The 288,358-nt window shown below is 30.0% G+C and overlaps 4 protein-coding genes across 6 annotated transcripts; 2 read left to right on the top strand and 2 right to left on the bottom strand.

Annotated features, from left to right (window-relative positions):
- Positions 1-308: 308 nt before the first annotated feature.
- Positions 309-38,050, bottom strand: LOC142328276 (exodeoxyribonuclease-like). Its single transcript, XM_075371979.1, has 7 exons — positions 37,917-38,050; positions 34,235-34,402; positions 22,781-22,910; positions 14,717-14,857; positions 12,501-12,644; positions 7,876-8,056; positions 309-485 (listed from the first exon to the last, which is right to left on the bottom strand). Exons 1-7 carry the CDS (start codon positions 38,007-38,009, stop codon positions 368-370), a joined length of 975 nt encoding a protein of 324 aa, XP_075228094.1. The 5' UTR covers positions 38,010-38,050; the 3' UTR covers positions 309-367.
- A 19,135-nt stretch (positions 38,051-57,185) lies between these two features.
- Positions 57,186-71,790, bottom strand: LOC142327899 (uncharacterized). The gene is made up of 4 exons (XM_075371254.1): positions 71,594-71,790; positions 69,748-69,798; positions 63,400-63,498; positions 57,186-57,929 (listed from the first exon to the last, which is right to left on the bottom strand). The coding sequence occupies exons 1-4, from the start codon at positions 71,706-71,708 to the stop codon at positions 57,271-57,273; spliced, it is 924 nt and encodes a 307-aa protein (XP_075227369.1). The 5' UTR covers positions 71,709-71,790; the 3' UTR covers positions 57,186-57,270.
- A 309-nt stretch (positions 71,791-72,099) lies between these two features.
- On the top strand, positions 72,100-174,726 carry GAPcenA (GTPase activating protein and centrosome-associated). Of its 3 annotated transcripts, none has more exons than XM_075371928.1 (19): positions 72,100-72,249; positions 85,210-85,303; positions 99,145-99,367; positions 106,606-106,786; positions 109,441-109,624; positions 114,690-114,863; positions 116,663-116,854; positions 121,636-121,911; positions 126,341-126,512; positions 126,694-126,938; positions 128,954-129,139; positions 130,068-130,193; positions 133,145-133,330; positions 138,455-138,629; positions 157,316-157,422; positions 160,096-160,179; positions 161,982-162,041; positions 169,068-169,250; positions 171,457-174,726. In XM_075371928.1, the coding sequence occupies exons 2-19, from the start codon at positions 85,223-85,225 to the stop codon at positions 171,637-171,639; spliced, it is 3,018 nt and encodes a 1,005-aa protein (XP_075228043.1). In that variant the 5' UTR covers positions 72,100-72,249; positions 85,210-85,222; the 3' UTR covers positions 171,640-174,726. The 3 variants fall into 3 exon arrangements, with proteins under 3 accessions (XP_075228043.1, XP_075228045.1, XP_075228046.1); XM_075371930.1 differs by lacking the exon at positions 72,100-72,249 and adding an exon at positions 87,131-87,171; XM_075371931.1 differs by lacking the exon at positions 72,100-72,249 and adding an exon at positions 91,930-92,028 and having other exon boundaries at positions 85,230-85,303.
- Positions 174,727-184,992: 10,266 nt separating this feature from the next.
- LOC142327981 (cap-specific mRNA (nucleoside-2'-O-)-methyltransferase 2-like) lies at positions 184,993-219,987 on the top strand. Its single transcript, XM_075371407.1, has 9 exons — positions 184,993-185,064; positions 187,083-187,244; positions 188,734-188,898; positions 192,810-192,968; positions 193,298-193,409; positions 203,078-203,284; positions 210,517-210,611; positions 213,872-214,036; positions 219,931-219,987. Exons 1-9 carry the CDS (start codon positions 184,993-184,995, stop codon positions 219,985-219,987), a joined length of 1,194 nt encoding a protein of 397 aa, XP_075227522.1.
- Positions 219,988-288,358: the final 68,371 nt, after the last annotated feature.

The following is a 288,358-nucleotide window of genomic DNA, read 5'->3' on the forward strand; positions in this document are numbered from 1 at the left end:
ACTCTCTTCAAATTAAAATTAGATAAGCCTTAAAATTTATTATTACAGTGGTGGTAAATACTTTATAAATATAGAAAAATATGTAGGTATCCTTGCACACAAATGCACCCACACACTTGAGTGTGTGTGTGTGGAGGTAAAGTGTGGTGTCCTTTAAACAATGTTTTATTACAAATAAATTTCAGTTTTAAAATAAGTTATGAAAAAGATTCTTTTTGAGTATCAAACTAATTTAAACATAAATATCTGTTTTATGTAAGTGTTTAGTTTAGAAAAGATCTTTAATTTATAAATTGCAATGCCTTTAAATCAAAGTCGTTCAGTCACAGACACTTAAACAACTATTTAAAAATATTAGTGTCATTATTTAAATATTGAGAAATAGTGTTAATGGACAATGTTTACTTCCATAAATTTCACTTCTTATAATATTATCACAAACATGTTTTGTAAGACGTTTTGATACAACAAACAGGTCTCTCCTCCTGAAAAAGAAAAACAAAACAGTTACGTTATATATAAATGAATACAATTAACCCTTATGTTTATTTTTTTAAGAAAAATGATTCAAATTTAATTTTTTTTTTTTTTTTTTTTTTTTAATGTAAGTTTAGTGGTTTTTTTTTATCCAGAATTATGAAGATCATCATTAATAATATTTTAACAGGTGAAGAAGCTTCCAGAAAGAAAAAAGAGAGGAAATGAAAAAGAATCTAGAAGAAATGTGTAAGAGATTACACATTTTGTAATCTCTTACACAAAAGAGATACTGTCGGTCGGTACTGGTACTGCAGGTCAGGAGAAATAAATACTGCTAGAGTCCAGCAGGGTGACAGTTTTTCAACTTTTTTAGTTCACTGTGCAATAAAAGTGATCACAGTGTGCGAGAGCATTCGGAGTAAGTGTTTGGTAACAAATTAGTGAAGGTAACGCACCCCACTTCCATTGCAGTCAGTGGTTGAAAACAAGAAGCTGTTTGACGAGTTATTTGTGAACAGGAGTGAAAGTGACAGTATTCTATAAAGTGTAGAGTAGTTCATTTGTAAACAGTAAACTTGAATTGCATGGATTATACATTTTTCAGTTATTATCTTATTGTTAACTCAATATTAGTTTCTATTAGTTATTATGAAGTGTTTAGTAAATCGGAACTGTGTTTTGGTATTTATAATTTAATTGGTGTTAAATTAATCTTGTATTTATTTTTAATTACTATATTGTACATTATAAATTATTTAAGAGTAATAAATTCACATCCACACACACAGATTTGAAATGAACAACAGCTGAATTTAATTTAACTTACTTGACTGCTACTTATTAACACGTTTCGTTAATATTGTTGATATATAGTGTATTTTTACTGCGTAAGTGATACTTATGGATTTTTCATGTTTATTAAGTCTCTGTAAATACTAAATAATATTAAAAACTAATCCACAGGACTTATGTTATTCAATGTTTTGTGGTGTTATTCTATGTTTTATGTTTTTGACAGTAACTGTAATAACTTAGTATTTTTTGTTCTGGGGTTTCTTTTAGACTAGACATCAGTTAGTATATTACTATCTTGAAGTTATATTACAGGTAGTAAGACATTTATTCAAGGTAATAAACTTAAATGATAAATAATAAGTTCAACACACTTTTGCAATATCCCAAACTCTTTGTGGGTAATATATATCCCAACATACATTTATATTATTAAAGACTACCTAAATGTTATGAAGGATTTGGAAAAGGAACTAGGTTCACTTACCAAACTTCTTAGGCAGAACCCCAACAATAAGAAAAAAGTTAAGGAGTGTGGACAAGGTTGAGGTTGTTACTTGTGGGTCTGAGGTGTGCTGTAGATTCCATGCATTATAGGGATGGATCTGAACGTTTAGATGTATCTACATAGTGTGAGGGTGCAAGAGGGAAGGAAGAAATCGGCAGGGGTGTGATGGAAGGTGTAATTGATGAGAACCTGTCCGGGTTTTTTCAGAAGAGGTGGCCAAATGAGTTGTTTAACAATACAGCAGTTAGTAAAGGTATTGTCTTTGAAAACGTTGTAGCTAATGTATTAACTGTGTTTGATGTGGGAGGGGGCAATGAAACAGTCATCAAGAAGAAGGGGGATCTGCTTCATAGAATTTTTTGGCTGAGGGGTTAGAAGCCGATGGCAGGTTAAAATCAGGACAGGTTCTGGTTGATGCACAAAAGTCCAGTATACTAGTTGGGGAAGAGATGGCGTTGGGAGAGAAAGGAAACTGTATGTCGTGAGGGTGAGGACATGGTATCGAGGTGCCTTATCATTGCAGTTTTCAGGATACAAGAAAAGGGAGAAGAAGTACACCCAAAGACAATATCCAGGTATACCCAAAGAAGTACTCCCGACAGAGAAAGAAATACACCCAAAGCACAAGTGGTTAAGGCTCCAGGTGAGATGACCAAGACGATAGATGTGAGTGCTGAAGGAAGGACATACACAGAACTATTGAAAGACTTGAACAAGACGTTACTGAGGTCCTTTATTTGCGAAAAGGAGAACAAGATGAAGTTCACATAAGGTTGAAGGGCACAGAGACACTTCAGAGGAAGATCCAAGAAAATAATATTAATCAGCAGAATTTCCATGTATTAATTTAAATTCTTAGATGGAATCAAATCATAAATACAGATAAAAACTCAAATAAATTAAAAAACAAATCATCAGTCAATTCTACAGACTTAATTTCAGCTGTAGTGTACATTTTTAACAATGAATGTTGATTTAACAATAACAAGGCAGAATCTATGATTTGAACATCAAATGAATCTTGCAGATCTGTAGGTAAACCAATAGTTCCATCAAGTCTTGATGTCAAATCCTTAATTATACATTTTATTACCAAACACTGTTCTTAGTTCATCATCAACATTACGTGTTCTCATATCTTTTGTTATTACATCAAGTATATGGATTAATGTTTGATAACCGGAGCTGGTTTAAATAAAAATTAATGAATTAATTGCCTTAAATATTATTTATGATTTTATATTATTTTCTTATTATTTAAATTCATTGTATATATTTGTCATGAATGGTTTGTTAATATTTTTATAAATTACTCCATTTACTAATTTTTTTGTTTTTTATGTCTATAATATATAACTGACATTCAAATGTATTAATACCATTAGTAATAGTAAAAGTAGCTATATTTAAAATATCATTACTGTTGTTTTTACTACAAATAGCATCGTTGTAATAGAAGTAGTATTTTTCTCAGTACAAAAAACATGGTTTCTGATGTTGATATTTTTTATATTATATTTAAATGTTGGTATTGTATATGTGAATTCAAATTCCTAACTTGTATTCTTAAATTTTATCTTTATAAGTTTCTCTCTTTTTTTATTAGACTGTAATTAAATGAATTATCTATTTTGTAATGATGCTGTATATGCTTACTAAGTTGATTTTTAGAAAGAAATACTGCAGAACAATGCTAACATTGATTAAAAAATAATTCAGCTAAATTTATGCTATCAATTCAGAAAAAATTTTTGCAACAATATCTTATAATCATGTTCTGCATATAAATCATTCAAATAGTTTTGGAAGAGTTCCTTATGATTTAATAACACTGGGGAACACAAAAGAATTTTTTTTTGTTTCAGAAAGAAGAAATGTGATTCTGATAGTATTTTTTCTCCGGAACTCAAATATTATATCAGTTTTCACCATCACACAAGGTTTCCAAGAGACAGGCATTTATAATTTCAAACATTTTAAACTTTCTGCATTCTTAACTACACAATATTCAAAAATGTGACTCATCTAGAAAGTAAGAAATGAAGATTTTCTGCTATATTTAGCCCATGGAGCATCCCTCTTGATGGTCCAACAATAATCGGCCAGCATATTAGAATTTCATTTGCTTTGATACCTCTTTTCCATAGTTGAAATCTCCTGATGAAACTGTACTCCATACTTATCACTTACTGTGCCAAGATTTTCTGGCAAGAAATCTAGGTGTGAGTGCAGAAGTGTACTTTTAAGTACATATTACCACCCAAATTTTTATAAGTTGTTATAAGATCATTGAAAATATCACGTAATTTTCCAACTTTTGATTTCCCAAAAAACCCTGAGTAGCATTTTTGAATGTTTGCTAAGCTGCTCTTTCCAGTGGATTCAATAGTTTCTCAAACTTTTCATCATGTATTAGTGATCATATTTGTGGACCCACGAATATTCCTTCTTCAATTTTTGCATCACTAATTTTAGGAAACTTCTGTTTTAAGTGCACAAAACCAGGAGTATTGTCCATGGCCTTGACAAAATTCTTTATTTTTGCTAGTTTGATATGTAATGGAGGTAGATACACATTTTTAGGATTACACAATGGGTCATGTTTCACATTTTTCTGTTCAGGAATGAGTGACTCGCGTTTAGGCCATTCTTTTCTAATGAAAGGGTTTTTTCTGTCCCTACTATCCCATTTACACAAAAATAACAGTACTTTGTGTAACCAAGCTGCAGACCAAGAATAAATGCAATTACCTTCAACTCACCACAAATATTCCATTCATACACTGCATATTGAGGGCTTTCCAATATAAATTTAAAGTTTTCATTGTTTCTTTCATACTAGCAGAGTGAGCCACTGGTACTGATGGGAATTTCTTGCCATTATGAAGAAGCACAACTTTTAAACTAACTTTAGAAGAATCAATGAACAAGCACTATTCTGTTGGGTTATGTTCATTACAAAATGTCTCCATAAGAGAAGAAATGACATAAAACACTAAGCCATTTTCTTCAGAAAAATAGTTTTTAAATTCAGAAAGATCATTACGATAAGTACATATATCTTTGTATTCTTTTGAAGAAGACTCCATCCTTTTAGCCTGGAAGCAAGCATTTCAGACTGTTTTTTTGGATAACTTTAAATCTCATATGAGATTAAGATTTTCTTGAGTCAGTAAATGAGGCTCAAATGAACTGCTTTGTTTAAAAGTTATATTTCCAGAATCTGTTTCTTTTTCTTCATTACTTTCATCAGTTTTTGAGCTCTCTCATCTAATGTCACATGTTCTGGAGGCTTTGGTATGGGCAATTCTTTGCAGTGTGGAACTGATCTCATTGCAAATTGCAAGTTAGAGTACACCACTGTATGTTTTGATTTTGACATAATCCCTTTAATGTTTAAGTAGAAATAACAGTCAGAAGAGCGATATTTGGGTTTCCTCCAAATCATAGGGTTAGTAAATGGCATGTGCTGTGTGTCATTTTTCCATGCAGTGAGAAGCCTAGAACATGAGAAACAACAGATATGTGGGACCTGGGTCCTTGTTTGGTCCCTGACTTTACACCCTGAATAAAGTTCATAACACTTTTTTACTAATAGAGTAAGGTTTTACCTTTGGGACTTGAGCGTCACTTCACCACATACAGAACAAAAATTGTTAGGATGATTTAAAAAAACTCTACGCATTTTGTTACTAACAATTAAATAAAAGAAATAAAGTTGTAAATATGTAACACACAATAATTCGGACACACAAAGGACTCACAATGACGTGTTTATTGGTTCACTACTATCTCACAACTGACATCGTTCTGATGAATGTGTGCTGTACTAGATCACGTTTGTACAAATGTAAGTGACATTTCATCAGTCATGTTAATTAATCCTTTCATTAAGGATTCATTAACCTTTTCTTCTCTATAAGTCATTTTTCTATCTTATTTTATTATTATTATTCTCTACGTAATTTGATCTTATTGAGTCATTTTTAATGCCTTACTAGAACATTGCTATCAGTATTCCTTATCGAATAATTTGCTAATTGATTCATCAATTATTTCATCGATTTGTTTAACATGTTTATCCTTGTACATGATGTCGTCATCATCATCATTCATGATGATTAACACTATCCAAAGTTTCAGAATTATTTAACTGTTACTAAATGATTCAGACAGCATTATTGCTGTGCTTAGTATAAAAGGTTCAAAGATTTGTTTTTTTACATTTTCTTCATCATTCATTTCATTAGCTCGATTGAATGAATCCAAAATTAAATTAAATTCTGAAACTTTTATGAGCTCCTGATATTCATGAAAACTATTCTTTTCATTAAATTCTAAATTATTTAAATTGTATTCGTTGGTTATTTTATTTTTACAGTTGTTTAAAGAATGTTAACATTTTTATTATTAATTTATTTTTTTTAATTTTATATGAATATTTATTATTATCTAAACATAATTTTTAATTATTATTAAATCTTCAATTTTCTCGCATTGATTTTTCAATATTTTTAATTTATCATGTATATTAAATATTGTATTAATAATATTTTTATCTGAAGTAACATGGACTGTTGTCTTTACGAAATATTTCATCTGTACAAGCTGGCCAGTTTAATAGTTTGAGGTAACAATTGAAATATGTACCTTGACCATATATTCAACTTACTATGGGTAAACTGTTGATGATATAAAATTTGGTGAACACTTTTAGTATCTGAACTTAAATTTAAAAAGTCTCAGTCTTCATAATTAAATTAATAACAATAAACTTTCATTACTAGATATTTGCATGCAATAATTGATATTATTGCAATCACATGGGTTACAATCAGAATTAATTGGAGATTCAGTCAATAAACATATTACAATTACTCTTCCTATACAACATTCAATGTAATTATTGAACATATTACTATTATTATTTTTTGTATTTTTTCTGATTCAATTAAGTTTGTTTTATTGTATTAGATCTTTCTAAAGATATTTCTTTTTATTTATCTAATGAATATGAATCTTTAGAAAAAACATGCAGTTGAGATGATGGATTAGAAGTAACAGGATTGTTTAATAATTGATGGTTTCTACGTTTATTAATGTCTCTTTTACTAAAAGTATAATTTTTGCATTATAAGACTAATGTGTACAAATAAATGAAAGAATTGAAAGTTATAATTATTTAAAACTAAAGGTTGAGTTTCAAATATAACAGATTTTTGAAATACAACATCAGAATCTTCAGTCATTTTTTCTTCAGTTAATTGAACAGCAGTTTTATAAACATTAAGCATAAGATCATCAAGATTTTCTTCTAATACATTAAATGAAGTGGCAGGCGATGTTAAATCTACCACATTGAATTCTCTACTCTTATCAACTTCCTTTTGACTGCCAAACCTAATGCCAATAATTCTTTTTCTTATGGATATATTTAAAAATCCTTTATATCATTATAATTACAGCCACTAACATTATTATCTTTATAATCATTATTATGTGATTTATACATTGTATTTTGTTTAGCCTTTTTGATAAACTGACTGTTTTATTACTGATATTTAATTTCATATTTTTATAATTGTTATAGTGACACAAAACACTTGTGTCATGACTATTATTCTTTATCCATAATATGCAAAAACTTAAGTTAATAGTATACATCAATAACAATATAGATACAATAGTCAATATAACAGTCATAAGAAAAATTGGAACAGAGTGTAAAGCAACAAGTTAACGTATCTCTTTCTGAGAGCAACAATGAATTATATCCACTGTCTCTAGTCAATGGAAGAAATGATCTGTTCTTATGATCGCATCTTACTAGAATAGTTGTTATGAGTAATTTCTAGATAATGTTATTCTACTCATGTATTATGATTTTTTTTTGTATCATATATAATATCCAATATGAAGAAGGATCTAAAATTATGGCGTAGTATGATTATTGTAATTACTCGTATAAAAATGAATTGTTAATCATTAATTAAGAAACATACGTAACATAAATGTAAAATAAAAATCAATGTATATAAGACAAGGTAGATTTAAACAAATATTTTTTCTACATAATAGGCATACATGAAACTCACCAGCCAACATTAAAACCTCTGCAATTTTTCACATGATTCCAAAAAGTGTATGCACCCTCTCTTTTTGGATAAAGTTTGCGAAAAATATCAACAAATCCGCTTTCTAATAAACTGGAAAATGAATCTCTTTCTTCGTTAGTGAATCCAGGATAACGTTTATTTTTATAACATAGAGTTAAATCTGAAAATTATATTTTATAAAAAATAAACATATTAAGTATATATTTAGATACCCATATAATGAAATTATATTATTACTGGAAAGCATTTAATACTGAACCGACAGCTAGGCAGCTAAATGGAATTCCACATGTAAAATTGGATCTGAAGAGTGTCTCACACGATTATACCTCATCTTTAATTCACTATACACCTGATGATAATATATGTTTCTAAGCATCTATAAAGTATTATTATATCATATTTTTGTATGTCACATTTTATTGTTATATTAGGATTACACTGCATTGTTTGAAGTAGCATTTGTATTATATAGATCATAGGTTTCTTTCACTTGTGTTGGCTGGCATCGACTTCAAAAATAGTTATTTGTTGTAAATACTTTTATTTTAGTTACTAAACAAATATATATATATATATATATATATATATATATATTGTATAATTATAATATGGGTAGGCCTACTAAATGCGCTGCTCAAATGAAACAGCGATTTTTTTAAAGGAAAGTTGCCAAGAAAGCAATGATCGTTTCTTATTACTTTTCAACAACGAGAATGTAGATTCTCACAAATGAGAACGTACAACAGTCGATTCTTACGGAATGAAAGTAGAGAGTTATATTCATCGTGTCAGTTCAATACACAAACGTTTGTCAAACGAAACGCAAGAGCAACGTCTCACCGCCTCAGCTTGATGTACGTGGACGGTGTGAGTTAACTATTTAATGCTTATTAACAGACTTCAAAAAAGTAAGATGTCATCAATTCGACTATTTTTTTACGCAATATCTCCGACGTTAGAAAACCGATTTTGATCATTTTCTTTTAACTGAAAGAGTATACTTTCCGAATTGAAAACTAGATTTTAACAATGAATAGTACTTTTAAATTTTATTTTTTTAGTTACGTTTTTATTAATTCACAATTCGGTTATCGAGTAACGCAAATATAAATTTGAATTATATTGAATTCATATTATTAAAAGTTTTATTTGCAGTCACTACAAACGAAATATGTACTATTAAAAATCATTCTACAGTAAAAGTGTATAATAAACAATAATATTTTTACTTTTTTTTTCTTGCAATATTTGACCATTAAGAACTGCAATGTTACGCAGATCCTTCTGGTATTTATATAAGGATGAGAATTTACAAATAGATGAGCCAAAAATAGATCAATTCAGGAAAAAACAACTTCTGGTTTTAAAACGGCTAGAGATTCTGAAGAAAAAGATATAAAACTACAAAATAATAATGAATTCTATGCATCAGTTAAAGAAAAAAAATATACCTGCGAAGAACTGAAAGCTGAATTATATATTACAAAAAGAATCATCTTGAGAAGAATATGAAAGAAAATTTACAACTGGCTATTAAAAAACTCAAACTGGCAATTGCGTCAAAACGATGTTTCATTTTAAATCTCAATACAAAAAATGGTCTCTACCAAGACTATATGGGCTTTAGAGTCCAAAATATCCAAACCCGAGTCTAAAAATGAGAAATTAAGGAAAAAGTCAGGAAGTCTAAAAAGAGTAGTCGAAGTTAAAAAACCTAATTCTCAGTTAATACAGTAGTAGAGAAGTTAAGTTCTGATGCAATTGACAGTAATAAAAGATCAGCTGAATCGCAGGAGCAAGTATCATTGTACAGCCTTTACGCCTAATTTAACGATCGAAGTTTGTCAGATAAAAAATAATTGATGGAATGAAACTGAACGAAAAAAATTATAATAATTGTAATTGTTATAATTTAATTTCGTTATAATTTTTTCTTCAAAAAAACTTTACATTAGATAACGCATAAAAAAAAAAAACTGCTTTTTAATTGTAATATATATAACAAAGATTACCTACTCTACCATGTAATAAAAAAGTTATTGCTTTCAGGCATTTACAAAAGAATCTCTCCGCCGTAAAAGAATACTTTCCTGATGTTTCTCAAAAAAACAAAATTTATTTAAATAAATTCTAAATCTGCGAAAAAGAGCAAATAATCAATGCTTCGAATCCAAAAAATAATTTTTGTCAGACGGACGTTTGATACGTATGTGTGTGTGGCCTGTATTTCATTTTTTTAACTTTGGACCTTCAAAATTTATAGACAGGTTTTACCCTCGAGGAGAAAAATTGTGATAAGGGGTGGGGTGTTCTGGCCGAAATATTTATTTTCCAAAAAATGTTTTAATATTCACCCCTCTACAAAAAATGACTAGCTAAATCTTACTTCAGAAGATTTTTTGCATCTGTATTATACTGTAGTCTTTCAAACCACTATAAAATTTTGTTGCCCATCCACCTCTAATTGTTGATAAATTTAAATTTTAAATAAATTAAAAAAACAATTATCTTGTAAGTTACCCATTGCATTTAAAATGCAAAATCTTATTTTTTAGTGGAATATTTCCTTAAAAAAAAATAGCCAAAACTTTCCAACCCCTTCCTAAAAAAAATTACAACTTTGTGAATTTAGAATTTTGTACTTTTAAAACAATTTAAAAATTGTTTAATTTATTATCACCACTTAGGGATTACCTTAAAAATTAATTTTACCCCAATGTTTCCATCATAATTTCGGCGTGACGTCTGTATGTAAGTAGGTGCGTACGTATGTATGTATCTCGTATAACTCAAAAACGATTAGCCGTAGGATTTTGAACTGCTGTAACATCTAGTTGTGCACCTCCCCTTTTGATTGCAATCAACTTGATAAAAAATTTCCAAAATCCAAAAAAATTGGATTTTAGACTTTTAGACGGTATATTATAAGTGGTACTTATTTTCATTGGTTCCAGAGTTATAGAGAAATAAAATTTTAATTAATGAAATATTTGGATCTAAGGGGAAGGCACATCAGTTCAAATCAGACTTCATCTCCTTTTCTTTTTAACTTTTTTTTTTAATTTTAATATATTGATTTATTAATAATTATTAACCTTTCATTGTAAAAAAAAAAAAAAACTTTTACGATGAATAATAATTCAGTAGTAACAAAAAATATGAAAAATACCCGAAGTTTTTAATAAAATAAAATTTTATGTATTTTTCATTTTAAAAAAGTGTGTAAATGTAATTTAATAGGTGTACAAGGAAGTCATGTGTTGTCCACATCACATCAGATTTTTTTAATAGTTCATCAAAATGGTACTTTATTTTTTAATTTCTATGTTCTTTAATTATGTCATGCAAATGTGGTTTTAATATTGCTTTATTAAACTGAAATCTAACCAATTAATCATGTCACTTTTCCTGTCATTTAATTCGGAGGCTTGTATAGAAGTGAATTTTGGTATGGTGCATTATCAATAACAATCACTCACTGGTGGGGTTGGGGGGAGCAGGAATTAATTTTTCAGATGCCCATTTCATGAAATTATTGTTGTTGACTTTGTTGTGTAGTCACCGCTTTTTGAACTTGTTTTCCAAGTTAATATCGTGTTAGGAATTAACCCCATTTCTTCTCCGGCGTGGATTGTGATTAACCGATCACTTTTATTAATCGGCACTTTTACTCCTACACTGTCATCTGACCACGAATTTGTCATTGAATGGGAAGTTAAAAATACCATTCATTTAAATAAATAAGAGAAGGAATTTTCTTTTCTGCAATAAGTATTTTTCTTAAATATTCTATCATCTTCCACCAGATGTCTTCTTTCTCAATCAAAATTTTCCTATTATCAGTTTTATGCCACTTAAGGATAGTTGCTAGTGAAGTTCTAGACCCTCTAAATTGAATACTCTTTTGAAGTTCGTCACGTAATTTATTTAATGTAGGCAGTTCATTATTATGTTTTGCATGAAACTCGTAAACTGTTTGTCTTACAATGCCTTGATAAAAACTCTCTAACCCACTAACTGGTTTTGGATGTTTATACTTTATTTATTTTTTTGATGTTCTGAATAAGAATGACCGCGATTTAAATTTAAGAAGATCCTGCTTTGCTTTTCGAAGTTTTTGAATTTGTTATCTTGAAATCCCACAACCTGAAGCTACAGAGATACTTCACATTTTTGAACGCATATGTAATGTTTGTTATCTTCTAATTTTCCCAACTTCTTTCTTCATAATATCATACATATTATTTAATTATTTCACAAGCTTGACTGTGGAGCTTTTTATTCTCTTCATAAACAATGCATATACTAAATATTTTGTTAAATTTGTCAGGGCATCCATCCTCCACCCAAAAAAATGCCACCTACCCTTCACCCAACAACCCCCAGTAATCGCCCAAAATCCATCCACTAACATCTAGGTTTAGAGTTCAAATAAACATTTTTAAATGGTTTTTAAAGCATTAATCTTGTTTTAATTTATTTTATTTCAAAAACAACAGAGCACAGACCTTTACTTACAAAGTATATTTTGAAAATTCAGAAATTTTAGAAAATTTTAGAAAGGTTGAAGTACATTTAAAAAAACAAATAAACATTCTTACCTCTATTTTTATGAGCAATATGTAGACCTCCGGACAGTATTACTGGTTTTATTTTATCTAGTTTTATCATATGATTTTTTAACAGACTATCCCACTTCAAACGTTTCGAAAGATCCATTAAATCGCGATGAGGTTTGTATGAACCTGTAAAAGATAACAAACATGAATCATTTACTTAAATAAACTTTATTAACAACCATCAAGTACTGAAATAAATGCACCATTTTTGTACTTTATTATGAAAACAAATATACTGATACAAGAATAATAATTAAGCATAGTGTATCAATATTGCCATGTGTACATATAGTGTGAGTATGTATACTTTTGTCTGTGTGTGTTATACATGATACATTGGAACTGCTCCCAGTGTGCAGTGGATTTTCATCAATCCAAATGAAAAACCTATTTTCATTACACTGCTACCCATGTAAATGTAAATTACATAAATGTTTTGTTATTGAGCTTCGATAAAAATTATTGAATGACATTCTTTAACATGCAGGACTAGTAATTTTTCTTCTTTTTCCTCCTTACTTCCTTTTTTTATATCTGGAGTTCAAGTATATACCATTACAAGTCCTGAGAAACACAAGTAAATAACTATTTTTTACAATCCAGTATTTCTGCAGTACTTAAAATGACTCAGGACATAATCTGTTTGAAAATAAGATCATAAAATAAAATGACAATTGACAAAATTACATTACACTAGTTCTCATAGATTTAATATTCCTTTGGATGAGTACGGTAGTAAGCTTGCGCTACTGTTATTTTGTAGTTGCTCTACAAAGCAGTCAGTATTATTTAAATTTAGAGAAAAAGATAATTTTTTGTGCAATTCTATTATTTGTACATGTACTTGTTAAGTTTCCAGATCTGAAATACATCAAAAAAGGAAAAACTGCATCACTGTAAGGTGGGGTTGAATTCTTAATGGTAAGTTAATAAACTTTCTCCCTATATACAATATTCTAAGAAAAAATATTAACTTTTCTGCACCTTTGTCTGGCGTGTAAAAATAATTGGATGATCATTACTTTAAGTTTTATTTTTTTATTTTATGTTTGCTGTCTTTAACGTTAAGTTATAAGTATTATGTTACAAAATTATTTTAAACCGCCAAGACGACATATAATTAAACAATCCTTCAGTAATCAACAAATCGAGATGTATATATATATATATTGCTTTTAAATATATTAATATAACCTTTTAATCATTTCTATTATTAATTGTATTTTGTCATTCTAATTCTAATCAAAATATTATTATAGTTTCCTTTTAATCCATCCAGTCAATTCTTTTTGTTTCCCATAGAGTAGCATACTTATCCATCCCCAAAAATAATATATAATACACAAAATTATGTATGTGAGATTCATAAAATAAGTTAACAGTCATAAAATTTCAAGGTATTCACATTGATCTGAAACTTTCTCATAAGCCTCATGATCAGCAAATATATATTGTCTCATATTACATTTGTGTAAGGAAATTAAGAAATATATTTCAATTAGTTCTTTATAAGTGATAAACTTGAATCTTCAGAGTCTATAAGAAACAGATTATAAATAGGCTTAAAAATCAGTCAACCTACATAATTGATGTTCTTTTAAGTCAGAAAAAAGAGACAAGAATAATGCTAAACAAGAATCAAATGGAAACATAATAGATTTCATCTACCAAATCAATAATTTCATTATTGATTCTGAAATTAGCATTGATTATTGATTATGAATAAAGGTAAACATATGTTTTCATTTATTTATAAGTGTAAACATATTATGAATCAAGTGGTAAATTTTGAAAATGATGATTTATTTAAACTGACATTTGTTTTAATACCAAGCTTAACTGTGATCAGTATTTAATGCAGTTCAACAAAAAACTATCAGTTTGTGAAATGTTAGCAATGGCAATATGTTACCAGATACAGTAATTTATAACCAGTAATACATCCACAGATTAAAAATCTTTTGTATAAATTTGTGAATTTATATTAAGCTTGCTATTTTACAGTCAGTATTCATGGGTGATTTTGTTATATATACCATTTTTGTTTCTTATTCATAAAAAAACAAAATCTGCTAAATTGAATATCTGTCTGTAATAGTTTTATAATAAATTAATGATCGGAAAAACTATCACCAACACAAAGAATATATTGAATTAAAATTCCAATACAAGATAATAATTTATAAGATGTTACTCACTAACAGTAAGGAAATAAAATTTTTCATATTCTGCAGTGATTATTCTTCCAGTTTTATCATACTCTGTATCATTGACTCCATATTCAACTTTTATCGGTTTTTCTTTAGAAAATAAACCAACTCCTCCACCACTTTGGTTTCCTATTAAAGATACTTTAAGAATTAGCAGTCACCTACAAACTGAGTAAAATTATATTTATATTTCTGCATATAAATTGGATAGAGTTTTGGTAGAATCTTATAAGTAACAAAAATATATGTAATTGCACTAAAAATAATAAAAATTAATTTTTAAAAAATCATAAAATATGACTAAAAAATACAACAAAGGAAAATAATAAAAGGCAAATAAACATTTTTGGTATTTAAATAGTAAAATTTACAAAGTATGGACAATAACAGATGACATTGCCTACTAGAAATAAGAAATGGTTTAAAAAATAAGAAAATATATTTTGATAAGAAACTTTCTTATCTTTTCATTAGTCCATTTTTTTTTTTTGTTAAAATAAGACTCTTGACAAAACTTTGAAAACATTTTAAAAAATCCCTTTCTATAGTTCAAAATTAATCAATTATTTTTATGAAGATTCAAAACACTGTAATTTTATTAACATATTTTTACAGCTATTAAATAAAATTTCATATCTTTTATTTTTTTTTACTCTAACAATTTTTAACTGAAATCATATTTTTGGAGATAATTTACGTAGTTCCGTCATTCCATCTCACTTCTTGTTACCAGTCCTCGTATTATTTTGCAGCAAGTTTCCAAAGTCTTCTATCCTGTGGTTTCATCTTAAGTTCTTGACAGCTTGAGCTAACATCATTCATAATTTGTTTCATGTATTCCAGTCTGCTCTTTTTTCTGTTTCTTCCTTCTACTGCTCCTTCCATAATGATTTTTGGCAGCTCCTTGTGTCTTAAGATGGCTCCAATAAACATGTCTCTTCTTTAAGTTAATATTTTTCAGAATAACTGCCTTTAATTAGCCCTTACAAAAATATCTCTATGTTGGATATTCTATCAATCCATCTAACTTTCACTCTTAATCTGCAGCACCACAGTTTGAAAGATTCTAGTTTTCTTTTATCTAGTACTCAATACTCCGCCTTTCACTTCCATAGAATGCCACACTCCACAAATATGTTTTAAGAGATTGCTTTTTTATCTCCTGACAAATGTTAGTAGAACAAAGAAGAATCTTCATCTTATTAAAATCAATCTTCTCTAACACAATTCTCAATTTTTATCTCTGTTGTTTCTTCCATCAGAAAGATGATACTACTACTTAAATTCATCCACTCAAATCAAATTTTTATAACTTATTTTTATATTACACATTTCTGTTCCTGGCTGCAGACCATGACTTTGGTTTTTGCTTTGTTTAGTTTCTGATTATAGTACCTGGGAGTATCACATCCATTTTTTTTGTAATATCTTCTTCTACATCCTGTTCATTTTGTGAAATAACCACAGTAACATCTGGAAAATGTAGCATGTCTAATTTTATCCATGAATATTAATTCTTATGTTGATATCTATCACTCCATATTTTTATATTTATTCACTCGTATATTTAATCAATTCACTCCAAATTAAATTCTCTACAAGTTTTGTTTAAAAGTTTTATGTATTCATTACCCATTTAACAAAGCTATTGTATGTCAAACTTAAAAAACAAAGTTTTTACCCCAATTCATTGGTTTTTCAGCCCAGATTTCTCAAAAACTACTGTAGATATGATTCTGGGACTTATTTTATTCAATTTTTCAGGTCAAAAAGGATAAGAAATCACTAATTCTGCTGCTTAATTAACATCCTAAAAATTTCAGTACAACCTCATTTCACCGGGGTAGCTGAAATTCAAGCAAAATCTTTCACTATCCATAACTCACAAAGAAGCATTTTAGGACATATGTTTATATGCACTCTTTCCATTATTTTCACGAGTAGAATAAAATATGAAAGTCCTGGGAGAACTTTGTGATACACTCTGTATATGTTGACTTTTATGTTTGCTATGTAGGGCTTTAAAGTGTTCATTGTATTTTTGTTTGAACTGCATCCCGTTTGACCAGTATAGAATGCTGTGTAATGTAATTATAACAGTTCAGTTTACAGATTCTAGAGGCATTGTGGTTGTGGTAATTGTGTTTGTTGTTCTGAAGGCTACATTGTATCCAAAACCTTTTTTTTAAATCTGTAAGTTACTTTCTTTGAATATTTGTTTATAAAGAGGGGTCCATTTAAAACCGGCCTGAGAAGTGCTGGTTTGGTGGTTACTTGTCTTAGCATAATGTTTTTTTTTTTTTTTTTTGTCTTCAGTCATTTGACTGGTTTGATGCAGCTCTTCAAGATTCCCTATCTAGTGCTAGTCGTTTCATTTCAGTATACCCTCTACATCCTACATCCCTAACAATTTGTTTTACATATTCCAAACGTGGCCTGCCTACACAATTTTTTCCTTCTACCTGTCCTTCCAATATTAAAGCGACTATTCCAGGATGCCTTAGTATGTGGCCTATAAGTCTGTCTCTTCTTTTAACTATATTTTTTCAAATGCTTCTTTCTTCATCTATTTGCCGCAATACCTCTTCATTTGTCACTTTATCCACCCATCTGATTTTTAACATTCTCCTATAGCACCACATTTCAAAAGCTTCTAATCTTTTCTTCTCAGATACTCCGATTGTCCAAGTTTCACTTCCATATAAAGCGACACTCCAAACATATACTTTCAAAAATCTTTTCCTGACATTTAAATTAATTTTTGATGTAAAAATTGTAATTAATTACATAAAAATATTACTATTATGTAATGTAACTAGTTACATTACATAAAATTGCATAATGTAACTAATTAAAATCGTTTTCTAGATACATGGGCTAATAGAGTCTAAAATTTAAAATTGTATTGGTACTGCATTGATAAAATATCATTGCTATTGATAGTGAAATGTTGTAGTCCATCATGAGTCATCAACATCAAAAGCAATTCTCCACTAATTAATAATAATTATTAATGACAGCCAGTTCTTACTTGTGTATCATTATAAACGTACAATAAGTCTACTGTTCATCACATCTATTTGATGATGGTGGTGTTTTTCATCGGCTAATTTTTACCACTTATCTTTGAATAAAATGTGCTATATTCAACCGAATATCGGTTGAATATACGGCTTTAGTTGGACTTAATCTTATCACTAAATCATGTCAATTAGCTCAAGGGAAAATAAAGGAAAAATTCTATTTCAGATCCACCGCTAAAGTCTGCAATACAAAATTTAGCCAAAAATGTTGAATGGATTGTGTTAAAAATTTAAAGAACTAACAATTTGTACTTTTCTAACCCTCAGAGGTCATTGGCACATTTCCTTTCAAATTGAACACAGTCACAATAAGTAGGAAAATCTTTATCACAACGGACAGGTATCTCTCAAAAGTCTTTTCAATGAGTTCTTCACAAATAAAGTCTTATCATGTTCTTTGGTTCAGAAAATTAAGGATTATAAGATTGACTGTAAAACATTCTGTGAATTGTCTATGGGTAGCACTGAACAAGAAGTATTAGATCCTTTTCTCTTTTAATTTTTGAATTAGGCATGGTTTTATTGAATGGGATATGTAAATTTGTAAACTACATGACTGGTCTACAGAAAATACCCTAGGACTTCAAGTGAATCCTCTTTATGACCTTAAGTTTGACATGCAGTATCAGGAATGTGAATCACAGTTTTAATATTCTTTGAAAACTTTGTGAATACTGATCTGTACCTAGGTAATGAATTTACAGCCCTACTTATCCCTGTTAACCCATGCACAATTACTTTCAGCAAGATACCATTTGTCATACACTGACACAACTTCTAGCCTGTGTACATGTATTTTTACAGAAGGAATGCTATTAAAAATTAATGGCATGGAGAATAATTTCTGGGCCCAATCCCCAGATTTACTTGTAAATTTTACCTTTGGGTAAAAACAATTCATGATGTCAAGGTGTTAAAGGACACTACTTAATACAAGGTTACCAGAACCTCACAAAGAAAAATTCCAAACAATAACTCAGGAAGGTATTTTGTAACATGATACAATATGTAAAAATATGCTGAGAAAGGTAATTCCGAACACAATCTCTTAAGTTGTAAGGATGGAGAATTCATTAATATGCTTTAATAAAACTTTATTTTACTAGGCTATGCTCTAATGTTTCATATCTGTTCAATTTTAGGATAATTTAAACAAAATAATGTCAATAAAAACTAATTATATTAGTTTTAGTTTACTTATTTTTTTAAATTATAAAATAAAATAAATAAAATATTGTTAATAAAAAATTATTTCAATCATTAACTTTAACCAATGAAAAATGAGTAAATGTAAACTTTAATATACAAAACATCTACATATAAACTAAATTAAACAGCTTTCAAACCAGGTGTTATAGAATCTCAGACAGATTAAAAGCCCTACTCTGTTTATGATAATGTGATAATTTTTTGTTTTATTTATTTTGGTTAGACATTTGTTACTAAGTGTGCTGTTACATCTGTTCTAGTGGTAAGTTTATGTTGTCTCCAGGTGACAGTGCGTTGAGTAGTTGTGAAATATAATTACACAAAAACCAAGTAGTTTTTGTGAGTTTGGTCAGTCTGAGGTGTACAGTCCACCAATTCTGACAACTTTGATATTCTATATATATATATATATATATGCAAAAAGGACCACATTTTAATACACTTGAATATTACAAAATACATAAACATACAACAATAATGTACTAAATAAATGGACAGAAATTAAATCCCAACACAATTTTGACCACATTCTTATGTCTGCTCAATTTAAGAAATTCACCAGCAACATCAGCTGATACCAGAGTGAGAACAGTAGCATTAGCATTCAAGATGATAGCAAGCATAACTGAAATGTTTTGAAGGAAATAATTAGAAATATTTTACTATAAATTTGATTTTATTTGTTGTAACAAGAATTTGTACTTTAAAATTATTATCATTGCCAACTGTCTTGGAAAAAACATAGTCAAAAATATAAACATTTAATTAGATTCACCAAAAATAAATTCTAAAAAACATTTTTTTAGGAATGATTTATTCATGCATATTTTGTCCATCATTCGTCAATTTAGAAGATGCAGTAAAGAAAGCAAATGAAAATTAAAGGAAAATAATCTCTCAAAACATCCACTTCAAGAGATTTTCCTTAAAAATTTAGTTTAAAGCTAATTGCAAGAGACGGATCACACAAACAAATTATGATTATTAAAAATTTCGTCATTAATAGCAGTTTAAGAAATAGACAAATAATTGGTGAAATCATTCCAAATCCAGTTCAAATTAGTTTATTACTTAGCAATCTATCATGTGTGTGCTTGTACATGCAAATAACCCCCCCCCCCCACACACACACACACACACACACAATGTAATGAATTGGAGGCATAGATCCACATACAGAGTGATTTACCATGTTATGCAGATACTTTGGCAGGTCATTCTACATGTAAAAATAAAAAAGTACATGTAAACATAGGTCTGGAAACGCTTCGTTAACGAGTTACGGCTGGCAAAATATTTCGCCCAGATTTCATCTCCTCCTGTGAAATGAAGCCGTACAGAAATTCATGGGAAGCAAAAATGTAAGCTAATTTGATGGTTTCATATGAAATTAGAATTGAAAAATTTAAAAAAATATGAGTCCGAGAACTGTAACTTCTGTAGTTTTTTTTTTAGAAAAACACGCAAAAAACGGGAGAAGAAAAACGCACTTTTTTACGATTGATTTGTAATAACTTTGTTAAATTGTCAATAAAGAGATAAAACTCTTTAAAAAAAACCTGTAGGAAATTTCATTCTAAACAGAATAGATCTAATAACATTTAAATAAATGGAATTTTATTTTAGTGCAATACAAAGCTAAATTTAAGTGAAAAATGATTTTTATCAATAACCGATTTATTTTTCAAAACGGGAAAAATAGTAAAAAAAAAAAACGAAATTTCTGATATTCAAAATTAATAAAGGAAGTTTCAAAATAAATGATTTTATACGGATAGTACTGAATCAACGATCGTAACGGTGTATTTAAGTTCTATTAAAAAACTATGATTTTGTTTAAATCAAATTAAAATAAGGAATAATTATTTTTGAAGAAAATTTTATTTCTTAAGTTGGCAATACAATAACAGCTGTCTAACAATTAAGTTTTTCTGAATTGTAATTGTGTTGTTTTGTAAACTTACAGTCGATTTTCAATTCATTAGTACAATTTTCTGGTAGTACAAGAAGATGCTGTACTGCATAACCATTTTGATTCTGGTTGGTTATTGAAGTAATAACGCCATACTTATTTTTGAATGAGGAATATGCCGATGTGGTGTTTATTTATGACGTGTTTGAAGGCAGTGTTTACGGCCGCTGTTGAATAATGTCAAAAACGTTATCCTAATTTCAGGATTCCAAATCCAAGAACTATTAGTGCGGTATTTTGTATGTTACGGGAAACAGGATCTCTTCCTAGTAGTAATCCTATCCCTTATGACCGTCTTCTCCAGCATGATGTTAATGTCGATGAAAGCATTATTGTTTGTGTTCAACGTAGTCCCAGTGACGTCCTTTAAGACGTCTTTCCAACTGGTTGAGAGTTTCACATAATAAAGTCTGGAAGACACTTAAGAATAACAACCTTTATCCGTTTCATAAATAAAAAGTACAACATCTACATGCAGGAGACCCTGCCCTTCGCTTGCCGTTCTGCAATTGCTTAAATATATCGACAAATTTTCAAGTAAGTAATTATCGATGAGTCACAGTTCACTCGTGATAGCATAAACAACAACATGAGAAACCAACATTCATGGGAAAAAATGCACCCTTATGCAACGGCGGAACGTAACTTTCAGCAGCGATTTGCCATTAATGTGGCAAAAAGGTATGGGATTATTCATAATCAGTTGATTGGACCGTTTATCTTTCAAGGGAGCTTAACAGGTGAGGCGTACTTACAGCTTTTTGAAGAACTATTATAGCAATTACTTGAAGAAGTTCTTGCAACACGACGCCCGATGTACTTCCAGCACGACGGCGCGTCTCCACATTTCTCACTTATTGTTTCCGCCTACTTAAATCAGCAATTTCCAGATGAATGGATCGGTTGAGGCGGTTAACAATCCTGGCCACCCAGATCACCAGATATTACGCCGGATTTTGGTGTATAGGGTTGGATAAAGTGTAATGTTTATGAATTGAAAGTAAATACGCGAGAAGACTATGTTACTTGTCCGTATTACTGATGCTTTTGCGCTGTTAAAAAACAGCCCCGATGAACTAAAAACAGCAACACGAGCAAACCGCAAACGTGCAGCAAAGTGCACTGAAGTAAATGGAAACATTTTCGAAAATCTATTGTATATTTTAACGTTAAAAATCATTTTCCAGTTAAATTTAGCTTTGTATTGCTCTAAATAAAAGTCCAGTCTATTTAACTGTTATTCGCTCGCTTTATGTTTACTTTATTTACATTATTCTGTTTAGAATTAAATTTCCTACAAGTTTTATTAATGACTTTTATCTGTTTATTGTCAATTTAACAATGATATTACAAGTCAGTCGTAAAAAGGTGCGTTTGCCGAGTCCCGTTTTTTGCGTTTTTCGCCGATTTTCTGAAAAACTGCAGAAGTTACAGTTCTCGGACTCATTTTTTTTCAATTTGCCAGATCAAATTCCATATGAAACCATCAGATTAGCTTACATTTTCGCTTCCCAAGAATTTCTGTATGACTTCATTTAACTGGAGAAGATGAAATCTGGGCGAAATATTTTGCCATCACTAACTAGTTAACGAATATTTTCCGAACCTATATGTACTTGAATTTTTTGTTTATTTTAATTTTTTTAATTGTAGAATCAGCTGTCAAAGTATCTGCATAACATGGTAAATCACTCTGTATAACTGTGAAAGTTATAATAAAATTTTTTACAGTAATATTACATGAATCCTTTGGAAAGAAAAAACCTAATTTTAATAAACAATACATACCAGATAAGAAGAACGTGTAGTATCCATAAATTTTGTTTAACTCACGCGGTATTCTAAACGGTTTACATCTCATCTGCTGTATACCAAATATATCAGGATTTTCATGTTTTAAAAAACCTTTAAAACTTCTCTAAAAAAATAATTATCAAATAAATTTCATACTGCTCTAAATTTTACAAAATCAAAATCTAAAATATTAACTCAGATAAAAAATGGTAAAAGGAAGTTTTTGCTTATCAGTACCAATCTAGCTATGTTAAAGGAAAAGATAATTTGTACACTATATTTTATTTGTATTTCAATTTTAAATGCAATTTCCAGTTCCTCTATTCAACATCTTATAGAATGACAGGTCCAAAATACTCCTTTTGAGGAAAGTGATAAGCTGACTGTTGTCAAGAGAGAGGATTTCTTGTTCACAGAAATAAAGTTTTTGTAAATGAGCCAAGAAATAATCAAAGTCAAACAATACATTTATGCATCATTGTTACTGAGTACCTCATAATTGTTTAATTGGTAAAAATATAACAGAATAGATGTACTTAGTAAAAGAGTATATGTCTTGTTAATGCTGTATGGTCAGCTAGTACCTTTGCCAAGTAAATAAGTTTTGACAGAATTATTTTTTATGATAAACAACTTAAGTTTTAAATAATTTCCTTGTGCATACAAAAATTGATGTTTGGCCTTTCATTCAAATCTTAAATAAAATACTTCCTTTTATTTTAAGTATTCATTAAAAATATTCAGTTATAATAGAAGAGTTTGGAGGGTATTATCAGCCATCAAAATTTATTACCTCCTTTATCCATCCATTCTCTTATGATAATGTCAAAAAAAAAAGTATCTGCGGTTACAGAAATTTTCAATTTGCAAAACAAAGTACTTGGATCTTTATTCATTATCAAATTGGTATAAAAAAACCTTTGGCTTTAATTTACATTGTTTTGGAAGTAAAATTTTCATATGGTTATTTTTTCTTTTGGGGGCGAAAAATGCCTGTGTGTTATCATCGCCCGGAATTTTCTTTAATAAAAAGGTAAAATAACTCTAAAATAATAAAACTTATAAGGTTTAAAAATAATATAAATCATACAATAAAAATTTATTAAAACAAAAGTCAAAAAAGTGAAATAATGGTTATAGTTTATTTGTAAACATATGAGTAACAAATGTAGAACCTATCCCACTCATTACTAATAAATGCTAGTCAAGAATAGCTGAAAAACATTTACATGTTAAAAATACAAATCTTGATTCATTTAAAATCTGTTTTTATGATTATTTTTAAATTCTGTAACAGAACTGTCATAAATAACAAAATCACTTACCTAATACTTTTTAAGATTAGCGAGCATTAGCCAGTAATAATGTAATTATTATTTACTGTGTTTGAAATTTAATGAACTATTCGTCAAAAAGATTATTCACTTTTATTCTGATAATAAATTATTAATTTTCATTATATATATATATATATATATATATATATATATATATATATATACACAAGGTTTAGTCAAATATTCAAACTATTTTTTGGTTTATATTGATGGTGGAAATGTGGGGAGGGGATGGATGTTCCAGTTGCATTGCATCTCTTTGGTCATGTCAGAGCAAAAGATACCATACTCGGCTGTACAATGTATTGTCTCTCACGAATAAGGGCATCAAATCCTCAAACCATTTGAATAGATTATGCACAAGCTCAAGGTACATGACATGTCATGTGCCAAAGTCTATGACTGTACCAGCAAATTTAAAGGAGCTGTTGAAGCTGTAGAAAATAAAAATCACAATAAGTGTTTAAGGTAAAGTGTGGTGGATGACAATATTTGATTGATCTGAGACCTCATTGAAGATGATTGGCTACTTATGAAAGATGAAATTGTTTAGAAAGTAAGTATTAGTCATGGAAGAGTCCAATTCTATTATCACAAAGCACCCTGGATTCTGCAACCCAAGGTGAAAACTAGGTTCCAAGGCTTTTAATCCAAATCAAAAACACACCCAACAGGAAATTTGGCAAAAGGTCCAGCATCAATTTTCATGAGAAGAAATAATTTTTAATTTACTGGCATTATAGCTCTAGAGGTGAGCTGCAAGTAGGAAAGCATGGTAATCGGTCAAAAAATGAAGTACGGTATTTTGTGAGCCAGGAACTCCAAAAAACAAGTGGGGGGTAATGTTTGTATATACATACATATATATGCATGTGTGTTGGTACCTGCCAACACATGTACATATATTTGAAGCTTAATAACTTTTGATTGGATAAACCAATTTTTATGAAGTTTTGTTAAACAAAACTTTATCAAAATTGATGTATATGTATATATTCATATATATGGGGCATTTTGATAGTAAAATTTTGGGGTCACCATCTCCAGGGGGTAAGGTAGGTAGTTTTTTGGGGTCAGTTTTATCAAAATTTTGCAAATATAACCACACTTTATATTAAGCTCAGTGCTTATGTGAATACTTATCTTTAAATTTTGCCTCAAGATTACATGTTCCCCAAAAATTGAAATAATTCTATATTTTATTTATAGCATATTTTTTAAACTGAATTTCTATCTTTCTAGACAATGTAGTGTAAGTGATCACAAAAAAAAATACTTTGGGGGTGCAATGTTGGGAATGGGGAGAAGCCGATCAGTTTAAAAATTACTTTTTTTTTCTCTTCTTAACCCCACCACAAAAAATCTTAGGTAACTTTTTTATATGTCTTTATTTTTCCACTATATAAGGAAAAACAACCAATGCCATTAAAGTATTACAACTTCGTTGTCAGGTTTTTTGCATCAAATATGTCTATTTGATGCAAAAATATGATAAGACCCATGTCTTATCATATCTGTCGATATGATAAGACATGGGTCCATCTCTACACTCCCAAGTTGAAATCGGCGAGTACAGAGTGGAGAGTCTTGGCCTATAGATGAGAAAACATGTCCATTAAACAAAAAATTTTCACAACCATCTTTTAGTTCTGGAAAGTCACATTGCTAGTCAATTTTCCCCATGCACATTGGACTATTAATTCTGCATACTATTGCCAATTTTTGGACAAAATGAAAGTCACCTTTAAAAACAAATGGCGCCATCAGCCAATCAAAGATATAATTCTCCTTCGTGACAATGCCAGATCTTACATAGCCATTAGAACTCAGGATAAACTGGATGGAATTCACTGGGAAAACTTTAAAACACTCCTCATACAGTTTATGTTTATCCTCCTGTGTTTTCTTGTTTTTGAACCATTGATGGAGGTACTGGGACAACATCAGTTCTAGAGAAACAACAAAATAGAGGAGTTCATGAAAAATTGGCTCATGTCATGTCCACAAACTCTTTATGAAGAAGGGATTTAAAAATGTGTAGAATTTCAGGAAAATTACAAAAAGCAATAAATAAGTTATATTTTTTAATTTTGTATTAATAAATGTTAAAACCAAATGCCTTTACATTTGACTGAGATATATAATCTTACAGGCAGCATATTAGCTTCATACTTAAAAATAGACTCACTTTTGCTAAAATTGTTTACCACAACATAGAATAATTTCTTATATGCAAGAAATCACAAATTTAAAACACTACAGTAATATAATCTGTACACAAACTAAAATGATTAAAAACATGCCAAATATGGTAAGTAATATTCATGTGTAATTTCAATCACAAACTCAGATATTTTTCTAATTTCTCAGTAGCTGAAACAAAGAATACCAACTTCAATCAAAATGTCATAGTGTATATTACTCAAGTAAGGAGGTACACCAATCAAGGCTCATCAGCAGAAGTACTCGATGGAGCAAAAACAACTAGGCAATGTAGAAGTCACACTATTCCAACATCTCTGTAATAGGTGGGGAGAAACATACTACAGCTGAGTAAAGCAGTTTAAAGCCATCATGCATGAAAAATAAAGTCATGATGCAGCATTGGTTGGAAGATGATCATGCTTTTGCAGTGGAAGTGTTCTGCAAACATTACAGTTTCCTCAATTGTAACATGAGTTTTTCTATGACGTTTTTACAATAGAAGAATGGAAAGGTTCCCACGCACTAAACAATTAAATTGAATTGGGTCAGACAATTCAGATCTAATGCATTAATTGTCATCAAGAAGCCGCCTGGCCACCCTTGAATGTTACAAACCCCGAAAAATGTACAGAGTGGCAGAAGCATTTTAGCATTCCGCTCGTAGCCATTCAACCACCTTACCCTTAACCTGTAAAACCGTTGGACACACCTTACTTTAATGTCCCATCCATATAAAATGCAAGTAGTGCAACAACTCTATCCATGTGATTGAATCATTGGAGTGACTGTTGTAGGCAATTACTGCAACTAATCAAAGAAACACTGTAATTTCAGGATCACATGCGTCTGATGAAATACAATTTCTTCTAAACAGATATATTAATAAGTAGAACTCAGATATTGGACCGCAGAGACCCACGCACATTGCATAAGAACTTACAGTGGGTTGTTGTGTTAGTACATTTGATGTGATTGGACCATATTTTTTTGAGAATGTCAATGGTCAGTCTGCTACGGTTACATCAGATTGATATGTGGTGTTGTGAATGTTTCTCCATAATGAGCTTCATCGGCATCATGTCCACACACACCTGGTATGGTTCCAACCTGATGGTGCTACCTCCCACACAGTACGAAACTCAATGGTAGTCATCCGAGAAATGTTTTCCTAACACATCATCTTTCATTTTGAAGACATTGAATGGCCTCCCTGCTCACTTAATTTATCAGCATGCAATATTTTCCTATGTGGCCGATTAAAAGAGAAGGTTTACACAAATCAACCTCACAATGTACACAAAATGAAAGATCTTATCCATATAGAAATTCATGCAATTCCAACGGATTGCCTAGGAAAGTCATGGATGATGTGCAAAGATGTGCCTTTCCGCTAATGTTGGTCACTTATGTGATGTTATCTTCAAAATGTGAGATGAAACTAAATGCTTGTCCTTGTTCTTTACAATGATATAAAGAACACCTAGTTAGTATTTTCTTTGCACTTAAAGTATTCATTTCAAGGTTTTAAACTGTCTAATTGTTTCTGCTCCACTCTGTAATTTCAGTTAAAAAAAAATATGAGCCGATTCTTATCTGAATAAGTTTATTCTGTAATTTTAGAAAATTAATGAAACCATGGCTTAATGGTTAATATGTTGAAAAATCTCAGAATTATATTTAAATACAAATTCCAGCAACAATTAAAAGCCCATAGTAAAGTAAAAAAATATAAGTAACTGTATGGTTCAATCCTTTATAAAACCATGAAATATTTTTCTCTTTTTTTCTGTGGTTTTGCAGTTATATGATTATCACAAACAAAATTGGCACGAAAACTAAATCATGTGAAATAAAATCTATTATAAAAAATTATATTGTGTGATTTTGATGTCATTTAGTGATAGTAATAATGAAAAATAGATGCAAAAATCTGGTTCAGGAAAGATAATGCTAGAGGAGAGAGACTGCTTGAATTTTGCAAATAACATGAAATGATAGTTACCGGTACTTGCTTTGAGGTTCCTAAAATAAGATGACACAGATGGAAAGGACCAAGAAATATAAGAATAGATGCAGGAATCAAATGAAGTCTAGTCAGTCACATGCTGGGTTTAATATAGACACAGTCATGCCTTTGTGAGAGTGAAATGTAACATTAGGATTAGGAAATACCAAAGAATTACTCTAAATAAATGATGCTCAGAAAAACAGAAGGAAAAAGAAGTAGTAGAGTTGAAAGAAGAAATAATTAAATGATAAACTGATATTTGATTTCTTCTGATAAAGAAAAAATGAAAAGAAGGATGGGAAGAAATAAAAGAAATTATTACTACATCAACTAAAGAAAAATAAGGGAAGTGAAAATTACAGCCATGAAAACCATAGACCTACAACTACAACCAAAGAACTAGAAAAAATGCAATTAAGAATTAAAATGTAAAAATACCTTTTGAAAATGACAAAGTAGCAGATGGTAGGAATATGTTGAAGAACTGTATGTGGAAAAACAAAGTATTCATGATTACAGAGAATTGTACAGACAAAAATATGTAAGGTCCTTCAACTTCTCAGAAAGAATTGACAGTTCTTTGAAAAGTTTAAAAGAAAACAATCAACAGGCACAAACAACATAGTAGGAGAAGGACAAGATTGCCTTCTATCATTTTTCTGATTTACTTAATCGTAGTAGAAGCAATCACAAGAATGAGAGAAAAGAACAGAGGCATTAACATATTCATACTATCCAATTTGCTTATGATATAGTAATAATTGTAGATTAAAAAAGAAATAAACAAAATCCTAGAAACACTGTCTAAAATGCTAGAAGAATTTAAATTGAATATTAACAAGAAGAAAACAAAGACAGGGTGATAGGGTGGTGACAGGAAAGAAGTAAGAGAATGTAAATACTAATCAGATTGAAAATTTTTGCTAATTAGGACTAATGAAAATTGTGATTACTAATGAAAATAAACATGGAAGAGAGAATTGAAGAATAGTACTAGATAAAAAATAATATCAAAACCAAAAGAATTTACTAATAAACAATCGTTTAAGCTTGGAGGTAAGATAAAAGTTTGATAAAACATTTATGTGATGTGTATTATTAATGCATGGATGTGATGTTGATTCCTGGGATAGAAAAAGAAGACTTGAGGCAATAGAAATGTTAATCTGAAGGAAACTAATGAGGGCAAGATGGATGGAGAGAATAAGTTCTATTCTAACCGGTTTTATTTTATTTAAAATAAGACTGCAAAAAAAGTTTGCTCATTTAAAAAATACAAAAGACAAGCAATTTGAATCTTGATAAAACTAAAAAAAAATCTGATGTGGACACCACATGACTTCCTTGTACGCCTACTAAATAATATATACACATTTTTTTAAAATGAAAAGTATGTAAAATTTTATTTCATTAATAACTTCTGATATTTTTTTTATTTTTTAATTGTTATTACTGAATTATTATTTATTGTAAAGTTTTTTTTTTTTTATAATCAGAGGTTAATAATTATTAATAAATCAATATATTTAAATTAAAAAAAAACAAATTAAAAACAAAGAAGTTGGATTAGAACCGATGTGCCTTCCCCTTGTAAGATGCAAATATTTCATTAATTAAAATTTTATTTGGCTACAACTCTGGAACCAATGAAAATAAGTACCATTTATGAAATATCATTGAAAAACGTTCAATTAGGACTTTATTACTGCAGTTAAGAAAAAGTCCAAAATCCAAATATTTTGGATTTTGGGCTTATTTGGACACTTTTTTTCCAGTCGATTGCTATCAACAGGAGAGGTGCACAACTAGATGTTACAACAGTCCTAAATCCTTAATTGCAACATCCTATGGCTAATCATTTTTGTGTTATGAGAGACACATATGTACATATATACATACAGACATCATGCCAAAACTAGTCAAAATGGATATTTCTGTTGAAATCTGAAAACCGAAATTTTTTGCGATCACAATTCTTCCTTTACTTTGTACAAGGAAGTAAAAACAAATTTAGAGAAATGCTGTAAAGAGATTATTACCAAACATGGGTTGTGGCTCTCTTTGATGTATGAATAAGTATTTAATTTTTTTTTTGTGTGGTCTTTACACAAAAGAAACTATTCTGTATTGTGGTAAATATCTGTACCATAAGGTAGAGATCCTGTTTTTAGTACAAAGCTAATATGCTATCTGTACAAACATGGTTCAGTATGATAAACAAAAAATACCTTTAGAGTAAATAGAGACCATATAATTTTTCTTTTAAAAGATTTCCCTTTAAATTATCAGAGAAATGCCTATTGTAGAATCACCACTTAAACTTCCTTTAAAAGTTTTATTAATGATGTATTGAACCACATTATATAATAAAAAAGTTTTTAAAAAACTTACTTTATAATATTTTCATTCATCTTTGTGACCATCCCCAAAGACTGTGTTTAGTGTTTTCCAGTAGATGCCATCTGATATTACTGGAGGATTTTTTTAATAAAACACACACATGTTAAGAATACTGTTAAAAAGACAACTGAAAACGTTTTGAAGTTAGTTATTTAAAAACATTTTATTACATAATTTGGTACACGGTGTCATTGTATAAGTTTAAATTATAAATTAATATTATATTAAAAATGTGAATTGGGTTTTTGGTTAAACAAGATTCCAGTTAAACTGAATTTGGAAAAGAAGGGTTTTGTAGTAACAGTTATAAAGGTTGTTATCCTGCGAGTTGTGATTGAGTATGGCATGCATTTCCTCGCTGTTGCTGAGCCCAATAAGAGAAAGATGGATTGTTGACCAATCTGGGACTGCTGCCATTCTGAATGTTTTGGGCAGGTATGCCATACCACTTCCTGAGTCTCTAGAGGTGATGACTATGTATCAGTAGACCTAACTGATTGTATGCTCATTTCAGGCTATATTTCTCCTAACTCGAGTGTTGACAGGTATCAGGTGTTGAAAGGTATTAGTATATAGACTTTGTTAGTGATTAAAAAGATTGTATTTGAAGAGGTAGGAACTCGGTTATCTTAACCGGAGATTTTAATTCACAGTCCCTCATGCTTGGTGGAATTATCTTTACTCCTACAAGATATACTTTGGTGGCTATGTTCTCGGCAGTTGGTCTTGTTGTTCACGAGTGGCTCTCACCTACCTCCATTGGAAGGGGGCATGGGATGGTGGTTGTTGATCTTACAGCAACATCTGAACAGATTGCTTCTAGGATACAAGACTGGAAGCTTCTCTGTGAGGAAATCGCAAATGAACATAGAGCAATCATTTTTGAGTTCCAGACTGAACGGAGTGGATGTATTGTACGACCCCAATGATGAAAACTGTCTGCTGTACAGACTGTTGTTGTTGACAGGGTTGTTGCAAGGTCTGGAATAAACAATCCCATCTGAGAGCTTATCAGACGCCATAAGTGAAGAGTGCTTGCGTGGTGGAATGCCAGACGGTCCTGGTAAGCGGCGTTTATATTGGTGGTCCCATGACATTGCAAACAAATGTCAACTTGGAATTCACTGTTGAGAGTTACGCAGAGCAGCCTTACAGCTTCATCCTGATAAAATCCGGATTTGGTTCCAGGGTCTATCATTAAGATGCTCGTGTCAAGGCACCCTTGAGTTGTACTTGATGCGTTTAACAATTGTTGATGCACCAGCACCAACAAAATTGTTGGTGCTGGTGCCGAAGAAAGCCGTAACAGAAGATGGTTGGACTGCCTATCGTCCTACATCATTATTAAATACTGTTAGTAACCTCTTAGAGTGGCTAATTGTAGATAGACTCTGGAAGAAGGTTGTAGATTCAGGTGGCCTATCCCCTAATCCCCTAATCAGTATGACTTTGTGATAGGGAGGTCGACCGTGAATGCTATCTGGTGTGTCTTTGAATGGGCGGAAGATCGGTCTGGGGGCACTCGGCATCGATGGAGAATGCCGTTATTGGTCCTCCTAACATCAGGAATGCCTTTGGTAGTGTTCCATAGCTGGTAATTATCGACTCACTACATACTCATGGTATAAGTGGATATTTGCTGAGCCTCATTAATTCCTACTTACATGAGAGGAAGGTGTCAACGCAGACTGAAGATGGAGAATTCTCCTTTGACATGTTTGATGAGGTTCCGCAGGGGTCGGTCTTGGGCTCATTTTTGTGGATCCTTGCCTTTGACGGGTTGTTATGCCTCAATTTTGATGGGGATGTTGAGCTAGTTGCTTATGCCGACGAACTGGCTCTCCTGGTCGCCGGCTATACTGAGGCTAAAGTCAAGGACCTGGCAAATTCTGCGGTCTGTCAGGTGAGTGAATGGCTATATTTAAGGGGCTTGAGGTTGGCTCCTCACAAGACCACGGTGATTCCCCTTGTGAGATGGAGGAGGATCCGTGAAATACGAGTTACAATTGGAGGGATCACCATTTGCACGTCGTGATGAGCTAAATACCTCAGCGTGTGGTTTATAAGAACCGACGCTTCAGTATTCATGTGGCAAAGATTACTGAACGTGCTGAGACTTCTGTGGTTAAGTTGGGTCAGCTTATGGGAAATCACTGCGGACCGAGGGCGTCTTATTTTGCAAGTGGTTTGTTCATTATTTTTTATGCTGTACTTGCCTGGATTACAAAAAGAATATTAGTAGGCTGTCGTCGATCCATTAGTATTGTTAGTAGGCGAGCAGCCATTAGTATTGTTGCGGCTTATCGTACGGTCTCTCGGAGTGCGGTTCAAGTCATTGCAGATGTTCCTCAAATTTTGTAGAGAGCCGAAATGATATTTCGGGTATACAATGGAATGTCTAAAGATGAAGCCAGGCATATACTGTTGAGAGACTGACAAGATACCTGAAATGACTTGCCTACTGGGGAATGGACTCGACATATTATATATAATATTGATTCATGGGTGAAACGTAGCTTCGGGGAGGTGGGGGTCTACCTCTCCCAGCTACTAACAGGTCATGGGGAGTTCGAAGGATACCTGTGTTGATTTGGAAAGCGTGCTACCTCTGCCTGCAGGTATTGCAAGTTACCAGTCACCCGATCATACCATCTATAAATGTTTAGATGGGATGGTGTGAGACAGGAGCTTGGATTAGTTTGGCTTACTCCGGAGAGGACCATGGACTGACTACACGTTGTCCAGTAGGTGGGCCTGGGATGATGTTGAGAAGCTTGCTTCAAGAATACTGATGACAAAAACCCATGATGCTTCGGAGTTCGACTGTGAGTACCTGTAACTGCATGATGTGAGTGGATGTGGGGGGTGAAGATTAGCCTCTCATGGAGTTGTCATCTGTCCGGGCTTGCTTGGGTAGGTGGCGGCAAAGAAGAGTGGGGAAATTGAATCCCTTGCGTCTTCCTGAGTAGTATTTTTTGACGGTTACAGTTAGATCTATACTGGTGGGACAGTCTGTAATGGCTGTTCTTACTGGAGTAGGTAAATCAAATAACAGAATATCCAACCGGTGGTCCGACATGCCATGCCGGACATTATGCTGGTAGGTGGGGAGGACCATTTGAGTTAAAGGACATGCCCCTGCATAGTGTAATATTTTTCTGTTGGTCCCACCAACGGATACCAACGTTGGGTATAGGAAAGGGAAAAAGTTATAAAAGTTGTTAAAATGAATGAAATGAACTTATAAGAAATAATTTCTAACATAAAAGTGTATCAGTTTACTTAAAACTTATAATTTACTTTGTTAAATTTAGTTTACTGTATTTTAAGCAATCATGCTATAACACAAATAAAAATGGAAAAGATCCTCCAACAAAAGAATTGACTGGTATCAATTTAATTATGTTTACAAAGTAATTGATAAGTGTAGCTATAGAAAAAAATGATTAATAAAATATTAGAAATAATATTGACAAATATTAGCACATAATTACTTACCTGCAACGCACACGCAATTCCATTAATGCACCATGAAGAAATTTTTAAGTTGTATCTTTTACCATCTTTTGTTGTTCGGTCACATTTATTAAAATTTATAGTAGAAAAATTTGTCAAAGAATTTACTGTTATTATTGGAACCTCGTGTTTGTCAACTTCAGAGCTTTGCTGGGAAATAGTTTTACTAAATTAAAAGACATTTGTGGTATGTAAAATAAATGAAAAAGGTTATTATTATAAAACAAAAATTAATTTCATTAATTTAATTTTTAGTATTGAATTCTAAATGAATTTTAAAATTTTGACATTAAATTAAACATTCCAAATAAAGTAAATTTTAAAACCCATTTAAAAATTCTTAAAACAGATAACCACTAGAACCATAACAATAGTGGATAAGCTATTAACCAAAACTTTTTTCCATTGATAGCTGACCAGTGAAGATATATGTATTTTTTTCTGTTTTATAATTATTTAATAATGGATAATTTGCATAAACTGCATTTAAAAAATGCAGTTTTTATCAAATAATTTATACTTTTCTTGGAGAAGATTTTTTGAAATACTGAATTTTTCAAATCTAATTCTAATTAAATTATAGCAGTCATTTTTTACTGATATTGATAATTCTTTGATATTCAAACCAAACTAAACTGATAATCATTTAACTACACAACACATGCATGCACGCTCACACATATCGTTAAAAGTATATATAATTATTCAGATGTACAATGAAACAATAACGTTTTATTAAACTTAAATTTTACTTAATATTCATATAATACACTTATATCATGCAAGAAGTAAACAAATATTTCATTCATATATATTATAAATTATACAGATCACATCAGTAATTGGACATAGGTGTGCTATTTCACTCATGAATATTTTATTTTCATCGGTACACAATAATATATTACACAGATGAAATCAAGAATGAGAGGTATGCTACTTTGCAAACAAAAAAGGGATCTGTCATAGATTGCTTGGATAGATCAAGGAAAACTATAACAAAACCTTGATCAGTACAAAGTCACAAAATACACAATTAATTATAAAATTAAAAAAAAATTATTCAACTCAATGTTAATAATTAAAAATATAAATACATAAACTGTGAAGATAAATAAAATAACTATAAAATAAAATGGTATAAATTAAAATTATTTGAGCATATGTTTACATACATGTTATTGGGGGTCGCAAAAAACTCATTTATTATATTTTTTTATTTTTTATTTATATTTAACAACAGTGTAATATAGTTACTGTAAAAAAATGTTGCATTTTATTTTAAATACATTTTTGGAAAGAAGTTATAGATTGGTTGGTAATTTATTAAAATTTGCCACAAAAGCATAACACCTTGTAAACTGAAGTATTATGTTGAATTGCTTAACAACAGTTTTGTTGTCTGGTTAAAAAGGGCAGTTGTGACCGGAAAGGGTATAAAAAATATCATTTTTTGGAATTTCTTCTCAGTTTATTTTTCAATATTTTCTGAGTTATTTGATATAAGATTCTTAACTGTATGTTAACAAATAAATTTTTTTATGATTTTTTTTTTTTAAATTTGCAAAATATTATGCTCAAATTAGTAAAACCAGTAAAAACTGTTCTTACTCACACTAAACTTTTCTCCCTGTGTTTGTTCTTCTAGCTACAAAGCCAGTATTTAAAAGTTTATCTTATGAAGATTTGATGAAAAAATGTTTCCATGGACAGATGCAGAACTTGAGAGACAGACAGTCTCTCAACCACATAATTTTGCCAAAAAATATTTTTGTGGGAAAGAAAACACTTAGTTTGGAGTACATGATGCAGAGTGAACATATAATAATGAAAACATTAGCAACTGCGAAGTTCTGCAGCATCTTGGAATCAATCCAGTTCGTAATATTGCAAAGGTTTTTTAAAATATTGACACGGAATGGATAATTGAGGAAGAAAAAACAGTTCAAGAAATGCAGAAAACAAGCAAGACACAAGCAGAAATATAAAGCTAAAGCTAGAAAATCAGGAAGGTAACACTGATGACTCAAATTATGAAGCTGGGCAATTTTAAATCAGGTAACTTAAAAAAACCTTGTTTAAGTAATTTTTAAATCCTGTTTTCCAAAAATCATATTTTTCTATATTTATGACCCATTATCTTAGGAACCACTGAAGATAACAACTTGAATTTTTTTGTCATTATTCTATATATATATATATACATCACGTTCAATACATCTAGAATTATGAAAATGTAAACAAATATCCATTAAAAAAAATAATAATTCCCAAAAAACTGAAAAAAAACGACTGATTAATTTATATTTCATTAGGGAAGTAGTTCATAGTTATAATTCTACATGTATCTAATCTTTAGAATACCAAGTATCTAGGAAAAATTTGAGGCCTTAGCATTAATAATTCCTGAGATAATGGATCTTCAGTATAGCTGAAATTAACACAGCAAAGGATAAGCAGTTACGACTGCCCTTAATGAGAATATTGTAAATTTTTTAAGAATAAATGTCTATTGTTTTTATCAATGGTTATATATTAATAAATAAAAATACATGTAGACTGGTTAAAGGTTTTATTTCATGAATATCAGTCAACATGGATCATATTTACAGGTGATTAAAAAAAAGAAACTGTTCCTATTGTCTAGTCAGATGAAGGGAAATCAATACAAAACCTTGATCAGTGGGATGATAGAGGTTTGAAGAATTCAAGAATGTAGGAGTGCTACTTCACAATTAAATAATATTTTATTCTGACTGGTATAATTGTACATTATACAGCTCACATAAAAAATGAGGAAGTATGCTACTTCACAGATAAAAAGGGATCTGCCCCATTATTTTTCTGGATAGATCAAGGAAAACCATGATAAAATTTCAGTCAGAACAGCTCAGAAAATTAAAAAAAATAATTGCATCTCTTTTTTACAAACTTGTTTATAATGTAATGCAATGGGATATTATTTACTCACATCTGCTTAAATTTATATTGTGATGATAAAATATTACTGATTTTTTTTGATAATATATTACATTATATTCCACCACATTCATGTCTCTTGAATGAATACATGAATAACAGAATACATAGATAGTTATACAGAGTAGTAAATGCAATCTCTTTGCCCGAAAGTAAAGTATACATATAAATGATAAAATATTAATATAAAAAATGAGAAATAGTTAAAATTAATCTAAAAAGTTAAAAATAGTAATATTGAATTTACCAATTGGTTACTTTGAAATGATCTCTATTATTCGATATAAGATCATCACACTCCAAATTCCCAGAAAGCCCTCATGAGGAGACAAGTCAAAAGGTTTTACTGGAAAGGGTATGGTTATGACACATCATTTTAAAGGGCATTGAAAACAAAAATTTTGATAAAAAACTTCATGTTACAACAACCCTAACCAAAATGCTAAATGGCAGCATTTAATAATTTCACAGCTGGCTACAGTACATCTTAAATATTGGTCTTATGGTAGAAAATAGGTTGCTACACTCATATAAATTGTTACATACATAGATTTTTATATACCATAGATTGTTACTCATATTGCACTTAAACAAATGTGTATAAGCACATAAGCTATGGATGTATACATTTTTTCTATATCTACATAATTATATACTAAGAAAATTAACTTATTTTCAGACTTACTTCACTTGTCTCTGCCCTTGTGTAAAAATTAGTAATATTTTGTAGCACACAAATTACAAAACCTAAGTAAAAACATAGAAAAAGAACATTCATGTTGAAAATAATAACACTAGATTTTTCCACCAAATGCAAAATAAAAGTAATGAAACTTTTATTTGAAGATAGATAGCATATTTAAAATAATTTGTAAAAATTCATAGGAAGATGAAAATATAATTTAAGTATGTTAATTAATTTAAATAAATAAATTATTTCCTTCTATCAATTAAAATTTATAAGCTCAATTTATAAATAAATTGAATATATAATATACATAAAAATAAGGTCATAAAATAATTCATTCATAACATTATTTTATCTTTGTTTAACATTATTAGATTATTATCTGATACAGATATTAAAAAATAAACTAAATAAAGACAACATTCATTTTTTATCTTAATTCTCAATAAATACTAGTATACAGGCACATTATAATTAAAAGTATACTTAGATGAAACTTTATTTCTATGATTTAAAGTTTATATTCATCTACGAAAATTAACTCATTTAAAGAAAAAAAACAAGTTGGTCAACAAGTTAAAACAAGTTAAATTGAGATCTCGCAGCTAAAGCTGCGAGATCTCAATTTAATCAATAGAGTTCATCCATTAAGTGTGAATTATTTAAAAACTGTTCTTAATATAGAATGTAAATCAAACAATACTGAACAATTTAAATTCTCTAACATCAGTAGTGCAAGAAGGCTAGTGATGGGAAATTTAATGGATTTTTCGGTTATGCACATAGATTTTTCTGTGAGGTCCCTTTTTAAAGCATTAGAGATTTGTAGATCAATCAGGAATTTGTAACTTTAACTTAGTTTTAACTAAAAGTTCAAATCCTTTATTAGGATTTTAACCTTAGAACTCTTGACTTCGATATCAGCTGATTTGCGATGACAAGTTCACCATTATACCAACCCAGTGGGTTAAAGGAATTTAGTTACTTTTTCAAGTAGTGACCATATTAAATTTTTTATCGTTCAACATGAGAAGTTGACAACATTTACAAATGTGATTATCTTATATTTAGATGTCTAATAGCTTTTTAAATTATACATTTTTAGAGAATAGTGATCTAAATTTTTTTTAATTTGTATATCCATCAACTAATTTGGTTTTTATGTATATCCCTTGGAGAGGAGAGTCCTTGGACAGTTTCAGAGGCTACCCTTCTGAACTCAATAGAAAAGCAACTCCCTCCTGGTTCAAGGTGTTACAGACACTGGAATGTTACCTTCATTCTGTGATAAAAAAAAGAAGATATTTGTTTATAAATAATAAAAATATAAAACATTAATTTAAAAAAAAGGAAAATTTAATTCTGAAGGTCATGGGATTCATCCACATCTACTGGGACCTCTGGCAAAATCCAATTATAAAAGAATTTTTTTTTATTTAATAGTTTTTATGACACTTAGAATGTTTAAAAAATTAATAAATTTTGTTAATTTTATAATTAAAAAAAAAATTTAACTTACTTAATATATATTTAAAAAAATATATTTTAAATAGTTTTGATTTGAAATAAAATAAGCTGAGTAAATCAACTTATCAAGTTTTACCGTGGTCTGATCCTTTTAACACTGCAAATAAAAAAAATTGCACAAGATAAAAAAATAGGGATTTGAATTCTAGACAGTGAATTCCTATTCAATTAACCACACATTTGAGGAATAGTCTGCCTGAATCTGTACAAAACTACCTACTTATATACATATAATCCTCATCTCATTGGACCAAGGGGTTGCCTATTGTTCACAAGTTGAACAGACTGCAGTGTACATATTAGGAATAGAAACTAAGTAAGTAAAAAATACTTTGGTTTAAAAGTTTATTTATAAAAAAAAAAAATAATAACTTTTCCTTCATTTAAATTTAATTAAATCGGATCGAAGCCTCCTCTATGAATCATGAGACCTTGCCGTTGGTGAGGGGGCTTGAGTACTCAGTGATACAGAGTAGCTGGACCGAAGGTGCAACCATATCGGAGAGGTATCTGTTGAGAGCCAGACTAAGGAATGATTCCTGAAAGAGGGCAGCAGCTCTTTCAGTAGTTGTTAGGGGCGTGAGTCAGAACGACTTAAAAGGCCATATCAACATCACTCAGTCCTCTCAGTACTGCGCAGCTGAAAGCAATGGAAAACTACAGCTGCTTTTTTTTCCAAGAAAATGTGGCTCTGCATTTTCACATAACAATAATGGAGGCGCCTTCCTTGGTAAAATATTCCGGAGGTAAAATAGTCCCCTGTTCGGATCTCCGGGTGGGGACTACTAAGGAAGGGGTCACCAGAAAATTAAAAAATAACATTCTACGAGTCGGAGCATGGAATGTTAGAAGCTTAAAAAAGGTTGGTAGGCTAGAAAATTTAAAAAGGGAAATGGATAGGGTGAATGTGGATATAGTAGGAATTAGTGAGGTTCGGTGGGAAGAGGAAGCCGACTTTTGGTCAGGTGATTTTAGAGTAATTAACTCAGCGTCAAATAATGGGCAGGCAGGAGTAGGTTTCGTGATGAACAAGAAGATAGGGAGGAGAGTGGAGTATTTCAAAACGCATAGCGATAGAATCATTGTAATAAGGATAAAATCAAAACCTAAACCGACAACGATGGTTAACATCTATATGCCTACAAGCGCCCATGATGATGATGAGGTAGAGTGTGTATACAAAGAGATTGATGAAGCAATTAAACATGTAAAAGGAGATGAAAATTTAATAATAGTTGCAGATTGGAATGCAAGCATTGGAAAAGGCAAGGAAGGAAATATAGTAGGTGAATACGGGCTGGGCAAAAGGAATGAAAGAGGGGACAGACTTATAGAGTTTTGCACAAAGTATAATTTAGTAATTGCCAACATCCAATTTAAAAATCATAATAGAAGAATATACACTTGGAAAAAGCCAGGCGATACTGCAAGGTATCAGATAGATTATATCATGGTTAAGCAAAGATTTAGGAATCAACTCGTTGACTGCAAAACTTACCCTGGAGCAGACATTGATAGCGACCATAATTTGGTGATAATAAAATGTAGATTGGGATTTAAAAACCTGAAGAAAAGGTGTCAGATGAATTGGTGGAATTTAGAGAAGCTTGAGGAAGAGGAGGTAAAGAAGATTTTTGAGGAGGACATCGCAAGAGGTCTGAGTAAAAAAGATAAGGTAGAAAATGTAGAAGAAGAATGGGAGAATGTTAAAAAGGAAATTATTAAATCAGCAGAAGCGAACTTAGGCGGAACAAAGAGAACTGGTAGAAAACCTTGGGTTTCAGAGAATATATTGCAGCAGATGGATGAACGTAGAAAATATAAGAATGCTAGTGATGAAGAAAGTAAAAGGAACTATCGACAATAAACAGGAATGCTATAAACTATCGAAATGGTATAAACAGGAAGTGCAAACTAGCGAAAGAAGAGTGGATTAAAGAAAAGTGTTCAGAAGTGGAAAGAGAAATGAACATTGGTAAAATAGACGGAGCATACAGGAAAGTTAAGGAAAATTTTGGGGTACATAAATTAAATCTAATAATGTGTTAAACAAAGATGGTACACCAATATATAATACGAAAGGTAAAGTCGATAGATGGGTGGAATATATTGAAGAGTTATACGGAGGAAATGAATTAGAAAATGGAGTTATAGAGGAAGAAGAGGAAGTTGAGAAGGATGAAATGGGAGAAACAATACTGAGATCTGAATTTAAGAGAGCATTAAAAGATTTAAATGGTAGAAAGACTCCTGGAATAGACAGAATACCTGTAGAAATACTGCGCAGTGCAGGTGAGGAAGCGATTGATAGATTATACAAGCTGGTATGTAATATTTATGAAAAAGGGGAAGTTCCGTCAGACTTAAAAAAAACTGTTATAGTCATGATACCAAAGAAAGCAGGGACAGATAAATGTGAAGAATACAGAACAATTAGTTTAACTAGTCATGCATCAAAAATCTTAACTAGAATTCTGTACAGAAGAATTGAGAGGAGAGTGGAAGAAGTGTTAGAAGACGAATTTGGTTTCAGGAAAAGTATAGGGACAAGGGAAGCAATTTTAGGCCTCAGATTAATAGTAGAAGGAAGATTAAAGAAAAACAAACCAACATACTTGGCGTTTATAGATCTAGAAAAGGCATTCGCTAATGTAGACTGGAATAAAATGTTCAGCATTTTAAAAAATTAGGGTTCAAATACAGAGATAGAAGAACAATTGCTAACATGTATAGGAACCAAACAGCAACAGTAATAATTGAAGAACATAAGAAAGAAGCCGTAATAAGAAAGGGAGTCCGACAAGGATGTTCCCTATCCCTGTTACATTTAATCTTTACATGGAACTAGCAGTTAATGATGTTAAAGAATAATTTAGATTCTGAGTAACAGTACAAGGTGAAAAGATAAAGATGCTACGATTTGCTGATGATATAGTAATTCTAGCCGACAGTAAAAAGGATTTAGAAGAAACAATGAATGGCATAGATGAAGTCCTACGCAAGAACTATCGCATGAAAATAAACAAGTACAAAACAAAAGTAATGAAATGTATTAGAAATAACAAAGATGAATGTGAAAATGAATGTGAATGAATGTTTTCAATGAATGTGAAAATAGGAGGAAAAAAGATTATGGAGGTAGAAGAATTTTTTTATTTGGGAAGTAGAATTACTAAAGATGGACGAAGCAGGAGCGATATAAAATGCCGAATAACACAAGCAAAACGAGCCTTCAGTCAGAAATATAATTTGTTTACATCAAAAATTAATTTAAATGTCAGGAAACAGTTTTTGAAAGTATATGTTTGGAGTGTCGCTTTATATGGAAGTGAAGCTTGGACGATCGGAGTATCTGAGAAGAAAAGATTAGAAGCTTTTTAAATGTGGTGCTATAGGAGAATGTTAAAAATCAGATGGGTGGATGAAGAGGTATTGCGGCAAATAGATGAAGAAAGAAGCATCTGGAAAAATATAGTTAAAAGAAGAGACAGACTTATAGGCCACATACTAAGGCATCCTGGAATAGTCGCTTTAATATTGGAAGGACAGGTAGAAGGAAAAAATTGTGTAGGCAGGCCACGTTTGGAATATGTAAAACAAATTGTTAGTGATGTAGGATGTAGGGGATATACTGAAATGAAACGACTAGCACTAGATAGGGAATCTTGGAGAGCTGCGTCAAACCAGTCAAATGACTGAAGACAAAAAAAAAAAAAGTATCGAAGAATATCAATTTAGCTGATTTTGGGTTGTTAAACACCATGGCTAGAAAAATATAAATAATAAACTATCATATTTAAGATAAAAATTACGTTTGATAAATGTGAGAAGAGGAAAAAAATTTGCTAAATTTATAGAGAAATTCCCTTTTTGGATGATGTAACAAAAATATAATTTGGTGTAAAATATATAATTTGGTGATGGTGGACAAGAATAAAGTACAATAATAATAGTGAAGTATAAAAATTTAATTGATCGATTATTAAGAATGGTGCAAGTTGCTGATGATGCTGGTAATGACCAAACATTGATATGAAAGCAAAAATATAATCTAACGATCTCCTTAATTAAAACATTTCATATTATGAAATTTGAAGAGTTAAAATTTAACTTGAAGAAAAATATCAAATTAAGTCTACAAAAAATTCTAAATACAATAAAATTTGATGAAAATTGATGCAGTATTTATTATTATATTTAATTTAAAAAAGTTTTTTAATTAAATAAAGTTTTACTTGAAATTAATGGAACTTATACATTGGTATGGCCTAAAATCATACTCAGAAACAAATTTATCTCGTAAGAAAGTAACAATTAAATAAATATATTTTTCTCATTAAAAAAATTTTAAAACCCTAAGAAATGACAAAACCTGAAATTTAACTATGCAAGGTGTAAGTATAAAGTCTTATAATAAATTCAAATCTGGAATTTTGAAAATCAGTCCATATGTTCATAAATTGCAAGGATTTTAAAATTTAATGAAACAAAGAACTATTTGGTCAAATTTCCATTGAAGACAAAACACTGATCTTTATACTTCCTGATTGGTGATTAAATAAAACCAAAATTATCAGTTATAAAAAGTCAGTAAAAAAATATATAATAATAATAAAGAGGGAAGACTAGTCAAAACAAAATACTACAACACAAATGGGACAGTAATTGACAATTACTACCCTAAAAATAGGAATGAAATACAAGAGAGAGGAAGGTTAGATAAAAGTAATGATCAGTCGATTGAAGTACTGATTTTGAATGGAGTATATAACATCCAGCTTGCAATTTTTTTCATTCCCATATGGTTCATTATTAAAAATTCTTCTTTTCAGTTTCTCTTTTGCAGCTGTTTAAAAAATTAAATTAATATTACAGGTCAGCACAACTCCTATTTTTATCCTTTAAGAATTGAATTACTTTCTAAATAAGTTTTAGCATGTGTTCAGATCTAAGTGTTACCGCTCTGCAAATTTTCAATTCCCTTGGACAGACATTAAGTTCAAGATTCTTTTATGAATGATTGAATGAGGCAGCAAATGGTATTTTGTTGATATGTATGTATATATATATATATATATATTTATTTATACGTACATTTGTCACCTACATATGTACGTGACAAATATCATCTATTTATAGATGATAAAAACTTGACAATACAAGAAAACATTTCCTGTAAATATAAATGCATAACGTCTTTTTATCTGTTCTGCAATTTTTAAATTGAAATTTATATCACCAGAATGGTGATGTAAATTTAAAAAGATACTTTAATGTAATTTGACACATCTATTTAAATTCTCTCATGTTGACATCTCTATGATGTCAACATTGAAATTTATGAACATAAAACTGAAATTTCTATGTTCATAAATTTTGAAATGATGACAATATTAATTTTTCACTCCACGATAACTTAAAAGCTGCTCGTAATAAGAAGTAATTGTTTCATAGTGAAAAAAAGTCACCTCGTTTATTTTTAAAATTAGATACCAGACAATCAAGTTATGGGAAATGTTAATGTAAGTCTATACTCAAAATTATAAAATAATTTCATGCCAATTTTTACATTCGATAACGTGATAATATTAATCAATACAACTTAATTAGCTTATATTGCTAAGTGCCACTGACGAATGATATTTGAAAACCTTTTAATGTAACATAAATTTAATTATTACTGAGAAATAGACTTTACCAGTTATGTAAGAATACAAAATAAAACATTAAACAAAGAGATTTAAAACATTTAATTTTTCATTAAATTAAACCAATAGTTATTAAACCTTGAAAATAGCATTGAATAATCAAAGCAGATGTTCTCTCTGTTCCCATTACATCAATTCAGCACTTAGCCTATCATTGAAACTCAAACACATTCAGAGAGTCCAGTCATTATCTAATTTGTTGATAATAGTATAAGTATATTAGCTCTAATTCATTTGGATGCTTATTAATGTGGCAAGCAACAAGTGCTTCAAATGTCCGATAGATAAAAGTTCAGTAGATTTAAATCTGATGAGCAGGAGACCTCATAATCAGACCACCATGGCCATCCCATTGTTCAATCAAACAATTATTCAGGAGCTGTCTGGATTAATAGAAAAATGAAAAAGAGCACCACTGTGCATGAACTATTCTTGTTTGGATACTAGAACAATATTTTCCATTATATTTGCAAAGATATTTATAAAACAGATGACTAAAATATTCTTCACTAAGTGAAGGATGTAATATATGAACTACCTTAGAGTAAAAACTAAAAGAAGTGTAATTTTGTTCACAATGAAATGCTTCAAATTTTAGACAATAAACACTTATTAAATAACTCTAGTATTTTCCTCAGCTATTAGGGAGTGAAATATTAAGATTGCTGCCATTTTAAGAATTGCAAATGTAAAATCTCAATATTTACTTATTTATTAGAGAAAAGGTGAGTTTAAAAGGATATGCCAAATTTCATTAAATAATAATCTATTCTTAAGGCAAAAATATTTATTTAAGAACAGAAAATGGGAGACAGGTAACAAGATGAATCCGTATCTGTTCTGTAGGAACTTCTTATCTTGTACTGATGTTAGTAACATACTTGAAATATTGGACAACTTTTTTTAATACTTCTTTCATATATATATATATTTATATAGTGAGAGAGAGAGAGGAGAGAGGGAATCTCTTCTTTCTTTGAAGTATTCGATCTTTATATATCATCTCATATACCATCTCATTACCAGAATTTGTTATAATAATTGCTGCCACAGAGGACGAATTTAACCTAACTGATGCTTGGCATCAAGAATGGACCACAAAGCGGAATAACCAAATCCCATGTATTACTCAAAGGTCGCCGGGTTTTGACTTGCCATGTAAGACATGGTCAATGCTAAACAGAATACGAACTCAGCATGGTAGTTGCACCTACTTCCTGTATAAATGGGGTAAAACACCGATGCCCCTTTGTGAGTGTGGTGAAAATCAAACTGTTAGACACATCACAGAAGTTTGCCCTAGGACAGCTTATGAAGGGAATCCTGAAGATTTCCTGATAGCGACTCCAGAATCAATAACATATATTAGTTTGTTAAATCTTTGTTTGTAATTTTGACTGTAATTGGTGTCATACACTAAATAAATAAATAAATAAACCAGAATTTTTCATTCCCCAAAGGGCCTCTTTTTGTAAATTTTCCATCCAATAATTCACTACCTACCTTTTGAGGATATGGCCAGTCCCAACACAATCTTTCACTCTTTACAATTACTGTTAAAATCAGAACGTTGTACATTTCCTTCAGCTCTCTAATTCTTTCTTATCCCACTACTCTCGTCTTCCAAAACTGACCCAAACATCTTCCTTAGTACCTTAATTTATTCTTTAAGAAATACATTCTATGTTTACAAATAAGGAAAGTTTACAATTGCCATTATTTGTGTATATAAAGAATTATATATTGGGTGTGTGTGTGTTGTAATATTATATTAATTTTATGTGAGTCTGGTATTTAAGAATTTATTTGGTTTAACAAAGTTTCAGTATAACTTAGTGAAAGGAATGAAACTTTATCGTAATTAATTTAAAACTTTTTCTTTGTAAGCACCTAGGAGAAAATAAATTGTAGAACAAATAAATAATCAAAAATTAAATTTACTTTACTCTAGATGGACTGAACACCAGTTTCTTCAATTATTGATAAATAAAATAAAAGAAGTTATTAGTAAATAAGGTTAAACAAAAGAAAAAAAAATGTTTTATTACTATTTGGTTAAATACATTTCAGAAGAAGTGATCTTTTGCCCTTGCGTATTTGTGGCAGCATTGAACTACTGAATCACATTTTTTCCAGTAAAGTTTTACCCAATTTATAAAACCAATTGAATTTTTAGTCACAGCTTAAGGCAGTTTAAGCCACTTGAATTTAAAGAAAATATAATGTATTTGATTTCATAGAATGAAAAACTGCAAGCATCTAATTAAATGAACATGGTTATCAAAATCAGTCAAGCCTATTTTAAAACAATTCTAATTTTAACAAATTAATAGTTTTTAATATTGTTTAAAATTGTGAATTTTTGTGATGACATATGTATTGTATTACACTGTAATACAAATATTTATTTTTTATTTTCTTATGAATATTCTGGAAGTCTCCAGATGTCCATGCAGTTTCTGGATACTGTATGCAGAGGTAAGAAATGGTAATCACATATCTTATTACTTCAACAACAAAGCACAGCATAACACGAATCATTTGTTATTATTTATTGTGAAATAATATGATGCATTTTGATAAAATATTTATATATTTTTAAATAAATTAAATTATTTTGAAATAACGTTTCAAACAGTTTGGTCATTCAAAAATAATTTCAATCAAAACAATAAGTACAGTATACTCTTTGTACTGTGACACATCTAAAATGGGTAATTGTAAAAAATTAAGGACGTACGTCTTATTTTTTATGAACTTCAACATTACCCTTGACCTAAATCTAACTAAACTCAATTAAATTTCCCTTAAACCTGGTTATTTACTTCGTGAATAATGTATATTGCAGATTTACTAAAACCTAAGCCTTAAACTTAATTATTTAAAAAATAATGTACACTTGAACAGCGCTGAATCACTAAATTTTTGTGTTACCTAAGAGAGACGTAACGCGCTTCCGATGAATAATTTCAGTTGCAACGAATAGCTTAGGTTCCCAAATAATTTATATTCTAAATTTCATCAAAGTCGTAGGTGAGTCCATAATTAAACCGTTATTTTAATTCTACAATGATATACAACAGAAAAATTATTTAATGTTATTAAATAAAAGGTTAATCATTTTTACAAAAATATGCTTCTTCTAGAGTTCTACCGGGTCAAAAAATAAATAGCATTCTTGTAGTGTAAAAAATAAGATTTTTCACGCTACAAGAGTGGCTCGAAGGATTGAATGAATTACATACAGTATCTATCTAATATTAATTCATCATTTTGCATCAAGATGAACCTATAATTTTATCTTTTAACAAATTATTTTAGAATTTTTTTTTAAATCGGCAACATAACAGTAAGAAAAAAAATTATTAATCTATATTCATTATAATAGTTCTATCGTTAGAAAAAAATAACTCAAAAGGTGTACAGAAGTAAAAAGTAGAACCAACAATAAAATCCTTAGAAACAGAATTTAAAACCAGCTGATGGCTTGCTTGGCTTCATCAGTGTTTAACTACGAGTATAATTAGACAGGCCTACAGGATAAGGAACTTAAGGGGATATGTAAATTGTTTTTGGAAATTTTCTGTTATCAGATTTATATTATAATAGTGATAAATTAGTAGCCTAATAACTCAGGATAATCTTGAGATGTATTTTCGCTAAACTAGGATGTACGTACATCGCTAGGTTCAGGAAATGCACATACATAATCAAAATTTCAAACTGGTCGTCTTCAACATAACGTGACATACAATTGGTCAGGACTAAAAAAGTCCTGCTTATAGTTCACTATAATTTCAAACCCATCTAGGCATACTGGTTTCAATTCAGATAGATGCAAAATTCTGTTATTATTAAGATTAATAACTGACTGCTTCCTTCTCAACGGTAGCTTGTAAAGAATTCTAGAAAGACTCTCACACAACGTTATATTATCCTACTAGGTAATGAAAGGTTAGTTCAAACTTTCATAATAATTATCATCGACTAATACATTAAACAAAATTTCTGAAGAGATTATCCAGTAATCTAATCTCTGGCAATCGAAGAATAAATTTAGATTCTACCTCAATTGATGATTCCGCATCACGTCTATTAATATCGATATTTCTGTTAAATATTTTTAATTCTAATAAACAACCTCTGGTGTTCATTTTTCTAAATCATCAGAATATAAATCAAAATTATTAGATATCATTGCTAAAAACAAAAAAAAAAAATCACTTGAGATTAAGGACTTAACAAATTGAGATTTAAAGTAACATATAACTCACCAATATTGAGTGATTCAGGACGAAAGGGAAATAAATCTGGAACTGATTCTAAATCTTGAAATAAGGAAAAATGTTCATCCAAACATATGTCCAAAAACGCTTTGTTATCGAATTAAGGGTAGCAAAGATTTCGCCCGGATTTCAGTTCCCCCAATAAAATGAGGTCATACTGAAATTTTTAAAGCGTTATACAACGGGTAAACTTGATCGTTTCTTATGTTTTTTACCTGGAAAATCTAATAAAACAGACCCCAGAACTGTAATTCTAGTAGTTCTCATAACACCAAACATAAAACAGAAAACTTCGGTGACGAAAAACACGTTTTATTTAGATTTGAATTACAATACCTTTGTTAAATGATAATAAATTCTAATTTTATTATCCAGATTTGTAGAGAATTTAATTTTGGGAAAATTTATGAAATAGTCTATGAAAAACAGAACAAATTTAACAGAAAAATGATATAAATCTACTTGTATAAAAATTAAAAACAGCTTCAGTGAGAAAGACTTTCAGGTACTGAAAGAAATTCATTGTTTAAAATCTCCAAATATTTTCTCCCAGTGACACGTTGGTCCAGTATGAAAGAGCCAACTGGTTTTCGATCATGTTAGACCAAACGTTCACCAAAAATCATTGCTAGAAATTTGATTCATCTACAGCATGTAGGTCTTCTTCAGACTACAAATATGAATTTCCTGTGTTATTTATGCCATTACTGGTAAAAGTAGCTTCCTACGAAAATAGTATGAAAGGAATTAAGTGGTAATTATTGTTAACTCATTGATAAAATAATTTAGCTAACGGACCAATAGAAAGAGACTCCAGGCGACCAGGACATGTAGATAATTTCTGCAGCTATAGAAATATCTAAAACATCATCAAAAATTTTACAGTGATTGGTGAAGATGTTGACCCTATTATAATCCTAATGAAATTAACGATAGAAACTCAAGAAATCATCTTCTTCAAGCCTGGACACCGGAAAACAAACGCAAGCATATACTTATTAAATCAGCTGCAGCAACTTGGAATCTCCGGTACATCCTCTCCTGTGTGCAACAAGACATCAACAGCTTTCCAAAAAAAAGTCACTTTTGTAAAGTTGTACAAAAGAAACAAAAAAACACTGAGATTCAGAATTCTGCTGAGGTATTATCCAGTTCCACGTTCTCCAAATGACATTGAAGAAGCTGGCAATAAATGTTTCCTAAATTGGTAAGGTACACCAACAAACGAGACTTCTCTCAACCCTTTTTGGTTTCATTCTTCTGTCAAGTCTGTCACAACCATGAAACCAGACATCTCGGTCTTTCCACCAATCGAAGGAGCAGCATAGTTTTTGAGTTTACTTCAACCTCAGGCCTAGTTGAGTAACAACCTCCAGAACTCTAGGAGTGGAACTTAACGATCAAGTGGAGAGAATCAGTTCATGTCCTTGTCCAACATAGACCTTAAAGTCTCAGAAGCTGTTATAAACCTGATGTTCTCCAAATGCACCACAGGATATGCTGCTGCCAAGTACACTTGTACAAGACTCATATGAGCTTCTTCCTTATATGCAACAACAGCCTGAACGTGTTCCACTTATTGAGGATGAGGGTGAAGATTGCCAAATTCTCCCATCGACAGCGATGCTACAGAATCCCTTGACGAAATATAAAACTACCCAGAATCTGGTATGAACCTCTTCCAGGTCCAAAAAATGAAAAATTAAGACTTTTCTGCTTGATGATATCACCACATAGGCTTAATGCTTGTGCGTGGGATATGGAAATGGAATTTTTGTAGCGTATGAAAAATACCATACCTGACTGGGATTCGAACCCACAACCTCCGGATGAAAGTCTGAGACGCTACCACTCCGGCCAAGAGGCCGGTTTTATTTTATTACTTTCATTTTTACTTTTATAACATTTTTTGTTTAATATTAGAAGCATTTTGTAAACTGCTGTTTTTATCAAAAATTTATCCCCTTTCTAGGTCTTAATTCTATTATAAGCAAATTTACCTATATTTAATTATTAGCTACATTATAAGCAAATAAAAAAAATTGTAATACATACCGAATTTGAATTTACGGTATGTGTATGGTATACATGTATCGGTAGATGTTTATAAATCATTTTTATGGTGAAATAACCGTTATTTACTAGGGGAAAAATAACCTTAAGTAACAGTTTTATGAATTTATGCAATTTTTATCGGAATTTTGCAAATAGGTATAAATTTTGATATAATGGCCGGATTTTTACCATTTTGAGTATAATTTTATTCTCTACCCCTCCGGTTCTAAGTACTTTGTTCTAAATGTAACGGTTTAAGAGAGATACAAGATATGTCCAAAATAGTGGAGTTAAAATTATTTTTGAAAAATACAGGTTTTCAACGGCTTACAATTCGAAAACGGTTAGGGATAAGAATAAAAAATGAATACAAACTATTCTGTGAACTTTAATGTTGTATATAATGATGTTTTTGCTAGGACCAACCATTATCTTGATATAAGGGAAAATCCATAAAAAAGGGACATATTTTGCTATGTCCAGAAGTTAACTCCCCTTGCACACCCTAGGACTATTGCATATTCATCTCCAAACACATCCCAAAAGTAAAAATAAAATTCCATTAATATCAGTCTAGAAATCACACTTTGATTGGACTACATTCCATTTCAAAGGTACTAAATATGCATATATATATATATAGAACAGTATGTTTACTGTTGCATGTTGAAAATTTATGTTTTACATTGTAGAACTACAGCAACTGTAATTCTTAAAGACTGGTCCATAGTACACTGTAGGATCCTCATTACTGCTCTTTACATCATTCAGCGATTTCTCACTCCAGTAGTGTATTTCAAAAGTCACATTAATTAATTTGCATCCGTGACTTGCGCCGTATCTAATTTTGACATCACTATTATAGTAACAAAAAATGTTCTGGTAATTTACTACAAATAAAATTATTTATGCGTAATATTTTGTTTAAGACGTATGCAACGTAATTTATTTATTTCTTAAACATATTTTTTTATTTTAAGTATATTAAGGTTTTGCTGGTGTCTGATGCCAAACCAACTACTGAAGAGGTGAAAACATCCATACCTTGAAAAATGGAAAAGCGCCTGAGGAGATGAGATCACTGCAGAGTCCAAGGCCGGAGGTGTTGTTCTGTTCCAGTGACTTCATGTGCTCCTTCAAACCATCTGGCTGGAAAACATACCAGCTTTCTGGAAATGTGATCATTCCAATCCACAAGAAGGGCAACCTCGAGACTGCAAGAACTACCGCGGCATAAGTCTTCTATTAATTGTTGGCAAATATTCATGAAAGTCATCCAGTCACGCTTGCAGAGATTTTATGAGCAAACAAGCCAGCTTTCGATCAAACCGAGGATGCTGTGACCAGATATTTGCCATTCGTCAACAAATGGATGAAGGATTCGATGTAGAAACGAGAAGTTATCATCTTCATAGACTTTCTATCTGCCTTTGACTGCATCCACTGGCTGGCACTTTGGAAGACATTAAGGACAGAGCTTATTCTTTCCAAGTCATTAAGTTTCTCTAAGAGAGCTACAATGGATCGTCGAGTCAAATATGCAATCTGGGGAGTTTTCCCTCCGGACAGAAGTCCGCCAGGGAGACGTTGCCTCCCCACTCCTCTTTAACATTGTAATTGACTAGATAATGAGACGAGTTTTCCAGGGCAGAAAAGGAATTCATTTTGGAGAGGATAGTTTTCTAACTGACTTGATGTTTGCCAATTACAGTGGTGTGTTCACAGATGGTGATGCTGAGGCCACTGATATTCTCTATGATGTCTCCAGGATTATCCAATCTTATGGCCTGAAAATAAATGCGGATAAGAAACGTGTATTAACAACAGACATCATCCAACTGGATGGTGGTCAAATTAAACAAGTGCAAGAATTCAAATGGTCAAGGAGAAGAAACTAGCAGCTACGGCGAAAATCCACAGTCGAGTTGGTCAAGCAACCGCAGCATTTGCTTCCCTGAAGTGGTGCTTGTGGAAACATAGCAACCTCTCGCTGAAGACTCAAGTTTGTCTTTTCCAAACCTTGATTCTGTCAATTTTATTGCACGAAGCAGAAACGTGAACACTAAAGACAGAACTGAGCAAAATTGAAGTATTCTAAATGCGATGCCTATGCCAGATCATCAGGGTCTCATTTTGCGATCACATCCAAAACTGAGGAACAGATTCAAAAACGAAGACTGCTATGGTTTGGTCATATCTGCAGATTGAGTGGAAACAGACTACCATAAAAACTCCTCTGGAAAGAACGACCCACCCATTGGAGAGTCCAACTAAAAGCTCCAAAGAAAACGTGGATCAAATATAGGTCGACGATGATACAAAAAACCGCAGGATAAACCGTAATGACGCCAGGACAACGACCATGGATCGCCATGTTTGGAAGCGTCTTGTTAAAGAAATTAGACAACCATTGGCACCCATAGCAGCGTACAGGCTTAGGAATCGATCCAATCCAAACGCCAGCTAGTTACCAAATAAGGTTTTGCTAAAAATAAATTTTCCGTAGTGATGTTTTTTAGGAACATTTTTAATAATAATTCCAGTATATGTGTTGGGTTATAAAGTGTTAGTTGCTTTAAAGTAAATGTTTTAACAGTAACAAATGACGTAATCTAAAAGTATATGAAATGAGTTGTTCAGACTCTAATATCCTTGTTTTTTTTTATGTGGCATATTATTTACGAATATTAATTTTAAGTAACACGTATGCACGAGTCATTAGTTGTAATGAATCATTTATTGTGATTATATAACATTGTCAATCCGAAATATTATATGCTTCTTCGGTTGTACATGTACAGTTAAAAAGTTTTCGTTTAGTTTACATGGTATAGAATCGGCAGCATTACCCGTCACCAATGAGTGGTTAAGCAATCAGAGGTCAATCAAAAAATATTATTTTCAGTGTGTACAGTTATCTGAAAAAACTTCTGCAAAGTAAAACTGAAGCGATTATTCAAGAAATATTTACATTAACCAGGAAGCGACGGCAAATGCTAACTCGTACAGTCTTCGCGTTGGGTAAAGAATATGAGCCGAAGTCTGCGAGAGCTTATCTACTGTGTCTGTAATGCAGTAGATTTTCAACAAGTCAGTTTCATTTAAATCTCTTAATAAAAAAAAGACAGTTCATAAAAATTTGGTAACCGGATGTAGAAAGTTTCGATCAGGAATGAGTTTGCCGTGAACAATAACGAGTTTTTCGAACGCGACGAGTGTCACACTTGCGTGCGATTTTATAATAGAAAACTGGATTTACTAAGTATAAAATCTACATGGAAAATTAAGAAAAGATTAGGAAACAAGAACAAGAAATGAAATGATGGTAGGCGGTTGTTAATGGAACGTGCACATTCTAAAAACCTAACGTCTAAAACCTAAAAAATATTCATTAAGCGGACTGTAAACCCAAGGGTGATTCATCCGTCGGGTGGATAAATAAAATAAATGCGTAATTGCTCAAAATCTATAATAATAATAATATAAACACTTATTACATTGTTAACACACAAGTACAAATAATATAAAATCCGAACGCCTATCGTTCGAGCAGCGAACTGCCGCCAGCACATCCCGCAGCAGAGAGTAGTACTAGCCAACCAAGCGGCCAAACCCGGAACCAGCAGTAGAAACACGCTGAACACACATATTGTATTATGACGTATTAAATTGAGAAAAGAACGCGCTTTACGATCAATTATTTACCTTGACGAGATGTGAGTTAACAAAAAAATTCATTTGGTAAGGTTGTAAATGTGTAGAATGCTTTCCGAGTACCGACGAGTAAAGGGCTGCGACTAATAATTTGCCACGCCGGCAGTACTAAGCCATGGATTCATTGAAGGGCAGAAGTAATACAACAGGATAAAAATTCCATAAATTTTCACGATCAAATTAATGGCATTCCAAGGAATGGTTTATTGATCTATTGTTTGTATGTTAATGATTGACAATGCAAGCTACAATTCAATTCTTTTCGATTTCAAACAATTTCAGTCTAGTTTAGCTCGGTTGAGAGAGAAAAACATTAATCATTATCTTACTCAGACTGTTACTGAACTTCACATGTCAGTCAAAGATCACCAAAATAAGTTCCAGAGATATGAGATTGCTGAGCAAAAACGGGCTATGTATTGCAGTCACCATTATTGTCATTACAACCCATTATGTAAAAGATGAGGTGGTATCACACAATAAAACGTTTACAATTGCAAACATAAAAGACTTAGTAGAAAATTCTTTGAAAAATGTTACTGTTGAGGACTGGAAAAAGTGTTAATCATGCTGAAAAAGTCTAGTAACAAAAAATATGTTGTTACTGTGTAACATACTACTATAACAAGACTGATTATGAACCTGAGTAATGGATTCCTACCAAGTTAGAAGAAAGTAGTAGAAATTATAATAATGAGAGGAATCCAGAAAGGGGCTAAAAGAAACCCTTTTACAATCGGACTGTTACCAGTAAGGTAACAGGTCCGTTTAACAATTTTGTATTATTATTGTGGTTATGATTACTATTTTTATTGTTTGTTTTATTATTGTCGTTTATTATTATTATTACCACCATTGTCATTATTATTACTGATTTGTCTTTTTTTACTTATATTTTTAAACTATTAATTGTAATTATATAAACATCTTCAACTGTCAATCTCTCAATATCCTGATCGAGCCGCAAACACGCGACACACTACCTTTTATAATGAATACAAATACAAATACCTTTTATAATAATGATAGCAATAGTGAAGAATTCTAATCAAAATTAATTTTACTCATACATAGTAGTCATTTGAATTTTTTTTTTTTTTTAAGTGGCTTTCCCTGTATTTTTTTTGCAAAAATGTTTATTTCTGTTCCTACCAAAGATGAGTGTACAAATTTTCTTTTTCATTTATGTAGGATAAGTGTTTAATTTTTTTGTATTTCCTATTTGAAAAAACTAATACAAGAGTGTTAGATTTTCAAGTTTTTAAAGTTTAAAAGATTAAACTTTAAGGAATAAAAACTAAGAAATAGAAATATTAAATTGTTCAAAAAATACACAAATAAATAAAGTTAAAGAAATGCAAGTAAAAAGTAATAAAAAATATGAATATTACATAAGTATTAAGTTCGTACTAAATGCAAAACATACAAAGATTTCATACAAAATAATTTAATTAATTAATATGAGAATAAATAAATAATTAAATTACAAATTTAAATAGATAAATAAATGTATACAGTAGTAGAATAAACAACCAATAAAAATAATAATAAATAAAAGCCTGTAACATTTGGAAGACTTTTGCGACAACCAGTAGGATGTCTTATACATGCCATGGTTATAAATGTTATGTGTATGATTGTAGAGTTAGGAGCTGGGTAGAGGAAGCAAATAGAGGCAGCTTGCAGAGAGCAGCCCCCTTTAAAAGTTACATATGCTATAGTAGTTGAGCATTGTATGTACTGCCACTCAATTATTTTGCATGAGTTTCCAGGTTTTCAACGTTGCTACAAGTTTTAATTCTGCTTTTTACAGTAAATAGTAAAAATGGAAACAAATTTATCTGTGAAAAATTTTCAGTCTGAAAAAAATGTTATTTTTAAATAAGTATAATTAAATCTGCAATCAACAACTATGAACTTAAAGATTTAAGTCTTCTAAAGGAAAATGTAAAAATAATGTTTAAAGGAAATTGCAATTTGTCAGAAAGTAATTTATTAACAGATTATTACATCAGAGATAATGTAAAACAATTTTATAATTTAAGACAAATTATAACTTATTTATAAAACAATTCTTCCTTTTTTTACAGCATGTTTGATTTTCTTCTTTTTTAGTTCTTTCTTCTTTGCAGAAATATTTTCTTGTCTCTTTTTCTGCCTTTCTTCTTTTTTCTTCTCTACAGCTTGAACTCTTGCATCCCATTTTCTTTTACGACGATTTTTTATTTCTTTCTGTTTTCTTATCGTTCTTTTCAAAAGATCGGCATCATCTTTGACTTTAACACCTTCAGATTTCTTTAAAGCAGACATCCACATCTCTTTCTCTTTTAATCCTTTTGCTTTCATTTTTTCACCAGATTGTTCAAGTTCATTTAATTTAGATTTTCTTCTTTTCAATTCTTCTAATAACATTTTTGGGTCCTTTTCCTGCTTTTTTAAACCTTTTTTATTTTTTTCATTACCAATTCCTGTAAAATCAAACTTATTAAAAACCATTTTACCTTCTTTATTAAATACAATTTTTTCTTTGTTTTCATTTTCTTCATTATTGGAAGAAACATTTTTAACTGTAGGATTTCTATCAAGATCCCGTTTTATTAATTTGTTTTTCTTTTTCATATTTTTCTCTAATTTCTTTTTTTCTTTTTTCTGTTGTTTTTTCAGCCTTGTTTTTAAATTTTTTTTATACCTACTCTCTTGGATATTTGTCATTTTCTTACCTGTAAAAAGAATATAAATACATATATAGGTAATAATTTAATTTATAAAAAATGATAAATACTTGCTAACCTTATTTATGTATTCAGCTAACCTTTAACTTTACTATCTATATGTGCATCTTAACACTTCTGAAGACTAATATCAAATATCAGAGGAAATAAAAATTTAAACAAATATACTGATTAACACATAATGACAATTCATTTTAAAATTAAATTGAATGCAATATATAAGTTATACAAACTCTTATGCGATAATAAAGTAAAACTAGACAATACGAAAGTCCATGGTCACAATATGTGGAAGTAATAATTTTAAATGCTAGCTTTATTCTTCATTCACGTTTAATTCCATTTCCATCGTTTTCTATAAACATTGAGTTTTCTATAATAAATATTTTTTTATGTTTGCAATACTACTAACATATGAGATCTGTAAATAAAGTAATGAGACTAGTTTTTTTTTTGGCAGCCAAAGTGGCAACACTAAAAAGTTACTAATAAACACATGGTTGTATGAACAGCTGATTTATATTAGGTACTACTATTCTTAGTCTATTGTTGCCAGGTGAGACATAAACAAGCTTTTCGTGAAACGAGTTTTTGTTGTGTGTTACAAAAATGAGTAATACTAATTATGAGCAATGTTGTGCAACCAGGTTTTGTGTTAAACTCTGGGAGAATTCTACTGAAACTTTATTAAAATTGAAAAGGGGGTATGTATGGAGATGACTCTGTTAACAGCCCAAGTTTTTAGGTGATTTAAAGCATTTTCAGATGGCTGGGAATCAGTTGCGGACGATCCGCACTGGAAGAATGTTAACGCCAAAAAGTGACAATGTTGATACAGTACAACTGTCAGAATGATTGCAGAACAATTGAATTTGACCATACCACAGTCCATCGAATTTTGACAAAAGAACTGGACATGAAAAAATATTGTACAAGATTGGTCGCAAAAAACCTCACTGTTGAACAGAAAAACAACAAGGTGGAAGTGTGACCCGACTTCTAGGGTAAATTGAAACTGATCCTAATTTTATAAAAAATGTAATTAGTGGTGATGAACTTGGATGTTTGAGTACGACCCAGAAACAAAACACCAGAGTAAGGAGTGGCATACTTCAAAGTCACACATTCCAAAACAGCAAAAATGAGCACATCAAAACTCAAAACCATGATAATTTGTTTCTTAGTGATACTAGTGTTTGATAGTAATGGCATTGTCCATAAGGAGTTTTTGCCTACAGGAGAGACTTAAATTAATATGTTTATCGAGAAATTCTTGAAAGACTGCAGAAAATAGTTGCCTGCTGAGACCAGCCATCAGAGACAACTGAATGCTGCATCATGATAATGCACCTTGTCACACTGCACTCAATTAATGAGTTTTTGGAAAAGAAAACATTTCTGTAGTTTCTCTACCACCTTATTCATCTGACTTGAGTTGCTGCGACTTTTTCCTGTCCCCGACTTTAAAAAAACACCTCAAAGGGCACCATTTTGGAAGAGTAGAAAACATAAAAAAATAAAAATGTAACCGACCATCTGAAGGACATTCCAGTTTCTGGTTTCCAACACTGCTATGAAGAGTGTAAAATCTATTTTAAGTGTTACGTGGCTTATAAGGGAACTATTTTGAAGGTCCATGTATAATTGGATTGTAAAAAAAAAGTTTTTCTGAACCAGTCTCATTAGTTTATTTAGAGACCTCATATACTTGTTAATATATTTTTTTTTATTAGGTTAATTTTTACAATCACTTCAATGTCACGTAAGCATGATGAAAAAGAATAAAACGTAACATAATTCATTTTGTTTCCAATGAGTGTTCTAAAACATTAAATGTTAAATATCATCCTTTTAAAAAAAATTATTTATTTTCCCAGAAAAATGATAATGTGCTTGTTATACTATATGATTTTTCAAAACCAAATAAAGTTAGTATACTAAACAATACATATGTACGAGGGCTATTCAGAAAGTAAGGAACGTTTTGGAATTTAAAAAAAGCCAAGTACAAGAAAAACTTTTTTATTATATACATGTGAAAGAGGGACTAAAATACTACTTTTCAACATAATCAACATACAAATTCAGGCACTTATCATAGCGGTGGACAAGCTTTGAAATTCCTGTCATAGAATTCTGTCGCTTGTGATCTCAACCACTCAGTGACGCACCCATCTTGCACAAAATTTGTGGTAGCCTAGCTTCTGTGAAACAATTTCGAACAATAAAGTCCGTGAAACTTGTGGGAAACATAGAGAAAGCTCAGTTATTGTGAAACGGCGGTTTTCACGAATCTTTTCGTCAACTTTAGAGACCAGATCATCAGTCACAATGCTCGGACGTCCACACTTCTCTTTATCGTGAACGTTTGTTCGGCCATTTTTAAAGTGAACGCACCACTTCCTGACAGAACTTTCACTCATTACGTTGTTCCCATACACTTCACACAGTTCCCGATGAATTTCTATTGGTTTTAAGTTTTTTGCCAACAAAAAACGAATCACAGACTGCACCTCACAACTGGCGGGATTTTCGATTGCAGCACACATTTCAAATTTGTATATAAAAAAACGGGCAGTGCGGAGATGTTCCCGTTATCACGGCTGGACGCTGACTGAGGTGCCGAGCACGAGCACACCAATATACACAATTGGCATGCGCCTGGGGGCGTCAGGTGGAAACGTTCCTTACTTTCTGAATAGCCGTCGTACATGTTCTGTTTATAGACTAGTAATTATTACGTTTTATTTTTTTTATAAAAATGCAAAAAGCCACAAGTTATAAATCAATCTACAAATCAACATAACTATACAACTACTTCCATTAAATACAAGTCACATATTTGTTGCTCAAAATATTGTTTTGTTTAATCCAGTGTACAGATTTTAACTTTTTCAATAAGACTGTCACCTATGTATTTACACTGCATTATCTAAAATTAAGGTAAGATGTATTAAGTAATTTGTGTTAAATAATTAAGAACAGCATTTAAAAAGCAGATAGCAGCACCTCTGCCAGCCAACATATAGGTTGCAGTCTAATTCCCATAATGGTACGGTAGAAACCACATCATATTAATACTGTTATAATACAAATAACTTTTCCTCCCCTGTAGAGGGTTTTATCAGTTATTCACTGTTGTATCAAACAGAAATTAGTAATAATATTCTTTAAATGTAGCCTTTTAAATTATTGTTAACAAATTTTATTATGTATTATTTACTGTATTTTGTTATAATTTTCATTAAGAGCTTATTTCTTCCAGCGAATTTACCTTCTTTGATAAAAATTTCATTAAAATAAGAGTAGAGCTATTTTACAGAGTAATTTAATTAATGAAATATTTTATATTATATACTGATATTTTCATATTTTATTTTTTATAAAATAACTGATTTCCAGAAAATGACAAGCTCTTCATACTTGAGAAAATATAAAAAATTGCAGGATAATTATACATTTAAACCACATATTTAACAATGACACCTTTTTGAATATTGTACTGCAGGATATAAATTAAAAAATGATTTCTTTATTACAATCACTTGATCTACCTCTTTCTCTTTCTTTATTAAACCACTTGATCTCATTATTTGTCAACCCTTTGAAAAATAGAATTTTACAAAAAATAAAATATACTGGAGAAAGATGACCACACATATATAAGAATGATAATTTTAAGATTACAGATTCTTTTAACAAAACTTATTTTTTAAGGTGCAATCAGTTTGTGCAATTCATTATGGTTATTTCCCAGCAATGGCAATTAAATAAATGTGATCTTGTACGTGACACACAGGTACAAAATAATTCCTCATACCAAAATCTACTCAAAGACTCAGAATGTCAGTAAAATGTCACCTTCAGAACAAAAAAATAAATAATACACACAAAACACAATACCCTTAGAATACAAAATCATACAACAAACATAAAAAATATTCCTCCATAATATAGCCCTGATTTATTATTGTATGGATATCTTGAATAATAATTAATTTATTTGGATAAACCATAACAACATTATGGTTTCTCTCCATACATAAGATTTGATGAAATGTTTTCTTTTGTTATGAATTTACATACACATTTTTTTTTTTTTTATAAGTGTTTATTCTTAATTCTACATAGAGAACACTTATTCTTTTTTGTACAAGTCTAACACTAACTTTATAAATGTGTTAAGTGAAAATGAAAGTCTTATGGTGCTGACTTTGTCTTTGTATTTTTTTATTTATATAAAAATAAATATTAAATTATACGTTTGTCTACTATCTCACCATCTAATAGATGCATATCACAAATCCATGAACAAACTTGATATTATATACTTAAATAAAAACAACTAAAGCTTTGAAATTACAAATACTCAACCATGATATACTAAATAACTAACAAAATCTGAATCCACCATCCTTTTTGATCATGTTCTAAATACACAACTACTTAATTTAAAACACCAGTTCACATGGGGTGAAAATATCAGCAGTAAATTACTAGGTAGACAAAAAGAATGATGGTGCTATAACATAAAATTTAAAATTCCCTTTTTAATAAATTTAGTTGGGATTTTAGTTAAAGAGCAATTTATATAAAGTTATCATATAAGTAATCTGATCAGTATTTTTTCCAACTAATAACATAAACTACTTTTGCTCCTTAAATTTTAATCAACCTAATTGTTTTAAAAAGAGTATATATTCATCCCTATGATAATAAATTATTGATACTGAAAAGTAACAAACAATCTGTACCTTTCCATTCAGATTCTAAGAAATCATTATAAATATTACTGAACAATATCAAGGAAACAATAGTAATATCCTCAACAAGGTTAAAGAAAGGCAAGTTATTATTTTAGCTATTTAACCTGGCATAAACCTTTTTAAAGTTTTGTCAATCCAAATTTGCAGGCATAAAATGTTTTTATTATTCAATGAATATTTAGTAATTAAAATACAAAAGTAAACAGTACTTATAGGCTTGGATTAAACAACCAATAACATACTTTTTTTATATGCTTCACTTTATCCACGTTTAAAGTTAGGCAATGAAATTAATCTCTAAACCATGTAAATAATGAGGAAATATCATGATTTATTTAACAATAGTATTATTGTAAAGATAGAATAATAGTATTATTCTATGAAAAATAACAATGCATACTTTGAGTTTAGAAAGTAATACAGACAAATTACTAAATGTGAAAAAAGATATTTTTCAATGTAAAACCAGGAAAAAGTTAAATAAATTGAACTTTATTATTTTGTCTAGAGACTAATTCAAAATCCAGAAGTACAACTTGCATCTGTAAGTTATACTTCTGGATATCACCCAAAGCACATACTGCACAAAGAGACAGCTGGACACATACTTTCCATAGGATTAGGGATTAACATTACAAAAAAATCCTTAATGTATGGTAAAGGAAAGATAATAATCCATAATCAATTAGTACCTTTTATTTCTTTGAGCTTAGCCTGTATCTCATTTAATCCACGCAGGCGTTTTTTTACATCAAGTACAGATTTTTGTTTTCCAACTTGTTTTTGTTTATCTGTAAAAAAATTATAAATATTTGAAGTAAAATTCCTGAAAATGGTAAATGAATATTGCATGGATGCATATACATGTGTGCACACACACACATACATACAATATATATATATATATATATGTATGTGTGTGCATGCATACACACACAACACAACAATCCTACCATTACGCCCACATTTTACATCCACAATTTGCTAATTCAATTTTTCATTATGGAATGCATTAATCAAAATTAAATGTAAAATTAAACATTGCAAAACATAAAAATAGTTATTAAGCATAATTAAAAAACCAATAAAACAATGCAGAACAGTTTTTGCACTATAATTGCTTCTACTATAAAATTGATGTTTACAATTTAAAAAATCTGAAACTATGTAAAATAAATGAAACTACTGGAAGTAAAAAACCATTTTGTATTACTACAAACAGATATATATCCCATCTTCTTCGCAAGAACAGTAACACAAGTCAAAATTTTCTGTTTTGGTGTTATCATGTAAAACCCATACAAATACCCGCACACACACACATACATACAATATATATATATATATATATATGTATGTGTGTGCATGCATACACACACAACACAACAATCCTACCATTACGCCCACATTTTACATCCACAATTTGCTAATTCAATTTTTCATTATGGAATGCATTAATCAAAATTAAATGTAAAATTAAACATTGCAAAACATAAAAATAGTTATTAAGCATAATTAAAAAACCAATAAAACAATGCAGAACAGTTTTTGCACTATAATTGCTTCTACTATAAAATTGATGTTTACAATTTAAAAAATCTGAAACTATGTAAAATAAATGAAACTACTGGAAGTAAAAAACCATTTTGTATTACTACAAACAGATATATATCCCATCTTCTTCGCAAGAACAGTAACACAAGTCAAAATTTTCTGTTTTGGTGTTATCATGTAAAACCCATACAAATACCCTACTCTTTTATATGCAAAAGTGTCACAACTCAAAAGCCGTTAAGATTCCACATAGCATCGTTTTTCTTTTGTTAGAACTATGGCGCCATTTGTTGTCTACAACGACACTTCTTAGCAGTGACTCTGGCTTTATTGAGTAAAATTATAATTTTTATCTTGAAAAGTGACACTTTCATTTTGAGACAGTGTTTGTACTAAGAGACTGAGTGTAAATGTTTTATTTTTATGGAAAAAGACACTTCTATGAGTTATGTCAGTTTTCTCGACACTATGACACTATGTTCAGCACTATTTTCAAGTGTAAGTAGTAGAATATACGAGGTGTGTGAGAAAAGTAATGAAACTGATTTTTTACTTGCCAAAGTTTTTTTTTTTCAAACAACATTATCCCTTTCAAAGTAATTCCCTTGGGCAGCTATACACCAGCAGAATCATTCCCACTCCTGGTAGCAGCGCTAGAAGGCTTCAACTGGTAGGGCTTTTAACTGGTCAGTCACAGTCTTTTGAATGTTCTCCAGAGTTCCAGAATGATGTCTGTTTACGCTGTTTGGCGTAAAGTTTCTGTTATTTTCAACGAATTCCAAGCTAGGGTGGGTCCTGTTGTTTTGTTACAGGAATCTTAAATTTCACTTTGTTTCGTATTTTGGGCTTGTCAAAACTACCTGTTTTATTATTTGTTTTCGTGTTCGACCCTTCCTCCATCATCCTAAGTGACAGAGTCCATTCTTCTATCGAATTATTTTTGACTACCCTTTTCATACACCCGTTATTCTTTCGTTCTCTTACTAATACTGGCACACATCTCTTGTCTTTTACACACACTCTCTCCTGTCCACTACCTGGATCTGGTTTCCCCCTTTTTCTTTCGCCATCTTTTCGGCAGAGTAGATCCAACATCTCACCAGTGCAGTCGCCTATGGCCATACTCTCCTGCAAACTTTGTGGTAATATTCTCATCAAGCAGAATCTCAAAACTCGTCACTACACATCTGAGATTCTACGCATCATTCTACCACTAAACCACATCACACCTCTGTATTCCTGATACACCAGTGCGGACTACGCCCAGGATTACATATGTATTCATAGGTACTTGCTTTTACGAGTTCATCTCTTGCTAATATTTGTGTGTGATACAGGCAAGTGCAAATTATTCATTATTATTCATATTAAACGTTTATGTTATCCTTGTTCATGTGTAGCCCATTTTATGGGTTATTAAATGCAAACTATCGTTCTTATCAAATCTACTTTTAATTTAAACACTACTTCAGAATTATAAAACTTATGTGCGATATATTTCATATATTATTATTGATAACTATTATTATATTTCGTGTTGTTCATCAAAAGTTCGTGTTCAAACGTCAGTTACTCAAGCAAATTACCTTTACTTGAAAGGTTTATTGCAATCAACTCTATCATTTAATCTAATTTAACTTGTTAATCGCCGAGATTAATTCTTATCTATTCATGCACTGAATTCATATTCTCTTAAATTAATCTAAAGAAAATTACTCCTGATATGAAGTTATGTTTTTGTACTTCTTTGTAACTTAATACTTTCAACTTACTATTAGAATAAATTCTATTTATATTATTATTTATTTTAATGTGATTATATTGTGATTTAACGCCTTCTGTACTGAAATTATTGTAAACAATTCTCTTATTTTCCGGCTCTGTTACACTGTGTATTTATTTATAAGGGTTTATTCATGTATTTTTGTATTTAACAGCATTATTCATTTGTTGATTCAGCTGATATATTAAGTATTATTAAGTCATGCTAATTTCATAATTTCCTGTTATGTTTTAAGATTATAATTATAACATAAGTTCATTTGTTACACTTTCAATAAAGTTCAATTTCTTTTGGCAAATACTAGCTGTGTGTTTTTTGTTAACTTTACCCAACAATTTCCTTTTAAGACATGCTTCAATTGAAAAAGGAAAAAGTCACAAGGACTCAAATCAGGTGAATAGGGGGGGGTTGAGGAACCTAGGAATGCGTTTTGAGGTCAAAAATTCCCTGATGGAAATGGCAGTGTGATACAGGGCATTGTCATGATGAAGCATCCACTTGTCTGCAATGTCTGGTCTCATGCAAATCACTCTTTTTCTGAGCCTTTCAAGGACACCTTTGTAAAACACTTTGTTGACAGTTTGTCCTGGAGGGACAAATTCTTTATACACGATACCCCCTACTGTCAAAAAAGCAAATCAGCATGGTTTTGATCTTTGATTTGCTCATTCGACATTTTTTTGGTCGAGGAGATGACGGAGTGTGCCACTCTTCGCTTTGTTTCAGGATCGTATTCAAATATCCAGGATTCATCACCTGCGATCACACGATTGAAGAATTCTTGGTCATTGTCAATCCTCACAAGAGATCAATGCACACGTTTCTTCGACTGTCCTTTCTGTTCTGTTGTGAGGTTTTTTGGCACCAATTTCGCACAAACCTTACACATGTCCAAATTGTCTGTCAAAATTTGATGTAAAGTGAAAGTGTTTAAATCTAACTGTTCACTCATCATCCTTATTGTTAAACGACATCTGATCTCACAAAAACCCTCACACGCTCAACGTTTTCATCAGATTTTGAAGTTGAAGGTCTCCCAGAGTGAGGCTGATCTTCAACGTGTTCTTGGCCTTCCAAAAATGATTTGTGCCAGCGTAAAACTTGTGCTCTTGATAAGCAATGTTCCCCATAGGCCTGTTTCAACTTTTCTAAAGTCACACTCGCAGATTTCCCCAAGCTTAACACAAAACTTGATTTCACAACATTGCTCCATTTTCGTAACACACAACAAAAACACAACTTCACTGATGGTGCTGTCAAAAATAATCTGTTGGCTGAACGGAGTTGAAACTCGTACTGAGCATGTGGAAGGGATGAATAACTTGTCCGGCACAGACCGTTAGACACAACATTGCCAGATCGCTCACAGTGTTACCAATCTCATTACTTTTCTCACACACCTCGTTGACTGTTTTTAAGTTGTGACATTTTAGTTCATAAAATTTGTTCAATAGTTTCTAGTTGCGACATCTCAGTACATTTTTTCTTTGAGTTGTGATGTTTTTCCCAATAAGTTTTATAGTTAATTTTTAGTTATTCTTGAACGTTATTAAAAAATAAACCATTAAAAAAAAGTAACAATATTAATAAAAATTAAACCATAGTCAGATTCTGCACATTTTAACAATGGCATCAAAATTAACTGACTTCATTTTTAAATTAGTTAAAGATGCTAATATATCTATAAGATTTATTAGCATCTTTAACTAATTTAAAAATGGAGGATTATAGTGAAGAATCAAAAGATTGTTCTAATGACTTGCTACTGTCTAAGCTAGAGTCTTGAGATGTCATTATAAATGTAGAAGCAAATGACAGATGCTTGGAGCATAGTATTTCGGAATCCTTACTAGAGATCCTATCAATATCAAAATATGCCTACTTATCAAGAGAATTTGGGCCCAATTCCACAGTACTGAAGAAACTAGCAATGCAGCAGACAATTCAGACTGTGATCCAAATTATCAACCAGTAAATGATGTCATGCAAATGAAGAGGTCTTTTATAAACAGTAAACTCAGTGTAAATAATAGTAATAATGTAATAAAGAAAATAATTTATAACAGTAGTGATAAAGGTAATGATGAAAGTCATGAAATAAATTTAAATTTTTAGAAAAAAGTCCACACTCAAAAAAAAGGGAAGAAAATGATTAAATAACAGAGAGAACTGGCTGAAAAATAAAACTAAATAATTAAAAAACAGTGGTAAAGCCTACGTCTCTGTTTCAAAACTGAAGCAGCAGTAACCACAGAAGGCTATGAAAAACTGTGTAATGAAAAGTGAAGGCTGAAATATCCAACTAAAATTACCAAGGATGGGCATCAAGAAATTTTCAAAAAAATATTGACAACTAGGAGAACTGTTACACCAGTGAGATTTTATTGCCTCTAGCATCAAAGAAACTGAACCCGACTACAAATATAAAAAACCTGAGAGCAATAAAAGTCTCAATAATATAAAAAAAGAGAGCAATAAGTCTCAAAAAAGTCGCATTATTGAGACTTTTATTTCAAAATAGATAGCAAGCACATTTGTGTATGCAAAACTTACCTTAAAAAACACTTTAGACATTAACAGACAGGCCCATTCAGACTGTAATTACGAAAAAAATAAATAAAGCAAGAGGGTTTATTACTGAAGACCTTTGTGATAAACACAAAAACCATAAACAAGTATATGAAGTAATAAAAAAAGACATTCGCATGCATACTGAGTCAATTTTCTGAAATTAAAAAGCCACTGCATAAGAAAAAATCTCACTTGTGAATACATAGAAGGTGGTAAGATTGTTAAGGATCAACATGGAGATTATGTCAACCAATATAAAGTATATGCAGATGAAATGTGTGCCCAGTAAGTAATTATGTGATGTACCACAAAACTTTCATCGAAGAGTATAATATATGTTCACTCCAAAAAAAGATCAATGCTGTGAATTATGTTATGCTTTTAGTACAACTGAAGGCACTGAAAAGGAAAAGCTTACTGAAGCACATGAGAGGCACATTATAGAAAAGGATCTCTCACAAATCCAAAACAAAAATGATAAGAAAAATGTAAATAAAAACTTTATTGTTGCCAGCTACAACTTTCAGGCTGTTCTGCTATGCCTGAAATGGGAAATATCCCTTATTACAAATCCAAGCTGAATGTTGTAATTATCTTACTACATGTGAACTGAAAAATATGCTGTATGTTGTTTTATGTGGCACGAAGGTGAGGGTGGCAGAGGGTCATGCAAAATTGCTACATGTGTTTTAAAGTTTATAGAGTTAAAATTGATAAAATCACATTGTACAGTTAAGTAATATTAACCACATAAAAAATAATACAGAATACATACTTAAAAATACAGCTGCGAAGCCCCAAGAATAAACTACAACAGAAAAAGTTCTATAATATCATAATTAATGTTTACTAAATTATACTAACAAAAGACAGTACATAAGCTTATAAATGTGTGAATTATTTATCAACAAATAAATTGTTTTCACCATCTGCCTGTTTACAAATTATATAAATAAATACCAACATCATGTATTTGGTGTAAGTCATTCTTGATGATTTGCCAGACTTACCAGTACTAAACATATAAACATGACTAAAAAGACATAAACTTATATGCATACAATAAATATTTAACACACAGACTTTTTTTTGTCCCATAGCTTGAAAAATAAGCAGACTATAATTAACTTACTATTTCCAGTTTCTGATTCCTTTCTATCACTTGAGTCACCACCATCTTCATCTGTAATATGAAAGATTAATTAAAATACATCATTTGCCATTCTTAAATCATATCTTATCTTATAAGTATATAATTATTTAATTTAAACATCTGTTACATTATCTATTTCCTTAGAAAAGCACATGTAACATCTAAGCAAGAGAAATGGATTTGCAGTTGAACCACATAATTAATTTAAATATTGTAGGGAAAAATTTGATTTCATCATTTGATAATGAGTTCTGTTAAATACAGATTCCTCAAAAAATTTAATTTAATTTTCTCTGAACTGTTATTTAGTAATGATATAAATAAAATATTTAGAAAAACTAAAAAAAGCTTTGAATTTGCTATTGAACTCTGACAACATTTTAGTTATTACACAAGAAAGAAAAGTAATAAAAATAAAATATTCTGAAAGGAATAGAATACTAATATGCTTATAAAATAATAATGTGGTTAATTTTCCATAATTTTTTTTATAAAAATAGCACAGCAAAAATAGGACAAATTATAATATTTTCATATGATAAAACATTTTGGACAATCTCATATTTTAATGTAAATATAATATTAATATTAGCTTACCAATAGATTAGTTAATTCCCTCAAAAGGTTTTCTTCTGGAGGACTGATCTTATAATTCAAAATTAAAATTTTAAAATATATAAAATTCATACGATAAAACTTGTTAGAATCATAACAATTAATAAGTAAGTATGTCTGGTTTGTAAGAACGTCAACTGAATGTCACAATTATTGTGACATATTTTTTATTCTGGGTATCCCACTGTCCAAATATGATTCAGAAAATAACATTCCAAACAAAATGTTTAATTATTTCTTATATGTAATACTGGTAATTGTTAATAAATTCTAGTGAAGGTGCTACCAAAATAGTAGATGTCTTACTACCAGCAAATAACTTATCTTACAGGTTATTCTGATGTAGTTTTTCTGATTCTTAAACTACTTATTTCAGCTTCAATTGGAAACAAAAAATAAATTAAAATCTTAATTCATCTAAGCAGCTTAATGTTATATAAAGCTCTTTTTATAAAGATACAAGCACTTCATTTAAGGTAAAGCTAATGATAACAAATATATATTATAACTTAGTTATAAATTAATTTTGTACAGAGAATGAAAACAGTAAAACATTGTAACTGTCTTAAGATCTGTATCTTTAATACTTTATAAATGATATTCTAATAAAAATTCAACAATGTATTTTATTAATATTAATAAAAAAAAACTGAATAATTGAATTTTTTATTATTATTAGTTTGTAAACATCACATCATTGCAATCAAATTCTTACATAAATAAATTGATTTCAATTATAACAAATCCAAAACTAATTCCAATCAAAGTTTTTATTTCTACTTGTTTCACTGCTGAACCAAAAACTAAAATATTTTATGTAAAGCTGGGCAGCTTCTATAAAGAATATACACTTTTCATTATTGAAAGATTTTCAGCAGGTGGGAAAGAATATACGGTTTACTGTCTTTCTTTAGGTCAAATCAACATAGCGATTACAAGTAAAAAATATTTACATAGACTTCAAAACAGTAGATTGTACAGACCATTCATAATACAGCATTTGCAGATAGATATATCTTACAAAACACAAGTCAACAATCTATAGTATCATTTTTATATTGCCGACTTTATTTGTTCAATTTTGCCACTGTTCTATACTTAACATTTTCTCAAAGACAACATTTAATAAAACTGGATAAAATACAACAATCCTAATAATAAAAGTGAAAAAATCAAAAGATATCTAAAGATTACTCAAAAGCATACAAACCATCACCAGTCGGAAAATTGCAGTATCTTTCTAAATTGCTAATAAAAGTGTACGCATCTTGTAATATATTTCTCAATTTCTTCTTACTAATATTTTTATAATCTTCGTTGGACATTTTTATATTTACTTAACATGTTCTATAAACAAAAACCACGCTTTTCAGACCTGGGAAACATAACCTTTAATTAAACAGCCAATAAAAAAAAACATATGATATTTGGTGTTTGGTATTTTTCTTCCATCATAAAAAATGTATTTTTACAATTAAATAACAAAATTATAGGTATACATAACTCAATTTTAGTTTTGTATTATTGAAAGAGGAGAAATAATAACATCCACAAAAATTAACTCTTATAGTTAAAGTGTTATATTATTTTAAATACGAATTATAAATGAAGCACCACTTAAAGACTTTTATTTCTTTTTTTAATTTAAAAAATTATTCTGAAGTTCTTTTTTAATATTTAAACTAATTCTTTCTAAATCAGTAATAGCAGCTGATGTTCGTGTATGTTGACAGATGACAGTACAACGCCTGAAGGCTGCAAATGGTTTTGTGTGTTTTTGTTCGGATTAAAAGCGATTTAATTGATTAAGTAGACAGCTCTTATTAATTAAAAAAAGGTTAAGAATGAGATTAGAGAGTGGCTAAGGTAAAATTACTTTATATGTTAAATTCTTAAAAAAGTATTCTACCTAATCTGTTTTAGATCCATGCATGATTATTTATTTTAATTACTAATAACATGTTTTTCAGCATATTGTTATTGTTTTGGCGAACCTCTAAAATAATTATATTGGAATATGAAGCATATTGTGTGATGATTAAACTTTGAATGTTGCTTTGTTAAAAAAACTAGTTAGACCAATACCTTAGTTAAACGTAGTTAATTGTATTGTTCGAAACATTACTGCCGGGTTTTAATTACGTTATTAATAAATTACTTAAAAACAAAAAGAACTTGAACTAATCCACTTTCAATTGATAGTTACTAAACTTGAGTAAAAATGACATTCAATGTTTGAATGTAAAAGTAAATGTAAAAGTGCCAGCAAAAAAGCTGGCACTTTTACAATAGTCTTCTGTTTGAACATAAAATTTATAATTGGTCGTTTTTGGGTTGTTATTACCCAGAAGTTAATGTATTTTTTTATTGAGAGAAATAAAATTCACACAAAAGTATATTTCTTTTATATGATAATCATTACATAGGTATGACAAAAAATTTTGTTGTGAATTAGCATTGTTATATTTTCTGCACTTACTTGAAAAACCATAAAAGTAATGATGTCCATCGTCTTTTTGGCATGACTTTGTTTCCTGAATGAATTCTGCATACTATTGATTATTTGTTATCTTTGTAATCCAGTTGCCTTTTTTGAGATTGTTTAGATGCATGATTTTTTGATTTGTGTTAATTGCTTACTCTGAGGCTGATATGTCAAGTGGTCTTTGAGAATCAAGCGCTAGTTTTTTATGCTTACTACCTTGTATAATACCATTCGTTAAAAAATAAAGAATTACAGGGGTCATTGTTTGTTTAATGTTATTCTTGACCATTGCAGTTTGTTATAAATAGTTGGTCTGCCTTGGTCAGCTTTTTACCTTTATCTAAAGCTCTTTGTGATGATTGGAAAATATAACTGATCAGTTTTTCTGATAGGTGCAATAATGTTATTAAAAAAAAATATTCTCTAAGAGTTCTGCATAAAAATAATGACTGATTGTTGCCACTAGATTCTTTTCTGTAAAATGTAAACCCATTTATTACATTTTCCTTTGTATCTATTTCTTCTCAGTTTTTTCTGGACACGTTTGAGAAATTTAACGGAAGATAGATTTTTTGATGTTAAGTTATCAGATACAGTTACACATTTTGTAAATGACATATCCTCCCTAACATTTACTTGTTATAGCCAGTAACTTAGCTCCATTATGTAGAAATATAATATTTTTATAGTTAGTCATCTAATCATTTGAGGAATTAAAAGAATGAAAAAAAACATGTTTGAAAAAACAAAGACTGGCTATTATATACTGAATTTATGAAAATTTTGGTTGTTGAATGTTTTTTAATAATTTTGGATGTAACACAGTTGGAAAAAGTCCGATTTGGACAACACATGACTTCCTTGTACACTATTAAATTACATATACACATTTTTAAAAGTACATAAAATTCTATTTCACTAATAACTTCTGAATCTTTTCATATATTTTTTTTATTGTTGTTATTGAATTATTTATTGTAAAAATTTGTTTACAATCACAGGTTAGTAATTATTTATAAATCAATAAAATTAAAAAAAAAAAAGTTAAAAAAAGGAAATGAAGTCAAATTCTAACTGATGTGTCACCCTTGTAAGATAAAAATATATCATTAATTATAATTTTATTGCTATAATTCTGGAACCAATGAAAATAAGTACCACTCATAAGTGGTACTTATTTTTCAACAAAATAAGTACTACTCATAAGTGGTACTTATTTTTCAACAAAATAAGTACCACTCATAAGTGGTACTTATTTTGTTGAAAGCTTTCGGTGATATACTGTTGAAAGGTTTCAATGAGGGCTTATTACTGGAGAAGAAAAATTTGGATTTTGGAAATTTTTTATCAAGTTGATTGTAATTAAAAGGGGAGGTGCACAACTAGATGTTACAACAGTCCAAAATCCAAAATTTCAGCATCCAACAGCTAATAATTTTTGAGTTATGCGAGATACACATGTATGTACAGACATCACGCTGAAATGTCAAAATGGATATTTCTGTTACAGTTGTAGGACTTTCCCGTTAATGTAGTTTGTTTCTGATGCATGGCTTATACACAAAACTTAATTTAGAATATTTATAATTTTACTTAAATGTAATATTTTTTGTACTGTTATATGTCAATTCTACACTAGCGCTCCTTGTTAGGCACTAGGCACTAATTTAAATCATTTTTTGGGGTCGGGTTGTGATTTTGAAAAATTGTTTTGAAACTATAATTTTAATTGTTAACAAATGTGCCTAAGAAATATAAGACCTTAATTAGGCGAAATCTTGTGATACTGAAGGTGACCTTGCTCTACAGCTGCACCTCCTTGACCTTTTAAGTTGAACATGTAATGGCATCAGTGCCCCATATATAGAACTAATCTGACCAACTTTGATAAAAATTGTTCCAGTAGTTCTGGAGATTTAAGGTGTGTGGCAACAAACACACATGTACATACAAAGATCCAGAAAATCTCCATCTGGTTTATTGGGTTCCTTAGATGCCAAAACATCAGGAACTGGTGAAAACCGCATATGCCCAGACTGGACCGATTACAATACTTTCCCTTCTACAACTATAGCTCTGCTATAGGACTAGATGGGAAAGTAAAAGAACCTTGCCCTTAATAATTTGAGTTTTATTATTTTCTTAAATGTTTACATTTACAGGTTTATTTACTTAGAATTATTGTAACCGTTTTCTTTATAAATTAAGGTATTATTAGAACAGATTAGTTTTTTGTTTTTTTAATTGTTTGGTAGTTCTTCCTGTTCAAAAGCATTGTGCATTGTAAAGAATTACATAAAATGTGTTTCATAATTTTAATTATACTTAATTTATTTTGCTGATAACCTGCCGGGTTGATCTAGTGGTGAACTCATTATCTCCATGAATAAATAACAATATATTTATTTGGAGTACAGTTCTCAGTAGCCACATTAGACTTTTTAGTTTCAATTTCATGATAGAAGGAAAAGTCAGCAGTTATTACTTGTTAACAGGAAAGGAATAATAAAAAATAAATAATTCTACAGAAGAAAATAAAATAGAATTACATTATCAGCATTATGCATCTATTACGTTATTAGATGGATGAGTCATTACATTTCATCAGTACCTGAAGGTATTGTTTTTTATATAGTGGCTCTTTTGCATTCATGTGGGCGTAGTAAAGAGGATGATAGAAGCCTTTTTCTACAGTATTTGGCCTAATTTTACTTTTATTTATTGACCGATGAACTGTTGGAAAAGAAGTTATTTTGATGAAATAATAGTAATGCGTTTACTTAGTATTTGTAATATTATATGTATTATAACTACTTATCAGGTTCAAAAACTTCTCTAAAATTTGATTCTCCTAATTATATTTGAGAGCCCATATTATCAATTTCACTTGTTCATTTTTATTCAATTTATGTTATTGTATCAGGAATGGTCTGCTGGAAACTAAACAAAACCTATTTTACTGATTAGTAATCATTATTTTTTTTTATATATATAATTAGATGGAAAAGAAACAAAGATTATTATATGAAAACTGCATATTAAATAATTAATATTCAACTATTAATCCACCCTGATTATCTTGTATAACAGCTTATCAACATGTTAGGCTGATCACTAGAGGAATACAAAAGATTTTCATTTATTCAGTTTAATTAAACATAACTTCAGAAGAAAAAAGAAGTTGGAAGACCAAAATAAGGAGAGAGACATGTTAAAATCATTAAACTTAGAAGACTAAAAAAAAAAAATAATAGCCTGCAATTTTCTAAATAATGTGTATTATATCATTAAACTATAACTTGAAAAATTGTTAGCATTTTGATGTATAACTGTAATATTGCAGTTTTCTGATAATAAAACTAGGAATTGGCTTTTAAAATTGGTTTAACAGACATTCACTCACAGATACAAAAGGTACGTTCACACAACTGGATCAGCCTTTACAAACAAAGATGGTTAATCATAAATTTAAGTACATAAAGCTTTAGTATGTAAAGCTAAGGTCTCAACACATTTGAACAAAATTAAATATATGAACACATTAAATTTAACACAAATAAAGTGTTAATGAATAATCATAAAGCATATCAAATAATATTCATCCCATTTGGTATTTACATTAATAAATGAGTTGTATAAATTGGCTCTGAAGAAATGTTTTGAAACACAGATTAGACTTTCATACAAATTTAAATCAACTTTAAAAATGTAATTAATTTGTGTACTAAAATTAAGTGGCTGTAAAATAGACTATAAGCAAGGGTTTTAATTCTGCCTTTTCCTGTCACTATTGGCTAACAACATTGGAGTAGAAGTATAAGACTTTTTCTTGATTTACCTTTTGACGATGTTGAACCTAGTTGCTGTTAGAATTAAATTGATGGATGGATAATCACTAGAATTGAAAGAATGTTTGGACAGATCAATTGAAATGTGTTGAAAATAGGTTTTATAGAAAATATTTTTGAAAGGAATAATAGCTCTAATTATTTTACTGGTGGTAAAGGTTTCCCAAATTCAGTTCTTGTCCCATTATTTTTTATTCACCTGAATGATGTCATTCATATGCAGATATGCAGATGATACAAGCTTATTAGTTTCAAGAAGTATTGAAACCATAAAAATTAATGCTAGATGTGCTTTCAGATCTGCTTTGACTTATTTTTTTTAATAGAATTACTTAAAACAAAATAAAATCATGAAGAAAATTAAATTTATTTTATAGTAGATTTAAATACTTTAATCCTCAAAGTAATTATACTTTTTTGGTGAATAATTAATTAATAGTGATATTAATTGGCATAAACGTACTGTAAGTATATGGTAAATTATGTAAAAAGAGATATTCCTACATAGAACCCTCTAGAAATAGTTCAAAAACAGAATTCTGTTGTATACATATTTTAATGTTTTATATCCATTTATGCTGTACCCTGTCTTGTAGATTCAACTTCTGTACAATACTAAAGTTAATTCCTTGTTTTTTGGAAGTAAGTAGTATAGATAATCTATAATTTGAACTTATAAGAGTATTTTTGGGATGCATTAAATAAAAATAATTGGTTTATTAAATTCTTAGATAAGTCATGAGGCAATTGTTTAAATTATTACATAATTAGCCCCAGTTGTATAAGTACTAATTAGATACGAGTCCATTTATAATGGATGCTATTCTTTTTAAAACTACCATCAAATTTAAAAGTATAATTACAAAAAATATTTAATTATAAAATTTTTTATATTATGAGTAGTTATTTTAAAAATCTGTGTACTTTACTTTGACTATTATTACATCTCCATTGGCTTCTCTTTTACCTGTTTGTGTCGAGGTTGTAAGAGATTTTCAACACTTTTCATCTGATCTCTTTCTTATTGTGTTTTTTGAACACAATCTCTTGGCTTCTTCCTGCTTTGTTCGTAACACTGGTTTTCAGTTCAGGAATATCTGGGTTCGTTCTTTCAAACTTGGCAGTAAATAAATAAATAAATCATTATTCTGATCAGTACAAAAATATATAAATCATATCAATATAAGATAAATTATAATTAGTTAAACAAATTATAAGATAAAATCACATGTATTTTAAGTCTATATTAGTTATTTATATACAATCATATATATATATTTATTTATATGTACATATTAATACATATATATATATTATCAAATCATGAAATAATTTTCAGGTAAATACATTAAATGTAAAAAATTACTATAAAATAAATCATAATTAAAAAGCTGCTATTGAAAATTATTTTGAGCACATTTATGCATACGTTGAATGGGATAAATAGTGATAAAATAATAATAAATAATAGTGATAAAACAGACTGTGTTTTTTTTAATTTACAGAATAGTATTGTTTCTGGAAAATTTGTTTGATCTCCTTCCACCAGTCCCCCTAATGTTCCATGTTTCATTTTTCATAATTAATTCTTATTAACAGTGGTTAAACTCTGAATTTCAATACTTCTTTTATATCTGTTGTTGCTTTCCAAGAATTTAAAAAGTTTCAGATATGCAGGCTATGGGCCCTTGGTACTGTAATATCAGTGGAGGGGTTGCCTTGTTTAAACCACTCACAACTTTCATAAGAAATTTGTCCACAATCGACTACTCTTTTCATAGTTGGGTTGCAATTGCATGAAATACTGTTGTTCCGTGGAGTAAACTAAGGATAAATCCTTAGCCCTCATTCAGGATTATTCATAAACCTGATTTGCTGAGATTGAATCCCTAATCTTCCATTAGGTTGCTCGGCTTAGCGGAAACATGTTATCAGAGTTGGGGGAGAGTATGCTGTTGATATAAACTTATATTATTGATGCTAGGTAATTTGCAACTCTATCACAACCCCAAATTCCAGAGCCAAAGCTTCCAGACCCCAAAAAATCTGTGTAATGAATTTTTATTACATTAGCTTTATTTTTTATTATATGGTTATTCAGATTGTATGAGGTGTAGCTGTTAAATAAAGAGACTAATGCTGCTACAGAAGAACTGTGCATGCACTGAATTTGTATGACCAACAGCTGTGCTGCATGAATCCTTCTCTTTTGATTGTTGCCACCCCAGTTTCTGTTGACATATTAGTCTGGCTGTGGCCTTTGTTTGGATAACATCTGTTTTTGGTTTTGCCGAAAAAATATTAAAGCAAAGAATTGTTGTGAAATTTCATATGAAACCTGGAAAAACCACTACTTATCTTTTATTAAAAATAGTATAAGGCAATGAGCGTTTATCACATGTGCGGGTTTTTGAGTGGTTTAGCATTTCCAAGATGGCTGAGATGTTGAAGATGATGTTTGTTCATGTCACCCTTCCACATCAAAAATGCATAAAAATATTGCAAAAACTAGTAATCTTATCCAATCTGACCCATCAGTTAACTTTTTGTGCAATTGCTGAAACTGTAGGAATTGACAAAGAATGCGTAAGGAAAATTTTAGATAACAATTTTAACATGCCAAAAGTGTGCGTGAAAATAGTGCCTAAAATTCTCACAATAAAACAAAAAAAGCTCATGAAAATGTTTGTTCTGACACTTTGAATGCCAATGAAAATTACCCAACTTGTTGAAAAGAGTGATAACACATGATGAATCTTGGTTTTTCACTTATGATCCAGAAACTAAGTGTCAATCCATGCAATGAAGGCATGAGCAAATGAAAATACAAAGCAATGATGATTGTTTTTTTCAATATTCATGGGATTGTGTACCTTCACTGGGTTCCTGAAGGTCAAACTATTAATCAACATTACTATCTTGAGGTCCTTGCCCAACATCGTGAAAAAGCAAGATAAAAACAACCTGAATTGTGGAAGAACAAGTCATGGGTTCTTCATCAGGACAACGCACCAGCTCACACTGCATTGTCTGTCAAGACGTTTCTAGCTAAGTATAACATCCCAGTGTTAGACAGTCTGCCTTATTCGCCTGATCTGGCACCATGTGACTTATCTGTTCCCCAAGATCAAATCTCCATTAAAAGGAACAAGATTTCAGACCGTTGAAGCTGTAAAAAAAGAAAAGGCAGTATGCTTCATGAAAGAGCTCACAGAAGAAGACTTCCAGCACTGTTTTAGAAAATTTGCATGGACCATTATAGGTAATAGATAAGGGGTGTATATTGATGGGGATAATAACTAAATATGTATAAATTTAAAATAAAAAAATTTTACAGTATTAGTATTGTTATTTAATAGCCACACCAGGTAGTTGTTTTTTAATAGATGTTTTTATCTGATGATATTTTAAAAGTTGTATGTATACAGAGGAGACAAAAAATTTACTCACTGTTTGCTAGTCCATATTTTATGACAAATTTTACTTGATATGATTTTCGGCACTAAGAGAGCGTTTTGATATGTGTTCAAAATGACCATCAACAGCTTCTATACAACACCTATGGCGCCTAACTGCACACTGAACTACGGCTGTTGAGTGTACCTGGCGTAATGGCAGCACATGACTCTATGATTTTTTTCATGTAGCTCATTGATTGTTGCTGGTTTTTGTTGATACATGTCATTCTTGACAGTCCCCGAGAGGTGAAGTGCAAAGATGCCAAATCAGGAGACCGAGTTGGGTACTCAACAGCACTTCTTCGACCCACCTACATTCGGGTAGAGTTTTACTGAAGTACAACCTGACATCTCATTGGTAGTTAGGTGGGGCTCTGCTTGTTGGATGTAAAAAGGTTTTATCACCTTACAGGTTTTGGATGGCAGGCAAAATCCTTGTCTGTAGCATATCTAGATACGCCTCACCAGTTACTGGTACCCTCGAAGAAGAAGGGCCCAATCAAACCACCCATTGTTAGACCACACCACACAACAACCCCTGGTAGATTCACTGCCTTGTCCATCTGAATGTGAGGATTTTCAGGAGCCCAGTAGACACAATTGTGGCAGTTCACTGTACCATTAAGTTTGAAGTGCGCCTTGTCATTCCACACAAACTTCCCTGCAAGTTCCTCATCCTCACCAACCATGTACTGAAACCATTCCCAGTTCTCCATCCTTCGATCTGGGTTGCCCTCATTCATCGCGTGTAGCAGTCTTGGAACATACACTTTCCACTTTGCACTCTTCAGAATGCGTCTTAGACTTGAATGCTCACTCCACTTTCGTGTGCTCCGTAGATTACTGATTTTCGCAGTGATGAGGTGAAGTATTGCAACACCGCAGCACTGGACGCCAGACTTGTAGCTGTTCGTGGTTGGTCAAATCTTTCCTTGTTCCAAACTCTCTCTATCACTGGCGTACCTTGTGAACATTTTCGTACTTCCAGTACCACCAGTACAGCTTTGCATCACACAAACGATAAGCGAACCTCAGCCATTGTTGCTACTCAACTGTCTTGTGCTGCATTGGCTAATATGGCTTGTGGCATAAATTCCCAGCTCTGTCTACCTACCACAACAAATTTAATACCTTAGACTACACTACACATTAGATTAGTGAGTGTAAGTGTTTTGGTTTAGATATTATTTAATTACAAACCATGGATACATTTTTTTAACCCTCATATATATATATAATTTAGAAATAAACAACCATGAACATCTGTAAATGGTCATTCAAAATTACATAACATTAACTATAACTTTTGATGAATTTGAATCACTGTTCAGCAGTTCTAACCAATTTTTTATGTAGCAGATGAAAATTAGCAGGGATTTAAAGTGATATGAAACATACCTGAGCATTAAGTATTTTATTACAGGTACCATAAATACATGTAATTGTTATTGTAGAATATTGTATGATGATTCTGAAATTGTTTTAACCATTCTTTTCCTAATAATCTTGGTTAAATCAACAAGAATTGTGTTTTTTTTTTGTTAGATCACCACTGTTAATTGTATACTTTAATGAACATTAATGTGTTACCTTTTTTATAAACATTGATATTTAATTAGATTGAAACTTATACTTTTAATGCTTAAATTTATATTTAAAATTGTGGTAAAAGTAAAGGGAGAAAATAAAATTATTTTAGCTGTTGTTTATTAAATATTTTATTTAATTTTAAATTAAAAGTGAACATAATTACCATTTAATAAGGATAAAACATATTGTTTACAGTTAACTAGATCAAAATATTATATAGCATGATCTCTCTCCATGTTTCAAAGCATTATACTTTGTAATAGGATAAAGTAATGTTATTTCTTATGATTGTTTTTTTTTTTTCAATTGATGTTGATATATTAAAGAAATAATGCTGATAAATCAAATTTATATATTAAGCAAAATGAGTTTTAACATAGTTTTAATAGTGACTTAAAGCTATTTATGTAAGATTTAAAGCCACTTAATGTGTCAGATTTTTAAAAAAATGTTTTTCTTATTTTATCAATCCCATCATTACTATATAGATTTCTTTTTATTATGGCTATTCTTTAATTAATGAAATTAATAACCTGCTTTAGGTTTTTGTAATAATTACAAGTATAAAGTAAATGTGTTCATATTCAATGCTTTGTTATCCACTTGTTATAACTTATGAAGATTACTATTTTTGTAGATTTAAATTTTTATTTAGTCGGGGATTGTGAGAGCATTTTTCCTTTGATTTTAATAGAAGTAGATATGTTACTTTAAAAATTATTTGTTTTGCAGTAACTGCATATAGTCATTATTTATTACATTGTTCACAATAATATGAAAGGGCAGTCAACACACTTTTTTAATTTGTTCAAATGTGAATAAGAAAGAGATAAAGTTTTGTTAGATGTTGTAAATAACATGTATGCCAGGAGCATGTCTCAACTGTCTGAATTTTCCTGTGGGAAATTGTCTGATTAGTTTATAGAATTCAGATAGATACTTCCAACTTTCACATCCCATGCAGTTCTGAAGCTGTGCAAGAATTTTTCTTATTGAAGCCTGAGCCTCGCTTTGCTTGCCTCTATGTCAAAGAAAAGCTAATTTGTTGCAGCATATATTTAATCTGATATACACAGATTGTTTATCAGTATGAGCTGCTCCCTCTCTAGGCAAAGGTACTCCAATCTCCTCATAAGTCGTGAGTGTCTGAGTGAGGAGATGGAATTCGTTTGGAGACGAATTTGGAATTCGTTCTCTCCAAACGAATTCCATCTCCTGAGTTGAGAGTCTTGATTTGTGGTCTCTCTATAAGTAGATCATTACTTATCATTAACAATCCTTTACCCTTATACTTGATAGTTACCCATCCCAATGGTATTCTGTGGTTTTTTCCATTTGCCTGTTGGATCCCTGATGAGGATGTGGAAACCTATTAATATATCCATGATGTGTGTGGTTTGATCAGGTGGCTTTGTCTATAGATTTGTTTGGTGTTTTTGTTTCTTATCTGGTGCTTATCCAAAAAGTCCAACCTGTGGCTAAGTTGTTGATCAGATAAAACTGGACTCCTAATTAGAATACAATGAGCTGTTTTAACTTTATTTATTTAGTATCGTATTCCCAAATTAATATGCTAAATTTTTTATTTAGTTTATACCCTAAATTTCTATATGGAAACTTTTCAAGTATTGCAATTTTTAAATAACTTTTCAACTGTCTTAAACAATCTATTGTATGGTAGAGGAGGCAACTTAAAAAAATCCCTTTCAGCTCACCAGAAGGCAGAGGTAGATTTCACCGGTGCTAAGTAAGAGATAAAAAAAGATTTCCACCTTAAAGTTAAGAAAAACTTCAAATTTACTCAGTACGACAATGGTTCCATGTGAAAAAGAGTTGCACATGTTTAGCATACGACAAGTGCCTTATTCTTACAATTCCAGCAACATTTTGGCCATCCCTTGCCGTAAGGGTTGGTCATTTCAAAAAGTGTTTCAGGTAATGTTTAGAGGACTAATGACCACTTTAAACTGATTCGATACTGTGCCTGTTAAGGGAGGTATGATTTTTTTTGTCTGTGAAACCCCATTTTTTTCCACCCCTTGGGCCAGTGGTTGGCGATATCAAAAACTTTACTTAGATAAGTTTTAGGCCCTTATCCAAAGAGTAGTAGGAACTTTAAATGAATTGGATATTTTACTTAATAGTGATATTTTGTTTTTTCTAAAAAGCCCCCCCATTTCCACCTCATGGTACGATTTTGCCCGTTAACGAACTCAACCGAGATTTTGGGTCGTTATATTTTATGTATGAATTTGAAAGTGATTGGGAGAAAATTATGGCAGTTATCATGTCCACAAGAAAGTGAAATAAGTATACTGACAGTGGTTTTGGGGTCTGGGGGATGTGAAATGCAAAGATTTGTTGAAATTTTCTAGCAGTTACAATAGATAGCTTTTTTATGAAATCTACCAAAAAATTTTAAATGGAAAGGATTGAATGTGGCATATCATTTTAAAGAGCAATGGAAAATCAATCTTTTACATAAAAGCCTTTGGCTACAACTACATTAACTAAAATGACAGGCATTTACTATTTTTCGCTGCTAATTTCAAGTGGTCTACAATACAAGCAGTACCAAAAAAAATATAATTTTGACTTAAAAGCATTTACTAAGTTTTATACTTTTAATGTTTAATTTTTGAGTAATTATGTCTGAGTTGATGTAATTCAGTTTCAAACTGCCTTTGAAAAACATTAAATGATTGATATTTTGGTTATGCTTGGCATAAACCAAAATTTTTTGGCTTACTTTTTTTTTGTTTTTCATTACGCTCTCACCTCTTCATTTAAAATTTTTTAGTTACCTCATCTCCAAACCCCCCCTAAGGTCTTGAAGTGTGATGGTCTCATTCCAATAAATAGTTTGTTTTTAGATACTAGCATTTGCTAAATTTCTGTTTTATGTTTAACTGTTGAAAAGTTATTTAGTCATTCCTTTTACACAATTTAGTTGGTGGTTTAGAGAAGTTCTTAAATTTTCATACATTTTATTAATTTTTGTTTAATGCTCTCCTTTTTTTCTATGAAAAGAAGGTATCAGTGATCTTATGTTCATATGAATCGGAAGTTTTTAACCATGAAATCTCTACAACTGTTCTATGTATAAATATATTGAACAAAGGCTCTGGTATTACAGAAAATGTAGTATAATATTCATTATCTGTTCTGTGGTATATATACAAAAGAAAAATATAATTAAAATTAAACTTTAAAGCTAAAAATTTTTTTCATGAGAAAAATTTGTAAATAATATTGATTTAAGTTCAATAAGGTTGTAACAGCTGACATAATTATCAGGGTTTAAATTGCTTTTTCATACTGTAAATAATGTGTGGGCAGTTTTGGCTGCTTTTACTAATTATGATTAGTAGCATGTGTCAGATAATATTCTTTCTCTTGTTTAATTAGAATTTAATAAATAATTAATTAATGATTAATATTTCAGTTCGAATGATCTGATGGAGGACACTTTAAGTGTTAAATCGAGTGACTCAACTGCCATAAGTGACGAATACGAGTTTATTGGACCTACAGTGCATGTAAGTTAATCTTTATTATTAAATGACCCTTTTAATGGAAGTTTTTTTTTTAAATACATTAAAATTATTTAGTTAGCATGTAATATGATACTGACATTACTCATTCAAAATAGGGAATTTTTAGTTTGACCATTGCATCTGTGCATTTGTTTATTTATCTTTGTGTATTAAAGATGTGTGAATTGACGTGAATGGAATCGTTTAAAAATGGATAAGAAAATTTCAGGTAAGATTTGATGTACATTAATCCAGTTTTACCTTGAGCCATTTGGATTTTGAATACTTACTCAAAAATGTGGTGTTATGATCTTGCAGCTAGAAACTAAAATGTTTTCATGAATCTTAACAGGTAGATCAGATTTTAGGATTTAATTTTGTATTACTTGGCTCTGCAATTACTTTTTAGCTAGATTTTTATTTTAAACTAACTTTAAAATAGTTTAAGAGGTTTAATGAAAATAATCAGTAAATGATTAATTAATAATTATAAAAATAATCCTGAATTGTATGACTGACTAGCCTGGGATTATAATACTTGCGTATTAGTCATTACCGCTTTAATACAGTTATGCTTTCAAAATGCTATGAGTTTGCTGTTTAGTCAGAATCATCCAGCTCAATAAAAAATAATTGAACTACAGAATCCAAACTGGCAATGCAGTCGTGCCTCATCCTGCAGAGAATACATATTATGGCATTAGGCTTGTCTTATGACACTATAAGCAGAATATTAATTCTAAATTTATACTTTCATCTATAAAAGATTCAAGTGGTCCAGGAATTGAAATTGTGTGATTTTTAATGAAAGCTTTTTTTGAACACTGTAAAATCAGTGACAATAGAAATTTCCTGAATAACTTTTCAATGTCTGAGAAAATTCACTTTCATCCAAATGGTTATGTTAACTACCTGAACTTCCACTTTTGGGCTGTGGAGAATCATTGCCTTTTACACCAGTAAATTTTACATGGTACACTTTACAGTGTCATCAAAAGGAATTACACAATCTTAATAATGATGAAGCAGTTCCTCCTCATTGAGGTATAGAAAATTACAGTAAATAATAATTATTTATATTAATGCCAGGATGTATGCTCATGAATAGTCACAATTTGCAGGATATGATCTTAAAAAAAATTATCTTTATGTAAAATCCATGATTGTGGTGTAATGATAGATCACACAATTATGAAAATATAAATAAATTTAAATCTTGTTACATGTTAATTTAAATTTCATGTCCTGCAAGCCATCTTTTGGAACCAAGTACATTGAATAGCTCATGACAATGTAATATAAATGATACTACTTCATTCTGAGATAAATTTTTCAGGATATTAACATACTCTTGACTACCGTAACGTAAAAGTTATTTTCATGAACAATCTTTTTATTGTTGAGATTAAATAATCTGTTAAATTATGTGTACTAATGCTTTTTTTGTTATTGTTCATATTATCTACAATTACATGTTTTCATGTTTTGTGTGTGTACCATTTAATAATATGTGTATTGTTATCAAATGAAGTAAAAAAAAAGTTATTTTTATATATTACTTTTAGTTCTCTTCTTCAAGTAGGCATATTTATATAAATTAAAGTATTTTGGATATTGGTATGAGTTTTTTTTAACTGCTTCATTAAGATATTTTGAATTGTGTGCATAGTCAAACCCTTTCTTTAATCCAGTTGTTAATCTTGTTTGATTTGTTATTATCACTTCTGTAGTTATAGTAATTTCTGATATTATAATTTATCTATTAACTTTCCTAACTTCAGATCAGTTCTGATTTTCATCTACTTTTTTTGCATTGAATTTCTTTTACAGATTTTTTGCAGTCTTTAAAATACTTCTACATCTGATTTAAGGTATATATTTTTTTTAATTATTGAAGTAGAGATTTCTCTGCCATTCATTTTATACCTCATTGAATGAACTCCTAATGTTGCATTCCTGTTCATTTAATCTTTAGTACTAAATAAATCTGATAATAAAATTTGGGTTTTTTTGGGTTACTTTGTTGTAATTTTCCACATTGTGGTTTAAATTTACTTAAAATGTTGAACTTTTGTTTTGTAGCATAATAGAAATATATTTCTTTAATATATATTTTTTTAAAATTATTGTATATTATTGGGTAAAGTTAATATACATAAGTAATTTTTGTTAAAAAAGCCTAAGTAGATAATATGAAATAAGAAGTCTTAAAATTACTTTATGTACTTCTCTGTATATAATTATTAATAAGACACAAGAAATTACTTGTTAAATTTGAAAATATTTGTTCTTAATAAACGTCTTAGTAAATGTGGCAGAGGACCACTTCCATCTCCAAAAACTATTATGTTGTAGGTAAAAAAAATGGAATAATACAGGCTTGGTGTGTGAAAGAAAAGGACTGGGCTGTTAAAATCTGTTGCACTCCTTGGAATATTGAACAGACAAAAGCTGTATCATTCCAGAATCTAATTTTTTGCAAGAAACCAGTTATTCACCTTAAGATTTATCTAATTGAAATCTTTGCTGTATTCTTCATTTAGATGTTACTTTCTGCTAATAAAAAAAATTGTTAATTTAGCTTCATTTATTAAGAAAATAAATCATTGTTATTTGTACAAAAAGAAAGTAATTCAAATAAATCCACCGCCACTGTAGATTTCATTAACTATTTGAAAATGATGAGGCTGATTTTAACATCTTTGACCGCATTTTCTAACAGAATCTTCATGTTATGCCAAACACAACCAAATAAATGAAATGGCCACTTCACTCTAAGTAAGTTAATGTTTGATGTGCTAACAGACAATGTTATTGGGTAATTATGTTTTTTAAAAATAATGCGATATTCATTTAGTGTTTCTGCACAGTGTATGTTTTGATAATCTATACTTTCTTTCAGTATCAACCTAAATAGTGTAATCTAAAAAATACTTACTTTCAAGCACAAGACCACAGCAAGCAGATCTGTTTGAAGTGTTTAAAAGTCAGTTGATCCCTCTATTTGGCGATGTCCTTTGGCCTACAAGATCCCTTATTTTTATCGTAACATGATATTTTTTTTGTGAATACTTCAAAGGAAAATACACTTGACGTTTCAAAATGATTTAAATACTGAAGGTTAGAATTGTAGAGAAAATTGGAGTTATCACACCAAAAATGCTATAAAATCTAAAGAAGAGCTTCATTTAATGACTGCAGTGTACAAAAAAAGTGAATAATAATGTCTTGAAAACATTGTTTTCAAAAAAATAAATTGAATATTAGTTTCATATACCATGACACAGTTCCTTTTATAAGGTAAATTAATAGTAAATGTTTTGTGTTAAAAAAACATTATTTTATTTCTGAAATAGATCCCTTCACATAACTCAAACATGTAAAATTATGTTTATAAATTTGATCTAGTACTATACATAACATAATTTTTTTTCCAAACACTTAAACTTTTAAAGTTTAATAACTAGATCTTGAAGAAACATTAATATGGTTCGGCCAAATTCACGATCACGTGTGACCAAATATACATAGTGCTTTTTATATGCTGATTTCTTAAACATATGAAAATTTAAATAGTTTTGAATCCTATATAGAATATTATTTCAATTACATTGTATCAAAATACACTTTTAAGTCCGATTGCATTTCAGTAGTCTATCTTGTCCAGTCTCTGGCCATTAATCATCCTGATGAGTTTCATTAACACTATAAATTGCAAACAGTAAGTGTTAACATCTAAAGTTCAATCCTCATCTCAAAAAACAATTTATGGATCCAACATTTTCAACTTACCTAGTGATTTTATTGTATTTTTGTAACATTGATTCCTTAAAAGTGATAAACTAATAAATTCATCCAATATGTTATACACATATAAAGAATGTAGTTAATTGCATTACATAAAAAAATGAGATAATTGTGAAAGAAAAATTTAAATAGTTTAATTTGTTATTTAGTTTATCATATTATTATAGTGCATTACAGTCCCTTATCTTACAATTTAAAAAAAATAATCAAGCAATGATGGATAATGGGGAAATGAAAATTGCTGATCAGATAGTCGGGTTTCTACTATATTGTCACTGTTTGAATATTAATACTATGGCTGTATTAATATTAAGTTCTTGGCCAGACAAAGATAGTACAACATTTTTTCAATCTAATTACTGCAGTTTGATAAATTTAGACCAACAACTTTCCAACTTTTTAATACCCTTGATAATAAGATACCCTTTTTAATAAGATTTAACCAATTCCAAAATAACTGGTTGCTGGTCTTAAGGTTTGATAAGAGGAAACAATTATTGAGAGACAAATTCGGCATATGTGGAAGCACTTGGAAGCATAGATCATGGAGTTTTGCAACAACCCAAGATGTGAATGCAGGCACATTATGGTGGTGAAAGAGCACTTTTTTTTGGCTAGATGCGGATGTTAAGCCTGAGTAGCGTCCTTCAATCGGTCCAGTAATGAAGCGTAATACTCCATGAGATGGTCCTGCATTTTTCCAGGTAGTCTGCGAGCAACACAAGAGAGTCTCAAAAAATGTACCCATGACTTTTTCTGGAGATGGAACTGTTTTCATTATCTTTGTTGCACTTTTATCTGCTTCCATCCACTGTTTGGACTGCTTTTTGATGATGAATGGTGTTTAATGATGAATGGTTTCAATTACTGTTATAAAACCTTGAAGAAATTCAGTGAAATCATGTTTAAATAAGTTCAGTTACCCTTGAAAAGTTTCAATTAACTATGTTTTTGGTTGACTATTAGTAAACAAGGCTCCCATCAAGTGGAAAGCTTTTTCATACCCAAAATATCATCTAAGATGTAGTTGATCTATCGATCAAGATAATTATGATCTATCAAGATAATTTAATACAGCATTGTGGGTTGTTTTGATAATTTTATTAATTGTAACAGTGTTTAGGTGTTACAAGCACTCATCATCTTGAATAGACATATAAACATAATTAAATTCAGCAGTCATATTTTTTATGGTTGAAAATGAAGGGAAATAGTTCTTTTAAGTAAAATCTAACTCTTTTTGTAAATCCATTGGAGTGAAATCTTTTAAAACAAAGTACTTTATAAAGATTCAATTTTGTGTCAAAACTTGTTTGCTTTATTCAATTGCCAAAAACAAGTAACTAAAGCAAAGTTTCAAACATGTATCTGAAATGTCACAGCATACCTTCTGAAGGTTCATACTTGACAAATATCATAGTCATTTGGTCATACTTGCGCTATCTCTCTCTCTGACCAAAAACTTTATGAAGGACCATCATATTTTAAATATTATTATGAATAAGTTGTCACTTCCATCGATTTGCTCATCTGTGTGTTTGGTTTTTTATTTATTGTCAAAAGTCTATGTCGTAAGTGTTTCTTTCTCAAAATTTATACATCTTAGATGATAATTACTAAACTCTTCACCTCAGAAAATTACCTTAACATTTCTATTCTAGCTTTACTTTTAAGGTAACTTATTCTGGTGTTTTGTGTAGTTGTTTTTCATGAGATCAATGATAGTCTAAGTCATGCTGATCATGTTGTGGCTTTTATGTCTGAAGCAGCAATGAAATTCACTATGGTAACGTCAACTGACTAGTTGTACCACAACTTGCTACAATTAATTGAATAATTATTAAGGTTGTGTTCCCCTTTTTATAATAAAACAATGCACTATTTGCAATGCTTCAACTCATAAAGGGATTCAGAATATTGTAATAAAGAAATTAATTTGATTAAAAATAAGATTTTAGGTATGTAGTTTTTGGCATTTCTCAAAAGTTTTATGGTTTAAAAAAAGTTGTTTGATACCTTCCTTGCTTAGTTGTCCTGGTCAGTGTAAATGTCTAATCATTAAATTTAATATTGTGATTCAAATATGTACTTGGTACATTGAAACTGTAACATTTTTATGAGAGTAGTAGTTCCCCATTTTGGAGCTTAATCCATGATAGAGTTAAATGTAAATGGATAAGTTTTGCAGTAATGTTATCATCTTTTATTTTTTGTAAAGTTTCAAATAAAAGTTCCTTTTTTTTAGTATAAAACATAATTGTTTCAAATTTTGTTTATTTCAGTTTGGTTATGGTTATGGTTATGTTTTTCAATTTGTTTCAAATTCTGATAAATCAACAAAATATAGAATTAAAGTTTTTCACCTCTCCCCTTTGTTTTTATGTATGTGTGCGCACGCACATGTTAGTTTCATATAAATTAAAAGAATTGTACGAAAGTGAATTTAAAAAACTAATCATTATAATCTTTTTATCATATTTATTATCTTAATATCGTAATTTAATCATAAAGAATCTGTTTGTAACGTCACATTCATAATGAAGAATAAAAGAGTTCTCATTATAAGTATAATATTTTGTGGTTTGCTTGGTATGACAGTAATGTAAATAATTATAAATCATTTGCAAATAAAAATAACCTATCTTTGACTAAATATAACAACTGTAGATAATGAGATATGGATAATTGGTAACAAGTGAAACCAATATTTTCCTGTTTATAAAACTTATCTTAAGCCTTATCTATGCAAAATAGTCTGTTTGTGAATGTGTCATGAACAGTACACATCTGGTTTTTAATAGACTTAAAATTCTTTGTTTTAGATGAGAAAACATTATGGATGTGTCACATTACTGTTGTGGTCATTCTTTAGTAAAACTTTGTCATTTTTATTTATGTAAAGCTTGAATGTTTAATATAAGGTAATTTTTTTTTTAATTTTTTATTTCTCAGTTATTAATTTAATTCCCTTTTTTCATATAATATTATTTAAAAATGTTGGATGTGCAGTAATAAAATAGATTATTGTAGGTTAACATTATTTATTTTCTTAATGATTGATTTATCATTTTTGTTTACTTAAATCTGAAATATGTTTAGATAAATATGCCTGCTGTGTTTTATCTTCTTTTAATATGGAAGTATTTGATATATTTTTTGTTTTATTTAATTTTTTTAACATAAATTGATACTATCAAACTGTTACTTCTAAAAAAAGATTGTATTAAATGGTAAATATAAATTGCATGTTAGATCCATTGCATTTAAAAAAATCTTATGAGAAATTAAATTTTTAGAAGTAATAGTCAATCCTTCTTTGAATTGGAGGATATCTCTTGCAGATCATGTAATGTACTGAATCAATAGTAACATTATTTAATTGTGCAGTTTTTCCATTTAGTAAGCTGAATTCTTGTAAACAAAAGTGATTTTTAATATATATAGTGGTTTATGTTATTCTATTTTGTCTTAGAGTATTGATCTCTATTGTAAAATTATCTGTTGTATCAGAAAAGACCATTTCTCAGATATATCAATTGTATAGAAAAATTAATAGAACTCAGATTCTTAGGTTCTCTTACAATTTACTTCCCCAAAATTATCATATTCATATCTGTTAGAATAGAAATGCTAAATATTCAGAATATGGATTAAATAAACCTTTTAATAAAAGAGTAAAACAATATCAACTTTTGGGCCAAAAAAGTTTAGACCAGTATTATTATCATGTACTGCTGCAAAATGTACTGCTTGCTTGCAGAATTTCTTGTTTCTAACCGAAAACAACTTCTGTTGGAAGAATTAGTTGTTTCAAAGTATTAAATATAGCAAGCATTTTAGTCAGTTATTAAGTTTGTGTTTCTGACTGATTGGTTTAAGTACATTATTTCACTTTAATATCACCCGCTGATTGTGTTTTTTTTCTTACATGGTGTTTGTGTTTCTTTCATGTATTGTGTTTTATGTTGTTTGTAATCTGTTTCATTTCCACTGTAATTTACTAACATCAATAAAAAAAGGTGGTTCTCAATACAACCTGTGCATTTTGTTTGTGTAGGTTCAAGATTTATTATTCATGAAATTGATTTATATCAATGATTCTTATTTTATTTTTAGAGGTTGTTTCTCATGTGATTTCATAGTAGTTTTTTGCCAATAATTTAAATTGAAAAAATTAAAAAATTAAATGAAAAAATAAATTATCTACTTAAATGATAACTGAGAATATTTTTCAAAGAAAATTTAGGTTAAAAATGAATACATATTTCCAAATGACTGAGAGCACATCAGTCTTTCTTCTGGAAGGTTCTGGGTTTGAATTCTGGTTAGACTTGGGATTTTTCATATGGTACAATTATTTCGTATTGTATTATCTTTTACAAGCCTTGAGCTAGTGTAGTGATCTAACCATCTAGAAAAAAACAATAGGGAGCCTTAGCTTATTCTCAGTAATTCTCAGACTCTAATGTTAATGTCTCTTTATGTTAAGTTCTGTATCCTTTTTTTCCAAACACAGATTTTTCACCTTAGTGATACTTGTGAGCAGCCTTTTTTTTCATGTGAGCAGTATTTTTATAGTTCTATCCAAATTTTTATTTAAAAATGATTAAAAAATAACTTAAAATTTTTAATAATCAGTGTCAACTTTAAAAAATAATAAAAACTGACTTCAAAAACAAGTGCTCTAAAAATAAAAATAATATTTTCAGTTCTTCAAATCTTGACTTTTAGAAATCAATAACAAATCAATCATCGGTTATTAGCCACTGTTAATTGATTTTAATATGACACTAAGCTTGTAGGTCATAGTTTAAAAATTAAGTGAAAAAACTAATGTTTTTATGTTTTGTGCAGACCTTTTTTTTTCGTCTTGTTTTATTTTAATTTATGACTTTTAATAAATGTGTTTAATATTACCTTAAAGTTCATGGAATTTAATAATAATCATATTTGTAAAATAAACATACTTAAAAAGTAAGTATTTATAAAACTTAAAAATACGAAAATGGTTATGAATGGATCAAACTATGATTCTTTACTGACCTGACCTGTTATTTGATTTTTTGCTGAGGTGATTTAATGTCATTCAGAATTCATCTATTGTTATGATTTTACTTTCAATAAATCTTACTAGTTAATTTTGACTGACCACTCTCTTCATGGGCCTAAAGTATTTTCCTCTCCTTTAACAATACTTCTTTCTCTTGTCAATCTGTTTTTATAAATATTAAAAATGATAATATTTACACATTTGTTTTCAGCAGGGTACCTTTTTACTACTCCTTTAATGAAACTATTCTCTCTTTATATTTCTGCTGCTTGCGAAACATTTTTTTTTGCATATTTTCCATTTTTATATATTCTTTTTTTACAGTGACATCTGTACATTTATATTTAGGCAGTTGCCATTATTGGCACTGCTGGCAGATGAAAATTAAAAAATAATTAAATTTTGTATTCTTATTATAAATAGAGGTAAACATCCATGACAAATGTTTATAACACAAGCCGAACCAAATTTTATTATAAATTGTTTTTAAAAAACTTACTGCAAAACATTTTCAGTAATCTTGCAACCATTTTACTACTGATTGATGCTACTGTTTTTGCAATGGTATGCTGACTTTTTTTTTTTTTTAATTAGGTAGATAAACATTAAGAATGAACATTCAAAATCCCTCTGCAGCAACATTGAGTCAATATCTCATAATCATCTTGTGGCGCAAGTCACAAATCCATTAGTATTGACAACAAACATGATATTTTATATATGCACAAAAAGTGCCCTATCTTTAATACTTGAAAATTATGAAATATATAAACATACAGAAATACGCAAAAATGATGTATGAAATGAACAGATGTAATTCAAATCACTTTTCAACCATTTTCTTAATACATGTCAGGCAAATTTTAAAAAACCACCTACAGTAACATCAGCTGAAACCAGTGTAAAAACAGCAACACCAATCACCAAGGATGATTGCAAAGACTAAAACTATTCTAAAGTAAGTTTTTAAAAACATTTTAAAATAAAATTTTGTTTGATTTGTGTTGCATAAATTAATAACAATAAATAATTTAAATTAATAGCAATAAAAGGTATGTGTGTATGCGTATATATATATATATATATATATATATATATATATATATATATCTTTTTAAACATTATAAATAAAATAAAATAATGAAAAAGTATAACGTACTTGTAAAACAAAGTACATTTTTTTAACAATCACATTTATATAAAAATTGAATGATTTAAAAAAATATTATGTCATGAAAATAATAAGAGAGCAGTATATGTTCAAACAGTATTTAAAGATTATTTTGAAAAATGTATACATACCTTGTTAAAAAATAAATTAAACTATTCTGATCTGTGTGACTACAGTATATCATTATTGCCAGATTGATTACAGCTGATAATAATTAGTGTAATTAATATTTTAATGATTATTAAAATATAGTATTTATTTTATTTTTTATTCAGAGTTTAATTTAATTAATGTTTTGTCATAAAATTATATTAATAAAAATATATGGTATTTAAATATTATGTAGTCAAACTGATAACTGATAACTCAGTTTATTAATTTGATTATATTCTATTAAATCAGTACTGATGAGTGTGTTGTGTATCAATCGGGTTTAAATTAAACGATTATATTTTTTGTATGTATCTATTTTTTATTCTATTTTAATATGTAATTATTAAGTTATACATTTTAATTTATTATAAATTATGTTTATTTAATTCCCTTTTGTAATTAGATTTTTAACTGTAGTAGTAGATTATTATTATTTTTTATATGAAATTATTAAATTATTAAATTATAACGTACCATTGTATCATACTTTATTGAATCCTACCTAGTATTGTCTTGGTTTTATATATATGATTTCAGATTATGCAGCATTTTATATAAATTTTATATTAATATTAAACTAATTGGTAGTTAGAATTATACTCATCTTGATTGAAATCATTACACCGGTTTTAGAGACAGCACATCTTTTATTTTAAAAATTTATTTTTTGCTTTTTCCATGTATAATTAGTTTTTTTTTTTACAAGCTACATGAAAATACTGAATTAAATGACTGATCTTAATATAAATTATTTATTACTTTTTTTAACATTACTATAACACATTGCTATATATTTATTTAAATTTAGGATTGTTTATGTACGAAGGTGAATAAAATTTAAACGGTAATTTTACTATTTTACGCAGCAAGCAGTTTCGAGCTGGATTGTGGAATGGGGGTTTAATGTTTGGTGTGTTAGAGAGGGAACCAGCTTGGTTAGCTCCTCCTCTCTGTTCTGTTGTTGGTACAGTCATGAGTAAGCAAGAGGTTTCGTCGTCTGTTACACAAAGTATAATCATAAAGTTTTTAACTAATGAAGGAGTTAAACCCATGGAAATTTTAACTCATTTAAGATACAGTTTGGGGACACTATTCTGTCCCAGAAATGAATGTGTACGTGGGTCAGACAATTTAAGGGTGGGCAAGAAAGTGTAGAAAATGAGTCATGATTGACGCCCAAAGTCAAGTCTTGCAGCTGATAATATTCATGCCGTTCGAGAGCTTATTGAAGGTGATCACCAGTTCACTGTTGAAGAAATTGCATCAGCAGTGGGTAACAATTGTGGGAGTACTTAATCCATTATCATTGATCACCTGGGCTTTAGAAAAATTAGTGCTTGATGGGTTCCAAAGCTGTTGATCCAAAATAAAAAATAGATCAGGTTGGAGATCTGTGAGAGACTTCTGAATCAAATTTAACTAGAAGGGGGTAATTTTTTGAGGTGCATCGTCACTTGTAATGAGACATGGGTCCATCATTACACTTCGGAGTCAAAAATGGCGAGTAAGGAGTGGTGAAGGAAGGATGAGGACTCCCCATTGAAAACCGAAAAACCCGTCTTGTCAGTTGGAAAAGTTCTTGCAACAATTTTTTTTGTCTCAAGGGGAGTTTTACTCATCAATTTTTTCCACAATCAACACACATGTGAATGTGTGTTCCAATTTCCACATCATGTGAATGTGGCTTACTATTGCCAGCTGCTATCTGTCATGTGCCTACCGAACACATGACAGGGTATGTCCATCAGAGATGTCATCCTTCTCCGTGATAATGTCAGGCTGCCCATTGTGATTTTGTCAATGAATAAATCAGAAAAAATGCACCAGGAAACCCTCAACCACCCTCCCTACAGCCCAGATTTGTCCCCTTGTAACTATTTTTTTGTTTGCGCCTTTGAAAGAATCACTTGGAGGGGAATGATTTGAAAGCAATGAAAATGTCAAGGAGTGCATGCACAATTGGTTAATGACTCATCCTCAAGTTTTTGAGGAATAGCTTTTATGTACAAGGAATAAGCTTTCAAATCATTGGCAGAAGGGTGTATATCATGTAGGAGACTGTATAGAGATGAAGTTATGAATTGTTATATTATTAATCAATAAATTTATTAAAAAAAATTACCGTTTGTATTTGATTCACTCTCCTCTATTCTATGTATAAACATGTTGAAGAATTCTCTAACTTGTTGAAGTTGGAGATGTTAGGAGGAAGTAATAACTGTTTTTTTTTATTTATGATTAATATTATTTTAATTGTTACTTTAAGATAAGTTGCTGTTCACATCAAATGTTTTTCTAATATTTCAAAACATAGAAATTTTGGTATTATGTTAATCTGTACCAGTTTTCCTACATAAGGATTTTAATTAATCATCATATCTTTAATTGACATGATTTATTTGTATTTATATTTTTAATGTGAAATTGGTTCTACGAGAGACGTCCAATAATTAACGAGAAAAATTGATGTAGAAGAAAAACAATTTATACAATAACAATGAACCTTACACTAATTTTCAACATAGTCTCCAGTAACATTTAAACACTTGTCCCACCATTCTGTGAGCTTTCTGATTCCCACAGTGTAGATGTCCTTGCTGTTTGAACCATTCATGTACTGCTTTTTTAACTGCTTCATTGTCAGCGAACTTCTTGCCTCATAAAAACTGTTTGAGTGGGCTGAACAAATGAAAATCAGATGGGATGAGGTCTGAGCTGTAATGAGGATGTGGCGACAACTCCCAACCCACCTTTTTTGAGCTCAGAACAAATGTGAATCCAGATGTCTTTATGGGCTTGAGTCAACTGTCTTGGAACCCATCTTGAACACATTTTGTGATAATTCAGCACGTCATGAATGATTGCATTGTTGTGTGGTTCCAACACTAATATTACGCAACTAGCAATTTGGGAAATTTTGACTCCCCTGTCTTCATGAATACGATCATTATTTAATTTTGCAGTAATTAAAACTTCTGCTGGTCTTCCTGAGCGATGGAGATCAGTCACACTTGTTCTGCCCAAATTAAACCATTCCACCCACTTATACACATTACTGTGGTTAAAACACTTTTCATCATATTGTTTCAATATCCTTGAGTAAGTTTCTGCTGGTTTTACACCTTGTGATAGCAAAAATCTTATCGCTGAACATTGCTCTTCTGGCATATATGTTTCAAGCAGCTGACTGAAATCAGACTTTCTGAAATCAACAAGAGAGGTTATGTTTAGTTTAATTATGATCCAACAGCTACTTAATGTGTTTCCAAGGTTGCCAACTTGACCCTTAAAAAGTCTCATTGTCATTGAATGAACAGTTTTTACTTCGCCCCAAAATAAATATATTTTGTATAAGTAATACAAATAAAAAGCACCACCAACTTATGTTATTTATTTTTGAGTTACTTATGTGTAGCAGTTCAACAAATCATTACTTAGCTTTCTGTTTACCAGATTATTTGAAACCCACAACATGTTTAACATTTAATTATTTAAAAATAAATTGGGTGTCAAATGATAAAACATATATTTTTATATCTAGGTATAAATGACTAAAAACAATAATAATGTATTATTAAATGTAAAAATAAACTTAAGATATCTTGAAATACATCTGTAGGGATTAAAGACTATATATAGATTTTATTTTTTTTTTAATCACAGAGTTTACCTCAGCTGAAGATTCCGGGTGACTGTGATTTGGAAACATTGCTTAGTGAGGTTTTGGGGGAAATGGACAGGCGAGAATCTTCTCCTGGTCCTCCGTTATCCTCAGATGATGCAACCTCGCCTCAGCCTACAGCAATACCATTAGCGATAGCTAATGGTAATGAGAATGCTGGGTGCGAAGAAATTGTAACGAGCGAAGGCGAATTAGAGGATCCTGGTGGGTATATTGTTTCATTAAGTTCTCTAAGTATATCTGCTTTAAATCCCTCCCGTCATATCCAGTTATTGTAGCATGAAAGTATTACATTTAATATTTAGAAATAAAATATTCATAGGTTTAAAATTGTGTGAGTTTCAGTGTACAATCAAATTTTCATAATTGGCGAGTACTATTCACTCTATGGCTTATTCATAGAGATTTTTTTCCAAGTCAGTTTACTGAGAGAAAAACCACTGCATTGACAGTAATTTTAAACACACAAGCACTGTTTTTTAAAAGTAATGGTTAAGCTGAGGAGAGTAAAGTCTTGTTACCTGTAATTTATGGTACATTCTGGTACTGTAAATTACATAACTTAAACTTAGGTAAAAGTAGATAACTGAAAATGAAAAATATTAGAAGTAGATTCAGCAGCTATTGATAACTCTGGTGACTTAATCATAGTTACCTCATAACTTTGACCATTCTTATTGCAAAAATGTTCATAACTTTTGTTCTACTTATTTTACTAAATTTAGAGTTAGTTTTAGTAAACGGACTAAACTGGTGAAGGAATTTGACTTGGCCTAATTGATATTATGAAGAGACTAGGTAAACAGAAGTTCCTTTTAAAGTTACATTTTTATTTGCAGTTATAGAAATTAAACTTTTAAATTCATTGATTTCTTTATTACAATTGAAACAAGATTTAAAGGTTATAAATTGTAAATTCTCACTAGATTATGAGTTCACATACTTGACAAAAGTAAATCAGTAATTTTTAACCACCATGCTCTTGTGGTTTTTAAGTTAGTAAAACATTTGTGTAATAGTTATCAGAAGTTGGGTGTCAGAGCAAAGAGTATTTGTATTTATTTTTCACTCAAAAATAAATACAAATTAGTCAACATAATAAATACATTTATTCATGTTTTAGAAATATTTTTATTAAGATAACAAACTTGCATCCAAAATAACATTAGGAATTAAATAAATGATGTACTGATTTTTTGAAAATTTACTTAATGAAACCCTTTCTGTCAGTATGTAAAATCTGTGTGTATATACACTACTTCACGTGTAAAACAAATATATGATATAAATTTATTCAGCACTTTGCCAGTTGAAGAGAAATGAGAATGTAAAGTCAGATGATAATTAAAGATTCCATAATTAGATGCTTGCCAACATTTTGAATGTGTTAACAGCAAATCTGCTGTATGCATTGACACATGACTGACTGAGTAAAATCTCTCTACTCAAGATACTTTTTAAACAAAATTTAAGATTGTTTTCCTTTAACCATTAGGTTAATAAATATACTTTTCTGTTTTAAAGATGACATCCCTAGCAGTGAACCAATTAAAAATGATGTATGTTGATTGTTTAGACTATGCCTTGAAAGATTTGTTAATGACTTCTTTAAAAAAAAAAAAAACTGTTAGAGTTTTAAGTAGAATTAAAGCTTTTTCAAAAATTGGTTTATAATACCTAACAGGTAACAAACATTTTTTTATACTGCTGAATAAACATACTTAGTGAGAGTTTATATATTGAAGTTTGATATTACAAATACATCCTGAATTAAAACATTTGTTGATATACAAAAAGGTTTCTCAAACGTGTTTACAGTGTTAATGTGTTACTTTGTCTTAAGCTGTTGTAATATATGTTTCTGAACAAAATTTAATTTTATATAGTCGAAAGATTTTTTTTGTACCATATAACATATCGATAACGATTTTCAGAAAGTTCATTGTTTATTTGCTAATAACATGTTATTCATGACAACACTTTTTTTTTTACCTTGTCATCCCAAAAAACAACTTACAAAAACGTAGCTTTAAAATATACAGATAAACAGTAAAGACTGAAACACTTTAACTATCACATGTGAACTGAAGCTTTTAAAACTTTGATTCAGTTTACTTTATGCACAGTTGTCATCTGAAACTCATATAAAACCTAATATTATTAATATATCTAGTATAAACAAATTAATATACACCTTATGCATTGTTTCATTCCTTTAAAAAATAAGTAAAAGTAAAAACTAAAATAGTAAAATGTGGTACATTAATGTAGATGAAGAAAGATTCAGAAAAAATAAAATAAAATTAAAGTAGTGAGATAATTGAGCAAGTTAGCTTTCAGGACAAATAAAACAACCTATTACACAGCCAAGAACAATCTTCCAGGATTATGCAGAATATTTCATTTTAATCGCCCTAGGTGATTTACTTGTAAACTACACTCAATAAAAAAAAAATTACTGAAACAAAAGTTACTCAGATTAGACATTGCATGATGACCTTGGATTTGACCTTGACTGTTATTTCCTGGTTAACACAATTTTTCAAATGGAATGACCTCCCAGTTAAAAGAGCAGAAAATTTTATATTGAAATATGACTTTGGACCATTTTTTTAAGGTCATACTGCTAACCATCCGAGATAGTATATTATGAGTTAAATGTTTTTGAAGGTCAAACAGTATTACTAGAATATTTATATTCCAGGTCATTTATCTTGCAAACTATGCGAAAGAGCATAAAAATGACTTTACATTATTGTATAACACTATCTTTGATGGTTAGCCATATAACCTTCAAAAAAGGTCTAAGATCATATGTATGACCACATTATTTCAATGTAAAATTTTCTGCACTTTTCATTGATGGGGTCAAAAATAGGTTGTTCCGTGTCAAAAAATCATGTTTAAAAAAAGTCATATAAACTAGTATTTTCTGACTACACTGAATTCTATGTTGGACATTCAGTTGTAATGTCCACTTCAAAAAAAAATAATAATAATAAAAATATATTAAATATACAGAATTACTGCATAGTAATGTATTGTTGACTTTTTCTAACCATTTTGTAGAAATTAATCAGAAATTTACAATTATTAATTGTCTAGAAATTCCTAACAATACACAAGAATAAGACATAATAATAACCACAACTTAACTAAATTAAACATTTTGTTAGGAACAGACAATATTAATATAGTAATAATGAATAGACATAATTTAAATTTAATGCATTATTTAATAATTTTCCTAAATATATGTCTTCTTAACTCGTACAAACCTCCTGCCTGTACAACAGAATAACAGCAGCTGTACTGTCTGAAGGTAGTCACAATAATTGATTGAAAAATAATTGGAAACCTTTTACTTCAGTAAAACACTAAGTTTAAGATAAATGTAGATTCTATTTTTATCAATGTATTGCAATCATTTAAATAAATAAAACGAACAAACATTTGTTTTATTTAGTAAATAATTATTTTAAAATATAAAACATTTATAAATTTAAAGGATACCGTAAAGCTAAACTCTGCATTTTTGTTCTAAGCCAAGAAAAGAACTTAAATGCTTTCTAGCAAGTGAAGATATCACATTTTTTATGCAGAATGGCCAATAGTGTAGTTTCTACAGAAAAGAATTGAACATTCTTTTTCATTTAAATCGGCCCTAACCTCATTGTATTTCAGAATTAGGAATATTTAAATGCAACTAAAAAATTTAAGTAAATTAGGAATCCACTGCTGTGTTATTTTCATTTGTTGTTGTCCGAGTTAATTTCAGTCATTTTTATTATTTCAAGTGGAATATTTTTCTAATCCTTTTATTACAATCATTACCAATTAATAAAACAGCATCATTTCTGAAATTCTTACAGTTTTTTTTAATGTAATAAAATTTTCACTCATCTGAGGAAATAAATTATATAATTGAACTTTTCTGATCATGGAATTACTCTAATAAATTTTTTGACTGATCATATGATATTCTGGAAGTCTTCAGATATAGTGTAACTCAATCAATTTGGGTTCTGTAGGCAGCTGTGTTCTTGGTTCATATAAAGAGTGTACCTATAGAATGCTACAGATATAGATTGCCATGCTAGAATTTGTTTTAATTGGAAACCAGCAACAGAATGGTGACGTTGGGGCTGAGGATAGTATCAAGGAGCCGTTGCCATTGAAATATAACTGGTTTGGATGGATCTCAAATTATTAACTTTCAGGATGGGAGGCTTCAGTTATCAATCATCAACCAGATAACTATTTTTTCATTCACTGTGTTATCACTTTTAACTATCTAGCTACTCTTGACTTATATAAACAGTATGTACTTAATGTTCATACATAGTACAGTATGTACTGTGTACTTAATAGTATCAATGACATTGGTTTCTGATCAAGAGCAAGATTAATTTTAATTTATTATTATTGTGTATAAATAAGCAAATTTTTTCATAATCATAATTCTGTAGTTGGTTTATAGATATATAGGTAAAACACTTGATAGGTATTTTGTAATTTTCTGCTGATTATGACTTCCATTTAATTATAATGAAGATTTGACGTTTTGTACAAGATTTTTTTGTAAGAAAAAATTCTATTTTGAAATTATTGAGCTTATTATGTTATTCTAATTAAACATTAGGAAGTATATCTTTTTTTAAAATCTTTTACGCTACATAAATAAAAAAATAACTATTCTTTCGTGATAAAGTAATAAATCAATTGATCTCTTTTGTGTGTATGTGCATGTGCATGCGCATGCGCATGTGTGTATGTATAGACTAACATACGTGCACAAAGACAGTGTACACTATTAATTAATTTTTTTTATCCAACAACATTATTAAATAGGAAAATAATAAAATCTCACTGCTTGTAAGCATATAAACAGAATTGAATTATTTGATGTCTTTTTCAAGTTCTTTTAGGTAGATTTAATAAGAAAGCTACCTTTTGTAATGGGTATGATTCGACTTTCAGAAAATTTTGACATATCTTTGCATTTCACATATCCCAGACCCCAAAACCACAATCAGTTCATAAGTTTATATATATATATATATATTTAGTATTTCACTTTCTTCTGGACACAATAACTGCTGCAATTTTGCACCAATCACTTTTAAATTGTTCCTTAAAAATAACTCATCCCAAAATCTCAGTGAGTTCATTAATGGGCAAAATTGGACCATGTAAGTTGAAATGGGGGAGCTTTTAAAAAAAAAACAAAATATCTATAACTTTCTTATTAAGTAAAATATCAAATTTGTTTAAGCTCCTACTATTCTTTGGATAAGGGCCTAAAACTTATCTAAGTAAAATTTTTTGTTATCCAGCCTTTGGCCCAGGGGGTGGAAAAAATGGACATTTGAAGACAAAGATAAATCTACCTCCCTTAATAAGCACAGTATTGAATTTAATTCAATACACAATACACAGTATTTAATTTGGTTGTTAGTCCTCTAAACATTACCTAAAACTTTTTTCTGAAACAATTGTTTATATGACTAACCTGTACGGCAAAGGATGACCAAAATGGTGGAATTGTAAGATGATGGGGGGGGGGGGCTTGTCATATGCTAAACATGTGAAACCTTTTTTCACATGCAACCATCATGTTATTGAGTAAATTTTAAGTTTTTCTTAACTTTAAGATGGAAATCATTTTTATCCCCTACTTAACACTAATGAAATCTACCTCCACCTTCCGGCTTGCCGAAAGGAATTTTTTTACTTGTTTATTAACAGACATAACTTTAACAAGGTATGTTCTAACTGTAAATTAATGCCAGTAGTGTGGGCAAACTTCAGATATCTTCAAAACTATTTAACCAAAAACAACTTGGCCATTAGTATTTTATTTTTATGGTTTATATACTTAAATTTTCAGAATTCTATTTCTTGAGATATTCAGTGAAACTTTCATTGTAAGGAGATTTCAATTTTACTTATTTATTATTGTATCAGATTGTGTGTCAATATCAGATTAAATAGTTTTATTTAAAAAAAGAAAGCTGTAAGAAAATTCAGTACTTATTCTCTCAATTACAAATACAGTTAGTTCTCAAAATATATTTCATTTGCTAAATTCATCATTAAAAAAATGGATATCCAGATATGGATATCTAGCCTGAGTAGCACCCTTCAGTAGGTCTAGAAGTTAAGCATAGTTCTCTCCGGTGATGGTGTTGTCTTTTTTCAGTTTATATATGAGCACCACACCTCAATAACCCAAAAAACTTAGACATGATTTTTTTTTCAAAGATGGTACTCCTTCCACTATCTATGATGCATTTTCACACACCCATCCATTGTTTGGTCTCTGACATGTAATACTGAATCCATGTTTCATCTGCTGCTATAATATGTTGAAAAACTTAGCAATCTTATTTAAATAAGTGTTATCACGCTCAAAAATTGTTCAATCAAATGTTTCTGGTCATCTGTTAACAAACACAGCTCCCATGAATGGAAAGCTTTTTCGTATCTAAAACAACATTTAAATGATATCTAACTCTTATTGTATGTCTGTCAGGGTTAAAGATTTAAAAACAAAGTACTTAATAACAACTAGAACTTAAATTATATCCATTTTACAGAAAATTTTGTTTGCTTTACTCCATCATCAAAACTACATGGAGGTGTCTGGAAATATGCAAAACGCCATGTAAAACTTTGTACTTTATAAATATCATAGTCATTTGGTTATATTTATGTCATCTCTGTGTTCTGCGCCATCTTTGCATTGGTTCCTTTTAAAATTATCCACTCTTCTCCATCTCTCTAGCCAATTACTAACTTTATCATGTTTGGAAAGAATTGTTGTCTTGATGTTGAAGCTAATTCTGTACCTGAATTTTTATTTATATTATTCTTGTAAAAAGGCCTCTATAGAGCTTTTTTGAATAAACCAAACCTGAAAACCATTTATTGACAAATTAAATTTATTTGTTGAATTTAAAAGTTTTTCCCAGTGGTTTTGGTATTTTATTTTAGATTTTACTGTGTTTATTTATTGATTTGTAAGAAAGGCTTTCTCAAGTTTTTCCTGAATCTTAAAATCAAGTTTTTAAATTGCTTATTTCTGGTCAATCAGGGAATGTACATGTTTGGTCTGTCAATGCATATTATATGGCTGAAGCTTTTTGTGTATTATTATTAAGTGTTAGTACATCTCACTCAATATAAGAGATTTATATAACACATCCTATAATTTCAGACATATACATCACCTACCTTTGTTGTTTACATAAACAGCCCATTATGTGCCAGTTTCTCCTGGGTTCCTACATAATGTAAAAATTACCCTCATACATGATTTAAAATAATACTGTCCTGTTATCCAGTTTACATTTTTTTAAATATAGAAGATTTTCTTCTTTCTATTTTTATCTGAATTGAATGGAAGATTAATTAACGTTTATTATATCTGTTTGTTTTAGGTGATGTATTTCAAGATTGTACTATATTTGGAGGAATATCTTATTTAGGTGCTGCTTCTATAAATGCACCTAAAAGTCAATCAGAAATTCAACGTAATATGAAAATATTAAATGAACAGTCATCAGATCATGTTATCAAGCTCTCTGTATCAGTACCAAGCTGTTCTGATGGATCTGTTGTGTAAGTATCCTCTGATACTGATCTAAATTTATAAATTTATTCTGGTTTTCCAAGCTAATTTGGCAGAGTAAAATTTTACAGTTTAAAATTCAATAGCAGTAGTTTTTGATCATATTACTATCTGTCAGTAATCTGTTGACGAGTAACTTAATTATGATAGTACAACCAACTTTTAGTTTTAATCAGCAATAATGTATTTGTAGCTATGATTTGTATGTCATTGATTTTCTTTAAATTTCAAAACTATGAAACAATAATCAAATTGAAACTCTCTTAGTTCTATTTTTCCTTAATCTCTTCTGTGTTATAAAGTATTGTATAACAGTATTACATATTTATATTTTATTTTCCTTATAATTGATATACTACATTGTTTTTATTTTATACAATACTTTTACAAATTTATTTGAAAGATATTTTTCAAACCTTTTGTGCAGATTATGGTCTTAATTGTCAGAGATCATAATTGTCAAATTGAGTAGTACATCATTTATTAATTAAAATATGTTACAGACAAGATTAATTGATAAAGATTCAATTAGAAACTTGAGAACCTTGTTATCAGAAACAAATTAGGAAGTAATAGCAAAATTAGTTTTGATGAAAAGTTTAACCATTTTGTTAATGCGTTTCAAAGGCTTCTTTTTAATTTTCTTTTAATAAACAAGAAAAGTTAAAAAAAATATATATATAAAAACTAAATATATGGATTACTAAAGAAATTTAAAATCTATCTCTACTCTAAATCTCCATGAAATGTCTGAAAATTATAATTGTCTGGTAATTTTCAGAATTATTTGGAAAATTACTAATGAATTTATGCTAAAGTTATTAATACCACTAAAACATTATATTATGATAATTTAATGTCTCATTCAAAATAAATCCATTACTATCTGGGCATTTATCAAAAGGAAAAGCAGATTTCAAAATAAAACAAGTTAGATAGCTTCACCAAAAATACAAAAGAACCCAACTTTGTTTATTATATAGGTAGCAGAAAGAATTTAATAATTCCTTTTCTGATATTTCAAATTAATATTGATCCATTTCAAACAAAGCGATTCACCTTGAATAATATTGTTGATAAATCAGTATTTTTATTTCCTATGGATACCAAGGAAGTTAAAAGTTATATTTTAAATATAAAGAATAAATATTCAGCAGGTATCAATGTTAATATTTCTGCTAGTACTTTAAAAGAAACCATAGATGCTATTATTATCCCACTTACAAATTAATAAATCTTTCAGAAATCTAATACTTCCTGGCTGTCTTAAGACTCGTTTTGTTATTTCCCTCCTTAGGAAAGGTTCATCACTTAATTTACAAAATTGTAGGCCACTTTCGTTTGTCCATATGTTCTAAAGTATTTGAAAAATTATGAAAAATCACGTTTTAACTTTTCTTGAAAAGCATATTAACAAACTTTCAGCATGGTTTTAGGAAAAAAATTTCTACTTACACAGCCATTTCCCAGATTTTTAAAGTATTTTAAATTCTGTAGATAACAAAAATATTTTATTTTCAATTTTTTGCGATCTCTGTAAAGCATTCGATTTAGTTTGACATTTTTCACAGTTTAAGAAAATTTATTAACTGTATTGTCGTAGGAGCTGCTTACAGTTGGTTAAACTCATACCTTACCAACCATAAACAAGTAAGTGAAATTTCATCTTTTGAAATACACGTGTAAAGTTTTAGTCCTCACTTCTACGTAACAAACAGAGAGTGCCTCAGGGAAGTGTGGATTATATTGAATCTTATAATCTGCTTTTCTATAATTTTGCAAGTAACCCAAAAAATGCTGACAGAATGCCTTTTATGCTTATGCTGACTTCACAAGTGTAGATTGTTTTCAACCTGTTTTATTTTTTCCATAAATCTGAATTTATTCTATAATTGAAAGAACAAAAACAATAGGATCCATTTATAATCAATCAAAAGCCAAATTAGCTGTTTCCTACCTGAACCTTGAACAAATGAACTCATGTATTCACTGATAATTGGATTCAATTTTATATCAATAATATCAAAATCTATTTCCCTCTTTTAGGTAAAAATCAACTATATATAATTATAAATTTATTACAACCTAATTTAATTCATAAAATATCTATTTAAGTGAATGAAAACATTTTCTCATAATGCATTTTCATATATAACAATTTTAGCCTCACACTGACCCTCTTAAAAAAAAAAAAACAGGGCAGTTGGATATTGGGTTAAAAGATTATAGGTTGTGCTATGAATAAATTAAAATTTTTCATCATCAATGTTGTAAAAAAGTTAAGGAATTAAAGGGACTTTTTGAACACTCTAAAATACATTTTATAAATGTAAAAATGTTGAAATAAATAAACTATGTAATAAAAAATATTATGTAACTTTCTCAAAAATTTAGTAAAATCTTTAAAATTTTCAGAATTCCATAAAATTAAAAGTAACAATAGAAACTTAAATCTAACCATGTACTTAATATGTCATATGAATCAAACATTTTTCCTTGGTGCTTAAAAGAGTTATGAAATGTAGTATAATTTTTATTCCGCAATTCATAGTTTTATAATTCTTAAAACTATATTTTTATGTAATTTAAAAAAAATTTAAATAAAGTTATACCATTGTTAATCCATGATAATTTTTTTTTATAGGCTGTATGATGCTGTTAGCAATAGTGTCGTGGCCCGTTATGAAATTAATAGGATATTATTTTATTCACGTGGCTCTGCAGAATCACCTGAAGCATCTTGTTTTGCATTTACATTATCACATGGAGATACACAAGAGTCAACTATTTATCAGTGCCATATATTTCGATGTGACATTCCTGAAGCTGTAAGTTCATGTATTAATAAGTTTGTAACTTATCAATTAACTACGTGTAGTATATATTTCTTGTTTATTGTTGGGTAAAGTAGGTAAAGATAATCAACTTTTTTTTTAATAATGAATGATAATATTTTATTACCCCATTATTCAAATTTGGTTTAGAAATCAAGTTTTTAACATAATTTTGCAATATTCATTTGTTTATCACTAAATACATTCACTAATACTGAATTATTAAGGGGGTAATATTTTATTACCCCATTATTCAAATTTGGTTTAGAAATCAAGTTTTTAACATAATTTTGCAATATTCATTTGTTTATCACTAAATACATTCACTAATACTGAATTATTAAGGGGGTATCAAAAAATTACCAGAATTATTATTTAAATTTATGTATTTGTTTTTTGTTTTTTTTTTTCAAAAAACCTTCATTCAACTTCAAAATAGTCTCCATTACAGCTAATACATTTGTCCAATATTTTATTTCATTGTTTAAAAAATTCTTTGAATTCATCTGTTGTGATGCCCAAAAGCTCATTCCTCCTATTTTTCTTCACCTTGTCTACATCGGTAAAACACTATCCTGAAAGGGATTAGTCTTACTCTTTAAGATTTTGGGGGTTGGTGTGTCCCTGGCTCTACACTCTGCAGCTTTTCTTCCCACTTCACAGCTGAGCTGCTTAACTCTTTACACTTATACCCTTACACAGACATATACTTATCAACATGTACTCTTACACAGCAACACAACATCTTATACTATTTCTTCTTAAAGTTACACTCTATGCTGTTGTGATACCTTACGAAAAGCAATGTAACTCAGGATGGAAACTATTGTGTCAATGTCTCAAATGTTGTGAACTGTCGTCTATGTAGTAAGTTGTGCTCTGGGCACCAGGATGAACCCAGTTGTATGGACATGCTCTGCTGGAGTGGTCCATTAAATTGTTTGCATTTGTGGGAATCGTATGACAGTCATAAATACTAATCATTTGGTGGTTGGTAGATTTGAAAAAAATCAACTAACTGAGGAGTTTGAAGAGACTTTGACCAACCTTTTCAGCCAAAGATAATAATAATAATAATAATGATAATAATAATAATAATAATAGCAGCTAATAATAAAGAAATGAGTAATGTTTTTGAGGGGGTTAAATTCTCCTGTATCAGGTTCTTGGTGCTGAAGTATAAAGACGAAGGTAAATCCTTTGCTAAGGTTTCTCCCTTCCTGATTAATAAGTGCATCATCAGAGCTTGTGGTTCTTTGAAATCTGTGAAAAAACTTAGGGGTGGCACCCTCCTGATTGAACTTTATAATGACCAATGTAGAATACTTGTAGTCCTTACGTATTCAGGGAAGGGTGATTATGAAGCCGCATAGAATGCTCAATTTCAGCAGGGGAGTTATCTTTTGCCGTGACTTGGCTGAGGTTGAGTTGAGTTTCTAATAAGGTATGAGTCATTTGCATTGTTGGCAATGGCTGGGGTTCTTGAAAATATACATTTTGATGTTTTCATTTTTGGCTTGTCATTTATATTTCAAATAAATATTTCTAGGTGTACAAGATAAAAAAAAAGAAAAACAAACCTCCATATATTCAGCAAAGGGATGGGTTTCAGTAATAGCTAGCTACATCTTGTATACTTAAGAAGTAAAATTTTATTTTCTCATCTGAAAATTGTGTTTCACATTAGTTTCATAATCTAGATATATTTCTCTAAAAAAACACAGTTTGCAAGATAGACGATCTATTAAGAAATCTGTTTTCTTTTTAGGAATTCTTTAGTTTATTAGAAAAATCAAAGCTCCTTGATGTAAGATGATTAAAAAATAATATGGTGCTCTCTACTACAATTAAAATATTTCATCCTTCAAAGTATTTATAGCTAGGCTCGCTTCCCTATCTCAGCTAACCTCAAGACAACCTCAGGTTGTTTATCTCATATTGTTATTTTCCTTTTTTGTCTACTCCTTTCCTCAACCCTTAACTCTTTTTTCTGGTTAGGTTTTGTGGTTCTGAACCTCATTCTGCTGGGGAATAACTTAGTTGCAATGCACTCTGCTTGTATCTGTTCAGAGATTCTGATTCTCATTCAGTAGCTCCTTAATAAACACCACTGAATGTATAGTTATTATGCTTATTAGATAAAGCTAACTCTTTAATCACTATTTAATATGACAGCATGGTATAATTTAATTACCCCATAATTGAATTGATAAATTTGTATTTATACTAGTATTACTTTCCATGTAGTAGTTTATTATTACCTAACTCAATTGTAATTAAGAATAGTGTAGATATCTTATGCTTTAATTATCTATTATTTTTTTTGTTGATCCTTTAATTGCTTTTTACAGTTTATTCTTAGTTACAAATAAAATATTTTGATAAATATTTATGTACAAATAAAACATGCACTAATAAAGAATACTGTTAAAAACTATTTAAAATTTTCATATTAATTAAATTAGATGTTTAAACTGTGCATTTACATTTTACTATATTTACTGTGATTTTTATTTGAGATGACATGTTTATGCTTATATATGTTATTTTCATAAATTTGTATGTTATTATATATTAACCAAATATAAACATTTTTCAAACTGTTCAAGGTTATTGTTATTAACTAATCTAAAACAGTTTTTTTTATTTATAAAATAAGCTTAATATTTCTGTGTTTTTGTATAGTTTCTGTTAGAGAAATTAAGTGTTGCATTAACTGAAGTTAAAAGTAATTTATCTTCAATGTGTAATCTTTTAACCCACCAATAACTTATTTATTAAGATTTAAATTAATCATTTTTTTCCAATTATTTTATAAAATGTCAGATTTTAATAATATTAAAATTTGCACACTTACATACAGATATGTACACTCATATGCACGTGTGATCTTTCAGTATATTGATGTAGTAGTAATTAATCAAGATAATGCATATATTTTATCATTAAATTTTTATTAGTGATTGAAGATTGCAAAACAGAACCATCGTGTGGTATTTTTTTACATTACCCAGAACCATCTGAGCAAGCGGGCTGTTGTTTAAGTCATTGTTTCATCAAGATAACCATTGTTTATGTTTTTCATCTTAAAATTAGCATGTTAAGCTACTTAAAAAATTTAAAAAAATAGACATTTTAATTGTATTTTATTTGTAAATTCGTGTATCACTTTAAGAATTTAAATTGTGTACTTCAAAATAAAATTGGTTTTAAATAACAATTTTTTTTTAATCCACAAAAAGAATCAAAATTAAAGAATATTTTAATAGTGGTAGACTTGTCTGCTTAATAACTAATAGCATTATAATTTGATGTTAGTTTATATCTCTTCCACAAAGTCGTAGAAAATATAAAAGATTCATTATTTACTTTTTGATATGGCATATCGTTTAAATTTTAATTGGTGTCTCCTTATTAATCATGTTAAATTGTATTTTATAAGGATAGTGTTTTGTGTAAGTAGCGTATTATAGTATACAAAAATCTATATTTGATGTTGACAAGTATTATAAACCACTTTTAAAGTGAGAAATTTCCATTTACAAATTTGTCTTTCTTCATATGTTCTTGTCTATTCTGGCAATCTGTGTATTAAATTCAAAAAAGTAACCAAATAAAAAAACACAAAACTGAACCAAAATCTTTTTATAAATCATTTTTTATGAATTTTATTTCAAAGTGTTTTCAATCTTTGTAAATATCCTTGTACTGTCAAATATGTTAAGATGTGTTTTCTTTAAAAAAAAAAACCATTTACTTTTTATTTCTTAGACGACCACCATATTTCTGGTTGATTAGTAATTGAATCTGTTTTTTATCTTGGGCTATTACCCAGACATACTGTCACACACCATAGTTACCATAGTTAGTTGCATCAGCAAAAATATTTTGAAATTTCTCATTTATGGCTCAAGAATGAGAATTTTCAAAAATTACAAATTCTTTTAAAACTAAGCTTATTTAGTAATGTAAAAATAGAGATTTTACTTAATTATATATTTTCACCTGAATCCTACAGCTGTATTATTTTGCTGGCAATAACAATATATCCTGCTATAGCAGCTACAGGTATAATGGGAAAATTTGAAAATCAGTCAAAATAAATGTAAAAATTAGTCTTTTTAAGTTTTTTATCTCAAGGAGTCATCTTCAGGGAAAAGAACGTATTAATTTTTTGCAAAAATTGGAAAAATAGGTGGTGTTTTGACTGAAATAAAATTTCAAATCTTTACTGGGGCAGTGTACTGGGGCATATGGTTAATCCTATATACTCTTAAAGTTGAAAAGCTGTAAAGGTAAAGTTCAAAAATAGGATTGTAAGTTGTATTTAAAAAAAAATCAGTAATGATGTTTAATTACATAAACTACAAATTTCAGTTCGACAGAGAATTTTTATTTACTGTAGTTGGCGACATTTAATTCAGTACACTGATAAAAAATTACAAAAATTTTCATATATTTTACCATGATGATTGATGATGTTTGTGATTCAGGTAAACTCGAAAACACTCTGAAGATGAATTTTTTAACTGATATAATTAAAATATTAAATATATTTAACAACTTATACCAGCCAAAGTCATGTTTATAAATTAGCTTTAGTAAATGATTAATTAGTTTGTTGAATAAAATAAATAATTGAAACATTAAAAATGTTATGTAATGCAAATAAGGGAAAATTATTTCTTCTAAATTTGACATTTTCAAATTTCATCCGCAGCCACCGGTTAGTAAAGTATATATACATGTATGTGGATATTCACACAATTACTAAAGTCTAATTTATTCATACACACTTTTGTTAATGCAATGTTTAAATCCCAGCAGAAAGTGTACTGACTAGTAAAGAAATTCTGGAAGTATCTGACCCATAACTAGAAATGTAGTACATGTGCCACTGCTGTTTAGGCTTTCTTACAAAAGAATAAGTTGTGGCAGTCATATGAGCCTTCAGGCTGATAACTTTTACATTTACATACACTTTTCTTATAGTGATGAAATATATTTGTTTATTTATTATGATAGATACGTTTATTTATGTATATATTATTTGTTTAAGGTTGGGCAAGTATCAGCATGTTTTATAAAAGCATTTCAGAGAGTACCCAAATCACTCACTACATCTGTAAATGGGGAACTGACATCAGATGATCAAGAAAGTGTAAATAAGAGCAACAATACTCATATGTTTGTTTTTGAAGTTAGCATGGAAATCAAGGAAGAAGATGGAAGGGTTAGTTTATTGGTTATGATTTTAAAAAAAAGAAGTGATATATAGGTTTATACTTTGTTTAGATTTTATGTTGATTTAGAATATTAGTTTTATTTTTCAAAAAATAAAATTTTGATATACTTATAAATAAAATTGATATTCTTAATATTATATATGTAATGATATATTTAAAAATCCTGATATACTTTTTCATTTGGGAATGCATTATATTTTATTTCTTTAGAAGCAAGTATATCCCTGGATCAGGAGTATTCAAATCTACCTGGCTTAAAGGCTTTAAATACTTCTGACCTACAAGTTCTATGGCCTTCAAAGATGCAAAAGCTGTACCAAATTCTTTCCCAGCAGAGAAGATACTTTGAAAGTTGAAATTACATTTGCAATTTCTGATCATTCCTGGAATAAGTTTATATGTGTATAGTTACGTGTGTTAGATTTTAACATAATATTCATTCATAGATTACACAGAAAGGATTTAGAAGTTTTAAATTATTTCTGAACTTGCCATGTCAAGTTAAACAAAAAATCCCTTCTAGTGAATTACCCTGACATTTAAAAAAAATTCTTTACTTCCACAAAGACCATGTGCTTGATGCATTATTAGATAATGTTACAAGTTAGGTCAGGGCTATTAAATGTTGTCTTATCATACCTTATGGACTAGTAAATCAGTCCTTATTACCTTTTACATCAGTGTGTCCATGCTGATAAATGTATCTTTATCTGACTAAGCCCTTGTACCAAACTGAAAAATTCTTGAATTGATTCAGGAGTGTTTTTATCCATTCAAAAATAAAAAAAAAAGCTTTAGGGAAAACGAAAAATTGTGTGTAGAGTGCATAGTAATATAGACAAAAAAGAGAGGTATAGACTAATTAAAAGAAATTCTATATTTAGTTTAGTTTAGGATGGATTATTTATTAAATTTAAAATTCATAATAAAACAAGAAAGTATGGGTAATGATCTCGTGCCACATCTGCTCATTTGTCATTGTAGCAGGAAACATTAAATTAAGCTCAAATGGAAATTTGTTAAACTGACTGTGACTAAAGTCCTTATTTAACAAATTTGATGATGCAGAATTAAATTTCAAGATGTGAAATTAAAAAAAAATAGAAAGTGTTAAGAGTTGTAAGTTAATTTTGAAAATAAAAATTCAGTGTGTGAAATCGAAAAAAATAAAAAGTGTTAAGTGTTGAAGTTAATTTCAGTTGCAGAAATAAAGGCTCCATATTATGATATAGATTACTTTAGGATATGACATGTAACCCACTAGATTGGTCTACTGGTGACCTTTTCATTGCAGATCAGGTGATTTCAAAGTCAAGAGTTCTAAGGTTCAAATCCTAGTAAAGGCAGTTACTTTTATATAGGTTTGAATACTAGATCGTGGATACCGGTGTTCTTTGGTGGTTAGGTTTCAATTAACTACACATCTCAGGAATGGTTACCTTGGACTGCACAAAACTACACTTCATTTACATTCATACATATCATCCTCATTCATCCTCTGAACTAATACCGTATAGTGGTTCCAGAGATTAAACAGAAAAAGAAAAAGGATATGAGGTATAGTTAATGTTCTCAAACCTTAAACTTTATACGCTGTTACTGTTTTCTTCTGATTAGAATTTTTCAAACTTTAAGCCATGTACAAAACATTAACAATTGTAGTATATTAATAAATAATATACTGTTTATTTTTTGCTGGTGAGTTTATTATATTTATTGCTGTTTCTCTTTTATTTATAATAATATGGATTTTTTTTAAACTTTATTATTTTGGTTCATTTTTCAGGGTGGCTTTAGTGCTGTACCAAAAGATCAAAGTTGTTTTAAAGTGCGGGTTAATGTTGAAAAACAAATCACATTAACAGTACAACAAGTTGTTAATCAACATGAGCACGATCTTATTGTTGAACGTTGTTTTGGTGTTTTACTTAGCCCTGGTCGACATGTCAAACATAGTGATATGCAACTGCTTGAAATGGTTTGTTGATTTTTTTTTTTAATTATATAGTTTTTGAACCTTTGGTGTATCACCAATTTATATATATATTTTTTTTCATAAGAATTTATCCTTATAGCCAATCACAACATTTGAAATTTGGCTGGTAAATTTTGATTTTAAACCTTATTTTTAATTTTTTAAAAATATTTATGTAATATTAAAAGAAATAATTTTTGATTTTATTTTTGAATATGAATGTATGTAATCAATTGAAAGGTTATTTTTTAGATTATGAAAATATATTATTTTTTGCTTTTATTTATAATTTACAGGCTGTTCAGAGCCAAGAATAGGTAAAATTATCACCTTTTCATTTGTCTTTACTTTTTACCATTAAAAATCTAAAAACATTATGTGTATTTTAACACCATTTCTAATAGAGCAGCAAGGATTTTGATTTAGAGAGGTTAATTGTAAAGAAAAAACTAATAGGAAAGTTAAAAATCTAGCTTTAAACATTTTTAATGTATAATTTTGTGTATTAATAACTGAGTAATTAATAATTAACTATGCTTTTATATTTTATGAGGTAATCAATAAATTTTGTACAATAATATACAGTATGTAGCTGCAGTTTATGAATATACCAAGTTTGTATGAGTGTTTACAGTAACTTATTTGTTTTGTATAATATAAATTATGCTATTTGATTTTGTGAAAATTTTACAGCATTTAATGTGGGTAATATGGTATATTTTAATGGCATTTGGGAAATGTGATACACCTTCAAAATTGTTATGTTGTGTTGGTAACATAAAATTGAATAGGGTGTGGAAGTGAGACTGGAGAATGTTCACAAATTTTAATAAGAGTATAATTATTACAATTACAAAAGAACATTTACATTTTGAGAACTATTGGTCTACCTCATGCAACTAATATGGATGTTAAATGGATGATTTATAGAGGCAGTTAGGAAATGAGATATAGTATATAAACATTTTGAGATCCATAGATGGATGGTATACTAAATAAGAATAAAGCTATCTACGTTGTATTTTTTATTTAGGTGCTATTCAACAATGTAAAGTAGAATAAAATTATTGAAATTTAAAAGAACAGTTATTTAAATAACTTGTGTAAAAATCAGTATTTATGATAGCTTAAAAAACCAAGAAAGACAGTGTTCTATGTCAAAAGAGAGAGAAGGAAGCAGTAATATATGCTAAACAATATGGATTTTAACATCAGTAGAAAAGAGGAAATAAAAGATTTGAATTTGAGATCAGAGTAATAACCAAAAGGAAAAATCCGATCTCCATGGCAGAGTGGTATTCTCTCAGGCTTTCGTCCAGAAATCCTGAGTTCAAATCCCAGTCAGGTATGACATTTTTCATACTCTAAAAATTTTCTACTTCATATTCTCACACACAAGCTTTTAAAGCATCTGTGGCGAATCAATGCATTAATCAATAAAAAAGATAAAAGTAAAATAAAAGTAATGAAATTTGATAAAAAGGAAGATGTATTAAATTTATATAAGAGAATGTAACATAATAGAAGTAAAAAAAATGTTATTTGGCCTGTAAAGCTGATATAAGGGAGAAAATAAACGATTTATTAGTATAAATAAGGACAGTCTTCATACAGAGAAGAAATTGCTGGTATCATACATAGATTTAGGAATTACAAAAAAAAATTGCAATATTTATATGGAATGTAGCAGTGTATTAGCAAAAAAACATGAACAATAGGAGAGACTGAGAGGCAAAGAGTAAAAGTTTTTGAATTGTAGTGTTAAAGAAGGATGTTCAGTTTAGTGAAAGTTTAAAATAGGTTTAAAAAATCAGATAAAGAAAACCCTGTGGTAGATTCTTGCAGGAAAATGAACTAGATTATAGAGGTCTTACATTAAGAAACTATTACTTTCAGTAATTAAAAACGCTATAAAACATCAACATTTTATGAGTAAAGAAAAATACATGCATACATACATCAAGGATATTCATTAATTGGTATTGGGAGGGGAATCAGAACCCTTAGATTTTATCTGATAGGTACTTAAGCTGTAATAAGTAGGATGAAATAATGTATTTAAATTAAAGCATTAGTCCAAAACACAAATTAATAGAGCTGTGAATCAATCCAGTCTAGTGACTGATAAAAAAATCTGTGAAGTACAATTTCCCTGATAATTTAGTTATGTCACTTGATTGTTAGGGCTAAATTACATAAGCACTGCTGTATTCTTGATACTGGGATTCACATAACCCATTGATTGAGTGAGTGATTATTTTACACAATATTCCAGATGTCTTGAAATGTCAATACAGTCAATCTGAATAACCCATTAAAATATATTTATGACATTATTAGTACTCATAGTTTAGCACTTATTGTAGTTAAATAATATAAAAGAATATGCGAATACATAAATATATGTTAAATAATTTATGAATACATTATTATTATTTATCTGTTATCTTATTTGGAAAACTTGATTATACAGAAGATGTTTATAAAAAAAGATGCTTAAAATCTAAATTATTAGATAAAAATGTTTCTTAAAATCTAAAACTAAATAAGACATTCCTGATGTTAAACGATCATCAGTAGCCACTCCAACAAAAGTATGTATACAAAAATCAAGTAAAGAAAAAAGATGTAATAATTAATATATAAACAGAACTTACACTCTAAAACAATAATTTTAGCAGAAATTTTAGAATAAGAGTAAAAAGTACAAAAAGCTAACTGTTTACATTTATAATACATTTTTAAAAAAGATCTGTTAAAGATATTCATTTACAGTGTTTCTTATATGTAGTTTATTAGTTAATCAGTATTTTATCTTTTTACTTCCTTGTATGAAGTAAAGGAAGTATTGTGATCACGAAAAATCTCAGTTTTCAAATTTCAATGGAAATAACCATTTTGACCATCCCTGAATCCATTTTGACTAGTTTCAGTGTGACATCTGTATGTATGTTTCTTGCATAACTCAAAACTTATTAGCCGTAGGATGTTGAAATTTTGGATTTAGGACTGTTGTAACAGCTAGTTGTGCACCTCTCCTTTTGATTGCAAAACCCTTTTGGTCGATTGAACCAAAAGTGTCCAAAAAAGCCTAAAATTGGACTTTTTCAACTGCAGTAATAAGCCTTCATTGAGAGCTTTTGAACAATATAAGTGGTACTTATTTTCATTGGTTCCAGAGTTATAGCAAAATAAAATTTTAATTAATGAAATATTTGGATTTTACAAGGGAAGACACATTGGTTCAAATCAGACTTCATTTTTTTTATTTTTTTATTTAAATATATTGACTTATTAATATTAGTGAAGTAAAATTTTACGTACTTTTAAAAATGTGTATATGTAATTTAATAGGAATTATTACATATGCATATAAGTAATAGATTTGCTGAAACATCTTATTATTTAATATTAATTGAAAATTATAATTTAGGATCGTATTATTTTTTAATTTTCTAGTTTAATTTTATTTAATTATTCTGGAATTTCTGTTTAATTCTATCTACATTAAAGTTAACTACAGTGTGACTGAAAAATAGATGCTCACAAGAACAACATATACACTGAGGCATACATGCCTGATCTTTAATAAATTGCAAAAAATTCTTATCTTTTAGTTCATTACTCCTTTGATATTGTCGAACAATATTCTCCCTGTTGGAGTTGATCATCATTTTATTTATTTGATTTTTGTTGCCAATCATTTATTCACTCTTTAGATTGATATAATTCTTCTGATCTTAATTTGTGTACACGTTCTCTAGTTCTCAGATTTTCTCTCTCTCTTTATATTCATCCTCTCTTAATCTTTTTATTCTTTCCTTGGTCTTAACGTTTTCTTCTTCTTTATGTTTGTTAACTCTTAATGTTTTTATTGTTTTTTTGGTTTTAACGTTTTCTTCCTCTTTATATTTGTCATCTTCTCTTCTTTTTATTCTTTCTTTGGATTTAACATTTTCTTCCTCTTTACATTTATCATCTTCTCTTAGCTTTTTTATTATTCCCTTGTTCTTAACATTTTCTTTCTCTTTATATTCAACTTCTTCTTGTTTTTTGAGATATTTCTTCATGTTATCTTTCTTTTTCCTCTATGATTGTTCCTTTTCATTTTTGATTATTTACCAAATAATCCAATAATAAAAACTGAATATTTTACACCATAAGGTCGAAACTAACATTTGTAACCAGTATACAGGAGTTCGCTAAACGGAATAGTTTAATTATTATTAACTTTTATTTGTACGACACACCAGAGATCGGAAATGTTTGTTAATCAGCAACTCATGAAGATACGAATAATACTGATCAAGTAATACGAGTTTTAAAGGGACTTTTATTCTATCCTATGATGTCATTTAAGATTGTTGAATTAATATTGTATAAATATTTGATGTTAATAAAAACTAATATTTCAGCAATTGTGTAACTGTCCACTTTATTAAAGAACTGTAGGATTGTATCTCACTTTCAAAGGAAATAATTTTAATGAAGTGCAGCAAAAAAAATGTGTATGTAATTTAATAGGTATACAAGGAAGTTATGTGGTGTCCACATTAGATTTTTTTCATACTAGTTCATTATTATTATTAGTACTCACATTATTTTGAGTACTACAATTGTTTTGTTAAATGATTGTTTAACAATGAAAATGGCAATGTAGGTTTAGAATTTTATTTTTTTTTTATAAATTTATATAAATAGTTTTTCAGGGTAATTTAACTTTTCAATTTATTTCAGAAACCACTTAGTAGAATGCTTCATCCGTGTTTTTTCTGTTATTCCAGATTTCTACAGGATCTGATGTTATGCCAGACAAACAGTGTCGAGTGATTTCTGTTCAATGGGATCCTAAAGAAGCTGCTTTTGAACTGCTTAATACAGAATCACGTGAAACTAGAATCTATTTTACTGTTGCTATGGATCTTGTAATACGTGGTATCCGTGAACCTGTTAGATTTTCTTTGGAAAGTTCTGTTAAAATATATTCACAGAATGAAAGGTTTTGGAATTTATATGGTCGTAGAACACACATTCAACAGTTTTATGTTAATCTAAAAGAAGTTAGTATGTTTTTTCCTCATAATTAATTCATAAGTGTTTTATTGCAGAGTAAAATAATAGTTGTTACAGACTGCAAATTGTGAATTACTAAACTCTATATACAGTTGTTTTCTTTTATCATGTGTGCTACATTCTTGAACAAAATGTTCATTTTAACTGTTTGCCTAATCTCATATACAGAAACTGAAATACAGTTAACGTTGTAGAACTAAAAACTTTATTATTTTTTTTAAGTAAAGCTATGTGTTATACCCTTAGTTTGTAAAGTCAAAATATTTAAAACAACAAATGGTTAAGGACTGAACTGAGAAATTATTGCATTAAAGTATATCTAAAAGTAATTATTACAAAATAAAAAGCTTGCTTTATAGGAGTAAAAACTTACGAACTATTACTTATTGGCAAATTGAGTAAACAGTTGTATAGACTCTTATGATTTCTTTACAATGTGCCAATTAAATAACCACAGTAATGCCACTACAAAAAAATAATGTGGAACTATTTTTAAAATAGTTCCCTTTGATATCTATAGTGTTTACATCATTAATGAAAGTTATGAAACACTTCTGCCAAAACTCCTCTGGGTATTGCTTTTAGTTGGTTAGTCACTACAGCCATCATTACCTCCATCATCACATTTTCTTTCACAACACTTTTGGTTTTAGGGAAAAAACTAACCTGTAGGGGCCATTTGTAGAGAAAGAGGGGTGTTTGGTGACTGTAATCCCTTGTTACACCAAAATTTGCCTAATGTATATATCAGAATGAGCAGGTGCATTGTCATTGAACTAAACTTAATTCTTTTCATTTAAACATTTCACATCTCCCCCTATATATTCAATTCAGCAGCCTCTGTAACACCTCCTCATAGAACATTTTGGTAAACAAAATTAATTCCTGATGATTAATTATTTTGTATCAAGAAGGATGATTAATATTGTTTTATTTTTTAATTTTTATGGTAAGCATACTTCTGATAAAAGTGGAAGGTAAATGCTTTTTTAAATTCTCATTTCATTTTGGGGATTTTTTTTGAGACAATTTTCTTCGTCAGTAATGTTAGTAAAAAATGTTAATTCATTGTTAACACACACATACATTATCAACCTCTCTCTGGCCAAATGGCTATGGAGGAAATTCCCTGGCTATTCCAGTATCACAAATCCCACTCTTTTAAATTAATTTCTGTGCTGTTTTACAAAAATAAATCTTGTGGTGTTAATCTTGCTTAAATGGAGCTTCATCAATTATTTCCAGATGCTGTATCACTTTACATTGCAAGATCTTTTTGTACCTTTCAGAATTTAACATTGCAGCTTCAAGATGAAAAGAGATCTGCTATATAGAAAAACAATCCTAAGACATGTTTTAATGTATTCTTCATTGTACACATGTTTTAGAAACATAGTTTCTCTTGGACCCACACAAATAATGTCATGCTTCAGTGTAATCAGTTTTTTAAATTTGTTCAGTTAAACCTGTTTCTTTTTGAGGGCAACCAACTCATCATCTTGGTTACAGTGACCTACAGTGAACTATTGAATTATCCATTTGAATCCCAGTTATGTCCAAGTGAATACTTGTTTTCTGTAAGCAGCCTAGATTTTATCAGAAGCATTGCATCATCTCTCTATAAGTTTTTTTTTTTCACTTACACTGTCCTTTTCATCTAAGCTCAATTAAACCAATTTTTTTTCTCTTATCAGAGTAGAATTTATAGCTTTTATAACTTACCCTAAACTCAGTTGTAATCCGAGTCATGAATAAAATATTCTAATCGAGTCAATATCTTTATTTTTTTAAATTTATTTATTTATTAGATTTTTTTTTATTAGATTCATTTATTTATTTATTTATTTTTTTAATTTTTTTATTAAAATATCACAGTTCCACTAATTAAAACTAAACTAGAAAGAAATTGATGCACTATTCCATCCTACTTAAAATTAAAACAAAAAAGTAATTACACTAATATAGACTAACCTGTCTTATCTGAAACAGTGCTAACTAATATAGAAAATTATATTAAGGGAAAATAATCTCCATTTTTATAGTCTAAATACTTCATAGCATTAATGGGTTGTTTATCTCACTGAATTAATGTATCTGAAAGTAGTTCGTAATACACAAAACCATTAAAAAAATGTTCACTTCTTCCCCGAAAATAAAAATTAAGGGTAAAAGAGAGTACAGTGGTATGCAAATTAATCCAAACAGATATTATTTAATAAAAAGTTATGTTATTTAGAAAAAAATCATACCTGTATAATTTATGAATATCTAGTTATTAATATGCCCTCCTTTTTTCTTAATCACTTAACATACACGATTTGACATCAATTCAACTAGTGTACAACACATTTTTTTTTTATTTCTTCATCATGAAACCATACCAGTATTATTGCTTTAATGAGGTCAATTTTTATGGTACAATTCATTTTTGAGAGTAATTTTTTAACTATTGCCCAAAAATTTTCAGTTTGGTTAAGTATGGAGAGTTGCCTGTCCACAGGAGAACTTAAATGTTTCCTTTTCATTCATCAAAATATTTTTCACTTTTTTGGCTGTATGACATAGCACCAAATCTTTTTTGAGCACTCCATTGCCTTGTGGGAATTTGTTTTGAAGTTATGTCATAACCCTTTCCTTCAGAATCCATCATTTTTTAACATACCATCTATTGGAAGTAACGAACAAGGTAATGAAAACATTTCCCAGAAAATATTTTCTTCTGGGAGTGTTTAACTGATTGTTGGATATGAGCCGGTGATCTGTTTTAATCTGATGCTTTTCTAACATATGGAACCTTTGCCCCTGAACATAAAAATGTGACTTGGTGGAAAACATAGCATTTTTCCAGTCTTCTTTGTCCAATTAATGTGTGCTTTGGCCCACAAGAGCCTTTTTTGCACATTACTGTAATTAAAAGCTGCTTTTTAGCTGGTTAACAACATCCAACTGCAAGAAGCTGTAGGTGCTATGTGGAAGTAAATCCATTACACTGGTTGCAAATTTTCGATTGAAGTCCACAGGATATAATTTTGGATCAAGTTTACTTTTTCTCACTATTAAACTAATCCTGTGGCCACATTTGCCTTTCCTTTGAGGTGAAAAGGAACCACTTTTTTAAATTGTTAAAATAATACTCACTGCCACTAATTCAACACCATACTCAGAAGCTATTTATCAATGTGTCATACTGGTATACTCAGAAAAAGAAACATTTTTGAGTTATTTTATATAATATATAATTCCATTATATATTCACACCCACAGAACAAAAAATATGATTTTACAATAAGAAATGAAATAAACTTTCACAAAACTATTTAGAGCATGAAAATTGTTAAATAACCAAAGAGCAATAACCTTACATTACACAGATAACTTAAAAAATGGGTGTGGTCAGGCAGTGTAGTTGCCACAATGTAGAAGTAAACAAAAAAATTTCCTGTGTTCAGATTAATTTGCATGCTACTGTACTTCACAAGAAAAATCTTAACTGCTCAACCTATCTCATTAAAATTAATGTCAAATGATAGATACAGTTCAGATTTTTTATGTATAAGAACAGGTTTAAATATTTTCTGTTGCAGAACATTTGTTTAAGTTTCATACTGGAAAAAGTTTATGATAATTCTAAACTATAGACTTTTAGAACTGGAAAACATAAAATAAGCTTCTATAAGGTTGATTATTAGCCCTAATTTTATGAATATTTTTAAAAGAATTTATGTCTAATTATCAGATATCCAAGGAACTATTTTTTCTGCTTTCATAAAACATGGAAGAAAAAATTTACAGGAAATTGCAATTGAAGTTGACTTTTTCACTTGTCGGTTTAATTAAAACTGACTTGTACCTTAAGTAACATTGTCCAATTATTTTTTTTATCTCTTAAAATTTTTAATGCACAATCTCTATAATGAAATTCAATCATTATAATGACATTTTCTATTTTTTTCTGTTTTTGTCTTTTCTCTGCCCCAAAACATTTGTCTCTGGAAAGGACTATCAACTCTTCATAAATTTCATGAAAAATCATTCGTAACCAAAATTGTCTACTTCTTCTGCCACAGTCATTTCAGAAAATTTTTTTTTTGAGGAATTTCATGATTTATAATGCATTCTCCTGTGGAACTATGTATGCTTTTATTTGTTTCATGTCCAGCACACAGACAGTGTTGAGACAGCATTTAATTGTTCACTGTTGTTTGCTTTACTATTTTATAATTTATTGTTTGCTTTTACTGTATTTCTCAGAAAATATCAAATATCGATGTGACAAAAAGAAAACTTTTTTTTAATCTCTAAGAGTAGCTGCTTTAATAAAAACAGTTTTACTGATTTTATTAAAAGTTAATAAAAATTGTTTTTTACTTCCAGGTCGCAAGTACTGATTTAATAAAAATTGTTTTTTACTTCCAGGTCGCAAGTACTGATATGAATGAAACCTTATATGAGGTTGTTAGTATAGAGCCTTCTGGTGAATTAGATAGGAGCAGACTAAACTTAACATTAAACAATATTGCAAGTTTTATTCGCTCACCCAGTGTAACATCAATTGATACACTTACACCAAAAGAGGAGTGTCCTTCAGGTATTTTTGTAATTTTTTTTATTTTCATACAATTATTTTTTTAAAATATGTAATAGGTTCCTCCATTTTTCTATCACTAAATTGTTATTTTGATTTCCATTAGATGTATGCAATAAATTTTCATTTCAGTATTAATATAGAATTTGATGATTTTTTTTATTTTACTTTCATATATTTGTAGATGGTGATGAACCTCTTTTAAGTGGAACTGGAAATGTGAGTAAAGAAGTAACAGAAGTGGAATTATTATCATGGAAAGAAGTTTTAGATAAATGGCCATCATCATCATCTTCAAGACCACGTCAGTTGCCAACCCTTGTCAGACAAGGTATTCCAGAAGCATTACGAGGCGAAGTCTGGTTACGCCTTGCTGGATGTGATCTTGATAATAAGATGATGGAAACATACAAATTACTTATAGCTAAGGTATTTTTTTATAAGTTTTTTGTTTAGTTAAATATCTGATATTTCCTCAATAAAATGTATGGGATGCTGATTTTATTGCATTGTGTATGCATTGTCTGTCTAGAAATATCAAGAAATTATGGAAAAAATTTTACATATTAATAACTATCAAGATTAATTACTTAAAAATTTAAGGGAGATGAGACACAAAAAGATAGTGTTGGTCACTACATAAAACAAAATTCTCTTTCTGTTCAAGGAAATTCAAGGATTGTTCAATAACTTAAGAAATATATTACTTTAGAAAAATTATTGTTTCAGTGACAAAGAAAGTAATGGTATTTTTTATCATAATCTCTAGCAACATTTACATGCTTGTCCCATCTTTCTGTGAGCTTTCTTATTTAAATTATGTCTTTTGAAAGAGAAGCAGGATGTTTTCTCCTTATTTCCATTTAATTCTCTAGCATGTCGCAATAGACCTCACTGTTGATTGTGCATTGTTTTACTAAATTATCACAATAAATTGGGTATTTATAGTCCCCAAAACACCATTAAAATCACTTCACCAGCTGACTTAGCTGTTTCCATTCCATATTATTATATATTTGATTCCAACTAAAAACGATGAATCCAAGTTTCATCACAAGTTATGTGATCTAAAAAGGCCTTGCTAAAAACCCTTGTTTATGTTACTTATAAATGTGAATTTATAAGTGTGTCTTTGTGATTTTGAATCAATTGTCAGTATCCACCTTGAAACAAGTCTTGTGATAATTTAGCTTATCATGGATATTGGAATGAATTGCCAATACTCACACCCTATAAATTTCAGTGATTACCATAATCTTTATGCATCTGCCCTTCCTTACAAAATCAATGTGATTTTGCAAAAGTATCAGTTGAAACTTACTGGTCTTCCATAATGATGAAAATTGATGATACATGTTTATGAGTTCTGAAACTGTTTCATCAACTTATAAAAATTTGGTTAATACACTTTTTATCATACTGCTTTAACATCTGCAAGCGCATTTTGTGACCAGTTTTACACTTTCAGATAATAAAAATTTTATTAGAGCATGTTTTTCTTCCACGGTACACATTTCAAGCAGAGCCAACATTTTAAAATAAGCAAAAGAGATTATAGTAATGAAAATTCTTTTTGAATTGAATATTTTCTTCATCACGGGTGCTAACTTAAACATCAGACAGTTTCAGTTTCTTCTATTTAAAATAGCTTTCTGCTAAAATGACCCTTGTTCATTATCCCAACCAATATTGTTTAGAGTAGGGGAACATTCTATGAGAAAGACTGCCCTGTCATTCCATCTTTTGCTGTCAGGGAATTTTTTTATGTTTGTCTAGGAAATGATTTAGGGGTGGGTTTTTTTATTACTTTAAATTAAAATTTCTGCTCCATATAATTTGTTTCATGTAAATTAAGTCAAATGTTAATCTTAAGTGGGAAAACTCTTTCTCTCTGTTTCATGTTTATTTTAACAGAAAACTATCAGTACAGTTTCTTACTAAAACATGTATATGATATTTCTAGAAATTGGACAGAAAAGTTTCAGAATGACACTTTATAATAATATGTGAAGAACAGGTTTAAATTGAGGTATATAATTATACTTCCTTAGTAAAAAAAAAAATGTATGAGCCATTTTCAAATTGCTATATTATATAAAAGTGAATGCAAAATTTTGTTTAGAGTATAAGGAAAACAAGAGTTACATTTTTTGACTTGTACAGTTAAACTCACTCATGTTATGTTTTTTCTTATACTGTTGTATTATTTGAATGAGTGAATGAACTGTGCATGGATAGAAATGTTTCAAAAACTTCATTCCTTGATAATCATCCTCACTTTGTGTTTTTCACATGCTCATCAAACTAATCTCCGTCTGAAGTGGACTCTGGATTAAATCTATGAAATAATTTTCCATTAGTTTTAGGTATTACAAAATCAAAAATAATCTCTAGATTTGCTGTGGTTGTCAAAGTCCTTAATTTTTAATAATATTCTATTACAGGAATGCAGCTATGAAAATGTGATAAAGCGAGATATTAATAGAACATTCCCAGCTCATGATCAGTTCAAGGATCCAGGAGTGGGACAGGAAAACCTTAGTCGTATTTCTCGAGCTTATGCTGTATATGATACTGAAGTTGGTTATTGTCAAGGCCTGTCCTTTCTTGCTGCAACACTTCTTCTGCATGTATGTATTTTTCTTTCTTTTTTTACATTAAATAACATTTAAAATTTTACTATCTATATTTAGATACATATATTTCATTATTATATAATGAGATACAATACATTTTACATGCATGCAAGTAATATTTTGTAACCAGTGTCTGAATGTGTGAAATATAAAATTTTAAAACACTGGAAGCTTATTACCATGTATTTACAATCTAGTTAATGATTTGCTTCAGCTATTTTCTGATTAATTCCTTTTTTCACATATAAAATGATTTTGAGTGTAGGGTTACATTCATTATTATATTTCATCCGACAGCTGATGAGTAGGTAAAATACAAAATGTAGCATGCAGAAGTTTATTATTATTAACAGCAGTTGATAGCAAGTTGCTTCTTGCATTGTATACAGCTTTATTCAATTTGTTAAATAATGTGATAAGCTGTCAAGCATTGGAACACCAACTTGATGGATATGAGCTGTATGCAACTAATCAAATTAAACCCAGCTTCAGAAGAATGCTGTAAAATTAATAGTTTTAATAAAACTTCAGACAGTTAAGGAAATATTATTTGAGTGTGACACACTTCTTTCAAAGAACTTCTATCTTCAGAAACACAGACACACACATCCTTCTGCACAAAAAGCTACACTTATAAAACTTAGAGATACTCTTTATTGACTGCTATTTGGCTGATATCCCATTTCTATTTGAGCATCTGTTAGGATACATTGTCTGTTGTAACAAACTTTTATATTTGCTTTTGGTTGTAGTAGAGTAATGGAATTAGTAAAATATTTACATATTATTTTAAGGGTGCCTGATGACAAGTCATCTTCACTTACTAGGACCCAAAACTGGATTTGATGTTAAAAAATAAAATTGTAACTTAACAAAATATTTTTTCTTTTCTAATAATCTTGTAATTTTGTTTTATCTTTAGATGCCTGAAGAGCAAACATTTTGTGTGTTAGTTAAACTTATGTTTGATTATGGCCTACGAGATTTATATAAAGATGGATTTGAGTGCCTATATTTGAGGTTATATCAGTTAAATAGACTTATGGAGGTGAGTTACAAGTTTTGTATTGTTTTAGAATTCTTTATTGCAAAGATTTATTCCTTTACTTATAAAATTTAATTTTATTCCAAGAAGTAAAATTATTATAATAAACATATTTGGACATGTCTGTGTATTTCTTTGGTTCTCTGTTTTGCTTTTGGACCCAACATTTAGTAATCTGCTTTAAAATAATGTGTACGTTAATTAATAAAAATAATGATACTAAGGAGATAAATCTCGTAATATTCTGTAGGCAAAGTGTACAGGAAGTCACTTTACACAGATATTTTTGTTTTGATATAGTGGCTAAATTAACAGATTTATCCACAGTTAGTTAGAAATTGTGAATACTTTTTTTTAAACTAATCCAAAAGAATTCATGAAATGTATGTAGATGAAATGTAGTAGAAATAACAAAGATGGACCGCTGAATGTGAAAATAGGAGGAGAAAAGATAATGGAGGTAGAAGAATTTTGTTATTTGGGAAGTAAAATTACTAAAGATGGACGAAGCAGGAGCGATATAAAATGCCGAATAGCACAAGCTAAACGAGCCTTCAGTAAGAAATATAATTTGTTTACATCAAAAATTAATTTAAATGTCAGGAAAAGATTTTTGAAAGTGTATGTTTGGAGTGTCGCTTTATATGGAAGTGAAACTTGGACAATCGGAGTATCTGAGAAGAAAAGATTAGAGGCTTTTGAAATGTGGTGCTATAGGAGAATGTTAAAAATCAGATGGGTGGATAAAGTGACAAATGAAGAGGTATTGCGGCAAATAGATGAAGAAAGAAGCATTTGGAAAAATATAGTTAAAAGAAGAGACAGACTTATAGGCCACATACTAAGGCATCCTGGAATAGTCGCTTTAATATTGGAAGGACAGGTAGAAGGGAAAAATTGTGTAGGCAGGCCACGTTTGGAGTATGTAAAACAAATTGTTGGGGATGTAGGATGTAGAGGGTATACTGAAATGAAACGACTAGCACTAGATAGGGAATCTTGGAGAGCTGCATCAAACCAGTCAAATGACTGAAGACAAAAAAAAAAAAAAAAGAATTCAAAAATAACAAAGAAATAAACAACAGATGACACACATAAATACTACGCTACAGAACCTTACACAGAAGTAAGTTGATAGCTGGTAATAGAGTGTGGCCCCCAGAAAGAATATTTGCATAATGATTGATGATTCAAAAAACATGCTGCAACAGTCAAAAATGAATATATTTGTAAATATTAATTTATTTAGGTTAAACTTTTTATATTCCATTTTTTCTTCTTTTCCCCTCTGTACATAAATATCTAGATATACAATATAATATTCTTTCAGCCTCCACAAAGCACAGAACCTTTATTTTTTTTGCTACATAAAAACGCTTTCGGGCCTAAGCCCATCCACAATGATATTCTTTATAAATTCTTAAACTGTTTACAGTTTATACAATAACACTATTAGCTTTTTACATTTTGTAAAAAGTATTTGTTTAAAATAAAATAAATTTAAAAAAACTTCAAAAAATCTTGAAAAACATTTAAAATAAATATTTGTTCAGTTAATAATGAAAAAGTATTACAATAACTAAATTATATCTTATCTTTGTATACCAACTTAAATAATTTTAATAAGAATGTCCCCATCAAATTATGTCTGCACATTTATAAGGTTGAATTCACGTTATATATAATCAATGACATTTTAAATCAGTGATCATTTTGCTTGATATCTTTAGCCAATTTGTATAATGAATTCTAAATGTGGGTCATTGATGCCATTAAATTTGGTTACAATTTTGCCAGCTTTTTTTATATATTTTTGTTGGTGCATGATTATATTTATATTTATAAATAGATATAAATAATTTCAGAAGTATTGGTGAAATTAAAACTTTTTATTAAATTCACAAAATGTAAGAAATATATTTGAAATATGTCTAGTAAAATAATATTTTTTTAGTCTGATTCACATTTTAATTATCTCAAAATAAAGTTCATAATATAAATGAAACGGCAGTAGGAAAAATCCAGCTATTGACATAACATAGAATATCTAGTATCTACTTAAAAGCAAAAGAAAAAGACTAAAATATTTCATTTTTGGATAAATTTAGAGAGGTTAATGCAATATAAAAAACAATTAAATTAAGCACAAACAAGATTTGCATTTAGTAACACCACATGCAATATTCTTTCTAATAATAGAGTTGATGGAAACTTATGTATATATGATTTTTTTAGGAAGTGACAATGGAGCATGTGTAGTAGTTGCAAAACCTTGCAGCAAAGTAGCAGTTCAGTAAACTAAAATTATTAATCTTATAAAACTTTTACTTGATGACTTAAGTACTTAAGTCTTCAAGTAAAAGATTGTTTCTAATTTAACTTAATATATAATGTAAAATGTTATTTTAATTTTTTTTCTCTTAACATAATGTAAATTCTTTAACTTATTTTAAATTGTTCTATTACATATTGGTTGTTGTTATGAAATAAAATCATGTTCCAGTTTATTAAAAAATCATTTCAAAAGTAGAAAATAGCATATAAAAATGATTTTACATGACAAATTTTATTTATTGCAATAATTTCTCTTATATATAATAATGTTCAAATCATAAACTAATTTTATACTAAATACAGTAAAAGTGTCTGCATTACATTTGCAGAACTTTCTAGTCCACAGTAAATAAATGAGCAGCAGTCTAGTTTGTCATGTTGTACCTAGACAAGGATAATTCAGGTGCAGAAATACTGTTCAATTGCTAAATGGCTATTAAGAAAACTTAGTTTCAATATGAAATTTTTATGATTAATTATCACATTTTTGATGTTTGAGTTCATACATAATTCTATCAAAATCTATTAAGTATATCAGAGAAAAAGTGTCTAGAAACAAATAAAATGTTTGGCAGCAACCTTGTATTTCATTGTGTGTGATAAATAAAATTGTGTTTCAGGAACAAGTACCACAACTGTGGAAACATTTTGCTGAAAAAGGTGTAGAATCACATATGTTTGCTTCACAGTGGTTTTTGACATTATTTACAGCACGTTTCCCATTGTATTTTGTGTTTCATATAATTGATGTTTTCCTGTTACAAGGAATGGAAACATTGTTTCAAATAGCAATAGCTCTTTTAATGGTAAGTATAAAATTTTAATCTCTTGACTTTTTTTTTATTCTCTTGTATAATTTTTAAGATAAAAATTACTTTTGCTGTTACTTTATAGTAGTTTTAAGTTACTTAATCTATCAGCAGAATTTGGGACATTCTGCTGTTGTAGAATGTTACACTTAGAGACAGCTCCATGATGAAGTTGCATTTGGGACCACTACATTTACATATCTACAAGGTCTATCCAGAAAGTAGTGTCACAAAATCTACAAGTTTGAAAAAAAAAACATTTATTTACATAATAATAAGAATAATAATACCTGTACATTAAAATTCTTCAAAATATTGTCCTGCATCGAAACATCTTTTCCAGCAGAATTTCCAATCTCCAAAGGCATCCTGGAAAGCCTGTTCTGGAAGTGCATTTAAAGCCATTTCACAAGCTGCTTTCACTTCATCAATAGTTCTGTAACAATGTTTCAGGGGGGATTTCAAATGGGGAAACAAAAAGAAGTCTGCGAGAGCCAAGTCAGGACTGTAGGGTGGCTGGGACAGCATTGCCAAGTTAGATTTGGCCAGGTAGCTGGTCACGGTGAAGGCAGTGTGGACTGGCATGTTGTCATGGTGAAGTTTTCAATCGCCATTGATGTCTGGTCTGATGCACCGGATCCTTGCTCTCAATCTCTTGAGAACTATGTAAAATTTAGAGTTAACGGTTGTCTCGGGAGGTACAAACTTACAGTGGATGATCCCCCTGATGTTAAAAAATCACAATGAACATGGTCTTTAATTTTGATTAACTCATTTAAGCCTTCTTGGTGTGAGGGGATACCAAGGTGTACCACTTAACACTTTACCTCTTTGTTTTGGGGTCTTACTGGAATATCCATGTTTAATCACCTGTGGTAATATTGTCCAAAAAGTGAGGACCATTTTCACACATTTCCAAAAGGTTTTAACAAATTTCCACTTGGCGAGATTTTTGGTCATCAGTCAAAATTCTTGGGACAGGCTCCACGTACACTTTTCTCATGTCAAATCCTTGGTCACAATCTCGTGGAGGATAGTTTTTGGAATATTTAACATGTCAGCCATTAAACAAATACTCATTCTCTGGTCTGTTTGCAAAAGTTCTTTCACGTGAGTCTTATTTTCATCATTTGAGAAGGTCGACGGGTGTCCAGCACGGGCTTCGTCGTCAATCTCTTCACAGCCTTCCAAAAATGCCTTGTGCCATCAGTAGATTTGCCTTTATGATGACCTGTTGAACCATTAGAAAAGTTTCCGCTGCAGACTTGCCGAGTTTCACATAAAACTTGATCATGTATCATTGTTCCATTGAGCGCTGCATTGGAGCTTGTACAAGAGATGAAACAGAGGTTTACAAAATCGCCCATCCTTCACCTTCGAGAGCTCAGAGACAACTGAGCAAGCACTCTCTTGGTAGTTGACTTGCACCAACATCTCTTCCTCTTCCTCTATGAATCATAAGATCTTGCCAATGGTGAGAGGGGGCTTGAATGCTCAATGATCCAGAGTAGCTGGACCATAGGTGTAACCATATCAGAGAGGTATCTGTTATGGTTGAGAGCCAGACTAAGGAATGATTCCTGAAAGAGGGCAGCAGCTCTTTCAGTAATTGTTAAGGGTGTAGGTTAGGAGGACTTAAACGGCCATATCAACATCACTTTATCTTCTGAGTTCTGCGCTGCTGAAAGCAATGGAAAATTGCGGCGGTTTTTTTAAAAAAAAATGTAGATCTCTGCATTTTCATGTAACAAAGAAACTGAGTGCCAAATAAAGGGCAGGAAAGAGTAGGTTTCATATTGAATAAGAAGATATGGAAGACAGTAGAGTATTTCAAAATGCTTAGCGATTGAATCATTATAAAGTACATAGAAAGTATAAGAATGCTAGTGATGAAGAAGGTAAAAGGAGCTATCAACAATTAAGAAATACTATAAACAAGAAGTGCAAATTAGCTAAAGAAAAGTGTTCAGTAGTGGAAAGAGAAATGATCATTGTTAAAATAGACCACCAATTTATAATATGAAAGAAAAGGTCGATAGAGTTATACAGAGGAAATGAATTAGAAACTGGTGTTATAGAGAAAGTCGAAGAGGATGAAAAAAGGTAAATACAATATTAGATTGGAATTTAATAGAACATTAAAAGATTTGAATACTCTTGGGATAGGCGGGATACCTGCAGAATTATTGTGCAGTGGAGGTGAGGATAGATAATATAAACTGGTGTGTAATATTTAAGAAAAAGGGGAAGTTCCGTCAGACTTCAAAAAGAATGTTATTGTCATGATGCCAAAGAAAACAGATGCAAATAAATGTGAAGAAAACAGAACAATTAGCTTAACTATTCACGCATTAAAAATCTTAACTAGAATTCTGTACAGAAAAATTGAGAGGAGACTGGAAGAAGTGTTAGGAGAAGACCAATTTGGTTTCAGGAAAAGTATAGGGACAAGGGATGCAATTTTAGCACTCAGATTATTAAAGAAAAAGAAACACAAGATTAAAGAAAAACAAACCACCATACATGGCATTTACAGACTTAAAAAAGACACATGATAATGTAGACTGGAATAAAATGTTCAGCATTTTAAAAAATTTAGGGTTCAAGTATAGAGATAGAAAAATTGCTAACATTTACAGGAATCAAACTGCAACAATAATAATTGAAGAACATTAGAAAGAAGCTGTAATAAAAAAGGCAGTCCAACAAGGATGTTCCCTTTCCACGTTACTTTTTAATCTTTACATAGAACTAGCAGTTAATGATGTTGAAGAACAATTTAGATCCGGAGTAAGAATACAAGATGAAAAGATGAAGATAGTATGATTTTCTGATGATGTAGTAATTCTAGCTGAGCGTAAAAAAGATTTAGAAGAAACAGTAAGTGGCATGGATGAAATCCCACACAAGAACTACCACATGAAAATAAACAAGATCAAAATGAAAGTAATGAAATGTAGTAGAAATAATATAGATGGACCACTGAATATAAAAATAGGAAGAGAAAATATTATGGAGATAGAAGAATTCTATTATTTGGAAGCAGAGTAGAAATACTAAAGATGGACAGTGCAGAAGCAATATAAAATGCTGAATAGCACAGGCGAAATGAGCTTTCAATCAGAAATATAATTTTCTTACATCAAAAATTAATTTAAATGACAGGAAAACATTTGTGAAAGCATATGTTTGGAGCGTAGCTTTATGTGGAAGTGAAACTTGGATGATTGGAATACCTGAGAAGAAAAAATTAAATGTGGTGCTATAGGAGAATGTTAAGAATCAGATGGGTGGAAAAAGTGACAAATGAAGAAGTGTTGCAGAAAATTGATGAAGAAAGAAGCATTTGGAAAATTATAGTTAAAAGAAGATACAGACTTAGGGCACATATTAAAGCATCCAAGAATAGTCACTTTGATATTGGAGGGACAGGTAGATGGAAAAAATTGTACAGCCAGACAACATTTGGAATAAGTAAAACAAATTGTTAATGATGTAGGATGTAGGAGGTATACTAAAAAGAAATGACTAGCACTAGATGGAAATCTTCGAGAGCTGCATTAAGCCATTCAAGTGCCTGAAGAAAAAAAAATTTCCAAGATAACTGATATATATTAGCAGCTTAAATGTGTACATTGTACAGTCCTTTAGTGGAAATTCAAACTAACTTTTAGAATTAGCTGTAATGTGGGTTATAAAGTAACATTTAAAATTTCTTTAATTTTAAATATTAAATTAAGTAACATTTAAAATTAAGGAAATTTTAAATAATTTTTTTTAATTAAAAATAAATTTTTTAATTAATTTTTTTTTAAATTTAAATCCATGTCATAAGTTACCCATTTACATTTAAAATGTAAAAATGTTAATTTTTTAATATCCCTTACACTTTAGTATTTCTTGAAAAATAAAATTACAGTTTTGTTAATAATACTCCTCTCCTGATGGGAAGCTCTCTAATTAAATTTTTTTTTTAAATTTTGATTTAAATTTTTTAAATCAATTTTAGTAAATATTTTAATGATTAAAAAAGTCCTCAAATTTCAAAAAGTCAAAATAATTTTGAAACTGTGTTTCTATATATATTAAAAATTTTGGTTATCATTTTATTTTGTTGAGCATCTTGGCTTCAACATAAATTCAAGTTAAAATTAAATGATTTAAATATTGTCAAAGAAGTAATTTTATATTTATTTAATAAAAAACAATTTAAAAAAAATCAATAACATTAAAATTTGTTTACAGTGCATGGTGTTTTATTATGTTGATGGAGAAATAACTGAAAGTGGTTAATGAATGTTAGTCACCATTTGAAGCTGAATATTTTTGAATTGTTTTATCTTAAAGATACAAATAGAGCTTAAAGTGATTGAATTTAAAAAACTTAATGAAATAAAATCTTTTTCAAAAATGAATTGCAACTTGACCAGTGTAGACAGGAAAGTTATGCTGTTCATTGCTGCTTTTTTTATGTAATGGAATATCTTACCGTAGGGTTGAGTTCGTGCTAATTTTTATTTTTTTTTAATTTAACAAATCATTAAGGAACTTTTTTCGTTTTAAAACTTTTTAGTTATATTAATTTTCAACTTTATCATTGAGCAAAAGTTAATTCTAGGAAAATTCATGTTCATTGTTGCCAAAATATAAAAAATTGGTTTTCTCAGGAATGAAAGCCATGAATCATCTTTAGAATAAATCTTCAGTTTTCCTTGTTCATTGTATTTCCTTTCTCTATATTGTATTTTTGCCAATCTCTTCATATCATATACTTCATAATTTCTTCTCATTTGTGTATATCTAACAAGATGAAAATGTGATTGTTAAAGTTAAGATAAGTCAAAGACAAGAATGTTAATTATACCAGTCACGTACTCTACCAGGTGATAATGTTCAATTGAGTTACTGGGGTAACATATTAACAAATAAATTAGACTTAGCTATAACTGGCTAAATTAGCCAGCTTGCTAATAATGATTAAATAATTTAATTTAGCTCAACCAGATGTAATTTATAAAGGTAAACTAACCGATTTAATTAATTTATAAACGTGTAGAACCTTTTTATTGTTGAATATTGTTATTATTACAGTATTTTATTCTAATGGTTTTTAATTTAAAGGTATTTCGGAAGGACTTATTACAACTTGATTTTGAAAATGTGCTGAAATACTTTCGTGTGACATTGCCGAAGAAGTGTCGTAATGAAGAAACAGCTAGACAAGTTATAAAGTTGGCTTGCAGTCTGAAAATGAAAAAATTAAGAAAATATGAACAAGAATTCATTGCATTGAAAGGTTTGTATTTTCTGTTTTTAATTTTAGTTTTGTTATAAAATTTCTATTTTCTCTGCAATAATGTTAAGAAAATGTGTGTGCTTAATTAATTATGTGTATTGCAGCTACTTCACAAATATACGTGTAGTATTATTTGCAATAAATCTTGTTTCTCAAAATCACTGTTATAAAAATATGAAAAATTACATACAGTATTTTCTCTGAAGCCAACTATTTTCTACACCATTAGCAAAAAATACAGTTTAATTTGAAATATATAATGTACTTAAGAAGTGTCATTCATAAATAAATTTGAATGTAAAATAAATTATAATTATGTTTCATTTTTTATTATTTTTTTCCAAAATGTGTTATTGTTGTTTGAGTAACATGACATTTCCTCTGTTGATTTTGGTTCTGAGGTTAAGTTTAGTATGAAATAGAAGTATAAACAAAAATATAGAAATTAATTAAACTCGGAACTGGAATCATTCATCATTGTACCAAAATCAACCAAGCAAGTTGAGTGAAGTTAATATTAATAAAATTATTATTAAAAAAATACATAAACCATTAATCCATAGAATTACCAAAAGTGATAGTCTAACTTGATAGCAGAGCCTTCTTTAAGTAACACCACTGTTTTCAGTTTTGGAATGGATGGATTGATGAATGGATGAATATGTTATTAATAAAACTGACTATACCTGAATAAATCACAAAAACTCGAAAAAGTGAGTAATTTCAGTATCATGAGAGAAAAAACTTATAAATGTAATTTTCACTCAACCACAGTTAAATAGAAAATTAGCTTGCAATCCAGAGGTTAATTCTTCATTAGGTGAAAATTTATTTCTTTTTTTTATGAACGGTAATTATTTAAAACAATTAATGTTATCATATCACTCTTAGAATTTTTTCTTATCACATCAGTAAAACATAAGTATAGATAATTAATAACTGCTTATATTTATATGGTTATTTTTAATAATTGTACATAATATATTTTTTTTTTGTTTTTTGTGTAATTGATATATTCATTGTAGGTTGGTTAGAAGGTTTTTTATCAGTATACATATTGAAGGTCATATATCATAGTACTGCAAACACAGTTGTTAGCCTAACTATTGAAGCAACCAATATACATATATACACACAGTTTTTCATCTTTACACTTACTGTTAGTATTTATTGTATTTGTTCTTTGTATTATTTTATACGACATGCTCAGTAATGTGCTAGGTCAGTCTTAGTTCATTATTTCTATTGTATTATTATAGTATACATTTGTGTTAGTGTGTATGCATGTGTATGTGTGTGTATGTGATTATTTTTAATAAATCTTTATAGTGAAGTATGTACAGTAATTTTAATTTAAGAAATTAATTTCTCTAGGTCCATCAAAGATACTGTTGTAGCAAGTATATTTTTGTATTTGTTTAAAACTATAATTTATGTTGTCATATAAACATGTGTTTAAAAGACATTGTCTGTCGGTTTGTTTAAATTATTTATTAGCATTATTACTTCTTATATGTTTGACACCAGTATGGTAACATAAATTCATCAGAATTAAATTGCTATACTCACATTTTATAAAATTATTGTATTTATATACAGTGTATTATTTTTATGGACTTTTTTTATTGGTATTAACAAATATTAGCGATCATATAATATTTTTTTTAATAATCATGACAAGATACATAAAAACATCTGTGTTGTAGAATGTTTATTATTATCTGTACTGTATTTACAAAAATTCTCATAGTTAATAATGTTAGGCTTTAAGAATTATATAAATGCTTAATATTACATTCAATTTACACTATGTTTATATTTATGACTTCATGATTTTGGTGTCAGGAATTTGATTGGTTTTCTTTAGATTTTAATTAAAGTAAATTAAAATCTAGAAAAATCTAATAGACATAGAAGTTTTGAGAGAATTACACTAATTGAAGTACAACTTTTGATTTTTTAGTTCAGGTTTCTGTTTGTACAGCATATAGCTCAAAGATATGTTATTTTTCTCTAATAATTGTCTTTTAATGTATGTATCTGGTATAATCCAGCTACCTCCCAATTCACTTGACTCATACTGACACTATATGGCATTACTGTTTCTAAAGGCAGAGTGTCTATATTGCTAGTAAATAAATGCCATTCATTTATAAGGTAATTGAAAAATAAACTTAACAAAATAATCTATATTTATTTTAAAGCTATGTATCATATTCCTATTTTTAGCATGACTCGCTTTTAGTCCAATGGAAATTCCCAAATTATAACTAAGTTTTAATTAATGAATTTTGCGATAAAAGTGTGTAATTTCAAGGGTTTTATATATGTCCTAAGTTGATTATTTGACAACCTATTTTCAAAACTAAGATGTCATTTTGTTCTCAAAATATTTTTTGTAAATAAAACAATATGATAAAACCAAGGATTATCGAACTGTAAAGGATTGAAAAATTGACATGGCTGCCATTTTGAAATTTGTGAATATTTTTCCACTGTAATTTTTTTGTTCATTAGACAAAGTTGTTATAAATATGTTTACCAGATATTATTGTGATTCCTTAATCCGATCTTTGATATACATTTTTCATTAAAAGAAACAAAATGTCAGACAGAAGGAAAACAAAGGGGAAATCAGTTTTATTTCTTAGGACTTTTTTTTTCATTTTGATAAGTAGAATCTGAAAATGTATAGCCAGCTCACCATTTTAGGTGTACTGTATAGATATGAGGTTTGTTCAAAAAGTATCGAACTGTAGGCCATGAAAAAAATACAGCTCGCCTAGTGGCTTTCAATTGTTGCATCCTTTGAAGTAGTCAACTGGTGACTCCATACATGTAACCTAATTGTACTGATTGTGGAGGTAAAAATGTTACCTCCACCGGAAACCTTTTTCAATTCCTCTTCTGGAATGGCTTCCAGCTATACTGTTACATTCATTATTATGTTCTGGTTATCAAATCTGGACCCTTTAGTCATCTTCAGCTTGCGGAACAACCAAAAATGACAAAAAGTTGTGTCTAGTAAATAAGGAACCTGTGTTTGATCAAGAAATCCTAAATTACATTGGGAAATGGTTAGATGTGTTATCATGACACAACTGCCACATTCACGATTCCCACACCTCTTGTACCAAATGCTGTCATTAAGATGATGCAAGAACCTCCAGATAGTACTGTTGTTAGTTAACAGTCCTGTCTCCTGATGAACATTCATCATGCACAAATCCAAAGTCAAAAACATCAATCAGCATCAGTTTCATGATGTTGATCCTTAATCGTTTTGGTTTCAATTCACCTAAGATTCATTACTAGTTATCACATTCTTAAAGAAGTTAAGATCACCTTCGTACTGTTCATTTTTCAAAATGAAAAATCTCTTAAGGCAATCTGCATATCTGTTCAGCCAAAAGCAGTTTTGGCACAAATTTCACAGCTTCTATCCCCAAAATGGCTATTAAAATTGGTTTTACTGAACACTTGTAATCTCAGTGTAATTTGTATTTCTTAGACAAGTCAGCTGCAAATTTTCTGTTATAAAATTCAGCACTGTGAATAAAATTTAGACTTGGTTTTTTGATGGTGTACCGTATCCTAGTCATTCTCAACTGAAGTTCATTTATTTTGAAAACAGTTATACCATTCTTTAATTTGTGTAATATCCACAGCTTTTTTTTTTTGTGAAGCCTTAATCTTATAAATTGCTTTACTTTGGATATTATCAAGCGTTTGACAGAAATTGATGCATTATCTTGTTAAACACAATCCATTATTATACACAAAATAAAAATCAAATTAGTTAGTACCTTGTTACATTAACTTTATGTTCTCTATGAAATTAAAAAAAAAGCATATATATATATATATATATATATATATATATATATATATATATTACTGTGTTCTTAAACGTTTTACTGCTTATCTAATACTTTTTGAGAAAAAAATATCGAACAGATGACTGTGTGTGTTGTGCATGTGTGTGCGTGCACACTTTTCCCAAAATATAATATTTATTTATTTAGTTTCAATACGTTACTATTTCTGTATACTTTTAACTGCTTAAAATAAAATTACATTGCAGATGCAGTATAGCACTGTTATAAGACTAGAGACACATAGCTTTATCATCAACTAAATTAATTTTCCTTTTGTTCAGCTTTGGAGTATATAAAAGAAAAACAAAGTAAATTAATTGCTTATACAAAATGCATAATCCACTTCCCAATAATATGTTACAGTGACTTAGCTGCTGGTTTTAAATTATTAAATTTACTGTATATTAAAATTTATACTGGCAGATATATTTTATTAGTCAGATATTGATGTTGTACCCTATAAAGTTGAGTTACTGAACTGAATTATATTTTACACCAGAATTAAGGATTTCAGTTTTAATTATCAGTATATCACCGGATGGATGTTTGTATGTATGTATATCAGAAATATTGTGATGGTTCACTTCATGTTGTTACATATCAGTTGATAGTTGTAATATAACTGCTTTTGTTCACTGTTATATTTAATAACAGCTTTGACAGGAAATGATAATGATATCAGGAGTGTTTTAAATTTTGCATTATATATCTGTATGTTTGTAAATCATTTTAATTTATTTCACTTTGTTTTTTAGTGTACAGTGATTGCCTTTTAGAATGATATGAATGTGACATTGTACGTCTTGAAGTTTTAAGATCTATTTTTAGATAGGGTATTGTTGTGGTATCATAAACAATCTTTTTAGTTAAGTTTTATTGTTTTTCTAAGTTAGTATATATATTTTACTAATTTATGGCTATCTTACTTACTTTTGTGGGTGTGTATATGGGTATGTGTGAGGCGTTAGTAAGGTCATAAATTTATGCGAGATAATTGGAAATAGTTGTGATTTTTCTAAAAATGTCATCAGGTGATAACACGGTGCAGTTTGATATATGAATTCAATTAGCAGTAGTTTGGTTATAGTCTATTGCATGTACAGTTCAATTTAAAAATGTCAATCCACCATGTTGAAGAAGTTTATGTTTAAAGATTATGTTTAAAGGTGGTGTGTGTTTTTGTGAGCAAAATTACTTTTTGGAAAAAATAAAAAATAAAAATAAAAACGTGATTGTCATATAAAGCAGTGTTTAACTGGGTTGATAAAGTCTCTTAAGGACAACAATAGACAGATCTAGTTATTCTGTGTAGACTGCAATGGAACCAATAGCGCGTAAGGTGGAGGAACTGGCAGGTTAAGTGTGCTCTTGAAGACTGCCCAGACAACTGATTGAATAATATAAATTGAATCTAATTGATTACATTTATAACTTATCTCTTTTGATGAAAATACATGCTCAAAGGAATTATTATTGGGATTAAATCACGGATGCATTACTACATATATGAATCAAGGATGGCCTGATACATTAAAAACATCCATCTTTACTTTTATTCAAGATATTGCACCTCGAGTTGATAATATTGTGCTTACATGGTTTTAGGATTCTCAAGGAATCCTGCTAGTCTGTTTCCAGAAGTGAAGTAATAATGTGAGTGTTGCATCTATAAAGTTTTATTGATGCTTCAGGCTACAATTCAATGAAAACATCTAGGCCTTATAACTTGATAAATATTGCTCTATTATAACAGTATCAGACCTTAGATGTCTGCTTGATTAACTCAGGGTAGAATTGATGAACTACAGTGACAACTTCTACATCTACTTTGAATCCCTAAGTGATTTCACTTGTTGATCTATTAAATAAAATCTCATCTGGATAGCAAACATTCGGTGAATGGTGGATACATTAAATTTGAGGTGTGGTTGTGTGCTGAGAGAGTAACCTCACAGTTGTTAGACCATTGATAAAGTAATGGAATAAGTGCATTAATGTTGTTATAAAAATAAAAATGGTTTTTAAATAAGTATCTTGCCGAGCATTTTGTTAACTAATAATTCTGTTAATATGAATTATTTATTGACATTCACGCAATTTAAATTCATAAGTGATGATTATCCCCTATATTACTTTAAAGAATAAGCTTTATTATGTTCAAGATATAGTATTGGTGTGAAAAAATCCTCACTCCAAGCAGTTTTTGTGAAGTTTTAGTTTTCTTGCATATGGGGTATACCATATTGATTTATTTGATATCCATTAGATTGTGGTGCTACATTACGTTCTAAAATAACTAACTGCCTTATAAGAGTTACCTATCACCTTCTTGAGCATATGTTTTTTTGAAATATTGTAGCAAAGAATCAAAACTAATACACAAATTGGTGTGTTAAATTTGGGTAAAACTGACAAATATTATGTTTCCGAAATCTGTTAGGTTTTGCCAGAGTTCTAATGTATTTTTTGGTTGCTAATTATTTATAATAGGAACACCCTTTACACTCTTCTCAATTACTTATATTTTACATTTATGTAGTTTCTCTGATTTATTTAAATTAATTCTGCTTTTTATTTTTACACTTTTTTGTGATATTTTTTATCTTTACCCTAATCTTCATTTGATGGTATCTTCTGTTTGTGGGTTCCTTGTAGTTCTTATTGTTGTTTGAAACTTTTACATCTATTCTCACATTTTTATAGATCACCTATAGTGCAGTATTTGTTGCTCATGGTTTTTCAGATGATTAATTCTTCTAGGAAAAAATACTACAATATTGATATTTTAATATATGATTTTTTCCCCCCTTAATTATTTTTAAATAGCATTAGCATGATATATCTTAATATTTCTTGTTCTGTTATGACGCAATCATTAGGTCAGAGTGTATTTTTTAATTAATTTGTAACAGATAACAAATTAAATGATTATGAAATAATTAGCTATGATATCATTTATGTGAGAATACAATTTTTTTTTTTTTTCGGTTTATTTGCATCATGACTTCAATAATTTTACATTCGTCATTGACTTTACATCATTGACATTCAATAAATATGTTTAGTGTTCTTTAATTGTTTAAGTACATGATGATTTTTATTGCTTAATGTTACTTTTTTCTGCTTATAATATTTTATCGGGACGTGTGTTAACCATTTTTTTTTTAAGTGTTAGTTTTTATTATAGTTATCTTATTTTTAATGTATTTTTACTGCTAATTCATATGGTAAATTGTTAATGAATTACTTTTTTCATGATAAAAAAACAGTGTTACACTCTCTTGTGGTTTGGTAATTTCAGTTACTATTACTTATTTGTTTATTGTTACATTATATTAGGGTAATGATCTTTTATTCACAAGTTTGTAACAAATAGAACAATTTTAAACCAAAAGCATTTTAACTAGATTTATGTTCATTACTTGTGTGAGCTATGCTTTTATTAGCTGTTTTTGTAATTCCTTAATTATGAGATCCCTTTAAACTTTGGGTTGTGTCTGTTTTTTATTAATATGCTACTGCTGCTTGAAAATCTTTTTGGTAGCCTGTGTGTTTTTAATTAGCTTATTTCTTTTTATGCCAAATATTATTAAAGACAATAATAATTAATCTTATTAATCATGGTCTGTTGGTATTGATATATAAATTATTTATATAATAGTTTCCACTTACCAACAGTTTTTAATAGTATGTTCAAGCGCTTTCAGATTATTTATCCATCCTCAAGAACATTGATGTGTTACACATTATAATTATTTATTTCACATAATTAATTATAATAAATAAAATTTTAAAAAACAAAAATTTTTTAAAATATAACAATTGAGACCTTCATACTGACATGACAGATAACGTTGACATTATTTTACCTTTTGATGATTGGTTGTTATCTTTATAATTTTTGTTTTTTAAAATTCAATTTAGTATAATTAATAATATGTGAAGTAAATAATTATAATGTATAGCACATCAATGTTCCTGAGGACGGATTAATAATCCGAAAGCACTTGACATACTATTAAATATTGTTGGTATGTGGAAACTATTATATAAATAATTTACAATAATAAGGTAAAAAATGTTACATAGTAAAATTGTTCAAATACTGTAGTGAATAATTATTCAAGATTATATAATTGTTGTTGATAGTTTATATAAAATTATTTAAGATGTTTTTCCATTAAACTTTGTTGCTGTTCAAATACACACTCAGCAGCTTGTTCACTGAAGACTTAAAAAAATGTACACATTCTTAGATCAGTTAGAGTATGTAAAATTTTGTTTAATATCTGAAAGTCAAGGTTTTGTGGAATTTTACAATACTATATAAATGTTTAGTTTATAAGAAAGGTATAGAGTTTTTTGATTGAGTTATGAAATTCATGTACTCAAAGGATTTTTCTTAGTTATTATTTAAAACTAATATTTACAGCATTCGAAAAATTAATAACTAGGTTGATGATGTTGATCTAAATCCAAACAAGAACAAGATTATATGAGGGTAGTCCAAAAAGTAATGAGATGGACAACTATAGTTGAAATAAAACCTTATTCTGAATTTACATTTACATGTTCTTTTTCAAAATAGTCTCCCTTAAGTGCAATACAACTGCTTCCAGTATCTGATTCACTTTTCTAACACAATATCTTGGCCATCTTTTAAAAGTACTTTGCATTTCACCTCCACAGCGTTTTACTCTAGAGTCATCTTAAATTTTCACCCTTTTTAGTGTTTTTACACCTTTAAAACAGCCAGAATTCATATGAGGTCTGGGCTGTGTGGTAGGAGAGGAACCGTTGTACATTTTTTCTATTCAAAAATTCACAGACTCTCTGAGCGACATTGGGGCTGCATCTTTGTGGTGCAACAGAAGTTCTTCAATTTTTTTTCAGGGTATTTTTTCTGAATTGAGTCAGTATTATCTTCAGTACATGATGTACCAGGGAGCATGTACAATAGTCCTTGTAGGTACCTGATATTGGTAAATGAATAGTTAATGATAAAAAAAGATGATAGTGATAAAAAAGCAGTGCTGCCGCTTTCACTTTTTTTGGAGATGGTGAAGAAGTTTGCTTCCATTGGGTGCTTTATTGTTTCATCTCAGTCATAAAGGCACATCTAAGACTCAATGGTTACCATTATGCAAAAGGTGTTCCTTCCTTCCTTATAGCAAACCAGCAATTCTGGATAAATACCATTTAGTTAGGTGTTAAGAGAACCCAACTTCATGCAACGCATTTATTTGCATCTGCTCATTCAGAAAATTGTGTGTACTGCTTTTTGAGATATTTAATAGTTCTGCCGCATCCCAATATGATGATCATAAATAATGATGCTCGCTGTGTTCATCATAACATCATTAATTAATGTGCTAGATGATTCGCTTTTGTCTTGTCTTCCACACTTTCTCATTCAGCCATAAATGTGTATGCCAACAAAAACATACTGCACATGACAGACACTCTTCACTGAATGTTTCTGTCAACATTTTGTACGTTTCAAAAGCTGACTTTTTGCGGTCACAAAACTGATTTGCATAACACTGATAGATTTTTTTTTTCCATGGTAAGCGATTACCCAACTTACTTTATGCAGTGATCACCAACACTTAATGACTATAACAGTCAATTTGAAATTAACAGAGTAAGTAGATGACACATCTGGATACTTATATGTATGCAGGACTGCCACTTTGTTCACTTTAAATTTTCCTTTCATACTTTTTAGATTTATAATCTCTGATATTTTTGTCATACTTTTTGGATTGTCCTCATAATTAACTTAAATTTTCATCTCACAATGTTACAATATTTTTTTTTTTTTGATCAAAAGCAGCTTAATCATTAGTACAAAAAATAAACCGTAATATAATTAAATTTCTTATCAACAAATATAGAATTATTTAATTATCTTCGGTATTTAGTGTATCATCTTCAAAAGACAATTAAAAATTTATTTTTATTATCAATTATTAACATTAGTCCATCAATCTCAAAATATAATTACACCTAATGACCAAGTTAAATATTTTGTCAAAGATGGAACAAAATGAAACTGCAGATTTTTTAATTTTTTTGGTATTTTTTGAGAAAATGTTTAATTTTATTAATATTTCTGTACTAATGACCTCTAGAGCTCTGCCATTTGTGAAGATAACAAGTTACTTCTATTAGTTCCCAATCTAAAAGGAATAAGTCGCTCTCAAAAATAACAGCTACCCTTAGTTGTAAAAAGTTAATTATAAGATAACCATAAGAGTTGAACTAATAAAGTTTTTTTTTAATTTGTTGTTGAATCTTTATAATACTGCAAACTACCTTGTTGTAATTGGGATAAGAATTGTCTTTGTTTTTAATATCGGCTATTAATTTAATTTTAATTGCTATTTTATGGGTTTAATATCATTCGTTTATATATCGTCTAAATACACAATCATTTGAAATTGTGATATTTATTAGATTACAAATAATGTTGCTTACATTTTTATTACGTGATTAGATTAGATTTTCATTTTAAATTCTATAATTATTTTTAAAGCAGTAATTTTTTTTAAATTCTTTAAATAATGAATTTATTAATCATTCGTTATTGTATTTCTGTACAATCTTTTTAGATTAGATTATTAGTTGCCTATTATTTATTTTAATCTATTATTTTCTAATTAGAATAAAATTATATTTTGTTTTTTAGTTTTTTTTCTGTAAATATAATTCTGTAAACTCCCAATGATTGGTTTTTTGGGTTACACCAAGTTATGTTGGAATTTTCCGTGATGAAATTAGTCCTCTGTGTTTGTATGCATGTGTGATTGTGTATGTATATACAGTAGCATTTGTATGTGTTTGTAGTTTGTTAAAACGTCAGGTAATTACTTTGATACCATTATTTTTATTTATATAATAATCTTAAAAATTGATTTTACCTACAATTGTTGGATCTATAACTTATATATAAAATTATGTGTGTATATCATTATTTTAGTGTGTATTATTGAAAAGTGAAAAGTAGTAGATAGAAAATAAGATACAAGAGATTCATGTAGTGTTGTGTAAATAACTGAAAGCATTCAGTTGAGATAGTGAAATAAATTTATATGAAATAAAAGTTTATTGAAAATATGACAATAATGGAAGTTTATTTAGAATCACTAACTGAACAAAGATTAAAACAATCAAAATGCAAGAGATGTTCAAAAATATTTCATTGCAAAAATCTATATTGCTGTTTCTGCTCAGATAGTTATGATATTGGTGAGTCAAAATATTAATATTAAAGTATGATATTAATCTTTATGAAAATTCTTTACTTATACGTTATGTATACTATTTACATTCTTTACTATCTACTATTTACTTATTTATATCTTTACATATACTATTTATGTTTCTGTTATTTATTTATTTATTGTATTAGTATTTTCATTTAAATTAATTACAGAGACATATTAATACAGACTAGCCAGTTGTGATTTTAATCTACAAGTTGACCAGTCATTTAGCTTGTCTTGAATTCAGTTCATAGTGGTTTTTTTTATATTCTTGTCATGTATATTTTTTTTATTACATATTCTGTGCGTTTTTTTAATATTATGTTTAGAGTAGAAACTTCTTTTTTTTTTTAATTTTTGTAATAAAAGTATTTTTTTTTAAAATATAGCTTAAAAGCAACGTTTCAATCATGTGTCATTCTCAGCCAGAATTAAACCATTTTTGAAAATGAATTGCATTCATTTATACTTGCTGGATATAAATCTACTTGCTGTGACAAAATGTTTGTTTTCTGAAGGTGTAAAACTGGTTGAAATTCAGATGCAGAAGTTAAATCATGGTAAAAAGTCTGTTAATCATGAAAATTTTTACAAGTAGATTGAACAGTTAAAATTGGACTGAACAAATTTCATCAATTTTCATCTTAGTGAAAGACTGGTAGAAGTTTTGACTGATGCTTTGCAAAATTGCATCAATGATCTTATTAGTAAGGATAGAATGCATATGGCACTTTCATGCCTTCATCCATGATAAGCTAAATTACTGTAAATCATGTGAAGGAGAGCTCCAAGACAGTTGATTGAAGATTGCAGACACTTGAATTATTTATTTGTATGCAAAACGTAAACAATGGTTTTTAGTGGAAGATGAGTGCAGTTTAGATCCCTAATAACTGTGATGAAACTTTGATTTACTATTTTGAGCCAGAATCCAAACTGTCTGAATATGGAATGGAAACATCCAAGTTCGGCCACCAAAAAAAAGTTTAAAACCTGTGCAATATAAAAGCCCAAATTATTACGATTATTTGGATGAACAATATACGATCACCCACCCCTATAATGCTCAAAAGAGACCGAATGATATTCAAAAGTTGGATAGAGAGGTGTTGCCTCATCCAACTTACAGTCCTGATGTCATACAGTCCGCTCTTTGTTGTTTATTCCTCTCAAAGAGATTTTATGTGGCATTGAGTTAAGCAACAATGAGCAAGTCAAGAATGCAGTTCACAGAGAGATGGGACAAGATTTTAAATGTAGGTGTGGATTATTGTGTGAAGTAGCAATAATTTCATTGTCATTTAATAAAATAATAATTATTTTTCAACAATCATTTGTCTCTTTAACTATTGAATGACCCTCATATTTTGTTAAAAAAAAAAAAAAAAAAAAACATTGTAAACTGTGTAATCTGTTTCAGTGCTTATTTTTATATACATATTTTAATGTAAAATTATTATCCTTAACAAAATCACATTTAACTTTAGTGTGGATTCAAGATGCTTCTAGTTTCATGAAGCCACTTTCCAATTAGAAAATTAGAAACTTTACTGATTGTTGTTTTTTTATAATTTAATATATATTAATGTTTTGAGCACCAGCCATTTAAATAAAGGACCTTCCTCAGATACCAGTTGTAATATATTTCAGGGCTTTGTTAAATCTATTAGTTTTAAGCGTAATTCTTAATAGAATTAAATTTAAACTTTTTAAAATTCAATCATTACACACTATATTAGAGATATATATTTGTTAGTAAATGAAAAATTGAAAGATAATTCTGCAATATTACAATAGTTCTGTAATATTCAAGAATTCTGCTATTCCTTATATTTTCATTTACATCAAATGTGGATTCCTCATCACTCCCCTCAATATGCAGTTTACTCAGAATCATATCAATACACTTGTTCACCTCATCAGTCACAAAGTAATGCTATCTTGCATTATTTACATACACTACATTTAAGTTAAACGACATCTAAAAGTTTTCAGAGATGTAATATTATGACTGAATTCATTACAAAGTACAGAAAGTGGAGGAAGTTATGTATATCACTGGGAGTTTTCGTGAAATCACTGCTGACATATTATAGCTCTGGCAAACAATGTTAAATAACATTAAACATGAGTGAGTGATAAGCCATTTGTATGAAGAAAAAGAAGATATTTAGTTTCTATAAAAGATTTTATGTTTGATTATTGACCATTCAAATAAAAGAAAGTCTCTTAAAAAATAAAGCTCCAGTATTGAAACATTTTAATTATCTTATATCACTTATTTTTATTGTGATATCATTTATTACTCTTTGTACAGCCATCCCACCACATATTTTTGAATATTATTCCATATTTACTAGAGCACATGTGGTACTATAGGAGAATGTTAAAAATCAGATGGGTGGATAAAGTGACAAATGAAGAGGTATTGCGGCAAATAGATGAAGAAAGAAGGATTTGGGAAAATATAGTTAAAAGAAGAGACAGACTTATAGGCCACATACTAAGGCATCCTGGAATAGTCTCTTTAATATTGGAAGGACAGGTAGTAGGAAAAAATTGTGTAGGCAGGCCACGTTTGGAATATGCAAAACAAGTTGTTAGGGATGTAGGATGTAGAGGGTATACTGAAATGAAACGACTAGCTCTAGATAGGGAATCTTGGAGAGCTGCATCAAACCAGTCAAATGACTGAAGACAAAAAAAAAAAATTTACATAAAGTAAAATACAGCAATAATGTATGTAATTTTGTTCATTTATATGGAATCATCATCGCAAAATAAATAATGTAATGGAACAAAAAGTGATTTTATATGTATATATTATTTTAGTGAAATTTATCTTTTTAAGATTCATATTATTCCTCTGTACTGTTAAATTATATTTAAATTCTATTAAATAAACCATCTAGACAGAATATTTAGATAAGATATCGTACCTTACTTTTTTAAAAAAGTACTTTCACAGGATCCTGCATCCTCAATCATGTTTGAAATGGTTCTGTTTTTGCATGATAAAAATTTAAAAATAAAATATATATATATACATAGAGTCTTTCAGGATGTATTCCCCAAACTTCAGGCACTGTTTCAGAACATCAAAATGAGCAAAAAAGTTGATATTAGCATAAGGTATGTATTGCTTTGTTTTTTTGGATGCCATTTTCTGATTTTCAACCAAAAAAAATTTATTTCTCAGGATCAGATAAACCTACTTTAATTAAATTTGGCAAATTTAAGACTGGTGTCATATTCTACAAATAAGTTTTGAAAACATCACCTTCAAAAATTTCAAAATGGCAGCCATCTTAATTTTTTAATCTTCAGTATCTTTGTAATTATTTATTTGATTACATTTCTACTTATTAGAAATTTATTAAGCATTTTATTTTAAACAAAATGACACATCATTTGTAAAAATCCATTGACAAACAATAGAGTTATTGCAGACAACTAACCCGGCAGTATGCTTGCACACAGTAATACAAGCTGATAATTTTTATTACATTTAGTGGAGGAAATAAAAACAGGCAAAAAATTATCAGCTTGCATTACAGTTCACAAACGTACTGCTGAGTTAATTGTCTGCAATAAAAAAAGCAAAATAGAACTTATGTTAATATGAACTTTTTTGCTCATTTTGGTGACCTGAATCAGTACTTCAAGTTCAGGAAATACATCCTAGAACTTTATATATATATATATATATATATATATATATATATATATATAATTGAAAATCCTTCAGAGGAAAGTTGTTTTACAGTTACTGATCCTAGTTTTGACCTGACTAACATCAAAAATATAATTTTTCAAGGGGAAGACTGCTATTAGAGACCAGCAGTATAGTAAAAAATACAGCCAGTGATCAAATTTAGAAAAATTAAAAACTGCTCTCATATTTATTTGATGACTGCAGTCAGAGAATTTGTTGAAAAATGTAATCTTTTGATACTATTGTAATTTAAAGAAATACAAAATCGACTATACAAGATATATCATTTCATATCTTTATCTTTTTAAAGATGGTTAAAAAAAAATATAGGTTATATTAATTAAAAAAATTATATGGAGTTTTTGTTTGAATGGAGTTTTAAAATAATTTTTTTGATAATTGCTTTCTGATTCTTTACAATGTTATTTTCATCACTAAGGTGGTTATTTTAACCACCTTATCTTGAAAGCATTAATTAACTTTTTACCTTTCAAAAGTATGTTTCAAATCTAAAAGAAATAAATTATTTCTAATAAGTTTCCTTTTAGTTTTAAGATGATACATGCATTATGTAAGAGTACCTTTTATTATATTAGCAATTTATTAATCTCATTGTATTAAGTTCATGAAAATACATTTTTATTGTTTTATGAAGTCATTAAATGTTAATTATTTGTTTGGTACATGTGTTCTGTTCTTTATGTAGTGATAAGATCATATCTAATATTAATTTGCTTTAGTTGTGATAATTTTTTATTACATTAAAATAATGATTGGTTATTTTATAAATAACATTCAATCGTCATCAAGTTTATACTGTTGTCACTACAATTAGTTTAATTATGAATGCTAGCCTGTTTATGTTTATGAACATCATTGCCGCATTTTTATACATTGATATTCAGCAAATAGTCATGTGTTTTATTTCTCGTTGCAGTATAAAAATTATAATTCCGTGTGAATGAAGATTAATTTTCTTCTGAAAATGTTTGATATTCAAAAATGTAATTTTATTTCTATGTGTACATGTACAAAACGACGTAAGTTCTCTAAACTAGTCAACGTATTAATTATACAAATATTTACATTTACTGTTCTTTAAATCAAAATTGTTTTGTTGATATATGCTTTACGTAGTTGTTTTTATCTTTTATAATAGGAATAAGTTTTTCTTGTACGATTATTTTTTCATAATTCTTTTTACTGAATTATTTTTTATTATTTCTATTAAATATTACTTAACTGCTTTTACTTTTAGAATAGATTACTTTATATGTAAATTAATTAATATTATCACATTAAATAATCATGTTTTACCATTCAATCATCAGTAGCCTAAAAAGGTTTCTTCCAGAAATTTCTGTACTGGAGAATCTTTTTCAAAATTAAGATCGATGAATCTGTTTCTGCATTATCTACAGTTATATGTTCAAAAACATTTTTGTACATAGTTTAATTAAGCATAAGTATAACCTGCCTGCATTAATTCTTATACTGATTTGTATTGATTGTTTTAATAATGTTTTTTTAATGATAATTTCATTTCATTTTATGGAGATGTTTAGAAAATATTTACAAATGTATTTGCTTTTTCTAAATGAATTTTCATGGTAAAAAAATTCATCTTAAAAAATTGGAGTTTAATGTCATTAGTTTTAAAATCTGTAGCCTCTTAACAATGTATATAGTTTTTATCTTGAAATGTGTGTATTTCTTAAAACATATATAATTATAACTGCTATAATTTAAGTATCCATTTTATAATTGATATAAGAAGAAATTAAAAAAAAATAATAGGTTATAACATTCCTATATATAGAATTAAAAATATTCCATGTAGAATTTTTGAAAATGATATTAATTGCTAGAAAACAACAATTACTTTGTGACTAAAATGTAAATCATACATCATTATGTATTTATTTTCTCAAAAGTAACAGGCTGATGCCCAATACTGTTTCAAAATGACATGGGAATTTTTAATGTATGAATAATACAAAGCCTTTGGATTCAAACTCAGAAACCTTTGGATGAAAGGCAGAAATACTACCACTCCATTCTTGAAGTTTGTATTCAACGATAAAGGTTTTTAAGATTATGAAAATCATCATAATATACTGAATGTGATTAAAAAAAGTTGGTTACCATGTTGGTTATTTCAATATGCAGCCACATAGGGGACTAAAACTAAAATATGAACTCAAATGGTATTAGTCCTTATAATTGTACATTTTATGCACAAAAACATACTTAATTGTTTTTTTTTTCTTTTGAATACCATGTTTGATACAACCTTGGGAACTACCTTGACTGAAAAATTTTCTAAGCAGAAAAAAATATGGGACTTTGATATTGTTTCTTTTATTTCTTACTGTGATCTGATTGAATAATTTTTTTTAAATGTCTGTTTTAATATAGACACTGACATATTAACAAAAGTAAATATTAACAGACATAAATCAGATAGTACTAATAAGCAAAGATTAAATATATTTCTTCACATAACCATATTTCAAAGATCATTTCCCAAAAAATAGGAACAGAAAATGCCTTCACTAGGCAAGGCTTTTAAACATGTTAAATGAAAAATAAATGAACCTATTTTTAAAAAAAAATTAATTTATTTTTTCTTTCTTTTTATTATTGTTATTATTTTATTATACAATTTACAAATTATATGATTCAATTTATTTATTTTTATTTTTATTTTACGCCCTCATTAACTGTTAATACTCTGAATTAAATACTTTTATAATCATTTTAATTGTATTTTTTTTATAACTAACAAAATAGAGGAGGTGCCCAATTCAACCTAAATTATTTGTTATGTACATTCACTAGATGAACCAATTTGATTTTTTGTAGAGAAAGTTCCTTGAGTGATCCCCTAATAAGTTTATTCATCTAACATAAGTGAAAATCTTGTTCAATGAATAAACTGCATTACTTACATAGACAGTTACAATGTTTTTTTTTCTATTTTTTATTAAAATTAAAGAGAATTTAGAATTAGAAACTTATAATAAAGAATAATATGTATTCACTCATTCCAGAGAGCTAGTTGATGGTTGGTAGTGATTTCTTTACCATCATTTCTCTGAATTTCTTTTCTAACATTTGACAGTATGTAGGTTTCTCACAGTTTTTCATGAAAATATTTTTTCCGTACAGGTAATGCTTTTGCAGGAATTTTCCAGATTTTAAATAAAAGTATAACTAAAACATGTTAAAAAAAAAACCTTTTATAACTAAACCTATTTTTTTTATCTTGAAAATTTTCATAAAAAATGAAAAGTTAGTACTTTTTCAATAATATTTTTGAAGTTCTGAATCCATTAAAGTAGTGACAAATTAAAGATTAGTTGTTTTTAATTTTTTTCAAACTTTTTCAAGTTTATTCTTGAGATATTATTGATGTACAGACTATATTAGTATTTTTTCTTTCTCACATGTGTATTTTTCAAGTTTTACACTAAAAATCATTATTTTTGGAAGCTAGGGGTTTTAATGCTTCCTTTGTTTTCATATTGATATACGTATAATTCATTTACCCTCAGGATCTGTGCATATTGTAAGAAGAAAAAAGTAGAAAATTCCACCTGCACGGATCAATTTTAAGTGCTAAATATGAAAATCGTACAATTTTTTTTTGAATTGTTTAATTAAGAATCACTTATAATACTGAAATCATAACTAACACTTATTTTCAAAGCATTTTTCATTTTATTCAGATATTCAGTAAAAGAAGTCATTGAAAAGTAAATTGGAAATTATATTTTTAAATTTGGTATTTTTATTTTGTATGGTTTACATTTTTTTTTACAGAGGCCCAGGATAATGCTGATAAATATTCAACTGAATTGGAAAGAGTTAAATACATACTCCAGAGAACAGAAGAAGAGAAAAAAAGATTGGAAGATGAGTTATATCTGGTACATAATTGTATTAACTTAATAGCTCTGTAAATATATATCATATTTTATTTCTTTAATTTATTGATGTTAAATAAATTCTGTTTCTAAAATATATCTTAAATTTTCTATGATATAGGAAGAAAAAAAATTATTTTAAAATTATATAATTATATTAGATTTTTTCAAGCTTATATTATGTTTTAGATTTTTAAAGTTCTATCAGTTGTAGTAAGAAGGTATTAAATTAAAAAAAATCCCTTGTTATAAAATGTAATAAAATATAAAATTAAAAATGTTAAAATTTTATGACATTATGACTTAAAACATTCAGGGTAACATAACAAATAATTCTGTTAACGAATAAAGTCAATCAATAGCTGCAATAATTACTGAGAAAATCGTTAACATACACCTCACACGTGAAATACATAATCCCCTTTTTTCACTATGCTATAGTTAAGGTTTAATAAACAATTGTTGTTTTAATACAGATTATTGAAGAACTTTCAATTCTTTACATAATTCCTTGTTACAGTTACTTATCCATTGTGCATTGGTTTCTTAAGACTAGGTGCAAAGGTCCTGCTGCACATGTGATCCAGTTATTTATAACAACAGCCTGAGAAGCCCAAATTAAAATAATTCTGATGGGATGAGGATTGAACTGAGTGATGGATGTTACAGTTACTGCTAGACTACTTTTTCAGTAGTTCAATTGATGATTATGCAATGCATAGATGAATTTTTTTTTTTTGTAATTCTGAAATATATCAGGTTTCATATTATTACATGCTAGCATGATGGAGTTCTGACTTCAACAACAACACTGATGTATTGTAGTGCATTTTCATTTAAAAAAAATAAATCACAGAATTGGTCTTTAGTATCCCAAAAGATTGTCACCATTACTTACCACAGATGGCCAGGTTAAATTTTTTGTGACTGAAGAACTGGATTCTACCACTTTGATTATAAGTCATTTGTTTGATCTGAATTATAAGATACCATCTGTACATTCTAAAAATTGATAACCTTTAGTCAAATATTGTTAATTTGATTTCCTTACTTACATGAAGTCGAATTTCCTTGAAATTGTCAGTTAGCTGTCTTGAAACCCACTTTGCACATCTTTTCTATTATTTCAGTTTGTTATAAATAATTTAGTGAATTGTACCATTAGTTACATTGTACAATTTCCAAATATTATTATTAACTACTATAAATTGCTTTCTTCTTGATTAGTTCATAGTGTGAGAGTCCTAAACTGAAGTTGAGACTACAATTGATTGTCCTTCATGTAGATTATCAGTAGCATCTATTCAGATACTTTTAAACTGTTAAATCTGCTAGTAAAAAATTTGGAAAATTTATATCATTACCATACTTCTTTTGATTCAGGAGTAAATTTCAGGTCATTTTATATTTTTATAGAAAAATTGATTGCTCATTCTCAAAGTTTTTATGGTAGTAATATTCAAGCTTCCAAATTGTTGGCAAAAGTGTGTAAATCGTGCAGGAGACTATATAGAGAAATTACGAAGGTATTAATTGTATATATTAATCAACAAATTTATTGAAAAAAAATTACTGTTTATATTTTATTCACTCTCTTAGAAAGATGGATTTGAATAACTTTTTGTATAATACTCATCTACAATTTTATTTCATGAGTAGCAAAAGCATGTAGTGCCCTTAATGATAAAATATAAATTATTATTACTATTAATAAATAAAACATTTACAAGAGAATATAAAAGAATTGAGACTAAGTATTATCAGCTAACATTATTTCATGCACATTGAAATGATTTTGATCAAAGGGTGGAAATTCATGTGGAATTTATTATTTATTGTGAAGCATAACCTCACTTCTCTAGCTCAGTGTATAGTGTGATGAAGCATGCTTCAAATTAAATAGTCTAGTAAACGATCATAGTTGTGTTTATTGGTCTGATGAGAATCCTTGTGTAATTATGGAGAAGGAACTTAATTCCTGAGGTTCATGTTTGGTATTGGAAAATAAAAGAGGAGTGCTGGGACCTTATTTCTTTGACAGATGTTTAACAGATTATCATATGTTGAGATTTTTTTATTTCCAAACTACTTAAAACCCTGTGTTTAACAACAGCTATTTCTATGTTTGGCAGCAAAATGGGCCACCTCCTCATTATGCTCTTCAAGTCAGTGACTTCCTCATGGGATTTAATGTCATAGAAATTTTAATCCTGTGTAATTATTAAAGACTTGAGACTTGATATTCTCTTTAAATCTAAGTGGCCTGAAATACCACAAGGAATCAATTGAAAACTATTTCAATTTATTTTATTTTATTATAATTCAAGACAAACTTATTGAAAAATTGTTTAATCCAGTGGTTAAATGCTGCCATGATTCTATAAGGGCAGATGATAATATTTTGCACATCTCTAAATTAAACATTTAATTTTAATTTAATTTTTAATTTTTTTTTAACTTTCTTTCAACTGATTTCTTATTAGTAATTAGGGAAATTAACTTTTATATATGTATAAATTCAGGTGTTCATAATATAGAAGAAAGTCAATAGTTAGATCAAATTTTTTTATAATACAGTGTACTCTGATATAAAGCCAGTATAACAAGACTGTAGTGGTATTGCGATTTACACTTTTATAATCAGGAGTGGTAAATTAATTTTTTTATCCATCATAGGTTAAGGAGATGCTGAAACGAGAAGTTCAAAAAGCTGAAAATGATAGTAATAAAAGTACTGCCATAATTGCAGAATATAAAAAAGTAAGTTATTTTTTAATTATAAATTTATTTATTTATATTATATTTTGGATGTATTGTTTATTTGGTTACATTTTTATCTATCACACTGTTATAGAATTTTTGCCTAACTTTCAAGATCAAAGTCGATATTTATGTTTAGGTTGTTAGTATTAATAAGATTTCCAGTTTGTAAAACTCATAAAAAATGTAAGAACAACATCAGAAGTAGCAATCTTTCATTATTTACATTTTACAATTAATCCATGCACTGATTTAATATCTTAAAACATTATACGAGGGATATCTCTAAAGTAAAGACCGGTGGGAAATTTCTCTCCTTAAGGTTGGCAAATCTGTGTCGTTTATGGCCACGCTAGTAATTTACACACTGCATTGTTTTCTGTAAGTTTTCACGTTGTAGTTTCTTTGATTACGTGTGAGTTATTATGTTACAAAATAAATAGGAAATCAGTGTTGCCGCCAACTGTGAAATACGTGGAATCATATGTTTTTAAACCATCAAAACATTAAGCTGGCCGAAATTCAAAGACAGTTGGTTGCTGGGTATAATGTAATGAATGAAGGAAACGTCTGAAAATGGTGTGAAAGGTTTAGAAATAACAGAATTAATATGCATGATGAAGAACGATCAGGGAGGCCCACGTTAATCATCGAGGACTTGTTGAAACACGTCGATGATGAAATCAGAAAAGATCATAACTCAACGACTTCTAATTTGGCCCTTCTTTTTTGTGATGTTTCAAGACCTATTATCGGTTGACTTGTTGATGACAATTTAGGCTTTACAAAAGTTTGTGGACGTTGGGTTCCACATGTCTTAATGGAACGTCACAAAAAAACTGATCTACTTTGGAATTTTTGATGCGCTGTACAGAAAAAGGTGATGAGTTCCGTAATATTCAATTGTTACCGGCAATGAAATGTGGATTTTATATTACACAGCAGTCAAGTGAATGGCATCATCCTCAATCACCAACCAGACCAACAACGGTCAAGCCACAACCATTTGGACGCAAACTGAAGGCCACAGTCTTTTGGGATTGGTTTGGCATACTGCTGATTGATTTCATGCCACATGGAACGATTATAAATGCAGAAGCCTACTGTGAAACTCTATGTAAGTTATGGTGTGCCATTCAAAAGCTGCAACACGGGCAACTGACCGATTGTGTCATCCTGTTGCGTGATAATGCACATCCACATGTTGCGGGTCCGACACATGATTTATTGAAAACATTTGGATGGGAAATTTACGATCACCCACCATATAGTCCGAACTTAGCTCCTTCTGATTACCATTTGTTTGAAAATTTGAAAGAATTTTTGAGTGATAAGTAATTCACGGGTGACGGTGAACTTAAAAATGCTATTAAACAGTGGCTAAATGGACTGTCGGCAGAAGAATACGATGAAGGTATATTGAAGCTGGTGTATCACTACGATAAATGTCTTGAATTCATGTGGCGATTATATGGAGAAGTAGTGTAAGGTATGAAGTTTAAGAGAAATAACAAATATAAAGTTTTCTGAATAAATTTTTTTACATTGAAACTGTTTTTACTTTTGAGATAACCTCTCGTAATAAATTTTAGCTCCACCCCAGTATTCGATGATTTCTACTTCATTCTAATCAAACTTAATACAGCTTACTTATTTTAAGCAGTTTGAAGGAAGTATTTATAAACAATTTAATTTTAAGCTCAGTGTAGTAAATTTGAATTTTGAAATAAAAGTGAAAAAGTATATTTTCTATAATTAGATAATTAATTATTTAAGTTAATTATTATTTTTTAATTTTTTAGATAAATCGAAGGCTGGAAAATGAACAGACAGCAGCAAAAACAGCTTTGAATCAACTCAGAGTAAGCTACTATGCTATTTTATTTATTGTTAATAATTTATTCATTTATGTACACAGGTCATATATAAAGTAAAGATTGTTTAGCTGTAATAAATTTAAAACGAGTATTAATTAAAAATATTAAATAATATTTGGTATTTCACAATAGCATTTTATTTTTTTACTTTGTCATTTTTAGGATTAAAACACTTAATTTAAAAGCACCTTCAATACGTCATGGAGAAGGCCTAGTGCCTTCTTTCGTATTGGGCATGTGGTTTATCCTGATTGGGATCTTAATTTTAAGATTATGAGTATCCTGTATAAGGGTGTTTGTGAGGCAATTATGTTATATGCGGTGCCTGTTTGGACAGACAGGCCAAAATTCAAAAGCTGTCAGGATATACTGTTACGAGCTCAGCGCCTTATACTTTTAACAATAAGGGGAGGCTACCGTATGATTTCACAGGAGGTGATCTTGATGATTGAAAGTGTGAAACCGATAGACTTGATTGCATCTGAGAGACAATAGTGTTATGTTGCTAAGTGGTCAGGAGAGCTGACTTCAGAGAAAGTTCAGGAGGTAGAGCGACGTGCCAATGCTTTATGGCAGGCCAGATGGGATGAGACAGAGGCTGGCCATTATAAGCACAGTCTCTTTCCAGATGTTGTCTGTTGGGTAAACCCAAACAAGTATATGATGAAATTTCTGTCTGGGCATGGTGCCTTCAGGGACACATTGCAGTGATTCAGTCTGGCAAATTCTGGTTTGTGTTCATAGCGTGGACAATTGGATGATGCTTTCCATGTGCTATAGGATTGCAAAGTATGAGTTAATGCGCACAGAGTCTATTTGTGGGCTTGATATTACCAAATCGACGTTGGATCTCTGTGCAAATTAGAGGAACCAGGCTGAATGAGCAATTGTGGAAAACTTTGTCTACTTGCCACAGGAGAGGATTGCAAAAGGAGTCTAGGGCTTATTCTGTGGTTTAGATTTGTTTTAGGATCTAAGTTTCTGTTGCTTTTTGTTTATGTTTTTCTGATTTGTTAATGTTTTTGTTTTATGTTTTGTTTTGTTATTTTTGTTTTTATTTAGTTCAATGAAGTTGCTTGTTGAACTCAACTTATATACCCAACATCGAGTAGGAGTAGGTCAGTTCCTTCAGTTGTTAGATCAGTCTTGTTCAAGACTTTGACAAGATGTGTTTTGTTTTCAACATGTTCTTTAGTTAGTAATACACCGATGGGAATGTCAAATGTGCCATTCGCATCGATGGCATCTTGACTGAGGCAAGATCAGCCAAGGTTTTAAAGATGACCTCCAGTAAGGCCCATCAGGGCTAGGAACAGAGGAGGCTGGGAACAGAGGTGTGGCAACCATAACCATTATTACATGACAGGTGTCTTCCCCTACAGGTCAGGCTCCATTTATGACATTACCCATCATATCTAGCCTGCCTATCAATGACTAATGTTAACTGCATTTTACTCTTTTAAATCTAGCATTCCATACAATTCTTTTATTACTGCTACACAGTAATAAAAGAATTTATTACTGCTACACTATTTAACAGTAAAATATTTACATTAGTTTTTGATAAACTTGATTTTTTATTGTTTTCCACCCATACATCTTACTTGAAAAAAAAATTTATACATATATCACTAAGACCATCCTAATTTACTTTTTCTTGTCTAATTCAGACAATAGTTAGTTGATTGATGCATCTAGCACACAAATTTCTCTATACCAAAGATATTCAACAACAATTTCATATTGGAGAAACTTGAAATCTTAAAAATGAGATATAATCCATCAATAATGAATCTTCTATACTTAAAAAATTTAATTGTTTATTTTTGTTTTCAGTTTTTCAGTCAATAGAAGCAGGATGATTTTCAACTAGAGCACACGATCTTCATTTATTAAACATAAGACACTTTTTCCTGAAACTGGACCTCTTTAAAACCTCATTATTACTTACTGCTGTTATTTTCCTTTAATTTTTACTAGTGAACTTTCATAATAAAAAAGCTGAGATCACTTTAAGTTTCACTTTTGGGGATATCTTTTTTTTATGCACGTAGACACGTATAAACAGTAATATTATATTAACTTTATTCTTTCTGTTGTAGTTACTACAATAAGGAAATGGCTGTATTATTTATAGGAAGTTAATTGCATGTAAACATTCTTTATTTTATGAATGGTCCTCATAGTTATTGGAGAGCCTGTCATTCAATTGTTGATTATTGAAATGTGTTCTTACTATTCCAGTCAAAATATAAACTATTACTGATTTGTTCTTTAGAAATTAGTTAATTTATAGAACATAGATTCTTATTGTAATTGTTGTAAGAGCTATTATTTTTTATTAGTGAGTAGTTCTGGATAGTCAATATCTATTAACACTATTGTTTTTTTTGTTTTTTACAGAAAATGTATAAGTCCATATATTTTTCTCATTGTAATATGAGAAATATATAATGAAAATTTTATATAAAATATATGATGAAAATGAAATATAATGATAATTTTTCAATTTTAAGTTAATTTCTTATAAACAATTTTTGAGCGTAATCTTGTGTTTCAATTTATTTCAGTAACCATTTAGCAAAGCTCTTTAATCATATTAAAAATGCAAGTTGAATGACAGTTTTTCAATTCTCTAATTCAGTCATATTTTTATAATGCATTAAATTGTAGAATTACATTTTTTTAGCATACCCTATTTTTTCCTAATCTACTGTATCTTTCATCATAAATTTCTGTATCAAGATCAAGCTCATATAATCCTCAATGAGGCTTTTTTATCTTCAGGATCACCATTAGGTATTGCTTCAGAAGGTGAAATGAATGACAGTTTTTGTAGCATGTGAAAATACCATACCTGACTGGGATTCGAACCTGGGACCTCCAGATGAAAGGTCCTGGGAGGTTAAAAAAAAAAAGCAAAATAAGAATAATATAAATAACTTAAGTTAAATAAATATATTCACACTGTTTCTTCAGTCTGTTTATAAATTTTGATTTGATCATTTTAACTGGATAGATCTATCTAGTTAAAATCTATCCACATAGTTTATACTTGATTCTTTTCAGTTTTAATTTATTTTTAATTTTATTGAATTCTCTTATACACAGCATACTTGTGTACTAGGGTCATTCAAATATAAACTGGAATTTTAAACTTGGACTGACAAAGAGCAGTGAACGTGGTTGGGCACTGCGAGTGGTAGTTAGTTGTATATGTGTGAAGGGGGAGCAATCGGCCAGCCACACCTGAAGGTTACATTGCTACATCAGGAGCAGGATGTACCATCATCTGTTGCGTAACGAATTATAATCTGATTTCTCACAAACAAAAGTGTTAAGTCCTATGAAATTTTGACTCTACTTCAGACAGTTTGGATATTCTATCCCATCAAAATCTCAATTGTTTGATTGGACCAAAAAAAAAATTTTGAAGTGGCTGTGATGCAGTGGAGAACAAAAGTCACGAATGTGGTCTGTAGATTAGTGATGACAACATTCAGGCTGTTTGACCTTGTGGAAGATGACCTTCGCTAAAATTGCATCAGAGATGGGCATAAATGTTGGGAATGTGCATATACTGTTGTCGGACATCCCAACCCCCTGGGGGAAGACATCCACCATGTGATGTTACTGGTCGCCACACCACCCCCTCTGCTCCAAGCCCTGAGGGGCTTTACCAGAGTTCGTCTTTAGACCATCTAACTGATTACATCTCACAATCATCAGCCAGGCCTCAACTAGGATGCCACCGATGTAAATGCCTCGGCAGACATTTGCATCAGTAAGATATAAATCAAATTTCGCCTTATGTAGGCCTCAAATGGACATCTTCACATCCAACTTAACATGATTCCCTCAAACTAACTGACCAAAAACCACGGAAGCATGAACCCCATGCCTAGTCCAAATTTGACAGCACTGTTCATGACTGTGAATGTCTCAGAAAATGAAGGCGTTTAAAGTTAAATCAGTGCTACACTTATTAACTTAATTCCTAATACATATTTACAGGAAGCTATATCCATCACCTTTAGTATGGCATCTTCACTGCTCTTGCCTGGTCGGAAACCATACTGGTTGTCCATTAGCAAATAATCAGTGGCCAATCTAACATTAATACGCAAATGTAGGAGCTTCTCAAAAACCTTGACAATCACAGGTAAGAGCGTTAGTGGACGGTAAGAAGAACTAACAGTAGGATCTTTGAACAACAACACCAAGTCTCCACACTTCCAACACGCCGGAAAGTGGTCGGTGAAGAGCTATCTATTATATATTGTAGTTAGGGGACCAAGGACTATTGGAAGTGCTCGGACGAGGAGCTCCACTGTGATACAATCATATCCGGGGGCCTTGTGCCATGCCATACTACAGATCATCTGGCGCACCTCCGCCTCATTGTTCTCAGAAGATTGTAAGTCGGTCTCGAAAATGCTGACCTCCTGTGTGACACGCCGGTGGTATGAAACCTCACCCACCATAGTGTCATCTGGGAATCTGGGAGCCAATCATTCAGCAAAATATTAAGGACACAGTCCTTATCAATTAGCACACCCTTACAGGTTGACAAAAGCTGACAAGAGGACATCTTTCCTGTAGGTTTCTCTATTCCTTTGCTGCTGAACGAAGGAGCGCCAGGAATTAAGCTTGGAGGACCTAATGCTATGAAAGTACCTAGCCCTCCTTGTGCGGAAATCTGCAGTTAGGGCCGCATGCAAATCGGGATCACCCTCTTATTGCACAGCCCTTCTGAGTTGATTCACAGACCGCTTCATTGCTGTCAGATTCCGAGACCACCAACCAGATATACGTTCCTGGCCAGTGCCTCTAGGAATGGTGGCTTCAGCCGCCGCCACCACTGCAGAAGTGAGATTTTTTGCCAGGACATCTAATGGCAGGCTGTCAAGGTCTCGAGAAAAAATCACCAGTCTGCACTTCAACAAAGAAGAGAATTTCGGCCAGTCCGTCCGCCTTCCTATGCAGGAAGCGGCCCTGGTAAACAGGAAAGTGTCCTTCATGGTCATCGCTCAGCTCATCCACTATTTCAAAAAGTAACAACTGATGGTTGCTAGAACAGTCGTTGATCACAGATTAGTCATGGACACTGCCAGGGATATTCCTACCAATGGTGATGTCCTCTAAATTGTGCTGTGCGATGAAACTGTCAATTAAGCCACCGCCATTATCAATGATCCCACTGTGCGGAAAAGCGACTTCACATTAACATCAGCACCAATAAGGATTGGACCATTACCCACAATACAAAGGATCCTATCTCATCTTACTAGGTGTTCCTCAGTGGGATTCCTCTATTGGAAATATGAACTAACAACTGTAAGGTTCTGACCACGAATGGCAAGTCTGACCACAATATGATGCGTCAGAAACCTGCTGTATAAAGACACTATCAAGCGACTTCCTGCACAGAATAGCAGACATACAGGTATGTATGACACAGAAACTTTTCCAGCTGTGAAAGCCTGGCAGATCATTCCTAATGACATATTGGTGCTATAGAAGGACAACATTGAGGCTTCGTCTCTCTACAATGTCACCTAATTCCACCTGGACTACTTAAGCACCTTGGGCATTTAGTTGACCAAACCTAACCACCTAAGGAATAAAAATGCAGCGCAATGGCTCTTATGTAACAGCCACACTCCTTACTAACAACTGGGTGCCCATGATTCTCGTGCAAACTCTTACAGTTAGCACAGGCCGGATCATCGGACCTATGCGAACAATTGTGACGTTTGTGGCCCTTCTCGCCACAATGGACACACACTAAGGCAAACTTACAAAATTTTTTCCTATGACCATATCTGCAGCACTTGAAACATCTTTGGGCATCCACATACTCTTTTAGTTGGCAGGACGCTAAATTGATAAATAGTCTGCCTGCAGACATAAATTTTTGAAAGAGACCAGAACTTACCTCAAAGACTCGTGATATTTCTGGGTATCATGCCTACTTGTTTTATAAACCAACCTGCAGTTCCGCCAGAAGGCAGCTTCATCCAAATCTGTGTGTTCTGTTCCCTAATGAAGGACAAGACATCTTCATCAGTAAGGTTATGGTCAATATCGTAGACTATAATGCAGGGCCTATGTGTTTCCTTCAGGTCTATTTTCACATTCACTCGTTTAACTGCTGTGGAAATTCTAATTGCTTGAATGGTCTCTATATCATCCACTACCACAATTAAGCCCTTGCTGGTCTCTTTAATGTTCCTGATTTTAAGACTTCCGGTCATCCCAAAGGGCAACCTGGAGGCCTTTCTTCAGCTGACTGCTAGGCAGTCAAGCCCTCCGCCCCGCTGACAAATACAGCCTCAGGTTTTTTTGGACTGGCTGGTTTCACGTCCGCCCCTAACCACCTCAGCATATCTTTGCAGCTGCATTGGAGCCGGGCCGATTTATGGACTACAGTTACTTCCTTAGGTTTTTAGGCACATTTTCAAAACCCTTGATGAGAGCTGTGAATCCCGCTCAGAAGAATTCGAGATGAGGCAATAATCTCCTCTTGGTATCTGCACTAGTACAATTGGGGTTTGCTAGATAGGAAGACAAGCCATCATCAATTTCAGGAAAATGAAGCATTTTCCTGAAATTGATGATTTTGAAAGAGAAGAATGACTCATGTAATTGGCACTGGTTCATCTTAGCATTTCTATAAAAGACACTTTGAATATATAATTCCTAAACAGTTGGATGACTAGAGATGGAGTTACTCTTCTCAACTCTGGCTTAAACATCATAATAGCTTGGCAGATGATTTAATGTTGTAATTTCTGCAGAACCATAATGCAGAATGTATATAGAATGTCTATAGAGTTATGTTAAGTTAAAAAAATGTAAAAAGTGCATAGTTTCTGCCATTGAATCACTTCAGTGCGTTCAATTTCTCTGGAGCTACAAATTCCCAATATCCATTAATATTTAGTAACTATTAATGCCCTTATTTCATGAGTCTTTTTCACCAAATAATATGTGAAATTGTATTTTCAGGTAAGAATATCAAGTTGTGAAAAATGTTGTTCATTGGCAACAGAGAATATAAACAACGACAGCAATGAAAATACAGAAGGAAAAGATAATCGGCAGACTCAGTGTCAAGAGCGAATCAAAGAACTTGAATTAGAACTGGCACAGGCGAAATTGGCTCAAGTTGAAGCTGAGTGTCAGAATCAGGTATGTTATTATACCTGAGCTTTTCTTTGTAACATTATTATTTACTCATATGTTCTTACCAATTTTTTATCTTTTGCAGACTGTAAAGTTCCTTTCTTATTGTATAATGATATTTATCTAACTTTACAAACAAGATTATAAAATGCTACTGTTGTTTTTCTTAAGATACTGCACTAAATATTTATTCATAATAAATATAAGATTGCATATGTTTAGAGCAGTTTTTAATCTGTCTTTTCTTTAATCTGTTTTAATTATATTAAATCCATATTTAATAAACTAGTTCTCATGACCAGTCATAAAAGTTGACTAGGTAAATGTCATAGCAATCGATCCGACAAATAATAAGAATCCCACTATAATAGAATAGCATGCCACTTAATGAAATTATATTGTTTCCATTAATTTGAAACAGTAGCATTATCCTTAGCAGCACAACAGTCAATTCTAAGGAAATGCATGTGATATCAAACTTTCTTTTACGATAAATTAATTTGGAGAAAATTATACGTGTGACTAGCATCTTAGCATCTGTTGCTTCCAGCACAAATGTCGTAAACTCTGCTTTGATGATTTCTGTGGTATGTGTATTCTGCTTAAGTCTGCAGCAGGTGTTATGTACTAATGTTGTTATCTTACATTATTTTCATTGAAGATTTTTTTTTATTATATCAGGAATTGTAATCTGACAGAATAAGAGCATGGCTAGTTGTTGATTATTATAGGAGAAGACAAAAGAGAGGTACAAAATAAGTGCAGAAAAAAATAAGTAAATTGCAATGATAAAAAATAAAAGGGCAGGAGAAGCATTATAAAGATCCATCATGAAAATTTAAATGTCGTGAGAACATATAAATACTTGGATAGTGAAATATTGGAAGGGTGAAGAAAAAATTAAGATCAGTGTTTTTAAGTAGGTAGAAGATTTTATCAACATGTGAGGTGATTAAAAAGATATTTATTAAATTCAAAGAATTTCTTTATTATATGATCCTTAGTGTTGAACAGGTCAAAGAATTGGATCAGAAATTGTGCAGAAGAAACTAAAATACAAATATGCAAATCGAGATTTCTAAAAATAATATTACAAAAATTTTGAAAAATTTTTAAAAACTTGCTTTATACTTTTTAGTCATGCTTTAATCAAATTATTATCATACATTGCATGAGGTTAATTTGGATTTCAAAAGATAACATCATATATTGAAACCCCACATAGCTGTTTTGCATATTTTGCAATTTTTTACATCCACACTGTTAATTCCACCTTCAGTTTACCTCCATATGGGGGGTTGTTTGCAAAAGTAATGGTGGAGTATTGTATTGCCACCCAACCTTTGTAATTGTGCAAAATTTCATCAATCATGGATGTGAGATTTGAGGACAACATGAAAAAAACCATTGTGAGTTAAAGAAAGCAAGTAAAAATCTTAGAAAACAAGAAAGTGTACAGTAACATTATAAGAGAAAGACCTGGTATTTGTAGAATACAGGAAAGGATAAAACAGAATAGATTGAAATAGTTTAATTATTTAATTAGATCGGAGGAAAGGAGCATATCTAAGAGAATTAGAATGGTAAAAAAATAACCGAAAGAATAGATGGAAGGTGGAGGTGCTAGATAAGGTATTGGAAAATATTATTTAGAAGTCTTATAATTTAAATAATTGTTCGATGAAGAAATGTTGAAAGCGTAAAAAATGTTGCTTCATATCTTCAATCCACAATTGATTGGTTATGAGGAAAAATGAGAAAAACTATTGTTAATTTTATTATGTTCCTTGCATTAATATGAATAAAAATTATTCATTTATAAAATTATTCAAAAATAAAATCTTGTTTGAAAATCTCATGTAGTTTTTATTTTTTAATAATAAAATTATAGCTCTGGCTTCTAAAAGTAAAAATTTAAAAAAAATATTTTTTTTACAAAGGGTTTTATGTTGTTTTTAATTTATTTAAAGTTTATTGAAGTACTATTTTATATTTCCTTTCTTAAATTTAATTTAACAGTTCATCAGTTTTGTTATTTTAATCAAAAAGTTTAAACTGTATGAATAGCAAGAGAGGTAGTAAGATGGAAGTAAATCCTTCCTATAATAAGATGTGTGTAACTTGTTTTAATTATTAACTCAAATCTCATCTCAGTGTTTATAATTTAATTTCTATTGTTTTTATGTTATTTTTACTATTTATTTTATTGTAGGATTTAACGCATCAGCTGTCATCTGCATTAACTGAATTACAGACTGCTCGTAATTCATGGCCACCATGGTTACATAAAACATTAACTTCAATTAAAGAAGTAACAGCTAATAAAGCTACACAGAATCAAAGGCGAGATTCTGCACCAGCTGATACTCTTAGCCGTGATGAGACTGCTTTCTAATAATAAAAATGAGTATAAAATTGAGACTTTTATTATTTATTGTATAAATATGATTGTAATATTATTTGTTGTTGTTATTATTCTTTAGTTTATGACCAAACAGCTTTTGATTAATTATGTAGTTATATTGTCTATATATATATATATTCATACACATTTATACATATTACCAATATACTAACATGACAGTGTAATTTTATGTTAAAATAAGTGAGATAAAATGACATTATTTAAAATCATTTTAATTTTTGAAATGGTTTTAAACATTTACGTGTGTATGAGTGTGTATGCATTAATATTATGTTTATGTTACAAAGATATTTTGTATTTAACAGTAGTCAGTACACCATTCTATTATTCATCTGTATTCTTTAACATTATTATTGACTTCTTAACTGTTAAGTATAATGAAGTAACTTTTACTGATAATTTTCTCATGATGCAATAAAAATCTGACTGAAGTGTGGTCAGTATAATCTCAAAATCTTAGTCATTGCTATGAAAGTACATGATTAACCTACCTCATTAACAGCTGTACTCTTAGCAGGTTCACTCACTAGCCAGTCTATGTTCCACTTTGCTTGTGGAAAATATGAAGAGCAGTTAGAAAATTTTTAAGTGGATTTCTAGCTTAATATAAGTTAAAGTTATTTTTAAACATATTAAAAAACAACTTTCTATCCAGTATGGTGGGATATTCCAAAATATATGTATGTATGTTGAAATTATAAAATTAAATATATTGAAATATATTGCATTAGATAACAAGCCTGTAAAAAATTCCATACTCTAAAAATACAATAATTTTTTTATGTATAAATTGATATTTACAGCATATTTAGATATTTTTATATTAATTTACAGTAATTATTTTGGAAATTATCAATTTTTTTTAAGTTATGTCATGTGATATACCATACTTCAATAGGAGCAACCTACATCAAATTAAACCTCAGATTAATTTAATCCAAGTAAACTCTGGCAATAAAAGGCGTTGTACATTCAGTATGAATGTATATAAAACTGAAAATTAGAGGAATATGACTAGTAACTCATGTATAAATGCTGAATGGATAAAAATGGTTTTGTATGGAAAATAATTAAAGAGGTGTAGAATTTTCTTCTTGGCTTAGACCTAAAAATGTTTCATTTATTTTTAAAAAGATTAAATTTTCCTGTCCTGTCAAAATAATATCTTCTCTTTCATATATGTCTGGAAAAATCTATGCTTTATTTCTTGCCCCTGTAAAAGAATTGTGGAAGAAACAATCTTTTTTATGTATAAAATAAAATAGATGTAAAATTATGAGTAATAAAAATCTGCTTGAATAGTTCATGTATAATTAATTATTACACGTTTAATATATTTTTGTTATGCTTTTATATCTTTTATTATATTTTTGTTTTAAAATTTTAAATCATAATTTTGATTTGTTTAATTGTTGATTGTTCATTTATAATAAAGTAAAAAAAATAAAATTTATGAAAATCCATTTAAAAAAATGTGTTGATGTAATAAGTTTTTCTTAATAATAATATAATATTAATCTTGTTATTTAGTATTGTATTTTTTTATTATAAAATATTTATTGTTTTTAGGCAGCTATTTAAGTAATTTAGTAATTATATCTAGAAATACCAAGAAATACTGAATACTCAATGATTGTCATTGAATTTTTACCCGTTATTATTTTTATTTATTTTCTTTAATTAATTTTTTTTTTTTTAAATAATTTGATTCATGATCAAAATCATTTATTACAGTTAAGAAGTTAAATTATGTGACTCATAAAGTAATTTTTGTATATTCACATATAAAACTAGAAAGAGATAGTATGCAGTAATGCCTTTTCTTGTTTCATTTTGCTGAACTGTTCTGTTTTATATTATGATTGTTACAAAAAAAAAAAAAAAATTGTTCAGATCAACAATTTTTTCTGTAATTACTCTCAATGAAAGCCTTTTATTTCTACCTCATATGCAAACTATTAATTATCACTACCATTATCATTTATTTCTAAACCATTATCACTAGATTTTTATTGAAAAGGTTTAAATAACTAATTAGTAAAATAACAGTTACAACACAATTCTTACTTATTTTAGATATTTTATAAAGAATTAAAAATTAGTTTTTAATTAAAAAAAACAGCTTATTTTTTTTTTAATAGAACAGGAGCTAAATCAGCACTAATGATACTTAAATAATATGTAAACTGCTGAAAAAATGATTAGGATTTTTTTGAATATGCAATTTGTATCCAAAAAGAATAATAGACCAAATATAAGCCAAAAACTTATTTGGTTTTATTTTTTTTCATTGTTACAATTTGTTGTTGTGGAAAATTGTACTTCAGCACATACTTATTTCAGTACCCAGCATTTACTCTTCCATTTTCTCTTTGCAACACCAAAACCCAAACTGGGAATCCTGTATCTTTCACTAATTTTTTTTATAACAATCCCAAAGAACATATCTGTTTTGCGATTAATACTTCAACACTATTAATTATTTTTATTCTTTCTTCTTCAATTATTTATTTTTTTTTGGATAGGGGTTTCTATGTATAGTAGCTGGGTCCCACATAACCAACCATATGCTTGGGATCTGTAAAAACTAAGATTTTAAATAACAAAAATTTCATTCAGAAAAGATAAACTTTTGGTCAAAATCTGTTTTTCATTATTTCTGTTATATTACTGTATTGTATCCTTTTTTGTATTATTTTTTATTTATGTTTTTATCTGTATGCATTACTTATTTAATAATTTTATTAATATCAGTTTAGTATAATTAATATAATTGTGTAAAATTAAAAATAATTGTTTTTAGATTGTATTTGTGTAAAATCTGTTAGTCTTAATTCCATTATAAATGTTACTTATACTAGTTTGAAAATATGAGTCACACCTTGCCTTGCTTTCTCCTTTCTTTAATAATACCATATTTATAGTAAGTTATAAATTAGTTAATTGTATAGTACAGTGTATTATTTTAATATTATAATTATTTTTTGCTATGGATACTATAAATTATGTAAAATTATAATGTAAGATAGTAATAATAAAATTAATTTAATTGATCAAGTGTTGTTTTATTTTATTTTTTTGATTTACTTTTACTTTCTGGGTTATAGCACTATATGCTGCTATAGCAATAGCTATAACAGGAAAGTGTGTTATCGATTGGTAAAAAAATCTAAAAATATTTTTTGTTTTTTTTAAGTTTAGTCCCCTAAGATATAAAAAAAATGTTTTAAACAGAAAAATAGATTTAATTAAATTGTTAAACAGAAAAATAGATTTAATTAAATTGTAAATAAGCTATTAAAAAAGATTTTTATTTTAATGCTTCCAAGTCCAAAAAATCTATTTTTGTTAGATGGATATTTGTGCGTATGTACGTACTACATATGTATGTTGCCTTTGTTTGGTCTTATAACTATGGATCCCATTGACTGATCGTCTTAAAATTCTGTTAATAGGTACTACCTTTGGGGAAAAGAACGTATTAAATTTTTGTAAAATTTAGGAAAGGAAAGGGTGTTTTAGCCAAAATAAAATAAAATTTCATATATGTACTGAAGTTTTTTTTCAAGATAAATTACCAAAAATTTGTATTTAACATTCACCCCTCCCCAATAAAATATATATATTTTTTCTTTTTTAACATATTTATTGTTTTAAAAAAGGAGTTAATTATCTATATTTTCTACATCAATAGGCCTTCAAACCGCTATAAAAATTGTTTGCACCCTTACACTCCAATCATCTGTGGTAACAAAGAATATTTCTTTCATTTTTTTTTATGTTTAATAAAAAAAAATTTAAATCGATAACATTAAAATTTATTACTATACATGGTTTTGTATTCAGATTTTCTACTCATATTTTAATTACTTATATCTTTAGAAAAGAACAAGAACACAAAACTAAGTCTGAGCATTAAACTTTCATTATGTCCTCCACAAGTATAGAAATAGTCAGTTTTTCTATTTATTTATTTATTTACTTAACTATGTATCATAAAATTATAAATACATGTTTTTACATAAAATGTGAAAAAAATCATAATTTTGGTTATTGTTTTTCCGTAAAAAGGAACTATTTTATCAAAGAGCTTAAAATGAATGAATTAAAAAGAAAATTGGAGAAAAAATTTATGGGCAGTTTTTCATCAAGAAACTTTTATAAAGATTTTTAAAAAAAACTTGGCAGGCATAGCTGGGAATGAGCGATTCATTAACCGCTCTTTTTAATTTTCATAATATATTAATAACATACATTTCATTTCTCAGTTGAAATCAACAAGTTGAAATTCTTTTCCAAAATGTTTACTTCTGTGCAATATTACTTTTTACTTCCTTGTACCAAGTACTTGACCATCCCGGAATTTATTTTGACTAGTTTCGGGTGTGATGTCTATGTATGTATGTATCTTACATAACTCAAAAACGATTAGACGTAGGATGTTAAAATTTTGGATTTAGTACTGTTGTAACATCAAAAGTGTCCAAAAAATTGAAGTTTTTTGTAACATCTTATCTTGGAGAAACATAATAGCATGGTTCTGTTTTTCCATTTAAGTGAAACAATTTTTAAAAGAAAAAATTACATTGTTCATATAAACTATTAGAAGATTTTTTGAATCATTCTTAATACTAATTTATGTAGGATAATGATATGCAGGCTCATTATAATATTCAGACCTTATATAAAAATTCAAAAAATAATTAGTCATAATCCAGAGTCTTGGCAACAATTCATATTTTCTTTATATTCTTTTTCATATCAAAAATAATGAAAAAAACTTGTGCAGTTCTGCACAAAAAGACCAACTTTTCATTATTTTATTCTGTTTCCTTTTGAAAATATAAATTCATTCTAATCTAAAATTTTGCAAAAAAACCTTCGATTAACAGATACCACACACAACAGATAAAAGAAAGTCAATATTCTAAGATTTTGCAACATTGTTAAAGTATTGTAGCATTGTAACGAACCATGCTTCTAACTTGCCCCACTCAAATGTTTTTGACCTTAACTCAAAAATGACACTGTCAATCTATCTTCACCAAATTTTCACATGCATAACTTCAAATGCACTACTGCAGCACATCTAAATTTCAATAAAATTGATAAAGTAGTTTTTGAGATTATTGAGTCACAAAATTTTATACACAGGCTTGTAAATAATATATAGAGAAAACCTCAATTTCAGTATTTTCATTCTTTTTTCCCTCAAAACATAAAGAAAATTAATTGTCTCCCCCCTCCACCAGTAAAACCACGCAACCAAAAATAATATTGTGCTTATCTATAATAAAACCTTTTACTATAAACCCCTTACTATAATAAAACCTACTGCTTCATTCCAAGACCCATAGCTCATGCTCGGTAAGCATTCCATACATTATTGTTATCAGAACACAGGTTTTTTGCCTGTATCTTTCTTGCAAATAACATTTTCTATAAAAAATTTAAAAAAAATAAAACTGACTTACAAAACTTCATTCACAGCTAAACAATAATACTTCTTCAAAACTTTAATTCTACTTTGAAGTCTGGGCCAAATTAAAGGTTAGTTGTCTGTTTTTAATTTTGTGCCAACTTCTAAATGTCAAATTTTAATAAGAACTGAAAAAACTAATAAAAGCTGAAAAAGTTTTTAAATTTTTATTCCCGTTTTGTGTTAAAATTATTCTGTTTTAATTTTTTATGTAGTTAAATTATTATTTATACAATTTTCTATTTTCTTATATTGTCATAGGCAACATTTAGTTCCATATATGCTGCTTATCCATGTGGAAGGGTAATTGTAACAAAGATGAATTTTTATTTTTTAATCATGTAAAGTTGTAAAATTGAATTTCTGTTTATTAAAAAATAATATTTTGTTACACTCAATTGTTTTGTTTGTCTTATAGCACTTAACAGTTTGTCTGGTAGCTTCTTGTCAGATTTTAGAACAAGACAGCTAAGTTTAACAACAACCTCTTCAAGACAAACCAAAAAACATATTTCATTCATAAAGAAGAGAAATTGTTATAATTTATTTTATTGTGAAAAGAATATATATGAACTCTGAAACTTTGTACAATTAAAACTCAAATCTTTCCCATAACTATTAAACCCTTGATAGATTTTTTTAATTATAAAAGAAAATATATATAATGTACTTAATCTGAACTAATAAAATCAAGAGCATAACTTTAATCAACTTTAATTTAGAGTATTCTCAAATGATATGTGCCAGAATTATCAGCTTGAAGGTTGGCTGAAATGTCACTACTGCTGTTAAACTCAGTCTCACAAGCACAAATATACCAAGTCAAGAGTTATGGAGGGGTATAGCAAGTAACTTTTCCTATCAGAAGCTTGCATAACCTATTTGAATGATCTTTAATCAAATAATTCATCATCCAAGTTATAAAAATATTATTCAAAATTATTGAATGTTGAGGTACTGACAAATAAGAATACAGGTAGAAAAACTGGCTTGAACACACAGGTTTTTATAGAAAGTCAAAATTATTATGAAGGCAAGGCCACAATCAGTAATTGTATATCATTCAGAATTTGAATGAATGAGGAAAGATGTTGTCATTGATATGCCAAGATAGGATGGAAGAAACTGAATATAAAACAAATGTTAAAAGCATTAATAGTACTTTTCTTTTTCGTAGATATCGGAAGCACAATATTTTATAACTGAACTTGAATCTTGCAGTTATAGATAATTGCCCAATTAAAATTTGTAGACAATGGTAAATTATATAGATAATAACAGGATTGTATTTATATATATATGTCCTATGACACTTTCAGTAACATAAGGATTCTAGCACGAGGTCATACATCAAAATCGGTTCAGTTGTTGAGCTGCTATGGTGGAACAAACATACATGCATATATGCACTCTAAATATTACACTCCTTTCTGGGCAGTCTTGTAATAACAGGTATGTTTTCTCGTACGTCGAAATATTACAATGTGTAGAGCGAAAAACATTCAATAATACAGTCATATGCCAATGACAGATTCTAAATAGTAGCATAAGTAATGTATGTTGCAAAACAGGATTCGGATGTTAATATCTTGTACAGTTTTAATGAATATAATTCACTTGTAAGAAAATGGTAAGAAAACTGAAGTACCGTGAACAGAAGTTGTTGAAGAAAGTTGTATATTTCTCTTCACATAAAACTAGGCACTAGACAAAGATGGACCAGGATTTAATCATTTAAAAAATATTCCTAAATTGAGTGATGAGCTCAAGGATGGTATATTTATCGTTCCACAAATCAAGAAACTGCTTAAGTACTCAACTTTGGATGATAAACTTAGCGAATATGAACTAGCTGCATGGAAGCCCTTCAAAGACGATAGTTTTTTAGGCAACAGAAAAGATGAAAAAAATGATTTTTTTGAAAATAAGCTGTTAGAAAACTACAAATGTTTAGGGTGTAGGATTTCATTGAAGATTCATTCCCTACACTCTCACCTAAACTTTTTTCCAGAAAAATTGGGCTCATTAGCAACGAGCAAGGAAAGCGTTTCAATCAGGATATTCTGACCATGTATCGTTACCAAGGAAGATGGGATCCTAGAATGTTGAGTGACTATTTTTGGTTTTTGTTTAGAGAAACTGATCAAACATGGTACAAACGAAAATGTTTGTTAATATATTTTAAAAATTAAAGGTAAGACAATTCCAATGTTTTAAACTTATAGAAATTGATATTTTAAAATTGTATTAATGTATTTCAATTTATGTGTATTTGAATAAATTTAGTTGATTTAAACAAATTTTAGATGAATACACATAAATATTTTTTTTTAAATATATTTTTCATAATGATTATGCATTTATTGGTAAATAAATCGTATGTGTCCTAAAAAATATGTGGGTGATGCATGTACGATTCTAGATACATGAAAATAAAGTTTTTTTTTGTTGACTAGTGTATAAAATGAAATTCCAAAACAGAAAGGTTCTGAGATCATCTCGATCTGACTATAAATAACATCCCTAAAAACCATGTTAAACAATTAATCAGAGACTTCCATGCTCAGATAGGCAGAGAAAGAAGATACCATGACATCATAAAAAATGGCCTGCCAAAAAAAACAAACAAAAACTGGCAGAGATCTCTGCAGAAACCACAACCTAATCTCAAAATCCATATGTTTCAAGAGGAAACCTCAAAACCTGGCTACACTAAAGGAGAATGGCAACTAGGCCATCTATTCATGGACAAACACCACCACAAGGAGATCTAAAATGTAAATGTCCTCCGGGAAGTTAACCCAGGTTCAGATCACTATGTAATCAAAATTAAAATTAAATTTACTATCCAAAGAAAGCAACAAAACCAAGCCCCTAAAACTGTAAAAATAAATGGATCCTGCCCAATTAATCAATAATGACAATTACCGAAAAAATAAATATCACGGATAATCTAAAAGATCTAGTCAACAACCTTAAAGAAATCGCAGAAGATTTAACCACAATAAAATTTCATAAAAAATATCAATGGTGAAACAGTAAATATGACAAAACTGTGGAGAAAGGACACCAAGCATTGCTATTTCACCAATCCCAATAATTAGAAACATCCTTCCAAAATATAGTAAAACAAAGAAAATAAACCACCTAAATCCTAAGAATAAAAAGACAACACCATAAAAACACACTAAAGTCAATAGAAGAAGAATTCAATAAAACACAGTCAAGAGACGACTACAAAACCTTAAAAAATCAGGTCCAAAAATATGAACCTTCAACCCTACTAATAAAAAATGAAAATGGTAAACTGATCCATAACAATAAAGACAATGCCAAAATCTTGGCTAAATATTTCAACAAACTCCTAAATTGTGAAGTACGAACATATCTCCTAAACTTCAACATCACCAGAAAACATCAACCAACCCTACCACAATAAAAGAAGTCTTCCAAGCACTGGGTGAGATGAAGAATTACAAAGCAGTGAGAGAAGATCAGACTTTTGTAGAGATCTGGAAACATGCAGGAGGATCAGCAAAAATTGCCCTTCATGAACATCTGGATTAAAGAAGAACTACCAGAACACTGGACAACAGCCCCCATCCATCCGCTACACAAAAAAGGCAACAAAACAGACCCTAACAGTTACAGGGGAATCTCACTCCTAGACACAATATACAAAATTCTTTCAAGAATGATTCTCAACAGGATCAGTTCACAACTCAAGAAAGAACTAAGAGAATATCAGGAAGGTTTCAGACCCTGGAGGGACTGTCCAAACCAGATCATGAGTCTCAAGCTAATAATGGATTACAACAGTAAAAGAAACAGAGACATGGTGATAACATTTGTAGATTTCAAAAAAGCTTGTAACTTCATCCACAAAGAATCCCTTTTAAAATTCTAAGACACCACAGATCCCATCCCAAATTAATAAACATGATAAAACTGATCCTCATAAACAAGTCAAAAGTGAATTTCAGAGGTAAACTATCGGAACCCATTTGAGATCAAAACAGGACTGTGCCAAGGTGATGGGCTCTCACCACTACTATTCAACTCCCCCAAAAGTAAAAATAGTCGCAGTCGTAAAAATCGAAACAAACTGTCATGGTTCCGCCAAAAATTAGGCACTTCTAGCAAATGACATCAACAAAGTTAATCACAGATATTTAGAACTTCAAAACATTGCAAATAAAATTTGCCTCTAAATATCATTCTAAAAGACAGAAATTATGCCCTGAAAACCAACATGATTAAAAGAAGTAAAGTCAAAATAATTACATAAGATCAAAATAGTTACCCAATTTAAATACCTCTGAGAAATAAAAAAAAAACAACCTAAACCAAAAAAAAAACTGAATCCAAATAAGAAAAACAAACTAGCTAAAGCTCAAAAATTAACCTGGTACCCCTACATTAAAAAATGCAAAAATAAGACAATGCAACACTGTTTTAAAACCAGAAGCCACTTACGCAGCAGAAACACTCTTCTGAATGAACAATCAGACAGACAGACTCCAGAAAATTGAAAGAAGAACTGTAAAAACCTACATCAATAAAATGTATCAGAAAGACAGGCAGTAGTGAATTGCACAACAAAGTTGTGTACAAAGAGTTAGAACCCATTAATGATACCATGCATAAGAGGATACTAGGATTCTTTGGACATATCATGAGGATACAAGATTCAAGACTTTGAAACAGCTAGCACAGTACAATTTCAACTTGAAAAACACCAAGACAGGATGCAGATGGATCAGAGAAATAAGAGAAGATCTGAACGAAATTGATCTTACACCAGAAGCCACCATATTTAAGACAAATTTAAACAAGTAAATCAAGAACAAAAACATTCACAAGAAAAAACTGACAACACAATCATTTTAAACACTAGAAAGGGCACAAAGATTGGAACATCAAAGAGACTTGGATAATGGACTAACTAAAATGATCTTATGTGATTATAAAAGATAATAATAAAATGAAATTTCAATTGATGTTGCTTAACTTTGATGATCTAAGAAAACTGGTTTATTAATGATGGATTTAATACTAAAGTCATATTCTTACTTTACACAATTCCAAAAAGCTCTGAAGATGTTCCCATGTTACAAAACCATTTGGTTTATAGTTTTAGTTTGGAGGATTTGATAGGTTTACCATTTGGTTTGGAAGTTATAGTTTACTGCTTATCCAGGATCCTTCTGCTAAATAAATTGGAATTTTACCACATGAATGTATTTTCATAGTCTTGTATTAAGTTATTTACCATGGTGAAACCTCCTTTTCCCTCATTGTATTACAGTGATATATGAGAGGTTATATTGATAAAAAAAAGTTATAAATCCTTCATAAATAAGTTAAAATTTTAATCTTTCACATTCTCTTTTTTGAGCTGTTTCTTATGCATCACATTTTTTTTGCATTTTATTATTATTTTTATTAAAGTATTTGTAATTAAATTTTTGAAATATAGTGTTAGATTTACTAGACTGCAATTGTCAGTCGATGCCACTGTCATAATATGACAGCAATATGATTCATATTACAAAGGGATTATAACATACATTAACAAAACTAAATGAGAAAATTAGTTTTCTCATTTAGTTGTCGATAACTATATGAGAAATTATTTGCTGGATGTTCGTATGCACATGTGTGTGTGTGTGTATGTGTGTGTTTTCAGTCTTGCATCCCTTATATCTCAGAACTACTGGTCCAATTTTGACCAGATTACTTGTATATAAGGGGCATTGACAACATTAAATTTTCAACTTAAAAGGACAAGGAGTAAGGCTGTACACCAAATTAATCCTTTTAATAAAAGTTGTTCAATTAATTAAAGTTCTTTAATTAAAGTTATCTCAATATTTCACCTAATTAAGGCCTTATTTTTCTTAGACAGATTTGTTAAAAAATAATAATATTTGGAAAAAAATATTTTTTGCAAAATCACACCCTCACCCCAAAAAATGATCTAGCAGCAGTGGGTATTCTGCATCAACTATACTCCCTCAAACCACAAGGAGCACTAGTGTAGCACTGACATACAGCTGTTGTAGTCTGCCATGTTGTACAATCACAGGTGAGCAGTAGAATTAGATAAAATAATAATATTTAAAGCGGCCACTTTGCACAAAGTGACCACACCTGCACAAATGAAATATGGTATGTGCATGTGCTTTAGTTAGAATTTTTGAATTAAATAAAAAAATTTATATTATATTTAAATAAAATGATAAATATTTTAAATCAAGTTGTGTGTGTATGTGTATATAATCTGAACATCAGAAAAAAGCTGTGTGATGAGAAAGTGCTACAACTGTGTTGTAACCTTTTTTTAATTTACAGCTGTAGTTTACGATTATTCAATATAAGTTAAAAATATTGAAAACATCAGTTATTGTGTTAAGTAATTTTATGGTAATTTTTATTTTATTTGATAAGCATGTTGAAAATAAAAGGATTTTAATTCATCTGTTATTTAAGAGCAATTATGTTATGCCTCTTATAAGATTTTATGTGCCCAATAAATATTATACGCATTAATGTTATAGTTATACTTTTGTAGATTAAAAAAAGAAGTGAATAATATAAATTATTTATTTCTGATCACATTGCTTTATAGTTGTATCTGTATACAATTACATCTATGATGAGATAGATTTTCAATGAAAGTACATAAGAATGTACTTGTTTATGTATAAATAATCATAAATTTAATTCTTTAAATTACATATAAATCAGTCAAACCAGCAACACAACTAACATTACTTACTGAAATCAGGCTTGCATTTTTTCTCTTTAGTATTGTTAAGCTGATCTTCTCCTGCTGCTTTGTAATTATTCATCTCACACCCAGTGCTTGTTTTATTGAAGGAGGTTTGATGTTTTCTGGTGGTGTTGTTATTGGGGTTCTGGTGTTGAAGTTTAGGAGTTTTTTTGGTTCTTCACAATCTAAGAGTTTGTTAAAATATTTAGCTAGGATTTTTGCATTGTCTTTACTGTTATGGGCAAGATTATGGTTTTCATCCTTCATTAGCAGAGTTGGGGGTTAGTATTTTTGGAGTTGTTCTTTAATGTTTATAATAGTCCTTCAACTGCATTTTGTTGTACTCTTCTGTTGATTTCAGTGTGTCTTTATGGTGTTGTTTTTTTTATTTTCTTTAGGATTTAGGTGGTTTCTTTTCATTGTTTTACTAGATTTCAGAAGGATTTTTCTAATTTTTGGATTGGCATGCTTGATGTCTCTTTTCCGCTGTTTTGTTGCATTTGCTGTTTCATCATTGATGTGTTTTATGGGACCAATTCTTTGCGATTTATTTAAAGTTGTTGACTAGGTCTTCGATTGTATCAGTGGTTATTATTTTTTCAGTTATTTTTAGTCATTTTCATTCATGATTAATTGGGTAGAGTCTATTTTTTTGTAGTTTTAGGGGCTTGCTTCCTTTGGGGAGTGAATTTTGAATACATAGTGATATACTTCGTGGAGGACTTTTGCATTGTAGTTCTCTTTGTGGTGGTGTTTGTCCATGAAGACATGATCTAGTTACCATTTTCCTTTATTGTAGTCAGTGTTTCCAGGTTTTGAGTTGAGGTTTCCTCTTGAAATATGTGAATTTCAAGATAAGGTTTTGGTTTCTGCGGAGCCCAGTCAGTTTCTACCCATTTTCATTTGTTCTCTTTTGGGTAGGCCATTTTCCGATGATGATGTGGTATCTTCTTTTTCTGCCTAGTTGAGTGTTGAAGTCTCCGATTAGTTGTTTAATGTGATTTTTGGGAATGTTCTGACTGGTCTGGTTGAATAAGTCCCAGGATCTTTTTGTTTCTTTACAGTCTTTATGAGATTTATTTTTATTATTAGTGGCGGCGTGGATGTTTATTATGGTATAGATTTATTAGATGCTTTTAGGGTGAGTGTTGAGATTCTTGGTGATTAAAACTTGAATTTTTATATGGAGTTTATTATTTTGAGCCTGACCAAAAATACTATTTCAAACTATGGGACACTTTTCATCACTCTTCCCAGGTATACCTTTGTAGAGCCTATTCTTGAAATTCCATTGCATCCTGGTTGGTGTTTCTTATTTATTGCAGTCCCATGATGAGAATTTTGTGTTGGTCGATAAGGTCAGTTGTTATTTTTAGTTTACTAGTCTGCATGAGCGAGTTTATATTGTGTTGGAAATGTAGGTGATTTGCTTGAGTTTGATTTTGTATTTTGCAATGTTCTTCTTCAAGTGTGTGGTTTTAGAGCACTGCAATGCTTCCGATCACATGTTATCTTCTAAGTGGCAGCCCACTGTATCTGACTGCTGCCTTCTCTGAGCTCTGGTATTGTTTGGATCAGCCAGTGGTGTATTCCTTAAAAGACCTTTCACGGTTGACTGTCAAGGGGTCAGCTTTGGTGGGACTAGGTCCCAAGATACAACTCTAGATGTGATCTAGTAAGGTGATAGTGGAGTATGACTTGATATAGATGCAGTTAGGAAGTTTGTTTAGATTCAGTTCACCAGACAAATTTATCCTATTTGTTCTGAATATTATTCAGGTGCACCTCATGGAGATCTGATGACTTTTGTTACGTTGTTTTAGAGAAAAGGTAAAAAGCCTGATCCCAAACATTACACCCACTTATATCTTATAGGGATGTTTTTTAAGTGATGTGGTAAATCAGTGTTTTAAGTCATGTGTACGCTCATGTGCACACACACACACACACACACACCTCATTTAAGTTTTATATTTAATTAACTTTTAGAAAACTATTTTGATTAACTCATTTTATGAGTTACTTTTTGTATAATCACTTTTATAAAAGTGATTTTAATTTTATAAAAGTCATTTTTAATGTTATAATTTAGAGTTATTGAGGAGTTTCATGTTGTTTAGCAGTTATAATCGCTTTTTTTTTGTGTTTAAAACATTAAATATTATTAATACATACGGAAAATATATTTGGAATTGAACTCACAATTGCCTGCTCTTCATATCTGAATTTCTTAGTTGGATGACATGTAAGAGATCTTTTATGTTGTATTAGTTGTTTTGAGCTAAACCTTACATTCAGACTATGTAATATATACATATTACATTTATCAACTTATGTAATATGCAGGAAAAACCCACAAATACCCTGCCTGTTTCCATTATTAATTTTTCTTATTTGGAAAATTTTATTAAATTGAGCTTAAGTAAAAAAAAAAATAAATATTACAAAAATAAAATTTTTGTAATAGAGCAACACTGATAGACCTGATTTCAGTATAATTTTGTTTTAATCCTGAGCAGGTAATGATGAATTTGTATCATCCATTGAATTGCTATTTCATGGTACCATCAGTTGAACAACTGTCTACTTGGTGTGATAATAATTATGAATGAACTTTTTTCTGTTTCCATCAGCTACATTTATTATTTTTTTAAAAGTATTTTTGAAAACAAGTTTTCAGAAGCGATTGAAAAAGAAGTATCATAAAAAATTAAAAATACAATTAATGAGGTTAAGTATTATAAATGTTAAGTAGTCAATTTTTATTAATTTGTTAATGACCTTTGTTGCTGACAAGCTAATACATAATTCTGCAGATCTCTGTTTTGTGTCTAAGCAAAGATGCAGTCTTATTTTAATTGAATTTGAATTCTTATAGTTAATGGAGTACTTTGTTGAAATTCAGTTATCATCATCATTTTGTTGAATTTCATCATTTTCCTAAACATGCTTATGTTAGTTGGGAAGTTGAATAGGCTAATTGTGGTATTGCAATGTGTTATATAATTTTAGTGAAGCATTATAATATGAACCTAAAAATCAGTAGAGTGATAGCTTTTCATAACAAACATCCATGTGGTAGTTTCTATTTTGCTTCAGAGTTGAGTTGTAATCTGTTGTATAAATAAAATTAAAAATATGTTTTTTCTTTTGCTTTAGATGACAGAACTAGAGGATCTTAAAATTCATTTAAATGAAATCAAAAGTTTACTGGATGATTTTAATCTAAATGATTGGCGTCAGCATACAAAGAAGGTTAATATAGCTGCTGAAGTCATGAGACATGTTAGGAAACATATAAAACCAGATATGCTGACTCAGGTAAGATAACAACAATACATAAACATTAGCTTGCTTCATTTTTAATTAATAAAAATAAAACAGAATTTTAAACATAATGGTTAAAGAAGTAGTAACAGGTGGTAATGTTGAAATAAAAATGTAATGTTATTGAATGTAACATTAATTATGTATTAAAACCTCTGTGGCAGGGCGGTAGCTTTTCATCATGAAGGTTTTGGTTTTAAATCTTAGTCAGGATTGTATTTTTCACATTAAAAAATTCATTTTTTTATCATTTTTAAAAAGTTCAGTCTCATATTGCAGTTTATCAACCAATTTGAACAATGATGTGTCATTTTGTTCATAATAAAAAGCTTAACATTTTATCTAATAAAACTATATTTATAATTTTTTTTCTGGGCGAAAAACGCTTCAGCGTTATGATCGTCCAAACATGATGTAAGTGTTTTAAAAACTCTAAAAAAACAACAAAATTCACAATTAAAAATTTAAAAGAAACACCTACACTACAATACATGTTATATAAACACAAAACAATAGTATAAAAAAAATTAAAACAAAATGAAAACCCAAAGGAGAAATTTAAAAACAAACTAAAATATTAAAATAAAGACAAAACAAAACTTAAACTAAATGTTAAAACACAAAAACGTACAACTACCAAAAAAAAACTACAATATTTAAAAGTGTCTAAAATATTAGTTTCTCGAAAATATAAAAACACCCAGTCTAAAAAAATCTTTATTATTGCCCAGGATTTGATGAAAATTCCTGGGTAATTTAAACGTACAACACAAGGTCGCATATCATATGCATTCCACAAGAATGTGGCGCACAATCAAGTGGCAGTTGCATTGCGTGCATACCGTTGTGTTACTGCTGACATCAGATACCCGTGAGTAGCTCTCATATGTCCTATCTGCAATTGGCAGAGGACGACTTCCTCGCAATGAATTTTCCTGTATGAGGAGACCCATGGCAACACAGAACCTTTAACATGCCAGAGTTTGGTATCTACTGTAGCCGCCTAGTTATCTTGCCACTTTACATGAAGCGTGAGTTTCACACAGTTAACAAAGTCAGGTGCTGTAACACAGGAAGTGAGGGATGGTTGACTACATGCCTCTTTAGCAGCAAAATGAATGATGAATGAATTAAATTTATGAATTTATTAATGATTAAAGAATTTACATGGAAAATATGTCATTTTTTAAGGTAAAATTTTCAAACTTATATATTACTGGATACATGTACATCAAATTTCATTAAATTTCTGTTGAAAAAATACATATTAACAGATAAAGGGTAAATGAAATGATACAAGGCATTTGTCCACAAGAATGTTTTTATATTTAGCTTAATTTAAGCATCCATTCTTGACCAGGATCAGAAGAAGTGATTTTGAACTAAAAAAAAAAATGTTTTTAATTATTTAAATCATTATGATGATTTTAGTTGTTATATAATTTTTTACAGTTTGAGTGTAACTATAACTTTTTTTTAATAGGCATGGTTGAAATTCTATGAAATTGTTGCATCTAAAAGATTTGATTTTATACCAACACAGGCTAAAAAAAATAAACTTCTTAACAGTGTACATTTATGCGAAACAACAGGAGACTTTATTACTTCATTAAATCATTATCTTCAGTTAAATTATTCATCTCTTGAGGTATGCTATATTAAGATTTCTGCAGTTTTTTAACTTTTATTTTTTTTAACATCAGTAATGAGAGGTCACTTCATATTTTGTGATTTATTTATTATTATATTCATTTTTATTCTTATTACATTGATACAGATAAAGTTACTTATTTTATGAATAGTTAGCATTCAATCACAGTTTTACTTATAATATTAACTGATTTAGCAATTATTGTTTTGGGACTTTGGGCATTATCAGCAATTTTGAATATTTATTATTTTTTTGTAAGGTTCATTTATATATATATATATATATATATATATATATATATATATATATATATAAAACATAACGTTCAGCGATATGAATAAAACAAAACTAACTTATTATGTATATAAAATGAAACTGAAAACATATTGTAACGATATGATTACAAAAATCTATTAAAAGTATCATAAAATACAAATTTAACATTTTTCATGATTCTTTTCAGTAATTCAAAGATGGTATAGAATATATTGAACATAAAGATATATGATTAATATTGGAAATAGAATTTTAAAAAAATTACTAGTATGCACCCACACAAAATAATCAGTTTCTTTGTTGCTTCTTTCCGGTTCATTTGGTGAACACTGTCCATTTATTTTGATAACTATTTAGCAAGTAATATTTATTATTTTCCTTTTTTGCCAAAGTAATTAAACAATTTAAGATTTCTTTTCCTTGGGCCAGTTATTCTGGTCATATTCTGACCAGTTGTTAAGTGTTAGTTCATGATGAATGTATATTAAATGTTTTTCAATTTGTCTGAATAATGATTCAATCATTGTCCATCAGTAAATTCTTAATGAGTCAATCCATTTGAAGTGTCCCAAAATGCTGGTTGTTTAACCAATTCCAAAAAAAATTTTAACTTACCCACTTGTTTCCTACATGTCTCAGGATCTTAAAACTATTTTTTTATTTTTTATTTTTTAAGCAGTTTATCTGTGGTGGACATTTTTGTTATGGTGCACATACCTATTTTTGCGATTGTAAGGGTTTACGGAAAAAATCATATCTAAAAAGCTATTGGTCTTGGAAGGATGAAACAAAAAACAATTTATTCATATTTTCTCAAGGTAAAAGATTAATCCCAAGGTTTACTACTTATCTCTCTTCTTTCTGTGAGAAAATTACCAATAAAGTTGAACATGAAAAACTGTGAAATTTCACTTTTGGTTATCTTTTTCAAAAGGCAGGGTATCAAGGCAGGACATACACAGTTTGAATTTTTTTTAATATGTAGACATATTTTAATAGTTTTACCATAAATAATATTAATGGTGATATACTTACCTCTAAAGATTTTTTGAAAACTAATTTTTTAAAAAAATTCAAATTTTGGCTTCAAATAACTCTGATGGGGCTGGTGACAAAAATCTCAAATTTGCACAACCTGCAGTGTTCTTGTAGATGTTTATGGCAAATAAAAAAGTTTCTTGTGTATTGTATTAATAAGGAAGTTATAATCTATAAAACCTCTGAAAAACCTTTTAAAAGCGATACTACCATTTTGACTTGCTAAATAAGTGGATTTCTTGTCTTCTTGGCACTTTATATTTTTTATATCTAGTCCCTATGTTGTTGAAGTTGATGTTTTCAATATTTTTAAACTAGTTTTTTTTTAATTGCTAATGATATGTCTTAATTGGTAACTTAACATTTTTAGCATTTTTCAATTGGGAGATAAAAAAAATCCCATTTCGCTGGAAAAAATGCATTTCCAAAGCAGGAGATTACATTGAAAAATGATATATGCATGGCTGTTTGATTACACTAAATAAAACCTTTTAAAAAATAAAGTCTCGTTTGTATTTGATTCACCCTCATATAATGCCATTGAGTTTGCTGGGCATGGGTTAGTGGTTCATGGGGGGGTTGGTGTGGCGATCGAAACATCACTAGGCGGGTGTCTTCCCCTATGGGATTGGGATGGGGCTAGGTTAGGATCTATCTGTAAACAAATGAATCACCATGTTTTTTTTTTACAAATTTTTTTTTTCAATATTTATTACTATAATAATTTTAAAAAAAAGTCCATAGAAATTGTAATAGAAAGTAAAATTAGTATGTGAAACTGTTATGAAAATTCATATGCTGAAAAATTATTCTTTATTGATAATGTAATGTTGTGGTAATGCCAGTGTTTTTTTTTATAAAAATGACAAAACAAGGTTATTCTATTCCTTAAAGACATAAATTCAAAGTGACCTTTGACATCATGGAACTATCATAGCAAATCTGAATAGCTTTGATTATACTCTTTAGAGCAATTCTAGCATATTATTTTACATCAAATTATTTTATTACATTATATCTAAATATCAAAGAAAAATGAGCAGTTAAAGATAGTTGGATTGGTTGTTGATTAAATTTAAAATAAATATTGAATAAGAAACAATAGTTATGAAAACTTGAGCTATATATAAGTATACAGTAAAATGTAATTAAAATAAAGGCCTGTACATCATCAAATAATCAATAAATAATGTCTATGCACTCATACAACTCACAATCGGTGAACTTTTAAGTTTCACTTGAATTTGATGCCTTATTCATTAAATTTAAAATTTTTTTATTAGATCAATATTCTCTCCCTCCAATCTTGTTTAATATTTTTTACAAACTTGTTTTTTTCAATATCAATTTCAGGTTTTGTTTTAAAAATTTTCCAGTGATAAATTTTTTTTAAATTATGGTTTTCAAAATTATTGGAATCATTTTTATTAATATTTTCATGATTTAAAAAATAAATAACAATACAGTTGTAGGACTTTACCATCACACGGCTAAAGCTACTTTCCGGGAAAGTTGTGCAACTGTGGGTTGTTTGTGATGCACAGCTTATACACACAAAATTTAATTTAAAATAATTATCATAAATATAATATTTTTTCATTTATTTGGTTCAATGATTCTAACTAAAATTTGCATACATACTGTATTTAATTCACGCGGATGTGGCGATTAGTAGTGGCGAAGCTCAACATTAACTAATGTAATTTTACAAATTGTATAGAACAAATTTTGCTTGTGCAGTTGGCAAACAGGTGTAGCCGCAAGGCTTAATGCATCAGGTACCAAGTCAACCGGCTGATTGAGTTTGACCTAGCTGGATGACTTACTTTTTTGCACTTCAAATATTACATTTATATACATTTATTTAATTAACCGCTTACCTGTGATGTCACAACATAGCAGATGACTACAAAGCTGTATGTGAGTGCTACACTAGCACTCTTTGTGGTGAAAAAGGTACTATTGATACAGTATGCCCACTTAGCCACTAGTTTAGAGCATTTTTGGGGTGGGGGTGCGATTTTACAAGAGTTTATTTTTGCAAATAATGTTATTTTTTAATTGTTAACAAATTTGCCTAAGAAAAATATGACCCTAATTAGGTGAAATTTGGAGATACTGTGGGTGACCTTGTCCTACAGCCTCACCCCTTGACCTTTAAAGTTGAACATTTAATGCCATCAATACCCCATATATAGAAGTAATCTGACCAAAAAACTTTCAAATTACCCTACACTTACCGTAAGGTGAAAAACAAACATTTTTTACCAATTTATTCGTGCCATTGGGGGTCACTGATATCTCCGCAATCAATTAGGCATTAGTTTAATGTAATGATATTTTTATTTGTTTGTCTATGTCTGTGCCTCCTCATTATTAGATATTTATATTACTTATCAGACATTTATAAAACTTATGACAAAGAAAATATATGGGCTTTGGTTTGAATGTGGCTAGATTACATCAGAAAAAAATTGAAGCTGTTTTTTTACGACAAATTATGATTCAGATAAAGTCAGGTATATTGCCACTAAAAATATAAAACTGTTCTTTATTTATTTATTATTTTTTTAAAGTGAAACTGGTTTTTCCAGTGGGATTGGTTAGCGTCAACATTAAATCCGCACCATGAGCAGAATTCACTTCCTTATATGATAAACGATGATAGATTGATATGCAATGCTTTACATAAATGGAATTTTGGTGAAGATGCTACTGGAAACTTATTTAATAAAAAAAACGTGGAATTTTTAGTAAAAAGTGTCAAAGAGTCTTTTAATGAAGTTTTATTGGAAGTTTATGTAATATGTATTTTATTATATATGAATTTAAACATTCTAATTGAATGTGAGGTTTTCTTGTAGTAGTACTTAATTATTTCTAGTTTATTCAAAATATGTTTATGAAGTAAAAACATTATTGGACACTAACTACTTGTATAATGTAATATAAATGTCTGTATCCTTTTCTCAAGATCTGCTAAATTAGTCCTAATTAAAATAGAAAGTAGAAATGACATAATATTTTTTACAGATTGATAAGAGGATTTTTGTTATTAACTTCTCACATTTGTGTTTATTAGGTTACAACTGATGGAAGTATTGATTTCCAATCTTCTCCTGGTGAACAGGAATCACTTGTTTGTCCTTTGCTGTATGCTGAAGTTATAACTGCTATACATATTTTGAAGCCAGGTTGTATAAATTAGTTGTTAATGTAAGTAATTATAGGGTTGTTCAGAAAGTTCTCAGCCTGAGACAGAGATGGCACAAGTATGGCCAAATGACTATGATATTTGTCAAGTATGATTCTTTAGATGTCTTGCTGCAAAGTTTCAGATGTGTGGTGTCTATAGTTGCTTGTTAATAGCAATCAAGTAAAGTAAACAGGATTTAACATTTTCTGAAAGATTGATAAAATTGAAGTTCTAGTTATTATAAATTACTTAGTTTTAAAAGGTTTAACCCTAATGGACATCCAGAAGGAGTTATAGCCCACTTACCAGGCTTCCTCCCCTTCATTTTCAAAAATAAAAGAATGGTCTGCTGAATTTAAACGTGATCATCTACAACCATCCAAGATTATGAATGCTCAGGATGCCTGAAAAAAAAAACCACTTTGACTGACAAAATTGTCACAAAAATCCACAATGCCGTATTAAATGTTCACCAACTAGTGTGCGGGCTTGCTGACAGTGCAAATAATCCTGATAAACCTTGTCCACTGCACTTTACAGAATATTTTCAGGTATGTAAAAGCTTTCCACTTGATGGTTCTGGGTTTGTTAACAGTCGACCAAAAATGCATTTGACTGAAAAGGGTGTTAATAGATTTATGTAAATGCAGTTTTGCTGAGTTTCTTCAATATTTTATAACGGTAGGCAAAATGTATTGCCAGATACAAAACAGCAGTCCAAAAAGTGTACCAAAGAAAATTAAAATTGTTCGATGTGCAGGAAAAGTAATGGCTACGATTTTTTGGGATTCTTGTGTTGTGGTGCTCATAGAATACTTGGAAGAAGCAAGACTATCACTGGGGAGTATCACACTTCATTACTGGACTGACTGAAGGGTGCTATTCAGGTTAAACATCCACATCTGGCATAAAAGAGAATGTTCTTTCACTGTGATAATGCATTTACACACATCTCAGTTTGTTTTTGTAAAACTCCATGACCTAAGCTTCAGAGTGCTTCTACATGCACCTTATTTGCGAGATTTAGCTCGCAGTGATTACTTCCTATTCCCAAACCTGAAGAAATTACTTGCTAGATGAAGATTCCCTTCAAATGATGAGGTCAAAGCCGAGACAACCAGTTATTTTTCAGTGTTGAACATATTGCATTACACCAAGGATATCAAAAAGTTGGAAAGTCATCGGTCTAAGTTTATAGAATTACAAGATGACAAATATTACAAGTTAAAAAAAATAATAAAATTTCGAAAAATCTTTTTTTTTTGTTAGGCCAAGAACTTTGCAAACTACCCTTGTAATATAACATATTTTAAATAAATAATGTTTTACAATATTTCAGTATTTGAATAACATATAAGACATCATTTTTATACTTATTTGTTTTTTTGTTTTTTTTTTTTTTTTTTTTTTTACTTTTAAGGCCGCAAAGGACCACTTTAGTCAGAATAATTCAAGTCTTTTTTAACGATCTTTTGGCTTTTAAGATCTTAGCTTTTACTTTCTCCCAATATTTAGTCATTCTTAATGATCTTGCTTTACGATCCTCTTCTAAGTAAACCCTTTTTGTATAATTAAAAGTTCTTACTTTTAGTTGGTATTCGGATCTTTAATAACAAATTTTAATTTTTCAGATTTATTAAGTAAATCTTTGCAAGTCAAATTTAATTCTTGCATGTCTTCTTTAATTTCTTTGAGCCATAACGGCAGATTTTTTAAAGACCAAAATTGATGCATAATTCTCTTAGTAATCCTATCCTGCGGTAATCTTAACAGGTGTGCACAGAAAGAAATTCGCTTCTTTTTCATAGTATCAATTAAGGATTCCAAGTTTTCATACAGAAATTTATTAGGCAATAATCTGTACTGATTTTCGTGTTTATAATTTTTGTTTATGCAGATTCTAAGAATCCTGCGTTCAACTTTAAGCAAAGGTTCAGTCCTATTTTTCTGATTTCATCTAAATAAAGTCTCGGCTCGCGTTAAGTAATTACTGGTTTAACCACAGTTTTGTAATGTCTAATTTTAGTGTTAATCGAACGATTTTTTGTTGTAAGTATTTTTGGTTACTTGTAGTACTTTAAATAATTTATTAAGTCTTTCAGTCCAATTTTGTTTTTCGTTACAATTACAAGTAATGATCTCTCCAAGATATTTAAATTTTTCTACAAGTTCTACTTTGTTTCCATTAATATTCACAGAATTAATAACTAAAGGATCTATAGCCATCGTTTTAGTCTTTTTGTAAGAAATTTTAAGTCCAATTTTATTCGCAAGTTCTTCAATACTTGTTTGTATTCTGGCTTCTGCGATACTATTAGCTAATAAAACTAAGTCATCGGCAAATCCTAGGCAATTTAAATTTAAGTTATCTCTTTTGTATCCTATGTGACTATTTTTTGGATTAATTTTAAACCATTCACGCATCAGAAATTCTAATGCACAATTAAATAATAAAGGCAAAAGTCTGTCGCCTTGTCTCAGTCTGGATTTTGTGTAAAAAGGTTCGGAAAATTCGCCACGAAACTTCACTTTAGATTTTGTATTTGTCAATGTTAAACCGATCATATTTACCAATTTAGGATCCAATCCAAGATTTCTCAGAATTTTTAACATCAAAGGCCTATGTATGAATCGTACGCTTTTTTAAAATCAATAAAATTAATAAACATCTGTTTTTGCTTTCTATTATAAATATCTATAGGTAATTTCAAAGTAATAATTTGATCTTTTTTTATATTCTCTCTTTGATCTCTTTTTTTTACTTTATTATTATATTTCTTTATTTGTTCTAATTAAATTTAGGAGGTTCTCAGTTTGACTGTTGAGTATATTTTTAATTTTTTTGTCTTCAAGACTTCCTTCGCAAAATGGATTTAACCCCTTAATTTTTTTCTATTCTGTGAACGTTACCTTAATAATTCTGCTGTATTTTTGTAACAATTTAAGTTGAAAAATCTCTTAATGAATAGGTTATACTTTGAGAACGTAAGTTGTTGAAATAGCATTTTAGATTTATTTTTTAATTACTGCCAAGGAATTTTTCAAGATACTTTTGTTCAGACCAGATCATTTTTTTAAAATTATAATTTACTCAATATACATTAAAATAATTATGGATAGGAAATTTTCTGTTTATTTTCATTGTTTCACAGATAAAAAATCTCATGGTTGTATGTGATGCATGTGGTCTGTTTTAACCACATTTTGAAATTCTTTTAACCCACACCATGTGCATCAAATTCAGTGCACAGCTATTTTTTGTTCAATGTTCTTTTTTGATTCATATTATGTAAGAAAAGAAAGTTAACGTTTACCATTAGGCAACTTAACATTAAAATATTTAACTATTTTGTAAAATTAAAATTTAATTTACCAATTTAGGATGTAAAGCTACATATATATATATATATATATATATATATGATTCTTGATATATATATATATATATATATATATATATATATGATTCTTGATATATATATATATATATATATATATATATATGATTCTTGATATATATATATATATATATATGATTCTTGATATATATATATATATATATATATGTAGCTTTACGTAAAAATGTAAAAAAATGATCAGTAAAATGAAAAAATACCCTTCTGATAGTAAAATTACAAAATAATATTAGATGTAAAATTAATATATGTGTCATGTCTTCTATGTCTGCCCCAGGTATGAAGCTGAACGTACCAAAGTACCTAGAGAGCTTGCTAGGATCGATTCTGATGTTGATCTGCAAGTTAATTGGAAAATCGAAAGGGAATGATATATAGTTGCTGGCTTCCATAGATTCTTAGCTCTGTGAAGGATGGCTGAGGGGTTGTGATGCTTTGTAGATGTACAGATAGAATAGCAACCCAGGTGGCTAGGGGCCGACCTGGGTGCTTACTTTGCCAAGATTTTGACATTGAGCCCCGGTTATCTGAGCTATTCACTGTTAGGATGAGAATGGATGTATGAAGAATTCTGTGATGAAGCTGCAGTGTGGGAGGGTTAAGCATTGACCTCTTTCCTGAAAGTGGACCAGAGCAGATAGAGATAGGGTATGTTTTCATTATAGGCTTTTATGAATCTGTTTCTTGATTTTTAAGTAAATCAAGAGGACACTGAGTAAATTGAATTGCAAGACAAAATTGTCATTGTTGCAATCAACACTTGTTTTCCTGGTATGAGGATATTATTTTTGGTGTTTGAAAGATTCAAGTAATGAGCTGAGTGCTCATTACTTGAATCTTGAATTCATTACTTGAATTTTTTTAGTCTAATTGAAGTTAGATATAGGAAGAGTTTTCATGTAACCTTCGGCATAAGAGGGAGGCATGGGGATCATGCTTCTACGAATCAGTTAATTTGGTAGTTGAGAGTTATAAGTAATGGTAGGTGATCGTGGAAGAGGCCGTACGAAGGCGATAGTAAAATATGTAAATACTGATGGAAATGTCTACTGAGGCATTTGTATCAATGGCATTCTGTCAGAAGCCAAACTGATGACTGTGTTGTTTTATCAAGTTTAGAGGATGTAAAAGATGACTTCTGGTAAAGCCCATCAGGGTTAGGAACAGAGAGGGTAGTGTGGTGACCGGAATCGTCACTAGGTCTTCCCCTATGGGGGTCAGGATGTAAAGTTAATATGATCAATAAATTAATAAAAAAGGGGAAAAATATTGACAATAATGAAATGATGATGAATAAAAATTATCAAACAATGAGAGAATTCAGTTTAATTATAACATTAATATGACAGAAATTAGTATGTTCCCTCAGTAGGCCTACTTTAGTAGCTAAATAAGAGTCATTACAGTAAGTAATCTAATTTTTATGAAAACAACATGAATAAATCAGAATAAAACAGGGCCTTACAGGAAATATTACTGTAGAAGAGACTTTTAGAGTTTTACTGATACACATACTCATAGACATATAATTACATCACATCCTTTGCATTTGCGTGCCACGTGTTTGGTGTTTTTAATTATATGTTGCTGACCAAGCGTATTTGATAATTGTAATAAATAGTACAACATCCTCTATTGTCAGTTTCAAACAGCTCTTGAACAGAAATAGGATATTGTAGAATTAATAGCAAGTCAACCAGCGACAAGTCTTTTACAACAGATTCTCAAAACCCAATAATTCCCATTTTTTTCCAGTTACTTTCAGGTAAAGAAAAGACACATTAACAATGCTTGTATTGCAGAACAGCTCAACAGCAACGTTCTGGTACCACTTAATACTTTTCTTTACGGATGACGCATAAGTTTTTATTTGATCGGAGACATAAATAAATGTTTTTGCTGCGTTGTAGTTAATAATGACATTTGTATTCATTACAGGACCATTTCTAGTTTAGACAGCAGCAAGTTCTGAAATGTGTGTGTATGGTAGTTAAGAACAAGACTTCTCCCTTGCCACACCATTGCCAACAACTACATTACTATTACTTTGCAAAACATGCATTTCACCTCTTTAAGTGACCAAATGTAATTTGTGGGCCAAATCCACACTTGTATAGAAATTATCAGTGTGTAATGTTCAGTTAATTTCAACTAGTGGATCCATTAGTTCCATTACAGTATTCTGAGTCATATCCTTACCTGTCACTTCTCTGCTGCTGTAAACTTTTACATTCCATGTGTACCCATCAGGGGATCACAGTATGTATAATTTTATGCCATACTTGACCCTTTTTCCGGGAATATGTTGGTGAAACTACAGTGTTCTTGGAAAGGAACCATGGTTTCATCTGTACACAGGTCTGCTCCTGGAATGAAAGCTTTTAGAGAATTATTTTTTAAGGTATCAACTAATTATCTAATTTTGTACAATTGTCATTTTTATCTCTTATTTCATTATCACAAAAATTTATCTAACTTGGCAATAATTCAAATTTGTTTCTTAACAGTAGCTTACAAATACTGTTATTGTCAAAGGGTTTTTAAACTGGTAATCCTGAATTTTATTTTTTTTGTCTAGCCCCATTCAATAATAAAACCAGTAAATGCCTTCAGTTCACCAACATTTGATATTTATATCTTTACTCATTGTTAGCCTAGTAGATAGCCCTATGATTCAGAAAGAATTCCTTTTAAAATCCTTTGTTCCCCTTTTCTGTTTGTTTCCTGTTCTATACTTTTAAAAGGTCATCACTAACCAACTGAAGGAAAAAGTAATAATTTAAATATTATATTTTAAATTTTCAATATACTGAGTGGTTACTCTACATGCATCATTAAAAAGTAGATTTGTTTAGATTGTCCTCAACATCTGACCATATTACATTAAAAATACATAAGGGTCTTCTGTTTGTATTGTCACTACACTGCTTCGATGTCGCATGGCACCTTAGAACCTTGCGGTAGCCCTGAAAAAGGCTGTTCGGGTTTCTTGGAATGATGGTTCTGAAAAGGGTTGTTTGTATGTTTGGCAAGGTTGCCCCTGAGAAGGGCTTTTGAGTCCAGTCACTGGTCTCTGGAGATGTTGGCTTCTGTAGACGGTTCGTCCTTTCACTTAAAAAGGGCGTTTAAAACCCGGCAAGATGGGGCAGGAAGGTAGTGTCTGCACTCAGCAGCTCCTTCAGTGGGCCAGTCAGGTTCTTCCATCTTCTTCTTGGTCTACTCCTGGTGGTGGTCTATGAGAGAATGCTCTCACAGTAATGGGATCCTGATTATAAAGCTGGCAAGTGCATGGTGGCAGCCATGCTTCTTTTGTGGGAGTTGGAGTTAGCTAGCTTGGTGGCAGGGGTGCTTGTGCAGGGTGTAGGTATACTATAACTCCTGACGTTGAATGGCTAACATCATGCTCATCAATATGAAGCACAGAATGTGGCAACAGTATTTATATGAATATTATCTGATAATGTTGCATAAGTATTACTCTCAGCATTAGACAATTCAGAGCTACTACTTGATCCAATAAAATCATTTTGAGTAAAGTTATTGAAGAAACAGAATCAATTTTATAACATTAGATATTGAAAAAATAGTTTTATTATTACCATTATCATTAGGTAGACCTCACATTGGCTACATTTTACCAGATTATTATCATGTACAATTTTTAATTAGATGTTGAGATTAAGGAAATATTATTATGATTTGATATTTCAAAATTTATGCAAGTTTTCTATAATTCTTCATATTGGATGCCGAGGGTACAGTCACATTATGAGTAATATTATTATTGGATTTATTTGCTGGGCTTACCAGTTCTTTGTCAAGAACAATTATCTTAGATATCCCTTTAGCTGTACTACTGGAGAATTTTCTTTTTTGGTCAATTACATTACAAACATTAGAATCATTGCTAGAAGAATATTCTTAATTTTTGTAAACATCACTATCATAGAAATGTTTAAAAGTTTTAGAACTACTTGACAAATTATAAAGATAATTCAGTACTTCTCTATCATGTAATTTCTTTTACAGCTCACAAAACTTTTATTATAAACTTGATACAGTAGTCCTAATGAAAATAGACAGAAATTCACAAGAAAATATAAAATTTTAAGATGCTCGCTCAGAAATATGAAATGGAAAGGTTATAATTGTATAGGTTATTTTGATCAGATGATTTCAAAAAGACAGTGGTGCCAACCTAAAATCAAAGAAATACTTTCTACTGGCTGCAAAAACTAAATTCCCATTTAAAATGCATTGTACTATGCTGCTGTGAGATACATTAAGCAAAATAACAAACAGTTGTGTGTGTTGAATTATGAGGCGCATGGTTTGCAGAGAAACATTCATCTGCATTGTATACAATGCTAGTGGCAGTTAAAGTAATGAAGAGTGAAGTGGGTTCATTGTAGCAGTCTGAGTGGAGGAGGAAAAACAGATGAATATACTACATTCACCTGTTGGTGCTTTCTGAATTTTATTTTTTTTTCTAAAAGGGTTTAACTGAGTTTCTACTTAGTTTAAAAATACATACTAATAAAAATTTGTAAATAAAAAAATAAATTTGAGTTATTTTTTTATAATTATCAACATTTATAATTTTTCAAAAAATGTCTTAAAAATAACCTGTGTAAACTTTTTGTATGAAGTTTATTAGTGTAAAATTACTTTTCAGTAATCGTTTCTTCGGTTTTAAGTTAGTTGCTAAACTGTATCTCCTTACAACCTGATGTTTTATAGGTCCTGGACTGTTCTGGAAGTAGTATCCTACTTCTTGAGAAATTGAAAGGTGTAAAGCAACAATAAAATGTCAATGACTTTAGCCAAGTGTAACTAGGTTGCATAGAGTATTGATGCTACAATAATGTCAGAAGCAATCTCACTCCATATACCTTTAATTTCTAGATGTTTTTTAAATATCTTTCCACATTTTCTTTGGAGGTACTGTTTAATCCTTCGTCAATGTTGTGCATGATGATTCTTGTCTGAACCAATTATGAATTTTTTTTTTGTCTGAACCAGTTACGAAATTACCAACAAAAATATATTAATGTAATTAATTTATATATCTATATTATTAATTTATTATTTATAAATAAATACTAATATATATTTATTTAAAAAAAAAATATTATTGAAACACTTTATTTTAAAATTATTATTGCACAGTTATTATTGCTTTGATGTAATAAATCTTGATTTAACATATCATATACAGTTTTCACTATTTTAAAATACTCATTTTAAACATACAAACAAACTCATATGTTTATTTAGTAATATAAATCAAGTCAACAATTAGCACACTAATGAATTGGTGGATTAAAAAAAATAAAAACACCACATAAACTCAGACTTCCACTTGTTTATACTTCTGATTTCAACTTGTTTATATTTTTTTTGTCAAGTTTAGTGTATTTGTCAATTCCATATTGTTGAAAATGTTGAGTTTATGCCTTTTACATAGTACATACAAAATCAATACGTTTTGATTAATATCTTCTATTTCCAATTCCTTTATATGATTTGCAAAGTTTGTCTCTATTGTTATATGCTTTGTATCTGTGAGTGAATGCAGATGCAGTCTGTTTAATGTAGTATTTAGGTTCTGGGAAAAAATATATATTAACCTCACGTTTATCCATCTAGATACTTTCATAGGGGTAGTCCATTTTCATCACCAGTTCCTTTTCCTTGATCCTTTTTTACACATTACCCATTTCATTCTGTATACTGGGGATGCTGGAATCTTGACGTTGATTCAGTGCACCTTTATTTTCTGATTGTGAATGCTGCTTGTGGACTGGCATGGTGAATTTTGATACACAATAGGTTTAATGAGTAAAGAGTCAAGAATCCTAACATAAAATAAAAAGCTAATATGCTTAATGTTGTTTAGTTTGTATACTTCTAAGTTGTTATGAATCTGTTTGTCCCATTGATTGTTATATTTTGTTTTTTTTATGTTTTGAATCGAAAACAAAAGCCTTCTTTCCTGAAGTTAGTAAATATTTGACAACTTTTTAAATGGTATACCTAACCGCTCTGAAGAAGAATGTCATTTATGAACATTACCAATGAAGATACTGGACAGTAGTTCCTAAAAGATCTGGAAGCTAATTTCTACACATTAAACCAAGTAATTCAAATTAAAAAATGTCTAAAGTTTTAACTATGACAGAAACTGACGTTTCATAATGCTAATGAAAAATGAAATCATACTAATTTTTTGTATTTTTATTTTTTTCAGAAGGAAGTTTTTTAATAAAAATATTTACATTTTTAGAGTGTGAGACTATATGTTTATTATATTTATTATCTAAACTATTTCATAAAGTTAGTGTATTTAAACCAGCTACAAGTAAAGAAGGATATTCTGAAGTTTATGTTGTATGTCTTCGCTTTAGACATCCAAAAAATTTTCATAAAGTACTTGATGACTTACATTCTAAATATGGTAATAATTTTATTATAGCAGTTTATATTAAGTAGATTAGAGAGAAAGAGAGAGAGAGAGAAATGATGATGATTATGATAGTTATTTGGCCATAAAATGAATGTAGTTATAAAAAAAAATATTAAAGGTAAATACTATTGATTGCATGGTGTCAAATTGAATTAATATGTAAGCACTGGTGGTTTCATATGATTAAAAAATGAATTTAACTAATCTTACTACTCATCAGAGTCCATCCTGTGTCATTTAAAACACAGGTTATTCATAAAACACGGTTCCCACTAGCAGTAAAATTCAGGAAATATCAGGATATATAAAATTAAGTCATGAAAACTCAGAAATTTTGAAAATATCAGAAAAGGGCATTTTTGTTACCAAATTAATTTTAATAATGTTAGGTATTAATAAAGTATTTTTTATTTTTTGAGTAATGCCAAAATATATTTAATATACTTTCCTGGCATCCTGGGAAAGTGGCAACCCTATTGCCCAGCACATTGCAACTACGTGCTACCAGCAGCCTTAGCATGTCCTTTTCTTAGTTATATTCTCTAAAAGAAGTAATATTCCAAATTGCAGTTAAGTTTTTCACTAGTGAAACTTTTACAAAAAGTTAGCACTGAAAAATTTAAAAGTTAACTGTTTTCTTGTAATTTCTCTCAAACAACCGTGAATTTTTCTTTGTATTTTAGCTAATTAATTGCCTTTAAATGGCATCTAAAAAGACTCGGTTTAATGACCAGTGGTTGGATATAAACTTACACCCAGAATTCAGTTGGTTGAGAAGGGTTAGAGATGTGCATCATGCTTTTTGTGATGTGTGTATAAAACACATTTTGGACTGGGCAATATGGGCCAAAAGGCAGTAACTTTCCGCAGTAAAGGAAAGCAGCATAATGAAATAATAAGATAAGGGATTCTCAGCCTTCACTGAGAATATTTTTACTTCTCAGTAGTACTACATCTCAGCAGACTAAAACTTTGATTACGATTATGAGAACGGTAGTTGTGTTATATCTGTGTGTTGTTCGTCAGAATCTTCTGGTTAGAGTAATAGCATTTCACAGCAAATGATACATATGAATCCTCAACTTCATTTACGCGAAATTATAACATAGTTTCTTCTTTTTGTTATAAAGACAATGTTTCTAAGGTGGAGACTATGTGGGTGCTTAGTGATATACAAAATAAGTTATCCTTAAGTTCATGTTAAGATATTGGTGCAATTTTTTAAATTATGTTTCCTGGTAGTTGTATAGCATGAGGATTCCAGGTTGGAGCTACTAAATGGTCTTATGTCATCAATCATGGCCTTGCACCTTTGCTTTGATGAAGTACTAAATAAAATTGTACAGAGAGGTCAAATGGACTTATTTGTGTGATATTTTGATATGGAAACAAAAGTATGAAGAAGGTATTATAACGTATATTTTTGGGAAAGTCCATTACTTCCATTGCATCTTCTCAGTTGTTTCGTAGAATGTATCTTTTCTCTAGAAAATAAAATATTACATATCTATGGATGACCAGATGTGAATTTAAGCTTTTAAAAATGTTCAGTGATCAGCTGATAGAGGAATGAATGTCCTGAAGGAAAGCTTTTGGTAAATATTGGTGTTGTGGTTTACAAGTTGTAAATGGAACAATGAAAATGGGGATTGGATCTGTCAAATGGAATATTCATACCATTTTAAGAGATCTTTACTTCTTGTTTAATGATAGCCCCTTCAATCACAGGAAATAATTAATATATTTCCTTTAAAATACAGCACGACTAGATGGTTATATAATTTTAAATGCTTAGAACGAGCCTTGCTAATATTGGTTGACATAAAGAAATTTATTGACAAATCTAAAAAAAACTTCAATCTAAACCATACACCATTGTTGAGCACTGTAAAGACAAATTCCTAAAATGTAAATTTGCATTTTACAAATTGATTTTGTCTGATTGTGAACCCTTTTTGAGGCAGTTTCAGAACTCGGATCCTCTTGCTCCTTATTTGTTTTCACATCTTGATGATCTACTAAAAATGCTTTTTAGCCATATAATTAAATAAATTAAATTAAATATAGCTGCTGCAAACACTTCTTCGAAACTTACTTCAATTGATACCGATTTAGAACATTTACGTGAATTAAAGAAAACTGATCTTAGATTTCAAACTACTTAATATCTGAAATAAATAAAAAGATCAGCACGTGATGAATTGAGGTTTTGTAGAGTGCCAAACTATAGTAGTTAAACAAATCCCAAAAGCTTGTTGAACAAAGTTCTTTAAAATATAATGTTGTGAGTGGTCTATCATCATTAGATCCAGTTGTGATCCTGGACTTTAGCCTGAACCTGATTATGATAAAATGAAATGTTTATTGGAAGCATTATATGAAGCTAATATATTTACTGAAAATATACCAGAAAAAGCTAAGAAACAATATCATTTGCTATGCATGATTGCTAAAGTAGCTCTGAGTAGCGTGTTCAAAATATTTTCTTCAGATACTGAAGATGTTCATCAGTAAAGAATTGAAATATAAGAGGAAGTTTGATCATTTTTTTCATTTATTTTAGTAAAAAATTCAAAATATGTGGACCTATGGGAAATAGTAAATCTTTACCTAATTTTTTCACATGGTAATACAACAGTCCAAGATTGCTTTTCCATTAACATCTTGTCTTGAGGAAAATTTGCAAGAAGAGACAATAATTAATTAACAAAATGTTTTTGATGCAATTGTTGAGCTAGGTGTAAGGAGAACATTTTCATTACCCAAAAAATTCTCACTGCACTGAGAAGCTCTAGAAGACTGAACATTTTGTAAAAAAAAGAAAAACTTCTCTCAAAGAGAGCAGAATGTAACCCTGAAAGGGAAAATGTTGAGAGCTACAACCTTGGCAGAAGAATAACAGTTAGCCATTATAATTAAACTTTTAGAAGAGGGCAAACCATTAGGAACCTAAATATGTTGAAGAAAGGTTGTCCTGCATTTTATATGTACATTCACTGAATGGCTTGTGGCTCCTTAAAACCTCGTGGTAGCCCTAAAAAGGTTGTTTGATGGCTCTGGAAAGGACAGTTTGTGTGTTATGTGATGTAGCATTATGTAAGGCTGTTGGGTCTGATCATCCCAACCATGTATAGGGAAGCCATACCACCCCCAACGTTCCCAGCCGTGAGAAGCTGTTCGTCTGAGAAGGAGGTCGTCTTTAGACCCTCCAACTGATTACAACTCACAGTCATCAGCCAGGCTTCGGTCGGGATGCCACCGATGTAAAACGCGTCGCCCCGCGCCTAGTCTAGATTTGACAGCACCGTTCGTAATGTGATATAATGTGTGTGTGTGATATACCGATTGGGAAGACCCATCCAATTGCACCTAAATCAGACACTATAGGAAATATTCCATGCGTGTAGCGTCCTGTGAGCGATTCGTCCCAGCTGACCTGCCAAGACTACGGCCGCGGTCTTCAATCTCCTGCTTTCTTGTTGACATCAATAGGTTATTTACTTTGGAAATGTAGCGTTCCTTACGTTCATTAGCCAAGATATCTATTGGTTTGACTCCGGCTATAAAACAGGCTGCCTCCCGCGAGACTTCTATAACAGCCAGCAAGAGGAGTCGCTAAAAATGCAAAATGTCCGAGCAATACCTAAAATCCATGCGGTGAGCCCAGACAAGCGCAGCATACAGTATAATAGCTTCGCTGACACCTTCGTAAAGGATACGCATGGTACGGTAATTTAACCCCCAATCGGGATGAATCGCTCTACGGATTCCTTAAAAAGCATCATCGGTCTTTTTTCCTACATACTGCAGATGTTCCTTGAACTGAAAAATCTCAATGTCAACCCCCAAGTATTTTTGAGCCGTAACGTACCAAATGGGGAAACAAGCCATTCGAACCGGATTCGTCGAGAAGCAGCCATTCGGCCCTTAAGCAACATCATTGTGGTTTTCTCTGGGCTGAAAATTATCTTATTTTGGAGACTTCACATTCTGAATGTCTCACAAGTACGAGCAGCGTCGTCAGCATAAGCGACGACACGACAACCACATGGCAACCTTAAACGCAACATGGAATCGAATTCTATGATCCAAAAAAGGGGACTCAAAACACTGGCCTGAGGGCATCCTTTAATTAAGATCTTACGAATCTCCGAGCTATCATCACGCAGGGAAACGGTCCGATGGCTGAAATAACTTGAGAGCACTTCTAATTTATTTTGTGTACACTTACGCTTCGGCATCATCTGAAACAGGGCAGAGGGCCACCATAAGTTGTTAAATGCCCAGATAAATCCCTAATATATTTACATGGATTAGAGAAAGCTATATCCATCCAATTTGCACAGTCAGCTAGCTTGGTGGGGATTGACTGTGTGCAGACGCGTAGGTATACTGTACTCCTGCTGACATCTGAAAAGCTAGCGTTATGCTTGCCGATATGAAGTTCGGCATGTATGTGGCAACCGTACATAATTTTTATGTAATGAGTTCTTACATTATGTTTTTTTCTGATAGTAATTAGAACACTATTGACAAAATAAATTTCAAGTAAATGTTTGTTTTCTGTAAAAAATAAGATGTTTGTTCTAGACTTAATGATTTTTTCTGATGATTTGGTTGGAATTATTAGTTTTTTTAGTTCTCCTTTAAGTTGCGTCTATACATTAGAGAGCAACTATGTCTGTAATAGTTGTTGTTGCAAAAAAAGGGCTCAAAAATTTGATTATGAATGATACAACGCTAGACTAGCATTGCAGACTTCTTTCTTTTTCCCGTTTAGCCTCCGGTAATTACCGTTCAGATAATACTTCAGAGGATGATATGTATGAGTGTAAATGAAGTGTAGTCTTGTACATTCTCAGTTCGCTCATTCCTGAGATGTATGGTTAATTGAAACCCAACCACCAAAGAACACCGGTTTCCACAATCTAGTATTCAAATCCGTGTAAAAATAACTGGCTTTACTAGGACTTGAACGCTGGAACTCTCGACTTCCAAATCAGCTGATTTGGGAAGACGCGTTCACCAATAGACCAACACGGTGGGTTAGCATTGCAGATTGTCATTATATTGGTTGTCCTCAATAATCATAAAAAGGTTCACATAATTTCTGTAAACAAATTTTCAGTTTGGCGTGCACCTCCTATCTTGCTGTAATCAGCAGTTTCACTTTTCATTTCAAGTGATGCAATAAGATTTGTAATAATATTTTATAGTTAATCCGTGAACAAAAGTGAATTCAACAAATCTTCATTGTGAGAAATCATACACGAATGTTTTGAAAATGCAATGGTTTTTCATGATAAATTTGAGGAATCACCGAACTCTGTATCCTATTGTTTTAGTTATTATATCCATAAAGATGAAACCATACTTCACCTGAATAAAAAAAAAACCTATGTCCAAAACATGTACATCACCTTGAATGAAATATCAGCTATCGTAACTACTGTATTAAAGTTGTCTGTTATTGTTCGTTCTCTGAGTTATATCAAGTTCTCTAAATTCTTGCACCATTCAAAATTAATATGGACGTACCAGGATTGCAACAAATGATCAAGGTTACAGCATTCATTTTGGGTTACATGATTTTATGACTGTTTATTTAAATTATAACTAATGTTTATAAAACTGAAGATGCTAACAGAAGACTTCTTAATTGATAAGGTTTTATTTATTTTACAGTCAATTGCATACATGCAGTCATACGCGGTGTGTGAGAAAAGTAATGAGACTGACTTTTTACTTACCAAAGTTTTTATTTTTTTCAAACAATAATATTAACCCCTTCAAAGTAGTTCCCTTGGGCAGCTATACACTGGCGGAGTAGTTGTTCCCACTCCTGGTAGTAGCTCTGGAAGTCTTCAACTGGTAGGGCCTTTAACTGGTCGGTCACAGTCTTTTGAATGTTCTCCAGACTTCCAAAATGACGTCCTTTAAAGACATGTTTCAATTTCGGGAAAAGTTAAAAGTCACAAGGACTCAAATCAGGTGAATAAGGGGAGGGGGGTTGAGGAACCGTAAGAATGCGTTTTGAGGTCAAAAATTCTCTGATGGAAATGGCCGTGTGACACGGAGCATTGTCATGATGAAGCATCCACTTTTCTGCAATGTCTGGTCTCACGCAAATGAGCCTTTCAAGGACACTTTTGTAAAACACTTGGTTGAGTTTGTCCTGGAGGAACAAATTCTTTATACACGATATCCCTACTATCAAAAAAGCAAATCAGCATGGTTTTGAGCTTTGATTTGCTCATTCGACATTTTTTCGGTCGAGGAGTGGAGTGTGCCACTATTCGCTTTGCCACTTTGTTTCAGGATCGTACTCAAATATCCAGGATTCATCACCTGTGATCACACGATTGAAGAATTCTTGGTCATTGTAATCCTCTCAAGATCAACGCACACGTTTCTTCGATTGTCTTTCTGTTACGTTGTGAGTTTTTTCGGAACCAATTTCGCATGTCCAAATCGTTTGTCAAAATTTAATGTACGGTGAAAGTGTTTAAATTTAACTATTCACTCGTCATCTTTATTGTTACATGACGGTCTGATCTCAGAAGAACCCTCACACGCTCAACGTGTTCGTCAGATTTTGAAGTTGAAAGTCTCCATGAGCGAGGTTGATCTTCAACGTGTTCTCGGCGTTCCAAAAATGATTTGTACCAGCAGAAAACTTGTGCTCTTGATATGCAATGTTCCCCATAGGCCTGGTTCAACTTTTCAAAGGTTACACTCACGGATTCCCCAAGTTTAACACAAAACTTGATTGCACAACTTTGCTCTAAATTCCGATGCTACATTTTCGTAACACACAACAAAAACACAACTTCACTTATGGCGCTATAAAAAATAACGTGTTGGCTGAACGGAGTTGAAACTCGTACTGAGCATGTAGAAGGGATGAACAAACTTGTCTAGCACAGACCGGTAGACACAGCGTTGCCAGATCGCTCGCAGTGTTACCAATCTCATTACTTTTCTCACACACCTGGTATGTTGCTGCAGACTGGTATTAATTTCAAAGTGGTTGCTTCCCTCAAAAAGATAAAGTGGAAGAAGATAGATAATGTATTTTTTTTTTTGGCAGATAATTTAAACAGAGATTAGTGTGATAAAGTTTAAAATAAAAAAAATACTTTAAAGTATAAATACTAAAGTAATTTGTTTGTAACTTTTTTACCACGTGTCAATATTAAAATAATTATTATTTTTTGGTTCAGATATAACCAATAAAACAATGTTTGGATTGGAAACAATTTCAGAAGATTTCATGAGACAATTAAAGAAATGTGCATCATTTTTTGTACAGTATCAGGTAACAGATTTTATTTTATTTTTAATATACATGTAATGGCTAGTCAAGAATGAAGATGAATTTATATTGTAGCATGCAGCAAAGCTGCAGTAATAAAATAATCTTTAGTGAGATGAAAAGCCCTTGTGGGATGTGCACACATTTGTGTATGCGTCCAGCAGCATTACTTAGAGTAGGTGTGTTTAGTAGTCTGTTCATGAAAATTAAAATGGATTCTGTTGGTAATTTGATAATGTGATTCCTACACCTTGCCTGATATCTGGCGATTTAAATTCCCATCACCATTCTTAGAGCTCATCGTCATGTTCTCCTGGAGGTAGTCTGGTTGATCGACTGAGGGAGGACTTAGATCTCTGCTTATTGAACGATTGATCGTGTATATTTATGTCATTTTGATCTGGAGACTAGTGGAATAATTTTCGATTGTGGTAATACAACAAAAGGATCAAGAGTGGAGGAACAGGTGATTTTAGCGTAGGGAGGGGAGGACAGCCCCAACCGTGAGGGTAGGCATGCTTAGGTGTGTCAGTACCAATGAATGGTTGGGACTCCATGGGAGAGAATAGGAAAATGAAAAGACCCGAAACCAGTGAGGATGCGTTGGCACACCTCACTAGAGTGGGAAAAATTAAAAGATCTGACCGTTGAGCCGACCCTGCCATGCTGGACTTAGAGCTGGTACATGGGGAGGCTCGTTTGAGTAAAAAGTTACTCTTCTTGGTCGAGTTATACATACCAGTCAGACCAACCCAGGGGAGCAGAGGAAATAAAAAGTACATCTTAATGCATCATCTGTCGTTGTGTTCAGCAGACTTACGTCCACATCTTACCTAGTGCATTCTAAAACGTTCTTTGGAAGCGATCATAGATCAGTTGTAATATCAGTCAGTAATTGGTATTTTCCTCAGAGTCAACCATGCAGATGGGTAGTTAAGAAAGTGGACCAGATTGGAAACAAGTACTCCTTCAGTCAGTATGACATTGCGCGATCCACCAACTTGCTAAGTTTACACACTATATACTTGATAGAGCAAATGAATGAATTCATTTGGTTTTTATTTTCAATGAATTCATTCATACCTTTGAACAAATTCAAAGGTATGAATGAATTCATACCTTTGAGATTGGGAAAGCCAAGAGAGCTGCAGTTACTTGGTGGGATGAAGACTGCAGGCGTGCACTAAGAGATTGGCATAGGGCTCTATGTAATTTCAGTTGAAGACTGATGAATAAATTGCTCTATGCCTTCAGCAACACAAGGACTGTTTGCCATAGAGTATTATGTTTTGAAAGACACTGTCTAAGAGTTGTCCTCAGGGCAGTGTACTGGGCCCTTTGTTATGGGTTGTAGAGTCTGATTCTCTGATGTGGCTGACATTGCCTGGTGGTTGTCGCATTACACTTATGCCGATGACGGGCTGCTGCTGGTCGAAAGATGCACGCGGAACGAGATTGGACTTGGGCTTCTCAGACTTGTAAGATACTAGACTTGTGAGACCATCAGCATAAGATGATATTCAGCTCGGATAAAACCACAGTGATGTTTCTAAAAGGCCATTTGGCTATGACGCAACGAGTGTATATATCTATGTCAGGCCATTGAATCCATTATATTCAGATTCAGAAATAACTCGGGGTGTCCCTTGAGAAAATTTTCGTTCCAAGGAGCATTTACAATATGTCATGAAGAAGACCAATAGTGCCTTCTTTAGTATTTGACGTGTGGTGAATCGGGATTTGGGTCTTAATTTTAAGACCATGTATATCCTTTATAAAAGTGTGTGTGAGGGAATTATGTTGTATGCCACACTTGTATGCGGGGAGAGGCTAAAATATAAAACTTATAGGGATATTTTACTGAGAGTCCAACGCCTCTTGCTGTTGAAAGTGATAGGGGATTATCACACTATCTCATGTGGGGCTGTTCTGGTGATTGCTGGAGTGAAGCCCATTGATGTTCTCACAGTTGAGCACCAACTGTATTATTTTGCAAAAACGTCTGGTGAATTGACTTCTTCAAAAATTTCAGAGATTGAGAATAGTGGATTTCAATTGTGGCATGAGAGATGGAATGAGATAATTAATGGGCATTATATGCATGTCTCTTCCGTAGGGGTCAGGAGCCTCTTGGGTGTCTCCTAATAAATATGCCACACAATTTCTTTCGAGCCATGATGCTTTTAGGATTAAATTGACTCGTTCCGGCCTGGCTGATTTGGGTCTTTGTCCAAGTTGTGGTATAATGGATGATGCTTTTCATGTTTTGTATGTCTTCATTATGAGGATAAACAATTACAGGTTGTGAGAAGCACGAAGATTCTGGGTGTTACTTGGATTTGACTGTAAACTGGAAAAACCAAGCCGAATGGGTTATAGTAGAGAGTTTTACAAAATACTTGGTTATTTAGTGAGTTGGGAAGGGCATATAGCAATCAAAAGAACCCACTTTAATTCCCGTGTTCGTGTAACCCGGGTGGCTAGGGTTGCTTAGGCGTTTTAGTTGCTATGATAGGCTTTTTGAAGTTTTATTCAGTGTTAATTGTTTTTGTTTAGTCATTTTGTGATCATTTAATTTTCTTTTGTTGTAGTAGGGCATTTAGCTCAAAATTTATAATTTTTTCTACTCAGTCTATTATGTATGAGTAGTCTTGGTTGTTTGTTTTTCATTATGCTAGTTTATAGAGTTTACACCAATGGAAATGTCATTCGTGGCATTTGCATCAGTGGTATTCTGACAGAGACTAAGATAATGACTGAGAGATATCAATCAGTTAGTGGGTCTAGAAGATTACCTCTAGTAAAGTGAATCAGGGCTAGGTACGGTTGGAGTTGTGCGGCAACCAGAATCGTCACATAGCGTGATCTTTCCCTTCCAAATCATTATAAAATCATTCAAGAAATAGCTCAAAATGTTCAGGATTTTTAAGCTTTTCATTGTAAAATTTTTGTTGTTGTTAATACGCAAAATCCATGAACGCTATTTAGTAACATTTGGCAAAAACATTTATCAAAATCATGTGCAATGAAACATAAACCAGGTAACATTTTCATGGTGGGTTGTAGGCCTGCCTTTTTCTACTCTAGATTACGAGAGATTAATTTCAGCTTCATCATATAAATCAGCGTATGTTATTTTAATTGTATTATTTGTTCTGAAAATCTTAATTTGTAAACTGGATTCTATGACAAATCAAAATATCTGATCCTAACGTACAAGGATGTTAAAAAAATAAATTGATAATGCTTAAAAACTGTTTCAGGAAAATGTAATTCTATCAAATATTAAATTATTTAATAATATGTCTGATTTTGAAAGAAAAGAATTGGAGTTTCTACAAAAGACTATAGCTAAAGAATATGTTTCACGTTATAAACTTGAGAAGTTATCATGCGATATGAATCATGTTGTTGACCCCTCAGACTTGGTAAGTTAATTTTGTAATCCATAAATACGATAATTTATGCTTAACAGTATGACATTTTTATACACAGTAGCATTTTCCTCCTTTATCAATGTTTACCTAATGAGGAATCTTTATCAATGTTACATCTTTATCCATACTTGACTAGATTTCAGTACCAATAATCCACTGTGTTTGAATTAATAATGCTGTTAAAAATGTGGTCTGCTTTATTTTTAAAATTAAAAAAAAAAATTGTATGTTATTAAACAACATTCACAGAAGTTAAAAAATATGAACTATTTGTAGATCTAAAATAAGATTTTACATGTGATTTTAGAAGGTGGGTAAAATATTAGTCTCTTATTTTTAACTTTTTGTCAAATTTGTTTGATATGTAAGAAATGATTCTCCTAAAAATTGTTATAACTCAAGACATTGTTAACTACTTTGTTCTTATTAAGCTCCCAATAATTGGGTATGGTTATAAAATGGTTCCTCCATTTTGATTTTGATTTCCCAAAATGCTGGGCTTTCTGCATCAAAATCTACAAAAATTTGGTTACCAAATGCTCAATGTATATTTATGAATTAACTTTATATTTCAGGGGATAATGTAATTTAATCAAGAAAATTTTGGTGATAGTCATGTGATCTGAATTACATAGTGGAAGTGATTTAGATGGTTGTAATTATAAATCAGTTGACTTAGTTGAAAAGTTCAAGTAGCTTTATGTCTGTATTTGGATAACATAATGAATGGACATTTACATATAAGTTAAATATTGTAAATACTGTTGCACAAAAAAATGCAGACACTCTAGAAAGTTGTTGGAAATTTCTTTCATTAAAATGCTAAATTTGAATACATTTGCAGGGAAGCTGATAGGTTTTAACTTGGTGGGGGATTCACATTCAGGGCAGCAAAGTGAATCTCTTGCATGTTTTTACTTTTTTTATGGCTTTTTTTATTATGGGTTTTAAATTTTCTTTCCTTCCCACACGCTCTCTTTCTCTCTCTTCTTAGAATGCATTATTTATTTTATACAGTAATTTATAAATCAGTCTACACATTGAAATAATTTACTTTGGTCTGGTTCTTAGACAATTTGAAGTTTTATATTATCAAAAGTTCACTCCTGACAATGTAAGATAAAAAAAAGGTAAGTGTAAAAAGTTTTGAAAAAAAAATTGTCCAAAAAAATAAAATAAAAATATTTTAGGTAGGGTACTTCTTAAAAAAAACTGATTTCTTCTGTAATACCTCTGTAGCAGAAAGTAAACAAATAAATGATCGTGCAACTTGACTTTTGAGTTAGGACTGGCTTAGCTGAAATAGTAGAGATTGACTGGTATGAAAGGAGTACATTTAAATGGCAAATAATTTTAAAACAAAGGAATGTTCGTGGATATCAACCTGAAGGTTACATTAAGAACCTGCTGTTGTTGATTGTGACATTCATTTCCTATTAATTTTTCTATCAATAATTAATTACATTTTTAATATAGCACAAGGAAGTAATAATTTCAACTCGTATTAAAAAATTCAGCCAAAAAAGAGGAGAATAGAGGCTAATTACAGCAATTAAAATTGCTCATAGTATGTCATTTCTATATTTAATCAATCAATATTACATAATTTCTAAACAGTATTCATAATTCTAACGTAATCATTAAAAATGTAGTAGTAATAATATCTTTGAATAATAGTAGATTTGTTCAAATGAAAGAATAAAAAAATACTACAATAACATTTTATTGTTTGTTTTGAAAAATGGCAGCTGGTGTTACAGTCATAACCTTATAAAAATGAAATGATATGTGACTAATGTATTATTAAACCAGATTTTCATTAATTATCATTGTCATTTTTATTTATTTTCTGTGTTCATATATATATATATATAATATATGTATTTTTATGAGAATTAATATAAATTATTTACCTTAAAATACTCATTATTATTATATCTACTAAATTCACATGAGCACTTTCATCGTGGTGGTGAAAGCACTTTATCCAGGTGGGTATAATGTGGTAAAGAAGATTGTGAAAAGTCTTATATAGATGTATAATTAAAGATATAATGAACATTTGCAAACTTATAAATATTTGAAACTAGAATCAAATTATGCAGAACATAAAAAAAAGAAAGAAACAATTATTTAATGATTTATAGTATAAAAAGCTGACATCACAGTGCAGGACTTTCCCATCACACGGCTTTTTTCTGATGCATGGGTTACACACAACTTAATTTAAAATATATATATCATTTTATTTAAATATAATATTTTTTGTTTATTTAATTTAATGATTTTAAATAAAGCACATGCGCGTACCATATTTCATTTGTGCGGGTGTGGCAGTAATAGCAGCCATTTTACATATTTTTTTACTCTTTAAATATTATTCATTCATTTAATTCTACCGATCACCTGTGACGTCAAAATATAGCAGATGACTACAGAAAATGAGCTGATTTCAAAGTCAAGAGTTCTAAGGTTCAAATCTTGGTAAAGCAGTTACTTTTATAAGGATTTGAATACTAGATTGTGGATACTGTGTTCTTTGGTGGTTGGGTTTCAATTAATCACACATTTCAGGAATAGTCGACCTGAAACTGTACAAGGTTATATTTCATTCATACCTATCACTACATCATACATAAGACTAATTTTTTTTATCAGAACTTGTTTTCTAAATTCCATTAACGATTATAAAAAGATTTATTGTCTTCAGATTTCAGATAATTTGCCCTCTAGTTTTGGACTTCAAGACGGTCTATCTGTTTCCGTAGTAAATAATTCAAAATTTTGTTCTGGGTATTTGTTAAAAAAATACCAAGAAGTTGTTCAGTTAGTAGGACCATTGAAGGAAAAGAGGTATTACTTTTTCTTTGTTGTTTTACTTTCATTTTAATCTCATCCATCAGTATGATTTATCAACTGATTTTCATTAGAAGTAATTTTGTTATATGGTATTTTTTTTATAAATACTAAAACAATGTTATTTTTCAAATTTATGGTATATAAACTCGTACTGTGAACCTGATTTATAACTGTAATTCTGAATGTGGTGGAACAAGTATCCTGCACAGTTTATCTCATTAATGCATCATTCATTAATGTAGTGAAACCACTGACCTGACTATAAATAAAATCAACAAGGACATTTTGTTGTAAAAAAAGTAAGTTCTAACATGCAAAATACTCTTAACAGTTAATCACAAAATAAAAAGCATTTTTTTTAAAAGTTATATCTTACAAACCTTATAAAAGTATATTTTCAACTGCTTTCCTAGTAGTGCTTTTTGAGTGTTTTATCGGTTTTGATGGTTGTATGTAAGAATATTCAGGAAAAAATTTGTTATTGTTATTAAAGTAGTATCTGTTATTAAAGTTTTTTTTTCTCTGATAGTATAAATAAATATGGTGACCTAAAAAAATTTACAAGTTAAAAAAACTTTTGTTTTGGCTTTTAGGTAAGATATCTTTTTTTTACACTAAAATATTATATTAATGATAATACTGTATTACAGTGCATAGTTTATACATAGTTTCATTGTTTTAGTTGAAAGCAAAATGAAAAAAGGCCATTTGAGGGTTGATGAGCCATATAATGGTAACAAATCGCAGTCAGGATCCTTTAAACCAGTTACCAACTCTTATACAAACTTGATAGATGAAGGATGCTAAATGTTAAATTTACAAAAAATGGGAAAATTGATTGGACCCAGTATTTTGAAAATAGGCTTATAGAAGAAACTTATCCTTTAGTTTCAGCATGATGGTGGCAGACCTCAGCAGAAATTACTTACTGTGCAACTGTCTTGTTATGCATTCGAATGTCACTGAATTGGAAAGGAGGACTTATAAACTGACCTGCCTGATCAGATCCCAATCAACTAGACTTCTTTCTTTGGAGAATGCTGAAAAAGCTTTTAAAAAAAGTTGTACTTTAAATAGCCTTGATGGAATTGAAGGTAATTTCATGTGGATGGTGAAGAAGGCAATGCTAATTCTCAAGATTATATAAATATTAGTGATGATTGATTAAAATCATGCAAGATATCTATATAGTTTTCAGTTGTGTTTTACTGTTTTTATTACTCTTTCATATCCAGCACGATGTAGAATTAAATTATTTTAGACCTTATACAAATAAAACTGTTTTGTGCATATTCTCAAACATTGTAAAATATTTTTTTATGGTATGTGTTGGGTAAATTATAACAAAAAAGGAAACATAGCTCGTTTGCCAAAGTATTGGACTTTAATAAGAAAAAAGGAAAAACAATTAGTATCGTAAAATCGATAAAGATATGGACTTACTCTATCACACAAATAAACTGCATATAGACTAATAATATTAAAATCTGCAATTTAACAAAGCCTGAAAACAAAAGAACTTAAATCATTTTTTTTCACAATCATATACTTAAACATAACATCAATAAATATAGTGTAACTGGAAAACTGTTGCATTACTGACATATTCTGTAATAATAAAAAATGATCAATGAACAAATGTCATTAACTTAGAAAAATAAACTACATTAATTCTTATCATTGGCATTGGCCTTTTCTGATTTATGAACATCTTCATACTTATCAATCAGTATGTAATCTACAGTATCAATCATACGTATCAATCAGTAAGTAATGTCATCTTGCCTTTCCAAAAGGTCTTGGCAAATTTTAAATCATCAGTGAGCTGTTTTGATATCATTTTTACTCAAGTCTTATTCATGTTAAAATCTTTCTCCTTGTCTCTTTGTCAATATTTACCTGCTATCCTATGCTTATGATAGTCTGTTGATAATTTTGTTTGTTGATGGTTGTCCTGACCTCTTTGTCATCAATAATTATTTTCTTACTACATTTTGTTGAGAAAAGAAAGTGGTGAAAATTTTTTAAAAGGAGGAAAAAAGAAAACCATTTCACCAATTTGTAAAGTAATTTTTTTTATAATATTATTCTCATAAACTTATGCTAACATCTTCATATCATAATTTCACTTCTAATTTTGTCAACTTTGACATGAAATTTAATTTTTTTTAATTCATGCAATGACATTTTTTGATAAAAAATGCACAGATAATAACAGAGTTAAAACAGACTCTAATATATGAAACTATATTTGCCAATAATTATAGCAATAAAATGGGAGTGTGACAATGTATGGTGTTGCTACACATAAGTGAGTATGTGAACTTTATTATCAGATCTTGTATACCTTTCATTATTTCTATGTTTCAGTGAGAACAAGTATTCACAACTATTTTTAAAAATCTGCGATGTATCTCACCAACCTTGGCCATATACCACTTGGTATGCTCAAAAGGAATCTGTAAAACTCATCATAAATGAACTTTCAAATATGGACAATAATTCCAGTCTTCTTTTACAAGGCTTTCCTTTGTTGACTCAGTTTAATGTTGGATTTGTTTATTTATTAGGACATATGTTTGAAAAGGTATTTGTAATTTTAAGGTATTTATATTTGTAATTTTTTCACTCATTAGTTTGGTATTTTCTTTCTTATTTTTATTGTATAACTTCAAAAGATACAAATGGGTGAGTGATTCCACAACACTAAAAAACATAAAAGAAAAAAAAAATTGCAAATTTATTTTAATGAATTAATTTGTGTACCCCTGAAAAAAGACACCAAGTTTCCTTGTACAGTGTTAGTTAAAATTCATTTGTAGCAGGACTTATTAAACTGATTTAGATAACATTTTCACATAATGTTTTTGTGTCTTAATGAACTTAACGTGTTCTGATGCAGACAATAATTACTCACCTAATCTTATCACTTCATATTTTGCATTATTGTCAGAATGCTATTTGCTGTCTTTTCCTGCAAGAAATTAAAATGGTAGATTTTCACACTTTACTGAATTTCATTACAGGTTTTTGAAAAAAAGTCCATTGGTAAACATTGGGCTTCTAGAAGACGAAAACCTTGACCTTTCTCTACCAATACACTCATTCTAGAACCAGGCTTTCAGTTTATGGTGTAAAAACAAAGCTGAAATATGCTGGGGTAACATATACACTTGGTGATCTTCATTTCTAAACAATGAAGAGAAATTGATTTTTCCCCATAATCATGATCTTGTGTATTGATAGTACCATTGCATTAGTCTGAAAATTTCTTTTTTATCATATTTTTCATTTCATAATATTAATTTAACTGATAAAAAGTAACCTTACTAATGTGTAAAACTTGTCCAAAATAAATTCATTCAGAATCATTACAGTGAGAGAATACAACTAATTTTATTTTCATGCTTTCTGTTGCACAGCTGAAATTGTATTGGATAGAAGAATGTTAATGACCCATTTACCAAACAGTTTGATTGTGCATCTGAAATTCTAGTTCTACTTTTCATGCTAATACAAAATTTACTGTAAATCCCAGCATATAAATTTAAATTAATTTTGGAAGTTTGAAGTTAATTTCTTGTAATTAATATTTACTTCATGGCTGTATTATTAAGCTTTATCCATTATTACAAACATAGAATACATTTCTGAGAATGTTTCTGATTGGTAACATTTACCTTTTTTAAACTAATTGTGCTGATATTAAATTTTTATTCATAAATAATGTAACCTTTTAAATTATCAAGAAAAAAAAAATGGTAACTTGTTTCCAAAAAAAGTGATTCAGTTTCACAATTATAAAATGAATTTCCAGACATTTCACAATGCTTGATTTAAAAAATTGTAATAGTAAAGCTGGATTGAAGAAAGTTGTGCTCAGATTGTGCCAAAAGTGTTGACAGATGAAGAAAGAAAAATATCTTGCTGCAACACGACTGGAATGGAGAGAACAGCTTAACTACATTGTGACTTGGGATGAAGAGGCTTGTATATTGCATGATTATGTTGCTACAAAGCAGTAAATTGCGCAGTGATGGCATTCATCATCTCTGAGGCCCAAGAAGTTAAGTCAATAATGTTTGAACAGGAAACTTATGGCCTCTGTTTTTTGGGACAATAATCATTTATTGATTTTCTCGATTATGGAAGTTCTGCAAATGCTGATGATATGAAACTCTTAAAGAAAATTTAAAGATCCTGTTCAGAAAAATGATGTGGGAAGTTGTCCAGTAGGATTTTGTTTCTGCTCAACTGTTTAGTATAACAAAAATTATCCAAGAATTAAAGCAAGTTTGTTGAAATATCCACTATAACTCTAATCTTGTACTTAGCAATTGTTACCTTTTTCTCAATTTAAAATATAACTTCCATCAGAGATTTGAAAATGATGAACTGAAATTTAAAATAATTGAGAGGTTTATATCACTGGCTGAAAATTTTTCAAAAACAGGTAAAACTAGTAGATTGATATGAAAACAAGGCTAAAGGCAGATTGGCAACTACCTGGACAATTAATATAGATACATTTATTTTTATATTATCAAGTTTAGTTTTTATATCAATTTGAACCTTAGAATGTGTGCTTCATATTTAATTATGTTATAATCTGTTAACATATGGTCCTTTTCTTGGGTTTGTATTTGTTTCTTATCTAGATTGTTATCAATGTTGGGCTTATGGTTTATACCTATGAGATGATTAGCAGATGTTAAATGTGTTGTAATGGATGGCATTTAAGTGATCATTGTATTTTTGTTTGAAGGTTCATTTGTGTTTGTTTGATCAGAACAGTTCTATTTAAATATTACAGAGTGATCATGTTCTTTGTATAATGATTTGTTTTGTTTATTCTGAAGGTTACATTGTATCAAGATTTTTAAGATTTATGAACTGTTTTCGCTGTTATTATTAATGTATGTTAATATGATGGGGTTTTTGTTTAGTTTATTTTTTTCTGTAGTAAATGGGCCAGTGAGTGTGCTGTAATATCTGTTTTGTGTGCAAGATATGCTATGTTGTAATGCTGAGTTCTTCTATGTTCTTTTGGTGTGTACACAAAATAAACCTTACAACTTTGTATGAGAGTTTATCACTAAAGTAATGACCGTTTCATTGTAAAAAAATTTATTCTTAAAACTTTATAAATATTTTTTATTTCTCTTAAACTACATACCCTACACTACTTCTCTATATAATCGCCACATGAATTAAGACATTTATTGTAGTAATACACCAGCTTTAATATACTGTTGTTGTATTCTTCTACCGCCAGTCCAATTAGTCACTGATTAACAGCATTTTTAAGTTCATTGCCACCTGCAAATTGTTCACCACTCAAACATTTTTTCAATTTCCCAAACAAATGGTAATCAGAAGGAGCCTAGTCTGGACTATATGGTGGGTGATCGTAAATCTCCCATCCAAATGTTCTCAGTAAATCACGTGTCGGACAACAATATGTGGATTTTCATTATTGTATAGCAGGATGATGCCGTTAGTCAGCCACCCACGTCACTGATTTTGAATGGTGTGCCAAAACTTACATAGAGTTTCGCAGTAGGCTCCTGCATTTATAATTGTTCCACATGGCATGAAATCAATGTGCAATATGCCAAACCGATCCCGAAAGACTGTGGCCATCAGTTTGCATTCAAATGGTTGTGGCTTGACCTTTGTTGGTCTGATTTGGTGATTGAGGATGATGCCATTCACTTGACTGCCATTTTTTCTCTGGTGTGTAATATGAAATCCATGTTTCATTGCCGGTAACAATTGAATTCAGAAACTCATCACCTCTTTCTGTATAACGTATCAAAAATTATAAAGCAGATCACATTTGGATTTTTTTGTGACTTTTGTTAAGACGTACAGCACCCAACTTGTACATACCTTTCTGAAGCCTAAATGGTCTGAAAAATTTAACCGATAACATCTCTTAAAACATCAGTAATCAATAACATTACTTAAAACATCAGTAAAAAGAATGGCCAGGTCGAAGATTGTTGAGCGATGATCTTTTCTGATTTCATCATCGATGCGTTTCAACAAGTCCTTGGTGATTATTGAGGGCCTCCCTGAATGTTGTAATTAACATTCAGGGAGGAATTTTAATGTTATAACATTCAGATTGCTATAACATTAATTCTGTTATTTCTAAACCTTTCATACCATTTTCGGACGTTTCTTTCATTCATTACATTATTACCGTACACAGCAACCAACTGCCTATGAATTTCAGCCAGCTTGATGTTTTAATGGTTTAAAAAAGGTATGACTCCACATATTCCATAGTTGGCGGCAATACTGGTTTTCCTGTTCATTTTATAACACAATAACTCACATGTAATTAAAGATACTACAACACGACAACTTACAGACAACAATGCAGTGTGTACATTATTAGCCATGAATGATACAAATTTGCCAACCTTAAGGAGAGAAATTTCCCTGCGGTCTTTACTTTAGAGATATCCCTCCTACAAATACGATAAATTGTCTTCACCTGTCTGTTGTAATAAGCCACTGACAAAAGCAAAATTACAAAAAATAAAAAAAAACATTAGATATCCATTTATAACATCCATACCACCTAAACTCACATAATTTATCTGCTATTAGAAGTAAACATTTTAAGAAAACTTCATAGTGATGATGTTGTACTTAGGTTTAGTTTTATTAAGATGCTTCATGGCAAAACACTGCAGTAAGAGAATTTTTTGTGTAAAGAACACCCAGAAACTTATTGTAGTTATGAACAACTGAAATATTATTGTTACCAATAATTCAATTATTGAATAATATAATATAATTATTCAATAATTCAATTGGAATTCTGTCCATAAAATTAACAATGTTTCATCTATCTTAGAAGTACAGGCATGGGATTGTAAGAATTTAAATTTAAATTCTTACAATGTAGTAAATTATTTTTTGCTAATGTAGAATTTCCAATTCCTTTTAAATTAGTAGGTATTTTACTCCACATATAAAAAAAGAACTGTCTTCGTATTTGCTTGGATAGATCAAGAGAAACTGCAGTAAAACCTTGATAAAAGTGAACCTTAAATGCACAATCTCTTACACTTGCTAAAAGAGAAATAACAAAAATTAAATAAAACTAATTAATGACCAAGACAAATTTGGACACTTTTACTTTAAGGAAATGATAAAATAATTTTAAAATGAAAAATTTTTTTTTAAAAATGTATTCAGATTTGGTAGTAAAAAATAGTTTAATCATCTATCAACAAATAATATAAGAGTAGTTCAGTTGATTTCAATGATTGGAGTAGTAGATAATTATGTATCTCTGTAGATTTAATTTTTATAAAAATTTGTTCTGAAGAAATAGATATCTTTGCAAAAGTAATTAATGAGCTAATGGGTAAAACAGTAAAAAATAACAATTTTAACAAAATAATTGTTTGTCAGGTAACAATAATATTAAATATAAATTGTTAATTTTATAGAAATGGATTATTTCAGGTTTGTTTTACTAATCCGGAATATTCAAGAGGCTACACTTTTTACAATATTTAAAAAAAAATACTTTTAGCAGTTACATTATTTTTTAGATGCTATTAACAGATATAATTGTAATTCAGAAAAAGCAATACTGGCAATACTCCCCATTCAGATACTTTGTGGTAAGTTTATTATTTATATATTCTATTTTTCTATTAATTTATTGTTGGCTTATGCATCTCTAGAGATTAGTTTATTATTTAATGCTAGAACTCATGATTTCATAATAAAAAAAAATTAACTTTCTATTTATGTAATTTAGAGCTATTATACTTTGGACTCAATGATAGTGATGACCATTACAATTGAGAAATATATATGGGAAATTTCTCTTCACCTTGCTTCTTTGATTGTAGAATGCTTAAGAATAAATTCTTACTAAGCTGTGCAATTCCAGTGGATAGATTTATCCCAAGATCCTCTCTTAACCCAAATTGTCTATGTCAAAAAGTGGTTCATATCCTAAAAACTACTCCTTCCATGAGATAATGACAGATCAACCTTTCAAAGCTTCAAGAAACTTGGCTCGCTCCCCAGTGTTTGGTGAGACCCAAAGAAAAGCGAGACGAACCAACATTCCAGCCTCCGGGACCATCGTCAAGGAAAGGAGACAGAGGGAATTATATGAATTTTGACCATTTTAGCATAATTTTATAGATTTGTTCACTCTTATTTATTTAACAAAAAGACTTGGATGTGTTGCTGTTTGCTCAAACATGATGGACAAAATACATTTTTGAATGACTACAACATGTGTATTGTGGATTATTACTCCGTAAACGTTTTGCAAGTACTCCGTTAAAAATGATGATAAAATTCAGGAAATTTTTACTAAAATGATTGTAGTAGACTATTTTATATACTAATTAATCATAATAATTTACTTAACATAGGCAGCAGAAATTAATATCTCACAAATTAATTGATAAGAAATGAAATTGGAATAAAAGAGGTAAATAATTTCTAGGATCCTAACTTTAAAGTTCCCTAAACTTTTTTATTACTATTTCTTTAACAGGAATTTATTAGTTATTAAAGGTTATTATTTGAAAAAAAAAATTGAAAATCTCAAACAATAAACAAAAATCTTCAAATCCTTGATAAAAAATGGAATTAGATTTGAACTTAGCACAAATACCACTTTTTAAACATCTAAAATCATGTAAGATTAATGCGCCCAAAAAAGTTTTACAAATTTAAATGTTACGGGCTTTGAGTAAACTGAATTATTTTCTATTATATTTTTGTATATACTTGGTTTACGATTAGGAACAAAGAAATAATCAAATGGAGGACTGTAGAAATGTTGGGTATAATGAATGATAGGATGGTACCATGTAAGTAGAAAATTTATGTTGATTTGAAGATAGTGGAATGTATAGGATAATTCTAGGGGTAGAACAATCCCTTGGACCGGTATGAGAATAACGATACTTGATATATAAGATAAACGATTTTTAATTTATAATAAGATTCACTAAACTACAAGACATAGTAAGTGCACATAATGATACACTTTTTGATGAAGTGGAGCTGTGTTATTTACAAACAAAGCACTAAGTGTGACTGCTTGCTGGTGGAACGAAGATGATGTTGCTCCCAACAAATACTAAATGCCACTCATTTAATGATTGGTTACAACCAAACCTTATTACGAGTTCTCCCACCACTTCTGAATGTCCAACACTTGGTACATTAAAATGATAGTTAACTACTCATTTTTTATAACAAGTTATCTAAAATTAATTTAAATTCCAAAATTAATTCATGTATATATGTAAAATTTATTTTTCATTTTACTTTGCAGATAATAGTTTATTCTACAGGATAGTAGTATCATCCAATCATGCTTATATTAAGTATATTATTAAACAAAAACTTAATCAAGTTCTCGAAAGTTAAAAGGTTAGTTATGCTCTATTATTTTATATAATATTTTTACAGTATTATTTTAAGGTTTTTTTTTTAAAATTATTAATACTAGTTAGTAGGTTATTGACAAAGTTAATTTAACTTCGTTAGGTATAATACATTGCATCCTGATAACAGTAGTAGTAAAACTGATCTTGTCAAAGTGGTAGCATCTTGGCCTTTCATCCAGAGGTTCCAGGTTCAAATTCCGGTTAGGCGTCATTTTTTGTCATGTCATTTCATGTTACCTCGTGCAAGTTTTGAACTTGTGGTGAATTAATTAATGTTTAAATTAAAAAAGACAGTTTTGATGTAAATCAAGAAATAAAATTTTATTATTCCACAAATTGACCTTATTTCTCTGAAATAAATGTTATGATTACATATACTGTCACTTTTAATTGTATCTACAACATTACATGACTGGGATTCAAATCCAGGACCTCCGGATGAAAGGCCGAGATGCTACCACTCATACCATGAAGGCCAGCTGTTTAAATCTACATTAAAGTTAACTACATTGACTGAAAAATAAACCCTCACAAGAACAACACACACTCAGAAGAACATGTGTACACTGAGGCATACATGCCTGATCTTTAATAAATTGCAAAAAATTCTTTTCTTTTAGTTAATTACTCCTCTGATATTGTCGGACAATATTCTCCCTAAGTCGGAGTTGATCATAATTTCGTTTATTTGTTTTTTGTTACCAATCATTTAATTTAATACTTTGGCTTGATATAATTCTTCTGATCTTAATTATGTACACGTTCTCTAGTTTTCAAAATTTCTCTCTTTATATTCATCATCCTCTCTTAATCTTTTTATTCTTTCCTTGATCTTAATGTTTTCTTCCTGTTTATATTTATTGCCTTCTCTTAATGGTTTTATTCTTTCTTTGTTTACAACATTTTCTTCCGTTTTATTCTTTCTTTGATTTTAACATTTTCTTCCTCTTTTTTGAGATATAATTCTACATTATCTTTCTTTTTCCTGTATGATTGTTTATTTTTCATTTATTTGATTGTTCCACCAAATAATCCAATAATAAAATCTAAACATTTAACACTGTAAGGTCAAAATTAACATTTGTAACCAGTATACACGAGTTCACTGAACGGAACAGTTTAATTATTATTAACTTTTATTTATACAACACACCAGTAATCTGAAACTTTTGTTAATCAGCAACTCACGAAGATACGAATAATACTCTGCTCTAGTAATAGGAGTAATAAAGGGACTTTTACTTTATCTTAATGTTTCATGCAAGATTGTTGAATTAATAATTATTTGATGTTAATAAAAACTAATATTTCAGCAACTGTGTAACTGTCTACTTTATTAAAGAACTGGAGGTTCATATTGCACTCTCAAATGAAAAAAGTTTAAATTAAGTGCACCAAAAAATATTTATATGTAATTTAATATGCGTACAAGGAAATCATGTGGTGTTCACATCAGATTTTATATTAAAAAATAAGGAAATGTCCATAATTATAAGAAATTGATGAGAGTTAGGAAAACCATTTTCCACTTCAGTAAGATAAGAAATATTGTAAACTTTAGTAAAAGTATATTTTAAGAGTTTTATATCATAATCTTGGAAAGCAGTCAAGAAATTTGTGCGTAATTCAAAGTTGCCATAAAATCCTTTCTTTATTGTGTGTAGATTACTTACAAACTACTATCAAAAATTGGCATTACATGCTTGCTTTCTTAGTTTATTGATTATTTATAGTGTTTTATTTGTTAATTATTAATTGCTCACAATTTTCTGTTTGTTTCAGTATGATCATTTTGTAATATAAAAAATCTATTTTTTATCATTACCTGGATTTGGACTGTAATTATTATTCTGTGTTATGTATTATATATACATATGAATATATATTTAAAATATAAATTATATATATATATATTTCTTTTAATCTAATATATTTTTTAATTAATTATTTTTATTGCTACTCTTTTAATGTATTTTAATAAAATATTAATTTATATATTATAGAATTTTGTTTTTTTTCTGGGTGAAAAATGCTTCGGCATTATCATTGCCTGGACACAACATATTTGTTGTAATATACAAACAGATATCACATTTTATGTCTTAATTAGAATAATAAAATTTCCAACCATTTTACAGCAATTAGCATGAAGAGCTGATACACAATACAGTAAATTAAATATTTGGGAATAAACTGATAGCCCTAAGAAATAACAACACCCGGTCTAAAGTTTCCTTACTATCGTTGCCCAGGATTGGGCAAATGGGAAATGGTTCTAGGCAATTTATATTTAAGATGTAAGGCTGTGTAACATATGCAATCCACAAGGATGTGGTGCATAGTCAAGCAGCTGTTGCATTGCACATATAATGGAGCGTTCTCTCCTGACATCAAAAACTGATGAGTAGCTCTCGTATGTCCTAACTGCAATTGGCAGAGGACCACTTCTTCATGTGTTATAGAAGAGAGTAGGGCAAAATCTTCAGGCATTTCTACTATAAAGCTTATTGTGCACTCCTAAAGAGATTTAACCCTTTAATGGTTTTTTCCACTTATGTTGATGGCCAATAAATTCATCAAATGTGCTTCTGTAAATTTATGTTGATGCAGCATTTCTGACCTAAATTGAATTGCTTAACGTCAGATAAATTTGATGGGCGACTGTGCACTCTAGTGGCCAATCCATGTACTAATATCATACACATTTGAAGCTTCCAATAACGAAATCATGTATCCCATGTCAAGCAGTTGTGAGTTCATCACATTAATTTATATACTGAGCAGTATTTAGCTTATAAAATTTTGCAAAAGTTTTCCCATTTCAGCAAATTGAAACTGACAAACAAAGACAAAATTCATATTTTGATTGCTTTGTATATTATACATGGATTGTTACGAAACCGGATATTTCTAAATATAGTATTCTATTATAGTATAGTATTTGTGATTGGTTGTGGTAGTGTAGCATCAATTTATTAATTCTCATTGCAGACAAGTTATCTTTTTATTTCTTTAATTATATTTGTAGTCTTTAAACTTACGCAATTAGATATTAAGCAGTCATATATGTTAGGTTATCTAAGTTGTAAACTTTAGTCTTTTGTTTTAGTTTATGAAATAGTTTGATTTTGCAAATTGTTATTTTTTGTTTGAATATTATATATTTTTATTGACATATACACAACTACAATTTACACAATTAAAGAATCTTTTTTTAAAAGTTTTAACATATATGATTGGATTTATTAGTTTTATGTTGATTTCAATGCCTGTTAAATGAATAAAAATGCCTGTTACAATGATGGAACAGTTTATAGTAAATCAAGTATAAGTAATGCAAATTAGTGCAGAAGTAAGTAACTAACATCTTACATCGATTTATAAATTAATTCAAATTTGTAAAAGATATCTACTTTTTTAAATATAACGTATATAATCTCAAATTGATATTATAATATTGGGATTATATACTATAAAATAGAAGAATGTAAAAATATTAAAAATAGTAAGATCTGGGTAACAATTCAAAAGAAATGTTACTTCTGAAAAATTATATTTGTTAACTCAGAATAAAAGTTTCTTTTATCTTGCACAAAAAAGTATGCATACACATTTAATGAGATTTAATTTCCAAATAATTTATGTTTACAAACTGATAGACTTAAGGTAATAAATACATACTATTATCTAACTTAATTTAAAATAATTCAAAACAAAATGGTTAGGAAAAATACATTTAAAAAAAAAAATTTCCAGTATACTGCAATAAATTTAATAAAATGAAGTCGTCAAATTTGTTGTAATATAACCTAACTTAAAAGGAAGCTCAAGTTACAATATTTGCCAGCTCTAATACTCATAGTACAATTAAAAATTATTTTCTCTCAAATGCTATTTAACACATAAGTTAATGAATAAACATTGACCAGAATAGAAACAACATTTTTATCATCAAGATATGAGTGAACATATTAATGATATTTAAACAAACTATTAGAACCATTACACTGCAGAGAAACATAAAATTAATTTTTTTTTTAAATTTATTTTATATAGTTATAATAAAATTACATTTTCAAGTAATTGCACAGTTTTAAGAGTTGAGTGATAAAATCAAAAGCCATATGTTAATGATATACTTTATTACCATGATATCAGATTTATAATAAAAAAAAAAAAAAAAAAAAAAAAAAACATTAAATAAACTGTATACTCAATAAACAAGATTTTAAAATCAGAAATGTTTAACAATAGTTAATACAATGCCAAACCACATTTAAAAACATATTAATATTTCAAGAACTTAACAACATAAATTTGTGAAACACTGAAAGTACAATCATCAAACAGAAAAATAAACCAAGTAAACATAATTGAAAAGTTAGTAAAATACAGTTTTTCTTTTTTCCACTGAAACGGTTTCACCTGTTTAATTATTACACAAACTAAAGAAAATCAGAGGAAAGTACTGGTTGTATAAAAACATTTAATTGGGTAAGAAGCATAACAAAATCGTGGGTAGTGAATAATTTTGAGACTAATAAATGTCATACAAAAATAACAATTTACAAAACCAAACTATTTCATAAACTAAACAAAGGACTGATGTTTACAAACTGTGTTTAATAATGAGATAACCTAACATATATGTCTGTCAATATTCAGGTTAACTGGTAGTCATGGAAGACTGCCTAATATCTAATTGCGTAAGTTTAAAGACTATAAATGTAATTAAAGGAATTAACAATACCTTGTCCATAATGAAAATTAATAAATTGAGCTACACTACCACAACCAATCACAAATACTGCAAAAAATTAATTTTTTGGAACCGATCCCAACAAAAACAACCTTACTTCAATGCTTCTAATACAAATTTGAATTCACAGTTGTCATCCAGTGCAACCAACACTGCTTTTTTGGCCAATAGTTACTCTATGCTGCTGCTTTTTGTTTTTAAGACTATTTAACTATGTACTTCATGTAAAAAGATGGAATGGATGAAGTAATTGGTGAATAAAATACAAATTCTAACAGGGAATTGAAACCTAATCCAGTTGGTCCAAAAAAACTACCAAATTACTAACTAATGTTTTTTGTCTGATGAAATAATTTTAACCACATGAGCCGAGGCTTGTGTATGGTAATATGAAACTGAAATCTTGTTGCATATGAGAAATGCCATGCCTGACTGGGATTCGAACTCTGGATCTCAGAAATGGAAGGTCAACACTCCACCAAGGAGATTGAATAATTTCTTGAAGGTTTAGAGTAATTGCACTATTATAATAAGATGAATGGTGACTCATGAGAATATTCTGTGCCAAACTGAGCGTGATAATTTCAGTATTTTGCTACCATCAGTTATGTCTTCTGGATGATACATAATTAGTTGTGTATGACCTAGTTGCATATTTTACATAATATAAAATGTTTTGTATTAAAATAGCATTTGTTTATTCGACCAGTTTTCCAGCTACTGCTGGGTTTGGCCTGTGTGTTTATATGCAAATGCAACTACTGCTACCGGCTTGCCAGGCCTGACGTAGCCTGAATGTAAGTGTAAACGTACCGGTAAACATGTAGTCTGGAACAGATTCAGGTTGACCACTCTTGAGACGTGTCGTTAATTGAAACCCCAACCACCAGAAACTCTGGTATTCACAGCTTAGTATTCAAATCCATATAAAAGCAACTGCCTTTACAAGGACTTGAACTTTAGAACTCTTAACTTCAAAAATCAGCTGATTTTATCGGGACGAGATTAACCACTAAACTAACCGGCGGGTTTAATATAGCATTTACCAAAGTTTAATATTTCATAGACGATATGAAGTTTTTTGACAATAAATTGTAAATTCGTTTTTGAAATTTTTCAAACTCTTAATATTGTTTCATTTAAAGTTAGTCAACACACATAAAAAATTTACACCAATTAAATGTGTTTTCAAATGATGTATTATACCTACATCACAAAACAAAGAAAGTGTGATTCACTATTTCGTGTATGTAATGCTGCCTGAGAGCACTGTACGCTGCCCATTCATCTGAAAAAATTGTAGTCCTTGATACAATGTATTGCCAGATGATTGGCAACCAAGTTTCTGCAGATCTGTCTGGGCAGTGCTAGAAGAAAATTATTATCAAGATTATTTGCATTATTTAGTAAATTGTCTTCGCATACACCTACGCGTTATTGAAGTATAACTACTTCAATCGACCCATGTATTGTGGTTCATTTCCAGTTTTTCTCGGCAGAAGTTGACCGAAGTGTATTATTCACTCCAGCAGTAAATGAATAACATGACATTGCAAAAATCTAACTTTGGTGAGCTACGTTCCATGTCTAAATTGTTTAGTCTCGCAACAGACTTTCCTGGAACAAACCCAATGCTCTTTACCTCGAGGGTATAATTTCAATTCGTGCATAATCAATAGCACATAAGCGTGGAATGTATAGAACACCTTTATTTTGCAAGAATTGATTAGCTGTTCATTATTGTAATTGTAACTGGTCAATTGAAATAAATTCAATTTAGCAAATAAAAATTATGTTTTTATAAAAGTAATGACAACAATGAGCGAAGGCTTCCACTCGCATACATGATCTCTGAGGAATGGAATATTGTACATAAATGAATTACAGTGTTCTGGCAGCGATAATGACACAAGTAAATGTAAGTGAATAGTTCTGTTACAAATTTAACCTTTACCCCTGCTCAGTGCAACTGCTAGCTACAAAATCTCAACTGCCAAAATGCAGAAAACTATTCGTGGTTTTGTTGCAACCGTGACCTTTGTTCAAATGTATAATTTGCATTATGACACCACACGATGTACCTTTATGACATTACACTTATAGTCACACTTCTGGTGTCACAATCATATGTAATTCACACTGTAATAAAAGTAAAAGAAGAAATTGAAAAATTTTATGGTCAGTGGTAAATTACGCTGGATATGCGTGGTTGGTTTGGTGTCAAAGTGTAAATTACACAATCATTGTAATCATTGAATTGAAGTGCTTTATGATGGATGGTGGTTGTAATTGTACCTTTATTATGGAATAATAAAAGTTGATATGGAATAATAATAAAAGGGTTGATATCATCTAGTCTTTTTCCATTTACTCAACCTATCATTTAGTATCCGGGCTTTTCGATCTGTCGTTTTCATCAACCAATGTTTGTGTATGTATGTGTGTGTGTACGCAGGCGCGTAATACAGATGACTGATTCATTATTATGTAATTTGTTGTAAACATTTTGAGAAATATTATTATCAAGAGCTAAATAATTCTTATGGCTTCCTTTTGTATTACAATGTAAATAATTGACTTCTAGTACAAACCATTGTTGCTGAATATCTAGCAAATTCATCAAGAGTTTCTTTTAATTATTAATTTTATTTAAATTCAATTCAGTTTATGTAAAAATAAAGAAAGATATTAACTTAAAAAAGAGAAAGAATGTATGGGAGTACTTTTACCAACAAGCAACATTACTTTATAAAATTAATGAATTAAAAAAGTTATTGAATGAAAATGATAAGCAAGGTAATACCTTGATAAATAAAGAAGAAAATACCTAATAAATGAAGAAAATGAATAATAGTAATAATTAAAATTATAATCTATAAAAACATGAAGAATGAAGTAAGTATGAGACATTTATTTAACTAAAATAAAGCAATATAGTTGTGTTATTCTCATGTCTTAACTTGGATCAGTCTTCATTGTTGTCTAGTAAAATGTGCCCTAAAATGTTTGGGTAGCTTTCCTTTTTTTTTTAATGTCATGTGGAAAAGTCTAATTTCTTCTTTATTGTTGTTATATATGGTTCTATTAAGTATATTGTTTGTAACTAACATAACATGGGGTATGATTTGTGATGCTGAAGATGTATTGCTGGAACTGCTGAATGATTTCAAAAGTTGTATTCCAGAAACCCATTTAGGATTTAATACAACATGATACAATAGTAGCTTGTTCTTTAATGATAGATATAATCTTTTACCTACCATCAAAATAAATATTGAATTTTCATTCACAACTGCTTTAATAGATTAATAAACTACATATCAGCTGTCAGTCTAAGTGGATTTCCAGGTCCTTCAATTCATCAGATCAAGAAGTAAATTCCAAATTAAAAAAAAAATAATTCTGTATTAAAAGATACTCTTATTATTGAGAAATGCATTTAAACAGTGCTATTGCTCTTATAATGGCTACATAATAAAATTATTTTAATTTTTATTGGATCATACACGATATATATGTAATTATCGTAAATATCATCAATATGAACATGTCATGAGTTATTCATAAACAACGACCAGAAAAATTCTATTGAAGATAAATTAATGAAATTTGTATATATGTTCTTCTTACGGTATAAGTGCACACTAAGAAAGAATTTTTTTAATCCCAACTTTACAGGGTTAAAATGGAGTAACATAAAATTTAAAATTTTTTAATTTCTTGGTAACAAATGAAAATATCAGTTTGATTTTTGGCGTGTGTAATCTTCATGTGAATATCTAAAAATGAACTTCTAGAGTTTTTTAAAATTTGACCTTGAAAGGGATGAAGAATAGTAGAAACTTTTGAACAGTTATTGAAAATTTTCCCCACTCTGTTCAGGTACTCTTTAGTATTCTTCAGAGCAAATATCTAAAAATCATGTTCTGGTTTTTGAATTTTAATATTTTAAGCAGTAAAAAAAATTGTTTTTTACATTTTTAGCGTTTTATACTACCGCTGCTGAATCAATCTTTGTAATCCATTAACTTATTTCTAATATTAAACAGAATATAGGTCTATTTTATGATGTAAGACAGAGTGACATGCATGTATTTTGTAACAAAGGCATGTACTCAAAGCAGAACACTTAACAATTTAGTGAACTCTAAGTTTTGGATGTTTAAAAATATGTGAAATATAAAAAATAATTTATACTCAGTTTGTTTTGGTTTTTACTTTTAATACTTATGTTTTTGAATTTTTACCTTCTATTATAATGAGAAATGAATTTTGAAGCGACTGAAAAAATTAGTTTTACACAGTACTTAATCAATAGAATCCAATTACTGCCGCTGTATCCAGAATGGTGGACATTAAATCAAATAAGATCAACTGTTGAAGTGTTATAGTTCTGTGTATCTTGCGAAAATAGCATTATAAATAAATATAATAAGAATCAATAATTATTTTTAATTTATTTATATAACAATGTTACAGAGAGGTAAAATAGGCTGTTGCATTAAAAATGAACTAGATAGAACCAGTGCAACTACGATTCATTGCCAGAGATGTACATCTAATTTTAATCACGTTACAGCCCCTTTTAAGCCACTAAATACAGTTCATATTACAATATTGTAATTTACTTTTGGTTTTAACCCTGCAGGTAGTAAAATGTAACCAGAAATACACTAATGAAGTTTTAATTGCATATTTAAACCTACTAGGTGCCAGATGTAACTAATAATATACTGGTAAAATGCTGGTTTTATAATTATTCATTCAAAGTGTTAGAAGCAGTTATCATACACCTATGTGTTAAAATACTGGTTTCTTTTACTGTAATCTTTCAATAGTTTAAATGCAATTAAAATACTATTATAAAATTTTGGTTGCCAATTTGATTATTTGAGATGTTAGATGTAACTAGTAAAGTTGTTATAGATCTATATTATAATAGTTACATAAAAACAGCTTCAGGATGTTAGATATTACTATGCAAATAGATTTTGATTAAGTATATAAAAAAAGAAATGAAATTAAAAAAAACTTAAGATAAGTTTAAATCTTACGATTTTTAAATTTCTTAAAATTTCAATTCAAGAAAATCAATTGAAATATACAGATTGTATAATAGAAGTTTTAAAAAACTTCAAACTTACAAACCTGAAAGAAAAAATATCTTTCCAAGAAGCTCAATCATGAATTGATCTAATCCAAATTTTTGAGTTAAGCAAAAGTTCAAAAAACATTGGAATGGTCGACTTGAGACTGTACAAGATTACACTTCATTTACGTTCATACATATCATCCTCATTCTTCCTCTGAAGTAATACCTTATCGTGTCTTCCAGAGGCTAAACAGAAAAAGAGAAAGACTACATTACAGCGCAGTTTTGTTCTTTGTAATTATGTTTTTCTAAAACGCCTTATTAAAGTGAGGAAAGGTTGTATGAAAGCTTATGTGTGTTTTTGATCCTTTTTAAATATTTGCTGAAAGATTTCCGAATTCCAGTATCCCAGCAGAGTAGCATACACGTACAGTTAAAAAATAGTGTTCAAGTTTTGGGTTAAATATTAAACACAAAACGATAAAAGCAATATACCTTTAGGACTCCATAGACCATAGCCGATATTCAAAGAAGAGTTTCTGCCAGTCCGAGAAAAACACTATATAAGTTCACAACAAAGTGGTGTAAAATACAATCTTGCCCTGTAAGATTCTTCACAATTTAAATTTGAAACCATGTCATGTAACAACTAACAACTTAGAAGAACATTCAAACCAATAGGTCTTAATTACTGCACCTCGCTCTCAAAAACCTGTCGTATAAAAGATTGGCCCTGTTGTTGTATTTCATCTCAAATGATGCAAGGTTTAGTCTCATTTGTCTGGGAATGCTAATTTGTACAACAACAGGAATTGGATGACTCAAAATCGTCAACAGATGTTTGAGCGTTCACTTCAGGTTGAGAAAATCACTGTATGGTGTAATGTTTCTGGTTGTTGTGTAATGGAAACAATATTTTTTAACTGATCTGTCAATACAGAAGTTTCCCATCAAATTTTCGGTGAATTTTATGCTCAGTTAACAGATTGTGAAAAAGAGTACGGCTTCTTCTAACAAGACGGAGGAACGTGTCACATATAAAACGATTCTCTAACACAGGTTCCTGTAGCTTTTACAGAAGAACAAATTGTCAGCAGAGGGCAGTGGTAGCTTTGTGTTCTGCAGATTTATCTAGTTGGTATTTTTTCCTTTGGAGCTATTTGAAGGATATAGTTTATAAATCAAATCCCCTATCTATGAACTGAAGACGAATATTCAACAAGAAAGAGCCAACACTTTGCGTTTGATGACTCTGTACGAGGTATATTGTCAGTCACATGAGCAAGTTAAGTGTATCGCTCCGCCAGCTACTCACTTTGAACATCTTTTATAAAAATGTGGTAAATATGTAAACTTTTCCAAATCCAAATAAAGAATTTAATTTAATCTTTTCATTTCATTCATAAAATACATGTGTCAATTGTGTTTATTCTGTAGCAGTTTGGTTTTAATTTGCTCACTCTATATAATGTTACAGTAAATTTGATTATCTGCTGATTATGCATAATAACAGGTGAAATTGATTACTTACCTCCAGTATTGGAGAATGATTATTATATAACTTGTATTTTTAACGTTAATTAGACGAGATTAGCGAGCGTAGTTTATGTTTTTTTCTTTTTTATGTAGGTTATGTTTGGTTAGGTTATGATATTCTAACTAAATATAACCTAAGCTCGCTTCGTTTCCTAACCTCGACTAATTAGCAGTAATGTTTTGATAATTTAAATAATAGATTCAGTAATTTCTACTTATAGTCGAGTTTTATTTTAATTCGTAAAGTATGTTAATATGTAGAATGACCGGTACATTTAATAAATCTCTATAACTCGTATTTATTAAATTCTCCAACACTGGAGGCGATTAATCAAATTCATCAACTATGCGTAATCACCGGATTAATCAAATTTACCATATATGTTATATGTTATCATTTGGAATGAGCTTATATGATAGTTACTTCACGAATAATAAAAAAAAACCGATCCAGAATTTATCAGGACAGGTCAAGGGAAACTGGGGAAAACCTTGATATATTGTGGAATTGCAAATACACAAGTAACTGTTATTAAAAAGAATTGAGGTTAAAGTATTAACATTTAAAAATAATAATCAGTAAAATATTAAAGTAGTGGATTTAATGATAGATAGGATGATAATACCATGTAGGTAGAAATAAAGGATAGTGGAAAGGATAAATTCTAGGGCTGGAACAATCCCTTGGACTGGTATGAAATTCATAGATAATTGATTTATAAAGTAAACGATATTAAATAATAATAAAGCTCACTAAATTACAAGGCACATTAAAGGAAGAATAATGATAAACTGTTCGTTGTTACACTTGTTAGTACTCGCTGTCGGAGCGGAGCCGACGTCACTTTCAAGTACTAAGTGCGACTGAGCTTTAAAGATTGATTACAACTAAACAGGAATTCCAGATCTCCCACCACTTTTAAATATTTAACAAAGGTACATACGTAAAGCTATGGTTGTATAAAAAAAAAATAAGATGGCGTTAATAAAAAATTATTTTTACATATTAAGACGATGTGCAGAATTTTTTATTTTAAAAACCTTATCGACAGATGAATATTTTACTACAATAGAAAATATTTTAACTTTATTTTAAATAAATTGTTAGGGAGATGTTACAGATGGTTAGCAATTATTTAAAATGGTAATAAAACTCTTTCTCGTACCTCTAAATATAGCGTTGTGTAACGCCAAATTTGTCTGATAAAGAAGAATATTTATTTTTTAAGAATAAGCTAATTCAATACAATTAAAAAACTTCGTTGTTTACATGTATATTTATAAACTTATTATTTTAAGATTTATTTCTCTTTGATTGGAAGCAACAATTGCAATTTTAAGGTGGTGGAAGTATAATATAGAAGTTAAATTGGTAAAGTAGGATGTCCTGGAATTTTTATCTGGACAGAATCGAAACTAATTACTCATAAACCGAATTTATACAATTTTTTATAGATTCATGAAACCACGCAACAGGTTAACAATGTTATATTGAGCTAGGTTTCTCATGACTAAGATATCAATCAATATATAAGACACATTTACATTTATATTTACATTTTATATGACCAATATATTGTTGCTTCATATTAAATAAAACTTGTAATTTATTGTGTCCTTAAAGATATTTATGCAAAGAAAGGGTAGAATCTGCTTACGGATCTCAACAAAATTTTGCTGGGTTGTTTGTTGTACCTGTAAGTACTTCAAAAAGAATATTAAATTACATATATATGGTTGAAAATTAATAGCCCCATTTTTCACCAATTCTACTTCTTTTCATCCATTTATCTTTCCGTTAATTTAATGTTAGTAATGATGCTTTTACTCGAATAAAATGAAATGCGTTCTGATATTTGGAAAAACTCACCTATCAACTCTGTGATAACCTAGTGTGCACAATATCTCAGTTGTCTTACTACAGTGAGTAAGTTCACTTGCTGAGGGCTACGCTTATGATATTACTAGAATAGCAGGATTCGGAGGTAGAATACTGACAGTTTGGTGGTCTATATTTCCTTCCACTGAGCCTTTCCACATTTAATTACAAACGTAACCTACCGTTTCCCCACCAAGGTTTTTCAATTGATTGTTTGACTTATACAAAAACTACTATTAAGTTAACTTTACATATTGTCAATATCAATCTTTAAAAATAATTTTGTTTTTTTATTATTTGAATCACTCAAGTTTCTTTCTCTGGATTCAGTTCTTATTTTTTTGCCGGAAAGTAACTTTTAATTAATTAGAAAAATACGAGTAAATGTTTCTTCAAGATCTTTTTATCGTTACCCCTAGAACATTTTTATTACAATACATCCATGAACTGTGGTGACCAAATCGTAGATATATAAATCTCCAACCAAAATTTACAAAAAATATTTCGATCTTTAGCTTTAAGTATTAGTCTTTAGTATAATATTAATAGCACAATTTTTATTTTAATGAGTTCATACACTAAGTAATCATCAACAAATTATTTTCTGTCAAAAATGTAATTTTTAGTTAGCAGTTAAAAAATAACTATGATTTTTCAATTCATTTTAATCTCCACCAATCACGAACCGATTCGTGAATCAACTACTATTTAGATTGATGTGCTATGACATTATCGATCGTCTCTTTTTCTCGCTCCTCTATGTGCCATTATCTAATAGCCTTCAGTAACTTTGTATTAAACGGATTCACTTCGTAATCAAAACATTTTAACTGAGTCTTCTTCATATTTTTCGTAACAGTTTTCCACGTAACATTTCCTTCCTACTCTAGATTTCCTCGCAAACCATCTAATAAAATCCATTTCAATTATGTAATTTAATTCTGTTGTGTTTGTTTACTGTTCATGTATCACCGCACTCTTCAAAATGGTATTATCAATGTAACACTTCATTCTATTAATAATGATGTTTTCAGATGTACATAAAAAAAGAAAGTTTAACGTTCTAATGACTTTACAATTCAAAGTAATCGTTTACTTTATTTCCGTTCTTGAAATTTAATCTCTAGATATAATTGAACTCAACTGAATAGATGTTTTCTACTTTTCTTTCTCTATAAATAATTTATTTCTTATATTTTTAAATAATTAATGTTATCAAAACCTTTCAATACTCCACTTTTGATAATATTCATCAAGTTTCTCAAATATAAGTTTAGAAATTTATCTATACTTTGATATTATCCAAATCTAATACAATCAAATATAAAAATGAATCCAGAAGTTTTTGCAAACCTATATTAAATCTTATAAGTAATATTTTTACAGATAGGAATCAAAATGTTAAAAAATGACTTTAGATTTATATAGGAAAATAAATTATATCGCATAACATTTAAGTATATTGTAATTTATAATCAATCATATTCTTGTATTCTACTGACGCATTACTAAATAATGAATAATACTTGGTATAATTTTTACTGTGAAAATTTATGAATTGAATAGAATAGAGGGATTTCTAATAGAGACATCCAGCCAAGCAGCTGTTTGTACCTTGTATCGTATTTAGTAGTTGTATGAAAATGCGGATCAACGTAGGGGTCCGTTCTACCTTTTCTACATCACGAAACCACTTTGTCTTTCATGCAGAACGAATTTCAGAGTTTTGATCCTTCCAATTCAATAATGCACATGGCTACTGAATATTGTTAAAAATACAAATTAAAAAATGGTAATAAATTCAGTTTTTAAATACAGAAGTTTTGAAAGTAAGGTTGCTTTAAACTGTACGTATCTTACCGCGGACAAAAGAAATCATTCTCATAAAAAAATAGCTTTTGTCTGTCTTTTGTTCTGTTGTACTGTTGACCTAATGAGATAAAAATTATTTAAAGGTGGAATTAGTTTTTAAGCAGATTTTTATGTAGCAAACCAAAATAATAATAATTATTTGTTATTTGTTTATTTGCTTTGTTTGTGCAACAGAACAATTACACAAAACCTTTGTATGTTAAAATATCACATAAAATCACAAAAGAACACCCACAAGTCAACAACCCACATATAAATTAAAAATAAAATATTCAAAACACAATAATAATAATAACAATTATACAGTCAAATACAAAAAAATAATAATTAGAACTTTAAAAACTGTAGCTATGGAGTGATAATAAAAACACATAGATGAAAACATACAAAAACAAAAACACAATATTACTAATACATTCCAAATAAAACAAGTTATAAGCAATAATCCTTAAAAAAACAACAATAATTTTAAAATCATGAAAGTGAGCATTACACCAAGGACAATAATCCATCGCCACGTAACCCTCTCAAATTTTTAATGAAGGTTGTCTCATCCTCCCAAAAGCTTAGCTTATCCTGGAACTCCACTGCAACACTGGTACACCGTTCAATCGGAGACACGGGGAACCAACCGGTGTCACAAATTGCCTAAAAGACCTCACTGACCTGGCCTGGTTTCGCAAGACAATATGGTAACGCGTTGGAAGTTTATTGTGCAGAGCTTTATAAAAGAAAACCAAGTCAAAGTACGTTCTTCTATCAGATAACCTGGAAAGGTCTAACCGCCTCAACACATCCTCTCTACCAGCGCCAACAAAACAATCTCTAAACTTAAAACGCATCCAGTTCAAGAACCTATTCTGAACACCCTCAACCAGATCAGAGGCAAAAACTCGTGTACTATTCCACACCACGGTCGAGTACTCCAAGCGACTCCTCACCAAAGATTTGTACAGCAGGTTACAAGTGGAAATATTGTTAAACCGTCCACAAATCCAAAGGAAAAGTCCAAGGTCCCGGCGTGCTTTATTGACAATCCGAGCAACATATTCGTGAAAATACAACTTCGTGTCAAATAAAATCCCGAGGTCCTCAACCAATGTCTCAGCGACAATAGCGTGCGTACCAATCCTATAGCTGAAAACAGAGCTCGACGTCTTACGAGACAAAGTCAAATGTTTGATCTTTCGAAAATTCAAGGGCATACAATTCCGGTCAGCCCACTCAACAACCTTGTTAATATTCAATTGTAGCAACAGGTGATCCATACTATTCCTGATCGGACAATATATAATGACGTCATCCGCAAACATCTGAAAATTGCACGTCGAAAGATACCCGATATCATTTATAAAAATAATAAAAAGAAGGGAACCCAAAACAGAGCCTTGGGGCACTCCAGACTTAGCCAAGCAGGATTCCTCAGACATCTGTCCACCAAAACGCACCGAAAAACGCCTGTCACGAAGATAAGAGGACAGCCAATCATTAAAACGATCGCTGAAGCCGAAGTCTTTGATAACAACAAATGATGGGAAATCTTGTCAAAAGGTTTGGTAAAATCAAAATATATCACATCTACTTGACCCCTATGCTCAATTGCATTAACTGAATCCTGCAATAAGGCGGCCAAATTAGAAGCTGGTGAACGACCTTTAACAAATCCATGCTGAAATGACGATAACATCGGGAGAACATGGTCATAAATATGTCCAAATAGAATCCTCTCGAAGACTTTGGAAAAGGTACCGAGGATAGATATAGGCCTGAAATTATCCAGAGAAGGGACACCAGGCTTAGGTATAGGAGTAATGACTGCGTGTTTCCATAGGGAAGGAAAAGAAGAAGACGACAAGCTCCAATTAAACAGGGAAGCCAGGGTAGGAGAAACAATCTCATTTAAACCTTTGATAACAAACGCAGGAATCCGATCTAAGCCGACCGCCGATATAGCGTTAAGAATGTTTATAGCACTGGATATGTCAGAAGATGAAACCATCGGAATGTCAAGAATCTGATGGTTGTTGATACAGGCGCTACCAGACGTAGTCTGCGTAGGAAAGTCCTGGTATACTGATTGAAAATATTCACCAAAATGCTGACAACTCAACCGAGGATCAGAAATAGTCCGTCCATCGACAATAGGGGCTGAGTCCTCACATAGTTAGACTTCTGTCGAGAAATATATTTACAAAAATTCCTCGGATTAGAACAAAGGTCAGATTCACACTTCCGAGCCCAAACCACTCTGGCATCCGCTATTGCATACTTAACATCTCTACGCAGCCGAGAAAATAAGAAATAATCATCCGACAGACCAGAAGATTTAAACCTGCGATGAGCAGCCTTCTTCCTCTTGAGAAGATTAACAATGTTCCTATTGAACCAAGTTGGAAATTTGGTTGACTTAGGACGAAATGCAGGAACATATTTATCAATCGGTGCAGTAATTATTTTCTGTAAACCCAGAACCGATTCTTTCAAATCGACGGTTAAGAGAATATTACACCAATCAGCAAACCTCACGTCATTCAACGCACGATAGTCACCACGATCATAGCGAAAAACCAGGCTCGCTTCCACCACATCAACGGTTGCGACTTCAAGGACCCAATTTCAAATGGAGGATGGAACTTATCAGGGCAAACAAGAGTCTCAGCATCTCTAGTGAAAATCCTGCAGTTAATCAAAATTAAATCCAAACCATTATTGGAGAAGGAAGGATCCGTTGTTTCGTGTGTAAAAACGTCCAAGTTCATCATGTCAACAAAATCAAAAACCAATCGTACCTTACATTTAGCATAAAACCCAATATTTGCAGGAAGACTTCTAGTAGACCAGTACACTCCAGATACATTGAAATCGCCTACAATACAAATATCAAAACTTAAAATATCTACGTGCCTATACAGAAAATCAAAATATTGGTCGAGGAGGCTTGAAGCTAAAAACGGAGCAACATACATAACACAAACCAACAAATTCTTCACGCCTGGTCGAATCAGCTCAACCCCCACAGCTTCAGGAAACGTCACGAGGTCCTTCCTCCTCGTACACCTAATGCTTGATTTTACAAGAATAGCCGAACCACCACCACGCTGAAGTAAAGAAGCAGCATAATCCCGGTCAGCCCGAAAAACATGGTAACAGTCTGGAAACAGATTGACATCACAGTGCTCATCGCTAAGCCAAGTCTCAGTCAAGGCAACCACGTCGAAGTGAAAATCAATCAAGGACGCGAAAATTTCATCCTGTTTAGTCCTCAAACCACGAACATTCTGGTAGACCATCTTCAATTTATCCATCGCTACCGAGCTGCAATCCATCCTCCCGTGAACCTTTTTCTACAAACACTGCATCAGGCCTCAACGGACCATAAAATGGAGCCAACAGCGTACCAACAGGCCAGATCTCAGGACGAACTAAGCTGTCAAAATCCGAAGCACAAACATCAATTCGAAACGAGCTATAAGAATCGTACCTAGTCTTCAGACGAATACATTGAAGATGTTGAAAGTTGTGTTTCCCAAGCTACTTGGTGACATCACCAACCCCAGTTGAAGAGTTAAACCTCGAAACAAAAAGAGCTTTAGTCTTAGGCTTAACCAAATCGCAGCATACGTCGCCTTTCCCAAAAACAGCATTTCGAGACCTAACTCTTTTCTTAGGGTTAGACGAAGCAATGGAACCCTCAAGAAAAGACTTCACTTTGGGGCCTTTACGCTTCTCAGAGCCAACAACAGTCCAAACAGTTTTCTTAGCCACATCATGGGAGGCTGCAGTCAAAACATCATTCACAGGGTTAGCGGATTTATTTACAGCGTCAACTGTAGCAGAAGTAAGCCCCTCGGCATTTTCGAAATCCACATGTGAAGCGTTTCCGGAGGACCTCACTGCATCCTGAATACACCCAGTATCAAAACTCCGCACTCGTGTCATGTTGCCATTCCTCTTAGCCGCATTAACTACAGAAGTAGCACAGTGAGATGGCAAGGAGAGGTTAATATTATCGTCACCACAACGAGGTCTAACTGGATCAGGAATAAGGTTAGCAGACAAAAGAGAAGAACCAGAGGAAAGAACATCCTTGTGTAAATTTCCATCTTGAACAACCATGCCAGTCATGACTACACTTCTTATTTTGCTAATCGAAGACTTCAAATCAGAATTCTCATATAGAAGACGTTTAAGTTCAAACCTTATATCATTAAGTTCAGACTGGAGGGCACAAATTATTTCCAGAACTCCCTCGTCAACAGCAGACCGCAGAGATTGAAGTAAATCCTTATCAGCAACGATATCGCCCTGCTTATAACAGCTATCACAAACCACCTCGGGTGGATTTATTGAAGACCCGTATTTTGAATGATACGGGTCTAACTGAATTTGAATGATACGAGGTCTAACTGGATCAGGAATAAGGTTAGCAGACAAAAGAGAAGAAGAACCAGAGGAAAGAACATCCTTGTGTAAATTTCCATCTTGAACAACCATGCCAGTCATGACTACACTTCTTATTTTGCTAATCGAAGACTTCAAATCAGAATTCTCATATAGAAGACGTTTAAGTTCAAACCTTATATCATTAAGTTCAGACTGGAGGGCACAAATTATTTCCAGAACTCCCTCGTCAACAGCAGACCGCAGAGATTGAAGTAAATCCTTATCAGCAACGATATCGCTCTGCTTATAACAGCTATCACAAACCACCTCGGGTGGATTTATTGAAGACCCGTATCATTCAAAATACACTCAACACCCTTAACAGCCAGCATATCTCTCCGAATAGAACCACTAACAGTACCATTATCAGATTCAACGTTTTGTCCAACAGAAGTGTTATCATCGATAATGACATGCTTCTTTATGCAAGAGCCAGATTTAAAATTCTTGCTCTGAGAATACAATCTAACCTCCACCGCCGAAAGTCCTAAACATTTTTGATGATACCGAATTTTGCACACCACACAACGAAAATACTTCTGTTTCCCAAAGAAAATCTCATCACATAGAGGACAACGATCCGCGCTGCCCGGCATCGTGAACAACGTATGAACCATAAAATTAAAGAAAATCATTTAAAAGAGGTAAAAGGCCCAAATTTTACACTTCCATACTTTTGCAAAATAATAAAGAGAAATAACAAAAAAAAAATAAATAAAAAAAAAATAAATGTAAACAAACAGATAAACAGTCCTTAGCAACCAGCAAACCCATCAAAATATTGCAAAGAATGTTCTTAAATATATAAGATGACACAAATAAATAATAGACTAGCTACAAACCAATCAATTATTATTATTATTATTATTATTGTTATTAATAATAATAATAATAATAATAATGCCCTGAGGTAGGTAATCCCCACGTCCGGAACACAACATCTATGTTCCACGTCCAGGGCGGTAACAGCTGTACTTATGTACAATACTTTTAGCTGGCCAACGGGGCTCCGAGTAAATTCCTCGGATATATTACTCTTTTTGACCTGTCTCCACCTTCAGGTTCTCACATGGATTGGATTTTTTGGTTACCTGCAGGATATGAACAATTTAATGATTAGGAAGTGGACACATACCAAACTTAGAGCTGGCGAAGTGGCGGCCAGGGTCAATGTTATTGCAGGTGTAACGGAGACCCTTCCGTTGTCCACATGCCCCCTGCGATGGCAAGCATGTAGCAATGGTGCCCATGTATGTCGGTGCATGGGAGCTCTGAAAGCTTCGGTGAGTAGGAGCCTGGAGTCAGTGCAGAGACTGCGCATCCGCTCTCTGCCAGGACATATGCCGGTTCCACCGGAGTACCGGATCGGACCTCCAAGGTTAGTAGCCCAGGAGTGGGGGTGTACCCCGGCGGCTAGTCTTGCTACAGAAGGGATAAATGTTCATGAATATTCCTGAACAAACCAACGTGGCAGATGGTGCACGTAAACACTCTCGTCTAGAAACCTCCGGTTTGCCACAAGCGAAGAGGAAAAAGTAAGGAATCTGATGATAAAGAAAGATGCTGATAGAATCAGTAAAGACTTAAAGAAAAGTTTATTTGGCTATAGTGTACCTAAGCCAAGATTTTTAATTATTACAAAGGAGAATGGAAACTTTCAAAAAGTTAGCCCATTCTTAATCGCAAGAGAAATTACTAATTGTGCTGGTGGTCCCGTTAAAGAAATCCGAAAGACTTTTAATGGATTGCACGTCGAAACTATCAACGACGTGCAAAGCCAGAAAGTCCAGGCGTTGAAGAAGATCGGTGAATTTGCGGTTTCTGTCCAACCGCATAGCACACTTAACTCATCCAGAGGAGTTGTTGTTTGTCGCGATCTTCTTAATTGTACAGAAGAAGAAATTGTACAAGAAATGTCGAGTCAGGGAGTGACTCAATGTTGCAGACTTACTATGAGAAGAAATGGTGAGATTCTTCCTTCGGCCTCACATGTTTTGATATTTAATAAGCCGAATCTTCCTGAAAAGGTACGAGCTGGCATCCATCGGCTTGATGTACGAGCATTCATTCCGCAGCAGATGAGATGTTTTAAGTGTCAACGATTCGGACACACAGCAGCAAGATGTGAAGCACAGGAAATATGTATATGTGGAGAGAAAACACATGATGGGGACCCATGTAAAGACCCTCCAACCTGCGTTAACTGTAAAGGGCATCACAATTGTCGTTCAAGAAACTGCCCTACATATAAATTAGAAACAGCCATTCAGGAAGTTAAAACGCTTCAGAAGGTCAGATCCTGAAGCGAAGAAAATTGTTAATCAGCGTACACCACAACCATCGACTTCTTACGCAGAAACAGCGGCTGCCCCTTCCACATCTAAAATTAATGTGGAGCAGTTGCTTAACACGATGGCACCAAGTCTTGCGACAATGATTGAAAGAATCATTGATTCAAAGATTGAGTCGACTCATCAGAGAAAACAAAGTAAAGATGAGAAGGCTCTTCCCCGGACTGACGCCATTGACATGAGAGACGCACCAGCGCCGTTTAAAAAACCAACTAAATCTGTGAATGTAAAGTCACCAACTTGCGTTAAAATTAAAAATCTTGATTTATCTGATGGAGAGAAACAGATCACTCCGTCATGTAGGCACAAACCAAAAGAAATTGCGACAAGAAAATCTGACTCTACTGAAATGGAGGTGTAAGTTATTATAGAAAAAGCACCAGACGCAGATGAAATAAAAACTGCAACAATGGAGTCTCCAAAAGCTCAAAGAACAGCTTCATCGAGAGCATCTATTTCAGCTAGACCCAGCACTGCAGTAGAGGTAGAATCTAGTTCATCAGCCGCGGAAAGTGCATCGCTTGCTAGTTTAGATTCAATAGCAACGATGCTAACTGCACTAACGATGTTTTTGTCTCCTGACGTCAGCCGCAGAACGCCACTGGCATCGGAAAGAGAGGAAGACGATGCCATGTCTGAGGCCTCAGATACGCTGTCATCAGAGGATGAGGTCGTTAGAAGAATGGAGAAACGGTGCAAGAAAGGATGGCCGAAAGGAAAGCCTAGGAAGTAATATTCTGGATTCGAAGTTATAGAAGAACGTAAATTTTTTGAACATTTTTGATTCATAAGAATGTGAATCATTGAACCTTTTTTTAAATTTTTTTTTGAAGTGGGATGGGGCTAACGACCAAAGTAGTCGATGCCCCTAAAAACTCAAAAAAAAAAAAAATAAAAAAATAATAATAATAAACGAGATTACATACAAAATAGAATTTAAACAAGGTCAGAATTTATTTACAGGAACTTAAATTGCAAAAAAGCAAAATTCAGATCAACTGACAAAAGACATTATAATGACCACTAACGTTTACAATATTAATTTAACTAACTTGTATACCAGATAATACAAGTCTCAAGTTCTTTAATTGGAAATACCTTTCTTTTTTATAAATAAAACTACTCTAGGAATATATGAATGAATATAGGAATATAAAGGAATATATGAATTCCTTTCACTAATTCGAATCTTAGAACTCTCGACTTCGAAAATTAGCTGATTTTGCAATGACAAGCTTAACAACTAGACTAAACCTACGGGTTCTACACACAACACACACACACACACACACACTCACACACATATATAAAATAATAATAACTATTTAATATATATATATATATATATATATATATATAAATCTATATATTAATAATAATAATATATATAATATATACTGTCACAAAAATCTGTGTGGTCCTCATATATATATATATAAATCTATATATTAATAATAACAATAATTATCGTTACAGAAATCTGTGTGGTCCTCAACACCATTTAGTAGCACTCCTAAACTATCTAACGTGTTAGTAATGAGTATAAATTAACCTTTTTAAAGAACCATTTATTTTAATTTCATTTTTACGAACAATTCTTATTCAAAAATAGAAAAAAAAGAAATTTATTAACACTGAACAAATTTTTTTTATATAAAAAATTTGACTTCCATTTTCTAATAAGGTGGGCTGATTTGATTTAAAAATTATCTTTTAATAAATTAATGGACGATAATATAAAATTTCATATTCATCTATTTTAATTTGAAAATTGTATTTATTTCAGAGACAACCCACATGCGCGCGCGCGCGCACGCACACACACACACACACACACACACACACACACACACATACATACATACACACACATACACTCACATATTTTTAGTTACGCAGTACCTTTGTAATACGGCACTACAATAATAAAGTAATCTAAAATAACAACGTTGGAAATAACTAAAACGATTATTTATATTCTTGAAGAATTAATAGTCTGACGTATAAACAAAATATTTATAAATATTTTAACTTTTTAACAACGTTATTAATATTAAAAAAATATCAAAAGGGAAGAACTGATACTGCTTACTAGAGGAAAATTAAATTTTTCAATAAAATCTTTTTTTTAAGTAATAAAAAAACAAAGATTGTTCACTTAATATTCCTTTTTACGAAATTACAGACTTAAATGTATTGTAAAAGTTTTGAAAACTTAAAAAAAAACTTGGAGAAAAATTTTGGGTTTAAGTTAACTCAATTTAGCTTAATTAAGAACTTTCAGCAATTAATTAAAAAAAAAAGAAGAATGATTACAGATTGCAATTCAAATCAATTTGATTACTCTAATAGAAATAAAAATTTATATAAATGTTTTACAACTGGTATAATTGAGTAACTGTTGTAAACAATGCCATGGAGCATTTAGTTAATTTTAATTTATCTGCAGTAAAAGTTTCACTTCCTACTAATTTTTATTTTACAAGGGAAAACTGAACGGAAAATTTTTTAAATGTTAATGAATCGTTTAAAAAAGGTACTTTAGTTCAGTCAGTTAAAAAATAACTATATATATATATATATATATATATATATATATAAAAACCTGAGTGATTTCATCCAAAATTAAAACTTCTTCTTTTTTCGAATTTCAATACTTCGAAATCGCGTACAAACAGATACATGCACACGTACACAAAACTAGTTTTCGTTTAAAGTTACCCTGTGATAAAGTTTTTTATGAAACGTTAAACGTGTAGACTAGTTAAAACTTTCGTTGAAACTTTTAGTTTATATAGTTCAATTTGTTTAGACATGATATATGCTTCAATGAATTTAAATTTAAAAATAGTTTCTGTATTAAATAAAAAAAAAATTCTTTATGCAATGGATATTATATATCCACTGTATAAAAATTACATCAATCTTTAAAAGGACTTATATACATATTGGAAAAGATGATTTGTAAACGTAATATATCTAAAAGAAGACGTAAGAGTGAACTGTTAGACGGATATTTGATTTATTTGAATTACTGCAGTATAATACGGTATTATAGTTTTATACTAATGGAATGGGAAAATTTCTATACTGTGAAATTTCCTTATTGGCGCTTTCATACTCGCGATTTCGTTATTCGCAGTCCAATATTTTGCGATGTCTTTTCTATATTCGCGGCTAAAATTTTCCGTATTCACGTACATTACATTATGTAATTATATTAAAAAATTAAAAAATATTAATAAATTTAATGGCGCAGGTAGGGTATGAACGTAGGTGGAATATACGATCCCTGGAAAACAGTTAAATGTCAAAACGCTTACCGAAGGCATTAAACTATCCCAGTGTTTTATAAATGCTAATCCATCTTTGAATAGAAGCTCAATCTTTAAGCGCAAAATTGAACATGCCATGCAAGAATATACAGAAAATCATACAGATTTAAAAACAATTGCGAGACAAGGAAAAATTGCAAACTTTTGTAAATCCAATCCAAAATACTGTAGGTTAGTTTTTAAAAGCTTTTATTTAACTCGGTTTAGGAATAATCAAATCTTGTAACTGCTATATCTTTTGATCTGTCGTATGAAAACCAATGAAATTTCGTACACGTATGTAACTTCGATGACAATACAGCACTACGGTGTCGGAATTTGATATGACGCACACCCACGCCCCCACGCGCTAAACCTTCGCTAAATTCATCCATTTAGTTGAACATTTTAATTTCTCATGAACTATTGTGTTTATTTGTACACGTATGTAACTGATGTGTAAAAATAAATATTTTTTCTTTTTTTTAGTCTTAAAAAAAATACAAAAAAAAACAAAAAAAATTACAAAAAATATATTTGATTACATATAAAAAATTATTTTTTAAAAAAGCTTTTATTTAACTAATATTAATATTAACATTAATAAAAAAAGGAAACAAATTAGAAAAAATCCTCTAAAATGTAAAAAATAAGAATTAAATCAAATTGAGAATTTTAAATAAAAAAATATAATATATTAACAAATAAAAAATGCTCTGAAAAGTAAAAAAAAGAAATTTAATAAATATCTAATAAATAACCAATAAATAAAAAATAAATAAATTTAATAATTATTAAATTTAAAAATTAAAAGTAATGAAAACATTTAGTTAAATAAAAGCGTGGCGCAGTTTTTATAATTTATTTAAAACAACAGCATTTATTTTTACTGTAAGGAGTGCCCAGCGCAGAGCCTTAATTGCATGCACTGGTGTTTTTAAAACAACCTCCTACGTGCTACCACCGTATTGGGAAAGGCTCTTCCAATCGATTTTGTGGTGAAAGTTCGGGCAGTCATGTGGAGATTGCGAAGAGGCCGGGAGGGCGAGGTATTTGGGATGCGGTTTCGGGCCGGGCCAGTACCGCAACGGAAGAGGCTGCAGAACCTCGCGATGGAATCATGGCAGCTGGAATGGGACACCACGACTAAGGGAAGTCATAAACTTTGAAAGTCAACTTTCAAAGTTTATACGGGATCTGGGAGGAATGGTATGCCTCGAGTTCGTTCTTTAGGGCAATGGGTACCACCCAGGTGCTCACCAACCATGTTAATTTGAACCAATATCTGTTTCGGTGGGGGCAGAGACCGGGCCACCCTGGAACTTAGAGGTCAAGGGGAAAATTGGCCACTCACAAGCGGCGAGTCAATGTGGCGAGAGCCGCATTGTCGGAACGTGTGGGAGTCCTTGATGCGGTTGCTATGTTCAACCGACATCAGTAGTTTACTTAAAGGAAAGACTCCTAACGCATTGCTGTGGGAAGCTAACCTTAAGATATATGGCTGACACCAGCCAATAGCGCTCCAACCGCTTTAATATGGTGGACAGGTACTTGCTGGCATTCAGCGACCTAGGCGTGGCAGCGAATTGCTGTCTTGACAAAGTAAATTTCAATTTATGACTGGGCTATTATATATATTTTTAGTAGGTGATGGGGTGAGCCTATCCATTTTAGTAAATATATGACAAGTGAGCGGTTGGGGACCCGTAAGGCAGTGGTGTATGGCACCGCGCTTAATCTGCTCACGCTGTTAGTCAACCTCTAGGAGATATTTAGAACACTGGTCGCTAAACTGTTTCGAGGCTCAGTAGCCGTTTGTGGCACAGACATTCGGTCTTATGCTTTAGGGCGACCGAATAAAGTGGTGGCGGGAGAAATGCCATGCAAACCAATATATACTAGTATATCGATTGGGAATACCGAGTCATGCTATTGGGATTATACTGTTCTTAAAATTCTATGAAAACGCAACGATTTTATTCCACTGAATTAATAATTAAAAGATTTGCTTGTGCTTATTCTATATACAAAATTGTCATCCGCATACTCTTTAATAATCCTATTCAAGCGCTGTGTTCGTCAGCATTTTTTTTTACCAGTCGTGTTTTTAATTTCTAATATTTATTTACGGATAAAAATGCTTTCTGGGAAAATAAAATAAATATATTCGTCAATAAATATAGTTGGCCATAACTGTTTTCCTCACAAAGCCCATTTGATAGGTATTTTATAGAAAACGTTTTGGGTGTTAAGTATGCCCTCGATTCCACTTGGAAGCATTTCATGTGTAAGGAGAATGTCCTTTTGTCCGTTTTTTGACGTTGCCTGTAATTCGCTAATAATTTTTAAGATTGAGGCTTGGGATGTACTCAGAGCAAAATAACTCAAGTATAGCAAAGAAATTTTGTTAAGAGAATCTTCACCTTACCATTTCTATCCTTATTTACAAGTAGATTTCATACATGGAATCTAAATTTAATTCATTATTTAGTATTCTATTTTAAATATTAAATACCATAATTATAAGGAATCGAACATGGACTAAAAACAATATATTATTTATTAAGAATAACAACGATCCCATACTTAGCTGAATACCAAATAATTACCCAATATTTTTTTTTCACTGAACCAAGTGTAAAGTTAAATGTTATTATCCCAAACCCACCTAAAAATAGATGATATTTAGTCATAAAAGACTTCTTTTTTTCCGAATAGTTCTCCTTACAACACGTTAGATCATTTATTATTTTTTTTCTGTTTTTCTATCTGCCAAGTAGTACCTTTTCATTCTTTCTGATATTTCTTTCCTTCGTACTTCAGAAAGTTCAGCTCTGTTCTTGCGTTTTGACGCTTCTTGAAACCTTTTATTTTCATTTTTTAATATTCTTTTTAAAATTTCTCTTATAATTTCTTCAATTCTTTTAGATTTTCTTGGAATTGTGTGAACGATTTTCCTTAGTTTTTTTTACTCTGGGAAGAAATAAAAAATTTGTTCAGTCAATCTTCTGTTATTCATTCTTAATAGACAGGTTTTAAAAGGAGGTTTTAATAGGAATAAAATACAGTTCGTCTTTTCCTTATCGTGTACAGTTTTTAAATATTAGTATAATGAATATTATTTGAAATTAATTTTCCCTGATTATTTTGAAATTTATGACCAAAATCTTTCTTATAATTTTTGTTTCTTTTTTTTGTAGATTTTCTAGTAGACCTTTGTTGCACAATCTTAGTGTTTTTGCCGCATAGAATGCTTACGGCTTTATCACAGTTTTATAGTGTCAAAATTTTTATTTTCGCGATAAAGACTGTTTGTTTAATGTTTTTTTGGTTAGCTGTAACGCTAATTCCATTTTACTAGCTCTAATTGTTAATTCTTTTTTATCTAAAGAATTCCAACTGATCTATTCTACGAGATATTTGAAATTATCCATTTTCTCTATTTTATTATTATTTAAATAAGGAAATTTGGGCAGTTTTTAATCATTAGTCATAATTTTCGTTTTTTCAAATGCGATTTTTAGTCCCATTTTAGCAGTTTTTCTAATTCTTTAATTTTTTGTTGTTTCATTCCAGTTTTTAGCTAATAATGCCATATAATAAGCGAAAGTTAAGCAGTTAATATTTAGTCCTTTAGTTATTAGCCTTATTCTACAATTTTTGTCTAACATTTTGTTCCATACTCTAACTACCTTTTCAAGAGCACAGTCAAAAAATTATGAAGAAACCTTTTTTTGACCGTCTTACGCCGGTTTCATTGGGGAAAAAATCTGATAATTCTTCCAGAAATTTTATTTTAGAGTATGTGTTAGTTAACAAGACTTCTTTATTTTGTGTAAAAAAGAAATTAGCTGTGAGAACTTTATTAATGTCACAAACAGCAGCAACAAAAAGTGCTCTATGTATCTCATTACTTTGCATATGTAATCGTCGTATGAAATGGGATAAATAATGTAAAGGAAAAAAATTAGTTTTACCTCTTTATTTTATCACAAAATACTTCAACCTTTTAGGGGAAAATTTGTAATAAACAAAAATTCATGGGAATATCTTTAAAATATTATAAAAAAATATTACTATTATTATTATTATATTATATAAATTATTATTATTAAAAATAGTAATGTTTTATTAAATTTTAATAAAAACAACTTCTGTAAAAAAAAAAAAAAAATGGAAAAAATACATCGCTAAACAGCTTAAATAAGTTAAAAATACCATCATACTTTAATGTATAAGCTGTATCACAGAACTCTCTCCGTAAAAGTTTGTATTGTTTTCTGGGTTTGAAGAAAGTTCTGTAATAATTAGCAAAAATATTCTAAACTGTTTCTTTTTCTTTTTTTAATTTAATCTAAAAAACAACACTTAAAAATTCATATTAATTCGATCAAATTTTTAAATAGATAGATTGGATGTCTATCTGTATATTTTAGCTACTGTTAATTTAAATCCAAAGAAACATTCTGGAAAAAGTAATATTTTAAAATATAATTCTAAGTTCTATTATTGTTCATTAACCAACATTTCACTTGTGACACCAATTCCTGATAAGATTCTAGCTTTAACTCTCTATTATTTCATTCCACTTCTCCTTTTAAAATAAGTATGTTGAAGGTTGTAAGAGTAAAAAGTAACTTTTTTACCAACTTAAACACTTTTTTCATTTATACAATAAGATTAGTACATATTTGATCCAAAAATGAAAATGAAGAATTAAATTACAAAATTATGTTTAATACTCCTATAATTTATAAGTAGCTTAATAATGAGTCTTTTAGAGCAAAAAAATAAAAAATAAAACAATTTAAAATGGTTTTTTAAAAAATTTGTCATTAGATGAAAATGTATTATTGATAAAAGTTTTATTATAATGAAAATAATATAATTTTTATAAAGAACACGTACAGAATATATATCTTTTCAGAACGTTGATTTCAGAAGTTTCCAGAGGAAAAGCACCCTTAAAAGCCTTAGCATGGACAGTAGAAAGAAAAAAGAATCACCAAGAAACAATGATTAAATATTGGAAGAACAGGAAATTGAATGCTGTTCATTGTCATAGGTGGTCCAAGCGAAAAAAAAAATTATTTGGTATATTAAATAATTCCAGGGGAATGGAGAAAATTCCTTTACGAGGTTGGTTTTGATCTCGAGTAATTTTAATTTGGGTTGAAAAAGAAACAATATTATTGTTATGGTATTACTTAAGTTAATCAAAGAAAAAACACAGTTCGACAGTATGCTTCTATTATTGTAGGTAAACATTTCATAACCCACCGGCTCGGTCTAGCGGTGAACGCGTCTTCCCAAATCAGCTGATTTGGAAGTCGAGTGTTCCAGCGTTCAAGCCCTAGTAAATTCAGTTATTTTTACACTGAATAGAATACTAGATTTTGGATACCGGTTTTCTTTGGTGATTGGGTTTCAATTAACCACACATTTCAGAAATGGACGAACTGAGACTGTACAAGACTACACTTCATTTACACTCATACATATCATACTTATTCATCCTCTGAAGTATTATCTGAAAGGTAATTACCGGAGGCTGAGCAGGAAAAAGAAAGAAAAGTAAACATTTCTTAATCTTCCAAACGTTTGTGGTCGGGAAAAACGATCTAGTCCCTTGAGAGAGGTTTTGATCTACCTTCTTGTTGATATGCTATTTTTCTCATACTACTGTTTCTTTATGAGTATACATCGTTTTATCATCATTCAAACTTTTAATTAACTTTTTATTCTTTGTTCCTTCATTAGGGTTCTATGTGTGTAAGTCAGACCCTTCTAGGTTCACGCTAAGGACTCAGAAACCTATCGGGGTAATGCATTCTTGATGTAATTAGCTGTGTGGCACCATTTTATTATTCTATTTTAGAATTCTTCTTCTTGTTCAGTGGCTGAACAAACAACATAGGAAAAGAGGGTAAACCGAGGCATTTTAATATCTATTTGAATGCAAAGTGAATACAGAATTAATGGTACACTTAATAGTTCATATAATAAACAAAAAAAAAAAAAAAAATAAATAAATAAATAAAATCAATAAATCACTCTTATTTTTAAAAATTTGATAAAAATAGTTTGTTTCATGACCCTCTTCATATCTCGTAACAATCCTCATTCTTTGCCAACAAAAGAAGATGATGTGGCTGACTTCTTCTGTTGGTCGTGACTTTTGGGGCGATGACCCATTCGGTTATTTGGTCCTATAGAAAACATCTCACTTTTATTATTAGTGAAAAAAAAAGTATCCTTTATTGAGGAATTGATTGAGAAGTCATCCAATATGTTTCTAATTTAATCGAAAAATTAAAAAAATTCCCTGAATGAAAAATCATAAATTTAATCTATTATTGAATATTATGTAGTTGCATCGATTTCCATATTTGATATAATTTTATCGATACAAATTCTGTAGAAACTAAAATTAAAAAGTCACTATTTATTTTAATGAACTAATTTATAATTATTTAAAAATAAGTTTATATAAAAAATAAATTGTAATATTGCAGGGAGGTCCTTACATTCTTGTCAGAAAATTTCTGACTACGGAAGATTTTTGTTTTCTTTTATATTATTGCACGAGTTAAACAAATTCAAACTTTTAATTTATGAACAATGAAAACTTTCTTCGTGTTCCAATAAAAACGATAACTTATGAAAATTTAAATAAAAGTATGGAAAAAAATTCTAATTCCTCAGTATTTTAATTTTAAAGATAAAACCAATAAAAATTGAGTTGAAAAATCTGTCGAGATAAATAATCGTTTTTGTTTTAGTTAAGATCGAGCTATTTTATAATAGAGCAAAGAATTATAACTAATAAAACTGAATCCAGGGATGAAGATAAATATAAAGAGAGAAAGATATAATGACAATGAGAGAAAATAAAAGGATGGGGTGGGGAAAGGAATTCAAAGGGATATCTTCTGAAGGGAATGACGACGACAGAGCTTGTCGAATTGGATTCAGGCAACCGGTTGCAATTCGTAGCGGTATGTTAGTCACACAGTCTGCTGCTTAAATCTGACTATTATATGCAGCACCCATAACAGTAGAAACTAGAAACGGTCTTACATCTTGTGTAGTATCTAGTATAGCATAATATAGTAAAATCAATTCCTTTTGTAACAAACAAACGTACCTTGCTTTCCCTTCTCTTTATAGAGAGAGTGAATAAATCAATGAATATCCAGATGAATCATGCTGCTCACTGAGCTATGCTGTATTTTGAATCATGAATCACTATATAAGGGATACTGTAATTATTAACAAATTAACTACAGAACCTTGTTAAATCCTGAATAACATACATATATATACGTTCCTGATACTTTTATCAGGAACCCAATGCATCTATATTATCTTTCAATAAGGATTGGAAAAAAAAAATTGACAACACAATTGTAGGACTTTCTTATCACGCGGCTATTTATAAATAAAATATAATTATTATATTAATGTCATACTGAAAAATTCACGTTATAATTACAAGAAAATAATACTTACTTAAGATTAAAACTGGAAATTTCAAATCTGGTATTATTAAAAAAGAAGCTTCTATTTCAACAACTTTAAATCGTTTTCAGCGTTCTTGAAAATGTATAAATTGTTACCTCACATGACTATATTTGTTACTTTTTACCAAACCACCAAAGCGGGAGTCAAATTTCAATTTTTTTTGTTTTTAAAGCAGTCTTGATTACAATAAAACAGAGAAAGAAGAAAAATTTAAAAATAGACGTGACTTTTGGTTGGGTCCGGTTGCTTGTTAGGTTTTGGGGCTCCCAATTTAGTAAAAACTAATTTATATGCGTAATTAGACGACAATAGAAGAAACCACAATGAAAAACAACAGTCATAGCGATTACAACAAAGCTACAAAGTTTAGAGTATTTTTGAGGTGAGGTGTGAGTTTGCGAAAATAGTTATTTTTTAAATAAACAAATGTGCTTAAAAAAAGACCTTAATTAGGCAAAATTTCAAGATACTGAGAATGATTTTGCTCTGCAGCTTCACCCCTTGACCTTTAAGTTGAAAATTTAATAGCATCAATGCCCCATGTTTAGAACTAATATGACCAAGTTTGGTAAAAATCGTCCAGTAGTTCTAGAAATATAAGGTAATTTAGAAGCCATCATCGAACCATACGTACGTACAAACATTAATATCCGAAAAATTTTCATCCAGTTTTTTTGGGTTCCTTAGGTGTCAAAACAAGATCTGGGTGAAAACCGCATATGACCAAATTGGATCGATTACAATACTTTCCCTTTTAGAGCTATAGCTGTGTCTAGACACGAAATTAACAGTAAGAGAAATTACTCTTACATCACATTCATACAAATTACATATCTATATTAATGAAAATTTGGTTGAACAGTTGATCATACGCCTTCTCAAATTAATGTTTGTTGTTTGAGTTACCATTAATTGATCAAAAACACATTTTACATAAAATATTTGTGTATTAAAAGCTGTTTATTTCTACCGGGCGATTTTAATGTAACTGCACTTTATACAAATTGAATTATATTTTAAATTATTCATCAAATAAAAATCCCTTCTGAAAAAACAGAGATCTCTTACTAAATTGTATTCTTTTTACTTCCTTGTACGAAGTAAAGAAAGTATTGTGATAGCGAAAAATTTAGATTTCAACAGAAATATACATTTTCACCATCGCTGAATCCATTTTGACTAGTTTAGGCGTACGACTGTACGTACGTAAGTGGGCGGTGAATGTTAAGAGAAATCTGCGGTATTGAAGATTAAATTTGTGTTGGCATTGGTTTATTTTCCTATTCTGATTAGATAGTTACGGAAGTAATCTGTGAATGTTAACAGTAGTCTGCTGTATTGGAGAGCGAATATGCGATGTCATTGGTTTATTCCATATCACCTGGCATATCACCTGATTTCGAAGTCGAGAGTTCTAAGGGTCATGTTTTTGTAAAGGCAGTTAGTTACTTTTATTATTATTTGAATAATCGATCCTGGATACCGGTGTTCTTTGGTGGTTGGTTTTCAATTAACCACATCTCTACGAAATGGTCGATATGAAACTGCACAAGACTACACTTCACTTACACTTATACATACATCCTCATTCATCCTCTGAAGTAATACCTGTCGGTGATTCCCGAGGTTAAACATGAAAAAAGAAGATAAGAAATGCATACATGTCAGTAAACTGGATCGCCATATATACTTCGGTCAGTTGCATCCGCCTGAAAAAGAGCCCAGTCAATTGCATCACTCATTGGATATTTTACCCAGTTTACTCCGCCACTCTCAGGAAATTGTACCTTGCTGTTCCGAAAAATTGATCATAATAATAAGTATAGATACTAGTGTATTTTTCTCTAATTATTTGTGGGTTTAATATTCCATCGATAAGTAATAACATATATCACACTTATAAGTGGTCATCAGCTGTAGATATCTTTGAAAGGAGCTACAGTATATGTTTTTGTCTAGCCAACCCACCGGGTTGGCCTGCTGGTGAATACATCATCGCAAATCAGCTAATTTTGAAGTCAAGAGTTCTAAGGTTCAAATCCTAGTAAAGGCAGTTATACGAATTTGAATACTAAATCGAGGATACCGGTGTTCTTTGGGGATTGGGTTCAACTAACCACACGTCTCAGGAATGCTTAACTTCAGACTGTACAAGACTATACTTCACTTACTTGTAATAGTTTTGTCAATTCTGTATGGTACATTTGTTATGCTGTTTGTCTAGCTACTTGAACTAGTTTTATCAATTTTATGTGAAACTTTTATTTTTATTTATTTTTAACTATTTTTTTTTTTTTTTAATGTTAGTACATACGTATATATGTATGTTCGTTCGTAAGTATATATCTCTCATAACTCAAAAACGATTACCCGTAGTATATTGAAATTTTGCATTTAGGACTGTAGTAACATCTATTTGTGCACCTCCCCTTTAGATTGCAATCGACTGAACCAAAAGTGCCCTAAAAAGCCCAAAAATTTACATTTTGAACTTTTTCTTAACTGCAGTAATAAGATTTCATTGAGAGCTTTTCAACGATATCATAAGTGGTACTTATTTTCATTGGTTCCAGAGATATTGCCAAATAAAATTTTAATTATTGAAATATTTGGATCTTAGGGGAAGGCACATCGGTTCGAAATAGACTTAGTTCATCTTCTTTTTTTTAATTTAAATATATTGATTTATTAATAATTAACCTCTGATTGTAAAAAAAAAAAAAAAACGATAAATAATAATTCAATAATAACAGTTGACGAAATAACAGTTAATGAAATTAAATACTTAATTTTAATATTTTCTAAATTATTAATATAAATTTTCTGTAAATATCACACAGAACGTTTTTATATGAAATCTCTTTGGATGAACATTTATTTTTTTTAATGATACAAGCAAAATTACAACCTACAACATGATTGAAATTGCTAGAAAAAAATAAGTTACCATCTCTAGTTGTTCATGCATTACACCACAGCAACTCTATAGGAGTGTTTAAGTTAAGAATTATAGGCAAGTTTTGATCTCCTTTGGTCTTAAAAATATAATATGTTACACAAGTAAAATATTGTGTTATTTGTAAAAAGTTCCTTATCTTTTTAGGTAAATTTCATAAGAAAGCTACGTATAAGCTAATATATTTATATATTTCACTTTCTTGTGGAAACGATAACTGCCGTAATTTTTCGCCAATCACTTTCAAATTGATACATAAAATATAACGATTCAAAATCTCGGTCGAGTTCGTTAATAAGCAAAATCGGACCATCGGGGTGAAAATAGGGGTTTTTTGAAAAAAAAACAAAACAAAATACCGCTATAACTTTCTTATTAAGTAAAATATCAAATTAGTTTAAAGTTCCTACTATTCTTTGGTTAAGGGCCTAAAACCTATCTAAGTAAAGTTTTTTGATATCACCAACCATTGTCCCAGGGGGTGGAAAAAATGGTTTCGAAGACAAAAAAAATATACCTCCCTTAATAGGAACAGTATCGAATCGGTATAAAGGTGACGTTAATTCTTTAAATATTACCTAAAACCTTTTTCTGAAACAATTTTTGATATGATCAACTCTTAGGGCAAGGGATGACCAAAATTTTACTGGAATTGTAAGATGATAGAGCTTGTCGTATGCTAAACATGTGAAACTTTTTTTGACATCCAACCATTGTCGTATTGAGTAAATTTGAAAAGTTTTTACTAACTTTAAGGTGGAAATCATTTTTATCCTCTACTTAGCACCGGTGAAATCTACCTCCGCCTTCCGGCGTACCGAAAGGGAATTTTTTTTTGCTACTTAATTTAGATAAGGTATACAACGCAGTATTTCAAAACAAACAAGAACACAAATTTGTTGTTAACTCAGTTTTTCTTATGGATATGAAAATGTTAAATACCTGAAATTCAAGATTTATCAATCACAGCTAATTTGATGTTTAGTACACAACTAACTCCTGCAGTGAGCAAATTATAGGTTCACTGGAGGTTGAGTGTCATCTATATTTTAGTGGTTGTCGTACTAATATGTAACCATATATTTATTTCGTTGAAAAAAGATATCACATTTTAAATGGTTATACATTTTTACAGGAGAGACTTTTGAAACATCACTTTGCCTATAGCTGTTGTATTTATGTCACTTAACTTATTTTGAAATGATCATCTGGTTTGAAAAACCACCAAAAATGATCTATTCTGTGGTTTGTTAATTATAAGCTCTTCTCATCAGCCATTGATAAATGGCTAAAAGATTAAAAAAAAAAATTAAAGCTACTGCCTGTTTGTTAATGTTATGTTCATACAGACTGAATGTCCAATATTAGATAAAATCAAACTCGAAAGTGACATACAGGCCTGCTAAAGAACATTAAATATGCAATGCCCGCTATATTAAAGTAAGTAAGAAGTATAGAGATTAAGTTTAGGATTAAATTTTATTTCCTGGACTCTTTTAATAAAAATTACTATAAATAAAACTTTATCAATTAACTTGATTTGCTACAAAAATGAGTGATTTATTTAGGTAATGTTAGGTCAAAAACGATGTATGTATCAGTAAAAACTTAATTGTGTCAGAATTGAAAATTGTCTCGAATGTACGAGTCAACAAGATTTTGGTAGTACTTTAGGACTTATTTATACAGTGGATATGATCGATATTTCGGATGTAACAAGCAAGTGGCGAAAAAAATAAATTTGTTATTTAGCATAGAAATAACATGATTAAAAATAATTATCTCTCATTTTGTAAATTTGAAGGAAATTTGAGATGGTTACCAAATACTATGGTTATTTAACTGGATAGATATAAGATATGTTATATACTTTTGTATATTAAATAAATAGAGCCGACCTACGTGGCTGAGTAGGTAGTGTCTTGACATTTTGTGCGGAGGTCCCGGGATCGAATCCGGTCAAGCGTGGCATCTTTTCATGCGCTACTAATTTCCATCCAGATAATGACCGTAGCTGTTGATACCCGCTCTTTCATAAAAAAGGTAGAAAAAAACGGTGATTTCGTTAAACGTTTAAAGAAATTGACATTTTTTAATTTCGTTTATTTAAAGAAATGAACACTGAATTAATTGGCATTTTATATTAAAAACATGATTATAATTTTAACATATTAGCTTTCCGGAAGTGTTATTATTTGTACGAACAGCATTTGAATGAAAAACAACTTTGTTTTGTTTTGTACGTCAGATCTCATTAACAATTAATTCTAAACGTAAAAATATTTTATTAAAATATATATATATATATATATATATATATATATATATATATATATATAAGTATAAAAGTCACTTAAAATAAATAATCTCGAATTCATATTAATTTTCTTTTGTAAGATATATAGATATACTTTATAATCATGTATATTATAAAAACTGAATTGAAATATTTTTATGTGTTTTAACTTTAAAAACCAGGAAATGTTATTTTTAATTATTTTCTTTTCATCATACTTATAATTGAAAATGTTAAATATAAAAAAAAGCAAGAAAAAAAGTTCTTTTTAAAGTTATATCATTTCTTTCTGTTTTTATAACTATCAAATTTTGTTAAAATTAATAAATAAGTTTCTTTTTTTTTTACGAACCTATTTTAAATGAAGATAAAATAGCGGAATTGTAGGGTTTTTTAAAATTATTACTGAAAAAAGATAAAAGTAGAAAAATGTTAGCGAAGATTTTTTTTTTAATTTCTATAAGAAAAAAACCGATAAATTCTGCAGGAATTGTCATAATACTTGAATGTTTGGGGTAATATGTATGATAGTAACGTTTTTAATAAAAACGTTTTCACCTGAATTTTGCTCTTTGTTTGCAAATGGCTATCAGCATCCTAATCATATATCTATTGTATACGATGCTGGTGCACATTTAAAATTTTTTTTATATTTCTCTTTATATTATGATAATATTTTAGATAAAAAATGTTTTTTCGCTTTTTCATAAATGCCTATATTAAATTAGGATACAGAAAAATTTGTTAACTTTAAAAAAAAAGATGTATTAAAATTCTAGTATTTTGTCTTTTTAACTTTGAATTTAGCGACTCATCAGAGTAATGTAACTGTATCGGTAAATTTGTAGTTTTGAACAAACTCAGGTCGACTACTCCTGAGACGTGTGGTTAATTGAAACCCAACCATCAAAGAACTTTTCATCCGGAGGTCCCGGGTTCGAATCACGGTCAGGCTTGGCATTTTCACACAAGCTACAAATCACTCATCTCATCCTCTGAGCGATACCTAACGGTGGCTCCGGAGGTTAAAAAAAAAATAAAAAAATAAAAACTACCAAAGAACACCGGTATCCACCATCTAGTATACAAATACCTTTATTAGGATTTGAACCTGAGAAACTTTGACTTCGAAATCAACTGATTTACGACGACATTTACCACTAGACCAACTCGGTGGTATTTTTTAAAACTTTTATTTGTGCAGATTTTCTCCTATAAAAAATCGGTAATTTTACAGCCAATTACGTTTTGTATGGATTACTTCCTTATTCATTATTTATTATTCGTAGTCTTTCAAAAGGATTCTTCAATAATTAAGTAGAATATTATTTAAAATTACACAACTATTAATTTAACATAGAAAGCATACAATAGTTAAATTAAATTTCAGTATGGCTTCATTGCCTTTGTACAAGATCATAATTTATATTTAATTAAAATTTATTATGTTTCAAAAAATAAATGTAAAAAAAAATAATCATTTCGATCTAATTCAGTGAGGGTATTTTCTACTGTAAAGTGTAAAAATAATATTCTGAATTAAATATATGTATATTATAAAAATTACTAAGAATTTTAATTAATATTAATATTAAAATTAATTTAATATTAAAATCTATTTATAATTTAATAGAGAAAACGGAAAAAAGAGAAATTACTAGTAAAACTTTTAAAATTTGTTCCTGCTTAATATAAAGTTATTTTTAAATAATGTATAGAAATAATTTATTAGGATGTTTGTTATCTTTACAATTTTAAATTTTAATTATGTTTTTAATTAATTTAACATAATAAAAAAAATACGAAAGAAATAAAAATTTCTATGAAAGAACTTAACAGACACAAGAAAAACAGTATGAGAAAAATAATTTTAAATAATTTTTTTAATAAACCAACAATTAAATATTTATTTAAAAAGTACATTACTTTAAATAAATAAATAGTAAAATGAATATTAGTTTAGTTATATAACTAAATACACTATAATTACACCAGGCTAAAGGTAATTATTGTTAACGAAGAGTCATCAGTGGAGACCGGATTATACGAAGCTCGTATGTAACATAAAAAGCTTGAAATATGCATGAAAAATGCTTAAAAATATGCATGAAAAGTGTCAAAATATGCAATTTTAAATAATACAAAAATAGTATTTTTAGTTTTTTATTTCAAAATCAGCATGCAATTAGTAAGTAGCTGAATAACATATCGATAAATTCAATAATTAACAATTATTTAACATTTTGTTACTTTTGTAAACGTAAACAGTCAGAGGTCTGCTAAGTACGTTCTAAGAGCCGTGCAGCTAATAGGTTTGGCCGGCTACAACGTAAGATTTCATTTATTAACTAGGTACCCTACCGAAAAGTATTGTAAATATAGCGAAAATATGTATCATTACTAGATTTTAAGGAAAATATACAATAACCGGTGAGAATGGGCTTAATATGCAAGTGCATATGCAAATATGCAAATGCATATAATCCGGTCTCTAGTCGTCACTTATTGTGATTTTTTATTTTATGAAGAAGCTTCATTTATTTCAATATTTGAGCATCTATTGCAGTGTTGTTCCGTAAAAGTATTTCATATATAGTATTACATACATTTATACAATGTACATGTGTACAAAGTATACATACACTTGAAGTATACATTTATAGTATTTTATGTGTGTGCGTGCGGGTGCGTGTATTGTTTTTGAATAGCAATAAAAAACATTATTTTTATTTAATTTTCAACGGCTTAAAGTTATAGTAGTTTTAAATAAAATAATAAAGGCTGTATTAAATAATTCTACAGGAAGTTATAAAAACTTTTTACTTTTCGATTGTATATTCAGTATTTCATCCACCTTTAAAATATTACCTAACATTTATAGTAGAATAATAATAATTTGTAATTATAAATGTTTCATTAATTGTTTAATTTCTTCACCTTAAATTACTATTTATTAATTTTAATACGATTGTCAATTAAATTTTAGATAATCAAAATCTTTATACGCAAAATATTGAAATTGTAGTAATAATACGTATGTTAGATACACTATAATATTTTAAGTTTCGTGATTAAGTGAGGGTATTTTTAACGGTCTTCTTTCGACATGTACTGAATTTGATCTCCCTTTTTCTTTATTGTGGCAATTACAGGACTCCCGTAGAGTTTGATTGATGAATGGGTGAACTACTGACTTCTACTTCCTGTTAAAACTCCTCCCTACCCGGTACCGCGCCTCATAAATCCGCGGGTGTGTTTGGCGACACGTTTGTCCATTTGGAAGCTTTTAGCAGGTCACATGCTGCGATGACGACTTACACACTCGCAGTCAAATGATTCGAATCACGCTCACGCACACACTCTTATTTTTTCATTTTGTTGTAGGGTGAGTTTTCTAGGGTGTTACGGAAATTGGGGACCACCCTATGAGTTGAGTTTTCTGATTCATCCCCTAGGTTTCCAATGAGAAATTTGCTTACGTTTCTACTAATATATATATATATATATATATATATATATATATATTGGAGTATGTCTGAGTCAGTACTCAAACATAATCTGCGAGAATGTGAATGTTACTTATAAACTTTAGGTTCCTCCCTCGTAATAATCCATTTTTGATAGTAACCAGCTTGAACAATATTTATAAATGATTTTACGGTTGGATAAATGGTTGTGTCGTATGTAAAATTATTTCTGGAATTGAAAATAGCGTTTAGCTAGAATAAAACAGGAAGAATTCCAAAACTCTAAATATTTCACATTAAAGAAAAGAGATTATTTTTTTAAATCTATTTATTTACGCATTGTGCCATTATTTCCTTATATTATACAACTTCTAAATAATTAACTTCTATTTTTTAATTTACTTAAAAATCTTAGGATGTTCTCAACTCGATCTGTAATTTTGTAATTTAGATTAAACCATACTCGTTACCAAACGGCTGGTTTTTGAAGACAAAAAATTAAATTGTCTGTATAGACGACTGTATTTTTGTAATATTACATTGTTTGAACGTAATGTTGTGTAACCTAATTTCATTTAGATATTCAAACTATTTTCGAAAGAAAATTCTAGGAGTTTATTTAGAAAATTTAGAATGAAAAAATAATATATAATTTTTCTTTATAGACAACATTATTACAAATATTACTTTAAAGTTGTTCTCACAAATGTTTCGCCCTTTTGTTTGTTATAAAACTTCTTCAAACTTCTTCTTCATACATGTTGAATTAATTGTAGGCCTATCTTTATAAAACAAAAATAAATCAGACAACGTAAAATTGTATTCTATTAAAAAAAATAAATAAAATATTGTTAATTTTTCAATTCCTTCTTAATTTAAAATTTTTGAAGTAGAAAAAGTCTTTGAAGATAAAAAAATCTACTTCTAATTTGGTGTTTACTTTAATAAAAATTGAACAAAAATTATTAAAATATTTTAAGTCAAAATTTAAAACATTTTTTTATACTTTTATTTATAGTCGCATCAATATCATTAGCGACTTATCGGTGTAATGTAACTGTACCGGTAAATTTGTAGTCTTGAACAAACTCAGGTCGACTACTCTTGAGACGTCTGGTTAATTGAAACCCAATTACTAAAGAACACCGGTATCCACGATCCAGAATTCAAACGTTTATTTGGTAATAATCTTAAAAGAGATTAAAATTAGAATCCAAAAGAAGTACTGGATTATTTATTGAGCAATTTTGACTAATTTATTTATTTTAAGTTATTAGGCCAGTCTCCTGAGAATTTATAAATGAGTATATTATAAGTAGGCTTTCTATAATTTTTTTTAGACGCATTTTAGTTAGGAAAAGGCTTAAGACAGAAATATGTGGAGACTCCGGTGGAGTAAGGACCTGCAGCCAGGAAGAATCCTAAATGATGATACTCATGATGTACTCAAATTTGAAAAATAGTATTTTTTTTTTTTAGTTCAGTTGACTTTTCACTGGTGTTAAAATTAAAATTTTGTCACTTTTCTACGTTAGTTAATTTCTTTCTTTTTCTGTTTAGCATCCGAAACCACCATAAGGTATTACTTTCGAGGATGTATGAATATAATACGTATGAATGTAAATTAACAGGCCACCCACTCAATGCGAACACGCCCATCAGACAGCAGTTTGTCCTTAAGGATGGGCGGCACTGCCAGTGTGACTGTCTGCGTTGAGCCGTAAGCCGGCCGCACTGATAAAACATCTATAGTGAACGACTCACCCGGTATTTTGCGAAGTTCCCTAAGAAACTCATCCTGCGTCATAAGAGCATCCACGTCTTCAACGAGGACCATCCCTTTTAGTCAGAGCCTGATAGCACTCTCAACTATTTTGGCGATATCTCTGCTCAACTGTTCGGTCTCACCATTATCAGCTCGCACCAGGAGGTGTAGGTCCTCCCCCTGTCCGTTCCGTATAGAGAGGACCCCGGTTTCGCCCGGCGACACTGCTCCCTTCACCTATTTCTCTTTAATGAGCAAACAATTGCACTTTTTTTAATTAGCCTAAATTTGTATGGACTCATTACAATAAGCCTGAAAAATGACAGGCTGATTAGAAATTGCTAGATAATTTTCCAATTTGTCGTTATGTATTTTAAATAAAAGTACATTACCATTCAATTTCTTAAATTTTTCATAAAAACATAAGAAGTCTTTAAATATTTTCAGTGATAAAACTGTTCAAAAATTGTTTTATTAAACAATAAAAACATTAACAAAAAATTCTTATTTTCATATTTTGCCGATCTTCTTACGTTTTAATTCACAAAAATGTAGAACATTTTTTAATTTTACAATGAGCCTTCTGCGATCAATAAATTACGACATAAAATCATTACTTAAATCAGAAAAGAGAAAATAGTATCTCCTAAGATAAAAATTTTAACACATTAAATCCTGGTGCATAAGTAAATCTCATTTCGAAAGCAGTTTTGGAAAATTGAAGAGAAACTTACCTAAATTAAGTTAAGATTTTTTTAATAACTTTTGACGTAGGAAAATCATCGCTTATTTCAGGACAACAGCTATAACACCACTAATCTCATTTTATTTCTTCTCTTTAAAAAAGTATATTTGTTATTTGGATATAAGCTGGTACAGTAATCGTAAAACTTGTCCACTTGATACGAACACGAAATAGCGTAATAGCGTGAACGAACACTTATTCATTTGGGCATATTTCAGGTTTTAATTCGTTCACATCCATTTCAATTAATAGAGAGGACTGACTTTTATCGTCGAACAATGTAAGCCGATGCTGTTGTAGAATTTTAATTTTGTTTTTTTTTATGTTGTGTAAAATGTTTAATGATTATAAATGCAAACGTTTTTCCGATTAATCTATCATATAAACTCAAAGCTTGAGCGATGGGATATGAAATTGAAATTATGTGGCGTATGAAAATATGCCATGCCTGACCGGGATTCGAACCGGATCCTCTGAAAGAAAATTATTCCCAGTTCAGGATTTGCTTGCAATTTGATAGATGTCGTTAAAAACTTTATATAAATTAATTAATTAATTTTTATAAATAATTAATACTACTGATAAAGATGCAAAATATCTTATAAATCCTAATAAAGGCTACTAGTAAAAGTTACTTTTATACGGATTTGAATACTAGATCATGGATACCGGTGTTCTTCGGTGGTTGGGTTTCAATTAACCATACATCTCAGGAATGGTTGGCCTGAGACTGTACAAGAGTGACCACCTGTGATTGTATCGTGTGTAGTAAGACCGGCCGTACACGTAAAAATAGTAAACAGGAGCCTCGATGTACATCCTGCAGGCTGCACGGTCAAGCACCCGGAGGTCGGGGATGCAAGACGGCTCCGTCTGCGTCAGGACTTGTGTCTTCACAGTAATGTCATGGTGTTTTTGAGGGAGAGCCCTATTCGTGACGGGTGAGAGGCTTCGGTCTTCCACCTCCAATGATCGTATGGGGTCTCCTTTGAGATACCATTTGGGGGAATGTAAGACCGTAGTCCGGTGGGGGATCTCCTTGGAAATTCCACACTAGTGGCGAGGCATCAAGAGTCTCAGTGGATGGTTGTATTTTGGGAGCTACCCATTAGAGGCATGGCAAGCAAGAAAAGACCAACTCTCGGCTACTTGGGCGAGGTCTTGTGCACTTCTGAGGTAGTTTGAGGCGCTGGTACCACTCGGATATAAGTTTATGCTTAGTTGCGGATCCGGTTCTGAGGGGCGGGTTAAATAAAGAAGATAAAAAAGAAAAAAGAGAAGTAGGTAGAGGTAAATAGAGGTTCTATAAAAGAAACATTATTGCTTATAATTACATATATAATCCAACAAACTTAACCTCAGGTACAATAAATCTGAAAAATCTCAGACTGATTAGAAATTAATAGATAATTTTCCAGTTTGCAGGGCGCGTTGCAAAATGTAGTCTCTTTATAATAAGCCTGATTTTTCAATTCGCCTACGACACACACTCACACATATATATATATATATATATATATATATATGTATAAATCATAATTTAAATAAATCCATATAGCTGAAGTGCTAATTTAAAATTTTTTTCAATAAAATTGAAAAATTTTAAATCAATCATTAAAAATCTTTAATGATTGGTAAAATTTTTTTTTTAATCAAAAAAATTCTAAAATGTTAAGGCTTTTATTTACTGTTTGGAGTGTTAATCGATGATATGAAGATTGAATTAACTTTCAGGTTAGGTTAGGTTAGGTGAAATTAAATCTCCATCATGTGGGTGAGATGTACCCACATTTACCCAGTAAACTACAGGTTTATAAAATGCAATACTCTTACTACGTTATAACACAATAATTCTGTGACAGTGTAGTTACATTAATTATCTTTTTCTTTATCTTCTTCTCTTTCACAATTTTATTTTCTTGTCTACTTCATTCACTTCTCTCTTTCACTATCACAGAAACTCTTTCTTTGTTCCCAACAGACTTCTAAGACTTTTTCAATTTTTTCCTTCTCCCTTCAGTGCATCTTTCTTCTCATCCTACCATTTTACTTTTTTCCTTCTTACATTTTACAATTTCTGTGTTTAATTATTTTTTGTTTCTTTTCTGCCAATAATTTTCTTTCAATCGTTTTTCATTTTACTCTCCCTTTTCGTAATTACATATTGCTTTTATAAAGATATATCATGAACTAAAAACTATACAACGTTTTATTAAACGACCTCCTATCTAAAAATAACATATCCGTTTCTAAATTAAATTGTAACCGGAAATAAAATAGTTGTTAAAAAATTTTATTATAATAGGACACAGTTTTTTTTTTTAAATTTTCTTCTTTTTACCTGTTAATAATAATATGAAATATAATTACTTTTTATAGTTATTGTACTTATTTACTGATCCTTTGAAATTTATTGAACTTTTCACCCGAGATTAAATTCACCGCTACGGTACGGTGATAGTAATATAATAATAATTGTGGTTTCGAAAATTATTATTGATGGCTGCATTATTACTCATTCGTTTTTAATGTCAGTGTTATTACGATGGCAGCGGTTAACAACTTATATAAATATAGATTTTACATAGGCACATATACAAACACAACAGGTGAGACTATTCGTTGCGGTACGGTAGTAATAATTACGTTATATTGCTGAGCAAATGCGGAAGCATTCATCTTGTCATATTGCAGTGTTTTATCAAGATGGTTTTTCATATTTTAGAGCGGTGATGTGGTACGATGAATATTATATGATTGTTAAGCTAAGCTGTGAGCTGTGTTGTAATACGGCAGTAAACTTGATTCATCGTGAATAATACTTTGCATGGGTGAAACGAAGCAATTTGAAGCCGACTAGTAACAACTCAACACAACTGTATAATTAAGTGGGTTGGTAAACGTGGAGGACTTGTAAGAGAACGAGGAGAAGTGGCAGGAGGCAGGATTGTAGAGCGCGGTTAGCCAATTTGTCATTATCAAAAGCAGGCTAAAAGATAACCTAACAGCTATTTCTTCTGCCCTCTCTCTCGCACACCCTATCTTTACTGATCTATCTTCTCTTTCTATCACTCTTTCTCTCGTATAGGCAAAACACGACCACGAGCTGGACTCTATAAATTAGACCGATAACCAGTCGCGGAAAACAAGTAGGATGACTCGCCTTACATCTGCCGTCTATTCTGTTCGAATCCCCTTGTTTCTTTTTTAAGTTTGACCCTGAGGCGATTTACTAACATTTATTACCTTTGTAGTCTATACAAACCCGAACCGAAATTTTAGTTGAATTGTTATCTGAAATAATAATACTACCTAAATAATTATAGCTTGTTACTAAAATTTAGTCTTTTTATTCATGCACCAAAATAACACATCGTAATAATTTTTTATTGACCTAATATAATGATAATTCCATGTTGCAAAGCCGTTTGTTTTATATTCGTGTAGGTGTTTATACAAATGTAAAATGTTTGTATGCGCGTATCGCGCCGGCCTCTGTGGCGCAAGTGGTAACGTCTCGGCCTTTCATCCGGAAGTCCCGGGTTCGAATCCCGGTCAGGCTTGGCATTTTTTCACTGACTACAAAACATTCATCTCATCCTCTGAAGCAATACTTAACGGTGATCCCAGAGGTTAAAAAAAAGAAAAAAGCGGATATATCTTTATCTTACATTTAAACTCACATTCACATAATTATAATATAAATTTCACAAATTTTAAACTTAAATGTTTACATATTTGTAATAATTTACTAATTTCGTATGGAGAAAAGAAATCAAATTAAAAAAAGTCATTAAGTATTAAAAAATGAAACGACAAAAAAATGGCTTCTTTTACGATAGAAAGGGCAGTTCCCGATTTTGTAGGAAATTAAATTTTGTTTATTTTTCCGTTTGACTTAAGTAGGTGTAAAACTGATAAAAAAACTAATTTTGAGATATTTTAATGAAGGATCCAAAAAAATGTGGCATTTCTAAAATTTAAAATTATTTTAAAGATGTCTAAAGTTAAAATATATTTTTATCTCCTTAAATTCCAAAATACCTGAAAACTTGTAAAACACTTGTAAAGCAAGATTCATCAGATTTGCTTTCTCTGGGAGTAACTACAGCCCAGTCCTTATGAAGGACAGTAAAAAATGTGAGGGTATCATTGAATTTCATCAGTATTTCTGTGGGTAATACGTAATTGGGTTGGTGAAAATAACAACAATAAACCATTTCACTGCTCAGTTTCCCTAATAAATGTGAAATAGAATGCTTGTTTTTCTTGGTAATGGTTTTACTTTTTTTTTAAATTATTTTAATCTTATGTAAAAAAACCTACAAAAGTTATTTATATAACATTTAAAATTGGTTTTTAATTTTTGTATAACGTGGGTATTGAAACAAGCCACGTCAATGTTTTATAAATCCTACATTATGACGAATATATTATTTTATCTTTTTATCATCTTAAATTTCTGTAATACATTTTCATTTATTTGAAGATAAAATCACAAAGTGTATCATGATGTTTTTAATGAAAACATTAAAAGTATAACGTTAGTGAAAAATAAATTATTTATATATTTAAATAGTAGATACATTTATTCATTAATAAATCCATTTCACTATCGAAGTTCATTAGTTTTCAGAGATTTCTCTAATAATATATTTCAGCAATATCAAATAATGATATATCGATTTTGTACGTCCTTCACGGAGCAATATGTTGTTGATTGCTACTTGTGAGTTTTGAACCGTTCAAAACTCTCTGAGCGTACTCCAAAACATTTCTACATTTAAGCAATCTCATTAGAAAGCAATTGAATTGAACTTGAACTACTAGGTATTTGAATATTTTTATGGCTGTAGTAACTACTGTAAAGTTTATAATTATTTTAGTTATGCTTAAGATTTTCTATGAAAATAACGTTTGTCGTACTGATAATATTACGTAATAACTAAATTATTTTCAATAAATACCCTGTTATTTTTGTATTAATTTTTGTTTATTTACTTTATTAACTTCTATTATCTAACTGCGCAATTTTTTTTATTCCTTTATTTACAATCAATTTCGTGAACAATGAAACTATAAGAAGTAAATTGTACAGAGTAATAATGACGATAAAGGGAGGTATCCAGTGATACCTTACGAGACAATAAAAACGTTTAAACAAAGTATAGTACAATGAAAAGTACAATGAATAAAAATATAACTAAGCGTATTAAAGTACAAACAATTTGAATATTAACTATTAAGAACAAATTAATGTTAAATCGTAACATTACATGAGAACAATAAAATAAAATTATTAACAAAACAGAACAAGCAACTGAGTAAAAACAAAAGTCATACATCAGAAAAAAAGAAGACATATATCAAATTAACACTAGTCACATATAAATTTCAGTAAAAAAAGGATGATATATTCAACGAATAACAACTTCTAGATCATGAAGCTTTTTCAGTCGTCTCGCAGCTTCACTATTATCCAAAAGATTAACAGACAGATGATTTTCGTAAGCGTTAAGTTTAAGTACGTACTTTGAATTTCTTCAGGAATAGACGGCATCCCTAGGTAACTGTGGATCTCCTTGTTTTCTGCAAACCATGGCGCCTCCGAAATGTTATTCGGTACTTTGTTCTAGAACCTTTGGATAATGTCGATATTGCTATTGTTTGCCCTACCCCAAAGTTGTATCCCGTAGACTCATATTAACTTTACAAACGCCTTGTACACAACAGTTTGTTATTTAACGACAACACGGAACTTCTTCCTAATAACCAGTTAAACCATCTTAGCTTTAGTTAGTTTCTCTTTTCTCTCACATGATTTTACCATGTTAGGTGGCTGACCAAATGAAGTCATAGGTTTCGTACGTTATCCGAATGAGGGATGTGAACTCCAGCTAGACAGACTCGTGAACTCCTCTCCTCATCGCAAACGTCACATGACTCGAATTTGCAGTATTAACATGCACCGTCCATTTGAATAGACCTTTACCCTTCGATTGTAATTTCTGCGACGTTACTGTAGGGTTAAAATCAACCGCTATAAACGCCTTGTCATCAGCATAGGACGCAAGAGTGATATTTTCCGTTCTAGGAAGATCAGTAGAGTAGATTGAATACAAAACCGGGCCCAAGACGAACCTGCGAACCCCCGATTTCGTATCAAAAAAGCTTGATAACTTGTGGTAATATTTAACCTGTGAAAACCGTTCATCAAAATAGTTGTGTAATATCAAATAATGTAATTGCACAAATAGAAAAATAAATTAAAAAAGAAAAGCATAAATATTTAATATAATTAAAAGAAAAATCCGTTTTGATGTTAAGATTAATTTAATTTGTTTCAATGAAATAGAGAAAAAATCTTTAATGTTATCTTTTTGATAATAGTTTAAAAATTTGTGTAAGAAATTTTAAAGAAATGTTGAATTTATCCTTTGCGAAGGCTTTACTCAAATTTCAACAACCAGTTTCTCGGTAACGGAGAAAAAAAACGGCTAAATCGTATCAATTCTATAAATTCTACAGTTGTCACTTATTAAACTTGAAAAAATATAGCGCACCAACTTCGAATTTTTAAACATTTTTCAATTTCATAATTTGACGTAAATTATTCTTGAAAAATATTTTCCTTGTCACATATGAAAAAAAAATTTAGGTGTAGCATTATTCCTTGTAACTAACATATAAATCACTATAGATGTACCAACAGACTAACAAATTCTAATAGTTTGATTCTAACCAATAAATTTCCATTTGAAAATGGGTTTGTCATGACAGCAACCAATGTTGCGTTATCAAAAAAAAATTATAATTTTGAAAATATTCCGTCAGTCTTCATGTAAGAGAAAAACATTCCATTCTTAGAATGTAGTTGGTAATTTTCTTAGCAAGGCTTAAAATATTGATTAGCAGGAGTGTAAATTTAGTTCGTTGGTTTTCATATCATGAAGAACAAAATATTATGAGGTATTTCAATAGTAGCTATGGTGATTTGTTGGTTTTTACAAGGTTGATTTGTTACCCTCATTTAGGTTAACCAATCTATTTTTACTTCCTTGTACGAAATAAAGGAAATATTGTGATCGCGAAAAATTTCGGTTTTCAGATTTCAACGGAAATATCCATTATGACCATCCCCAAATCCATTTTGACTAGTTTGGCGTGACATCTGTACGTACATATGTGTCTCAAATAACTCAAAAACGATTAGCCGTAGGATGTTGTTATTTTAGATTTAGAACTATTGTAATATCCAGTTGTGCACCTCTCCTTTTGATTGCAATCGACAACCAAAAGTTTCCAAAAAAGACCAAAATTAAAAAAAAAATTGGATTTTGGACTTTTTCTTAATTGCAGTAATAAACCCTCATTGAGAGATTTTTTTACGGTATATATAAACGGTACTTATTTTCATTGGTTCTAGAGTTATAGCAAAATAAAATTTTAATTAATGAAATATTTGGATCTTAAAACGGAAGGCACATCGGTTCGAATCAGATTTCATCTTCTTTTCTTTTTTTAACTTTTTTTAAAATTTAAATGTAATGATTTTTTAATAATCATTAACTTCTGGTTGTAAAAAAGATTTTACGATAAATAATAATTTAATAATAACAATTAAAAAAAATCTATAAAAAATTTGGGAAGTTATTAATGAAATAAATTTTTATGTACTTTTTCATTTTAAAAGCACGTGTATATGTAATTTAATAGGCGTACAAGAAAGTCATGTGGTGTTCACATCAGATTCGTTTTTGAAAAAATGCGTGTTGCATAAAAAAGTATTTTCGCAATAATTAACTTAAATTATAGCTAAAGTTTTATCAGTTTTTAGTTGGCAAACTAACTTTATTATGTCAAAATTATGTTGCTTTTTTTAAGAAAGTAAGTTTTATGGTTTTCTCTTATCGTAAATTTCCAACTGAGAAAAACAGAGATTCGTTGTAACATATCTGGAATTTAAAACTTGTTTCTAATTAGTGAATCTACCATTTATAGATTTTAATGGGAAATTCTTCACTTTTCATCGTCTTGAGCATCTTCCTTCAATTTATTAAAGTTTATTTCCTAATGTCTGTAAACCATCAAATCCTTCTTCACTTTGTTCTTCTTTCAACTTCTCCTTTTGTAATCCTTCGATGAAGATAAATTCTACTGAGGATATGTCTCAACCAAAATATTTTCCTCATCTTTTACATCTTGCTTCGTTCTCATTCTTATTAATACTTCTCCATTTCCCACTTTGTCTATCTATTTCTCTTACTTTATATTTTACATTGTCAGATTTAAAAACAACGAAAGTTATTTTCTTCCGCCTTACTCATGATTCTTCATATGATATCACAATTTACAGCAAGTATTTAAAAAACATTTCCTCAGTTCAACAAATATGCTTCTTGTGAGTAATCCTTTCGCCCAATCAAAAACTATTTTCTGCAAGATATTCTGTACCTTTTTCTTGTAGAAATTCCATTTAAAATAAACAAAGTTACTGAAATACTTAAATAACTTTATCACATCAATTTACTTATAAAGCATTTTTTATTGTCAGCCTACATCAACCTCATTCGTCCTATGTTTATCTTCATTTCGAATTGTTTCCCCGCTCTTGCAATACTATCTTTATGAACTGTGTTCTGTTAAAAACACCGTTCTATTATCTGCATACCTGATATTTTTGTTCTTTCCACTAAAATACTTTTTCTTTACAAAATGCCTTAACATTTAATTTTTTAAAGGCTCTTCCATCTCTTAATTAAAAACGGTTTTTACAAACATTTAGAAGAAAACTATGGTATTACTTAAGATAACGGTAGTAATGAGGGGTGAAAATGACTTTTCTTTGAGGTATGATGAGTACTAAAATTCCATTCAGTCAAACTTAAGGTAATCATTATAAGCCAATGTATAAATTTTGTGGCTCAAAAATCAATCTATAATACTACTTGATCAATTTTTCATTGATATTTAACTGTAGTAGTTTATCTGAAATTGTGCATGTGAAAATTTTATGAAGATTGGTAGAGTCTTTCTTCAGCTACGCTCAATTTAAGGACAAAAGATTTGAGCAGGGCAACTTAAAAGCGTGGTTCGATATGATGCTGCAAGTTGAAACGTTGAGGTTTCTTTATCTGCGGTATCCATTGTTAGCAGTATTAAACCATATTAAACAAAAATTATTAAAACCGAATTAAATTAATGAATAGTCGGTCTTCATGCGCAGAATTGTACAAAATACTTTATTTTGTTATATTATCACCTCTGAAAAAATCTAATGACAAAAAAATAAGACACAATAATATTTTCAAAAATAATTTTTTTAGATTTTTCTAATTAGGAGGCGCATCAATTTTTTGTTTGTGTAGGATTCTTTACACTTTATCCCTTGTAATGGTGACCAACTATTTTAAGACCTATGTAATTTGTAAAAAAAGGGGGAAAATTGCCTTTACTCTTATAAATAAAAATGTGTAAATCTGATGGTGTGATTGTTAATCAATTTTGGTGTTTTAACAACTCAACGGATTTGAATTTAATTTTTCGTATATATAAAATAAATCCATTTTCCGGAAGACAAAAAGTATCTTTATCTCTGAATAATGTAGTTCTTGAGAGAAAACCATTACTGCTGATAACGGTTTGTATTGGTCACTCGTAAATGGTAGAACAAATCTGAATTGCATTTTCTGTACAAATAGTTCAAGATGCTTTAAAGAGGTATCAGTTTAGAAAATGTACACTTGCGCTGCTAAGTGATATTTAATATAAATTTATATTTGCGAAAAAATTGAATTTTTTTCATGGTGTACTCTAATAAACCTTATTCTTTTGTGAACGATGATTAAAAGTATACATCGTAAAAATTTGTTCAAAAATTTTTTTTAAAGATTAAGAAACAATTGGATTAATGAAGTAATTTTAATGAAAATATTACTGAAACAAAGGAAAAATCTTATTTTCAGTATCTTACTTATTAAAGGGGCATATTTTATCACCTCTTTTTTTATGAAATATCTTCTGTACCTATAAAGCAACTTGTTCTGTCTGACTGACCGATTCATCAACGCCCAGCAAAAACTAGCGAAGATAAACTGATAAAAATTTATATACATGTTCTTCTTACGGTATAAGTCCTCACTAAGAAAGAATTCGTTGAAATTCTGAATTTAAAAGGTTAAAATGGAACAACAATGTAATTTACCATCTTTTTAATTTCTCTATAACAAATGAAGGAAGATATCAATTTGATTTTGGTGTGTATAATTTTCATATAAAGATCTAAAAACTAGTTTGTAGATTTTTCGAAATTCGAATTTGAAAGGGATGAAAAAAGGTAAAAAAAAAAAAAAAAATTAACTATGATTGCACATTTTCTCCATTTCCGACTATACTAAACGAGACATTCACTTGACTGGGGCTTGAAAATACTCTTCAGATAAATATATAAAAACCATTGTTCGTGTTTTTTTTAATTTCGATTTTTTAATGGATGCTACTCGCCACACAACCACAGGGGTGCGACACAGCCACTGTTACGAAATGTGCGATGTGACTGGCTGTACCTATCCTCAGTTACTTGACTAAAAAACGTAAAATTAAAAAAATAAAAAAATAGAAACGAGGTACGGCTACCTCCAAGTGGTGTTTGTAAGGTAACGCTAAGAACCAGACAAAATATACTTTTACCCGTACGAAGGAGAGGTAAAAACTGGTTGTAACTAATATCTTTAAGATGGAGACAGACTGCTTTGAAATCCACATTCTTAGATCCCTCAAAGTTTCGGGTCCTGTACTGATCAAATTGTTGCTCTAAAAAAAATTACAATACACCGATATTTTTAAAAAATTGAACTTTAAATATTATTTATCATTATTATTGTTCTCAAGTATGAATTTAATAAACATAGCGGGGTCCAAAGGACAGAGCCGTCTGACTAGACGGAAAGTCCAAATAACCATATAGCGCGAACGAAACCGCGATAGGGGTGCTAGTATAAATACTTTGTAAAAATAGTAATATCTAGTAAAAATACTTTGTTAATATTTTTATTTTAGAATATAAGTAGCTTAAATAAACGTTCGCAGATTAATAACAATTGTATATTATTTATAATTCCATTTTTTGTTAATAAAACAACTGCAGGGTCTATAAGAAAGTAATAATTTGCCAATACGGATTCTGCTGTAATCAAAGTTAAAATAACGTTAAAATAATTAATTTTTTTCTTTTTTAATATTTTCACTATCACGAATTAAAATAATGAGATTTACCTACAGAAAAATTGTTATAATGTACAAATTTATCGATGTAATAACAATAACGCAAATAAAACTGTAGAATTAGATAACTGTACCGTGAAACGTACAGAATTGTTTAATTTTAGATGCAATTTATATTCTCTATAGAAATGAATGGTGACTGTCATTTTCCACAGCAGACGGGTTACTGCAGGGTGGTTTGATTTATTCTATATCGAATGTAGGGGAGGTGTTATAAAAATATGAATGGGGGAAATAGACGGAGTAGTGCGGTATAATGTACTATTCGAACTGCAGTTTGAGAATGAGAAGAGGGGTGTCATGGGCGAGGTCGTTTTCAGTTTCCTTCCTCAGAATTGAAGTGTCAGCGTTCACGATGTGTGTGGTACATACAGTATAGTAGAGGGATCAGAACTCTCTGCCACTACAATTACTATTGTTCCAATCGATTTTTGATAAAGATAATGTGTAACACGCTCACTTCATAATATCTTTTTTCTTTTATTTCTCTCTCACTCTCTCTCTCTCTCTCTATGTGTGTGTGTGCGAGCGCGCGCGCACGCAACTTATTTTAATTATAATTTTAGGAATTGAAATAATTCTTTACTAACCACAAATATCACTAAAAATAAAATACACTTAAAATTTGAAAAAAAAATTAAAGATTTTCTTTCTACTTTTTTTTTTAACAATGAGTACTCTTCGCTTTTAGTTTCTTAAAACCAACATTAATTTATAACTAAAAAAACTTATTTTTACGTATTAGGACAATTTAAATAAAAGTATTCTTTATAATTTTTATAATATACTTTATTAGTATATTAGCTATTATTAGAGTAATATTAGCTATTAATATTATAGTTACATGTTAAAAGAAAGACAAGTTTTTTGAGATAAGATAAATTATAATCTTGATAAGATAGATATTGTAGTTTGTTAAAAAATTTACAAGAAATCGGAAAAAAATTCTTTGTACTTTTAAAAATTCTTTCTTTTAACTTTTATTTTAAAATTTTACTTAAAAAAAATAACAGTTTTCTAAAAAAAAATTACAAGTTCAGATTTAACTTCACTTATATGAAGAAACTATAGGATTCTTTAAGAGTATCGTTCAAAAAGACAAATCAATATTTAATGAGAATGAAAAGCAAATTACTCTTATTCGTATTTCCAACGTCAGAATAATTTTAGTTTTAATATCATTAATAAAATAATTAATTTTTACCCAAAAATATTTTAAACTAGCTGGTAAGGGCTCGCTTCGCTTGCCCGATATTCTACCCATTGAGCTTCGCCGGCTGGATCGCAACACTTTCGTTATCGTCTTTAATGTAAGAATTTTTGCAGCATTTATATAATATATATATAATTTTTTTTAATGTGTTCATGGTAATAAATAATGGACTGTAGTGAATATTTTGATCAGGGACGTTATACGCGTAAACAAAAAAAGAAAAGAGAAGAGGAAACGATGAAGATAGAAGTATAAAGATTTTTCAAATACTTGTAAAGAAATTAAATTATAAAAGACAATAATAGTAACTTTAGTAATGCGAATATTAAATATTTTAAAGATATTCATTCATTAAAGAAAAATTATTAGCAATTTTACTTATATTATATTTCTGTTTACATGGTGACAGAAATATAAATAAGACAACACAGAATAACTTTCGCATTTATATATAAGGTATATCATAAAAAAAGATAGTTTTTATAACCAGTATAATAAAAATATCAGTATAAAACTACGATTGGATAATTTTTCTTTAGGATATGTATAAATAATAGAAAATTTCTAAACTATGAGTGGGACTGGGATACTTCATTCGGTTACTCTAAATAATGCCTGGGAGTGAGAAATCAAATTACTTTAAAAAGTAGTAAATATTTATTCATAATTAAAACAACTAAAAATAGAAAATAGAATCGACAAAGGCAAATAGTTTTTGAGTTATAACTTTTATAATTTTTTAATTTTTTTTATTTGCTAAGTCAAGAGAAAATAGGTATAATGTACTATGTACTTTCTTCTTTACCTTACATGCACAGCAGTAAGTGAAATTAAAGGTTAAATTGTAACTTAGCCCACTGATTGAAAACGCCTCTTCACATTATCAATGATTTGCCTGGCAGCATATTCATACTCTCATTCTATGTATAACTATATGTATTACATTACACTCTTGTGCAGTAATTTCATTTGTCAATGAATAAACAATCTATAATATTTCAACATTTTCAAAAAGCTCTATTTAAGTAAACTTTAAAACTTTAAAACTTTATTTAAGTAAAATAACAATTCACATAAAACAAAAACTAAATTATTTGTGATATACTTTCAAAAAAGATGTTTTAAGGTTAAGAAATAATTGAAGTTTTTTTTTATTTTATGACGTTAAATTTAAGACTGCATTTATGAGAATTACATCACTTTAGTAACTAAAAACAGTGTAACTGGAGAATGAAATTGTGACATGATGAATTCTGCTGACTACGATATCTTTCTTTTTACATCCTTTAATTGTCCCTTCAGGGGAAAAAACTCCCGCAACAGTTATTATTTTCGAATGTGTATAATGCCAAAATCCATTTCGTTGTAAAAGGTAAAAAATTACCTTTAAATTAAGAAAGATAAATCTAAATGTTATTTCTCTTTTCTAATGTGAACTGACATTTTAGAAATAAAAAATGATGTCAGAAATAATTAAACAGTATTTTTCCAAAAAAAAATAAAATAAAAATAAAGTATAAAAAATTGCCTTCCGTTTGTGCTTACAGGTACTGCTTAAACGGTTATTTATGTTCATAATTTTTTTTTATTACACACAGAATATCGTGATTAATTTTTTAACGGAATAAAGTTAGGCTCCTGTGCTTCTATAACAGATTTTATTCTACGTATCTTCAGGCTATCATATAAAGGAACGTACATTCCAGTAGAAAGCTTTGACTTAGAAAGCTTTTTAATCATAATTTTTAATGGAAAAAAATACGTATTAAATATCAGAAATTATTACAATTATCTACAGCAGTAATAGATTTGAGTTTCTAATATTTCAGAACTGTTAGTCAAACAGTAACCCGTTAATTTAAATCGATTAAAAAATATACTTGATTTGAGTGTTATTTTCTGTCTTTTTTTAGCATTGCAAAATAGCATAGGTAGCAAAAGTAGATTTAGCACTCAAAGTGTGCTAAAGGTAGTTTTGAGAATGGAGATACTCCGAAACGCGTCATTTACAAATGTTAGGATGACAATCTTAGGAAGGGAGAAAGTACAACTCAAATCAATTACGATAATCCTAGAGGAAAAATGTTATGAGAATTTTAAAAATATACTTATATATGCCTGAGTTATTTGATATTACTAATTTTCATAATGGCGGACAGATATCAAAGACCATATCAAAAGCTTATACATACTTATTTACATGCCTTTAAACTAAGGCTGTACATTTGGAATTAAAAATTGTATCTGACGTAACTTTGCCTGCTTTTATTGACTCATTGAAGCGCTTTATTTCCCTTAGAAGCAAACCAAAAAAAATTTTCTCTGATAACGAAACAAACTTTAAGACTGCAAATAATATTCTCCATGAATCGTTTACAACATTTACATCAAAGAAATTTAAATATTAACATTATTTTCAGTTCTTTTCCACTTCATAAGGAATAGATTGGTCATTTATACTACTTTCATAACCACCATTTTGGTGGGTTGTAGAAAGCGGCATAAAGATTGTTAAATCTCAATATTCATCGTTCCGTAGTATAAACTGTTCTTAACTTTAAATAATTATACACCGTACTAACTCAAATTTAAGCTTGTTTAAATTCAAATCCATTATATGCTGTATCTTCAGATTCGAGGGTTCCACAACCATTAACCACCCCCAGCCATTTTCTCACTGTTATATTACTTTAATTCCTGAGCCTGATTTCACTAAAATCTCTGTTAATCGTTTAGGTCCTAAGCAACTAATGTAAAATTTTACACTATCTATTTGGAATAAATAGTCGAAAGATTAATTAAATTAATTGCAACCGCGTCTCGGCCTTTCATCTGGAGGTCTCGGGTTCGAATCCCGGTCATGCATGGCATTTTCACACACGCTACAAATCATTCATCTCATCCTCTGAAGAATACCTAACAGTGGATCCGGAGTTTAAAAATAAATAACAACAACGTAAGAAATGGCAAATACCTAGGAGATATCTGTGAAGGAGACTTATTATTAATATCAGACGAAGATTAAACGTGGTTTAATAATGAAAACATTTACAGGATTAGATAATTTAGTACGTATTACTGATGTCAAAATTGGAATATTACGCAGATCAATACACAAGCTATGTTTGTTACCAATTATAAGGTTTTCTATTCAATCTACTCTGCTAATCTTCCTAGCACGGAAAATGTCACTCTTGCATCTTTTGCTGAGGACACGGCGATTATGATGATTTACTTTAATCCAACAGTAGCGTCGAAGAAACTGCAATCGGAGTTAGACCTTCTCAGTGAATGGCTAGCCAAATGGAAAGTACATATTGATACATCAAAGTCGAGTCATGTAACGTTTGCTATGAGCAAAGGAGTTTGCCCAAGTCTAACTGGATGGAATTCATAGGAACGGAGGGGGTGGTATAGCGACCGGACACGCTACGAGGCGGGATCTTCTCCCCTCGGGGTGGAATCGAGATGGATAGAATTCAAATCCTTCAATCGGATAACGTACAATACCTAGGATTTAATTTGGACCGCCACCTAACATGGAAAAATCTAAAAATGAGAGAAAAGAGGAAACAAATATCAAGCTTAAGACAGTTAAACTGGTTATTTAGAAGAAGGTCCGTGTTATCGTTAAATAACAAAATTTTGTTGCACAAGGCGTTGTTAAAGCCAATATGGGCGTACAGGATTCAACGGGGTACGACAAGTCATAGCAATATTGACATCATCCAAAGGTTCTAGAGCAAAATGCTGAGGAACATTTCGGAGGCGTCATGGTTTGCGAAGAACAAGGAGATCCACGATTATCTAGAGATGCCTTATGATTCATAAAAACATTCACTGGCTAAGTATAAAGTATTTAAGCTTTACGCTCACGAAAACCACCTGGTTGTTAACCTTTTGGATAATAGTAAAAATTTGAAACGATTGAAGAGGTTTGCATGCACTGGATCTACAGACTTTTTTGCGTTGAATATCATCCTTTTGTGACTGAAATTTTGCTGATACTATTTATGAATAATTTTAATTTAGTAATATGAATCTTTTGTTTTGTTTTTATGAGTTATTTAAGACTCGTGGTTTTGACATTTTTTTCTTATGTGGCCAGTGTTATTTGTTATATATATATTTTTTTTTCATGTGTGGGATGAGAATTTTTTTACTCAATTGCTTATTCGGTTTAATTTATTGCTAATGTGATTGTTCTCAGTACCTATGTTACGTTATCATTTAACTTTTATTTTGTTCTTAACAGTTAATTTTCAATTGTTTATACTTTGTTATTCTTAGTTATATTTTTATTGGTGTAATTTATATTGTATCGTATCCTGTTTAAAACTTTATATTTTCTTTGGAGGTATCACTGAATTATTATATTAAATTATATTTCTGGTGATATAATAATTCTAGCTCAGAGTAAAAGAGATTTAGAAGGAACAATTAACGGCATGGATAAAGTCCTACGCAAGAACTACCGCATGAAAATAAACAAGAACAAAACGAAAGTAATGATATGTAGTAGAAATAACGAAGATGGACCAATGAATATAAAAATAGGAAGAGAAAAGATTATGGAGGAGAAGAATTTTGTTATTTGGGAAGTAGAATTACAAAAAATGGACGAAGCGATATAAAATGCCGAATAGCACAGACGAAACGAGCCTTCAATCAGAAATATAATTTGTTTATATCAAAAATTAATTTAAACGTCACGAAAACATTTTTGAAAATATATATTTGGAGCGTAGCTTTATATGGAAGTGAAACTTGGACGATCGGAGTACCTGAAAAGAAAAGATTAGAAGCTTTTGAAATGCGGTGCTATAAGTGAATGTTGAAAATCAGATGGGTGGATAAAGTGACAATTAAAAAGGTGTTGCGGCAAATTGATGAAGATAGAAGCATTTGGAAAAATATAGTTAAAAGAAGAGACAGACTTCATATGGCCACATCCTGGAATAGTCGCTTTAATATTGGAAGGACAGGTAGAAGGGAAAGATTTTGCAGGCAGACAACGTTTGGAATATGTAAAACAAATGTTTAGGGATGTAGGTTGTAGGGGGAGTACCGAAATGAAACAACGGGCACTAGGTAGGGCATTTTGGAGAGCTGCATCAAACCAGTCAAATGACTTAAGACAAAAAAAAAAAAAAATTATATTATTATATTACATTATATTATCCCTTTCACGTTATTATACAATTTACTTATAATTTCATCGTTCAGGAAACTGATTGTAAATAAATCAATGCTCAAAAAAATAAAACTAATTATAAGAAATTGAATAAGTTTTTCTCTTGTTCTATCTCTACGAGTATATTCAACGAAACTTTTTAACATGGTAGATTCTGATCTGGCTCCGACCGACTCATTGCAGATATACACTCGAACATAGCGATTTACTTTTTCTCGGATATCGATCAAGCGATTTTCCTATCTAAGAGATCCATTAGTACAATGCACATAAACTACCTTTACTATCTGTACACGGGATTGCTTATTTAAATAAC

Source organism: Lycorma delicatula, chromosome 7 (assembly GCF_047948215.1).
Source record: "Lycorma delicatula isolate Av1 chromosome 7, ASM4794821v1, whole genome shotgun sequence".
Lineage (NCBI taxonomy): Eukaryota > Metazoa > Arthropoda > Insecta > Hemiptera > Fulgoridae > Lycorma > Lycorma delicatula.

What these genes read in the sequence shown, in the direction of transcription:
- LOC142328276 (XM_075371979.1), bottom strand. Translation starts at nt 38,009, where the DNA reads ATGAATGTTCTTTTTCTATGTTTTTACTTAGGTTTTGTAATTTGTGTG. An exon ending in ATTTTATTTCCTTACTGTTA is followed by an intron (nt 12,645 to 14,716) that starts GTGAGTAACATC and finishes TATCTTTTACAG; the next exon opens with GTTCATACAAACCTCATCGC. An exon ending in AGAGGTTTTAATGTTGGCTG is followed by an intron (nt 486 to 7,875) that starts GTGAGTTTCATG and finishes TTTCTTTTTCAG; the next exon opens with GAGGAGAGACCTGTTTGTTG.
- GAPcenA (XM_075371928.1), top strand. Translation starts at nt 85,223, where the DNA reads ATGGAGGACACTTTAAGTGTTAAATCGAGTGACTCAACTGCCATAAGT. An exon ending in TGTTCTGATGGATCTGTTGT is followed by an intron (nt 106,787 to 109,440) that starts GTAAGTATCCTC and finishes TTTTTTTTATAG; the next exon opens with GCTGTATGATGCTGTTAGCA. An exon ending in CTGCAACACTTCTTCTGCAT is followed by an intron (nt 129,140 to 130,067) that starts GTATGTATTTTT and finishes TTTTATCTTTAG; the next exon opens with ATGCCTGAAGAGCAAACATT.
- LOC142327981 (XM_075371407.1), top strand. Translation starts at nt 184,993, where the DNA reads ATGAGATTTATTTTTATTATTAGTGGCGGCGTGGATGTTTATTATGGT. An exon ending in AAAAAAACGTGGAATTTTTA is followed by an intron (nt 192,969 to 193,297) that starts GTAAAAAGTGTC and finishes TGTGTTTATTAG; the next exon opens with GTTACAACTGATGGAAGTAT. An exon ending in TTGTTGACCCCTCAGACTTG is followed by an intron (nt 214,037 to 219,930) that starts GTAAGTTAATTT and finishes ATTTCATTACAG; the next exon opens with GTTTTTGAAAAAAAGTCCAT.
- LOC142327899 (XM_075371254.1), bottom strand. Translation starts at nt 71,708, where the DNA reads ATGTCCAACGAAGATTATAAAAATATTAGTAAGAAGAAATTGAGAAAT. An exon ending in CAATTTTCCGACTGGTGATG is followed by an intron (nt 69,799 to 71,593) that starts GTTTGTATGCTT and finishes TTCATATTACAG; the next exon opens with ATGAAGATGGTGGTGACTCA. An exon ending in TAAGCTCAAAGAAATAAAAG is followed by an intron (nt 57,930 to 63,399) that starts GTACTAATTGAT and finishes TTCTTTTTACAG; the next exon opens with GTAAGAAAATGACAAATATC.